Genomic DNA, 288,358 nt, shown 5'->3' with positions numbered 1-288,358 from the left:
ATCATCAACTATACTAGCCCTTCAGCCCATCTTGTTCCAAAAGGAGCATAATTTACTAATGAATGCCAAAACAGACTTACCACTTGTGGTGTACATAGATTAATACCAGCCTGGGAAAGACTGTTCTGCAGATCTATCTATGAGCCTGATTTATTTTCTTTTCTAATCAACCTGTTCAGAGATATTATGACACATCACTGAAGCAAGTGGGACTTTCATCCAGATGTCCTGGCTCAGGGATAGGGACACTACCACTGCACAACAAGAGCCCCTCCCTAGGTCTGCTTTATAAGGGCTCAGGTGATGAGTACTAGCTAAGCAAGACATTGCATGTTTACCATGGGAATTCAAACACTGACCCAATTGGCAATGCTCACATCCCATGAGTGACTAAACCAAGTGCATTGGCAATTGGGTTTGACTTCATTCACGTGTCTTCAACCATATTAAATATATATATATATATATTCCTCATTCATTTTCTTTCAGACGCTATACTGTGTTATCTAACCCGAATGTCTGCAGACATTTTAATCCTTGGCACACAGCTTTTTGTTAAATGCAATTAGCAGCTCCCACTCTCCAAAGATATTAATCCGAGGATAGAAAGACTTCCCAAAGCACTTGTTACTTTGCCTCAGGGTCCAATAACATGCTCATGGAATGTGTAGTCATCATGACAGGCTCAAAGATGGACAGGAATGGCCAATGTTTTCTGGTGAATAGGTATAATGTCTTGTTACTAAGCAATCATTCAGAGAACTGTTCATTCTATCAGAGAAATTTCTGATCTATTTGGAATGCACATTACCTCCAATGCATAAAATCAGTTGGAATGATGTGTAATCAGCACTAACTTTAACCAGTTGGCACTGAATAAAGTACCAAACCTTCACTTTCGAACAGCTTCTCTCCAGGTGAAAAGGAAGCAAGAAACTGAAGAAAGATGCACTTCACAGGATCTCAGGACACCCCAAAGCAATTTGAAGTCAATTAAGTTCTCCTCAAGTCTACCCAGTGCTGCAATGGAGGGTAACAACTAAAACAAACTGGTTCATTTTTATGGCAACTGAACATTTCTGAGCAATATGAAAATGAACCTGTGAAGACCCTTATTTCCATGACATCAAATGATGGCTGCTAGAGGGATTAAAATACAGTAGCAAACAGCTTTAAACTAGGGGATTGAGAATGCAATAGACAAATCAGGAGACAGAACATCACTGCAATTATTACACTGACCAGGAGAAAGTGAGGACTGCAGATGCTGGAGATCAGAGGCGGAAAGTGTGCTGCTGGAAAAGCACAGCAAGTCCGGCAGCATCCAAGGGGCAGGAGAGTCAATATTTCTGCTGAAGGACCTATACCTGAAATGTCGACTCTCCTGCTCCTTGGATGCTGCCTGACCTGCTGTGCTTTTCCAGCATGGCACTTCTCGACTCTACGTTTATTACACTGTTTATATGAATTAAATCACATACAGCAGCCGTAGTCAAAAGGCAACGCTGTACAGTCCAATTCAAACCATTGTTTCTGAGCAGATAAACAGTTGAGCATATAGTTTGCAATGTAAGTTGTCTGATTAAGCAAGCATTTTGGAGTTTTGTTTTCTATATTTAAAAGTGGCACATGGTAATCAACAGAATGCTGAGGTGAAAAGGTGCTACACAGTGACAACCTGATTTAGAGAAAGTATTGCCTTCTGTCTCAGTATTTTTCAGAAGCCTGACCTTCGTCACTAATTGTTAAATAATTCATTTGCTAGAGTTTTTTTTATCATTTATTAATAAGTGCACTTTGATTTTTTTTAAGACAAATCAATAATGGGACTAACATGTGATGGATGCCAAGTCTCTGTTGCTAAGCAGTAGTCAAAACAGGCTTGCAAATATTGATTAATGTAGGGTTTTGATTATTTTCCTTTCTCCCCTAAACCTTTAAATGGAATTTCTACCAGTATTTACAAAATCATGAATATAAATTAGCATCATCCAAGTTTCAGTTAATGCCATTTGCAACATTGGAGGTATTGAATAATTTAGATGTCCCCAAAAATCAACATTCTTCCATTGATCTGTGACACAGGTTATTGTATAAAACCTTTGGGTGTTGCCTTTTACAACTAATCATAATTCAGGGAGATGTGAAAAAGAATATCTCACATAGGCGAATCAAACATTCTAACAGATGTTCCATGATCTTTGTCGTTCTCACAAATCCTTCCTACAATTATCTGTTTCACTGTTTCAAAATTATGATGTAAAGTATTCATGTGGATTCTTCAGCTAACCACAATAATGAACCATGTCTCAATTGCAATAATGCATAAAGGGACTGCGTACACCCACATAAAGCAACAGTACACTGACACTCACATAGTGTAATCAAAACTATATGTCTGCCTGAACAAAAATTCATATGTGGAACTTTGCAAGCAGAAATAGCACAAGACTTCACTGATAATCTAAAATAAATTGGTTTGAATAGCAGGTATTAAGAAAGAAAAGACTCTTCAATCTACCAAACATGCACAATCAATTCTTCATTGAACAATGGGCTACTGCACTCCAGATTCGGTGATGATCACCCTCTGGCCCACCAATAAAAAATACTAAGCAATTGTTTCTCTGATCATCACAACTGACCCATCTCTTATCCACTTCCCAGGTATTCATGCATTTTTATCTGTTGAGTTACTGCATTTGGTTTTAAGGGTTCTGGTCTGACTTACAACGTGGTTGACTCCTACCTGCCCTCTGGAATGGGCAAACTTTACAGAAAGAATGTCAGCTCCCTGCTGCTTTCCTGGAGAGGGCACTCATTTTATTAATCTCCAGCAACTATGGATGATCACTTACATCCTTGCTGAACTTCAAGGCTTTTGGAGATGAGCTACCCAAAAGTTCACTCAGAATATTTCCATGATCCCAAGGCTAGCTTTGTTTCTGGTAATTAAATATTTTTAAAAAACCACTCTGAGTTTTTATACTCATCTCCCTCCAAGTGCAGCTTCGGCACTGAACCCATGAGACTTTGTATCATCGTTAATATGTTGATTATAGCGTCACCAGTGAACAATGTAGTTTCATTTGAAGTCACGGGGCTTTTGAGATGCAGTCCGGTTTTGAATAAAGTTCAGGTTGTCGAGAAGCTTTTAGCACATCATGAATAATCATGATCACTAATTTCATTTCATGTGTTTAAATGCCCAAATGCCCAACTTGATTTAAAAGCTAATAAATTGCAACAACTTACAATCACCTGATTAGATTCCCTACAGTGTGGAAACAGGCCCTTTGGCCCAACAAGTCCACACCGACCCTCCGAAGAGTAGCCCACCCAGAACCATTTCCCTCAGACTAATGCACCCGAACACTATGGGGAATTTAGCATGGCCAATCCACTTGATCTGTACAACTTTGGATTGTAGGAGGAAACCGGAGCACCCAGAGGAAACCCACACAGACACAGGGAGAATGTGCAAACTCCACACAGTCAATTGCCTAAGATTGGAATTAAACCTGGGGCACTGGCACTGTGAGGCAGCAGTGCTAACCACTGAGCTTGTGAGATTACACCTGGCTGTACTCAGATATCAATTTCCTAATCCATTTAGATTAGTTTAGATTAGATTACTTACAGTGTGGAAACAGGCCCTCAGCCCAACAAGTTCACACCGACACTCCGAAGCACAACCCACCCAGGCCCATTTCCTTACATTTACCCCTTCACCTAACACTACGGGCAATTTAGCATGGCCAATTCACATAACCTACACATTTTTGGACTGTGGGAGGAAACAAGAGCACCCGGAGGAAACCCACGCAGAAACAGGGAGAATGTGCAAACTCCACACAGACAGTTGCCTGAGGTGGGAATTGAACCTGGGTCCCTGGCGCTGTGAGGCAGCAGTGCTAGCCACTGTGCCACGTTTGCCTTCATAGCTAGTAAGGGTGTCAGATTTAGCAAGAGCTGTGGAAGGAGCCCTAGAAAGTTGCAACAGCAGATCTTATATATAATAAACATTGCACCCACTGCGTGCTGATGATGAATGTTGAAGATGGGGGAATGGGGTTCCAATCAACCAGACTGCTTTGTCCTGGATGGCGTTGAGCTTCTTGAGTGTTGCTGGAGCTGCACTCACCCAGCAAAGTAAGTGATATGCCCTCACACTCCTGACTTGTACCTTGTCGATGGTGGAAAGCCTTTGGGGAGTCAGGAGCTGAGTTACTCAACACAAAATTCTCTTGTAGCCATAGTACTCATATAAAGCACAATAATGCAAGCACAATAATAACATTGTGGTCATTATTAACCACAATGGACTGGTTCATTTATGTTTCTCAGGTTGTTTATGGCAAGATTTCAGCAATTGCAAAGCTATTAAATATCAAAGAGAGATGGTCAGATTTTCTCTTGTTCAAGATGGTTGTTGCTTGACATTTATGTGGCATAATTGTCACTTGTTCTATGCAAGTAGGCTTCTAAAAGGGATGATATAGTTTGGGTCAATTGCTGAAATCTTTAGCTTTTATTTTTGTATTTTTAACTGGCATTTTGAGATGTAGTCGACTGTTTTACATTGTCTTACCCTTAATAATACTTTCCTTTTATTTGATTGGTGCTCACATTTCAAGTGGCAAATGTTATTCTTCTGCTCAGCTCAAGTGAGTTCATCTCAGGTGTCACCCTCACACATACCTAGACAGGTCATTCAGTGTCTCTAAATCTATGGAACAGGGAATCACAGTAAAACAGTCTACACAATGGAATTGCTATTCATGTTTAAAATTTGGCATTCTTGCAATTCTGTCCTGATGAGTGGCAGATGGAAAATTTCAAGAGCACACCTAATATGTCAACTGTACCCACAATCTCCTGTTTTATCTCATCTCATCTCATCCCATCTCATCAGCTGTCATACATTTACAACCTCCAGCCCCCACTCCCCCACACCCCACTCCCCTCAACCACCACAGCCCTTCTCTAGTGTACGTTGCTAATGATCTTATATCTATACCCTCTGCTTTTCTCTGTTATGTGTCTGTTCTAAAAATGGAAAGCGGTGGGTTTGGGGCACAGTCTCATCTGAACAAATGAAATTCAACAAGGGGGTATGATATGCATAACTAGCGTTGAGGAGTGACTGTTTGACCTGCAGGAGTGAGATAGTGACAACCAACACCCCAAATGAGAAAAGGAAGCAATGCTTGAATCAATTGCCTGGGATTATCACAAGAGACACTTGACCCACCAAGTTCCCTGTCATAGTCATGTGAAGAATCTCAGAGAATTTTGGCTGTAAAGTTCACTTGGATAATGCCACATCTCGAGAAAATAATGGAAAGCCCTTTAAATATGTTTTATGACTTCTATTCCGCCAGAAAAATGTCCTAGTACAGCATTTAATTCATGAATAATCTGAATCAAATGCTTTAGCAAAGAGATTTGTATTTATAAGTTTTAGGGGGTTAATCACCATATTGATCACTTCCAGACTTCTGTTGTTTCTGTATAATATCTGAGACTGTATTTTCTTTTAGGCATGTGTTAATTTTATTGAAAAACCACCAATAATTCTTCAGGTGAATAACAACTGAGATTTCTGTCACGTGCAATGTAACACCACAGACTGCCTTGAAAACAAAATGAAAGCTTTATTTTATCAGAGTCTATCGACTGTGATACTGAATATACATTCTTTTCAAATCCCTCTTTTGTTTAGAGTTGATTCTAACCTTATAACTGGTGGATTGCCATCTGCACCTTAGATTACCAATAGCTTTGATGCCTCCATATCAGTGAATCTCTATTATCCTTGGTTTATTTCCTCAATAACACATTGCACATTCTAACCAGTCCTTTCATGCCCAGTTCAACCTCTGAAACAATTTTCAAGAGCTTTCAACCATGGTAATCCACTGCCATCCATTATAGTGCCCTCTTAAGCCTATACTCAATTTAAAATCCTCATTTAAATGTTTCTAATTCACTGAATTGATGTTAACAAGAAAAGGCAAGCCTATTGAGAATGCTGTTCAAAATCTATTTTCTGCTTTCAAAACGTTCAACGCACTGCACTCAGAAGAATTCACATGGTGAGGAACTTCCAGGTGTTGTTGTTGTATTCCAATGCTGTACATTAGATCAGGTCACTTGCCAGGTCATGCTTGTCGAAACAGGGGGAGCTCACCTCGAGGTTCAAATGGAAGATTGAACGCCTATTTGAAATAGATTTGAAGAAGTTTCTCACATTTCCGAAAGATGCCAGCATTCACTTATCTCTGGTTGTGGCCAGGTGACAGAATAGAAGGATCATGGCTACTTTCTCAAGTCAATGTGACAGATCACACCCTAATCACAACATTCAAACTTGATATTGGTGAAGAATTGAGGTTTATTGATTTGATTGAGCTCCCCCTAAACTGTTGAGCTTTTATACTTTCATTATGGACTTGAATTAATCATGAGAGTTAATACTTTATTAAATCCATCCTGTACAACATTTGCACTTTAATGGTTTCCATACTTCTAGGAAATTTGTTGGTTAAGTATCTAATTTACTTACAAGGATTGTTAGGTGTTCCACATTTACTTTTGATGCACAGAGCAGAAGTGAAGACATATAGCCTCATTATTCTTCAGCATTTTCCACATTTTATTTTGCATCCTCTTAAAAGAATAATTGTTGATCAGAGTGTGGCCGCACAATGCTCTTGAAGTTCTCATGGGTCTCATCAGGAATCATGAAGTAAAATATAGGAACTCAGAGGAGCAGTTTATAAAATAGTGTGACCACAGTTCTCTTAAACCAAATAAAAGCAAGTTATAGGGCGTAGGAAAAAGGATAATGATGTTGTTCTTGCGAAGATTCATGATGTGGATGCTAAATATTTAATTGCACCAATTATCAAGCTGTCAAAGTGACTGAAATTGGAATGTTTCAGATGCAGTGACCACAGGGCAGGCACAGCTGTACAATCTCAGAAAACTAAATCTTTTCGAGTTGATCTGGCAATGATTAAACTCCTTCATTTTACTGCAATCCAGAATGTTATCCTTTTTGGAAGTCTTGCCTGATACAGCTTTCTTACAAAAGCAGATCTTTTAAGGGAATTGAGATAAGGAAACCATGCAGGAAGAGTTAAACAAACACAGAGAATGCTGGAGAAACTCAACAGGTCTGGCTGCATCTGTGGAGACAAAGAGAGTTCAGTTTGAAGCTTCCTCAGAACTTCCTCAGAGGAAGAGTCCAGGCAGGAAGAGTATTAGAGGAACTGACTTCCCTTGAGAAGTCTGCTCGCAATGAATTTTGGTAAAAGTAGTCTCATGAACAATAAGAATCATTCCCTTGGGTCAGAACTACTGGCACATACACTCAGGATAAAGGCGACAATCCCTCCAATGTGGGACAAATCAGCTCCTGAACTCATGTGTGCCCTTCTACACATGAATTTTCAACAGGAACTGATGTATGTGTAATGGACCAGGCCAGATCCCTTCAAAACATTTCAAGAAAGTAGCCCAGACCCTTTGCTAGTTGGTTTAAGCAGGTGTAACATGGATATTCCAGGAGAGATGCAGTTGGTCAAACCACATAGTTTTAAACAAAACAGAACTTATTTACAAGATTACCAAATGAAACACAAATGAAAGAGAACAGAATACTGATTAGCTTAATCTATCTGAAAACTGAACAGCTCACCCCAACTTAATGATGCTGTTCCCAGTATTTGTAACAATCCCCATAAACACCCCTTGACATAAAAGGTAAACTCAAACACAGGGTCTTACAGGAGAGAAGTCAGAGAGGGACAACAAACCTTAACCTGCTTCTTTGAGTCCAACAGCTTCAAAACACTACTGCTAAAAACCCAACCCAAATCAGAGAAGAGCTGAGCTGGGAGAATTGGCCATTCCCATTCATTGTGCAAGTGTTTTCTAATACATAAAAGCTTTTTGCCTGTGGCAGTATCTGTTAGCTATCATCAAACTGGCCTTAAAACCCTTCAACCTCAGACTCTTTGCAGTCAGTGTCTGTTCTGACCCCTCTGAAAGAAATCAAAGGACACCACAACCTTGCAGTAGGAGCAGCACCGTCACATACGGATGAAGATATTTTCCCAAGGTGGAGAGACTGACTGACTATTCAGATTATACTCAAAAAAACTGGAGTGAACATTTTAACTAAAGTTAGATTTCTGTGACATGGGGCTTAATCTTACAGTTCTGTGGCTAAGTGCAAGTCATGTCAGATATGCTGGAGTGGTTCTTACCACGAGGCTGAGGGGGGTTTCTTGCCAAACTCACCACATTCATTGGTAGTGTAGTCCTTGTGGAGTGCATCATATTTGATTTCTGCCCCATTTTACCATGTGCCATTCCCAGAGCAAATCACCTCTGACAGGAGATCCCAGAATTGATTGGCATCACTGACCCCAGCACCATCTTTGAGAGGTCTGGAGCTGCCCTCAATAATTCCTCATTTTTGCCCCAGACAGGGGAACAAACAGGGGGAAATTGGAGCCCCACTTTGCAGGCAGAGTCCTGGAGATCCTGTTGGATGGGGTGCTGCATTGATAGGGTTTGATCATCCCCCAGGACTGACAGTGGAGACCATGGCCAGGTTAATACAGTCTCCATCATTGGGAGGAATCCCCAGTGATGTAGGGAGAAGGTCAATGTTCTTCAGCACTCCACCAGAGTTAGTGCCACCATTTTATCTCCAATACCTTACACTCACTCCATCTCTGTGAACAGATGCGGAGAATAATCCAGAAGGTAAATGGAATGCCGGCCTTTACACCGAGAGAACTAGAGTGTAGCAGCACGGAAGTAATGATGCAGCAATACAAAGCCCTAGTTAGGCCTCACTTGGAGAACTGTGAGCAGATCTGGACTCTACACTTTAGCGAGGAAATATTGGAAGGAATACAATGTAGATTTACAAGAATGATACCTGGTGACTCCAGGGGTTAAGGTATGAGGAAAAAATAAACAAATTAAGTTCATTTTCTCTACAATTTAGATTAAGGGATGTTCTCATGGAAGTCTTCAAGATGTTAACCGGAAAACACACTATTTCCACTAGTTAGGGATTCTAGAATTGGGGTTATAAGGTCAGACCCTTCAGAGAGATGTTAGGAAGCATTTCCACACACAAAGGGTGAGAGATGTTTCAAATTATCTTATTCAAATGGCATTCAATTTTGGATCAACTGTTAATTTTAAATCTGAAATAGATAAAGTTTGGTTAGCAAAGGTATTAAGGAATATGAACCAAAGGCAGGCATATGGAGTTAGGCCACAGATTAGCCATGATCTCATTGGATGGTGAAACAGACTCAAGGGGCTGAATAGCCTCCCTTTGTTCCAATATTCATATGTTCCAATTAGTGGCCCTTGGCACAATGATAAGTGAATGAAACTGCTATGTTAGTCTGCCGCGTTGGAGTGGGGCCCTGTGACAACACTGTCAATTTAACCCTCCGAGCGGCAAACTGACAAGACTGGGTCAGCTGTCCCGTTTACACCTGAACAGTAAAATGAGGTCAGATAGGAATTGGGCAGAAAATCTCCCTGGACTGAGTGGGTTAAAATTAGTCCCCAGTGTCAATTAAGAGACATTTCCCCTACCGTTCAGGCAAGCACACAGATGTTATCAAAATAGTCACAGATTTGAAACCTCAGCCTTACCATATCCTCAAGCAGCATATGAGTCTTCCTGACTCTGAAATAAAGCACTTCATGCAAAGTGCCTTCTATCCTTGAATGACGAGATGTGCCTTTAAGAAGGATTTGTTCTGTCCTTGTTCTCTTGAGGAGAGGTGTTGTAAACCTGGAGCCGATGTGTCTATTCCACGGAAAGCAGAGTAAAAAGCCTGTTTTTTTTTAATTGGACAAAGGAAGCAGAGGAGGGTTATTATGGACCAAGCCAGACCCTGTTGAAACATTTCAAGAAAGTAACCTGGACCCTAACTTTGCTCGTTGTTTTAAGCAGATGTATAGTGGATATTCCAGGAGTGATGCAGTTGGCTCAACCACTTAGTTTTAAACAGAACAGAATTTATTTGCAAAATTATTGAATGAAACACAAACAAAAGAGACCACAATATAGAATAACTTAACCTATCCCAAAACATGGCAGATTATCCCAACATAATGATGCTGCTTCAAATGCTTGCAACATCCCCATAAGCATCCCCTTGTGTAAAATCAAACACAGATTCTCATGGGAGAGATGTCAGAGAGAGAGGATCAGCATGGAACTGTTTCTTTGGGTCCAGCAGCCTCCAAAAACTGACTGCTTGCTAAAACCAAACCAAACCAAAACCAAACCTGAGTTAAGCTGAGCTGGGAGAACTGGCCACTCCCTTTTCATTGTACATTTTTTAAAAAAACTTGAATGCTTCTTCAAGTAGATAAACCCAGACATATCGGAAACTCTATTTTTACAACCCCTCTGATTAAACAAAAACAAGGATAACATAACCTTGTTAAAGAAGCAGTGTCATTATAGGGGGGAGCCAGGTTCATATGGACCCAGAGTTTTAGTTTTTGCCCCCATTTGTTGAAGTTGGGATGTTTGGAGTTGAAGCTAATGGGTACAGTTCCCTCGCTGTTGCTGCTGCTGCAAAAAGCTTGAGATCTCTCTCTGCTGCTAGATTCATTCTGTTGGTGTTCTTCTGCGTGACACGGCGGCTCGATGTTTAGCACTCTGCTTCACAGCGCCACGGACCCAGATTCGGTCTCATTCTCGAGGAACTGTCTATGTGGAGTTTGCACACTCTCCCTGTGTCTGCGTGGGTTTCCTCCGAGTGCTCCAGCTTCCTCCCACAGTCCAAAGATGTGCAGGTTAGGTGAATTGGCCATGCTAAATTGCCCATAGTGTTCAGGGGTATGCAGGTTGGGTGCAATAATTAGGGGAAATGTCAAGTAATACGGTTGGGGAATGGGTCTGGGTGGGATACTCCTTGGAGGGATGGCATAGACTTGTTGGGACAAATGGCCTGTTTCCACACTGTAGGGATTCAATGATTCTCTTGTACTGCTGGAGATAGCAAGTAAGGGAAATCTGTTTTGCTGAATTTGCTTCTGCCAGGGGTGTATTTATGGGATGCTGATATATTGGAACAGTTGATGGATAGTAGTTAAACAAGGTTTGAATCTGTTCAATATTTCAGTAGAATTAAAGTTATGCCAATTCTTCTTTCTTACTTGTATTTTAACTGCGGTCCAAGAATGAAGTGTGTGTTTGCTTAAAGGCTGGTAGTTTGACCAATTGAATCATGTCTGGAACACAGTGCCTTACACTTGCCTCTAAATAAGGTAAAAGTTAGGGTCTAGGCCTCCTGCTTGCTACGTTTTGAGGGTGTTTGGTGTGGTCTTTACACTTGTGTTCCTTGCCATTGAGGTAGAGTCATGCAGAGAATAGCAAAAGTGTGGGCACCCACATTTATCACATAAAATAATTTGGCCCTGGAATTGGAATCAAACTCAGGGGAATGTCATGGAGACATAAAATATCCAACCTTAAACCACACTGTGTGGGACTCATTTACTGTAACGGAATATGAAAGGAGTCTGTCTGCAAGGAAAAGCAGATATTTATTTCCAAAACCCTTTTAGCATGTCCATGTTTGCTTTATTCTGATGTGTTGTTTCCTAACTCCTTGGGATATCAGCAAATAGAAAATATAAAATGCCTGAATTTTCAGAGCAATTGCCTCTTGCCTGAGGATTTCTTATCCAGCAACTCCGACGTTCCTGTTTCTGTGGATTTTGGCCGCACTCTCAGTGTTTTATTGCTGATGTTAAAGTGGCTTTTCCTTCCCTGCTGTGTCAATAAATTGAAAATTCTGAGGGTGTCTGAACTCTAATTGAACTGCCAGAAATAACGAGAGGTCATGACCTGAAAGATATTTAGCCAGCAGCCAGGGAGACAGGTTCACCTGGAACCTAGCATGCTAACCCACTGGAGTAAGCAATGTTCAATAATACCAGGGAACATACTGTACTGATCTGATGAGTGGCGGCCATTTACCCTATGGCCAAATGACATTTTAAGCTCTCTATATATTTAAACTAAACACTTCCAGTACATGCGCAGCAGTTGATGAGTTTGCTCCAGTCTTGAATGAGCAAGTTTTAGGATACAACAGATTTGGGACATGATATGCAACAACTTTGAAATCTCAGCCTTGCTATATCCTCAATCAGCCCGGGGGTCACCCTGACTCTGGAATAAGGTACAACAGCAAAGTGCCTCCTGCCCTTGTGATCCCCCGCAGGGACCTGGGTTGTACAGCGAATAGCGAAAGTGTGTGCACACATATCTATCACCAATTACCTTTGGATATATAGTTGCCTGACTGCTGCAGTTCACAGAAGCTTTTAAGATACTGACCAGGTGAGTATGCATTATATCGGAGCAAGAGAGGTTCACATAATGCGTAAGAACATAAGAGTTAGCAGCAGGGGCACCTTGAGCTGCTTCCACCATTCCGTAAGATGCCTAAATCCACTTTCCTGGCTGCCACATATAATCTCTGGGTCCATTGTTAGTCAAATTATCTACCTGCCCCAACAGTAAAATTATGAAGTGATCCTGCCTCCTTTGATCTCTGGGAAGGTAACATTTAATTTTGCTCAAAAACTGCATGAATCCATGTAAAACTCTGTGAAACTATCCAGAGGGTTTGTCAGTCTGACATAGCATTGGGACACAGACAGACTTCACACCTATTGTTTAAAAAGCTGAGCTAACTTGAGAATGTAATTTAAAAGAAGTTCTGGGATTTACATATCAAAAAACAGAAACTGGCATATCCCATTATAAAAGTTGAAAGTTTTAATCTAAGATTGTTTACTGTATCACATCTCCATGACACTGAACTCCTTTGGCTATAAATTCTGTGAGCATGATCTTAACCTCCACAACCACCTGATGAAGGAGCGACACTCCGAAATCTAGTGCTTCCAAATAAAGCTGTTGGACTATAACCTGGTGTTGTGTGATTTTTAATTTTGTCCACCCCAGTCCAACACCGGCATCTCCACATCATAGTCACTAACTCATGGTATTGTGGGATAAAGGTAAATTAATGTTACTTCTGCAATTCTGCAATTATAATTGATTATATAAAAAATAAATGAACTCACATCAGTGTGTAATTGTTTCAGCCAGGAGCTGAGTCAACAAGAATGGGAACTATGTGGAGAAAATGCATAATTGTTTTTTTGTATTAGTAAAAATGTATGCAAGAAAGAAACGGGACTGCAAAACAGTGGTAGATAATACAGGCACTAGATAAGATGCTGTGAAGAGATGCAGTTAAACTAGATACGCCTGTATAAACAATAGGTATAAACATCTGTTTCCCACTTTTACAGAAACACAGGAACAAACCCCAATTAAATGGGCTTAGTGATAAGATGCTGTGAAGGGGCAGCACAGATGGAAGGAGTAGATAATGGTAAGGCAAGGATGTGCCCACAGCAGGATGTGGTCCAATGGTCTTGTGAGGCCAGAAATAAGCATTTTGTCACAGACAAGGCCGGATAAGACAAGAGATAAACAGGAGTAATGGGTACCGGTCTTAGGGAAGTGGTGGATGTAAACAGGGGGGAAAAAAATGTAGGAACCAAATTAAATAAATATCGAGTATTTGTTGAATTCAGTATGTTTTGTCCCTGCCTTGTGGACATCACACCCACTTGCAAGTGTGAAATAAATGACACTACTGATTCAGATCTTGTCTCGACTGAAATTATTGAAGTGAGTGAGCTTTGTTTCTCACAATTGGGGGCTCGTCCGGGATGTTCTTCCATCGCCGGGGGGAGTGGCTGGCCCTGGACACTGGGAAGACGCGTCCCGTTCCCCATTGAGGAGCGGTCTCGTGTCCTGGTTTGGTCTGCTCCCTTGGGCGACTGGTACAAATCCCACAAGAGAGACATCTGAATCAGACAGTGACAGGACGTCGATAGAAAATACGGCAAAAAGGGGCAAGGCAACTCTGTGCACAGACCAGGCCAAGAAAATTGACTTTTAAGTGCTGCCTTGGTGGCCAGAATTGAGTTTTAGTAGTTAATAAGGGACTAACGAAGGAACTCAATATGGATTGTGCCTTGGGTAAGGAAAAAGCCTCCGGGAAAACAAAAGAAGAACAAAGCAATGGATATGGAGGTGGGGTCCCTTACAACATACCTCCAGAAAGTCCATTGGGCAGGATGTTGTGAAATTGGAAAAATAATATTTGTACAAGGGAAAAAGATGATTAAATATTGTTGCTTTGTGTGGACTAAGGAATCCATTCTTCGTCCTGCCGTCTTCTGGCCAAAGTACAGGTTGGACGAAGACTGGTTTGTAAATATCTGAATTTATAAGTCAATGAGTGAGAGAGAGAGAATGAAAAGAGCTGTACAGCTGATAGAAAGTTTAACCCTTTGTGATTTGGTTTGAATGCACATTTGTTTGTTGGTGATTGAATGTTTGAGTTTTATTTCCTGGAGCTTGAGTTCCAGGACTGTTTTGAATCTGATATTTATTATGGAAACTTAACATGATTTCTTTTAAGTTTAAGGATTCTATAGAGATTATGAGAAAAAAAATGGTGATAACTCCTGGTCTTTTTACAGGTTATGACTGCCTTACTATCAGTTTCTAACTAATCTCTTTTATCCTTACATAAAAGCGATTTATGGAGGACAATTGAAGTTTCAGCTCAACATTAGATTGTAGTAAAAACGAAACTCCTATGGTTAATATCACTGACCTTGGATTCGGCCATTGTTCATGCATTAGAAGTTTTTTTTAACTTGAATAGACAGATTCTTTTAAGGTAGCTCTGATTATTTCACGACCTTTAGTATTGTAATTGAGCAATGATTGGTCAGGACTACTTAAGAAAACTAATTTTGGATTTAAATTAAGGGACTAAAACTGGGTGATTGCAGTGGATTTCAAAATTGGGAACTGTATGCATTTTACATTTTAAATATTAAATACTGAATAAATGAACGTAAATATATAAATATATTTACAAGTGAGGAACAGGCTTTAAAGTTAGTCAAGCATGAATTGATGAATTGGTGTTTGAAGTTATGGGGAGCTAGAAATATTGCAATATTTCTTAAAGAAAGGAAAAAAAGAAAAAGGGGAAAAACGTAATGACTTATCCCCTTCGGGATGTACCTATAGGGGACAAAGAGATTGGGTTTGTAAGTGCCCTCCTCACCAGTGGGGAGGTCAGAACATTTAAAAGGAAATGGACGTCCTGGTTGAGGATCCGGTAGGGTTGTCTGAACAAATTGATCAATTTTTGGGGCCCAGTCTGTATACGTGGGCTGAGTTAATGTCTATTTTGAATATACTATTTACTGGGGAGGAAAGGGGACTTATACGAGGAGCAGCCATTAAAATATAGGACAGGGAACATCCGATTAGGGATGGGGATGCTGGACTGGGAGAGACGAAGTTTCCCCTCAGAGACCCCCAGTGGGAAAATCAAAACCCGGAGCATAGAGAAGAAATGAGGGAATTGAAAGACCTGATTCTAAAAGGAATAAGACAGGCAGTTCCGAAGTCGCAGAATCTGACTAAAGCCTTTGAAGTTAGACAGGAGAAAGATGAGTCTCCTTCAGCTTTCTTGCAGAGATTAAGAGACTCAATGCGGAAATATTCTGGAATGAACCCTGAGGACCCAGTGGCACAGGGTCTTTTGAAAGTACATTTTGTGACAAAGGCATGGCCAGACATACAGAGAAAGATACAGAAGATAGAAGGGTGGAGTGAAAAACTATTAGATGAATTGTTAAGAAAGCCACAGAAAGTGTTTGTAAAGAGAGAGGATGAGAGACAAAAACAGAAGGTAAAATTGATGGTAGCTACGGTTGATGAGGTAGTTAAGAGAAGAATGGAACCAATATTGAGCAACCGGAGCAGCGGGTGACAGCATGTAGGGCAGAGAGGAAAGGGGAGAGGGAGAGACAAGGGGGAGCATTTGATAGAGGGTTTGAGCGACAGGGGCAGAGATGGAGGTCTCCACAGGAAGGATGCTATTATTGAGGAAAGATAGGGAATTTTAGGCAGGAGTGTCCTGATCTACGAAGGGAAGAAAGAGCAATTCCGCTTATGAATTTTGATGAAGAATAGGGGTGTCAGGGGTTCCTGCCCTCGGGGACCCACCAGGAACCCTTGATAAACTTGAAGGTGGGACCCTATAGGGAAGAGGTAGTCTTCCTAGTAGATACGGGGGCAGCATGGTCATCGCTGAATTTTAAACCAAAGAAAGTAGAAATATCGACACTGTCAATTACTGTTTCTGGGATGAAAGGGGAGGGATTTATTGTTCCAGTATTTGAACCTATGATGATAGAAGGTCGTAAGGATAGGGTCACAGGGCAATTGTTGTATATCCCTGATATAGGAAGTAACTTACTAGGGAGAGACTTAATTATCCTCTTAGGACTGGAGATTGGAATTCAGGAAAAAGAATTAGTTGTACAAATGGCAATGTTGACAGAGGATATGGGGAGAGAGAGATAGACCCTATTGTATGGGCTAGGGAAGGGAATCATGGAGGACTACAGATCCCTCCCCTTGAAGTAAATTTAAAAAGGAAAAGGGACATTGTCTGTGAGCGACAATATCCCATTTCCATAGAAGGTACACGAGGACTGCAGCCAGTAATTGAGGGGCTGATTAGAGATTAAGTAAGATCCTCCATGACCACAAATGGTTTAGTGTGATAGATTTAAAGGATGCCTTCTTGGTCCCTTGGTGGAGGAAAGATTTGGGACTATCCCCCTATGAAATCTTATTGATTACCTTATCTGGGAATGAATGGAGAATTGCCAATTCCCAAAACTAAAGATTTGTTCTTAAAGAAGTATATACTGGGCTTGTCCTCCTCTTTGTCTTTCCTCAGGAAACAGGGTTTATTGGCACAGACTCCACCCCTTGAATTCACCGTTCGTCCCATCCAGCCGGGAGATTGGGTCTTAGTAAAATCATGGACAGAGACTAAATTGCAGCCGGACTGGGAAGGGCCGTATCAGGCTCTTTTGACGACCAAAACGGCAATAAGGTCGGTGGAGAAAGGCTGGACTCACTACTCTCGGATCAAAGGGACAGTGGAATCTCCAGTTGAGGAAGATGTCTGGACAGCCAAATCAACGCAAGACCCGCTGAAACTCAGACTAAAGAGACTTTGAGTAACTGATTATACAGTGGCGACGCGAGCGCGGGATTATTTCTGTAGGATTGCATATTAAGTCGTTTTGTGCTTCAGCATGATGTTTAGAGTACTGGGAATGCTTAGAGTCATGATGCTAGCCCTCTTAGTATTGGGATTTTGTCAAATATCATTTTCATATGTATTATTAATGGTTCATATGTATTATGATTCGAGTCAACAAGAATGGGAACTTTGTGGAGGAAATGCATAATTGTTTTTTTGTATTAGTAAAAATGTATGCAAGAAAGAAACGGGACTGCAAAACAGTGGTAGATAATACAGGCACTAGATAAGATGCTGTGAAGACAGGCAGTTAAACTAGATACGCCTGTATAAACAATAGGTATAAACATCTGTTTCCCACTTTTACAGAAACACAGGAACAAACCCCAATTAAAAAGGCTTAATGATAAGATACTGTAAGGGGCAGCACAGATGGAAGGAGTAGATAATGGTAAGACAAGGATGTGCCCATAGCAGGATGTGGTCAAATGGCCTTGTGAGGCCAGAAATAAGCATTTTGTCACAGACAAGGCCGGATAAGACAAGAGATAAACAGGAGTAATGGGTACCGGTCTTAGGGAAGTGGAGGATGTAAACGGGGGGGGGGGGGGGGGGAAACAATGAAATAAGAAAAAAATGTAGGAACAAAATTACATAAATATCGAGTATTTGTTGAATTCAGTGTGTTTTGTCCCTGCCTTGTGGACATCACACCCACTTGCAAGTATGAAATAAATGTCACTACTGATTCAGATCTTGTCTCGGACTGAAATTATTGAAGTGAGTGAGCTTTGTTTCTGACAGTATTAAAGAGGGTGCAAATTCCTACTATCCTCTCTAATTGCCCTGGGGCCATGTACATTCAAGTTGAGCAGCTGACTACAGAGGATCCTTGATTATCCGAATACCAATTATCCGAAAGTTGGATTATCTGAAGGAGCTCTCGAAGTCCCGATGGAAACATTACATCAGGCATGTTTCCAGCAGGGCACGGGTTTTTTGTTTACAGCGATTAAACAGGCACCGTCTCCAAATGACTGAACACACACCCTCTCTCTCTCCCCACACTTTCCCTGGAGTTCTACACAGGGGTGTACCCTAAACCCCCCCTTCCCCACATAATCTCTCCAAAATTATCCTGTACAGGGCAAAGGTGGAACATATCAAAAAGGTGTGTTTGTATGGGGAGGGAGGGTTCCAGCTACCCCAGAGAGGGGGTGGTTGTGGATGGGATGGGTTAGCAGGCGGGGGGTGGTGTTGGATGGAGTTGGGGTGGTTGGGGCAGTGTTGGAAAGGGTTGGTTGCGGTGTTGGGATGGGGGCTGGTGTTGGACAGAGTTGAGGGTGGGTAGGCAGAGTTGGGGGCAGGGGGTGGTGTTGGATGGGGTAGGGGCAGGGTTGGATGGGTTGGGGGCAGGGCCTTGCGCGCTGTGTGCTGCTGCAGTCTCCTGAACGGGGAGCAGACTTTAAAAAACTCCGAGCCCCAGACGAAAGGCACTTAATCGATTGTCCAAACGAAATAGTGCCGCCCATCACGTTGGGATAATCAAGGTTCTCCTGTAAATGTAATTTATTGCTGGGATGATTTTCAATTTGTTTCTTTTGAGACCTCACAAAACTGCTGAACATCATGATTTGGAAATGCACAGAAAACACAGTGGGCTAACACCTTCAACATATTGTCGAGCTAACACTGATTGTTACAGTTAACCTGAGAATGCAACTTTTTTTTAAAAGTTTTTGTGATTTACTCATGAAAGAAGTGAAACTATCATGATATTTGAAGAGATGAAAGGTTCAACAGACAATCAAGGTATTTTTCAATGTATAATTTCAGTTACATCACACTGTAAAGTTTTGCTATAAATGCTGTGTGTTAGGATTGAGCCTTCCACTGTCACCTGATGAAGGAGTGACACTCTGAAAGCTAGTGTGCTTCCAATTAAACCTGTTGGACTATAACCTGGTGTTGTATGATTTTTAACTATGAACATCATGCTCCCTTCTCTAGCTCTATCATGGTTCTCTTATTTACCAACTCACACCTCCCACCCCAACCCCCCCTTTAAATGAGGGTTAAACTGCTCTCAGTCTGCTGAAAAGAAAAAGTGAACCTTTTTTTCTGCTCTTTGCCTGGGGGCATTTACAAATTGGAAAAGATTCCAGAGTCCAATAATACAAGGCCTTATCCCTCACCACTCCTTGCCAACAGCAACTAGTTTTTAATCCATGGATATGTTTAGATTACATTACTTACAGAGTGGAAACAGGCCCTTCGGCCCAACAAGTCCACACCGACCCGCCGAAGCGCAACCCACCCATACCCCTACATTTACCCCTTACCTAACACTACGGGCAATTTAGCATGGCCAATTCACCTGACTCACACATCTTTGGACTGTGGGAGGAAACCGGAGCACCCGGAGGAAACCCACGCAGACACGGGGAGAACGTGCAAACTCCACACAGACAGTCACCCGAGGTGGGAATTGAACCCGGGTCTCTGGAGCTGTGAGACAGCAGTGCTAACCACTGTGCCAGTAATGAAACCTGACAATGCAATCTACTTTGGAAGCTGGGCAGCTAGTGGGGATCTGGGAGAAATGTAACAATTCATTTATGTTCCTATAAAGCATCCCAAAGTGTGGAAAAGCCCTTGATCTCTGAATAAAAACTGAAAGAACTGTGGATGCTGTAAATCAGATGCAAAAACAGAAGTTGCTCAACAGGTCTGTATTGAGCTTAGAGGTCAAGAGCAAAGACAGAAGCTGCTGAAAAAGCTCAGCAGGTCTGGCAGCATCCGTGCAGAGAAATCAGAGTTCTGGCAAACCCAAAAATTTAACTCTGATTTCTCTACATAGGTGCTGCCAGACCTGCTGAGCTTTCTCAGCAACTTCTGTTTTTGCTCTTGACCTCTAACTTCCATGTATCCTTGCATAATTTACATGCATGACTCTTCATTCTTCTTAGCTGAAAATGTGTTGCTGGAAAAGCGCAGCAGGTCAGGCAGCATCCAAGGAACAGGAGAATCGACGTTTCGGGCATAAGCCCTTCTTCAGGAAGGGCTTCCTGAAGAAGGGCTTATGCCCGAAACGTCGATTCTCCTGCTCCTTGGATGCTGCCTGACCTGCTGCGCTTTTCCAGCAACACATTTTCAGCTCTGATCTCCAGCATCTGCAGTCCTCACTTTCTCCTCTTCATTCTTCCTACTTTGCTGAACACAACTAATCTGTCCATACACACACAATGCTTTCCCTTCATCATTTTCAATGCTTTACCCAGGTCTCCCTGAAGTCTGTGTTTTTCTTGAATAAGACGATACAGTTGTCAGGACCTATTGCCCTGACCAAGGATTTTAAACTAGGAATTAATTAAATGACATTTTCCTCTGAATTTTCTCCCAATATCAATATTGGAATGTGAGAGGATCTGAACTCGATATCATATTCTACCCAACATCTTGTACATGACTTTAGGGTTCCTTTTGTTTACTATGCAGCTTAATTATATAAAGCAAAACAAAGAACAGCAGATGCTAGAGATTGGAAACAAAGAAAACAGAAAATGCTGCAAAATTTTGGCAGGTCTAGAAACATCTGTGGAGAGAAAACAGAGTTCGCTGTTCTTCTTCAGAACACCATCACTATGCTAAATGAGACCAACTTCAAACCGATCAAGACTGGCATCCATGAAGCACAATGGGCCATCAACAGCAATAGAATGGTACACCAGTACAGTCTATAACCTCATGGCATGGCATATTCACCGCTGAACTATTACCATCAAGCCATGGGATCAACCTTGGTTCAATGGAGAGTGCAGCGGGGCATACCAGGAGTGGCACTAGGCGTACCTGAGAATGAGATGTCAACCCTGGTGAAGCTACCAAACAGGACCACTTGCACGTTAAATAGCATGAGCAGCAAGTGATAGACAGAGGTAAACAGAATCAACATATCAGATCTAAGCTCTGCAGTCCTGCCACCTCCAGTCATGAATGGTGGTGGACAATGAAACAAATCAGTGAAGGAGGAGACTCCATTAAACATCTCCATCTTAAATAATGGAAGAGCCCAGCACATCAGTGCAAAAGATAATAGGCAGAAACATTCACAGCAATCTTCAGCCAGAAATATCCATCCCGGTCTCCTCCAGTGGTCCCCAATATCACAGATACCAGACCTCAGCCAATTCGATTTATTCCATGTGATATCAAAAAACTGTTGGGAGCACAGGATAGCATATAGACTATGGGCCCTGACAACATTCCAGCAATAATACTGAAGACTTGTACTCCAGAACTTGCAGCTCCCCTAGCCAACCTCTTCCAGTACAGTTACAACACTGGCACCTACCTGACAATGTGGAAAATTGCCCAGGTATGTCCTGTACATAAAAAGCAGGACAAATCTAATCTGACCAATTACTGCTTACCATTGACTAAAAACTCACCTTATAAACACCGTGGCTGCAAGAGCAGGTCAGAGGCTAGGAATGCTGTGGCAGGTAACTCTCTTCCCCAAAGACTCCTCAAGTTCCCTGCAAAGCCACTCACCATCCTGACTTGGAAATAAGTTGGTAAAAACAATGACTGCAGATGCTGGAAACCAGATTCTGGATCAGTGGTGCTGGAAGAGCACAGCAGTTCAGGCAGCATCCAAAGTGCAGCGAAATCAACATTTCGGGCAAAAGCCCTCGCTGCTCGTTGGAAATAAGTTGCCATTCCTTCTCTGTTGCTGGGTCAGAATCCTGGAATATACACCCCTAGGGCATGGTGGGTCAGTTTACAGTATGTGGACTGCAGTGATTCAAGAAGGCCACCTTCTCAAGGGTAACTAGGGACGGGCAATAAATACTCGCACTGTCAGCAGCACCCATGTCCCATGCCCTGCTAGTGTATTTTTTAAAAATGTAGGATTAACCTGTAGCCTCTCAGATTTGAACACACAGGATTATCAAGTGTATAATCAGCCTTACAAGCAATTCTTAAAAATATTTACCTAAAATGTAGACGGAGATGAATAGTTCTGTTCCGCCTGCCTGTTTAATACAATTACAGCTTGCCACTAGCTTCTCAGTCTTGCCAGTCCATGTTCACTTCCGCTGTCTCCCAGATCTTACCTTGCAGCTGCTGTAACTTGGACTGAAGGGAAGCAGAGTAACGACCTACCTTCAGGGATAAGACAGGGTGACCAACAGCTCACCTGATATATTGTCAGGCTTCAGGACCAATTTCAGATTGGACTCGCCTTACTGACTTGCCGAGGTTGCTTTCTTTTAAATTCTTTCATGGGATATGGGCATTGACGGCATTTGTGGCCCATCCCTAAAATTGCCCTTGAACTGAGTCGCATGCTAGACTATTTCAGAGGGCTATTAACAATCAAGCACTTTGCTTTGGATCTGGAGCCACATATAGGGCCTGAGGGTGGCACAGTGGATCAGTGATTAGCACTGCTGCCTCACAGCGCCAGGGACCTGGGTTCAATTTCTGTCTTGGGTGAGGACCTTGCACATTCTCTCTGTGTCTATGTGGGTTTCATTTGGGTGTTCCAGTTTCCTCTCACAATCCAAAGATGTGCAGGTCAGGTGATTTGGTCATGCTAAATTGCCCGTAGTATCGGTGCATTAGTCGGAGCTGAAGGGAAGTTGGCATTTGAGTTGTTCTTCAGAGGGTCAGTGTGGACTTGTCGGGCCAAATGGCCTGTTTCCATACTGTAGGGAATCTAATTTTAAAAAAGTAAAGACAGTGGATTTCCTTCCCTGAAGGACATTAATGAACCAAATGGGTCTTTTTTTAACAACAACCAATGATATTTTTTGTGATCATCAATACTGAGTCTCTTTCAATTACAATTTTACAAATTTATTAAAACCCCTCTGGATACCATTATGAAAGTTAAATTAATACTCCCAGTCAAGCCTGTGATTATGAGTCCAGTATAATTACTCATATACCACTTCTCCCCTAAAACAAACTTATCACCAACAATGTCTATGGAGTTCCCTCTATCTAGTAACATCTCACCCACTTCAAAGAACTGAATCAAATCAAGATTTCAGTTAAGTACTTATGTAAAACCTTGGCATGTACATCATTGGGAAAGGTGCAGTGATTGGAATGATGACAGCCAGGGTGGGTCTTATAGAATACAAAGTTCTTTGATTGGGGCTGCTAACCTGGTCCAATCAGGGAGCCCTGGCTGACAGAATTAAACAGGCCTGTCAGGGGTTCTACTCATTGTAGGAGCCAGCTCTGAGCTAGCTGGGTCAATGTCATGTAACCATACACATGTAAATAAAGGGTGACTTTGTGATGGGATACTGGCCCTTGGGGAATTATTTCAAAAGGTAATTTGAAATTTGAGGAAGGAACAGTTGACTTATAGCCTCAAACTTCTGGAATTGCACTAAACATGTTTAAAACTGCTGAAAAATAAGAAAAAAAAAATCCAATTTAAAATGGTGGAACAAACTGTTCGAAAGAGGATCGAAACAAAATTGGATATTATGAAGGCAACTACTGTTTCTGACTAGGTTAGTTTAAATTCTCTGAGAACACTAGCTATAGCCTAAATTAGATCAGCAGAGTTGTGATTAGATTTTCATCGTGTTCTAATTACTTTAAAGGCTTCCTTTATTCATTGACTAGGTCGCGATACTTGATAGAGCTATTAATTCAGCAAAACTCTGCCAGATGTTCAATTCCACAAAATTTGCAGATTTGATGATACAAGCAGGGACCTGAGCCACTCGGTGCTTGGTTAACACTGACTGCAAACTGGAGTCAGTGAACTGTTTTAATTGCTAGGCTTGTCAGCCGCAGTAATACTAACTATGGGGCACACCATGCAGCATCCGCTGATCTTCTTAGTCACTCTTTCAGTTGGAAGCTGCAGCAATATGCAGTTAATCAGGGTGAAGCCTCACCAGCCTCACCAGTGATTTCCTTCATGTAAAACTGTTCCATTCCTACTTCTTCTATCCAATTTCAACAGAAGTAAATTTTAATGCCTTTCCTTTTGGGAAAAAAGTTTATTTCAAGCTATTCAGGATTTGTCTTTTGTCAGGTGGTAAAACCTGAACAGGATTTGGATAGACATCTCCTCTGGGGCATAATGAGCTTGAACAGAAAAACAACATAAATAACCTGCACAATGGATCTTTCACTATCCCATTGTTGTCTCATGAAGCTCAAGAGTGGTCCTGACAAAGAGCAGATTTGCCTACTTACATCCTATACTGCAGAAGTTATTCATAGAAAGTGGAATCACTCATCTCCTGAACCCTCAAAGCCTGCTCACCATCTACAAGACACAAGTCAGGACTATAACGCACTACTCCCCACTTGCCTGGATGGGTGCAGGCCAAACAACGCTCAAGATGTTTGACCCCATCCAGAACAAAGCAACCCACTTGATTGGCACTACATTCACAAGCATCCACGACCTTCTTCACTGGTGTAACAGCAGTGTGGATTGTCTACAAGGTGCACTGCAGAAATTCACCAAAGATCCTCAGACAGCACATTCCAAATCCACATCTAGGAGGACAGGGGCAGCAGGTATATGGGAACATCACCGCCTTCAAGTTCCCATCCAAGCCATTCACCATCCTGACTTGGAAATATATCACTGTTCCTTCACTGCCACTGGGTCAAAATCCTGGAATTCTCTCCCTACAGCACATTGACTACAGCAGTTCAAGAAGGCAGTTCACCGCCACGTTCTCAAGGGCATCTAGGGATAGGCAATATATTCTGGCTCAGCCAGCGATGCCCATGTCTCCACAAGTGAAGAAATAAATTATAGTGTCAATCAAGAGAGGGCCTGGCCTTTAGGGGACCCCAATCTCAGATAACATTGCTGCTATCTTTGACCAATCAGAGAAAGTGCTCCTCCAATCCCAATCCACCTTTCTTGAGCTTACCCCATCACATGGCCAGCTCCTCACCTGCATTTATTGCAGACAAGCTCACTAATGAGCCTATCACCAGCAAACACAAAAGAGTACCTGTGATTGGAGGAGCATGGGGGAACACTAATCAGGCTAATAAAATGTAATGAGTGGTGCACTACAGTAATTAATGCTGGGATCTCGATGTTTTACAGTTTAAACAAAATAAAATTGGATGATAGGTCCAAAGCAATGATTGTTACATTTGATAATAACACAAAGAGGGATAGGAGGATAAGTTTTGAAGAGGCTACAAAGGCCTATGGATTGAATATGTGAAAGGTACAGTCGCAATAATCTGACCAGGCCATTGCTGTGCTCCTTCACCACAGAGAGATGAATGACGATGATTTAACCTAAGGGTCACTCAGGCAAATCTTCCATGGTAATCCTTCACCTACATATTCCTGGATTATTCCCATATTCTGGAATTGGAGCAATTGACGCCATATTGTTAGCATCACCCTGCATCACAAACCCAACAGTCCAAACAACTGAGCAAAAAAAAGTCACCCATTTATGACAGAGTTAAGAATTTTTTTTTCTTCGTGAGTGTTTGGAAGTCTCTTCCTCAAAAGGCATTGAAATCAGAGCTTGTGAATCTTTTGAGGCAAAAGTGAACACATTCTTGATAAGGACGGGGCTCAAAGGCTATCAGGAGACAATGGCAGTGAGGAGTGATCAGAACAGCCATTAATGTATTGAACGGTTGAGGAGCTTCAAGGGACTGAGTGGCCAACCCGTTACTAATTCATATATTTGTATGGGCTGGGAGCCACATCCAGGAGGTTGGGACTAGGAGGGTTAACTGCGGCTGTGGAAGGAAGAAGGAGACTGCAAGGAGATGCTGGAAGGAAAAGCATTTACACAAAGTGTGGTTAGAATTTGGAATGCACTCCCCTCCTAATATTGTGATGGTTACAGATTCAAATCAATTGTCGAAAGGAAATTGGATAACAAAAGGTTGGTGGGAGTTGAGCCTGGACTGATTGGATTTATCTTCGAAAGAACTAGCACAGACTCAATTTGCTGAATGAACTGTGTCTGTGCTGCACTGATAGATGCAAAGACATTTGACCAAAACTGTCAAGGGGTAAAAGGAGGAAACACAATATGGACCATGAAACAAGGGAAGTGCTAGGGACCATGATTTCTCTCCCTCATCTTGCGCTGTACGACTGTCTGTACTTCTCAAAAATGTAAAAAAAAGTCATGTAGAGAATGTGATTAATTATCTTAAATTGCTTGTTAGAGTAGCCATTAGCACACTCAGGCTTGTGCAGTAAGGGCTGCCCAAGTCACACAATTATTGCTAACAACAGACATTTTGTTTTGAATTTTCAAAGATTTGAGTGTGGTTGATTACAATCAGCCAAGGGAGCATGCTGTTTGATTTGATCAGCCAATCACTAGCACATAGAGCTACGGGCAACACAAAGCATGTCACCTTCTCCAACAAGAATATGAGGATAACCCAGGAATATGTAGGTGGAAGATTAGCCACCTGAATGGTGAAGCAGGCTTGAAGGGCCAAATGGCCTATTCCTGCTCCCAATGCTCTTATATCTACCTAAATTCACATGCAGAATGGAATTACACTGCTGTGATTACCAGCTGAAACTTATGAACCATGCAGAAAAACAGACAGATAGATTGGAAAATCAAACTCCTTTGTCACTTGAATCTGTAAATCATAATCATCACAACAAGTGTCAGGTAAAGTCATTTAAAAATCAGCTCAAGTGAGCTTACAAAGTACCCAACTATCATGCAAATACAAACTTGTCAGAGTGCACTTTGGAGCTCGATCAGTCATCAGCTTCCAGTCCTGAGCCCACAGTGAAAGAATTTGCATCAAACCCTTCTCTAAAGGTCAGCACGTAGCACTGACTGTTACATGGAGCTACTGAACAGCCTTAACATCAGAGTTAAGTCGGGGTGGACATTAATGAAGGGACATGGGCACTTCTCCCAAAAATTCAAAGTGAAGTGTATGCCCTTGGCATTGCCAGTCAGAGATTGCAATCACTCCCACGTGTGCTGGAGTAAATAATGAGCAAGAATCCAGCCACAGAAAGCAGAATGTGCAAATCATGCCAAAAACACAATCCCAATTAACTGTTTACTGTCATGCTCAGGGGCTTGAACAGGGCTCCTAATTTTATTTTTAATTAAATTCTCTCTTTGTCAAAACTGCCACTTGCAGGATTTAAGATTGCTGCTGCCAACAACAAGATACAGCTTCAGGATAGCGAGCTAATGGAATGTCATACCTTTGCCTTGTGTAGACTGACCTCAGATAAAAGAGACATAGGTAGTACATTTCCCCTATTGGATGGGCTTGGTTTGAAAGAAAATCATTGAAATGCATTATGCCTGAGATGATGCTAACTATCCCCAGTTATCTCCTACAACACATAATAGATGTTTGATGAGAGACATGGAAACCAGCTTGATAGCTGAGTTGAATCAGACAGGAACCTTGGTCCTTGTGACTGAAATGTCTGTTTTTTTTAGTAGAAGGCTCAGACATTTTATTTCAGCCTGCTTTTATCATCAAGACAGAAATGAAGAAAGTGGCTCTGGGTTTAGCAGAAAGCTGCGTTAAGTCCTGACTTCTCTCAAAACCCCGTTTCCCGGGAAGAATGATGTATATCACCTGAAAGCTGAACTAATTCCCCAGTCTACAAGAATTATACAGCTGCATTTTCAACTGTACCCACCTATATCTGAGCTCCTAAAGAAAGGAAGACTGCCAACAGCAAAAATCTCACTAGACATTGACTTTCTGGATTCTAATTCATATGTATTCATATCAATATCTTTGATTTTTAAATAATTCATAATTGTAGCTCACTTCCTTGTCTTTATTATCTTTCTTCCTTTGTATGCTTGTGTGTGTATACGGGTCACAGTAACTATCCCCCAGTTTTGAATACATGAATAATCCCATCTTTGTTTTAAATCTGAAGAATTTTTAGTGGGTTGTTCGCATTTCATAAATAGATAAAAACATTGCCACCTATTTGAAAGATTGAAATAAAGGAAGACATTAAAAACACTTCTGATCTGGCTAGAAGTAGAAAACTATAAAATAATTCAATTCACCTCTCATAGTCTGTGATATTTACAATGGTTATATTTATTGGTTAGAATGAGATTCATTCACACAATGAGGGTGTGTTTATCAGGGCCAGTACATATTGCCCATCCTGAACACACTTCAGCACTGGAACTGCCTTCTTGAATACAATGGAGTGGGTCGTTTCAGACAGCAGTAAAGAGTCAGGCACATTTCTCTGGGTCTGGAGTCACATCTAGGCCAGACCACATAAAGATGGGGAGATTTCCTTTTCTAAAGAGCATTAGTGAAGCACACCGACATTTTCAACAATCTAGTCATTTCACAGCTGCTGTTCCTGGCATCATCTTTATCTTAGTTCCAGGTTTATTTAGATAAATGAGTTTAAGTTCCACAGATATCACAGCAGGAATTGAAATCATGTTCCCAAGTCATTAACCATCATAGAATCCCTCCAGTGTGGAAGCAGGCCTTTTGGCCCATCAAGTCCACACCAACCCTCTGAAGAGCATTCGTCCAGGCTCACATGCCCCCCACCCCCACCCACCCCTACACTCTCCCTGTTACCCTGCATTTCCCATGGCTAATCCACTGAGCCTACACACCCCTGGACACTATGGGCAATTTAGCATGGTCCATTCACCTAACCTACACATCTTTGGACTATGGGAGGAAACCCAGGCAGGCATGGGGAGAATGTGCAAACTCCGCACAGGCAGTCGCCTGAGGAATCGTACTTGGGTTCCTGGTGCTGTAAGGCATCAGTGTTAACTACCGAGCCACTATGTCGCTCAAGGAGATTCAGTTCCAGTGCATTGATAATTCCATTGTGCTACCATACTGCACAAAGGGGCATTCCTGGGACAGATTAGTCACTAGTCCTATTTGCAGCGAGAATGGCAGCAATTCAGTGAATGGGATTTTGAGTGGCCCAGCAATGGTACTATACATTTGGCCCATCAGATCTATTCTATCACTCAGCTGATCTATAATTCAACTCCATTTACTGTCTTTGCTCCATAACTTACTTAGAAAAATCTATCAACTTTCGACTTTTCAATAAACCCCCAACATCCAGAGTGATTTGGTTAGATAGGGCAAATGCGAAGGAAAGATTACAAAGTGGACTACAGCCAGTTGTAGAATCCCCTGTTACAGTTGGTGAGCTGCTGCAGTGCACCTTGTGATGGTACACCTTGTAGTCAGTGTGCATCGGTGATGAAGGGAGTCAATACTGAAGACAATGGATGGGTTGCAGGCTGCTTTATCCAGGATGCTGTTGACTTTCTTGAGAGGAGTTGGAGCTGAACTCGTCCAGGCCAGTAGAGAGTATTAATCACACTCCTGACTTTCGAATAGGCTTTGTGGAACCCTAGGCCCTGGAGAATTGAGAGAAACACATCACTTTGAAAGGTTCTCCTTCAACTGCAACTTCCAAACCTGCAAACTCCGCTACTTGGAACGATCTGGGAGCAGATACAACGGAACACCACCACTGCCTCCCCTCCAAGCCACGCACCATCCTGACTTCAGACTGTATCTGAAATGTTATAAAATGGTGGACTGAGAGTAGCATGGATCTTGCAGCTGTTCCTGAGGTTATTTCTTCATAGTTTCATAGTAATAGAAGCAGGAGTAGGCCATTTGGCCTGTCAAGCCCATTCCACCATTCATTAAGATCATGGCTGATCTATCCATCATGTCAGCTCCTCCTCCCTGCATTATCCCCATAACCCTTAATTCCCTGACCATGCAAAAACCTAAATTTACTTCTAGATTTCTGAAGAAATATTTGGAGGGATATGGGCCAAGCACTGGTAGGTGGGACTAGTTTAGTTTGGAATGATGGTCGGCATAGACTGGTTGGACTGGCCGGTCTGTTTCTGTGCTGTATGACTCTATATCACTACCCCTTCAATATCACTGGGGCAAAATTGGAACAGAACTGCTCTAACAGCACTTTAACTCTTTCTCTCTCCTCAGCTGTTGCTAGACCTGCTGAGTTTCTCCAGTGTTTTCTGTTTGCAGGACAGTTTTTTTTAACCCTCTGATTTGTGATTGTTCGAGTTGGACAAATATGTTACTGAGAAGATGCTACTTTCACTAGGTTGTTACAGGTTCTAGCACCTAGGAGCGTTTAGGATTTGACTTGGATCGTTTGTTGTTACAATAACCACCTCATTTAATTGGTAACTCCCAGCACAATCGAACCATGGGAAATGCCACTGACATCTTCACACTCTGGTTAACATTGGTGAATGGCATTGTATGAGGAAGGAAGAGACAGAAACAGAGGGGTGTTGAACAAGTGATTTTATTTTTGCAGCCAAATTATACAGCTGATGTTGAATGCAAGGTGGAAATTTCAGAGGAAATGCAAATATCATTGATTAAAGCTTTTTTTGTGCCTGGAGTTTATGGCCCCTTGTGATGTTTGGCAAGGTTCATTGAACATTATCAGCCTTTCTTTTTAACTGTACTAAGTTTGGGGTGGGGGGGGGGGTCGTGGGAGGTGGTTTGAGATATCAGTGTGAATAATTTATTAGAGTGAAACATGTGGTGCATGAGAGGTTTCTACATGAGGGGAATTTAATGTTGTGAAACCACTATTTCATTTAATCATTTCAGTCCCAGTCATTTAGATTTTGCAAAATATACAAAGAATCCACCAAAATAAAACAAAATTGCAAATAATGCTGATAACATTGTTGACAAAAAAAGTCCTCGCTTTTATTCCTGAATACATTCACCGGCACCGCACCCTTATTGTCTTAAATTACTTAAATGTCACCATCTTGTGGAAGATCTCAGTCATTACATCCATGCACTTTCACTGGGGTGGAAGGTCTAAATCGATGATGTCCTGCACACCGAAAATTTGTGGCTTAATGATCACAGGGCCATAAATTTTACTTAAATAGGAGCCGCACCATTCCTCCATTGCAAACATCCAAGCATAGTGCGACAAAGATGCAGAAACTATGTTACATTACTGAGAGAGATCTAAATGATTCATGACACAGCAACGTGGTAAACACTAGACTTAGACTTAGACTTACAGTGTGGAAACAGGCCCTTCGGCCCAACAAGTCCACACCGACCCGCCGAAGCGCAACCCACCCATACCCCTACATTTACCCCTTACCTAACACTACGGGCAATTTAGCTTGGCCAATTCACCTGACCCGCACATCTTTGTGACTGTGGGAGGAAACCGGAGCACCCGGAGGAAACCCACGCAGACACGGGGAGAACGTGCAAACTCCACACAGTCAGTCGCCTGAGTCCGGAATTGAACCCAGGTCTGACAGGCGCTGTGAGGCAGCAGTGCTAACCACTGTGCCACCGTGCCGCCTAACAGCTTTGACTGCACATAAAACAGCTGTAATGGCACACTTGAGCACTAACAGTGTTGGTCCCCATCTCTACTCTGCTGGCGAATTACAACATCCCTCATACGTTCCCAATAACAATACATCCCACCCAACAGGAAAACACATTTAACCCCATGAGATTCCTCATTGTTGTACCAATACAACGGTGATAATAGCAGATGGTAGCACAAAAATGCTACAACATCTTCTCAATGACTACAGAAGATCATGTTCATCCTGTAGTTGCAAAATGGGTATAAGAAAGAAACTCTTGTTTAATGCAAGATGTCGTACCTCGCTGCATCTTTCTCTTTTAACTTGTAAAACAGGGAGCAAGAAAAAGAATAATGTTTGTGTAGGAAACAGAGACTCAGTGGTACTAGCTCAGAAGTTGGCATTGGCTGTGATTGTTCCTATTGGACTTGGATTGTTAAGGAGCTTTAAGTATTGTCTCCCCACAAAGGCATAATCCGTATTGTTTGGTTACATCAGAAATAAATGTTAGAATATGGTTTAAAATTCTTAAGCAAAAAATAAAAAATGCACAACTGCTTCCAAGACATACAGCAAAAACAGCTTCTGAAAAGCTGGCAGATAATGATATCCTGTGTGACAATATCCTGTGGAAAATCTGTCCAATTCTTAGATTTGTTGAATACTGCACAAAAGACAAATTCCCAGTCCTGGAAATTTGCAAAAACAAGTCCCATAATGAAAGGGGAGCAGTAATGAATTGTTTCCATCTTATAAACTTGTCCTAGATTGCACTATCTGAGCATCAAATTCAGAAAGGCAGCCACGCACTGTTTAGAAAATTCACTCTCACAGTGGCAAATGCTTTGACTAGAATCAAACTCTAATTCTGAGTGGAATCAGGTGAAGGTGAATGATACTTATTGATTGTGAATAGAGCAATTTGTGGCTCCTGCAGATTAAATCCTTTCAAACTTGGCATCAAAATGGAGTAGGTAGCGACAAAGTCTGCTGCATAATAAAACATATTCATGAACTCACTATTGTCTTGGCTTCCTATTTCTGTTACTTTACATTTTGTACACTAACTATAAACTTGCCCTTGCAGAATTTATTGTTCAACATAAAATTAATCAGCTCCACTGCTTAAAGACATCATTGGCGGTTTGATACATCAGTTATGTTGTTTGGACTTTAGAAAACTGATCGTATTTGTATAAAGCTACCATTTGCACAGTGTATTTGGAATCCATCCTGCCATAAACATCAATAGTATCTCATGAATATTAGCCGGTCTGGATCAGCTTGTGGTGTAATAACTTTTCCCATAACATTTAAATTCAGCACTTTAAGGGATAAAACATAACTTTCCACTTTCGCAATGATTCCCACTCGACTCTATTTTGCTCTTATAACTGAGAATTCCTACAAAGACTAGACTAAATGTTTGGTCAGTGTCTCCCACTTAAACATGGCTGTGTAGTTATGGTCAGAGGAGTTTTGTTGCATTGTAGTGTCACCTGGGTTAGTAAATTTCCAGCACAGGCCAGCTTTTTGAGAATGAACCAGCCAAGTGGGCATGCTTGATTGGGTGGTCACTTCACATTGTGCCAGGATATAATCATGGCAGCACTGGCTTTAAATTCGAAAAGATCAAAACCACATTCCAACATTCTATTTTAATCTTTAGACAAGAGGTCACCAGGCTGATTTTATATCTTACTTTGAAAGTTTGCCTCCAGGAGGAGATTTCCCATCTGAGACTTCAAGTCAAAAATTAACATTGATCCAGGCCTCAGTGGTTAATCTTCACAATCGGCACTTCGGAACAAGACAAAATGAGCAACAGGACTGCACTCTCGGCAGCATCTGTGAGAAATAAAGAAATTCATGACCTGAGACCAGATCATACAATTTAATCAGAGGGAGAGTTTTGCTCACCAACATTTTAATTTAATACTGCTCGCATCTGAGTTGGAATCAATCCCAGAGCAAAGAGTTGAAAATCCCTTCTATCTCTCTGTCCCGCAATATTTTCTGTAAAGGAAATGTGAATGAAGATGAACAGCACTTACTGACTATTCCCTGGCTCCTATCATTTAAATTGCTTCAAACATTGAGCAGGTTCAGCCCACTTACAGTTTGGCACCACCTGGCAGGGTGGGAATGTCAGTCTACAGATGATCAAACCAACACCTAGTGTGAAAGTAGACAGAGGAGGGTCGATGTGGACTTGATAAGCCGAATTGTGTCCACTTTAGGAATTCTGTGTTCTTCTGTTAAAGTTTTAGTTAACTTGAGGGAAGGGGATGACATGGTGGAGCTTTCAAAACAGGGACACTAAGAAAAGGAAACTCATTGCTGCAGAAAGTATTGGCTGGAATAACAGCAAGAATAAATGACTTTAGTTATCATAGAGATATACAGCACAGAAACAAACCCTTCAGTCCAACTCGCTCATGTCAACCAGATATCGCATATAAATCTAGTCCCATTTGCCAGCACTTGGCCCACATACCCATCCAGATGCCTTTTAAATGCTGTAATTGTACCAACCTCTACCACTTCCTCTGGCAGCTCTTTCCATACACGCACCACTCTCTGCATGAAGAAGTTACCCCTTAGGTCCCTTTTAAATTTTTCTCCTCTCACCTTAAACCTATGCCCTCTAGTTTGGACTCCCCCCATCCCAGAAAAGACCTTGGCTATTCACCATATCCATGCCCCTCATGATCTTATAAACCTCTATAAGGTCACCCCACAGCCTCTGATACTCCAGGGAAAATAGCCCCAGCCTATTCAACTTCTCTCTATAGCCCAAACTCTCCAACCCTGACAACAACCTTGTAAACCTTTTCTGAACACTTTCAAGTTTCACAACATCCTTCCAAAAGAAGGGAGACCAGAATTGCACACAATATTCCAAAGGTGGCCTAACCAATGTCCTGTATGGTCATAACATGACCTCCCAACTCCCACACTCAATGCACTGACCAATTAAGGCAAACATATCAAACACCTTCTTCACTATCCTATCCACCTGCAACTCCACTTTCAAGGAGCTATGAGCCTGCACTCCAAGGTCTCTTTGTTCAGCAACACTCCCCAGGACCTTACCATTAAATGTGGAAGTTCTGCCCTGATTTATCTAAACATTTGCAATTGGCCCATCTGATCGAGATCCATATTGGAAATTAGAAAAGGTTGCTTTGCTCTTTCTCAACATTAAGAGGAGATTTGATGTCGGTGTTCAAAACGATTTCAATGGAACATAAAGGAGATAGTGCCTCCAGGGTCAGTCATCAAAGGACTCAGTTTCAGATGATGGGTAGAACCAGAGGCAACACGAGGAAGCATTATCATGAGGGAATTGGAATGAACCAATCAAAAGGCCAGAAGAAACAGGAAGAAGTTGACATGGCTGTTGGGGCATTGATTAGATAGCTCCACCAAATTATTAGCACCAGTATGATGTAGAGAATGGTCTGCTTAATTCAGTGCTGCATCACTCATGATGCTGAAGTGCTCCATGACTCTTGGAATGAGGATACCAAAAGAGGGTCTCTGCTCTAAATAAAAGTCCGTTTGTTTATGTTTAGAGTTGGATGCACCACAATGCAAGAACCAAATGTTCAGTTCAGCACCAAACATATTTCAAGCCAATGTGTGGCTCACTCTGGATCTCACAAACCATGAAGCAGAAACTCAGCACTGTGCCAACTCACCTTCCATACCCTGGCTCAGTCAGTGCCAACCCACCTTCCATACCCTGGCTCAGCTCAATGCCAACCCACCTTCCCTATCCTGGCTCAGTCAGTGCCAACCCACCTTCCATACTCTGGCTCAGCTCAGTGCTAACCCACCTTCCCTGTCTTGGCTCAGTCAGTGCCAACCCACTTTTCCTATCTGGCTCAGTCAGTGCCAACTCACCTTCCATACCCTGGCTCAGTCAGTGCCAACTCACCTTCCATACCCTGGCTCAGTCAGTGCCAACTCACCTTCCATACCCTGGCTCAGTCAGCGCCTACTCACCTTCCCTATCCTGGCTCAGTCAGTGCCAACTCTCCTTCCATATCCTGGCTCAAATCAGTGCCAACTCACCTTCCATATCCTGGCTCAGTCAGTGAAAACCCACCTTCCCTGTCCTGGTTCAGTCAGTGCCAACTCTCCTTCCATATCCTGGCTCAGTCAGCGCCTACTCACCTTCCCTATCCTGGCTCAGTCAGTGCCAACCCTCCTTCCATACCCTGGCTCAAATCAGTGCCAACTCACCTTCCATACCCTGACTCAGTCAGTGCCAACTCACCTTCCATACCCTGGCTCAGTCAGTGCCAACCCACCTTCCATACCCTGGCTCAGTCAGTGCCAACGCACGTTTCCTGTCCTGGGCTCAGTCAGTGCCAACTCACTTTCCCTTTCCTGGGCTCAGTCAGTGCCAACTCACTTTCCCTATCCTGGGCTCAGTCAGTGCCAACCCACCTTCCCTATCCTGGCTCAGTCAGTGCCAACCCACCTTCCATACCCTAGCTCAGGTCAGTGCCAACTCAACTTCCTTATCCTGGCTCAGTCAGTGCCAATCAACCTTCCATATCCTGGCTCAGTCCCAGCAGAAAAGAGCAATTCAGCCCAGCACTGACATTTCAAATATTTGCCCACCATTCAACCTAAATCTCATATTTTGCCAATTTTGCTAATCTCTATTCCAAAGAGAACATACAGTTATATTAAACTGGGGCAAGAGAAAGAGGCAGCAGCACATCCTTACTGCCAGCTGTCAGAATATTCACACAGGAATTGGATGTGTTTCCAAGATAACAGAGCTGAGTGACTGAGCCATTGCAGCAGACCACAGGGAGAATGGAGATTATGGGGTATCCTGGACAGACCTAATGAGCTTTTCATGTTTTTTCCATCCTCCTCTTTTTACATTAGCCTGAATGAATGAAGAGGTGGCTTTATGTCTTACTTCCATCTGGGTTCTGTGATGCCTATTTATATCTATTATTTCATTCTATCTGGATTTCTTTTCAAACTTTTATTCTTAAGCATCCATGCTAATGTACAAGATTGTCCCTCTATTATAAAGCTATGCATATTTTCCAGTTAAACAGAAAAAAAAAGTTTCTTCTTTTGAAAGCAATTCGAGAACATTGGCAGCATGTCTCGATGGTAGATGCACATATCTCTGTCAGTGAGTGATGCCTGGTCTTCCTCAAGGTCCGAAATTCATGCTTCATCCTGAAAACTCTCCAGCAGTCACCATTCCCTGTTGCTTTCCATCCATAGGAGCAGGTAAAGGGAAGCAGGTCTATCTCAGATTAATTATACTTGTACTGCTGATGTTACTCAGAACCACCTCCATCTTCGAAATGTACTCAAATCTGCAACAGGTTGTAAAAATAAGTTATACAGACTCTGCAACAATCTAAGTAAAACTGCTTGAATATGAGTTGTACACTTATTGGCTTAACCTTCATTGGAAAGCCGTCTCAGTCTTCCCTTGTATTAGAGGCTGTTCCAAAACTCACAAAATTGTCAAATGTGTCTTCCAAGGCATGCCAAACTCTCTCCTTCCATCATCCAAGTTAACATTTCTGCTTTTTGGGTGTAATTGGAATTGAATGTGAATTGTCAGTGCATAGCTTCTCTTTGATTTTCTTCTCTATGTAATTAAAATCTTGGGCTAAATGTTGAGCTCCATGAAACTAGCTTTCCCCATTCCATCTGCAATTGATCAGCACCACACACTGCTAACATCATCTGATTTGTCAAAGCAGCTTAACTTTTGAATGTATTGCACTGGGCAAAAGCACTTTCAAAATCAATAAGTAAAGGAGACACCTACTGCCTGATTCCGAGAGACGAGCAATGCAATCAATGATGCTCAGTCAAGAATATGATTTAGACTTTCTACATCTGATATGACTCTTCCTCACAGGAAGACCTAATGAATCTTAAGGTTAAATTTTACCAGAAATTGGATGTGATGATAAAGGCAAGTTTGATAAATGTTTCTCTCCAAACATCCCAGCAGAATTTCTAGTGCTACCTTCACAAAGTCACCTCAGTTTTCATCCTGTGGTGCCCCCCGCTTGTCATATTCTCCCACTGACCACAGATGAGGTGTGCCCACTGACGGGATCTGACAAGGGTTCCTGGCACCAGTGCTATCTTTGAAACTCAACCCTGCACCCTGTCAATCACTGGCAGTCCATGGTAGCCCAGGATGGTTTCTGTCAATTGCACCAGACCTGGTGGGCAGAGGGAAATTGGCATCCCACTTTGCCAGTGGCGGTCCTGGTGGGCAGGCAGGTGGAGGGGGGAGGATATATGCCGTCACTGCCCACAGAATGTACTTCGGGATTTCAGTGACTGTTGGGGGAGCCAGATGACCAAATGGTGAATTTCATGTCAGGAATTGTCACTCTCTAGTTTCCATCTAGCGAGTGGGGGGAATGGGAAACTGCATATTAGTAAGGTGGAGAAAGTGAGGTCTGCAGATGCTGGAGATCAGAGCTGAAAATGTGTTGCTGGAAAAGCACAGCAGGTCAGGCAGCATCCAAGGAGCAGGAAGGGCTTATGCCCGAAACATCGAATCTCCTGCTCCTTGGATGCTGCCTGAACAATTAGTAAGGTGGGAATAGCATCATAATGTGTGCTAGTTTATGCGAATACACACAAATAAATCTCGCTACTCCCTGGTGAGAATCTCATCTCACTTGGTTGGAAAATGGGATTTCTCGGTTTTGACATCAGGAAGCTCTTCAATGGTCACCTCTCACAATCCACCCTAACTGTCTCACGACAGACAACATCATTCAGGAGATGGGAAGCTTCCATCCCTAACTAAGCTTTCTGGCGATCGATACATTTCAAATCAGACTATGATAAAGCAGGACAATTAGCTCCATAACTGTTCCACATGAAATGAATTCTCTTATTAGAGAACAGCTTTGACACAAGTGCAACACTGTGCTACAAACTAATGAATCATAACATAATGTGTGTGCATTTTTGAAATGGAAATCTGAACTTGTCGGAATTAGAGACCAAATTGTCTGTATAAAAACAAATAAATCACATTTACAGTTAAGTCAGGCTAACAACATACAAACAGATGACTTCTGAGATATTAAACCAGTGGTTTTATCAACTTGACCATACATAAAATATAATAGGTAAAGAATATGGACTGAAGTGAGTCAAAGAGCCATAAAGTCATACAGCATAGAAACAGGCCCTTCAGCCCACTATGTCTATACTGACCAACAAACACCAAACTACACTAATCCAAATTACCTGATCTTGGACCATAGTCCTCTTTGCCCAAGAACTTTAAGGGCTCATCCAGATGCTTCTGAAGTGTTGTGAGAGTTGCTGCTTCCACTACTCTCTTGGGGTAGCACCTTCCATATTTCTAACATTCTTTGGTTGAAAAAAAAACTTTCCTCAGATCTCCTCGAAACCATTTATTCCACGTCTCAAACTTATGTCCTCTGGTTTTAAACATGACAGCCAAGGAGAAAAGATTCTCATGATCCACCCCATCCAGCCCTCTCGTAATTTTATATACCTCAATCAGATCCCCTTCAGCTTCCCCTGCTCCAAGGAAAACAAACACAGCTTACCCAGTCTCTCCTCATAACCAAGAATATCTTGGTGAATCTCCTCTTTCACCCTCTCTAGTGCAATCACACCCTTCCAATAATGTGGCGACCAGAACTGCACACAGTGTTCCAATTGTGGCCGAACCAATGTTTTATAAACTTGCAACAATTCTTCCTTGCTCCTATATTCAATGACTCAGCTAATGACGACAAGTTTCCCAAATGCCTCCTTCATCACCCTATCTACCTGTGCTGCCACCTTCAGGGATCTGTGGGCTTGTACATCAAGGTCCCTTTGTTTCTCAGTATTCCCTAAGGGCCTATCCTTCATTGTGTATATCATTCCCTTGTTAGACCTCTCTAAATCTTTCACTTACCAGGATTAAATTCCATCTGCATTGGTCTGTCCAATTTACCAGCTGATCAACATCAGATTGTAGCCTGAGATATCCTTCTCACTATCAACAACACGCCCAATGTTTGTATCATCTGCAGACTTACTAATTATACTTGCTACATTCACATCCAAGGTATTAATGTACATTACAAACAATTAGGTCCCAGCATCAATTCCTGTGGTACCTCACTAGCCACAGGCTTCCAATTACAAAAACATCTCCCCACCATCATTCTTTTTCTCCTATTTGTAAGTCAAATTTGGATCTAATTTACAAATTTGCCTTGGATCTCATTGGCTCTTACCTTTTGGACCAGCCTTCCACATGGGGCCTTGTCAAAGGCCTAACTGAAGTCTATGTAAACCATATCAACTGCTCACCATCATTAATATACTTTATCACATTTTCAAAAAGCAGAATTAAATGAGAAAATAACTGCCTTAAAACCCAAGATCACTGTAGTTCCAAAATCAAATTAACCTAACACACATTGCAAGCATAGTTTATCCATCTGCATGCTCAAGCAATAATTCAAGCATCAATTTGAAGATGGGCTCGAGTAGAGTGATTGTGTATAAGTAGAGCAGTAGCTGATTGGTCTATGGACTAGTAACCGGTTATTCATGGCAAATGCTCTTTGCCTAGAAACAAAATGTAATTGATCCACAGGTAGCTGAACAAGTACAGCAAAGCTTTCAGTTCTTCACTAGGTCTCTATTCAGTGCAGTAAAGTTACTTTAAGTCTTTCCTTCAACAGTTGCTGTAAGCTGTGATTATTAAGAAATAGGTGAGGCCTTTTAAGTGTGTCTCCTGCAAACCAATGAGAGTCTCCAGAGCAATAAGAAAGAGAAGCTATGTTCTTCCTAGCACAAGAATCTTCTCAGCAGGTTTTGTATACAGCTATCACTGAACTGCCTTCCCAGTCTTTCCTTCTATCTATAACGGCCATGGTTTTCTTTGGTCTGTGTCTGTGTGTTTGTGTAGAAGGAGTATTTATAAGCAGATTACAGTTTTAATTTGTAGAGTATTATGTCAGTGTTCCATAATTGCTTACCTGCAGCTAGAATCTAATTACTTGTAATAAATATTTAGTTTTGTTAGGTACAGCAGCCTGGTCTATGCTTTCTATCAACCTAAAAGACAGATAAATTGGGAAATTATGCATTTTTAAAAAATCATTAACTTTTGCAATGACTCCAGAACTAGTGGAGCTTAATTTCCATCACACGACTCAGTGAGGTGTAACAGACAAGAAAATTGCATGTCCAGATATTAAAATTGTACTTCTCTTTATTAGAATTATAGATGTACACAGATGATTGTGCTCATCAAAAATTGATATGCCCGCTTAACTATTTCTAAAACTTCTCTGGGATTAAGTTTGAGAGGAGGTTCAAACTCAGAGCTCAGCTGCACCCTTGAATACAATAAAGTGGAATCTTAGTGAGCAGTGACCTCCCATTACCACAGCCTCACTTCCCCTTCCTCTTCGGACAATAAAGACTCACAGAGTTCAGGTTATGTATTATTTGAAGACTGCAGCAATACATTATACAGTGTACTGGAGAACTAACCTGCACTACCCTCAGTGTATTCAGATTATGGGGTTATCCTATCGTGCCAGTGCAGTCAAATAGTAAGCTGCGTCTGTGTCTCTGACATCCATCACTGAATTACGTGCTGCGGAGTACATTTGCCTGAACAGTTGACTCAAAGTGCCAAGACTCATTTCAGTTGAAATCTCTGGTGTCAGAGATAACGTTCAATAACTAATCTGAGTGCTCGCTAAGCCAAGGTGCAGGGGAGACTATGTAAATTTGATGTTCGTATTCTGTGAGGTGCTCAGCACTATAGTAGTTTACTGAACATAAAGTGAAGTTAACTACTGTTCACTTCAAGTCCAAAGTGCACCTGGTTATTAGATGAGATTAGATTAGATTAGATTACTTACAGTGTGGAAACAGGCCCTTCGGCCCAACAAGTCCACACCGACCAGCCGAAGCGCAACCCACCCATACCCCTACATTTACCCCTTCTATAACACTACGGGCAATTTAGCGTGGAGTTATATTGAGCAGGAATTACAGAACTGAATTTTCCATTATGGCCTACTATCTGAACAGAAGGAGGATATTCACCCATTTCAACCTAGTCTGCCAGCCAGCTGCATCTAGATTCAATTTTATTTCCCTGCTTTCGGCCCACACTCGTTGTTGTCTTTCCCTATTTATTGATCTAAGCTGTGAAAGTAGGTGTTCCTCTTTCTTAGTAAATAATGTCCTTTCCTCTAAGCCAGAAATCATAAGCTCAAGTCCCAAACCCAGAACTAATTGGCCACGGATGGAGTGTTCATGATCTGGATCAGCAGGCTTAAAATTAGCTTGTTAATCCTTCTAACTATAGCCCAAAGGGAGAAGTGTGTGAGGGTAGGAAACTAAACTCCTGATTTTTCTAGTCCTACAGCCTTTTGTGTTTTCCATGAGTGTTTCTGTAAGGAAGTGTTTTGTTTTTAGTTCACACTTGAATGGCCCTTTACTCCAGATTGGCACTGATCAAATGAAGCATCATGTCCTCCCTTTTGCGCTCCAGACTGTTGAAATAAACTCCTTAGACCTCAACTGGACAATTGTAGACAGCAGTAGGTGTCACATAGAGTCATAGAGTCATAGAAATGTACAGCACGGAAATAGACCCTTCGGTCCTACTCGTCCATGCCGACCAGATATCCCAACCCAATCTAGTCCCACCTGCCAGTCCCCGGCCCATATACCTCCAAACCCTTCCTATTCATATACCCATCCAGATGCCTTTTAAATGTTGCAATTGTACCAGCCTCCACCACTTCTTCTAACAGCTCATTCCCTACACGTACCACCCTCTGAGTGAAAATGTTGCCCCTTAGGTCTCTTTTATATCTTTCCCCTCTCACCTTAAACCTATGCCCTCTAGTTCTGGACTCCCCCACCACAGGGAAAAGACTTTGTCTATTTATTCTATCCATGCCCCTCATGATTTTATAAGCCTCTATAAGGTCACCCCTCAGCCTCTGACGCTTCAGGGAAAACAGCACCAGCCTATTCAACCTCTCCCTATAGCTCAAATCCTCCAACCCTGGCAATATCTTTGTAAATCTTTTCTGAACCCTTTCAAGTTTCACAAAATCTTTCCGATAGGAAGGAGACCAGAATTGCATGCAATATTCCAACAGTGGCCTAACCAATGTCCTGTACATGACCTCCCAATTCCTGTTGTCAATAGACAGAGGGCAGAAGCAACTTACTACAATGGTTCCAGCCATGAGGAACTTCAGTTATGATGATAGATTGAAGTGATTGAGACTGCCTTTCACTTCAGGACCAGAGCTGAGCGGCAGCAAGCGGAGAGCAGCTTGGGATGGTAAGAGTTTGATTCTGAAAGGAAACCTGAAAAGTGATGTCACATCATTGCTGTGATTTGATTGGTTAACAAGAAATCTGCTAAATTTGAATCTGTATTAAATTGAATCTTATTAAACTATGGCTACAACTTGCATTCAGATTGAGAAAATGCACAGAAACATAAAAACAGTTCTTCCAAATTTTCATTGTAGGTGGGCGGCACGATGGCACAGTGGTTAGCACTGCTGCCATCACAGCGCCAGAGACCCGGGTTCATTTCCCGCCTCAGGCAACTGACTGTGTGGAGTTTGCACGTTCTCCCCGTGTCTGCGTGGGTTTCCTCCGGGTGGTCTGCTTTCCTCCCACAGTCCAAAAATGTGCAGGTTAGGTGAATTGGCCATGCTAAATTGCCCGTAGTGTTAGGCAAGGGGTAAATGTAGGGGTATGGGTGGGTTGGGCTTCAGCGGGTCGTTGTGGACTTGCTGGGCCGAAGGGCCTGTTTCCACACTGTAAGTAATCTAATCTAAGTTTAAAAATCTTTTAAAATTTCAAAACTAATTATATACAGTAAGGTGGAGGGTCAAGTGATGTGTTGTTTCTGTACGATGGTGGACCCCATTGTGGTCCCAGCAACCATGTCTGTAATAAGTGTTGGTTGCTGGAAGAATGCCAGCTCAGAGTCGATGAGATGGAATCTGAACTTCAAACATGGTGACGCATCGGAGGGGAGAATTACTTAGACACTGTGTCTCAGGAGACAGTCACAACCCTTAGACTAACTCACTCAAATTCGGCCTGTGGTTAGGGACAGGGGGTGTGGCTGTGAGTGAGACAGGTAGAGGGATCCAGGAGGTAGAGATGCAGGAGCCTCAGCCCTTATCCTTGTCCAACAGGTTCAAGAGTCTTGCTCCCTGTCTGGACTGGAATGGGGACTGCAGAGATGATGAGCTGAGTGACCACAGCACCATGATGCAGGGAGAGAAGAGAAATGTTGTAATTTGAGATACCATAGTTAGGGGCATAGACTATTCTCTGTGACCAGGATCGAGTGTCCTGAAGGTTGAGTTGCCTGCCTGGTGCTCGGGTTCAGAATATCTCATCTGGGTTTCAGAGGAATTTGGAGTGGGAGAGTAAAGATCCAGTGGTCGTGGTCCTTAGATAAAACAAGGGCAGATGTTCTGGTATGGGAGTATGAACAGCTAGCAGCTAAATTAAAAAGTAGAACCGAAAAGGTAATAATCTCTGGATTACTGCCTGAGCCATGAGCTAATTGGCACAGGATTAATAAGGAGGAGAAAGTGAGGTCTGCAAATGCTGGAGATCAGAGCTGAAAATGTGTTGCTGGAAAAGCGCAGCAGGTCAGGCAGCATCCAAGGAACAGGAAATTCGACGTTTCGGGCATAAGCCCTTCATCAGGAATGATGAAGGGCTTATGCCCGAAACGTCGAATTTCCTGTTCCTTGGATGCTGCCTGACCTGCTGCGCTTTTCCAGCAACACATTTTCAGCACAGGATTAATAAGATTGAGCAGGTAAATGTGTGGCTGACAGACTGGTATGGAAGAAATGGGTTTGAATTAATGGGACATTGGCACCAGTACTCAGGAAGAAGAGACCTGTTCTAATGAAACGGTCTACATCTGAACCATGCTGGGACCAGAGTGCTAGGGAACCGCATAACTAGGGCTGAAGACAGGGCTTTAAACTAAATTGGAGGGAGGTAGAGTTCTGTTATAGGGGAAACCTAAATTAAAGGAGGAGAAAAGAGTGCAGATCTCAGGGGAGGTTATTAAAGTCTCCAGCGCAGACACAATTAGGACAAGTGTGTTTGGAGAGGGTTAGCAATCAAACTTCAAGCTCACTGGATAAACTAATGACAATGAGAAGAGGGACGGTTAATACAGGGCTGAAGGCACACAGTATAAGGAATAAGGTAAATGAGCTTGTGGCACAGATTGAAATAGGCAGGTATGACATGGTGGGAATCACGGAGATGTGGCTGCAAGGGGATCAGGATTGGGAGCTGAATATTCAAGGATATACATCCTATTGAAAAGAAAGGCAGATGGGCAGTTGGTGTTGCCTTATTGGTAAGAAATGAAATTAAATCAATAGAAAGAAACAAAGTAGAGTCAGACAGTATAGAATCCATGTGGTTAGAATTGAGAAATCAAGACAGTTAAAAAACCAGAGTTGGAGTTATGTATCGGCCTCCAAGCAATAGTTACGAGCTGGGGCGCAAGGTGTGTAGGAAAGGCAAGGTTACGGAGTTCATGGAGATTTCAATATGCCGGTGGACTGACAAAATCAGGTTGGTGGTAGTTCACAAGAAAAATAATTTGTGGAATATCTACATGATGGCTTTTTGGAGCAGTTTGTGGTGGCATTAGGGAACAGGCAATACTGGATTTAGTGTTGTGCAATGAGGCAGATTTGATAAGGGTGCTAAAGATGAAGGAATCTTTAGGAGGCAGTGACCATAATATGATTGAACTTACTCTGCAGTTTGAGAGGGAGAAGATAGAATCAGAAGTAACAGTATTACAGCTGAATAAAGACAGCTACAGAGGCATGAGGGTGAAGCTGAGTAGAATTGACTGGGAGAGGAGCCTAGCAGGAAAGACAGTGGAACAGCAATGGCAGGAGTTTCTGAGAGTAATTCAGGAGACACAGGAGAAATTCATCCTGAGGAAAATGTAGCATGGTACAGGCAGGATGAGGCAACGATGGCTGACTAGGGAAGTCAGGGATACTATAAAAGCAAAAGAGAAAGCAAATAATGTGGTGAAGGGCACTGGAAAACCAGAGGATTGGGAAGCTTACAGAGACCAACAGGGGACAGCAAAAAAAGAAATAAGGAAGGAGAAGATTAAATATGAGGGTAAGCTAGCCAGTAATGTGAAGGAAGATTGCAAGAGTTTTTTTAGATATATAAAGGGAAAAAGAGAGGCAAAAGTGGGCACTGAACCACTGAAAAATGACACTGGAAAGATAGTAGGGGGAACAAGGAAGATGGCTGAGTAACTGAATAATTACTTTGCGTCAGTCTTCATGGTGGAAGACACAAGTAACGTCCCAAAAATTCAAAAGAGTGAAGGAACACAGCAGAGGAGAAGCCGCTAGAAAAACTGAATGGTGTGAAGGTAGATAAATTACCTGGACCAGATGGACAACACCTAAAGGAATAGTTGAAGAGATCATGGAGGCATTAGTGCTGATCTTTCAGTAATCTCTAGTGTCAGGGAGGGTCCCAGAAGATAGGAAAATCACTAACGTGACACCCTTGTTTTAAAAGGGAGTACAGCAAAACAAGGAAACGTACAGACTGATTAGCCTAACCTTAGTCGTGGGTGAGATTCTGGAATCCATTGTGAACGATGAGATTTCTGAATAATTGCAAATATGTGGTAAAATAGGGCAAAGTCAGCATTGTTTCATCAAGGAGAGATCATACCTGACAAATCTGTTAGAATTCTTTGAGGAACTAGCGAGCAGGTTAGATTAAGGAGAGCCAATGGACGTTACCTACCTGGACTTCAAGAAGGCCATTGACAAGGTATCACACAGGTGGCTACTAAGGAAAATAAGGGGCCATGTAGTCAGAGCAAGGTGCTAGCGTGGATAGAAGCCTGGCTGGCTGGCAGAAAGCAGAGAGTGGGGATAAAAAGGTCCTGCTCAGGATGGCAGCCGGTGACAAGTGGTGTTCTATAAGGCTCAGTATTGAGACCAGAACTTTTCACTTTATACATTAACAATCTAGATGAAGGAACTAGCAAGGTTTGCGCACAATGCAAGGACAGGTAGAGGGACAGGTAGCATTGAGGAGGTGGGGAGGCTGCAGAAGGATTTGGACAGGTTCGGAGAGTGGGCAAAGAGGTGGCAGATGGAGTATAACGTGGGAAAGTGTGAGGTTATGCACTTTGGTAGGAAGAATAGAGGCATGGACTATTTTCTAAGTGGGATGAAAATGCAGAAGTCTGAAGTGTAAAAAGACTTGGGAGTTCTCGTCCTGGATTCTCTCAAGGTCAACTCACAGGTTGAGTTGGTACTTAGGAAGGCAAATGCAATGATAACATTTATTTTGCGAGGACTTGAATATAAAAGCAGGGATGTACTTCTGAGGCTCTATCAGGCTCTGGTCAGGCCACATTTGGAGTATTGTGCACAGTTTTGGGCCCCATATCTCAGGAAGGATGTCCTGGTCCTGGAATATGTTCAGAGGAAGTTCACGAGAATGGTCCCAGGAAAGAAAAGCTTAACATATGAGGAACGTTTGAGGACTCTGGACCTATACTTACTGGAGTTTAGAAGGATGAGGGGAAATCTAATTGAAACATACCGAACGCTGAATGGCCTGGATAGAGTGGATGTTGGGAAGATGTTTCCATTGGTAGGAGACACTAGGACCCAAGGGCACAGCCTTAGAGTACAGGGAAGACCTTTTAGAATGGAGATAAGGAGAAACTTCTTCAGCCAGAGAGTGGTGAATCTATGGAATTTATTGCCACAGAAGGTTGTGGTGGCCAGGTCATTGAGTATATTTAAAACTGAGATAGATAAGTTCTTGAGTATCAAAGGGATCAAAGATTACAGGGAGAAAGCAGGAGAATGGGGTTAAGAAACGTATTAGCCATGATTGAATGGTAGAGCAAGCTCAATGGGCTGAATGGCCTATTTTCTGCTCCTGTGTCTTATGGTCTTATGGAGAGAAAAAAGCTAGGAGGAGATTTAGTGGGATTTACAAAATCCTGAGTGGGCTGGACAGAGTAGATAGGAAGAGGCTTGTAAAAGAAAAAAGAATGTGGAGGCATAGATTTCAAGTGATGTGCAAACAAAGCAAAGTGAAGAAGGTCCATAGAGGCCATTATCCTGTCACCAAGTCACCCTTTATTTACACATGGAGGGTCCTTGACACTGAGCTAACTCCCTCAGAGCCAGTAGTCAGAGTGGACATGATTCTGACCCCCCTGGTTATATCTGTCAGCCAGGGCTCCCTGATTGCACCAGATTAACAGCCCCAATTGGGGAACTCAGGTTCACCTGACTGACCTTGTTACACTCACTACAATCCTCTCCCTCTGATTCCAAGGACATATATTAGTTCCTTCTTTTTTTTTCGCTCCTTTGGGTCATTGAAGCATTGGGTCAGGTTTTTCTAATCTTGCCTCTGATACAGGTGGCTTGTAACGCACAGTAGCTCACCTCTTGTGTTTGGACTGTATCGGAAGAAATTTATCCTCCTCTTCAGGCGGTTACATCTGCCATGTCCACCTCAGGTTCCAATGTATCTTCAACGCTTGATGCAGAGGGAGAACTTCTCCAGGTTCCAGAACAGTCAGAAAGGTAGTCGAGGAGCTGGGCATGACTTGCTGTCGCACCATTTGTGAGTTTGCAGCTTTCAGGGTCATGCTTGTTCAGGACCATCACATCTACCTGAACTTCATCCATCACTAAACCTGACCTTGTGTTGACCATGCCTCTTAGCCATGCAGGGCCATTCCCATGGTTCTTACTTTGTCCCCAGTAAACTGTCTGCCTCAGTTAGCAGAGTTTTGTGTCCAGCGTTGGCATTCTTGATACCATTTCACTGCCTACCAACACAGCTCTCTCTGCATCCAATCCTGGCCACCAGAGATAATGTCTTGCCAACGTCTTCATTTTGGAAACCCCTGGATGGCTCTGGCGGAGTTCAGCCACTATCTGGCGAAGTTCAGCCACTATCTGGCGGAGTTCAGCCAGGATCTGGTGGTGACCTTTGCTTGGACAATCACTCTTGCTCCCTATAATGATATGCTGTGGTCCACTGCGGTCTGGTCTCTCTGGGTCCAAAAAGGTTTCAATTCTGGTTGATGATGGCCCTTTGGATTCCCCCATCATGACCAAATGTTTCAGCTTTGCAAGGACCACATATTTCTGATATTGTCAGTTGTGACTGGAAGCATTTCCAGAAAACTTGAAGCCATTACAGATTCTTCCTGTGGCAATACCACCAGTGGTACATTGCCAATGGGAGATGGCTCAATGCATCTGCATTTGCTACTTGACCTCCTGGGCGGTGTACCAACTTGTAATTATACAGACTTAATATTAGAGCCACTGCTGAATTCGGCCTGAAGCTATGAGCACCACCGCCTTCTCCTCTTTAAATAGATTTATCAGGGGTTTTGGGTCTGTTATTATTACAAACTTACATCTGTAAGGTATTGGTGGAACTTCCTGACTCCAAATAGGACCTTCAGTCCTTCCTTCCCTATCTGGGCGTATTTATGCTTTGCATTAGCCAAAGTCCTGGATGCATACGCTATTGGGTGTTCCTCACCACTGGGCCACCAATGACATAATCGTACCCCGATGCCGTATGGGGAGACATCGCACGTCAATACCAGATCTTACCTGGAATCATAGTGTGCCAGCATCTTAGACAATCATAGCTGCTCCTTACCTACTCAGAAGGCTATATGGTTTGGTGAAACAACCATTTCCAAGGCTGGCCCTTTTTTAAGAGTTGATGCAAAGGTGCCAGGATCGAGGTCACGGTATTAATGAACTTTCCATAATAGTTCACCAACGCAAGGAAAGACCTACACTGTGTGAGCCAGGGCACCTTTCATCGACCTCACTTTGGCTTTACTTTGGGGTTTTCCTGCGGGCTGACCTAGAGTTCCTCTGTTCAGGACATCCTTTCAGCTACTCCATCATTTCACTTTGTTACAGCCATGGATAACATTGGTGCTGTCAGAACCAGTGTTGGTCAAATTAGGATTTGTTTCCCACTTGGGGTGCACCTACCTGCAATGATATCCTTGTTATTGTTATAGAGTTTGCACAACCTAGCCCTGGGAAACCAAGGGAAGTCTTTTACAGATAGAAGTGACTGACTGAGGCTATGCTTTGGGGTTTTGCTGTTGGCTGACTGAGAACCCCTCTATTCAGGACATATCCTGAGTGAGACTATGCAATTGCCTTCACCAAGTAGGCTGGGGCTGTTTTCCCTGAAGTGTCGGAGACTGAGGGGTGACCTTATAGAGGTTTATAGAATTATATGGGGCATGGATAGGATAAATAGACAAAGTCTTTTCCCTGGGGTGGGGGAGTCCAGAACTAGAGGGCATAGGTTTAGGCTGAGAGGGAAAAGATATAAAAGAGACATAAGGGGCAACATTTTCACACAGAGGGTGGTACATATATGGAATGAGCTGCCAGAAGCTGCCAGGAGGCTGGTACAATTGCAACTTTTAAAAGGCATTTGGATGGGTATATGAATAGGAAGGGTTTGGAGGGATATGAGCTGGGTGCTGACAGGTGGGACTAGATTGGGTTGGGATATCTGGTCGGCATGGACGGGTTGGACCTAAGGGTCTGTTTCCATGCTGTACATCTTATGACTCTAAGTAGTGTTCCCCAAGCTCAGTTGGACTGGCGAGGGTGTCCACTCCCATCAGAATACCCTGCACCTCATATGATACACTGACTGCATTTCCCAATGATAAAGCCAGTTGTAGTACCTGTTTGAAGTCCAGTTAGTCTTCAGCTGTAGACTTTTGCACGGTTACCTCATTAATCCCATATACCAAACAGTCTCTCAGCAGTTCATTAAGGGTTAAAACAAAGTCACATGCCTCTGCCAGTTGTCTTAACCCAGTCAAAAATCCTGATTCTCGAATTGCTGAGTAAAAGCAGTAGTGTCTCAGAATGGAAGGAGCTTGGGGTCATAATATTCCTTAATTAAATCTGTCAAGTCTTGAAAGGTTTGAGTATCTAGTGCCTCAGGGAAAGATAGGCTCCTAATAACCAAAAAATCTACAAGTCCACAAGCTGTCAGGAGAATTACTCATTGCTCTTCATCGACCCTAATGTCATTTGTCTGGGAAAAAAAATAACACATTCTTTCCACATACTCGGCCCAGTCTTTGACAGCATAATCAAACAAGTCAAGCTTCCCAACTAACAGCATGATGCCAGAAATGCTTAACCTAGCTCAGAGAGACTTGTGAGCAAATTTCTTCAGGAGCATTCTTTTCTCTCATTGCCACTGAGTAACTCCAGAGAATTTGGTATTCCATCACCCTTTATTCACACATGCACAATACTTCGCACTGGGCCGGCTCCCTCAAGAGCCAGCTCTCAGAGTGAACAGAACCTCTGACATTCCAGTTTAATTTTTTTCTCCTAGTTACATAATTTTTCTTTTTTTTTTGCTTCTTTTTCTACCTGACACTACCGCCTACCAGCAATAGTGCTTATTTTTCCCTTGCACCCATGTTGTGCATGTTCAGGTGCAGAACACAGTGAAGAACAAGAGGTGTGTAAATCTTTATTCATTTTCCACCACCAGGAAGAAAGAAAACACCTGAGTGGCCAATGACAAGCAATGCCCTGCTCATCAAAGGACAATGCTGCGTGATCAAAAAAGTGAAGGGGAGGGCAGAGATTAAATCAAAATAGAGTTGGAGGGGGAAATAATTCACTCCACTCCCTGCAGTGCCCACCTCTGACTCTCCTGTTTAACGTTTTTTCTTCCCTTGTTCTTTTTTTTTCTAACCCCCACACTATCACCTAACTGTGGTAGTGCTTATATTTTCCCCGGAATCCACGTTGTGTGTGTCTGCAGGTGTGGGACACAGCAAAAGACACAAGGTGCACAAATCTTTATTCAAATTTCCACCACCAGGACACCCAAGTGACCAGTGACAAGCAGTGCCCTTCACATCAAAGGGCAATGCTGTGTGATCAAACAGTGAAGGGGAGGGCAGGGCAGGGATTAAATCAAAATAGAGTTGGAGGGGGAAATAATGCACACCACTCCCCGCGGCGCCCACCTCTCCCTGAACAACTCCAGGGTGTTGGTGGACACCGCGTGCTCCTTCTCCAAGGACACCCGGGCTCTAACGTAACCGCAGAAGAAGGGCAGACAGTCGGCCCTAACGACCCCCTCCACAACCCGCTGCCCAGACCTGTTTATGGCCAGTTTGGCCAGGCCCAGGAGCAGACCCACGAGGATTCAGACCTGCCCTCCCTCCTCCGTACCGGGTGCCCGAAGATCAGGAGCGTGGGACTGAAGTGCAACCAAAAGCAGAGGAGGAGGTTTTTGAGAAAATCAAAAAGGGAGTGCAAATGCCCACACCCAATATATACATGGTCCACGGACTCCACAGCACCACAGAACAAGTAGTTCGGCTGGGAGTCCGTGAACCACGGCAATCTGCGGTTGCAGGGGACTGCTGCATGCAGCACCCTCCACCCCAGATCCCCGAGAGAAAGGGGGAGGACTCCCATGTAGAGAGCCCTCCATTGGGGATCCCCACTGCCCAGTGGCAAATGGGCACACCAAGGCATGTCCGGACGGTGGATGAGGGAGAAGAGGTGGACGGTGTGCAGCAGCAGTCGAATGCCCGCAGAGTCCCGAGCAGGTACTCATGATCGACCCTGCCGAACGCCTTCTCCTGGTCGAGAGACAGGAAGGCACTCGGCAGAATAGCCCGACGACAGAAATGGATCAGGTCCCGGTTCCACATGGAGATGGGGAATCCCTCGAACTCAGCACTGCCTTCCTAACCTGCAATCTTCTTCCTGACCTCTCCGTCCCCACCCCACTCCGGCCTATCACCCTCACCTTGACCTCCTTCCACCTATCACATCTCCATCGCCCCTCCCCCAAGTCCCTCCTCCCTAACTTTTATCTTAGCCTGCTGAACACACTTTCCTCATTCCTGAAGAAGGGCATATGCCCGAAACGTCGAATCTCCTGTTCCTTGGATGCTGCCTGACCTGCTGCGCTTTTCCAGCAACACATTTTCAGCATAAGTGATTAGATATTCCACTAGCGAGTGGTTTGCTTCTGATAACCTCAGAGCAGCACAACACACAGACATAGTGCCCATCATTACACTGCCAGTTACTTCAGTCTACTGATTATTGTCACACTGGTGGCATTAGAATTTTGGACGCAGTGAATTTTTATTCCTAATCTGTTGCAAAGGTGAAATGGCTCTTTCGCAAAATAATTCCTAGACACAGGTCACCAAGTGATTTCTGTTCTCAAAGTTATCCTCTGATAATGTGAGGTGAAATTAAATTGGTGCTTTGAGTTTTAATTAGGAAAAGGGTCAGAACACTGTATTGTACAATGTATTGGTTCACAGATAACGTCTAAATGTCATAAATCTGCACTACGTAAAACGCGCTGAATACAAATAGCTAAATTCGAAGGAGAGACCTAGCTTGTGAAACTTGTGTTGTCGACAGAGAAGAAGTGTCAGGGACTGCTCAAAAATACCCATAATATAGTCATTAAAACAATAATAAATGAATTTCTGGAAATAATACTCGGTAGGCCTCTGTCTGGTGAGGATCAAACAGGTTACAAAAAGAGTTCCTCTGGGGAAGGGTCACTCAACCTGAAACATTAACTCTGATTTCTCTCCACAGATGCTGCCAGACCTGCTGAGCTCTTCCAGCAATTTCTGTTTTTGTTTCTGATTTACAGAATCTGCAGGGTTTTTTTTAAAACTAGGTACCACTTCCAAACAGTTTAGAGAAAACACTGTGAGCAATGTTTAATCAAAATCTTGTATCTTCAACAGAAAAATAAATCAGGTCCTTTGTACTTGATTCTGTAGTCATAATTATAAAACAGTTTTGCAGTGTGTGATTCAAGAAATGTAAGACCATAAGACCATAAGACATAGGAGTGGAAGTAAGGCCATTCGGCCCATCGAGTCCACTCCGCCATTCAATCATGGCTGATGGGCATTTCAACTCCACTTACCAGCGTTCTCCCCGTAGCCCTTAATTCCTCGAGACAACAAGAATCTATCAATCTCAGCCTTGAAGACAATTAGCGTCCCGGCCTCCACTGCACTCCGTGGCAATGAATTCCACAGGCCCACCACACTCTGGCTGAAGAAATGTCTCCGCATTTCTGTTCTGAATTGACCCCCTCTAATTCTAAGGCTGTGTCCACGGGTCCTAGTCTCCTCACCTAACGGAAACAATTTCCTAGCGTCCACCTTTTCCAAGCCATGTATTATCTTGTACGTCTCTATTAAGTCTCCCCTCAACCTTCTAAACTCCAACGAATACAATCCCAGTATCCTCAGCCGTTCCTCATATGTTAGACCTGCCATTCCAGGGATCATGTAGGGCTGATAGAATTGTCTGACTGGCTCCGAGTCACTTACAAACCAGGCAAAGGCAGAGATCAAGGAGCAGCCTTCATCCACTGACACCCTAAAGTCAAGAAATTTCAGATTATGAAGAGCCGAACAGAAGACAACTTGAAAATATTAAAAATAGGATATTCCAGGCGATTCCCTAATACTGGCTGGGAACATCCCAAAACCTCACATCGTACTAGCTGCAGCCAATGGGATTCCAAGGTTAAGGATTTGGATGACTTGATACTCGAGATATATTACACAGGCTGCATCAATAAAAAGCAATAATTGTTTCATGTTAAACAAATGCTGAAAAGTATAACAAATTTATAATATTTTTAGTGTAGAAAAATTGCCTATAATTTTTCATTTCTTTCAAATAAATACTAAAAGAAAAGAACAGTAGAAAAGTTAGTTTGCAGATGCAGCAAGTGACCGGGAATACAAATGTACGCTGTTATTTATTGCATAGGGAAGCAAACATCAAAGTTGGAAGGTTTAATTGTAACTACGTGAGATCCATATCTCGTGTACTGTGTACAGTTTTGGCCTTCTCATTTCACAATGGATATAAATGCAAGAGAAGCAATCTCAAGATGGTTCACTCAACTCATAATGAACAGGTTGAACTAAAACATTAAGTTTAGAAGAATGAGAAATGAACTCATTGAAATATTTAAGGTGCTGAGAGACTTGACAGCATGGAAATCATGAAGACCTTGGGTGCTATAAAAATGTGCTGCACAGAAGACTAGATAGAACTAGGGGACATGGTTTAAGAATAACAGGTTGCTGCATTAAGACAGAGATGAGGATACAGTTTTTTCAAAACATTGTTAATTCTCTTCCCCAGATGCAACACAGCCTGAGTCAATTCAAGGCTGGATTTGATGGATTTTTGATAGAGTTCTAGGGTGCGGGCAGGAACGTGGAACAGACACCATCAGCAATGATCTGATTGAAAGGCAGAGCAGATTCGAATGGCTGAATGGCCTACTCTGTTATGTTTTAGTGGCCATTCAAAGGAGAGTCTGGTGCCTTTGCTTGTATTGCTTTCAATACTCTCTCTCCACTGATATGTTCCAAACTCTTTAGTGACTGGTTGAGTGGGAACCTCTGTGACGTTGTCAAGAGGCATTCGACAAAGTTCCCCTTGGGAGATTCGTGAGCAAGGTTAGATCTCATGGAAAACAGGGAGAACTCGCCATTTGAATCCAAAACTGGCTCAAAGGTTGAAGACAGAGGGTAGTGGTGGAGGGTTGTTTTTTAGACTGGAGTCCTGTGATCAGTGGGATTTTGATCACATGGGCCAATGGGCTGAGAAGTGGCGGATGGAGTTTAAGCTAGATAAATGTGATGTGCTGCATTTGGGAAAGCAAATCTTAGCAGGACTTCTACACTTAATGGTAAGGTCCTAGGGCGTGTTGCTGAACAGAGACCTTGGAGTGCAGGTTCATAGCTCCTTGGAAGTAGAGTCACAGGTAGATAGGACAGTGGTATGCTTTCCTTTATTGGTCAGAGTATTGAGTACAGGGGTTGGGAGGTCATGTTGCAGTTGTCCAGTACAGTGGTTGGGCCACTGCTGGAATATTGTGTGCAATTCTGGTATCCTTCCTATCGGAAAGATGTTGTGAAACTTGAAAGGGTTCAGAAAACATTTACAAGGATGTTGCCAGGGTTGGAGGATTTGAGCTAAAGGGAGAGGTTGAATAGGCTAGGACTGCTTTCTCTGGAGCGTCGGAGGCTGAGGGGTGACCTTATAGAGGTTTATAAAATCATGAGGGGCATGGATCAGATAAATAGGCAAAGTCTTTTCCCTGGGGTCGGGGAGTCCACAACTAGAGGGCATAGGTTTAGGGTGAGAGGGGAAAGATATAAAGGAGACCTAAGAGGCAACTTTTTCACTCAGAGGATGGTATGTGTATGGAATGAGCTGCCAGAGGAAGTGGTGGAGGCTAGTTCAATTGCAACATTTAAAAGGCATTTGGATGGGTATATGAATAGGAAGGGTTTGGAGGGATATGGGCCGGGTGCTGGGAGGTGGGATTTTATTGGGTTGGGATATCTGGTCAGCATGGACAGGTTGGACTGAAGGGTCTGTTTCTGTGTTGAACGTCTCTATGACTCTATGACTCTGAGATGCTCTTTCTTAGGCAGGCAAGAGCTGTAATCCCAGGACAGAGTCAAACACATTTTTGTCATAGTTCAACCAAAAGTCCTATGAAGATCTCAACAAACTGAAGCTGATGGAATCCAATGACAAACTACTCAATGCTTTTATGTTTAATTACTTTAGCTGCAAGACAAAATTAGGGGCATCAAAACAACTACCTATGCCCTTATATGGAAAGAAGCCATTCAGCCTATTAAGTCTATATCAACCCTCTGAAGAAGAGGTCAGATCCATGTCCCTACCCTACTTCCATAATTACCATAACCAATCCACCTAACCTGCACACCTTTTGTGGGAGGAAACCGGGACACCCCAGTGGAAACCCACACAGATGCAGAGAAAACTCTACACAGAGTATCTCCCAAGGCTAGAATCAAACCCAGGTCCCTGCTGCTGTAAGGCATCAGCACTAATCACTGAGCCACCATGCCACCCCAAGTCCTCTTGCTAATCTGGCTAATGAAGCTCCGGCAAGTCAGTTCTACCTGGTTTTACTATTGTTTTACCCAGTTTGTTTACTGAAGGTTTGAATAGTATCTCCCCAGTTGAATAATCCAAACACAGAATCCCAAGCACATTGGCATTTACAACTTGAAATATTGGCAAATTAATGGTTTGTTTATTTTATGCACTGCCTGAGGATCCATGACGGAATTCTAAGCAGCCGTAATGATAAGAAAATATTTGTGTACAGTTAATACTCTTACACGTAGGCATTTCCCCGTTGATATCTCATTGGTTCTTAGCATTTTTAATCATGCTGTATACAGTCAGTGGCTGCTTAAAATTATACTGATACATCCTGACAACATTGGGCTAGAGATCCTCAAAGTGCATGATCCTAACTCAACTATGAGTAACATGGCCGGATTTATCATATACACTATTCAAAATTCATTCATTTTAAAATATCTCCTGGGGGCTACACTTAAAGAGAGGAAACAGTAATCTCTGAAATACACTGAGCCTTTTTTTTAGACTTGTAGATTACAAGAACATCTCAGAAAAGAGCTTGAGATACCTAGTTTACAGTAAAATATTGCGAGCTAATTATGATTTGTATGAAATATTATTTTATCATCTGTGAGACCAAATTCCACATATCATCTTGTGTAAGTCTACATCAACCCTCTGAAGGAGAGGTCAGATCCATGTCCCTACCCTACTTCTATAATTACCATAGCCAATCCACCTAACCTGCACACCTTTTGTGGGAGGAAAGTGCATCTTTTAAAAGCAATTTTTAAAAATGATATCAGCAGGTTTCCAAAGTTGTTGCCAATGCCAAATCAGATGACTTAGATTAGATTAGATTAGACTTACAGTGTGGAAACAGGCCCTTCGGCCCAACAAGTCCACACCGACCCGCCGAAGCGCAACCCACCCATACCCCTACATTTACCCCTTACCTAACACTACGGGCAATTTAGCTTGGCCAATTCACCTGACCCGCACATCTTTGTGACTGTGGGAGGAAACCGGAGCACCCGGAGGAAACCCACGCAGACACGGGGAGAACGTGCAAACTCCACACAGTCAGTCGCCTGAGTCGGGAATTGAACCCGGGTCTACAGGCGCTGTGAGGCAGCAGTGCTAACCACTGTGCCACCGTGCCACCCACAACCGTGCCACCGTGCCACCCACACCACTGTGCCACCGTGCCGCCCACAGATGGTAAAATATTAAAGTGACAGAAGAACCTACGCCCGTATTGGCTGCAATTATAAACTGCCCCTCGATCCCAACACAGGGGGCTGTTTGGCAGCAGGTAGGGGGATGCTGTGGAGCTAGTTTCAAATCAATGGTGTCTGGGGGTGGTATCGGGCAACCCATGAGCTCTCAGAGCCACTGTGCGCCAACAATTGGGATTTTACCAGCAACAGGAGGTGGCCAGGCCAGATGGCAAGAATGAAGAATTCTCACAAAGAAAAACAGAAATTGATGCAAAAGCTCAGCATATTCAGCAGAATCTGTGGAGAGAAATCAGAGTTAACATTTCAGGTCGAGTGACCCTTCCTCAGAACAGTCACTAGACTCAAAATGTTAACTCTGCTTTCTGTCCACAGACGCTGCCAGACCTGTAGGGTTTCTCCAGCAATTCTGGGTTTTTTTTGTTTCAGAGGGCAAAGCTGATATCATTCGATTTGCCCACGTCTTTCAGGGGTGGAACTTCCAAAGTCTCATCCTGAGCCAATTAGAGGGCCAACTGGTTTAAAATGGCTCTGGATGACCCAGTCAATTGGAGACAATTAACGTTTCAGCCAAGGGAGTGAGGTGAGGTGAATGAGGTGAGTGAGCTGAATGAGGTGCATGAGGTAAGTGAGTTGAGGTGAGGTGAATGAGTTGAGGTGAGATGAGGTAAATGAAGGGAAGTGAGGTGAGGTGAGGTGAGTTGAGGTGAGATGAGGTAAATGAAGGGAAGTGGGGTGAGTTGAGTTGAGTTGAGTTGAGTTGAGGTGAGTGAAGTGAGTTGAGGGGAGGTGAGTGAGATGAGTGAGGTGAGGTGGGATGAGGTGAATGCGATGATGTGAGTGAGGTGAGATGAGTGAAGTGAGTGAGGTGAGGTGAGGTAAGATGAGGTGAATGCAATGAGGTGAGTGAAGGGACATGAGGTGAGGTGAGTTGAGGTGGGTGAAATGAGGTGAGTGAGGTGAGGTGAGTTGAGGTGAGATGAGCCTCCACATTAAATTCAGGTAAATATGCTACTGTTCTGGTGGAACAATGTTTAAGACCCTGCCCTTCAGCATCATCCACTTGAAGTTCATCACTGAAGAATGACCTCTTTGAGTGAGAGTTGTTCATATATGACCTGTTCAGGAGAAAGCAGTGGGAAATTATTGCCCAGCTGTTCAGAAAGCATCTGTGGAGAGAGAAACTGAGTGGCCAATACAGATCAATGATCTTTCATCAGCACTAATTAAATTCTGCTTCTCTCTCCACAGATGCTGCTTGAACTACTGAGTATTTCCAGCAATTTAATTTTGACTTCCAATTTCCAGAATTTGGATTGTTTTGCTTCCATATTGAAATGATTGCCTTTCTAATTTTTTTTATGTGATTTCCAAAATATGACACTATATAGATTAGTTGCACTTTGCATTTTGGGAGAGAGATTTCACTATTCCATGGGGACTACTAAGATTTGCAAACATTCTATATTTTCACAGAAACAATTTAGAAGGATGTTTATAAGGTATCTCCCCAGAGATAGTGAATAGAGATTTCCTGAAAAATGCATTGTATTTTCTTTAGTCAGTGGAGATAGTTACACACTTTCTCCTTATGACAATTAATTAAATAAACAAGGCCAAAATACGAACTACCTTCAATGTTCATCTCCTTCAGTTATTGTGATAGGCTAAGAAATATAAATATTAAGAAAAGATAAGGGTACTTTGCATCCTTTTCTTTTTAAACACATTATTCTATTGCAGTAAATGTCATCAAAAGTGATGATTAAATAATGCTTCACTTGCGTCATCTAAATCTAGACTGGCTCTCCAGTGAAGTATTGAGGGAATGCTGCACTGTCAGAGGTGTTGGTTTCTATATGAGTCATTAATTCTGGGTCATGTCTGCTCTCTGAAATGAACATAAAAGTAAGGAGCAGCGCTCCCAAACTTTGAAATCATCCCACAACTGACCAGTCTGCTTATCATTCATAAGGTCGATAGGGATTAAAGGCATAACAAACAGTGACTGCTCCATTCAGCTGAGGATGAGGCTTTCAAATCTCAAATGAGGGTCAGGCCTAGACTTCTGACAGATACAGACCTCCAAATGACATTTTTGGAGTTATGTACAGAGAACATGGAGAGTTCACAGCTGCCTGGAAAAAGCCAGTGCTGTTTTCCTGAGCGATGAATCATTGTATGGAGATTTGTTTGAAATGTTTAAAATCATAAAGGATCAAAGGCAGAGTAGATAGCCACTGTTCCTATTGAGGGATGGATTGAAAACCAGGGAGATAAATCCATTGTGATTGCCAAAAGAATTGACTTGAAGGAAAACTTACCACCACAGCATCTGATTCAGATCTGGAGTGCACTGTCTGACAGGGCGGTGCAGGTAGATTCAATCGTGACTTTCAAAAGGGAACTGGTTCAGATCCTGGTGAGAAGTAAAATTGCACAGCTATAAGAAACGGGCAAAGGAGTGGCACAAGCAGAGTTGCTCCTGCAGAGAACTGGCATGGGCATAATGACCTAATTGGACTCCATCTCTACTGTAACAGCTTATGTTCTATGGTCCCCAGGTACTTTTTTTTATTACGATACAAATCCTAATCACTGTTATAAGTGCACAGTTTTATTCATGAACCAAAACTAGGATGAAAATACATTTTAATTTATTTCATGAATTGCCTTCTTTTTATTTGGTCACTTTTACTCATCTTTAACCTTTATACCATTTCTTATGTTTCTGCTTTTTGTTTGGAAGTTTTTCCACATTCCACTTTTTTCCACATTCAGTTGATACATTACCTATCCTACGGGATTGTCACTGTTCCCTAGTTGTTTCAATTTGTTCTCTTCAGCTTTTAGCCGATCAAGCAGCGTGATGTCATAGTGAGAAGCAAATATTGTGCCAGAAGTAATCAACAAATCGATTTTCAATGAAATAAATAATTAACACGAGGCATCATTATTGTTGCAATACTTCCAGAACCGATGTATGTTCCAATATTCAAGGAACAAGGAACCTATGTATACATTGCATACCACTCCAATACATAGAACATAGATCATAGAAAAATACAGCGCAGTACAGGCCCTTTGGCCCTCGATGTTGCATCGATCCAAGCCCACCTAACCTACACTAGCCCACTTTCCTCCATATGTCTATCCAATGCCCATTTAAATGCCCATAAAGAGGGGGAGTCCACCACTGCTACTGGCAGGGCATTCCATGAACTCACGACTCGCTGAGTAAAGAATCTACCCCTAACATCTGTCCTATACCTAACACCCCTTAATTTAAAGCTATGCCCCCTCGTAATAGCTGACTACATTCCTTTCAAACTGTTCCAGAATCCTGTCGACACATTGAATGTCAGAGATTGAAGAATTTGTGCAGTACCAAGTGAGGTCTATCAACAGGCAGATTGTTAGCCCTGAAAACAGGTGATCCCCAGGGTGTTTTATTTTAGCAAGAAATCAATGTTTTGCCAAACCCTTCAATTTAAAGTAATCTTGAAGCTGAAATTCTTGTAGAGTAATGGCTGTGCATACAATGTGGAGATTCCAGGGGTTAAATTGGGAAGAGTGATGACCTTCACAAAGTTTTAACGCCTGGATTACAGGTGCATGACTTGAGAAGCTGTTGTGACACAGTGGTAGTATCCCTACCTCATAACCTAGAGGGGCTGAATTCAAGACCCATCATTCTCCATAGGGACACAATAATATTTCTAAAGTGGCTGTTTTAAAACAAAATGAAGCACATTTTGCTCGAGGCTTGTAGGATTTTGAAACAAATTGACAGACTGGGTGCAGGTAAACATTTCCACTTTGTGGGGAAATCTGGGACAATGGATATTCAATCTTCTCTGAGCCTGAACATGCAGGAGAGAATTCAGGAAATATTTCCTCATGTCCAAGAAAGTTATTTGGGTGGCACTGAGAAATAAGAAAGGGGTAATCACCTTATAGGAATTGTACTACAGAACTCCAATAGTCAGCAGGAATTTGAGAAAGAAAGTTGTAAGATCTGAGTTATCTGTAAGAATAATAGGGTGGTTATGGTAGGGGATTTTAACTTTCCAAACATAGACTGGGACTGTCATAGTGTTAAGGGCTTGGATGTAGAGGAATTTGTTAAGTGTGTACAAGAACATTTTCTGATTCAGTATGTGGATGTACCTACTAGAGAAGGTGCAAAACTTGACCTACTCTTGAGAAATAAGGCACGGCTGATGACTGCGGCATAACTGGGGGAGTACTTTGGGGCCAGCGACCATAATTCTATTAGTTTTACAACAGTGATGGAAAAAGATAGACCAGATCAAAAAGTTAAAGTTCTAAACTGAAGGAGGGCCAATTTTGACGGTATTAGGCAAGAACCTTCAAATGTTGATTGGGGGAAGATGTTCGCAGGTAAAGGCATGGCTGGAAAATGGGAAGCCTTCAGAAATGAGGTATCAAGAGTCCAGCGACAATATGTTCCTGTTAGGATGAAAGGTTAGGTAGGTGTAGGGAATGCTGGATGATGAGAGAAATTGAGGTTTTGGTCAAGAAAAAGAAGGAAGCATATGTCAGGTATAGACTGGATAGATCGAGTGAATCCTTAGAAGAGTATAAAAGGCAGTAGGAGTATACTTAAAAGGAAAATCAGGAGGGCAAAAAGGGAACATGATCTAACTTTGGCAAATACAGTTAAGGAGAATCAAAAGGTTCCTTATAGTAGACTGGTTAGCAAGGTTAGATCATATGGAATACAGGGAGAATTAGCCATTTAGATAAAGAACTGGCTCAAAGGGAGGAGACACAGAGTGGTGGTGGAGGGTTGCTTTTTAGACTGGAGGCCTATGACCAGTGATGAAGGATCAGTGCTGGGTTCTCTGCTTTTTGTTCATTTACATAAATGATTTGGCTGTGAACATAGGAGAAATGGTTAGTAAGTTTGCAGATGACACCAAAATTGGAGGTGTAATGGACAGCGAAGAAGATTAGCTCAGAGTACAATAGGATCTAGATCAGACGAGTCAATGTGCCGAGAGGTGGAAAATTGACTTTAATTTAGATAAATGCAAGGTGCTGCATTTTGGAAAGGCAAATCAGGGCAGGGTTTCTACAGGTAGCTGAACCAAGAGAACTTGGAGTGCAGGTTCATAGTTCCTTGAAAGTGAAGTTTGCAAGTAGATGGGACAGTGAAGAAGGCGTTTGTTATGGTTGCCTTTATTGGACAGTGCATTGAGTCCAGGAGTTGGGAGGTCATGTTATGGTTGTTCAGGACATTTGTTAGGCCACTTTTGGAATATTGCATGTAATCCTGCTCTCCTTCCTATCAGAATAATGTTGGGAAACTTGAAACGGTTCAGAAAAAGATTTACAAGGATGTTGCCAGGGTTGGAGGTTTTGAGCTATGGGGAGAGGCTGAATAAGCTGGGTTGTTTTCCCTGGAGCATCGGAGGCTGATGGATGACCTTATAGAGGTTATACAATCATGAGGGGCGGGATATGACAAGGTCTTATCCCCGGGGTGAGGGAGTCCAAAACTAGAGGGCATAGGTTGAAGATGAGAGGGGAAAGATTTAAAAGAGGCCTAAGGACTAGCGTTTTCACATAGAGAGTGGTCACATAGAGAGTGGAGTGTGTATAGAATGAGCTGCCAGAGGAAGTGGTGGAGATTGGTACAATTACAACATTTAAAAGGCATCTGGACAGGTAAATGATTAGGAAGGGTTTAAGGAATATGGGCCAAGTGCTGGCAAATGGGATTAGATTAGGTTAGGGTGTCTCATCAGCATGGACAAGTTGGACCAAAGGGTCTGATTCTGTGCTGTACATCTTTATCATTGTATAACTCCATGATTCTCTGCATAGGGTGTGGAACACTGCACCAAAACAAAGCAGCAGACACTGGCTCCATTCATAATGCTAAATCTGAGAGCTATGCACTCTTGTTCAACAAGTGTCTAAAATATATGAGACTAAGACAGGAGGATGGATCTGAAATGCAGAGCAGCCAATATCATCAATTGTCCCTAAATTCATGGATGATGTTGATACAGAGTCAGTTTCTGGCCTTGGTCTTCAAGTGACTGAACTGGTCAACTTTAAACCCATCAATGTTTGGCCACAAGGGGAAGGATATCCCAAAAGGTCATGCAGAGCAATCAGGAGGATTTACTTCTTTTTCTTTCTCCATCTGCTGCCTTTCTGCCTCATTATTAAGGCGTTTAAATTTAAAGCATGGTATCATTTGATGGACAAGTTGCCGCCATTTTGAACAGTTGACAGCAAGCTCTTCCCAATCATTAATGTCAATGCTGCTGCTCTGTTTCAAGGAAAGCTTCAGAATCTCTTAATGCATTTTCTTTGTCCATTCCGGGAATCCTGACCATTCGAGAGTTGGAAAAACAGGACCTGACAGCAAAGGCACTTGCAGCTATCCAGACCACAATCGCAGTCAAAGAGGCACAGAGTTACACAGCACAGAGATAGACCCTTCGGCCCAACACAAGCTTCTACACCTAATGAAGGGACCTGGGGAGTGTTGCCAAACAAAAAGATCTAGGGGTGAGGTGTTTAGTTCCTTGCAAGTGGAGTCACAGATAGACAAGGTAGTGAAGAAGGCATTTGGTACGCTTGCCTTCATTGGTCAGTGGATTGTGTATACAAGTTTGGAGGTCATGTTGCAGCTGCACAGGACATTGGTTAGACCACTTAGAATACTGCATTCATTCTGATCTCCCTGCTATAGAAAAAATGCTGTTAAACTTGAAAAGGTTCAGAAAGATTTACAAGAATGGTGCCAAGGTTGGAAGACTTGAGCTATAGAGAGACGCTGAATAGGCTGGGGCAATTTTCCCTGGAGTGTCGGAGGCTGAGGGATGATCTTATAGAGGTTTATAAAATCATGAAGGGCATGGATAGGATGAATAGCCAAGGTCTGCCCTGGGTAGAGGAGTCCACAACTAAGGGGAGAGGGGAAAGATTAAAAGAGGCCGAAGGAGCAACCTTCTGATGCAGAGGATGGTGTGTCTATGGAACAAACTGCCAGAGGAAGTGGTGGAGGCTGGTACAATAACAGCATTTAAAAAGTATCTGGCTGGGTCCATAAATAGGAAGGTTTAGAGGGATAGGGACCAAATGCTGGCAAATGGAAGTAGATCAGTTTAGGATATCTAGTTGGCCTAATCAAACATTCAAACATGCTCAACAGGCCTCCTTGGTTTCCTCTAGAGAATAAATCACATGAATGCAGCTCAGTATATTGTCAATATCACCAGAGATTTCAATACAGCAGAGGAACTTCTCATGTGATACCTTGTCAATAGCTTGTTGGAAATGTAAGTAGGTAGTGACTTCAGGGCTTCCCTCATTCACCAACTTTGCAACTTTTTCCACAAATTACAATTAAACCACAGTTTAATTGGGTAACTATAGTGCCTATAGTTACCCAGGACCATCTTGTCATCTTTTTAAAAGATGGAAACGATATTTGCTCCCCCACAGCCGGTGAGAACTATCCCCAAGTACAGTGAGTTATTAAAAATACAAAGCTAGGAGTTCATGCAGCATCCCATCTCCTGAGAAGCTTTAAGTGTTTCTCATCCAGCCCCAGCTGCACGATGTTGAAGTTCATAACTCTTTCTGAAACAATATTCTGATCTAATTCAGTAATAGTACTCGTTTTATTATGATGTAAGTTTAATAGTCAAGCATCATCTTCAAGATTGAAGACCAATGCAAAATTCTCAAATATTTCTGCAAGAACAAATGAGGCCATTGTAATTTGCCCTTGAATATCCTTTGATGGTCCAAATCAGTGTTTGATAGGTCTATACTTTATCTGATAGTTCTGTGTGATTGAAATCCCTACTTCTTTACGATGCACTTGTCATTAGTACATGTTCTCACCATAGTCAAGTCTTTTCATTCCACACAGGACATAAAAATGTAAAGAAGGTGTCGCTTGAAAAATTGGTCAACTTTCCACTGACACTTACAAGAAAAACATAAAGCGCTATCATTGTATCACATTTACATTCTGAACCTGCAGAAATTGAAGTAATTTTTAATTCCATTAGAGCAGTTCAGAATTATTTAGCATGTAGTTTAAAAGCAAAGTGGCAAGCCATCCCAATAATGTGGATCAGAAACACAGAATCCCTACAGTGGGGAAGGAGACCATTCAGTCCCCACCAACCCTTGGAAGACTACCCCACCCTGACCCACCCTATCCCTGCATTTCCCATAGTTAATCCACCTAGCTTGCACATCTTGGACACTATGGACAATTTAGCATTGCCAATCCACCTCACCTGCACAACTTTGGACTGTAGGAAGGAAACCAGAGCACCCAGAGGAAACCCACGGAGACATAGGGAGAATATGCAAACTCTGCACAGACCTGAGGGTGGAATTGAATCTGGGTCCCTGGTGCTATGAGGCAACAGTGCTAACCACTGAACCACCATGCTGCCAGAAACATGGCAAACTGATTTCATACACGTGCTGTTTCTTTTGTTTATTAACAATCAGACCATTAAATTGAATTTTCAATATTTTAAAATGTCATTAACCTTGTGCAAGAAAACACCACAAAACAACTCAAGTAACTGTAACTCAGTCATTCCAGGGTGTCTGCTCATGTTCAATGACCAAGTAACAAAGCTCTTATAGCTATTGGCTATTAGAGCTGAACCAATCTTGGTGTGTTTCCAAAAATAGAAAAGACAACATCTGCACTGATCTTCTAGTGCAGTTTCATGTCTTGCACTTTGGACTTGCCTTTTATGCATTCTCTTGGGTCTACAGGTCACGAGCAGGACCAACTATCTGTTATGGCAGGTTTGGCCTCCCTTGAACCATTGTAGTCCATGTGGAGAAGGGGAACCTCTGTTATTGTTAAGACAGGAGTTGTGGGAATTTAGCCCAGTGACAATAAAGGTCCAGTTCGGGGTACGCCATGATTTGGTGAGCGATTAGACATGATGGCACTACCATGCACTTAGTTTGGATACACTATAGAAGAAACATTGGCACATTACTGTTGTGCATCTATCTCACATTGCAGCCAATGATGGTGGATGCAGTCTGCATTTTAGCCAGTCAATGGATTGTTGTTTACAAAAGATGTAAACCAACATCCAAACATTTCAGTGATGCAACACCAACACCAATGCAACTTCTTGTTCTGCATACCTTATCTACTGGGACAAAGTGAGGACTGCAGATGCTGGAGAGTCAGAATCAAAAAGTGTGCCACTGGAAAAGCACAGCAGGTCAGGCAGCATCCATGGAATAGGAGGGCTTATGCCCAAACATCCCCTGATCCTTGGATGTTGCCTGACTTGCTGTGCTTTTCCAGAGCCACATTTTTTGACTCTATGCCTTATCTAAGGCTGTAGCTTGATGTCATCTTCAGTGAAACTGGTTATCAGTGCCTACAAATGACATTAAAGACAAATCTGGTCTTATTAGACAGCAACTCAGGTGGCCATGGGGCTACGACACTGTAGAGGTGGATTCTATATCAATAGACTTCACCCTGAGAGCCAAACCTTTACAAATTAGCCCCTAGTTCATTGGTAGCTTGGATACAGCAGAAAAGGAGAACTGTGAAAGATCAGACCACAAGAGACTACACTGCAAATCCCAAATGGCGAACACATAGTTGAACAGGAAAGCACAAAAATTGTCCATATGCACATTAAGTGAAATATCTCCAGCAACATAGTCAACAGGATGTCAAATCACTCCAGACCCAACATCATCAAATAATAAATGTGAAGTTTCCATGTATCTAAGATTTCAGATATTGTTACCATAACTAGACTCAAGATAAGTAAAATTTGATTAGATTAGATTAGATTACCTACAGTGTGGAAACAGGCCCTTCGGCCCAACAAGTCCACACCGACCCGCCGAAGCACAACCCACCCAGACCCATTCCCCCACATTTATCCCTTCAACTAACACTACGGGCAATTTAGCGTGGCCAATTCACCTGACCCGCACATCTTTGGACTGGTGGGAGGAAACCGGAGCACCCGGAGGAAACCCACGCAGACACGGGGAGAACGTGCAAACTCCACACAGTCAGTCGCCTGAGGTGGGAATTGAACCTGGGTCTCAAGCGCTGTGAGGCAGCAGTGCTAACCACTGTGCCACCGTGCCGCCCATGTGCCACCGTGCCGCCACGTGCCACCGTGCCACCAAAATATCTTGTGTCTTTTGGCTTTTTTTTTCAAATTTCTTACCATATTCCTCTTCGCTTTAATTTTCTTCTGTGACGCAACATTACTTCCCTTCATTTCATTTTGACACGAAAAGTCCATAAAACATAGGAGCAGTAGTGGGCCATTCAGCCCATCGGGTCTGCTCTGGCATTCAATGAGATCATGGCTGATTGGACAATACTCAACTCCACCTTCCTGCCCCCCGTAACTTCCCTTTACTCTGTCCTCCAGAAATATGTTTGCTCTGTGAAGTTTTATTTTAACTTCATTCACAGGATGTAGACAATGCTGGTTAGACCGGCATTTATATCCTGTCTCTAATGCCCTTGAGATAGTGGTGATCAGTTGCTTTCTTGAACTGCGACAGACTGTGTAATGTAGGGATAAACTCAGTGCTGTTAGGGAGGGACTTCCAGGAAGATGACCCAACCACAGTGTCCAAACAAAACTATCTTTCCAAGTCAGGATGGTGTGATTTGGAGTGGAGCTTGTAGAATATGGTGTTCTAATGCATCTGCTGTCTCTGTCCTTCGAGTTGGTCATGTGTTTGGAAAGTGCTGTCTAAAGGAGACTTGATGAGTTGTTGCATTGCATCTTATAGATAGTACACACTGGTGCTCAGTGTTGGAGGAGTTAAACTTTGAAGGTCTTTCAAAGGCTGCTACCAAAGTGGACAGCCTTGTCTTGAATGGTGTCAAGAGTCATTACTGTTGTTGGACCTATAATCATCCAGGGGAGTGGAGAGGATTCCATCACACTCTTAACCTGCACCTTATAGATAGTGTCGAGTGTGTGGTGCTGGAAAAGCACAGCAGGTCAGGCAGCAACTGAGGAGCAGAAGAGTCGATGTTTTGGACAAAAGCCATTCCTGATGAAGGGCTTTTGCCTGAAACTTCGACTCTCCTGCTCCTTGAATGCCGCCTGACCTGCTGTGCTTTTCCAGCACCATACTCTCAACTCTAACCTCCAGCATCTGCAGTCCTCACTTCCTCCTTTTAGATAGTGGACTGGCTTGGAGGAGTCAAGAGTGACTTACTCAACGTAGTATTCCTAGTCTCAGACCTGGTCTTGTAGCCACAACTTTCATATGGCTGAAACAGTTCAGTTTCTAACTAATGACAACCACAAGGATGTTTCAAGTGAGGGACTCAGCGATGGTAATGCATTTGAATATCAAGAGAGATGGTTGGATCTCTCTCATTGGAGATAGTTAAAGTGAGATAATTAATTAAGATTGATATATAAATACATAGAATAGACAAATGAATATGAGCTATGAATATCTTTCCTAAGCTTGAAGAGAAACATAGCCAATACTGTATGCCTGATGAGCTATGTAGCCAATTTGAAGGGCTGGGAAGGAGAGTCGACGTTTCGGGCATGAGCCCTTCTTCTCCTGCTCTTTGGATGCTGCCTGACCTGCTGCGCTTTTCCAGCAACACATTTTCGGCTCTGATCTCCAGCATCTGCAGTCCCCACTTTCTGCTAATTTGAAGGGCTGAGAAGATAAGTTTGCAAAAGAAGGAAGCATATGTCAGGTATAGACAGGATAGACTGAGTGACTCCTTAGAAGAATATAAAGGCAGTAGGAATATGCTTAAGAATCAGGAGGGCAAAAAGGGGACATGAGATAGCTTTGGGAAATAGAGTTAAGGAGAATCCATAGGGTTTTTACAAATACATTAAGGACAAGAGGGTAACTAGGAAGAGAATAGGGCATCAACTAAGAGAAAGTGAGGACTGCAGATGCTGGAGATCAGAGCTGAAAATGTGTTGCTGGAAAAGCACAGCATGTCAAGGAGCATCCTGCTCCTTGGATGCTGCCTGACCTGCTGCGCTTTTCCAGCAACACATTTTCACTCCTCAAAGATCAGCAAGGCAGCCTTTGTGTGGAGCTGCAGAAAATGGGGGCGATACTAAATGAGTATTTTGCAATAGTGTTAATTGTGGAAATGGAAATGAAAGATATAGAATGTAGAGAAATAAATGGTGACATCTTGAAAAATGTCCATATGACAGAGGAGGAAGAGCTGGATGTATTGACAGGCATAAAAGTGGATAAATCCCCAGGACCTGATCAGGTGTACCCTAGAATGCTCTGGGAAGCTAGGGAAGTGATTGCTGGGCCTCTTGCTGAGATATTTGTATCATCGATAGTTACAGGTGAGATGCCGGAAGACTGGAGGTTGGCTAACGTGGTATCATTATTTAAGAAAGGTAGTAAGGACAAGCCAGAGAACTATAAACAAATGAGCCTGACGTCAATGGTGGGCGGGTTGTTGGAGGGAATCCTGAGGGACAGGATGTACATGTATTTGAAAAGGCAAGGACTGATTAGGGATAGTCAGCATGGCTTTGTTCATTGGAAATCATGTCTCACAAACTTGATTAAGTTTTTTGAAGAAGTAACAAAGAGGATTGATGAGGGCAGAGCAGTAGATGTGATCTACATGGACTTCAGCAAGGTGCTCAACAAGGTTCCCTATGGGAAACTGGTTAGCAAGGTTAGATCTCATGGAATACAGGGAGAACTAGCCATTTGGATACAGAACTGGCTCAAAGGTAAAAGACAGAGGATGGTGGTGGAGGGTTATTTTTCAGACTGGAGTCCCAGTGTGGTGCCTCAAGGATCGGTGCTGGGTCCATTACTTTTTGTCATTTATATAAATGATTTAGATGTGAGTTTAATAGGTATAGTTAGTAAGTTTGCAGATGACACCAAAATTGGAGATGTTGTGGACAGTGAAGAAGGTTACCTCAGCAACCTGATCAGATGGGCCAATGGGCTGAGAATTGGCAGATGGAGTTTAATTTAGATAAATGTGAGGTGCTGTATTTTGGGAAAGCTAATCTTAGCAGGAGTTCTATGCTTAATGTTAAGGTCCTTGGGAGTGTTGCTGAACAAAGAGACCTTGGAGTGCAGGTTCATAGCTGAAAGTGGAGTTGTGGGTAGATAGGATAATGAAGAAGGCGTTTGGTATGCTTTCCTTTATTGGTCAGTGTATTGAGTACAGGAGTTGGGAGGTCATGTTGAAGCTATACAGGACATTGGTTAGGCCATCTTTGGAATATTGCATGCAATTCTGGTCTCCTTCCTAGCAGAAGGATGTTGTGAAACTTGAAAGGGTTCAGAAAAGATTTACAAGGTTGTTGCCAGGGTTAGAAGATTTGAGCTATAGGGAGAGGTTGGACAGACTGGGGTTGTTTTCCCTGGAGCTTCAGAGGCTGAGGGGTGACCTTATAGAGGTTTACAAAGGTGGGACATCAGAACTAGAAGACATAGATTTAGGGTGAGAGGGGCAAGATATAAAAGAGACCTAAGGAGCAATTCTTTCATGCAAAGGTTGGTACGTGTATGGAATGGGCTGTCAGAGGAAGTGCCGGAAGCTAGTACAATTGCAACATCTATAAAGGCATCTGGATGGGTATATGAATAGGAAGGGTTTGGAGGGATATTGGCCAGGTGCTGGCAGGTGGGACTAGATTGGGTTGGAATATCTGGTCAGCATGAACGAGTTGGACTGAAGGGTCTGTTTCTGTGCTGTACATCTCTGTGACTCTATGACTATGACTTGAATCAACAGTATTATGATAATAAGGAGATAAAAAGGAGACATTGTTAGGCTTGTTGTGATAATAAACATGCTAGAGCTATTGAGAATATGAAAAGAGATACTCACTGAACATGAATAGTTTTGGTGATCAATGGCGTTGTGATTTAAGTGCTAAGATACTGACAAGTGAACTGTAAAAACATTGCAGTGAGGTGTGAGAATTAAGACTATAAATTGGCATGTTGATTTTATATCTGGGAGATGCTATGATGGACTTCTAACAAGTACATCTCAAGCTTGTGACTGTAAAATAATGTCTGTAAATTAGCTGGATCTAAGCCCTGAAGTGGCTGTTTTGAACGGTGCTCATTGCACAACATGGTCATTGCCTGGCACAGTTGTGGCACAAATATTACTTGTCACTTATCAGCCCAAGCTTAAATGTTGCCCATGTGTTGCTGCATTTGGGCACAGACTGCTTCAGTATCAGAGGAGTCACAAATGTTACTGAACATTGTGTAAGTCATCAGCAGACATTCTCACCTCTGACCTCAAAATGGCGTGAAGGTCATTGATGAAGCAACAAAAGATGATTGAGGCGGGGACACTCCCCTGATGAAGTCCTGCAGAGATTTCCTGTGGCTGACCTCAAACAACCACAACCAGAGGAGAGATCCCCCTTAAACTCCCCCACCCTGACACCAACCACCTCCAATTCCCATTAGCTCGAGTTTTGCTAGGGTTCATTGATGCCACACACAACTAACTTCTGCCATGATGTCAAAGGCAGTCACTCTCACCTCACCTCTGGAAATCAGCTCTTCTGTGCATGTTTGGAGCAAGGCCTTAGTGAGGTCAGGAGCTGAGTGGCCTTGATGGAATTCGAATTAAACAACAGTCAGCAGGTTACTGTTGGGAACGTGCTGCTTGATAGCACTGTTGACAACTTCTTCTCCTGCTTTGCTGATAAGTGTTGAGTGATAATTGATAGGGATTGATAATTGATCAATGTAGATGGTAATTGATAGGATTGGATTTGTCCTGCTTTTTGTGGACAGGCAGGTAGATGCTAATGTTACTGCTGTACTGAGACAACTTAGCAAGACATGCAGCATGTTCTAGAGCACAGTACAATTGCCATGGATTCTTACTTTATTTTTATTTAACAATACTTTAAATGTTGCATTTGTACCAGCCTCCACACTTCATCTGGCAGCCATTCAAGCAGCACAGTATGGAATGAGCTGCCAGAGCAAGTGATGGAGGCTGGTACAACTACGACATTTAAAAGGCACCTGGATGGATATGTGAATAGGAAAGGTTTAGAGAGATATAAACCAAATTCTGGCAAACAGGACTAGATTAATGTAAAATACCTGGTTAGCACAGATGAGTTCGAACAAAGGGCTTGTTTCTATGCTGTGCAACTTTAATACTCTTGGCTCGAATACTTTGTTTCCCAAAAACCACTTCTCATCTTTTACTTTAGTGTGTGCTATGTTACTATTGCAATGCTCAGTGACTTCCCCCATTTCTTGGTATCACATGAAGTGAATCAAATTGGCAGAATACTTTTATTTTGCCTTTGTCCAACGCAAATGATAAACTGTCATCACAAATCCAATTCTGGAATCCTGAATTCTTACACAACATTTAGACAAGCCTTGAAAGTATGAGCCATTGGCCACAGTTACACAAAATATAGCCTCGGGTTCATAACATTCAACAAACATTACTTAATTCATGTGGAACTGAATAAAGATTTTGCATCTATAACAACCCAGTCAAGGGACACTACATCAGGCTGTCTAATGGGAAAGAGCTTCGCAATTCACATCTGCCATTAATATCAAAAGCATTTATACTCTGCTGCATTCTGAAGGTCATGTACTTAAAAAGCAATGGACATTAACTCTACCCTGTCGCTTTAGGGTTTTTACTGGTAAATTACTGGATCATTAGTCCCAACAATCCACTGCTTAATCCTAGTTAATAAGCCCAGATGTTGCTATTCCTCAAACACAAATAGAATGAAAGCATTCATTCAAAGATATTTTATGGTCTTATCAATTTAGTTTTGTGTTTAGTGTTTTGTGACCTCGATGCCCAAATTTCTCTGCTCTTTCACTTTTCTCTTGAAATATAGCTGGCTTTTTCTTTTAAATCAATTTTTTTTAAATCAACACGACTTTGCGAGGGGCAGGTCATGCCTCACAAACCTTATTGAGTTCTTTGAGGATGTGACTAGAAAAGTTGATGAGGGTCGAGCTGTATATGGACTTCAGCAAGGCATTTAATAAGGTTTCCCATGGTAGGCTCATTCAGAAGGTCAGGAGGAATGGGATTCAGGGGAACATAGCTGTCTGGATACAGAATTGGCTGGCCAACAGAAGACAATGAGTGGTAGTAGAAGGAAAATATTCTGCCTGGAAGTCTGTGGTGAGTGGTGTTCCACAGGGCTCTGTCTTTGGGCCTCTATTGTTTGTCATTTTTATTAATGACTTGGATGAGGGGATTGAAGGATGGGTCAGCAAGTTTGCAGATGACACAAAGGTTGGAGGTGTTGTTGACAGTATAGAGGACTGTTGTAAGCTGCAGCGGGACATTGACAGGATGCAGAGATGGGCTGAGAGGTGGCAGATGGAGTTCAACTTGGATAAATGCGAGGTGATGCATTTTGGAAGGTCGAATTTGAAAGCTGAGTACAGGATTAAGGATAGGATTCTTGGCAGTGTGGAGGAACAGAGGGATCTTGGGGTGTAGGTACATAGATCCCTTAAAATGGCCACCCAAGTGGACAGGGTTGTTAAGAAAGCATATGGTGTTTTGGCTTTCATTAACAGGGGGATTGAGTTTAAGAGTCGTGAGATCTTGTAGCAGCTCTATAAAACTTTGGTTAGACTGCATTTGGAATACTGCGTCCAGTTCTGGTCGCCCTATTATAGGAAAGATGTGGATGCTTTGGAGAGAGTTCAGAGGAGGTTTACCAGGATGCTGCCTGGACTTGAGGGCTTATCTTTTAAGGAGAGGTTGACTGAGTTTGGACTTTTTTCATTGGAGAAAAGGAGGAGAAGAGGGGACTTAATTGAGGTATACAAGATAATGAGAGGCATAGATAGAGTCAATAGCCAGAGACTATTTCCCAAGGCAGAAATGACTAACACGAGGGGTCATAGTTTTAAGCTGGTTGGAGGAAAGTATAGAGGGGATGTCAGAGGCGGGTTCTTTACGCAGAGAGTTGTGAGAGCATGGAATGCGTTGCCAGCAGCAATTGTGGAGGGAGGGTCATTGGGGACATTTAAGAGACTCCTGGACATGCGTATGGTCACAGACATTTGAGGGTGCATACATGAGGATCAGTGGTCGGCACAACATCGTGGGCTGAAGGGCCTGTTCTGTGCTTTACTGTTCTATGTTCTATGTTCTGTGTTCTAATTCATACTTCCCTAAATTACTGACCTTGACTTCAATCAGCCAGATAGTTTTGCCATTCCATTCTATTCATCAACATCCCTTTTATGTCTCAGAGTGATCTGCGATGACTCCTATTTTAGTAACACCATCAAATGTGGGTATCATGTATTCAAATTGTTAGTGTATATAGCAGAAGTGGTCGAGAGCAATGCTCTGCGTGGCAATATTATCCTCTCCAATCACTCTGAGACTCTGCTCTTAACTCCTACTCTGTCTGCTTTCTTCCAATTATCTTTTAATCCATTTACTAATCACTCTCCTTTTCCACATCATTACATCATCTTCAACACTCTCTCATATCACATTTTGTCAGAGGCTACCACAGCAGGTCAACTCACAGCAGTTGAACTACAACAGGTCAAGAAGGTAGCTCACCACCACCAGAGCAACTACAGACAGGTAATAACTAGGCCAGCCAGCAACACCCACATCCCACAAATGAAGACTTTTTAAAAAAATGTTTACCCCATATGTCTCAACGCAATCAGATTTTTCCTTTTCACAATCTTTGCTGACTACAAATGATTAATTACTTTCGTCGTGATTTCAATTCTTTTTTCCCAGTGCCGATATTAAATTACCCAGACTAGTTCAGTCACCGTTTGTGAAAACGCACCTAATATTTACCAGCTCTCTGGTACACAACTATCTTTAATATGGCACAAAAATATAATTTCTTGTATTTATTCTAACTGCAATTTCTCAGACTCCTTGGATATAGTGTTAATTGGAAACTTCATTAAGCAATAGAAAGACAAATATAAACTTTTAACCCATGATATTTCATTTTATGTTTCTAACCAGTTCTGGATTTTCCTCAAGCCCAATATCGTGTTCTTTTGTAAAGATTTATTACATTTATTTAGTACCTTTGGTGTAATAAAGCATACATTGGCAAAAAACAAAATCACACTGAAGCAAAATACTTGATAAGTATCCTTTTAAATTCCACATGTCATCGAACTCATTATATTTTCCTCTCAGAAGTCTCCTTTTATTGAATAATTTGCTTTCCACTAACAAATATAAAGAGAAGCTGTTCCTTCATTTTTTAAATTTTCTCTTCATACTTACTCCTTGGTTTCTTTACACTGCAGTATTCATTTACCGGACTCAAAATGTTAACTCTGTTTCTCTCTCCATAGATGCAGCCAGATTCGCTTTTCTGTTTATTTACTCATAGGTCATGGGTATCACTGGCTGGGCCAGCATCTATTGAGAAGGTAGTGATGAGTTGGCTTCTTGAGCTGCTGCAGTCCACATGCTGTGAGTGGATCCACAAAGCCCTGAGGGAGGGAATTCCAGGATTTTGACCCAGCAATACTGAAGGAAAGGCAATATATTTCCAAGTCAAGATGGTGAGTGGCTATGAGGTAAATTTGAAGGTGGTTGTGTTTCCATGTATTTGTCATCCTCGTCCTTCTGGATGGAAGTAGTCATAGGTTTGGAAGGTGCAGCCTGAGGATCTTCGGGGAATATCTGCAGTGCGTCTTGTAAAAGTACACATTGCTGCTACTGAGTGTCGGTGATGGAGGAGGAAGAGGTGCTTGTGGATGTGGTGCCAATCAAGTGGGCTGCTTGGTCCTGAATGGTGTCAAGCTTCCTGAGCGCTGATGGAGCTGCACTAATCCAGGCAAGTGGGGAGTATTCCATCACACTCCTGACTTGTGCTTTGTAGATGTTGGACAGACTTCAGGGAGTCAGGAGGTGACTTAGTCACCACAGCACTCCTAGCCTCTGGCCTGCTCTTGTAGCCAAAGTGTTTATGTGGCAAGTCCAGTTGAATTTCTGGTCAATGGTAACCCCCAGGATGTTGATAATGGGGTAATTCAGTGATAGTAACACTGTATGCCAAAGGCCAGTGATTAGATTGTTACATATTAGAGATGGTCATAGCCTGGTATGTGTGTGATGCAAATGTTGTTTGCCACTTGTTAGTCCAAGCCTGAATATTATTGGATTGGAACACGGGCTGCTTCAGTAATTCAGGGGTCACGAATGGCGCTGAACATTGTGCAATCATCAGCATTTCCCTCGCGACCCCTTCCCCCACCAGCCCCAGCCTCTCACCAGGCAGCTGGCCGAGTCCCTGACACTGCATTGGGTGGGAAAGCCAGCTTCCTGACAATTGGTCTTTAACTATCTAGCAGCCACTGATGTGTGAGAATTGCGTGCACTGCTGCTGCTGCTGCCCCACACACACATTAACCAGGGATGGGTGATCCTGGCCCATAGTGCAAGATGGCGCACCAGCCCACCCCACCCGCAGCTGCCTGTCAACGCAACAATTCAGCCTCGTATCATCTTCATCTGGATCCTAATTCAATTTCAGTGGACCTTTATCATTCGGCCTGAAACTGTGGGCTCAATTCAACCTCAGGTTCCAGCTAGTTCCTCGATCTGAATTCGTAACCCAATAACTGCGGTGTGTTGTGAAGCTGAGTTCAATAAATCTGGCCGTTCATGGCAGAAGAAGAACTGGCGTGAAAATTGCCAACCCAAACGTTTCACCACTGCCTTTCATTCAAAGGGATTCTTACCTGGGCCTGACCTATGCATGACTCTGGTCGCACATTAGATATTAGCTCTTTGGCCTGAGTTTTTGCTCCTGGGCCAGAGTTGCAAAGTTTCCTGCCTTCACATGCACGATCTGTGAGTAAATGGCTTGTCTGTATCTGGTGGAGGGGTGGCGGGAGGAGGTGGTGGGGGGGCAGCTGATTGTCTGAGAGTTGACTCAAGCAGCTGCAGACTGACTGGTCATGGTGGCAGCTTGTGGGGAGTAATAATAAAAAGTTAAACTTTCCAGCCCTCCTCTCTCACACATCACCTCACTCTCCTCACAGTCCCTGTGCCCCAAACAATCCCATCACATGTCCCCATACCAGGTCCACATAGCCCCCATTACAGCTCACACCCTCTATGCTAACAGATGCCTCCCACACACACCAATTGCCTTTTCTATAGTAGCTATGTCATCATAATGACAAAACACTCCAACCCAAATCTCCAACCCATCACTCTTTGCCTCTACACTGTCAATGCCAGTTCATCCAGTATTCACCATGGATAAACACGAGGACTCATGCTGAGAACAAATAATATCAATTCTAAATATCTAATTGCAGACTTTCCTTCTAAAAAAACACATTAATGGTAAAAATATCACATTCAACTACCTAATCCCTCATGACTACAAATATCTAATTCAAATAAATCATTCCTTATAAATATGCTCATAGTTCCTCTTCAAAGAATCTTTAACCAGTTGGAGCTGTGAATCAAACTGTGAAATGGCAGGCACCTTATTGTGATAATGGAAGGTTGATAAAACAGTCATGCACTAATCAAATAGCCCTCAAACTTGCGTCAACAGATTTACTGAAGTGGACAGAGGTTATTTTTTAAACACTCCAGGCATTTGCCTCAAAGATTAAAAAAAGGCGTTCGAAATTCTTTGATGCTTTAGACAGTTCCTTTTAGTATTTTTATAGTAGCTTTTGGCATTCCTTTTCGAACCTTTGTCTGTTGTTCATGGCAGGCTTGTTCATAGTTCCGATAAGTTTGATAGTTAATGAATTTATGCGCTATTTTTCACACGTTCATGTCTGCTTTTAACATTTCTAGACCACACCTTACCTCTCTCAAAATATGTCTTAGCTATCTAACTAAATCCACCAACTTCAGTCCTGTTCTAACCAGGCATAATCTGGCTCACACTGTACTCTCTGTGCATCTCTGTCAACAAATCAGACATGACTGGAGACAGTGGCCGACTTATATGGGCAGCTAGATCTGTGAATGTATATGCTCAAAACATAATCCACCCCCCAATCCCACTCTGCAATGATGACAGCTGTTTTTAAGGCTGGGACTTCTAATTTTCAGCTTCCACTGCCATTCTCACAAAGACAGCAAGTCTTGTCATTGTTTCAAACAGTCCAGGCCTTAATGTCCATCAAAATGGCCTGGGAAATCACACAGTTAGGATAACGTTTTATGGTATAAACACTTTGCAATAAACTGTCTCTAATATCATAATTCTCTCATTCTCCATTGGGCATTTTTTTGTTCATTGAGATTTTGGAATTAAACCAAAACAAGTCACCACTTATCTGTAATTCACAGCAGGAATAATATCAGGAGAAATCCTCATCATTTTAATTTCAAATTTCAGCTCAGAACATAGAAATGCTTCATATCACATTAGAAAAGATTTCCTTCGTGTGTTATATGATTATTAATAGCAGTTCCACATGTTTTGGTGCATTATGGTATTTCTTATTAATGTTGATGAGAATGCTGTAAAACAAGCCAGTTTATGAATCTCACAGTCAGATGCCTGCTCATTCCATAAGTGGAACCAACAGTACTCCCAGGTTAGAAACACTGATAAGTCAATATTTCCTTCAAATAGATGGAAAACTCAATAACTAGGAATTTATCTTGCCTGTGCTGTGATGACCTTAACGTGCTCTTGCTCAGAGCCAGTAAGCATGGCTAAACAATCAAACACTGAAAAGCAAACATTTTTAAGATTACCATATTATTAACAAATTAAAAACATATCTGGAATCAAAGTTTATTCTATTGCAAGCTGCTGAATTCTTCCAATATTCCTCTTAATAAGAATAGCATAGAAAATAAGGACCGAAGTAAGCCATTCAGCCCTTCAATCCAGCTCTGCCATCATTATCATTGCAGTTCAACATTCTGCTCATTCTACCCAGTTCCCATTTTCACCCCCTACCCTTTGATCTCTTTAGCCTGAAGAACTGTATCCATCTTCTTCTTTAAAACATTCAATGTTTTGGCCTCAACTACATTCTGTGGCAGAGAATTCCATCAGCTCACCACTCCGAGTGAAGAAATTTCTCTTCATTCCAATCCTCAATGGCCTACCTCATTTCCTTAGACTGTGCCACCCCTCCCCCACGCCCCCTCCGTGACTCCTGGTCATCGGGAACATCTTTCCTGTGTTTAGCTTGTCCTGTTTGGATTTTATAGGTTTCTATAAGATTACCTGTCATTCTCCTAAATTCCAGTGAATATAGTGCTAACTGATCCAATATCTCTTCATATGTTAATCCAGCATCCCTGGATTGGAATGCCTTTCACTCTTTCCACAGATAGAACATTGTTCCTCAGGTAAGGAGACCAAAACTGTACACAATACTCTAGGTGTGGTCTTATCACCTCCCTATATAATTGCAGCAAGACATCCCTGCTCTGGTACTCAAATCCTTTTACTATGAAAGCCAACATACCATTGCCTTTTTCATTGCTTGTTGCACATACTTATTGCCATACTAGACATCAGTTTGCTTCAGAGGAAATTCACAATAAAGAACATACATTAATAAGTATGTGTACAGTTCTGGTCACCACGTTATCAGAAGGATGCAGATGCTTTGGAGAGGGTACAGTAAAGGTTTACCAGGATGTTGCCTGGTGTGGGGGATTTTAGTGATGAAGGAAGGTTGGTTAGACTGGGTTTGTTTTCACTGGAACACAGGAGGTTGAGGGGCAACTTAATAGAAGTTTTAAGATTATAAATGGCATGGATAGAGTGGTCAGTATGAGACTTTTTCCCAGGGTGGAGGGGTCAATTACTAGAGGACGCAGGTTCAAGCTACGGAGAGAAGTTTATAAGAGATGTGCAAGGCAGGTTTTTCAATCAAAGAGTGGTGAGTGCCTGGATCGCACTGGCAGAGTGGTGGTGGAAGCAGACACAATAGCTGCATTCAAGGAGCACCTGGGCAAATACATGAATAGAAAGAGAATGGAGAGATACGGACCCTGTAAGTGAAGGCAGTTTTAGTATGAAAGGGCAAAATGTGGCAGTGCAGGCTTGGAGGGCCAAAGGGCCTGTTCCTGTGCTGTACGGTTCTTTGTTCTTCTTCTTTGCTCTAAGTCCTCATTGTAGAACATCTCTCAGAAATAGACCATCACTGAAAGAGATTAATTCCTCAGACAGCTAGAAGGACAGTAGGGTTTTTCCAGATGTATTAACTAAGTCAGTCTGAACAGCCTCTCTCATAGCTGGCCTTCAAGAATAAGATTATGCAGAAATATTACACAATTATTGGTTACATGTCCTGAAATGTAAAGATTAAGAGATGATGTAATCAATGTTTACAAGATATTAAGATAGAAGAGATAGAGAGAATCCATTTCCTTCTGTTGGGGAATCTAAGAGGAGGCATCATCTAAAAATGAGAACGAGAAGTTAAATTATTTGAAACTCTTTCGCAAACAATTAGACTAGATTCGCCTACAGTGTGGAAACAGGCCCTTTGGCCCAACAAGTCCACACCGACCCTCCGAAGAGTAACCCACCCAGACCCATTTCCCTCTGACTAATACACTTAACACCATGGGCAATTTAGCATGGTCAATTCACCTGACCTGCATATCTTTGGACTGTGGGAGGAAACCGGAGCACACCCATGCAGACACAGGGAGAATGTGCAAACTCCACACAGACAGTCACCCGAGGCTAGAATCGAACCTGGGTCTCTAGCACTGTGAGGCTGCAGTGCTAACCACTGAGTCACCATGCCATTTTAATGATGCTGAAACAATTTTAAATCTGAGATTGATCATTTTATAGAGAAGTAAGAACAGATAATGAGCAACGGTGAGTATATGAGTTAAGTTGCAGGTCAGTCATTATCTTACTGAGTAGCTGGGCCTGGGAAGGTTGGCTTGCTGTCAGTACCGTCCATAAGTGCAATCAGTGTATTTCTGAGCTCATTGAGGCACTTCTGGCTTCAGCTAGTAACCTAGTAACTGAACATCCTACTCTCTTCCTGATTTTCCCACCTAACCCGCACAATAGGGCTAATCTTGCCAATTTCATTCCCATCTCACCAATTGGGTTCTCTCCTGAAAAGGCCATGATTAGTTACAAATGACAGCTTAAACTGTCTGCAGCCTTTGGCAATTGATGACAGCACCTTACTCCAACTCCTCTCTTCCATGATTCAGTCAGTTGGAACTAATTTGCCTGATTGAGTTGTTATCTAACCTGTCATAGCCTCAGAATCAGCTGCAATGGCTTCCGTTCTCACTCACACATTGTTAGCACTGGAGTCCTCCAAAGATTTTGCCTTGACTTCCTATTTCTTGTCTCTCATCGACATCATCCAAAAATATCATGTTTCATATGTACGCTGACAACACTGAGCTCTCTCTCTCACTGCCACACCTCCCAACCCTTCCAATGTTTCTGGTCTGTGTGAAAAACATTGCCTCAAATAAACATTTGGAAGACTGAAGCCATCTCACAAAGCTGGATAATCTAGTTTATGTAAAATTGGACAAGGGTTGTAGGATTTCATATACTCACTCTACTGCACAAACCTACTGTATGTGTATAGGATGCTATATCTGTCACAGGATGCTATATCTATTTACACATACAAGTTATAAGCTCTAAACATTAGCTTTGATATGAAGTGCTGTGAAAATTTGAGACAACAGGAATTTAGACAGGAAGTGTGTGTATAAGTTGGATTTTAAAATATAATTAAATTTTAACGACGCTACACACAAAGTCTGTAGCTGAAGCTGTGTCAGAGAATGGACAAGAATTAAGTAGCACTGATGTAATTCAATTCCCATTAAACTCTTATATTCTTTTTATATGCTTTGATTTAGTATTCTTATGAGTTGACTTGCATTAACTTAACTTGGAAAGCAGTAGGAGTACAAGTTAGGAAGTGGAAGATGGAAGTGTCAGAGTTAGTGGAGCATCAATTTCAAATGTGACTTGACACAGGCAGCATTACTTATAAACTGGAACAAAAGGAATGTATCACACCAAAATACTAGCAACTAACTGTAAGCCATATCCCTGGAAAATACATTGGTAGAGTTGTTTAGCTACTACAGAAATGACATCCCAAAGAGAATCATTCCTCAGAGGTCTTTATCTCATCACCAAGTCTCCCTTTATTTACACGTGGATATTTGACACTAGTCCGGCTCCCTCAGAGTGAACATAATCTCTGACACTCCTGTTTATTCTTTTTTTCTTTTTTCTGTTGTGTGTGTGCAGGCGTGAGACACAGTGAAAGACACACACTCCTTTTTTTTTGTTTTTAACAGAGGCAGGTACCCCGTTACCAAGTCACCGAATATTAACACATGAAGAGTCCTTGACACTGATCCAGCTCCCTCAGAGCCAGCTCTCACAGTGAGCAGAACCTCTGACACACTTGTTTTTTTTATCTCTCATCTTTCAGGATGCCTGATAGTGTTGCTCTTTTTTTCTGTTTTTTTTTCCTTACTCCCACACTACGGCCTAACTGCGGTAGTGCTTATTTATTTTTCCCCAGCACCCGTGTTGTGTGTGTGCAGGTGTGAGACAGTGAAAGACACACACTACTGTTTATTTTTTTTCTGATCTAGCTCCCTCAGAGCCAGATTGTGAGGATCTCCAACACTCCTATTTTTTTTTCTTCTTTTAGAATTTATATTCATTTTTTTCTTTACTGATCCAGGTCCCTCAGAACCAGCCCTCTGAGAGAATTGAACTCCTGACACTCCTGTTATTTTTTTTAAAATTATTTTTTACTGATCCAGCTTCCTTAGAGCCAGCTCTCAGATAGTGAGGATGTTCAACACTCCTGTTTTTTTTCTTCTATTTTAAAAATTATATTCTTTTTTGTTTATTTTTTCTTTTTTTAAACCCCCACACTACCGCCTAACTGAGGTAGTACTTATTTTTTCCCCAGCACCTATGTTGTGTGTGTGCAGGTGTGAGACACAGTGAAAGAAACACACTCCTGTTTATATCTGTCAGCCAGGGCTCCCTGATTGGACCAGGCTTACACTCCCAATCAGGAACTCATATTCTATGAGGTCCACCTGGCTGACCTTGTTACATTCATTACAAATCTTGTCTGAAATAGCTGATTTTGCTTGATGTTGAGGGTAAACCAAAGATTTTAGTATTTATGTAAACATCTAGAACAGAGGCCAGCATAACTTTATCGCAACTCTCAACTGATAACGTGGTGACTTTCACCCGTACACATCAGGTGTTTTGGTTTTTGACTTTAAAACTTTATCAATCATTTAATATGTGTGTGATTCCTATTTAATTCAAGGAACGTTATAGAGATGTTTCTCTCCAAGTCAAATTAGCAGAAACTATCAATTTTGTTGATCTTATCTGCATTATACAAAAATATTCCTGATTCTATTAAAATTTTAAAATAAAATTAAGGAGCAAGAAATCTTAATTGTGAAAAAGAAGTGAGAGAGATGTTAATGATGGTAAAGGAGAGATGCATATTTCCCCTAACCATAATTAGCATTCCTTTTGTCTTTTGCTCTGGGCATCTTTACAATCTGTGACACTCACCCCCACCACCACCACCACCACTAACCCACCCCCACCCCCCCCCCCCCCCCAACCCCCAGATTGGCACTTACAGCACAAAACCACAACTTGCAGTTCTGAAGTTCTGCAGTATCAGATTCAAAACTTTTGTTGCTCCCTTCACCAATGCTGCCGGACCTAGTGAGTTTCACCAGCACTTTATTTTTATTCCAGATTTCCAGTGTCCACAGCATTTTCCTTTCAGACATTACAAACAAGTTGATTAGCCAGTTGAACGTTCATAAAGCTTTATTTTATTTCAGTTTGCAGTCTTTGCCCCTATTAAGGGAAATCTCTGAATATTAAGATCTTGGTCATGCAAGAGAGCCTTGACATAGTGCATGCACATTTCAACCCAAGCAGAAAGAAACAATTTTCCAAGAATAGAGTACTCAGCATTGAAGAGGGCTCACGTAATTCTTGGACAAGAATTTTACAATCCACTTTGTTTATTCCCAAATGCTCTTTAATGCTCCATTGAAGTGTAATGCTTGATCTTATTCCAGAAGTACTGACAGAATAGTCACACCAAAATTAAAATGTTTTAAATCGCTGGCAATCTTCACCAGGTTTCCCTTGGGGAAAGAATACAGCTGTTGCCTTTTTGAAAATTTGTCTTTCAAATTATACATCTTGCTACAGTTAAGAGAAATAGACCTGAGGCAATACAAAGGCTATTTTCTTGTCTATAGCAAATGCTGAACTTAAAACCTGTATTAAACTATCAGAACATACTTGAATTGTCAATGCTCAGCTCTTACAGAAAAATAATCATAGAATCCTTACAGGGTTGAAAGAGATCATTTGGACCGTCGAAATCCGCACCAACTTTCCAAAGATTCAGACACAGCCATCCCACCAACCAGAACTGTAACCCTGCATTTACCATACCTAATCCATCTAACCTGCACATCCCTGGACAATACAGGGCCCAGGCACTCCACTAAACCGGCACATCCTTAGATTGTAGGAGGAAACTGGAGTACCCGGAGGAAACCCACACTGACACCGGGAGAACATGCAAACTCCACACAGTTATCCATGACTGGAATTTAACCTGGATCCCTGGTACTGTGAAGCAGCAGTACTAACCACTGAGCCACTACACTGCCCAAATAGAGTTGACTACAATATAGGTTATTCTCAACTATTTGTAAAACATGCTCATTTTTATTAGTTGAATGAATGTTCAGAAAAAAATTAATATACTCAATTCATTAGAAGTCAAACTAAAGGTTGTATCTCTGATTGAGAAATGGAAACTAGAACAAAGTTGGCTGACAGCAAAGTGGAAAAGATTTTTACGTGTGAACAAACTAAAGGAGGTGATTCTGTATACAGGAATTTTCAGAGTTTGAGGGGTTCAATTAAAAATGGCAGATGAAATTCAATGTTGAGAAGTGCAAAGTTGATGACGTTAGATAACAGAATAATTAGTAGAACTGTGTGTTAATCTACAGGAAATAGTAGGCAAAGGATTTAAGCATTTTGGTAAGATTCTGTTGAACAAACTCCACAATACGTGGCAGCAGTAAATTGGTATGTAGAAATTTGGCTTCTGTTGCTCAGGATCTAGAACACAAATCAAATACTTTGGAGTTTATACTGGGCATTGGTTTCTTCCATATGTGGTATCATCCAAAATAAAGCAGGAAGGGCATCACAGTCCTGCAAAAGATAAATGGCTGGCAACTGACAACCTGTGAAAGCTGAGTTTGTTTATGATACAGTAGAATGGAAGTCCCTTATTGGAGTACACAACGTACAAAAGAAATGTGATAGGTTAAACCAAGAAACCATTTATTACAAATCCAGAATGAAAACAAAACCACATTAGAGGAAAGTTAAGGGATAAAAGGCAAGTGGATAGATTGGCTATAGCTGCTTCAAAGACAGCAAATGTTCGCAATTGACACAAAAGGTACTTTGAGGTTGATAAACCGACAGACAGTTACTGGAGGCCATTGTCATTCTCTTTAGATCAATGCAGCTGGTCTATTCACTGACTCAAGTGCACTTCCAGTTGCATTTTCAAATTGTCTGTGCTGCCATCCCTCTCACAGACAGAGTTCTAGGTCTTTACCACATTAATCAAAATAGTCCTTTCCAGTTCTGTACATTCTTGAAAAATGCACAATGTGATCATTGCAGAAAATATTTTCAAGGAACTGATCAAAACTTTTACAGAGAGCAGATGAAATCAATAGATTCCTTTCAAAGATGCCTCTGGGGAAAGATATCTCCATCACACTTAGTTATTTAAACAGGAACTAGCTACAGGAATGAACAAAATTATTTACTGAAGTAGCTCACCTAATGCGTATTAATAAGACTCCAAATTATCGATGTACAGTTGAAGATGTATCAAGATCACCTTGCCTTTGTGCTGTTATCAATCTAATTGATGGAGATCAGTATTTACCATTTTCCTTTCCTAATTTCACTTTACCATTGTATCACAAAGCTCCTAATACCAATGGAAGTACAGATGACTTAAGTTTAATACATGCTCCAAACCAGTTCTACTTCTTGAAAACTTTATATACCAGTTTTTCAAGGAACAGGTACAATATTATTTAAATGGTGAAAAATTGCAGCATGCTGCTGTGCAGAGGGTCACAGGAGTTCTTGTGCATAATTTACAAAAAGTTGGTTTGCAGGTGCAGCTGGTAATTAAAAGGGCAAATGGAATATTGCTCTTCATTGTGAGAGGAATGGAGTTTAAAAATAGCTGTGGCTGTATAGGGTGTTGGTGAGGCCACACCTTAAGTACTATGTACAGTTGTGGTCTCCTTACTTGAGAAAGGATGTACTGGCACTGGGTGGGGTGCAGAGAAGGTTCACTGGGTTGATTCTGGAGTGGAAAGGGTTGGTTTATGAGAGATTGAGTAGTCTGGGACTACACTCAATAGAATTTAGAAGATTGACAGGAGATCTTCCCTCTTATGGAGGGAATATGTAAAATGGAAGCAGGGAGGTTGCTTCGACTGGCAGGTGAAATTAAGACTAGGGGGCATAGGCTCAAAATAAAGGGGAGCAGATTTTGGACTGATTTGAAGAAGAACTTATTCACTCAAAGAGTTGTGAATCTGTGGTATTCCCTGCCCAGCGAAGCAGTTTAAGCTAACTCATTGAATGTTTTTATGGCAAAGAAAAATAGATTTTCGAACAGTAAGGGAATTAAGGATTATAGTGAGCGGGTGGGTAAGTGGAGCTGAGTCAACAAAAAGATCAGCCATGATCATATTGAATGGCACAGCAGGCTCGAGGGGCCAGATGGCCTACTCCTGCTCCTAGTTCTTATGTTCTTACATAAATCATAAACAAAAACCACAGCACTATGGATGCTGGAAATCTGGAACAAAAACACGAAGATGGAGTACTTCAGCAGGTCTGGCAGCATCTATGCAGAGAAAGCAGAGCAACATTAAGTCCAGTAACCCTCCTCCAGAACTCTGTTCTCAACTCAAAACGTTGATACTGCTTTCTCTCCACAGATCTGCTGTGTTTCTGCAGCAATTTCTGTTTTTGTTTCAGGTACAAACCATAGTGCTTCCATTCAAAGTGTGTTGCAATATTTTCAATTTCAGCTAGCATGTCCCACTTTAAACCTCTGACAACATACTTGAGAAGATGCCAATACTCTTTCTCCCTCCTCATACGAGCAATATAACTACATGAGGCGATAATGGAGCAGCTCTATCGAACATGAGCTGGAAGGCTTCCACTGTGCTTATTTTTTATCCGAAACATCTCCAAAATTACAATACTGAAAAACAACATCAAAGAGAAATCTCTTCACTTGGTAACAAAAATGAGAAACTATTCCCTTAAACATTGTTCCAATCCACGAATATTCTGTAATTTTTTTTATCTATTCATTGCCAGTTAATACAGGGACACATAACACACTCAGAATGTAATCTTAGACATGCAGATAACAAAGCTATAACAGTAATAGCAGGTGCACAGAAAGAACAGTGGAAAGTCTTCAAATAGCTCCACATTTAGCACATACATTGATTCAGATTTTAACAGTGGTTAATTTTCACATTTCAGATAAAAGGTGTCAACTTGTAGCCACGTTGAATGAAAATCATCGCAGTCCCAAAAGACCGTAGGCTGCTCCCTCATGAAAGAGACAAAGATTGGTGAGTTAACCATACCTCAAATGAAAGGCAAGGTTGAGAAAGCTGGTAAGAAAATTGCATCAGTATTGCTGCTGCATCACAAACCAGTCATCCAGAAACCTGAGCTAACCAACCCTTGGTCTTTGTAGATACTAATGAATGCCACTTCCACACTCCAAATAGAACTTAAGTGGTTATTTAACTGGAAGGATTAGCACATCACGTGGATGTGTGAAAATCTAGAATCTTTATTACAATGGATTAAACTAACCAGTGGGCATCTATTAAATCCCTCAAGCATTTACACCTTGCATCCTTATGTGAAGACAATAAAACATCCTGAAATATTGACCTACAACACAGAAATTTAACCAATAGGCTAGTATAAATTATAGAGTCGTAGAGACGTTTGGCATGGAAACAAACCCTTCAGTCCAACTCATCCAAGCCGACCAGCTACCCTAAACCGACCTAGTCCCATCACCTATATTTGGCTCATGCACCTATTCAGATGGCTTTTAAATGTTGTAATTGTACCAGCCTCCACCGTTTCCTCTGGCAGCTCATTCCAAACACACACCACTCTCTGCATGAAAAAGTTGTCCCTTCGGCTTTTTAAAGTCTAACCCCTCTCACCTTAAAACCTATACCCTCTAATTTTGGACTCCCCTCTCTGGGAAAAACACCTTGTCCATTTACCCTATCCATACCTGTTCTGGTTTTATAAACCTCCATAAGGTCACCTCTCAGTCTCCGAAGCTCCAGGGAAAATAGCACCAGCCTATTCAGCCTCTCCCTTTAGCTTAAAGCTATGTTAAAAATTACTTCAAACTTCTGTCAATTAGATTTCTTTCCTCCGATATCCATTGTTGCTGAAAATTGTTTATGAAAACTTGTTCAAAGGAAATTCAAATACTAGACAGCTCAGAGATTTGAAAATGAAACATCAGGAAGTCTCTTGGTTCACTCCGCTTATTACAAACTGACATTGTGATAAAACACTGGTACAAAAACACAGGATAGACACATGTCAAAAATCAATGTTAAGGAACAATAAACTGCTTACTTATGAACTGCATGAGACAACTTGAAAAAAGTAATAAGGTTTATCTCCATATCAACTGATTTCAGTCACTCATGTATGTCAATCAAAAATTCCAACATTAAGAATAGCCAGGTGAATAACAATATCTAAATTTTAAATTCCATATACAAGTCAAATTTAAGATAATTTTTTTGTAGGTCAAAAGTCAATGAGTTGACTTTTACACAGATTAATGTTTTCAAGGAGTTGACATGAATAGTAAATTGAGGCCCCAGGAAAGGCTGTTGCAATGGAGTAACACAAATGTCAACACTGAATAAATCACATTAATCATCATTCATAATCTAATCACTTTCTGATCACAATTTAAAGGAAAGCTTTTGTTCATTAATATTTATACATCTACAATTAAACTAAATCACTGACATCTCTAGGATTAGAGTCATAGAGAGGTACAGCACAGAAATAGACACTTCGGTCCAACTCATCCATGCCGACTAGATACCCTAATCTAGTCCCATTTGCTAACACTTGACCCATATCCCTCTAAATCTTTCTTTTTCATATACTCATCCAGATACCTTTTATATGTCATAATTGTACCAGCCTCCAACACTTCCTCTGGCAGCCCATTCCATGCATACACCACCCTCTGCATGAAGAAGTTGTGCTATAGGTCCCTTTTAAATTTTTCCCCTCTCACCCTAAACTTATGGCCTCGAGTTCTACACTCCCCCAACCCAGGGAAAAGACCTTGTCTGTTTATCCTATCCATGCTTCTCATGATTTTATAAACCTCTATAAGGTCACCCCTCAGCCTCCGATGCTCCAAAGAAAATAGCCACAGCCTATTCAGCCTCTCCCTATAGCTCAAATCCTCCAACCCTTGCAGCATCTTTTTCTGAACCCTTTCAAGCTTTATAACATCCTTCCAATAGGAGGGAGGCAAGAATTACACACATTTCAAAAGTGACCTAATGAATGTCCTGTACAACTGCAACATGACCTCCCAGCTTCTGTAATGAATGCTCTGACCAATGAAGGAAAACATACCTAATGCCTTCTTCTCTATCCTATTTACCTGCGACTCCACTTTCAAGGAACTATTGAATGCAGGTTCAAAGTCTCTTCGTTCAGAAACATTCCCCAGGGCCTTATCATTAAGCATACAAGTCCTGCTCTGATTTGCTTTTCCAAAATGCACCTCATTTATCTAAATTAAATTTCATCTGCCACCCCTCAGTCCATTGGCCCATTGTTCAAGATCCCATTGTACTCTGAGGTAATCTTCTTCACTGTCCACACCTCCCATTTAGGTGTCATTGGCAAACTTACTAACTGTACCTCCTATGATCACATCCAAATCATTTATATAAATAATGAAAAACGGACCCAGCACCGATCCTTGTGGCACTCCATTGTCAACAGGCCTCCAGTCTGAAAGGCAAGTCTCCACCACCATCCTCTATCTGCTACCTTCAGGCCAGTTCTGTATCCAAATGGTTAGTTCTCCCTATATTTCATGTGATCTAATCTTGCTAAGCAGTCTAGCCGGAGGACCCTTGTCTAATGCCTTATCAAACATATCCACCGCTCTGCCCTCAATCCTCTTCATTATTTCTTCAAAAATCTCAGTTTTGTGAGACATGATTGCCCATGCACAAAGTCATGTTGTCTATCCCTAATCAGTCCTTGCCTTTCCAAATACTTGTAAATCCTGTCCCTCAAGATTCCCTCCAACAACTTGCCTACCATCGATGGTAGGTTCACGGGTCTATAGCTCTCTGGCTTTTCCTCATCACCTTTGTCAAATAATGACACCACGTTAGCCAACACCCCATCCAGCTATCACTTCCCTAGCTTCCCACAGAGTTCTAGGCTACACCTGATCAGGTCCTGGGGATTTTTCCACTTTTTAGTGTTTTAAGACATCCAGCACTTTCTCCTCTGTAATATGGACATTTTTTCAAAATGTTACTATTTCCTTACATTCTATATCTTCCATGTCCTTCTCCACAGTAAACACTAATGCAAAGTGCTCGTTTAGTATCTCCTGCTGCTCCACCAATTAAGCTGCCTTGCTGATCTTTGAGGAGCCCTATTGTCTCCCTAGTTACCCTTTTGTCCTTAATGTATTTATAGAATCCCTTTGGATTCTCCTTAACCTTTTTTGCCAACACTATCTCATGCCCCCTTTTTGCCCTCCTGATTCCCAAAATGGTTACTTCTACTGCCTTATACATTCTTCTAAGGATTCACTTGATCTCTGCTGTCTACATCTGACATATGCTTTTCTTCACCAAAACCTCAATTCCTGCAGTCATCTGGCATTCCCTACACCAACCAGCCTTGCCTTTCACCATAACTGGAATAGAGTGTCTCGGGACTCGTTATCTCATTTTTGAAGGCTTCCCATATTCCAGCCGACCCTTTACCTGCGAACATCTGTGCCCAATCAGTTTTTGAAAGTTCTTGCCTACTACCAGCAAAATTGGACTTACTCCAAATTTAGAACTTCAACTTTTAGATCCAGTCTATTGTTTTCCATCACTATTTTAAAATTAATAGAGCTATGGTTGCTGGGCTCAAAGTGCTCCCCCACCGACATCTCAGTCACCTAGCAAGTTCTGAGAAGATTTGTAGCTCAGGTTAAGGTTCAGTCTCTGAACTGGAAGGTTCATTTTCAGACGTTCGTCAGCCCACTAGGTAACATTTTCAATGAGCCTCATAATGAAGCCTGCTGGCGTTTCCTGCTTTCTATTTATATGTTTGGGTTTCCTTGGGTTGGTGATGTCATTTCCTGTTCTTTTTCTCAGGGGGTGGTAAATGGGATCCAAGTCAATGTGCTTGTTGACAGAGTTCCGGTTAGAATGCCATGCTTCTAGGAATTTTCATGCATTTACATTGCCAATGTCGTTTACAAAATCCCATGCAAGAACTGTAACAAACACTACACTAGACAAACAGGTAGAAAACTAGCCACCAGGATATATGAACATTAACGAGCCACAAAACGACATGACCCTCTCTCACTAGTATCCTTACATACAGCTAATGAAGGTCACCACTTTGATCGGGACAAGCCAAATAGAGACATGCATGAGAATTCCTAGAAGCATTCCAACCGGAACTATCAACAAACACATTGACTTAGATCCCATTTACCACCCCTGAGAAAAAGAACAGGAAATGACATCACCAACCCAAACCTATAAATAGAAAGAAAACACCAGCAGGCTTCATCCGGAGGCTCACTGAAGATGCTACCTCGTATGCTGACAAAACATCAGAAAACGAACCTTCCAGCTCAGCGAGCAAACCTACATCCAGAACCTCAGTCACCTGCCCTCCCTTATTTCCCAAGAGTTGGTCAAGTTTTACACCTTCTCTAACAGGTACATCCACATACTGAGTCAGAAAAATTTCTTGCACACACAAATTCCTCTCCATCTAATCCCTTACACTATGGAAATTCCAATCAATGTTTGGAAAGTTAAAATCTCCTACCATAACCACCCTATTGTACTTACAGGTAACTGAGGTCTTCTTACAAGTTTGTTTATCAATTTCCCACTGACTGCTGAGGGTTCTATAATACAATCCCAATAAGGTGATCAACCCCTTCTTATTTCTCAGTTCCACCCAAATAACACCCAATTCAGGTGTAGTCCATCCCTCTTGTACAGATCACTCTATCGCTTAAGAGACTCTAATGATCCAAAAATATAAATCCAAACCCTTCTCCCCTGCACCAGCTCCTCAACCACTCATTCATCTGCTTTATCCTCCTATTCCTACCATGTCTAGCTCGTAGCACAAGTAGTCCAGATATTACTAGCCTTAAGGACCTCCTTTTTAAATTCCTACGTAACTTTCCATATTCTCCCTTCAGAATCTCATCCTTTTTCCTTCCTCTGTCATTAGTTCCAATCTGTACAACAGCCTCCTGCTGGTCCCTCTTCCTTTTGAGGACATTCTGCTCCCTCTCAGAGATATCCTTGATCCTAGCACCAGGGAGGCAACACACCATTCTGATTTCTCACTGCCAGCCACAGATGCATCTGTCTGTTCCCCTGACGTACCCTCATTACATTACAGCCATTCTCATGCTATATACCCCTGAGAGTCCATCACACCTTACATTTTCCAAACAAGCAGACCTGTTTGAGATGGAGATAGCCTCCCTTTCCTGGAGTTAACCTGACTGTATCTGTGGCTTTTCTCCCTTCCATCCACTCCCTAGCTTGTGTAAATTCCTTATTGCCTCTGTCGCTCCAACCAATCCGATCTGATCAGATTCGCAACAAAACACACTTCCTGCAGACAATCATCAGTAAATGGAAACTCTAAACACTCACATCCAACAGGGAGAGCACATCACATTACTAAAGGCCATTTTTGCTCCTTCACAATCTACAGACCCAGAAAATGGTACCATCTTATTGCTCTAAAATAACACAGTTCCAGGCTAACTTAATACTTATGGTTTATATTTTGAAAATTTATTCAAGAGAGAGATCTTAATATAACTTATAATCAAGAAAGAACTTGCTCTAATCACTATTGTAGACTTACAGCAACGTTATACTTAATATACTTAATGCTTATCTGTCCCCGTTCTGTGGGCTCCCCCACACAGATTCCTCCAAGGTCAGCCACTAATTTAGTTGTATGGTAATTTTTCCTGAACTTACTGGAACTCAAACAGCAACGGCACTAACTGTGCAGCTTCCTGCTGTGTCAGACAGCAGCGTAAGCTTCTTCCTCTGACCATGTGGTCGCTACCTTTGTCTGCCTTCTCCTTTTTAAAGTGCCGTTGTTTTGATCTTTCATGACTTTGATCCTGAATTTTTTTCGGCTTTAAAGTTCGGTTCAACTTATGAAAAGCTACAGACGTTTCAGGCCAAACACAATGAGGAACATCAACGTAAAAGATGTAGGACAGTCATTAATAAATGTAATTGGGAATTCAGTAGATCCTTCTTTACCATAAGAATGTGGAACTCCCCACCAGGCAGTTGAGACAGATGACATACACTGATTTAAGTGGAAGCTAAATAAGGACAAGTGAGAAAGGAAAGAAACATTTGAAAAAGAGGGGTGAGAAGATGCTCATGTGAAGCATAAGTACCAGCACAGAGCAGATGGGATGAAACGTCTGTTTTCTAATTTATTTCTAACTTAATGGTTCAAATAGAAAATTCTCCAATTCCCATACCCAATCAAAACAGGGATTTAATATCTGCACAAATATACACATCACAACTGCACAGATTATCATACCAACACATTTGATGAAAATAAATTTATTGACTGGAAATCATCCGTGTCAAGTTTAAAGCCGACTACATTTCAAGAGGGCAGGTCAGTCAACATTACTTTGAAAATATATACTTCACACTGCTGGGGGGGGGGGGGAATGTTGTCATCAGACCAGAACATTAATATCAAAACACACTCCCAAATTGCTGGATCTTTTGGATATTTTCTGCATTCCCACTTTCGTAAAATGGTATATTCTAGTTGATGGTTTGAGGATAATTCAATAATCCTAGATTTTAAAAAAACTGCAGGTAAAGATTCATTAATAATATAACAAAGGTAGGTTACACCATCAGTATCCAAACTATTGTCTAAAGGCTCTCGTAATTTGACCCATGAGCCTAATCACCCTGTTGTGCAATATCCAGATAAGTGAATTTGTACCTCCACCTAACATTTCTTTCTTACAGATTGTCCTGTATAAATTTTGGGGATCAGGTGGTTTATTAAGTGTTGGTGGATTATTGCTGGATAAATTCCACAAATAGTTAATGACCACAGCTTGCAAAACAGTTAAGTCATGAGATTTGATTCATGTTTCTTATTCACTCCATCTGGACAGCAAATAGCAAGTTAAGTTTCTTCTGCCATTTCCGAATCTTCTTGTAAAATATGTACCATCTTCTCTTCCAATTTCTTTGGTCTCTCTGTTGAAAGAAAATACAAGACTCTCAAAATTTTCAAAACAAATTAGACTCATTCCCAGATCACTTCTCAACGCCGAAGTTTTTAACTACAAGACAGCAAACATTTGATTTGTCAGATTTGTAGGTATTCTTTATATGCCATGAATATCTAAGCAGTCCCAGCCTATTACCTGCATGAGGAGCTTTGATGAGATGGATGTTTTGCTTGACCTCTTTGATATCTGCTTTTGTCTGTAACTCCTTGCTTTTTTTCAACCTTGGACAGAAAGCAGAATATTCATTATATTAGCAGCAAAGCAGCATCTGTCTCCAGTGTATAAAAGGTGATCACAGGAGACCACGCATGCACAGCTGAGCCAACCCCAGATGCAGTTGGCCATGACAGGAACTGTACCACTGATATGAACGCACGATGTGATGCGTACTGATGTCAGGACACGTGAATGTGCAGAATGGGAAATGTGCGCCCCCACTTGCGCTTGCATGTATACAGCTGCTCACAAAGAAACGAAGAATGAGATGCGTTCTGAGCTGCGCTCCAAGGCCAAGAATTGTAAGCTTCACCTCGATTATACTCAATGCCACTCTAACTTTCTCCCACCATTCTCCTGGGTAAAGAATTCCAAAGCCAAACAACTCTCCAAGAGAAAAAAATTATCCATCTTAAATAGAGACCTCTTAATTTCAAGATGTGCCCTTAGTTCTAGATTTCCTGACAAGGGGAAGGACAGTCCACCATTCACTCTGTCAGACCCCATCACAATCCTACATGCTTCAGTAAGATCACCTCTGGTTCTTTTATATTCCAATGAGTATATATCCACTTGTCCAACCAGTGACAACTGCTTCACCTCTGGAATCTGCCTGCTGAACCTTTTCTAAACTGCTAGGAGAAAGTGAGGACAGCAGATGCTGGAGAGTCAAGAGTCGCAAAGGGGGGCATTGGAAAAGCACAAGTCAAGCAGCATCCGAGGAGCAGGAGAGTCGACATTTTGGGCATAAGCCCTTCATCAGGAATGTGGAGGGGGAAGGGGGTGAGAGATAAAGATTAGATTAGAGTCCCTACAGTGTGGAAACAGGCCCTTCGGCCCAACAAGTCCACACCGACCTTCCGAAGAGTAACCCACCCATTGCCCTCTGATTAACTGACCTAACACTATGGGGCAATTTAGCATGACCAATTCAGCTGAACTGCACATCTTTGGATTGTGGGAGGAAACCAAAGCACCCAGAGGAAACCCACACAGATACGGTGAGAATGTGCAAACTCCACACAGAGTCACCCGAGGCTGGAATCGAACCTGGTACCCTGGTGCTGTGAGGCAGCAGTGCTAACCACCAAGCCACTGTACCGCCCCAAAATGGAGGGTGGGGCTGGGAGTTTGGGAAGGTAGGTGGGAAGGCAATAAGTGGAAGTAGTTGGGGGGGGGGGAGAGAGAGAGAGAGAGAGAGAGAGAGAGAGAGAGAGAGAGATGGTAAACTGTGATAGATTTTTTTTTGGGGGGGGGTAGAGTGGATGAATGGTATTTCCAATCCAAGTTTATGCCAACTTAAGTAAGAACAAAGCGTAAACACAGTTCCCCAGGTGCATTCTCTCATTCTGTGTACTGTTGTAGTAAGATAACCCTGGTTTTAGATTATCCTTCAAAATAAAAAACAACTTTCCATTTGCCTTTCCAATTATTTGTTGTACATCCATACTAACTTTTTTGTGATCAGGACACCACAATTTCCTCTCTATTACAAAATTGCCTAACATTAGATGTGATTCTGCAATTGGACAATATCTGTTGGATAATCCTGTATATACGAGGAATTACACTGACAACTAATTGTCAGTCAGGATCAGTGTGGTGCACTTACATGGACTGAAAGCTACACAGGGCCCTGTTCTTTGCAGACAGAAAGAACATATCCACACACTGCACCTGTTTAACTGAACAAAACAGGTGACTGTTGCAAGCTGGTTCAAATCTCAGGGCAATATCCTGACCAGAATAAAAGACACCAGCTTTAAAGGCTAACAAAGCCTGCCTGTTAACTGTCAATCAGCACTGATGGGTGCATTTGCTACCCATCAACAGTCCACTTGTTAATTAATCATCACTCTTGTACAGTATACATATTGGTTTCCCCCTTGAATTTGTATTCTTGTGAAAGCCTTGAAGACTGCAAAACCAAAAGCTGTGACCAAATGCATCCTTTTTCTCAGCAATACTGTCTATATCCCTTAGCTAACTGATAAATTTAGAAATCAGATTTTGAACCTTGCACTGAAATTGATCAAGATTACCATCATGTGTATGTACAAAAATATTCAACTCTGGTTTGCTTGCTCTAATTATACTGGCAGATATTTGCCATATTTTAGTTTATTTTGATTTAATCAAATATTTGTAAACTCTCAATTTTGTCCCCATTTGATCAGGAAATCAGTTCCAAATGTTCCCATTTAGCTGAAGCTCACAGCATCCCTAAAGTACTGACACAGATTGTGCACAAGGCAATCTTCCTTGAACTACCATAGCTAGGTTCCGTGATAGCACCTTCATCATAGTTATAGGCTCAATCTCCACCTTGCACATAATCTAGCTAAGAACCTATGTAAATTTCTCAGGGATTACTATTTTCCGAACAAGGGGATAAATGGAGAATGCATTTATTTATCAGTTGTATGTAATAGATTTTATAGTATGACTGTGAGGAGAAAGATCTCCGAAAGTCTTGGCCAACATTCATCCCTCAACTGACACCAAAGAGATTAACTAAAAGCAAAGAGAGCTGGAGAAAATCAGCAGGTCTGGAAGCATCTGCAGAGAAACGAGGGCTTACGTTTTGAGTCCAATATGACTCTTCTCTGAAACCAGATTAGCTGGGCAGATTTTTCATTGTTGTTTACGGAATTTTGCTGATTGCAAATTCAGTGCCACATTTGCCTAAATAATCTTGACTGCACTTTCAAAACAATGAACTGGCTATGGATCAATCATCAGCAGAGGCGCAAGGGCTTCCAAGGCCTTTTATCATCCATCCATAAAATGTGAAACAAATGCAATTTCTTGCTTGGCAATCACCAGGAATATAATGGAACAGAAAACTGGTTACGGTCAGGAAATATCGACAAATTTGATTAAATTGTAAATAAACATGTTATTCTTTAAAACATCTTTTTAAACTCTTAACACACTCACCTGTTCATAATAAATCTTGATTGACGCTTCTGTTTGATTTCCTCAACTCTTTTCATTGCCACAACTGTGGAACATAATTTATCATTAACATAAAGCAAATAAACTTCTCCCAAGTGTCCCAACAACAGCCCTTCAGTTAGGTCAGAAATGGAATAGAGAAATTTGCTAAAGAAATCAATTAAACCAGGCAGAAAGCATTTCCTTGAACCCTATCAAAATGGTTATAAGAGTCACAGAATCCCTAGTGCAGAGAGAGGCCATTCGGTCCATCGAGTCTGTACCAATCCTCAAAGAGTATCCCACCAAACTCATTACCCACAGCTAATCCACCTAGCCTACAAAACCCTGGACACTAAATTGCCCCACAGTGTATCATTTAGCATCGCCAATCCACCTAACCTATACAGCTTCAGACTGTAGGAGGAAACCGAAGCACGCAGCAGAAACCCATGCTGATGAGAAGAATGTACAAATTCCACACTGATAGTCACCCAATGTTGGAATCAAACCCAGTTCCCCTGGCGCTGTGAGACTGTACCGCTAATCACAAAGTCACTGTGCCTCCCTAATATACGAAACTCAGTGATTTTCTCTCACAATGCAAAGAGAATCTCCATTTTTCATATTTCAAATACAAATCTCTAACTCTGTTGATGATCTGTTTTTGTTGTTTTAGCATTCTGTTCATTGCCACTGCCAATATCACTTGCCTTTTTCAAGGGGAATTACACAAACTAGCCACTTCCCATGCGTTTAATACATTTATTAATGAAAGCCTATTTCATGTAACAGTGGCTCATCTACATTGAATCATAGTTTTTAAAAAATGATATTTTAGTTAATAATGCACTGAATCCAGCAAATCACAATGGGCTTCAGCAAAGTATCACAATAAAAAATTGCCTAAAAACGTCAATGCTTATTCTTTGCCACAAAGATAAAACCTTTTTAGAATTATGACTACTTGTGTAGTTAGTTTGTTTGCTTACACATGAAATACTAAGCTAAATGAAATTATGTAGGTCACACACCTACATTTACACTACTGTACTTTAATCACCTCGGGATCGATAATTTTTGTTAGATGTTGTCACTGTGTGATTAACATCCTTAACACCGACCAGCACCCCCAGCCCTGCTCCTCACTTCATACATATGCAGAAACATCTTATAAACCACATGAGAAGCACTAATCCTCTAGCTTAAGATTGTCACTGATGCAAAGATATATGAAATGTCAGACAGTTCCACCGCTGCAATATTGATTTAATTACAAGATTTGCTTCAGACTTCCCCAACACATTCTGCATATCAGTTTGTTACTGCCCCTTAATCACAAAGATTACTCTAGTATCAAAATGGAAACTCCATATTAAACAGGTTGAACAACTCATCAGATCCATCAAAATCACTGCTGTGACCCACAGCTTCCCAATATATTCCAAACACATGAACTACTTACCTGACTTAGACCACAGTTCTCTCTGGTACTTGACTGGTACATTTCTACGTTTCTCAAATTCAAATGAGTTATCCTATAAATAAAACATTAAATGTCAAGATCAACAAGTAAAAAGGAACAGGAAGTAAAGGTAAACTGCTTCATACGCACCACAGTCAATTCTTTGCCAGCCGATTTCCGGAAGGCCTTTGTCCACCTGACCTTTCTTGGATTACGCTTCTTCTTAAAGTTCTTATGACACTTTGATCTGCAGAATCTGAAAATCTGCAAGAACAAGAAATTTTAACTCTTGACAGGTGCAATGCTGCCCACAGAAAGCCAGGACAAAGTGAATTCCATTTGGAACATCAGTGACGCTATAGACTCAGGACCCCACAACCTGACGCTTATTCAGTAGTCAAAGTGAGCAATGTAGGTGATGCAATGTGACAAGTAACTATATAATGGAAACATCCCAGTGAGCTATCACCAGCAGAACGGTGATGCAAAACAGAAATGCTCAATTTACATAGCAAATGTTGCTGATAAATGTATAATAATTGGGCAGTTCTCCCTCCTAAATCAGAAAATGAGGGCAATTGGAAAATCAAACCAGAAACAGCAATTAATCTCAAACTAGTAACAAGAACTCGAATGAAATAAAGAACTGGACAGACTAAGTAGAAAAATATCAAATCGAGCATGTACTTTAGCAGTTCGGCAAGCCAAGATCTCAACTGCCCTCAAGACAAATACTTGGGGTATGCCTAGTTGGCAGCAACTAATTAATTAAACCATATTCATATTTCAAACAAAACAATGTTCACGTAATAATTGAATGACATGCGCCCTCGATTTATAATAATCCAAAATGTCAAAACTGTACACGGGAGCAGAGGGCAGATTTCACACAATACCATCGAAAAGCAAATTACTGTGGATGCGGAAAATTTAAACCGTGGGTTAAAACAGAGTTGATGTTATGGGTTGGGCGATTTTTCAGTAAAGCTGTACGGTCAAACAAACTGAAAATTGAACAGCTTTCCTTCACGGACCTCAGCTTTTCCAACATTTCACTCAAAACAACGTTGAATGAATAAAAGATTAATCCCTTCAACATTTCAATAATCTGTACATTTGAATTTTCTGAAGGCATCTTATAAGGTGCCACACATTAGGCTGTTTAATAATAGTCCATGTTGTTGGAATAGTATATTAGTATAGATAAAGCATTTGCTAAGTAACAGAAGAGAATTGATATAAGGGGGACGTTTTCAGGATACCAACCCAGTGGAATAGCACAGGAATCAGAGCTACAGCCATGATTATTTATGACATATTTTAATTATGTGGACGGAGAGCGTGAATCAGCAATAGTCAAGTTTGAGGATGATACACAAATTGGTGGGAAGACAAGTGGTGAAGATGACACAAAGAGTCTGCAGAGGGATACAGACAGATTAAGCATGGGCACATAAACATGGCAGACAGAATATAATGTGGGAAAATGTGAGTTTATGCACTACGGATGGAAGAATAAAAGAGTTGAGTACGATTTAAATGAAGAAAGACTCCAGAAAGCTACAACAAAGTGATTTAGGAATCCTCATCCCAAGTATCAGAAAAAGTTAACATCCAGGCTAGTAGGGAATGTAACAGATACACTGGCCTTTATTTGAAAGAGAATGAAGTATAAAAGTAGGGAGGGTTTGCGAAAATAACACGGTGGCTCAGTGGTTAGCAGTGCTGTGTCACAGCGCCAGGGACCCGGGTTCAATTCCAACCTCTCGCTGTCTGTGTGGAGTTTGCACATTCTCCCCATGTCTTCGTGGGTTTCCTCCCACAGTCCAAAGATGTGCAGGTTAGTGTAGATTCGCCATGCTAAATTGCCCATTGTGTTCAGGAATGTGTAGGTTAGGAGCATTAGTCAGGGTAAATGTAGAGTAATAGGATCGGGGAATGGGTCTGGTGGGTTACTCTTCGGAGGGTCAGTGTGGACTTGTTGAGCTGAAGGGGCTGTTTCCACAATGTAGGGATTCTATGAACACAAGACACTATTCGGCCCACAGACAGAACACTGTGAACAGTCTTATCTAAAGAAAGATATACTGGTATTGAAAGCAGTCTAGAGAAGGTTCATAAAGCTGATACCAGGAATGGAATTACTGTCTTATGACAAGAGGTTGAGTAGGTTAGCCCCATACTTATTGGAATTTAGAAGAATGACCATCAACATTATTGAAACTTTGAAAGATTCTCAGAAGACATTTAAGGAAGATGCAGGAAGGCTGCTCGTGGGAGTCAAGAACAAGAGGATAATCTCGGAATAAGGGATCACACATTTGAGACAAAGATGAGGAGGAATTTATTCTCTCAGAGGGTATTGAATCTATGGATGTCTTTACCTGAAACAGCTGCCAAGGCTGGATCATTAAGTATATTCAATCTCAGAGTCAGATGTGCAGCAGGTCCTTCCGTCCAACACATCCATGCCAACCAGATATCCAATCCAATCTAGTCCCATTTGCCAGCACTTGACCCATATCCCTCTAAACCCTTCCTATTCATATACCCATCCAGATGCCTTTTAAATGTTGGAATTGTACCAGCCAGGGAATTATGGACCAGTGAGCCTGACGTCGGTGGTGAGGAAGTTATTGAATAGAATCCTGAGGGACAGGATGTTTATATATTCATCAATGGCTGATTAGCGATAGTCAACATGGCTTTGTGCGTGGGAAATCATGTCTCACAACTTGACTTGACTTTCTTTGAAGCAGCAGCAAAGAGGAATGATGAGGGCAGAGCGGGAGATGTGATCTATATAGACTTCAGTAAGGCATTCGAAAAGGTTCCCCATGGGAGGCTGATTGGCAAGGTTAGAGCTCATGGAATACAGGGAGAACTAGCCATTTGGATACAGAACTGGCTCAAAGATAGAAGACAGCGGGCGGTGGTGGAGTGTTGTTTTTCAGACTGGAGGCCTGTGACCAGTGGAGTGCCACAGGGATCGGTGCTGGGTCCACTACTTTTCATTCTTTATATCAATGGTTTGGATGTGAGCATAAGAGGTACAGTTAGTAAGTTTGCAGATGAGGTGTAGTGGACAGCGAAGAGGGTTACCTCATATTACAATGGGATCTTGACCAGATGAGCCAATGGGCTGGGAAGTGGCAGATGGAGTTTAATTCAGATAAACGTGAGGTGCTGCATTTTGGGAAAGCAAATCTTAGGAGGACTTGTACATTTAATGGTAAGGTTCGAGGGAGTGTTGCTGAACAAAGAGACCTTGAAGTGCAGGTTCATAGCTCCTTGAAAGTGGAGTCGCAGGTAGATAGGATAGTGAAGACGGCGTTTGGCATGCTTTCGTTTAGCGGTCAGGGAACTGAGGACAGGAGTTGGGAGGTTATGTTGTGGCTATACAGGACATTGGTTAGGCCACTGGTGGAATACTGCGTGCAGTTCTGGTCTCCTTCCTATCGGAAAGATGTTGTGAAACTTGAAAGGGTTCAGAAAACATTAAGAAGGATGTTGCCACGATTAGAGGATTTGTGACATAGGAGAGGTTGAATAGGCTGGGGCTGTTTTCCCTGGAGCGTCAGAGGCTGAGGGGTGACCTTATAGAGGTTTATAAAATCATGAAGGGCATGGATAGGGTAAATAGACAAAGTCGTTTCCCTGGGATGAGGGAGTCCAGAACTAGAGGGCATAAGTTTAGGGTGAGAGTGGAAAGATATAAAAGAAACTTAAGGGGCAAATTTTCCACGTCTATGGAATGAGCTGCCAGAGGAAGTGGTGGAAGCTAGTATGATTACAATGTTTAAAAGGCATCTGGATGGGTATATGAATAGGAAGGGTTTGGAGGAATATGGGCCAGGTGCTGGCAGGTGGGACTAGATCAGGTTGGGATATCTAGTCAGCATAAACAAGCAGGACCAAAGGGTCTGTTTCTGTGCTGTACATCTTTATGACTTCCTCTGGCAGCTCATTTCATACACACACCATGCTCTGTATGAAAAAGTTGCCCCTTAAGTCCCTTTTACATCTTTCCCATCTCACCCTAAACCTATGCCCTCTAGTTCTGGACTCCTCCACCCAAGGGAAAAGACCTTGTCTATTTACCCTATCCATGCTCCCCATGATTTTATAAATCTACATAATGCCACCCTGCAGCCTCCGACACTCCAGGGAAAACAGCCCCAGCCTAATCAGCTTCTCCCTATAGCTCAAACCCTCGAACCCTGGCAACATCCTTGTAAATCTTCTTTATGAACCTTTTCAAATTTCATAACATCCGTCCTATAGGAGAGAAACCAGTATTGCACACAATATTCCAGAAGTGGCCTAACCAAGGTCCTGACCATGACCTCCCAACTCCTCTATTCAACACAATCTTGAGACAGATTTTTAGTCGACAAAGGAATCAAGCATTATGGGGAAAATTGGCATGAGGATTACCAGCTCAGCCATGATGTCATTGAATGGTGAGTAGATCCGATGGGCTGAATAGTCTACTTCTGAACACATTGTAGTGCTGTAGATTACATCACACACAGAGCAAGTACCTAAATTACAACATGATATACATTCAGGTCAAAATTCAGGAATTCCCGATCAGCATTATGGGTCCAACTGCACGAAATGTACAACAACAGATCGAGAAGGCAACTCACCACTATCTTCTCAAGGGCAAGTAAAAACTGACACTAAATGATGGCCCAGCCACTGACGTGCATATCCTATGAGTACACAAAAACTGGTTCCATGACACACTGAACCAGTGCATTCCAGAAGATAACCACACAAAATGTATTCATGCAAATGCAATGAAATGCAAGTTAAAATTCTAACTGTACACCATCAAGCTACATTAAGTGTCAGCCAGAGTTCAGTTGGTAGCACTGTCATAGAACTGTACAACAGAAACAGATCCTTTCATCCAACTCATTCATGCTGACCAGATATGAAGAACCAATCTAGTCCCATTTGCCAGTAGATGGCCCATGTCCCCCTAAATCCTTCCTACTCTGCTTGGGAAGATTTAAACTAGTCAGGGTGGAGGGGGGGAGCACACGGTGGGGAGAGAATTGATGGGACCCAGGGAGATAGTGCGGAAAAAGATCCAATCTGAGACTGGTACAGTTGAGAACAAAGGCAAGTCACAACCAGGGCAGGCAGGGACAAAGCAGAGAACAAGATCAGACTAATAAATTAAACTGCATTTATTTCAATGCAAGAACCTAACAGGGAAGGCAGATAAACTCAGGGCAAGGTTAGGAACATGGGACTGGGATATCACAGCAATTACTGAAACATGGCTCAAGGATGGACAGGACTGGCAGCTTAATGCTCCAGGATACAAATGCTACAGGAAGGACAGAAAGGGAGGCGGGGGGGGGGGGGGTGGCATTTTTGATAAGGGATAGCCTTATAGCTGTACCGAGGGAGGATTTTCCAGGAAATACATCCAGGAAAGTAATTTGGGTGGAACTCAGAAATAAGAAAGGAATGATCACCTTATTGGGATTGTATTATAGACCCCCCTAATAGTCAGAGGGAAATTGAGAAACAGATTTGTAAGATCTCAGTTATCTGTAAAAATAATAGGGTGGTTATGGTAGGGAATTTTAACTTTTCAAACATAGAATGGGACTGCCACAGTGTTAAGGGTTTAGATGGAAAGGTATTTGTTAATTGTGTACAAGAAAATTTTCTGATTCAGTATGTGGATGTACCTACTAGAGAAGGTGCAAAACTTGACCTACTCTTGGGAAATATGGCAGGGCAGGTGACTGAGGTGTCAGTCGGGGAGCACTTTGGGGCCAGCGACCATAATTTTATTAGATTCAAAATAGTGATGGTAAAGGATAGACCAGATCTAAAAGTTGAAGGTCTAAATTGGAAAAAGGCCATTTTTGACGGTATTAGGCAAGAACTTTCAAAAGCTGATTAGGGGCAGATGTTGATAGGTAAAGGGATGGCTGGAAAATGGGAAGCCTTCAGAAATGAGATAATGCGAATCCAGAGAAAGCATATTCCTACCAGGGTTTGGTTAAGAAAAAAAAGGAAGCAGCTATCAGGTATAGACAAGATAGATTGGTTGAATCCTTGGAAGAGTATAAAGACAGTAAGAGTATACTTGAGAGAAATCAGGAGGGCAAAAGGAGACATGAGATAGCTTTAGGAAATAGAGTTAAGGAGAATCCAAATGGTTTTTACAAATACATTAAGGACAAAAGGGTAACTAGGGAAAGAATAGGCCACCTCGAAGATCAACAAGGTGGCCTTTTTGTGGAGCAGCAGGAGATGGGGGAGATACTAAATGATTATTTTGCATTAGTATTTACTGTGGAAAAGGACATGGAAGATATAGAATTAGAGAAATAGATGGTGACATCTTGAAAAATATCCAGATTACAGAGGAGGAAGTGCTGGATGTCTTGACAGGCATAAAAGTGGATAAATCCCCAGGACCTGATCAGGTGTACCCGAGAACTCTGTGGGAAGCTAGGGAAGTGATTGCTGGGTCTCTTGCTGAGATATTTGTATCATCGATAGTCACAGGAGAGGTGCCGGACAACTGGAGATTGGAAAACGTGGTGCCACTGTTTAACAAAGGTGGTAAGGACAAGCCAGGGAACTACAGACCAGCCTGACGTCAGTGGTGGGCAAGTTGTTGAAGGAACTCCTGAGGGACAGGATTATGTGTATTTGGAAAGGCAGGGGCTGATTAGGGACAGTCAACAAGGCTTTATACATGGGAAATCATGTCTCACAAACTTGACTGAGTTTTTTGAAGAAGTAATAAAGAGGATTGATGAGGGCAGAGCGGTAGATGTGATCTATATGACTTCAGTAAGGTGTTCGAAAAGGTTCCCCATGGGAGACAGGTCAGCAAGATTAGATCTCATGGAATATAGGGGGAACTAGCCATTTGGATACAGAACTGTCTCAAAGGCAGAAGACAGAGGGTGGTAGTGGAGGATTGTTTTTCAGACTGGAGGCCTGTGACCAGTGGAGTGCCACAAGAATCGGTGCTGGGTCCTCTACCTTTTGTCATTTACATAAATGATTTGGGTGTCAGCATAAGAGGTACGGTTAGTAAGTTTGCAGATGACACCAAAATTGGAGGTGTAGTGGACAGCGAAGAAGATGACCTCAGATTACAACAGGATCTTGACCAGATGGGCTGAGAAGTGGCAGATGAAGTTTAATTCAGATAAATGTGAGGTACTGCATTTTGGGAAAACAAATCTTAGCAGGACTTATACACTTAATGGTAAGGTCCTAGGGAGTGTTGCTCAACAAAGAGACCTTAGAGTGCAGGTTCATAGCTCCTTGAAAGTGGAGTCGCAGGTAGATAGGATAGTGAAGGAGGCATTTGGTATGCTTTCCTTTATTGGTCAGGGTACTGAGTACAGGAGTTGGGAGGTCATGTTGTGGCTGTACAGGACATTAGTTAGGCCACCTTTGGAATATTGCATGCAATTCTGGTCACCTTCTTATCAGTAGGATGTTGTGAAACTTGAAAGGATTCAGAAAAGATTTATAAGGATGTTGCCAGGATTGGAGGATTTAAGCTTTAGGGAGAGGTTGAATAGGCTAGAGCTGTTTTCCCTGAAGCGTCGGAGGCTGAGGGGTGACCTTATAGAGGTTTATAAAATCATAAGAAGCATGGATAGGATAAATAAACAAAGTCTTTTCCCTGCGGTGGGGGAGTCCAGAACTACAGGGCATAGGCTTAAGGTCAGACCTTAAGATATAAAAGAGACCTAATGGGGCAACTTTTTAATGCAGAGAGTAGTATGTGTATGGAATTAGCTGCCAGAGGAAGTGGTGTGGCAAGTACAACTGCAATCTGGGTCAAGTGCTGGCAGGTGGGACTAGATTAGGTTGGGATATCTGGTCAGCATGGACGAATTGGACCTGAGGGTCTGTTTCCATGCTGTACATCTTTATGACTCTACAACTCATGCCCATACAGATGCCTTTTAAATGTTGTAACTGTGCTAGCCTCCACCACTTCTTCTGGCAGCTCATTCCATACAAACACCACAACCCTTAAGTTTTTTTTTAAATCAATTCCCTCTCACTTTAAACCTCTGCCCTCTAGTTTTGGTCTCCTCTACCCTGGGAAAAACACCTTGTCTCGTAACTCTATATATGCTGAGTATATATCCCACCTGATTTTATAAACTCCTAAGGTCACCCCTCAGCCTCCAAAGCTCCAGGGAAAATAGCCCCAGCCGTATTCTGCCTCTCCCAATAGCTTCTTGTAACCACAACCCCCTGGTTCACAAATCTGACTTTAAACGCACAAAACTCCAGATTCAAACTTCAGTCTGAGTTGCAACTTTCAAATCTGACATTAAACTCGACACCTCTTTCATGTGGACGAAAAAGATCCAACTATTCTGAAGGTGAATAGTGGAATAATCTCTGGTATTACCCTAGTGACACAAGCAAATTAAATGGATCATTCTCAAATGTCTGCGTGGGGGCTCTTGTTGGTCTGACATCGGCAATAACTACAACCTCAAACTGGTAGCTCACTGACTTGTGATTCCTTTCGGTAGACCGTGTGAAAGGCGCTATATAAATGCAAGTGTGTGTTGACCACAACATGTCGCCGAGCAAAGGCGCAGCGTGGCCCCGCCAAGTTCTGATCACTATACCGTCTTCTCCCGGACCTTTCCCCGGCAGGTCCCGACGATGATGCCGGGCTCTCCAGGCCGACAGCTCCGGCGTGGTGCCCGAGGCCTGGGCCCAGCCTCTCCGACTGTCCCCACACCCCAACACCCGCCCATCCCCGCCTCACCTTACAGTCGTTGCGGACGAACATCATGCCGTGACCCGGATACACCGGCGCCGAGCAAAAGTAACACTTTTCGATGCGCATTTTCGCCCCGGCTTGGAGTTGACCGCGCGGTTCCCCGGCACCGGCCTCCCGCTGCCCTGACTCGCAGCAAAATGGCCGACCAGTCCCGGAGGACCGCGGCACAGCGCCCCCTACAGTCCCGGAGGACCGCGGCACAGCGCCCCCTACAGTCCCGGAGGACCGCGGCACAGCGCCCCCTACAGTCCCGGAGGACCGCGGCACAGCGCCCCCTACAGCCCCGGAGGACCGCGGCACAGCGCCCCCTACAGTCCCGGAGGACCGCGGCACAGCGCCCCCTACAGTCCCGGAGGACCGCGGCACAGCGCCCCCTACAGTCCCGGAGGACCGCGGCACAGCGCCCCCTACAGTCCCGGAGGACCGCGGCACAGCGCCCCCTACAGTCCCGGAGGACCGCGGCACAGCGCCCCCTACAGTCCCGGAGGACCGCGGCACAGCGCCCCCTACAGTCCCGGAGGACCGCGGCACAGCGCCCCCTACAGTCCCGGAGAACAGCAGCACGGTGTCCCTGCGTCCGGGAGCACCGCAACACAGCGCCCCCTACAGTCCCGGAGAACAGCAGCACGGTGCCCCCTGTGTCCGGGAGGACCTTAGCACAGCGCCCCCTACAGTCCCGGAGGACAGCAACACGGTGCCCCTGTGTCCGGGAGGACCTTAGCACAGCGCCCCCTACAGTCCCGGAGGACAGCAACACGGTGCCCCTGTGTCCGGGAGGACCTTAGCACAGCGCCCCCTACAGTCCCGGAGGACAGCAACACGGTGCCCCTGTGTCCGGGAGGACCTTAGCACAGCGCCCCCTACAGTCCCGGAGGACAGCAGCACGGTGCCCCTGTGTCCGGGATGACCGCGGCACAGCGCCCTCTACAGTCCCGGAGGACAGCAGCACATTGCCAGAGTGTCGGGAGAACCACAGGACAGCGCCCTCTACAGTCCCAGAGGACAGAGGAACAGCGCCCCTCTGTCCGGGAGGACTGCGGACAGCGCCCTCAACTGTCTCAGAGAACAGCAGCACAGCGCCCCAGTCGTCTGGGAGGCCCGTGGGATAGCGCCACCTACAATCCCGGAGGACAACAGCACATCGCCTTAAGTGATGGGAGGACCACAAGATAGCACCCTTTACAGTCCCAGAGGATGGCAGCATAGTGTCTCTATGTTCGGGATTGATTGTCTGCTTCTCAATGTATAATTTCAGTTACATCACACTGTAAACTTTTGCTATAAATTCTGTGTTTTAGGATTGAGCCCTCCACTATCACCTGATGAAGGAGTGACACTCTGAAAGCTAGTGTGCTTCCAATTAAACTTGTTGTACTATAACCTGGTGTGTGATTTTTAACTTTGTACACCCCAGTCCAACACCGGCATCTCCAAATTATGTTCGGGAGGACCACAAGACAGCACCCCTGCAGTTCCAGAGGAAAGCAGCACAGCGCCCCTGTGTCCAGGAGGACCGCTGGACAGCGCCCCTCACAGTCCTGGAAGACAGCAGCATTGCGTCCCTATGTTCAGGAGGACCGTGGGACAAAGCCCTCTACATTCTCAGAGGATGGCAACACAGCACACCTGTGCCGGGGAGGACCGCAGGACATTGCCCTCTACAGTCCCGAAGGATAGCTGCACAACACCACTATGTCTGGGAGGAAGGCAGGACAGCGCCCTCTACAGTCTCGGAGGATGGCAGCACTGCACCCGTGTGTCCGGAAGGGCCGCAGGACAGCGCCCTCTACAGTCTCGGAGGATGGCAGCACTGCACCCGTGTGTCCGGAAGGGCCGCAGGACAGCGCCCTCTACAGTCTCGGAGGATGGCAGCACTGCACCCGTGTGTCCGGAAGGGCCGCAGGACAGCGCCCTCTACAGTCCTGGAGAACAGCAGCACAACACCCCTGTATCCAGGAGGACCATGGGACAGCATCCTCTATAATACCGGAGGACAGCAGCACAGAGCCCCAATTGTCTGGGAGCACTGCGGTCCAGCACCCCCAATAGTCCTGGAGCACCACCAGCCAATGTCCCCTTCCGTCCCAGAGAATCTAGAGTCCTAGAGAAGCTTGGGACAGTGCCCCCTACAGTCCCAAAGGACCGCATCCCCCTCACCTTTCTCTGCTGCGAGGAATGATGTGGAGGTGCCGGTGTTGGACTGGGGTGGACAAAGTTAAAAATCATACAACATCAGGTTATAGTCCAACAGGTTTAATTGGAAACTCTAGCTTTCAGAGCATTGCTCCTTCATTGGCCTGCTGTGGAGCAGGATCATAAGGCTCAGAATTTAGAGCAAAAGATTACAGTGTCATCCAACTGAAATGACATATTGAACAAATCCTTCTTTCCAGACAGTTTTGAAATGTTGAAATTCCTTACTATTATACTGTATTACTTTTTCCCATCTCTGAGTTTTGCTTATGTTGGCGAAGATTCTTGGGGACGGGATTTACTCACACCTGAAAAAATATGGAATTGGTAGCAATAGGCAGAATGGCTTTGTGCAGAGAAGGTCGTGTCTCACAAACATTTGAGGAAATGACAAAGATAATTGAAGAGGGCAGGACTGTAGGTATTGTCTATATGGACTTTAGCAAGGATAGATGTTGTCTATGTGGACTCCAGCAAGGCTTTTGATAAGGTTGGTACAAAAGGTGAAGTCACATGGGATCCACAGTTAGCTGGTAAAACGAGTACAGAACTGGCTTAGTCATAGAAGACAGAGAGTTAAAGGATATTTTTCTGACTGGAGATCTGTGACTAATGGTGTTCTGCAGGTGAGACCCCTGTTGTTTGTGGTATAAATGATTTGGAGGAGAATATAAGTGGCCTGATTAGTAAGTTTGGGGACGACACAACCACTGGGGGAGCTGCAGATAGTGAGGGAGATTGCCAGAGGATACAGCCAGATATAGATTGGCTGTAGACTTGGGCAGAGAAATATTAGATGGATTTAATCCTGAGAAATGTGAGGTGATGCACTTTGGAAGATCTAATGCAGGAGGGAGGTATGCAGTAAATGACAGAACACTTAGTAGCATCAACATACAGAGAGATCTCGATGTACAGGTTCACAGTTCCCTGAAAGTGGTAACACAGGTCAAGAAGGCATGTAGTTTGCTTACCTTCATTGGTCAGAGCATAGAGTGTAAAAATTGGCAATTCATGTTACAGCTGTACAGAACTTAGACAACACAAGAAATATTGTGTACAGTTCTGATTACCACACTAAAGGTGAGATGTGCAGACTTTGGAGAGGGTACAGAAACAGTTCACCAGAATTTTGCCTGGTTTTAAGAGTATTAGCTATGAGGGGAGATTGGACAAACTTGGTTTGTTTTCACTTGAACATTGAAGAATGAGGGGGCAACCTGATAAAAATTTACAAAAGTATGAGAGGGCATAGATAGATAGAATGGATAATTGGAGCCTTTTTTCCCAGGGTAGAAACATCACTTGCCAGGGGACATAGATTTAAAGTAAAAGGGGATAATTTAAAGAAGATGTGAGAGGAAAGTATTTTAGACAGAGGGTGGAACATGCTCCCAGAGGAAGTGGTGAAAACCAATGCAATAGTAACATTTAAGAAGCATCTTTATAGATATACAACTAGTCAGGGAATAGCGGGATATGGACCATGTAGAAGCAATAGGTTTTTAGTTTAGAAAGGCATCATGTGTTAGCTCGGTCCTGGGGGCCAAAGGCCTTTTCCTGTCCTTTATTGTTCTATGTTTCTTTATATATCTGTCTTCCTATCTATTCCTGTCTGGGTAGCAGTCTTCAGAACATCCACAACAAAATGAGTACCTTTTTGTTATTAAGTTCTACCCATGTGACCTCATTTGAGGAAACTTCTAAGATACCATTCCTCCTCACTGCAGTAATTGGCTCCTTAATCAATATTGTGATACCACCTCCTCTTTTACAATCAGGCTGGAGGACCTCAGGACAGCACCTCCAACAAGTCTGGAGGACCAACACTCACAGCATGGTGCCCTTAATTAACTTGGAGGATCACAGCATAGCCCTGCCAATGGTCTGCTCACGAAAAGCTCAGGAGGACTACAACATAGTGCACCCCACAGGCCTAGAGGACCACAACACAGTACTCCCATAGGGTTCTGAGGATGCAGCACAGCACCCCCGACAGGCTCAGATATTGTTGTATCTCTGCCCTGTCTCCTGAACATCAATTGCAATTTGTCCACTTCTTCAGTAGTGAACTGAAAATTTCTTCCAGTGCAAGCTAGACTTTAAAAATGTGTTTTCTAGATTCAAGCTTCTTATTCTACGTCCTGCAGTTGTCAAAGTTTTCAATGGCTTTCTATTGCTACCAAGAGCAACAGGCAAGCAATGACCCCACCGTTTCTGATGACTTTGTGAAAAGTGGTGTCTCAGTCAACTCAGCAAACAATGAAATCACTTCCAGTGCAGAGACTGGCACAGACAACCACAAAAGCCAGATCAGGGTCTCATGTTGAGTTGAAACAAATGCAACAAGTATCCATGGCTTTGTAAGGTCAGACAGTCTCGACAGATTCATAACCAAAGGGCACTAACTACAGCCAGACAGTTGTCGTGCAAACAAGTGAGACATTAAACTCTTATAAATGTACATAATGCTTCTTATCCTGAATTATAATTGCTGCCAAGATTACATTTGAATTTCCATTTCTTTCCCCACTGTATGTACACTGGCACTGGTCTAATGTTTAAAGGGGTGATGTCATTGGGACTTCTGAATGAAACAATCACTGATTCTAAATTAGGTTTGTGCCAATTGATTGAAATTGTGATGAATATTAAGCTCATTACAAAATATTAAAAGCAATTGTCAAAATAGATGCACCTGCTGCAATGGACCATGATGGTGACGGCATTTGCTGCTTCCTTGCTGCTAATGTTTACGTAAAAGGAAGACAGGAGTCTTATAGAAATGACAGAGATTGAACCCTGAATACTGCCCCTTTCAATAAATTATTCCACTCCCTTAAGGTTTTCCAAACAGCCCTTGCAGTGAGTTTTTACTGCACTGTAATGTTCTAGGTTCTATATATGTTCTATAAAGGAAATGACCATGCAGCTTAACAGAGGGTGTTTACATAATTAATAAAGTTTATGCAGTTAATTGTTTCTTAGAAAACACCTCATACCTAATTTACAATTCTCCACACAGCCTGAAGTAAGAGCTGCCCAGGAGGGGGCCTCACTGTTTCAGTCCTTTCCGTGCTCTCGAGCCTGTGAATGGAATTCAGGACCGAGCACTCATGAGGTTGGATGCAAATCCTATTGATTGCTGTCATAGAACTGATTTCATTTCACTGCATTTTTAGCTTTTCTTATTGGTGACTCTGCTGCCTCACGGCACCAGGGACCCGGGTTTAATTCCACCCTTGGGCAACTGTCTGTGTGGAGTTTGCACATTCTCCCTGGGTCTGCGTGGGTTTCCTCCAGGTGCCAAGATTTCCTTCCACACTCCAAAGATGTGCAGGTTAGATAGATTGGCCGTGCTAAATTTCCCCACAGTATTCAAGCATGTGCAGGCGAGGTAGGTTAGCCATGGGAAATGCGGGGTTACAGGGGTGGGTCTGGATGGGGTGCTCTTTGGAAGGTTGGTGTGGACTCAATGGGCTGAATGGCCTGCTTCTACACTGTAGGGATTCTATGATATGATTTCTAAGATACATTTACTGAGTAATCCCATAACCACGAGTCAGTGTTCATTATCAGTAGTAGACATGGCAACAGAAGGCGAAATGATGCTTTGTCTGTTATGACTCTGATACTGGCCAATGGAGTCAAACTGCTGCCACATGTGAGGTTGAGGTTAATCCCCATCAGTAAAACTCCTGATCAATGTATCATGCAGGAGCCACATTCATAGTTTCTTCAATCCAATTTGTGTAAGTTCAAGAAAGTAAGTGTCATGTGAAAAGGCTTGCTTCTGATTCGGAAAAGGATATTTCAAGACAAGCAGGTTTTAACAGTTGCAACTTTATAGTTTTCAGATAGGGAAGCATCTTAAACCACGATTCTTAATGACTTTGATACACTGGATTGGTTGGAAACAGCCTTTATTTAGATTAGATTACCTACAGTATGGAAACAGACCATTTGCTGAAAATGTGTTGCTGGAAAAGCGCAGCAGGTCAGGCAGCATCCAAAGAGCAGGAGAATCGACGTTTCGGGCATAAAGTAGGTTGTCTCAGCGTACAACAGGACCTTGACCAGATGGGCCAATGGGCCAAGGAGTGGCAGATGGAATTAAATTTAGATAAATCTAAGGTATTGAATTTTGGAAAGGCAAATCAGGGCAGGACTTACATAGTTAATGGTAAGGTCCTTCGGAGTGTTGTCAAACAGATGTAGGGGTGCAGGTGCATAGTTCCTTGAAAGTGGAAGTTGCAGGTACACAGTTTGGTCAGGGAGGCAGTCTTGCTTTCATTGGTCAGTGTACTGAGTATAGGAATATGGCTCTGGAAAAGCACAGCAGGTCAGGCAGCATCCAAAGAGCAGGAGAGTTGACGTTTCAAACATAAGCCCATCGTCATTCCTTCATGAATGATGCTGCCCGACCTGCTGTGCTTTTCTAGCGTCACATTTTTCAACTCTAATACTCCAGCCTCTGCAGTCCTCACTTTCTCCTGAGTGTAGGAGTTGAGAGGTCATGTTGCATCTGGACAGGACATTGGTGAGGCTATTTTTAGAATACTATATTCAATTCTAGTCTCCCTGCTGTAGGAAAGATGCTGTGAAACTTAAAACGGTTCAGAAAAGGTTTTCAAGAATGTTGCCAGGATTGGAGGGCTTGAGCTGCAAGGAAAATCTGTAGCTTTCTTCTCTGGAGCATTGGATGCTGAGGGGTAACCTAATAGAGGTTTATAAAATCGTGAGGGGCATGGATAGGGTAAATAGCCAAGGTCTTTTGCCCAGGGTGGAGTAATCAAAGACTAAAGGAATAGACAATAGGTGCAGGAGTAGGCCATTCTGCCCTTTGAGCCTGCACCGCCATTCAATATGATCATGACTGATCATTCCTAATTAGTATCCTCTTCCTGCCTTATCTCCATAACCCTTGATTCCACTACCTTTGAGAGCTCTATCCAACTCTTTGTTAAATGAATCCAGAGACTGGACCTCCACTGCCCTCTGGGGCAGAGCATTCCACACAGCCACCACTCTCTGGGTGAAGAAGTTTCTCCTCATCTCTGTCCTAAATGGTCTACCCCGTATTTTTAAGCTGTGTCCTCTGGATCGGCACTCACCCATCAGCGGAAACTTGTTTCCTGCTGCCCGAGTGTCCAATCCTTTCATAATCTTATATGTGGAGAAAGTGAGGTCTGCAGATGCTGGAGATCAGAGCTGAAAATGTGTTGGTGGAAAAGCGCAGCAGGTCAGGCAGCATCCAAGGAACAGGAGATTCGGCGTTTCGGGCATAAGCATTCTCTGGCTGTTCTCCGTTTGGCTTGCCCTATAATAGTAGGGTTGTCCCAGTTGAATACCTGTTGTTTGTCACCTGCCTGTGTGGCTACTAAGGATAGCTGGTCGTGTCGTTTCGTGGCTAGTTGGTGTTCATGGATGCGGATCGTTAGCTGTCTTCCTGTTTGTCCTATGTAGTGTTTTGTGCAGTCCTTGCATGGGATTTTGTACACTACATTGGTTTTGCTCATGCCAAACAGGGAACAGCCAGGGAATTCCTAGAGGCATGGCACTCATCCACAGATTCAATCTATAAGCACATCAACCTGGACCCAATATATCGGCCACTACAACGGACAGCTGGAACTGACAACTGGAAGCGGCAGATACAAACCACTATAAATGCTGGAGGAAAGATCATGGAAGCGCTTCACAGGAGGCTCCCAAGCACTGAGGATGTCACCTAGACAGGGGACAGCTCGGCGAACAGAACCATAACAACGAGCACCCAAGCTACAAATCTTCTTACAAACTTTTATTGCAGGTTTCCAGTTACCTCAGTATGTTCCTTATCGACATAAATATTATAGTCACAATTAAAGCTGAAAAGAAATTCAAGAGAAACGTCCGCACCCCGAGCGTGTTAGAAGGTGGAACTTGCTACTATAAGGAGTAGTTAAATAAACAGTGTAAAAGAATTCAAGGGCGAGTTAGATAAGCAGACAGGAGAGAAAGGATTAGATGGTTAGAGAACATAGAAACTTACAACACAGAACAGGCCCTTCGGCCCTTAATGTTGCCCTGACTTTTGTTATGTTAATGGGGTGAGATGAAAAAGGATGAAAAGTGCTTTATGTGGAAGATAAACATTAGAATGACCTGTACATGTGCTAAAAATGGATTTGGAAGGCTTTGCCATTTGAAATTCCAGCTTGTGGGAAGTTGGAGCTCCATCTCAAAACAGGAAAATACAAACATTATATTTGAAAGGCACTGGAACAGGAACACTTCTGCACCTTTTACCTTCACTGCATGCAGTTTTGGTCTCTCTCTCTCTAAGAAAGGAAGTACTTACTATAGACAGAGTGCAGAGTAGGTTCACCAGGCCTACTGTTAGGAATGTCAGGACTGTCCTACAGGAGATTAGATTAGATTACTTACAAGTGTGGAAACAGGCCTTTCGGTCCAACAAGTCCACACTGACCCTCCAAAGAGCAACCCACCCAGACCCATTCCCCTATGTTTACCACTTCACCTAACACAATGGGCAATTTAGCATGGCCAATTCACCTAACCTGCACATCTTCGGACTGTGGGAGGAAACCGGAGCAGCCAGAGGAAACCCACACGGACACAGGGAAAACGTGCAAACTCCACACAGACAGTTGCCTGAGGTAGGAATTGAACGTGTGTCTCTGGCGCTGTGAAACAGCAGTGCCAACCACTGTGCCACAGATATTGTAATCACTAGAGTTTAGAAGGATGAGAGTGAATCTGATTGAAATGCAGACAGTTCTAACAGGACTAAAAAGACTAGATGCATGGGAGATGCTTTCCCTGGTTGGAGAATCTAGATCCAGGGGACACACACTCAGGATATAGGGTAGACCATTTAGGACTGAGATGAGGAAATATTTCTTCACTCAAAGGGTAGTGAACCCGCAGAATTCTCTTCCATAGAAGGCTGTGGAAACCAAGTCACTGAATATATTAAAGAAAGAAATGGATACATATTTAGATTTTAAAACATCAAAGAGTATGGGGAAAAAGCAGGAAGATGACATTGAGATAAATGATCAGGCATGATCATTTTGAATGGTGCAACAGGTCGAAGGGCCATATGACCTATTCCTGTTCTTTGTTTCTAACTAAAGGAACCCTCTTTTGGCATAAAGTGAGTACAACAGAACAGAAGGCAGCCAAGGCCTAATGGGTCCACAGTTGGAAAATATTCATCATGACATGTCTGAAATAACTCCACGGAGCCTAGTATCCCAGCACCAAGACACTTTTTATGTACGCGTGCGTAGTGAAAGGAACTCATCCAGCTAGCTCAGAGCCAGCTCTCAGAGTGACCTGGATGTTTGACACTCCTGTTTATTTTTTTTAATTTTTTTTTAGCAGTGCCCTTCTCCTGTTAATTTTGTTTTCTTTTTCTTAGTGCTTTTTTTTTCCCCAGCACCCATGGTGTGTGTGTGCGGTTGTGTGACACAGTGAGAGACACAAAATGCACAAATCTTTATTCAATTTCCACCACCAGGAAGATAGGAAAACACCCAAGTGGCAAGTGACAAGCAGTGCCCTTCACATCAAAGAGCAATGCTGTGTGATCAAACAGTGAAGGGGAGGGCAGGGACTAAATCAAAATAGAGTTGGAGGGGGAAATGATGCACTCCACTCCCTGCGGCGCCCACCTCTCCCTGAACAACTCCAGGGTGTTGGTGGACACCGCGTGCTCCTTCTCCAAGGACACCCGGGCCCTAACGTAACCGCGGAAGAGGGGCAGGCAGTCGGCCCTAACGACCCCCTCCACGGCCCGCTGCCTGGACCTGTTTATGGCCAGTTTGGCCAGGACACTCCTGTTTATTTTTTTTTCTCTTTTTTTTTCCTTAACCCCCACACTACCGCCTAACTGCGGTAGTGCTTATTATTTTTATCCCCAGCACCCATGGTGTGTGTGTGCAGGTGTGAGGCACAGTGAGAGACACAGGTGTACAAATCTTTATTCAATTTCCACCACCAGGAAAAGTAGGAAAACACCCGAGTGGCCTGTGACAAGCAGTGCCCTTCACATCAAAGGGCAATGCTGTGTGATCAAAACAGTGAAGGGGAGGGCAGGGACTAAATCAAAATAGAGTTGGAGGGGGAAATGATGCACTCCACTCCCTGCGGCGCCCACCTCTCCCTGAACAACTCCAGGGTGTTGGTGGACACCGCGTGCTCCTTCTCCAAGGACACCCGGGCCCTAACGTAACCGCGGAAGAGGGGCAGGCAGTCGGCCCTAACGACCCCCTCCACGGCCCGCTGCCTGGACCTGTTTATGGCCAGTTTGGCCAGGACACTCCTGTTTATATCTGTCAACCAGGGCTCCCTGATTGGACCAGGTTAACAGCCCCAATTAGGGGACTCCTATTCTATGACGTCCGCCTAGCTGACCTTGGTCCAATCACTACAACATCCATCATATTGTTTTGATGAAGAAATGTGAGGAGAAGACCCATCGATCACTTCCAGCCTACTCCAACATTCAATACAATTCCTGGCTGATCTTCCGCCTCAACTTCACCAACAGTTCTGGGATCGAGATAACAATGCAGAAAGATGAAAAACAAAGGTAGGCACTGATATCTTTACTTGATAATAATGCTATAGTCATGTCTATTGGTCAAGCACTGGAGATTGAGTCCAAGTTTATGATTTTTTTTCAAATAACACAAGGAAACCATCACTGAAAAATACAGGAAAAAATGAGCACTTTTGTACCATGTTTGGTCACATAAGCATCTCATTATTTGAAAGCCAATCCTGTTTCATACAAACGTAAGAAACAAATGTCCGGTCTAGGGGCATAGATTAATGTTGTTAACATCTCCTTCACCCAGTCAGGGTGCAATTAATCTTATCCTCGATGGTGATGTTTTTCCCCATCCCCTCTCAGCATCTGTTATCTCTCTGCCTGAGTGTCTCCTGATTCCAAGGCCTCTGCAGAATGTTTTTGTTCACATTAACTTCTTTCTGTACAAAATGGCTTCCCGATTCAGGCTGTCACTAATTTCCAGGATGCATAATGTTCATCTGGCACAAGGCTCATTAGTTGAAGTCTGCTCTTTACTTTCACTATAAAAATCTCTATTTAACCCTGACAGTCTAATCCTGCTCCAACAATAGGTTTATTCATTAACTATATGTTTGCCTCCTACTTACCAACCCCAGATCCATGCAGATTCCCTTTGTATTCTTCTGAGAACACATTAAATAAAATTAACTGATTGACTCAAAGAATTGGAGCTAAGAGGCTCATAGACATAGACATAGAGTCCTCCAGCACAGAATCAGGGCTTTTGGCCTAAACTGGACCATGCCAACCAAAATGTTGGTCCACACTGACCCCACTTCCCTGAACTTGGCCCAGATCCTTCTAATCCTTCCCAATACATGTACTTGTCCAAATGCCTTTCAAATGTTGGTAATGTACCCGCCTCAACCACTTCTGCTGGCAGCTCATTCAATATGCGTTCCACCCTCTGTGTAAAAACATTGCCCCTCAGGATCCCTTTTATTCCTTCCCTGTAACAAAAATTAAATATAAAAGGAAACTTACCTATTTGAATTAAAATAACCATCACTGAGGCTGATGATGCATAGATCATTCTGTTGTAACGTAACAGTTCTGCAATCTCTTGTTATGAAAATCACAGAATGGGAAACTGCAATAGAAAATCAGATTGTGCAAGATCACTATAAAAAAGCGCTACACCCGTTCAATCCAAACAGTGTCCCCAATTCATCAATCGCACTATGGCCAATTTGTTTTAATGAAACACGTGTTATACCAGAGCGACCCGAACTCCAGCCCTTGGTCACAGAAATCTCTACATGCTCCCTATTGAGGGTCACCACAGTCTCTTTTTATTAGTGCTCCAAGTATCTAATTAAATAATCGAGGAGAAAGTGAGGTCTGCAGATGCTGGAGATCAGAGCTGAAAATGTGTTGCTGGAAAAGCGCAGCAGGTCAGGCAGCATCCAAGGAATAGGAGATTCGACGTTTCGGGCATAAGCCCTTTTTCAGGCCTATCACCCTCACCTTAACCTCCTTCCACCTATCGCATTCCCAACACCCTTCCCCCAAGTCCCTCCTCCCCACCTTTTATCTTAGCCCGCTTGGCACACCCTCCTCATTCCTGAAGAAGGGCTTATGCCCGAAACATCGAATCTCCTGTTCCTTGGATGCTGCCTGACCTGCTGCGCTTTTCCAGCAACACATTTTCATCTAATTAAATAATGCCCTTTGTTTGCGTAACTTAATGTAATTAACATGTCATTAACAAGCACTGTCCTGATTTCCCTTACAATGTAAAAATCTAACAATCTCCCACATTGAATGGATTCAGCAATTTTAGGTGGGCCAACCATTTTCAAATTTCAACCCAGCTATTGTTGGCTGCCTCTGTAATTAAATATTTTGTCTTTGTGCAGCAGAAGTAGAGCGAAGGGGTTAAGCGCTGCATAGTATCATTTCACTTGCAACTGTCTGCAGAAGATTTGATGCATAAAAACTGGCATATTTGCTATATCTGCTGTCAGATTCATCAGGATGAGATTTGTATGGAGAGGAGGTTGGGTGTACGGCTTTAATAATCTTTGAAGGAATACATTCATGGATCATCTCTCATTATTGTCTTTTTGCATGGGTGTGATTGACAGTTCTGTATTGACAAGCAAATGATGCTACTAGCTAGTTGATGCATCTTCAATTGTGACCAAGGCAGGTTCAATGCTATAGGAAAAGCAAGAACAACAGTTGCAAACACACACAAACAGATCAGAAAATTTTGCAAATGATTGTAATTTGGAAAAAAAAAGCACCCAGTGGGCTAAACAAATACTTGGAAACGTTCGAGCATTCATCTAAATTTGTCCTTTTATAGGATTATTTGTCTTACCAGTTTCTTTCTGTTTTGATTTGCTTCTGTCTAATCCCAGTTCATACAAATAAATTTAATTTCCAGTCTGAACCTAAACTAGAAAACAGATTGGAGCAAAGTCTGGCGCCATGATTTTGTTAATCAAGCTACGCGCTGTCAGCCACAACCTGATGGTAATGCTTGCTTCTGAGACAGATGTTTTGTGGGTTCAAGACTATCGTTAGAGAGCTTGGCACAGAATTCTGGATGGCACACGGCGCTGAGGGAGCGCTGCACTGGAGTACACTGGAAATAAAAGATGGGAGGGGGGTTCAATTTCAGTCCCCTGTCAGTGGTTTATATTTGTTGGGGGTGGGGCATCTATAACTTCCTGGATGGCTTTTCCATTGTCCCTCACCCAACACCCAAAATATCTGCAATTTGACAGGAGATGGTTGAGGCAGCCTTCCTCCAATTGATTTATACAGATAGGTGCTTACATCTTCAAATGTATTCCAGATTAACCCCGAGTCCTCCAGGTCTCACCTCCCTCCCTCACTCTGAACCCTCCTCCCTCCCCCAATCTTAGATTTACCTGGTTTCGGACACCACGATGTGAGGTCTGCATGTAGTCCCAGTCCTGGCCACTGCTGCTGATGGCACTACAGAGCCGAGTGAGTAAGCAGCCGAGCTATCCAAGATGTCCGAGCAACTCTCCATTCCTCGATCACCATCAAAAATGGGCATGGATCTGGTCATTATCACAGCGCTATTTATTGGAGCTTCAGAAGGACTGTACTGGCATTCTGGGACATCTGTAAAGAGAACAGGCAATATATAAATGTGCATTTTTCATCTTATTCATTTCCACTGATGTTTTGACCATGATCAGGCTCATTACTGTCGTTTCCTTACTGCCCATTTTCCACACCCACTGAAGATCTGCTCATCTGTGATTTCAGGAAATGCAAGTCCACTTGTGACAATTGCAGTCCAAAGAAAATGCCCCCTTTCAAGGCCAGCTAAAGTTGGTATCCTTCAGTCAATCAACCCATTTCATTTCCCAGTTGATGATTGGAGATGGAAGCAAGGTGGCGGAGATGGCAGATTAGGTAGTTTTCAAGCTCTTGGCCCAGCCACTCCCTTTTGGCTGACCGGCCGCATGCTTTTTTAAAGTTATTTCTTATTATTCTCTTTTAATTTCACTTTTCTGTCAAACTCATCTTTTCTTCTTTCTGAGGCTGAGGTGCAGCAGTTTCATTTGGACAGCCCTGAGTCCTCAGCAGTTTCGATAGGCCACAATCCTAGGTGGCTTCAGCTGGGCCTTGGTCCTCTGGAGTTTCATCAGAAGCTCGGCAGTTTTGACAAGCCTCTGGTCCCCTGTGCTTTCAGCAGGGCCTGGTCTTCGGTGGTTTGGCAGACCCCCGATTCTGATGATTTCAACAGGCTCCTGGCCCTTAGAATTTGGAGAAGGCCTCAGGCCTCAGGTGTTGGGCAGGCCCAGGTCCTCAGCAGTGGCCAGCTTGTGAAACCAAGGGGCCAGGGAATGAACAGAAAAATGATACTTGTCTTAATTTGGTCACATTTATTTTTAACATATAATTTATGTTATTTAATGGTGCAGTTTTCATGGTGACATTTTTAATGTATTTTCACAAACATAAGTAACAATACATTTCTATCTCTCCATCTATTGTTCTATATGAGTGAGGAGCAGGTGGAGACCATTCAACCCATCCAGCTTGCCCTGCCATTCAGTATGTTCATGATTCATCCAGTCGTGGCTTCAGTTTCATTCCCCTGCCTGTCTCGATAATCTTTGACTCCTGTGTCAGTCAAGATTCGATTGAATTCAATCTTGAAAATATTCAATGATCCAAAGTCATCCAGATGAAGAATTCCATAGGCACACCATCCTCTGAAAAAATCACTGATTTTCTAAATTTGCAAATGGGATTTCAATTATTATTTTCCCTACTAATTAAATATTTTACTATACTTGCTGATCTAACCAGTTTCCTGTGGCATTACTTACAGTTTACCTGAAGCACGCTTATTATGTTCTTAAATTGCTATTGTGTTTAACATGATGTTCCCTGAAGATCACTGTTTAACAACTGCCTGTGGGACAATGATCAAACTGGAATGCACTAAAGCCAATTAGAGGTTAATTGCTTTTCACACAGAAGAACTTGCACTTTCTAACCAAGCCTCGTATTCCTCAAAACGTTATTAACTTGAGAAGAAAAGCAATGGTAAAATAATTTTCCCAACGTCACAATGGCTTTGAATTGTAAGGGTGACACATATTTTGCACAACCTTAGCCACTGTATATTAGATTACAAATTATCCCTCCCATCCCAGAGGGAAAAATCTATTTGAAAAAGGTAATAGTGTCATAGAGTCATACAGCACAGAAACAGACCCCTCGGTCCAACTCGTCCATGCTGGCCAGATATCCTTAATTAATCTAGTACTGTTTGCCAGCATGTGGCCCTTATCCCTCTAAACCCTTTCTATTCATGTACCCATCCAGATTCCTTTTAAATGGTGCCAGCTCCACCACTTCTTCTGGTAGTTCACTTGGAAATGCACATACTAGTTGTACTGGAGCCAATGTTTGAGGCACACAAAACAAGTCCAACAAGGATGTGTCGTTCACAAGTTTGACAGGTTTGTCCTTCTGGGATTTAAGCCATTCATTTGTAGCATAACTCCCAGGTGAGACATCAATTGCTGCCAGGCTGATTCTAAATGGTTTCAACCAGTTTGTGGTCTTACAGCACAGCTTTAAAACCCACGGGTTGTGTTGTCACCAGTGACTCCTATGGGGTGCAGTAAGGTAGCTCAGAGGGTGGTGAAGCACAGGAAGCGAAGCTTAGTGTGCGATGGGGCTCTGTGGGTAGCACCCTTGCTTCTTGAATGAACAAGTTTCAGGTTCGGATTCCCATGCTCGGAGCTTGGCCACAAAACCTTCGCTGTAGGAGAGACCACATTTCACGTAAAGATGCTCCTGGCTGCCTGCCTTTTCAGGTGGGAGGAAAATATCCCAGCACTGTCTCATAGAAGAGCAGGGCCTGGTGTCCATATTGTCCTGGCCAACATTTATCCCTCAAACGTCACAAAAAAATGGATTAGTTCCTACCTGTGGGTGGTTGCTGTGTGCAAGTTGATTGTGTTCCATAACGATTGAATGTGTAAAGCACTACAGTAATATCCTATTGTCATAAAAAGCATTATGAAGAATCATCTAAACTCAAAACTTTAGCTTGCTGTTTCCCCATGGATGATGCCTTACCCCCTATGTTCTCCAGCATTTTTTTGTTTTCAGCTATTTAAATGCAAGTTTTTATTTCCTTTTCAGAACAATTAGCCCCTCAAGCATGTTCAGTGAAGTTATTGCTGAAATGTACCTCAGCAGCATTGTCCCATCAATCCATATAGTTCATTAGAAAGTGGGAACCATGTACCAAGTTGGAAGATTAGCCATGATCTTACTGAATGGTGGAGCAGGCTCAAATGACTGACAGGCCTATTCCTGCTCCTATTACCCTCAGCCATCAATCTCCATTTTGTAATTCTAGATTGGTGGCTTCCACATTGCACCAGCAGAAACATTCAATCCTAGATGATTTGAAGTGAAGGATAAACAGACAGTGCTGAAGACCTCTGGTGTCTGTGGAAAGAGAACAGAGTTAACATTTCAACTCCATTGTGGCTCTTCTTTGAGTTTGAAGAGAGTGAATATCTGTTAAAGAGGTGGGGAATTGGTAATTAGCGGAGTTTAGAAGAATGAGTGAGATCTCATAGAAATGCATAAAATTAGATCCTATCGGCCTTCCCTTGGAAACAGGAACTGGAAATGACATCACCCACCTTAAGAGACCAAGACTGGTAAATAGAGAGGTGGGACATGCTGCCAACACTTCACCAGAGCCTCTCATTGATGATGTTACCTAATATGGTGACGAAATGACTGAAAACGAGCCTTCAAGCTCAGTGAGCTAACTTACAGACTTATCATCGACCTGAGTTACAAATCTTCTTAAAAATTGCCAATGCATAAAATTCTTACAGGGCTGGACAGACTGGATACAGGGAGGATGTTTCCCGAAGCCAGAGAGTCCAAAGGAAGGGGTCATGTTCACAGGATACACGGCAATTCATTTCAGGCTGACAGGAGATAAAATGTCTTCATTTAGGGGATGGTGAACTTATGGAATTCTTTACCACAGAAGGCTATGGAGGCACTGAAAATATTTCAGAAAGATTTCTAGAAGCTAAAGGTATCAGAGAGTGTTGTCTAGTTCCTCCTTAAAACATGTTAACAACTCCAACCAGACAGTTATGAATCAGTTTGTCCATGTGTACCACAATACTGAAGCAGTCAAATCCTTGCAAATACAATGCAAAACTGTCCCAACTTTATTAGGAAAGAAGTTACAATAACCTTTAATACTAAACAGACTCCCTCGAATCCTATTTCACCACTTCAGCTTACAATACTTCCTAAGGCTCTTGTAGGTTGACACTGTCACTCTCTCTCTGTGGTTCTATCTCTGAGTCTAGAAAGCTGCTTTCTCTCTTTCTGATGTGGATGTGCTGGTGAGGGACTGGGGTGGACAAAGTCAGAAATCACACGACACCAAGTTATAGTTCAACTGGTTTATTTGAAATCACAAGCTTTTGGAGTTTATTCCCTTTGTCAGGTGGAGTCCTGATAACCCGGTGTCGTGTAACTTCTGACTTTCTTCCTTCCTCTCTCTCTCTCTCTCTCTCTCTCTGGATGGTCAGCTGGTCTCTGCTGCTTGCTGTGCTGCTGTTCTTGGAAGGCCTCCAGGTGGTTCAAGAGAGCAGTCTGCAGGTAATCCCAGTTTTTATACCTTTTCAGATGGTTTTCCGGAACTTTCTATAGTCTGGCCAATCAGGGAAACTCTCACTTAATAGTTTGAAACAGTGTCAATCATTTGGATGGATGGCTACTGTTAGTTTCTTTGTGTAGCAGGAAGCAGTGCCTTTCTGTCTAGACCCTCTTTTGTTTGGTAGTTAGGTTGTTGGGATATGTCTAACCAGGGTAACTGTTGCCTTTTACATTATGCTAATATCATCAGCATCTGACTTCTATGTTTGCACTGTGTCTGGTGTGCAGGTTTTGTAACTTCAGAGTTATACTTGCCCAGACGGCAGCATGGTGGCTCAGTGGCTAGCACTAATGCCTCACAGTGCCAGGGACCTGGGTTCGATTCCCACCTTGGGCAACTGTCTGTGTGGAGTTTGGACATTCTCCCTGTGTCTGTGTGGGTTTCCTCTGCACAATCCAAAGATGTGCAGATTAGGTCAATTGGCCATGTCAAATTACCCATAGCGTTAGGTACATTAGTCAGGGGTAAATGTAGGGGAATGGGTCTGGGTGGGTTACTCTTTGGAGGGTCAGTGTGGACTTGTTGGGATGAAGGGCCTGTTTCCATACTGTAGTGAATCTAATCAATGTACCCAGCATCCCTTGCCGTTTGGCCAAGTTAGCAATCTGTGTTTTAGCTGCCAGGAGGCTGTGACGGGGTATTAGGAGAGAATGGGAGTATGCCGTTGAGGTAGAGTCTAGGCCCTGATGGATAGTATGGCAGATTCCTTCTCCTATTTTCTGAAAACCATATTCACAGCTGGATATGCATCAGAAAGCTCTGTCCCTGCATCACCACTGTCTCAGCAGTGGATTTAGCTCTATGTGTGATTAAAGTTACAGGAAGCAGCCTTTTCTAAGCCCAATAGAAAAAGTGAATTCTACTTATTGCTATTCTGCTTATATTTTTATTGCTGTCAAACAGGAGCCAAACTACCCAATTACTCAGCAACTTCCTCCTGTTTGTAATGATAAATTGAAGCATTTGTCAAAGTGTCTCTCATAGGGTTAGCAATTTGATCAAATTTATTGGCAGAGAGGCACAGTTCTTGACACAGGGTCTAGACCAGTAAAGTGGACTGATTTACAATGTATTTTATCCAGGCTATATTGGATCAGAGATACCTCCCTCAGGAGCCACACTTCAATCGACCTGCATGAGCTGCATCCATTCCGAATAACCAAGCAGAGTTAAATAGACAATGCATTATTTCAATGCTCAGGACAATGCAGTACAAGGTAATAAGACGTATGATACAAATTCACAATATTGAGTAGCACAGTTAGACCACTCAGGAAAAGTACCAAGAACTTCTCCCTAAAGAGAAAGCTAGATCGATTATGTGCGATACCCATTGTGAAAGTCTCCAGAAATGTGTGCTGCAGGCTATGATGCTCACAGATCTTAAAGTGCAGAAAGTAGTGAAAGTGGTCAATAGCTGATTGCCAATATGAGACCTTTCCCAGCTTTAGGAATGGCAATAGTACTTGGCACACATCACATCTTCAGGAGAAAATTTAAGAAGTTGGTTCTTGTGTAACTGAATTGAGCGTCAGACATTCCAGTGAAATCTTGTCATAACCCCTTGCTTAGGTGCATTTCAGGCCCAATTTTGCTTTCTTCAGTACTATCACGGTGGCTCAGTGGTTAGCATTACTGCCTCACAAAAGTGCCAGGGACCCAGGTTTGATTCCATCCACCTGTGGGAAGTTTGCAAATGGTCCTCACATCTGGAAGGAGAACATTGACCTACGAGGTGAAGCTGAACAAATTGGGTCTATACTCTCTGGAATTTTGCAAAACTAGGGGCGGCAAGGTGGCTCGATTCTAGACGTTCTCCTTGTGGCTGTGTGGGTTTCCTTCCACAGTCCAAAGATGAGCAGGTTAGGTGGATTGGTCATGGTAAATTGCCCATATTATCCAGGGATGTACAGGTTAGGTGGATTAGCCATGGGAAATGCAGGGTTACAGGCATAGGGTAGTGGGTTGGGGGTGGGACTGGGTGGGATGGAGTATGGAGGGTCAGTGTGGATTTGATGGGCTGAATGCTCCCCCACTTTCAGGATTCTATAAGGATCTTGAAGGGTTGTTGCTGGCATTGGTTATTTTTGGGACCATTCTAGTTCATGTGTTTAATTTTATTTTCCAGGAACTGGTACACCTATATTCAGATTACTGGGCGTGCCTGATGAACCAGCCAGGGATAGTATTTATTTGGCCAGAGAAAACAGAAGACACATTTTCTGAAGGAACACCAGACACCGTGGGGCAGCACGGTGGCTCAGTGGTTAGCACTGCTGTCTCACAGCGCCATGACTCAGGTTTGATTCTGCACATTCTCCCCGTGTCTGTGTAGGTTTCCTCTGGGTGCCCCAGTTTCCTCCCGCAATCCAAAGATGTGCAGGTCAGGTGAATTGGCCATGCTATATTGCCCATAGTGTTAGGTACATTAGTCAGGGGTAAATATAGGGTAGGGTAATGGGTTTATATTACTTACAGTGTGGAAACAGGCCCTTCGGCACAACAGTCCACACCGACCCGCCGAAGCGCAACCCACCCATACCCCTACATTTACCTGTTACCTAACACTACGGGCAATTTAGCATGGCCAATTCACCTGACCCGCACATCTTTGGATTGTGGGAGGAAACCGGAGCACCCGGAGGAAACCCACGCAGACACAGGGAGAACGTGCAAACTCCACACAGTCAGTCGCCTGAGTCGGGAATTGAACCCGGGTCTCAGGCGCTGTGAGGCAGCAGTGCTAACCACTGTGCCACCGTGCCGGGTCTGGGTGGGTTACTCTTCAGAGGGTCAGTGTGGACTTGTTTCCATACTATAGGGAATCTAATCACTGATGGTTCCTATATAAAGCAGTTTGTGATGATTTGGAGTTAGGGCCTATTTAGTATGAGCAAATGGGAGCTGGGTGCCTAGGGATCTAGCTCTGCTTGGGTCAAGGAGGAGGAGAGTGCCCAGACCACTGGGGCCCTTGTTTTTTATCCCTGGCTATCAGGATCAAGAGCAGGATTCCTGGGCCCAAAACAGAGGACAGCTGGACCCTAACTTGATGCCCTAATTTCTTTGCACATCTTTAGCTGCCTGGCATCGGTAGTTCACAGGGTGAAAACAAGAGCCAGGTCAGAAACCGCCTCCAAGGTAGGGGTTAGATATTTGCATGGGAGGAGTATAGAAGGATGACTGGAGCATTTGATTGAAACTTGGAGAATACTGAGAGGCCTAGACAGAGGGGATGTGCAGAAGGTGTTTCCACTAGTCGGAAAAACTAGGATCTGAGGGCATAGCCTCGGTGTGAAGGGACCACCTTTTAGAACTAAGATGAAGAGGAATTTCTTCAGCTAGAGGGTGATAGATTTCTGGAACTCATGGGTGTTGAGGCCAAGTCATTGAGTGTCTTTAAGATAGAGATAAACAGGTTCTTGATTAGTAAGGGGTTATGGGAAGAAGGCAAGAGGATGGGGTTGAGAAATGCATCAGCAATGATCGAATGGCTGAGCAATCTCAATGAGCCAAATGGTCTAATTCTGATCCTATATCTAATGGAAGAGTAAGCCTTTATTTGTCATGGAGGTCCAGTACAGTCCGAGCATGGGCTGAAGGCAAATGCTGGAGGATCAATCAGAAGCTTTCAGCTTCACAGAAATGTTGCACAATGAGGATGCCTCGCAGTTATTATTAAAGCAAATTTGATTTTACAAACAGAAAAGGAAAGAGGGCCATGGTTGGAGGTCGAAGGTTGGAGGATGTAGGAAATCCATTCACAGGGTGGTCTTTGGCTGTACCCCCCACCTCGGCAGGTATAGACAGGAGTTTCAATTGTTCACAAGATTCATGCCTCATGCAACCCCCTTGGGTTAAGAAAGATATCTGGGAGGAGGGGTAAATGGAACCAGTTAATGAAAACCAAATAATTCAAAATCAAAAACAGATCACAAAGAAAAGCCAACCTCAAGCAACAAGATGAATCACAAATTAGACCTTTTTTGTGTACTGTGATCTTTCAGATTCTCAGGAGAGTTTTAGGTTAGGCAGGAAAATGAGTAATTTATTTTCCATCTAATAAAACACAACAAAACCTCATTCATGAAAAAAATAACAGAATTACTTATTGATGGATTAAGTTTCAAAAGGGACCTGATAGTAGAGAGCACCCTTATCACATAGCTCCAAGAATTGAGTTCATCTTATAACAAGAGTGTTTTTTGTATTTCAAAACAGTCATTGAATATTTAAGAATCTTCCACACAATTCAGCAAAGTCCCCATGTCAAAGCAATTAATGGCAAAATTAGCATTGCTATTTTGGAGCTGTGTTGGATTAGATCTATCAGACATTGTCTTGACTGTTGGTAGATGCTGCACCAAAAGGAATATCTTTGAAAAAATATCACATTTTTAACTGCGTGTCACAACCCAATCACAAGACGTAACGTTCCTATTCCTAACTTGTAAGGTGCCCATTTCCACATTTGCAAATAAAACTGCCAGAGCACTTCAAGCATAATTCGGCAACTGAAAAAATTGTCATATCATCCAGGCATGTGACAGCTAGCACAACTGAAAAAAAAACTTTTCAAAGAAAGCAAACTGGTACACAGAACAAACAAACTACTGTCTTCAAATATAAAGAATGCTGTTTCTCACTGAAGATAACAATCTGGTACAAATCGAATCTTTGCATTTCATTTTTACCATTTACAGCACAGCACCTGACAGTTATACACGTGTTTGCTTCATTGTTAATGGGAAGATAGGAATTATTTTCCCATTGCCCTGCAAATACTGCAGTTAGTCATAAAGTCACACAGCATGGAAACAGACCCTTTGGTCCAATTCCCCTACGTCAACCAAGTTTCCCAAACTAAACCTGCATTTGGAAAGGTGTTGTGAAACTTGAAAGGGTTCAGCAAAGATTTACAAGGACATTGCCAGGGTTGGAGGGTTTGAGCTATAAGGAGAGGCTGAGTAGGCTGAGGCTATTTTCCTTGGACTGTCAGAGGTTGAGGAGTTAGCTTATAGAGGTTTATAAAATCATGAGGGGCATGCATAGGGTAAATAGAAAAGATCTTTTCCCTGAGGTGGGGGAGTCCAGAACTAGAGGGCATAGGTTTAAGGTCAGAGGGGCAAGATTTAAAAGGGACCTAAGGGTGGTGTATGTGTGGAATGAGCTGCCAGAGGAAGTGTTGGAGATGGTACAATTACAACATTTAAAAGGCATCTGGATTGGTACATGAATAGGTAAGGTTTAGAGGGATATCGGCTGAATGCTGACAAATCAGATCAGATTTATTTAGGATATCTGGTCAGCAAGAACGAGTTGGATGGAAGGGTCTGTTTCTGTCCTACACAATCTATGACTCTTATAAACTAGTCCCTTTTGCCTGCATTTGGCCTATATCCCTCTAAATGTTCCTATTCATGTACCTGTCCAAACATCTTTCAAATATTGTAACTGGACCTGCACCTACCACTTTCTCTGGCATTTCATTCCACATACAAACTACCCTATATGATAAAGTTGTCTCTCAGACCCCTTTTAAATCTTTCTCTTCTCACCTAAAAATTATGCCCTCCACTTTTAAACTCCCCTACCCTGGGAAAAAGACCTTTGCAATCCAATGTATCTATGCTCCTCATGATTTTTTAAACTTCTATAAGGTCACCCTGAACCTCCCACACTCCAGGGAAAAAAAGTCCCACAAATTGCCAGAGTTGTGATCTCAATGAGATCTACCAGTCCTTCTAATTTAGATCAATGTGGGATGCAACTTCTAATCAGTTTATATACTGACCTAAAAGACAAACAACAGGACAAGCTAATCTGCCAACAAACAGGAAAGGCATCATAGGATTATGCCAAGACTTCTAAATGTGAAGGCTATTATACTGTAACCCTTATAATGGACTCCAGTGGTAATGGGCAGAATCTGCCTGTTTAATACATATAGCAGCCAATGTGAAGTGTGGATAGGACTGTGGATGGTAAATATTTGGCTATAAAACAAACTCTTACTAAGAACAATGTGATCATAACCAGGTAATGTTTGTGTGTGAGAGATCTTGATTGAGGCATAACTAATGGTCAGGACACCAGATACAGCACTCCATCATTTCTTTAAACCAACCTATTTGGGAAGTTGTACAGATACCTAAAAAAAAACATTTGAAAGGTGGTGCCTTTGACAATACAGCATTCTTTCAGTACATCACTGAATTATCAGATTAATTTTTCCCAGTCTAGATTAGAGTGGTGCTGGAAAAGCACAGCAGGTCAGGCAGCATCCGAGGAGCTGGAAAATCGACATTCCGGGCTTCCCAGTGATGGAATTTTGCTGTTACCATAATTTCCAACAAGGATTTAAACGCAGTTTTAAACTAAATACATGACTTGGCCAATTATTTAATACAAATTAACTAATTCTCACTTTCTACTTAAGTATTCTTGATGTGTGAATTTATCAGTCGATTTTCATATCACCTAATGTTTACATAATGTTTCATTTAATGTATTATTAATTTTGTACATACTTGACATGACTGACGATGCACAGTCAAATGCACTATAAATCAACCATCAGGGAGAAATCTAAATGGAATTTAGATTAAAGATAAATAGTCGAAGAACTACCCAATAGTAACACCTGAATTGCAGGTAAAGGATTCTTTCACTGAAACCAGCTATCCAACAGCCACCATCATTAGGAATAAAGCAAAAAGATGACAACTAAACTGAAAAGCTAAGATTTCTGAAATTAACTTCAACAGTCAATATTTCACTGTATAATTTTCACAGACAGCAACTGATCCATATTAGTGTGTGATGATTATAGAATCATAGAGTCATACAGCACGAAATAGAATCCTTGGTCCAACCAGTCCATGCTGAATATAATCCCAAATTAAACTAGTCCCATCTGCCTGTTCCTGGACCATATCCCTCCAAACATTTTCTATTCCGACACTTACCCAAGTATCTTTTAAACATTAAAACTGTGGCACCATCCACCACTGCCTCTGGAGATTCATTCCACAAAAAGGTTCCAGCTTGTCCAGCCTTTCTTTATAACTCAAACCCTCCATTCCCAGCAACATCCTAGTAAATTTCTGCCAAACCCTCTCAAGCTTAATGATATCTGACCAAAACTGGATACAGTACTCCAGAAGAGGTCTCACCAACGTCCTGTACAACATCAACATATGTCCCAACTCTTGTATTCAAGAGTCTGAGCTCTGAAGTAAGCGTGCCAAATGCCTTCTTAATCATCCAGTCTACACGTGACACAAACTTCAAAGAATTATATACCTGAAACCTTAGGTCTCTCTGTTCTACAGCACTACTCAAGGTACTACTTTTAATTGCATAAGTTGTGTTTTTATTTCTTCTCATGTTTAGTAACTAAAACTCTCACTGTTTTGTTATTGACTTCTTTAAAAACAAAATCTCATTTGGTCTGGCAGAAAGGTATCTGCACAGGTAAAGATTGTTTATAAATGAGTGCCTTTGTGACTCCTGGAAGGGGTGGGTGAATAAAGAAGGGAAGCCAGTTTTTTCCTGACTTCACAAAAAGCTTGACAAGTTGGAGGTATCCATCTGGAATCGTAATTACCTAGGGAACTTTCCATGGGGTCTGATGGGAACATTGCTAATGTATGGACTCTCAAAGTTGCAGTCCATTCCCCAGCAGACTAACAGCAAATGCCAATAGTGTCACTGTTATTACCATTACAAAGCTCAGACCAAATTCAGAATCCTGAGTACCAGGCTAATGACAAATTACCTTTGACAGGCAACTAAAAGGAAGGGAAGTCAGAAAGGAACAAATTAGCCAAGGTTGAATTTCTACTTATCCTCCAGCAAGTACACTCTGTTGCAATTAGTGATACAGAGCAGTTAGGAGGTCACTACATTTTGTGAATGTTAGATTACAAACATTACACCACTTTGTTCAAGGACTTAGGGGACCACATTAATCCACAGTAAATCAACAAAAAGCAATGTTTGCAAGCAATGTTATCAAAAGCACAAAATTACAAAGAGATATTAATAGATTAAATGAATGGGTACGAGTCTGGCAAATGAATACCACTTCTGTGCAGGAAAACATGATCTACTTCACAGTCAGCATAGAAAGGAGGAAGAGCATCTTAGATGGCAAAAAGCCAGAATCAGTGAAGCTCTGAAGAGGCTCAGGGATCTAGCAGATTGATCATGACATTTTAATGGTTCAAGTAAAGAAAGTAATCTGTAATCAAAAACGTTAATGCTGACATTTATAATGAGAGAACAAGATCACACAAACTAAAGTTATACTTCCTGGAATTTACATCATAGGGAGATATTAAGGGAGCAGGGAGAGTATATGACTATTTCCATTGTTTGAGGAGTCTAGGACTATACAGTCTAATAATTAAAGACTAGGCCTTTCGGGAGTTAAATTAGTCTATTCATGTCCACAGATGACAGTTGATGCCACATCAATTGTTAAATTTAAAACTGAGATTGATGAGGTATCATCTTTATCACACAAACTCACAATGGTACAACAGGCTAGAGGAACTAAACGACTTAATTCTGTCGGTATGCCTGCAGCTAATGGATCCCATTGTGTTCATAACACGCAACTCGCTTATGTATCCTTCAATGTGGTGTCACATCATTGGTGGACCAACCTTTAATTTAGCCCACTGCTGCGCGCTCTGTAATTGTTTTATCATATGAAGCTGCCTTGTACTAGTTGTCATTCTCCTTCAGTGCAGCTACAGAATACTAACGAATAATTTGCAATTTGTAACATAGTGCTGTGATATTATTTCAAATGAATTTTTAAAGTACTCAAAAAATGTGTAAATCGCAATTGGGATTCACATCATCTTCAACGCAGTAAAAACTGCCATGTTTCTTTTTCGGAACCTTGTTGGACAAGTATTATACAGGACTGGTGATTAAAACCTTCATCAAAATGGCAGGTTTCAACAAGTCTAAAAAATGGATCAATAGTGTGTTAGCAAAGTTTAACAGTGACTTCCAGAGCTTAGGGCCTAGACAACCAAAGGCATGGCCATCAATGAAGGAGAAAGAGTACTGGGTATGTGTCACAGATCAGAATTTGGCAGAAGCAGAGTTTGCAAAGATTTGGACAAGGCTATACTGAGGGTCATAGAGAGATTTGAACATAGAGACGTTAAAACTGGTGCAATAAAATTTATGCTCTGCCTATACTCAAAGAATGAGTGGAAAAAACTTTAAGAGACTTCTACAAATGTTGGTAAGAAAGTGCAACACATTACAACATCTGCCATGTGGAAAACTAATAACGTTATTCAAAACCTGCTGGTCAGAAATGGACCATCAGAGCCAGGCTCATGTTATCTTTTGAGGGGTTTACTGTCAGTGTAGATCAGCTGAAGGAAGGCTTCTTCCTGCAACACATTTTCCAGAATTACAATAGTGGGAAATGTAAGACAAACTCCTGGCTATAGTAACAACCTACAAAGAAACACAGCACTGTAAGTAGAGATTTCATCAATGCTTCATGGGATGGCAGTGATATTAGGAGATTGAAGAGAACTGAAACTAAAGGTTCACGTACATTAATTAAAGAATCCTCTGGAAATGGCACTGCAGAAACATAGGAAAAAGGGTTAGCCTCTGCCTCACAGCGCCAGGGACCCAGATTCGATTCCATCCTCAGGTGACTGCCTGTGTGGAGTTTGCACATTGTCCCAGTGTCTGCATGAGTTTCTTCCCACAGTCCAAAGATTTTCAAGAATGTGTGGATTAAGTCTATTAGCCATGGGGATTGTAGTGTTACTGGCATAGAATAGGAGGTGAGTCTGGGCGGGATGCTCTTCAGAGAGTTCAGCGTGAACTTGATGGGTCTATGGCCTGTTTCCATACAGTAGGGATTCCACAATTCAGTCCTCTACCTCGCTCCTTCCCATGGGCAGTACAGCTCACTTGTTCTGTTAGTGGTGCTGGAGCATTCATCAGCTGGATTCCTAAACCCTGCTCTCTTCTACACCAAACATCTCCTCCGTGGCCAGCATACTACATTCAATCAAGGTCAATGCTGGAGTGGGAAGATGAAATTGTAAGCTAAGTATGGAGAGCAGACCTCCCACTCGATTCATTCTTTTGGATGATGTAGCAAGGTTTAATCAAGGCCATAGTCTCCACTTTGAGCAAACCTTGTATACCTGACTCAGCAATGGAAAGTGAAGATGTCATTTTGCTTGAGTTTGATTGAACCCTTCACCTAATTTATTTAGATATGGCAGTAAAAGATTAAAATGCAAACATGAATAAATATTAACATGAATAATAATTAAAGGAAAAGCATCACTTTCCCAACCTTGACATCTTTGGATGTAGTGAAGAGCAATGTGCTTCACCTCAATAAAGGAATCGATTACAGAAAGAATGCAGTAAACCAGTCACGTCCAAAATAATGTAAGTGCATCAAAGATTACCCTGTTTTGGTGCTCTCCCCACCCCCAATACCTTGATTACTGTCAAAATGCTTACATTTGCATTAAATCTGCTTTGTTTGAGCAAACTTAGTATTCAGATAACAACTGTAGTAAGATGGCTGGGGCTGAATGCAATATAGGCATTTTCAAACATCTTCCTCTTACAATTCCTATATACATACTCAGCAGGCAGCACTATTTTTCAAGGATCAACATCGCAGCAGGAATTTTAATGGTTTTAAATCAGCAAACTCAATCTATCTGCTAATTTTAAACTAGATATTAATTTGAATGGGGAAGTGGAACTATAACTTGGTTGGACAGATGAGACAAGTCACAGGTGAAGTTTCCTCCACTGTCCTTTGTTGCAGTTTGTGGCTGTATCATGCAAGTACTGTACTGAAACAGCAGAAATAAATTCCAACCAATATCTAATGAAAGACCACCTTCAAAAGTTGATCAGGACAATCACTTTTATTTGCTGAAAAGTGGAGTATATTAATGGGCAATTTATAAAGTGTTAGACTTCACCTTGTTGACATATTTGGATAATTACACCTAAGGTTATCAAATTGTACTGTACATAAGCTTAATGATAGAAAGCATTCATTTGTATTGGAATGATTTATGGATTTTGGGACAAGCTGTTAGAGAATTGGAGTGCGCCTGGGAAAATGAGCAAACAGTGAAATTCACAACTGATCTTGGAGGAACTGTTTGGACGAAGTTCACAGAACAGAAGCAGATAAGTGTACTGTTTTTACGTGTGACCAACAGAAAGTCTGCAGTAGTGAATAGAGTGGGTTCTTTCTTGATTATATGTTTTATGAAGTATGTCTCGTGATTAAACTTAAAATATAAGCCATAACTATTAATTTAACCTGGGGAAGGGTTTTGTGGAGGAATAAGACAATGTTATTTTCTGGGTCTGTAGATTGTGAAGGAGCAAAAATAGCCTTTAGTAGAGTGATATGCGCTTCTTGTCAGATGCGGGAGTTTAAAGAGAGTTTAAATGTTACTGCAGATTATATATGCAATAAATGCTGTTGGTTATGAATCTTATCAGATAAAATGAATCAGTTGGAGAGACAGAAGCGATGAGGAATTTACAACAGCAACCGTATGTGACAGATGGCAGTTATAGGAAGAGGAGAAAGTCTCAGATGCAGTCACATAGGTGGGTTAACTTCAGGAAAGGTAAGAGAGGTAGGCAGCTAGTGCAGGAACCTTCTGTGGCTATACCCATTTCAAACAGGTATGCTGTTTTGGAAAATATAGGGGGTGATGGATTCTCAGGGGAACATAGCACAAACAGCCAAGTTTCTGTATTGAGACTGGCTCTAATGCAATGAGGGGTATGTCAGGTTCCAAGAGATCAATTGTGTTAGGGGACTCTCTCATCTGACATACAAACATTTCTGTGGCCAGCAGCGAAAAATCAGAATGGTATGTTGCATCCCTGGTGCCAAGATCAAGAATGTCTCAGAGAGGGTGCAGAATGTTCTCAAGGGGGAGAGTGGCCAGCAAGAGGCCATTGTCCACATTGGAACCAATGACATAGGAAGGGGAAAGATTGAGATTCTGAAGGGTATTACAGAGAGTTAGGCAGAAATTTAAAAAGGAGGTCCTCGAGAGTGGTAATATCTGGATTACTCCGGGTGCTACAAGCTAGTGAGGGCAGGAATAGGAGGATAGAGCAGATGAAGTATGGCTGAGGAGCTGGTGTATGGGAGAAGGATTCACATTTTTGGATCATTGGAATCACTTTTGGGGTAGAAGTGACCTGTACAAGAAGGACGGATTGCACCTAAATTGGAAGGGGACTAATATGCTGGCAGGGAGATTTGCTAGAGCTGCTCGGGAGGATTTAACTAGTAAGGTGGGGGCGGGAGACGGTGGGACACAGGGAGATAGTGACGAAAGAGATCAATCTGAGACTGGTATAGTTGAGAACAAAAGTGAATCAGGGACAAGGTAGGACTAATATATTAGACTGCATTTATTTCAATGCAAGGGGCCTAACAGGGAAGGCAGATGAACTTAGGGCATGATTAGGAACATGGGACTGGGATATCATAGCAATTACAGAAACATGGCTCAGGGATGGGCAGGACTGGCAGCTTAATGTTCCAGGAAACAAATGCTACAGGAAGGATAGAAAGGGAGGCAAGAGAGGAGAGGGAGTAGCGTTTTCTATAAGGGATGGCATTACAGCTGTGCTGAGGGAGGATATTCCAGGAAATACATCCAGGGAAGTTATTTGGGTGGAACTCAGAAATAAGAAAGGGATAATCACTTTATTGTGATTGTACTATAGACCCCCCCCCCCCCCCCAATAGTCAGAGGGAAATTGAGAAACAAACTTGTAAGGAGAGCAAAAAGGGGACATGAAATACCTTTGGCAAATAGAATTAAGGAGAATCCAAATGGTTTTTACAAATACATTAAGGACAAAGGGATAACTAGGGAGAGAATAGGGCACCACGAAGATCAACAAGACGGCCTTTGTGTGGAGCAGCAGGAGATGGGGCAGATACTAAATGAGTATTTTGTATCAGTATTTACTGTGGAAAAGGACATGGAAGATATAGACCGTAGGGAAATATATGGTGACACCTTGCAAAATGTCCAAATTACAGAGGAGGAAGTGCTGGACGTTTTGAAACGATAAAAGTGGATAAATCCCCAGGACCTGATCAGGTGTACCCTAGAACTCTGTGGGAAGCTAGAGAAGTGATTGCTGGGCCTCTTGTTGATATATTTGTATCATTGATAGTCACAGGTGAGGAAGACCAGAGATTGGCTAAGGTGCTGCCACTCTTTAAGAAGGGTAGTAAGGACAAGCCAGGGAACTATAGACCAGTGAGCCTGATGTCAGTTGTTGGAGAGAAACAGAGGGACAGGATGTACGTGTATTTGGAAAGGCAAGGGCTGAATAGGGATAGTCAACATGGCTTTGTGCTTGGGAAATCATATCTCACAAACTTGACTGAGTTTTTTGAAGAAATAACAAAGAGGATTGATGAGGGCAGAGCAGTAGATGTGGTCTATATGGACTTCAGAAAGGTGTTCGACAAGGTTCCCATGGGAGACTGATTAACAAGATTAGATCTCACTGAATAAAGTGAGAACTAGCCATTTGGATACAGAACTGTCTCAAAGGTAGAAGACAGAGGGTGTTGGTGGAGGGTTATTTTTCAGACTGGAGGCCAGTGACCAGTGGAGTGCCGCAAGGATCGGTGCTGTGTCCTGTACGTTTTATCATTTACATAAATTATTTGGATGCAAGTACAAGAGGTACAGTTAGTAAGTTTGCAGATGACACCAAAATTGGAGGTGTAGTGGACAGCAAAGAAGATTACCTCAGATTACAACAGGATCTTGATCAGATGGGCCAGTGGGCCGAGAAGTGGCAGATGGAGTTTAATTCAGATAAATGCGAGGTGCTGCATTTTGGGAAAGCAAATCTTAGCAGGACTTATACACTTAATGGTAAGGTCCGAGGGAGTATTGCTGAACAAAGAGACCTTGGAGTGCAGGTTCATAGCTCCTTCAAAGTGGAGTCGCACGTAGATAGGATAGTGAAGAAGGCGTTTGGTATGCTTTCTTTCATTGGTCAGAGTATTGAGTACAGAAGTTGAGAGGTCATGTTGCAGCTGCACAAGACATTGGTTAGGCTACTTTTGGAATATTGTGTGCAATTCTGGTCTCCTTTCTACCGGAAATATGTTGTGAAACTTGAAAGGGTTCAGAAAAGATTTACAAGCATGTTGCCAGAGTTGGAGGATTTGAGCTATGGGGAGAGACTGAACAGGCTGGGGCTGTATTCCCTGGAGCATTGGAGGCTGAGGGATGACCTTATAGAGGTTTATAAAATCATGAGGGGCATGGATAGGGTAAATAGACAAGGTTTTTTCCCTGGGGTGGGGGAATCCAGAACTAGAGGGCATCAGTTTAAGGTGAGAGGGGAAAGATATAAAAGGGACCTATGGAGCAACGTTTTCATGCAGAGAGTGGTGTGTGTATAGAATAAGCTGCCAGAGGAAGTGGTGGAGGTTGGTACAATTGCAACATTTAAAAGGCATTTGGATGGGTATATGAATAGGAAGTGTTTGGCGGGATATGGGCTGGGTGCTGGCAGGTGGGACTAGATTGGGTTGGGATATCTGGTCGGCATGGACGGGTTGGACCAAAGGGTCTGTTTCCATCCTTTCATCTCTATGACTCTATGCCAACTTCAGTGCCAAGCACAGCTTCAGCATTATGATCACCTAGAGTGAACTTGAGAGATAACTTGGATGTGTTTACACATTTAGGCTCCAATAAATCTAACAACAGTAAGTTAAGGCTAAATACACAATGTCAATTGTTCACAAAGCAGCCAGAGGAGATATCCCATAGTCTCTTGTCAAATATACAAGTCACATTTAGCATTTACGAGTGAAACTGAAGCTAGAAAGCTGATTGGCTGGAAGAATGGTCTAGGACTTAATATTTCAAGGACTTCCTGTTAGAGATACTAAATTAGGGTTAAATTGAAGAAGGGAAGCGAGGGGCACTATTCCTCAAGAGTTGCAAATGTTGGGTTAGAGATCATTAGTTGCATTGATTCTGGAACTACTTGATAAAGTGACCATATGTGACAATAAAAATCTAAAATCTAAATCTAAAATGGAGACAAAAAAAGGGTACGTCACTGAGCTTTTTGCACTTACTGAGATTTCATATTCTTCACAGGACACATGCTGTGGGCCATGTGTCTGGACAGAATTCAGAGTATAACACTTGTCAGCAGTGCACTTACCAGGAGTAAGGCACTTGCTCAGTTGCATTTGCATACAAGATTACCAATCAACAGGTATTTGTGATGGATTGATGGGTTGCCATAAGACAGTGTTACTTTAGTCACTAAGCTTGTCACCAGGCTGAGAAGTGACAAAAGAATCCAGCATTAGAGATCAGTGAATCCAGTGGGGTGGCATGGTGGCTCAGTGGTTAACACTGCTGCCTCAGTGCCAGGGACCAGATTTGATTCCTGCCTCGGGTGACTGTCTGTGTGGAGTTTGCACATACTCCCTGTGTCTGCGTGGGTTTCCTCTGGGTGCTCTGGTTTCTTCCCGCAATCCAAAGATGTGCAGGTTAGGTGAATTGGCCATGCTAAATTGCCCATAGTGTTAGGTGCATTAGTCAGGGGTAAATAGAGGCTAGGGGAATGGGTCTGGGTGGGTTATTCTTTGGAGGGTCAGTGTGGACTTGTTGGATTGAACAGCCTGTTTCCATACTGTAGGGAATCTAATTTAATCAGTGTAGAAAACTTTGCCTTGAGACCGGAGGCCAAGAAGAACATCTAGTTGGCAGCTGTGTAGTGTGTTACTTCAGGAGTCGAAGGTAGACTGGAAAGTTGTGGGTTGGAAAAGGATTCACTAGAGTTGAAACATTAACGCTGCAAAGAAATTTATACATATGTTAGAATTAAGTTGGTCAAATGCCACCTTGAAGAGACCAAATTCAATCAGCTAAGAGAACAGCCCACGAGACCCTGGATCCACGAGATAAATGAATCAGCACACTGAGTTTGTGTATTGCACCATTCCTCAACTATGGAAACGTTAAATGTCAATTTCTAATACCCAGTAAACCTTGTTAGCTATCATACTAAATTGATTATCTTTTTTGCTATTCTTGTTCTGGTGTCTAGAATAGCATCCAAATTCCTACCACCAGACAAATTACAACATAATTTGTCAATTACACTGATGAGCTACAATGAATCATCTTTTACCCAATCCTTTAAGTTAACCAACAGAACAAAAAGTGTGATAAAATATAGCGCTGCTGGTTGTTTTGGAACGAAGTGTTAGTTATTTTTCAACAGTTTCCAAAACAACTGGTCAACTGAAACATTTCATAATTAGCATTTTCAGGAATTTAATAGAATATAAATGTTTTCTTTTTATTCACGCATGAGATGTAGGCACTACTGGCTGGGCCATAATTTATTGCCTATCCATAATTGTCCCGGAAAAGATGGTGGTGAGTTGCTTTCTTGAACCACTGCAGTCCACTTGCTGTGGGTTGACCCACAATGCCATTAGGGAGGGAATTCCAGGATTTTGATCCATTGACAGCGAAGACAATATACTTCCAAGGCAAGAGTGGCCTGGAGAGAAATTTCAGATGATGGTGTTCCAATGTATCTGTTGCTGTCCTTCTGAATCATAGTAAAGAGGTTGGAAGGTGCTGTCTCAGGAACTTTAGCAAGTTTCTGCAGCACACCTTGAAGGCAGTTAACGCTGCTGCTACTGACCATTAGTGCTGGGCTGACTGAATGTATGTGGATGTGGCTTGCTTTGGTGTCAAGCTTCTTGAACATTGTTGGAGGTACACTCATCCATGGAAGGTCATTGAGGAAGCTTAGGACCAAGCCGAATTGCTGTTTTGCTTTTCTTCCCCAACAATAAAATTCAAAGCAATTTAACCTCAGTTTTCTTGCCCTTTACTGTTCTGATTATTTGGTCAAACACTGTTCTCTATGTGGTGCATTTGAGAATATGGTCATTAGGGGATCAAATATTCAAATTATTGTCAATGAGTTGCTGCTTCAGTTAATACATCATGTCCAAGATCGAGGGGAGGTGGTAGAAGCAGATACAATCACAGTGTTTAAGAGGCACTTAGACAGATAAATGAGCAGGCAGGGAATGGAAGGATATGGATCATGTGCAGGCAGATGGGATCAGTTGAGAATGGCATTGTGGTTGGCACAGACATGGTGGGCGAAAGGAGCTGTTCCTGTGCCATACTGTTCTGTGTCCTTTATCTGAGCAAGGGCAATAAATGACAAGAGGAGAAACATGGTTACATTTGTGAATGTTATAGTTCACTCACAATGAGGAAACATTGCAATATACTGATGGTGCAGAGTACAGGAGAGCAAGAGGACTCAGTTTCATTCCTCCCCATTAAATTCCGTTACATTCAACTTCATTACACAAACACCACCATTTCAAGCACATACAAACCAAAATACAGAACCACGAGGGGATTTGATTTTATTAGAAAGGATATTCTGACAGTATTTTCAGAACAAGACATTTCTTTAAAATGGCATTGTAAACAGATACATCGAGAAAAATACAATAATTTGTATCAAATCTAATTACATCTACATTCCATAATCTTTTAATGCAATGGAAACAATTTAGTATTTCTGAAATTCTGAACTGCAGTACACATTGATTTGTCACACTGAATCAGACCCCTGTTCCTCATTTACTAAAGTGCTTGCTAACCTTTATTTCAGTAACCCAACATGTACCAAATCAACTCAAATACCTCAGCAAATAAAAAGTCTACTCTTTTTCCTTAAAAAAAGGTAAATATGTTTTCATTAAATAGGAGAAGTTTATTAAATAAACTCCATCTGGAATCTAATCAAGTGTTTGGCAGGTTTTAAACAATTTGGCATCACTCCAGTGTAAAAATTTGACAATGCACCAGTAGTAGTTTAGGCACATACCTGTAATGAAGTTAAACAATCCTTCAGGGGAGAAAAAAAGCCTAATACACAATTTGTCTGTCTACATATGGTTTAATGGAATCATAAGAACCAGAGATTAGCACTGAAACCATAAATAATAAATCCCGCACCAAGTGAGAAGGTTGTATTTCAGAAGAAGCCCCAACATTTTAAACAAAAGGGAGGAAAAAGAAGAGAGATTACAAATATATGATGTACCCCGAAGACCCATTTAAAACGTGAGCTGTATGGGGGAGGGGGAATAATATTCAGCATTGGGTGTTTGATTAGTTTTTGGCTGCTGATTTTTGCCACTACTTGACCCGTGTGGTACTCACTAATTGCAATGGCTTAGCTGTCAATCATAATTGCGAGATCTTGCACCAGTCCAGAATAAAATTACTGCTGGTACTCAGCCTGCCCTGACTTCCTGTTGAAACAGAACAGTACACTAATTCACACAAGGCATCAGAAAAACCTCTTGTATTATCTTTTTGACAGTCCACAAATAAGTAATTTGCTCATTTATTCTCATTATACCAAAATATTAGCTTTGGGAAGGGATGGCATGCATTGGGTTTTAAGAAAAAAAAGTGTTTAGCTTAATTATTAATAAAAGGTTTCCACCACAGGTCAATCTAGCAAGCACATTTGCTTTTGTCTGGGTCTGCTGCATTTAGGTGTTCAGTGGAGCTATGGCCATTGGACCTTACAACCCCTTCAGGTATCCAAGATTTGTCCACACACCGTTCCATGCGCTTCATGATGAGCTCCAGCAGAGTTTCCACTGCTTTATTCACATTGGATGCTGTTGCTGCACTTGTCTCAAAGTAGGGTAGTCTGTGAAGAAAGTAGGGTGTCAGCAATATATAAATGAAAAGACAGAAACTGCGCATAATGAGTGTAAGCCAGCAAATATTGTAATACTAAAGCCTTTAGACATATTAATAAAACCAACACTATCAATTTATTACATTACTATCAGACAAAATCCTTTTTGGGTTTAATGTTGCTGAACTGCATCAGAGCATGTGTTTCTTCATGAGCTACCACTATCTCAAATGACATTAAACTCATTAACAGTTCAAGATAGTCAAAGGCCAACCAAAAAATAATGTCATGAATGATGAATAGAAGCAGGAATTAAGAGGGATCTTGTGGCAAGCCCCTATATCTGTGCCAGTAGGCCTGGGTTCAAATCCCCCCTTCTCCAGAGGTAAATTATATCATTTCTGAACTGGTTCATATAAAAATATCTAGGACCAAGAACCATTTCCAAACAGTCTAGAGATTTCTAATTTTTCAACAGGTTCCTTCTTTTAATGTTAATACCTGTACACAATTCACACTGTTACACAATGAGTCTATCCCTTGATGAGATGGAATTTAGAATCGGAATTAGTTTTATTATCACATGTACTCAAAGGAGTGCAGTGAAAAATGTACAAGTTGCCGCCCACAGCACCACCATAGGTAGAAAGGTCCCTAGGTACAACAACTTTAGTTATAGTTCTTCAGAAAATAGAGAAGTAAAAAGTCCAGCATTGCAGATTTTAGGAATAAATTAGAATATGGAGTGAAAAATGTTCAGAACAATGGTCTTCCAACCCAGTCTATGCTGGCACCTAATACAAAACTGTCAATGAGGAAATATGGACATTCATCTAATCCTGTCAGGACTCTGCTGTTTATCTTTCATCTTTTAACTGTGTGATGCCTCCATTGCCTAACATGGTGTAGAATTCATTGGATTATCAAGCTATGCCTCAAAGGAAACAACAGCCCCACAACGGAGTGTAGCCCTGGAATACAACATACCCTACAACAATGATAATTCTACAAGGAATAGAGTCATGGATTCAATAATCACCCAAGTTTCAACAGTTGTTCTGACTTTAGGTACTATGCAAGTGAAGCAATGACGTGGTTACACATTGGCTGGATTCCTGCTAACGTTACAGGCTCCTGTTTGTAAAATAAATTTTCATTTTAGTCTGAGAATATGGTTCAGAATAAACTCTGCCTCTCAGTGAGCACATCAAGTTAAGATGGACACACAATATGCATTATATCATACAGCAGGCCAAGTGTTCTGGGAGACTTGGGTGCACTTCTGCAAGAAGCAAAGTTGACATCAAGTTCCTTGGATGCTGCCTGACCTGCTGTGCTTTAACCAGCAACACATTTTCAACAAGTTACAACAAACAATTAGAAAGACAAATAGTGTGTAGCAAGGGGACTGGTATACAAAAGTAAGGAAATCCCGCGATAGTTGAATTGGGCTTAGTTGAGGTCGCACACTTAGAGTCAAAAAGTGTGGTGCTAGAAAAGCACAGCTGGTAAGGCAGCATCCAAGCAGCAGGAGAATTGGCATTTCGAGCATAAGCCCTTCATAAGAGCTTAAAGCTCAAAACATTGACTCTCCTGCTCCTCAGATGCTGCCTGACCAGCTGTGCTTTTCCAGCACCATACTTTTTGACTCTGATCTCCAGCATCTGCAGTCCTCATTTTCTCCTCCTTGGGATCACAATCTGTGTGCTTTCCATATCTCGCGAAGGATAGATTGGTTCCTGGAAGGAGAATATTGTCTTGCAGGGTGAAGCTGAATAAGTTGGTTCTATACTCGCTGGAGTTTTTTTTTGAAAATCAAGAGATGATCTAGGGGTTCGATTCCAGAACGTATGGAGTTTGGACATTATCTGCGCTGGCTTCCTACAGGGGCTCCAGTTTTCTCCCACAATTCAAAGATATGCAGGTTAGGTGGAATGGCCATGCTAAATTGCCCAGAGAGTCCAGGGATATGCAGGCTAGGTGGATGAACCATGGGAAATGCAGCTTTACAGGGATAGAGCAGGGTGATTCTGAGGTAGGATGCTCTTTGGAGGGATGATGTGGATGCAATGGGCCAAATGGCCTGCTTCCACACTGTAAGGATTCTATGATCTGCTCAAAACATTAAAGATTGTGAGAGGACAGACAGAGGTTAATTTCCTCTGCCTGGTAGCTCTAGAACACAGGGGCACAGATTGAGAATAAGGTGTCAATCAATTCAGATGGAGGTGAGGAGCGATTTCTTCACTCTTTGAGGGTATAAAAAAGATGCACTGCATGCGACTGAAACAACTGTTGGAATTAAAATTGGAACTGGATTACTCTTCACTCAGAATCTTTCCAAACTGTTGGCCCAAGAGGGTTGGACATACTCCATTGTGGAAATTTTTTCCCAAGGCTGGGAGAGAGATGTTTTGATCTCTTGGGAATAAGGGGATGTGGGGAGCAAGTGGAAAGTGCAGATGATCATCCAGCATCATCCTGAATAGCAACACAGACTCATGGAGCACTTGAACTATTCCTGCTCTTAGGAAGGGTGATTCGCAGCTGGAAGGGATTTCATTCGCAGCGTGCAATAAAAGGTGCAAACCTCAGTTTAGATAAACTTCATCTGCTTGTGGAATTGACCCTTTGTTTTTTACTGCATTACACAATACCTCAGTTGAACTATTTCAATAAATACGGTGACAATTGACTGAATTTTCCAGAGCCTGAATGATTCTAAATCTACGGGCTGCACGGTGGCCCAGTGGTTAGCACTGCTGCCTCACAGCGCCAGAGACCTGGGTTCAATTCCCGCCTCAGGTGACTCTCTGTGTGGAGTTTGCACATTCTCTCCGTGACTGCGTGGGTTTCCTCTGGGTGCTCCGGTTTCCTCCCACAATCCAAAAAATGTGCAGCTTAGGTGGATTGGCCTGGCTAAATTGCCCATAATGTTAGGTGAAGGGGTAAATGTAGAGGGATGGGTCTGGGTGGGTTGCGCTTCGGCGGGTCGGTGTGGACTTGTTGGGCCGAAGAGCCTGATTCCACACTAAGTAAATAATCTAATCTAAGTAAAGTAATCTAATCTACTCAAAATTGTACACTTTCTTGGATTGATCAGAGGCTTCTTGCCATAGTTAGTCCGGTAATGCTCACTGGGCCTTCAGTATTGAGCTGTATAGCCTTCTCAGCAAGCAAACACTCACACATGCATGATTATATTTGATTAATACACCATATTGATGGATAAAGTATAATCTCAAACTAGCAATAAAAAGACAATGAACCTTAAAAACAAATGGCAACATTCAATTATAGAGTTACGTGTGACATTCAATTAGGGATGATGAAATTTTGCACAATATCATCCTGTAGTCTCATTTAAAGGAATTTCACATTTCACTACAGCAGCTTTTCAAACAGGTCAGAACTCTCGAACTGACTCAGTGACAAATCTGATTTATTCCCCAGAATTGCAGCAGCTTTAAGTGCCCCATTCCTTAACCTCGAGGCAATAACCAAATATTTAATGTTCCTTTTTTAATAAAAAGGGTAATGCAAAAGCAAAGGCTCCTTTGAGAGCTGGAATTTCAGAAACAAGAGTTGTACAAGATCACACCTCATTATAGATACTGCAGCTCTGGCAATATAGTTTTAGACAAACCATACATAATACGCCTGAATAGTATGGCGCATTTCAATTCAGTCCTTGCTTATTTCTCCTGAGAGCTATGCCAGCTGCTGTAATTGCTAGAATTGAACGGAATTTCTCTCTCCTGAACAAGTAACATCAATTAGATGAGTGTGATGTAATTTAATCCAGATCTTCCATGATGGTTCAATTCATTCCATCCTTTTTCCATTTCCTCTTCCAATTCTTGATTCATATCATCCTCAGCTCCTTTCAGGGCAATTCACTAAATTCTACGGATGCTCCTTTCACCTCGGCAATTATTGGAAGCAAAGACACATTGAAGTATTCCACACATACTCCATTCATGGAAAGTTGAGGCTTCAAACTCTGTGGTTGTTTTTCCTTCCACTTTTCCGATAATGACATTTGTTTGTCGGTCAGTTGCTCACTCCCATTAAAAATCAGCAACCAGCTTTGCACTGGGGTTTCGTCTTTGCAATTGCCATTTCATTATGGGCAACCTGGCAAAGCCAGTTAAAAAGCAAATGAGACAGAATTCCAGACCCCAGACCAGAGTGGGAGGTCAAAGGACACCTTGCTCATTTGAAGAAATGCTCTAGTCAGGGCATTAATCATTTCTGTCAGACCACAGCTGGACAACGAAAGAGGATGGAATCTTGGAGCCAGTCCAGAGAACAGCCACTGGATTAATTGCTCATGTGCTGTCTTTCTGTTTAAAACAAATGGATTCCTCCATCAGGTTTCTATGGTGGGATGCAAGTGTCAAATAGATTTAGCTAAAGCTTGCAGCACTGTAATTGCTGCTCAATACTCAGGTGATAAATAGTTGAAATAAAGTACAGGATAGCAGAGATAAAGTATATAAAATATTTAAAGTGCAGTTTGATGCGATGGAATGGGAGTTAGTGGACTTGAGGAAAACGTTTGATGGGCTAAACGTACTAATCTCATCTCTGATATATATATCTTCTTCAGCAAAGGGATTTTCAAATCCTCTGCAGTCACTGGTCAGAATTTATTTAGAAAGAAATCTCTCATTGACTCCACATCATCAACTGGTGCAGCAACATGACATTATCAACAGAACCTCACTACCTTTCAGTTACCCTTAATCATAGAAAACCAATTAAAAGCCCAGAACAAAGCTCCCCTTCCAATTAGAGGACGGGTGGGATGTGGTAGTCACTTGGACTGAGGAAGGGCTCCTTTTCAAAGTTACCAGTTTACATACACATACAGAGACACATAATTCATACATACTATATACACACAATATATTTTTGTGTCTACACACACACATCTAATGATGACAAGCTGCAGCACCTTGCTCTGCACAGAACAAGTTTATAAAATTGGTTCTCTGCATGCAGTTGAAGCAATTATTGAAGTTAAAAATGTAATTGGATTAGTCAAAACATTATTGTTGATCATAGCTAGCTTGAAACCTGGGCCTCTTATTTTACATTCTGAATGATTACATACTTTATCTGTACCAGAATCTTTGCACTTACAAACTGCCCAGAACATTAACATGTCTTCCAGTTTCTCCACAGTGATGGCATGCCTGGTCAACTCTCACACTCAAATGTGGGGAGGAGCAGTAAGTGAAATTCAATGAAGGAAAATATTTCAATATTTGGCTGGAAGGCCTGTCCACCTGCTAGATGGGAAGTTCTGAGGCCAACATAATCAGAGAATGGCTTCCACAGCAAAACGTGTTGTTCTCCTTCCTCTAGATAATTGTAGTCATTTGCCATGAACTTTTAAGAGGCTGGTACAAAAATCATGAAAGTGGTCTGATTTGTAACTGCTTTGCCCTTTACAAACTTGCCCACATTCTATGCAATGGGGAATGCAAAAAGAAAAAAAAGAATTTATTCTCCACTTCCTCATAACTATTGGTAACCTTTCTTCATCAGAACATATAGAAGTGGAATACACGTTGTGAATACAATAGGACAGGCAAAACATTTAGTCAGCAGTCATATTCAAGGCATGCCAATTCTGATCTGGTGTTCTTTTTTTTGAAACACTAATCCATGTCTAACCCATTTAGAGGAGGCACCAATTTTTGCAATTGCAAACAGTTTAATCATGATACAGTAAATTCACTTTGCAGTAAATTGTCATGTTGCATCACTTCAAATCTCCAAAAAAAAATTATTTAACAGTTACAGTTTCACTATCAATTCTCTTTCAGCTTCTTCAGTTGTGGGCCTTTATGTCAATCCAATAAAATGGAAGTGTCATGAAAATGAAATACAAGTTTTTCTTTCAAGTTTACAAAGTTCTTCTACAAATTTAAATTTTAATAATTTGCTTGTACACATGAAACAAGCAAAATGTAAATTACATTTTTTTTTAAAAGATATTAATGAATTATCTTCTTGTTAACACTGTTCATGTTCAGGAAAATCCCCTCAGGAGCTGAAGAACATTTCCCCACCCCCAAGTTGGGGATAAATTGGATTCAATAAAAACATAAAATCATAAAAACATCTTTGTTTTTAAAATTCACTCATGGGACATGGGCATTGCTGGCTGGCCCAGCATTTATTGCCCATCCATAGTTGCCCTCAGGAAGCTAGTGAAGAGCTGTCTTCCTGAACCACCGCAGGGCACATGTTATTGATTGATCCACAATGCTGTTGGGGAAGGAATTCCAGGATTTTGACCCAAGGAACAGCGATCTATTTCCAAGTCAGGATGGTGAATGGCTTGTTGAGTGGGAAAGTAGGGGAAGTTAGCAGGTGGTAGTTTTCCCATGTATCTGCTGCCCTTGATTTCCCAGATGGTGGTGGTTGTGGGTTTGGAAGGTACTGTCGAAGGAGACTAGCAGATATGCACAGATATTAAAGCCTTAGAAATGTGAACAGCATTGTGCTAATATTTTATGAAATAGGTTTTCCTATGCCATTTACAGAATATTCAAGGCATGCCAATTCTGATCTGGTGTTCTTTTTTTTTTGAAACACTAATCCAATCATGTCTAATCCATTTAGAGGAGGCACCAATTTTTGCAATTGCAAACAGTTTAATCATAATGTACACAACCAAAGCTATTAAAAGTTCAAAGCTGAACAAGGACTTTATAAATATTCTATAATTACTCCTCAATAAAGAAGACATGAGACTCTTTGCCCTCAGCTATTCTCCTTTTGTTATCAGTTCAGGTTTGTAGCAAAGTTTTGCACATGGACTTTATAAATCAAAGTCTCAGTTTAGACAGAGAACAGCAAATTCTTAATTACAATTAAGTGAGTTTTAAGCATTGTAAGTCTGTATTCACAATTCTAATCATCAAGCATTTATCAATATATTATTTCCTTTTCTTTCCAGCAACTATTAATTCTGTTGAAGTTTAAAGCTCCCAAATGTATATTGTTCATATTTTCAAATTTGGGTGCAAATTGAAATAAAGTAAATTTCATAATATCAAATATTACTGAAATGCATCTCATTAGTAAAAGTTCTCAAACCTTGTCCTGTGTTCTACATCCTGTTGAATCTGCCAGAGCCCAAATGACTCTAGGTTTCATTATCATTTTGGTCCAATCATAGAGAAAAGAGGTGAATTTGAGAGAAAAACTGATCGGCACTGCCCTTGACATCAAGACAGCATTTGATCAGCACGTGGCACCAAGAAGCAAAATTGAAGTCAATATTAACCATAGGGGAAAAGGAAATTACACTGGTTAGGATCATATCTAGCACAAAGGGAGATGACTGTGGCTGTTGGAGGCCAATTTTCTTAGCTACAGGACACCACTGCAAGAGTTCTGCAGAGCTCTGCCCTTTGCCAATCAAACTGAGCTGCTTCAATGATCTTCCCTCCACCATAAGGTGAAAAGATATTCACTGATGATCACACTATGTTCAGCATCATTTGCAACTCCTCAGGTACTGAAGCAGTGTACACTGCCATCAGTAAGACCTGGATGACATTCAAATTTAGGATGATAAGTGGCAAGGAATGTGAAATAGTTCGGATTTCCACCATTAGTGAGCATGGATTTCTTTAAAAGCACCAAATACCAAGGGAACTTTTACAGCGCACCATTGGTGGAATTTTCAAACAGAGATTGATGACAAGAATTTCAAAATCATGTCCAAATTGGAATCAACCAATGAGACTCACTCCTGTCAACTAACCAACCTTTACATCACTGGTCACTAATCCAGGCATTGTTCAGAAATACAACATTGTACAGGTTTTTCCATTAAAAATCCACATTAAAATGTGCAGTTACATAATGTTCGAGTCCTGACAAGAGGGATGCTCTATTCCCCACCCTCTCCAGTGAGAGATCTTAAATCCAATAACAATTGCTGACAGACCAAAATGAACTTTAAGCAACTTTGGACTCCTGGTTGCAAGAAAGTACTGGGTCTCTTCACAATATCTCCCAATTCTGGGCTGGTGTAAATCCACCTCTCAAACCTACTGCACAACAGCATACTATCCCAATGACCCAAAACACCCAAACCCCACACTCACCATTTCCCACTCTGCCCATATTCCTTTCACAAATTGTATTATTTATTGGAGAATTGCTAAAACTAAGAGAGAACCAACATGATATCCTTCAGTCAATACAATCATTCCTCTCCCCCATGTCAGTGTTGGGCCAATTTAGAAATAGGAACAGAGAAAACAGAACACAGTATGTGCACATGAAAACACTCCTACTTTACATCATGGTGATCATAGACTTTACTGAGCACAGAGCATTGTTGTAGCAATATAGGGGAAAGTGAGGACTGCGGTTGCTGGAGATCAGAGTTGAGAGTGTGGCTTTGGAAAAGCACAGCAGGTCAGGCAGCATCCAACGAGCAGGAGAATCTCCGTTTTAGGCATAAGCCCTTCATCAGGAATCCTGACCTGCTGTGCGTTTCCAGCACCATACTCTCGACTCTTGTAGAATTATAGTAATGACTGAAAACCTCCAACAAATTGTGGAATAAACAGCAATTCCACCCAATGTTGAGAAAGAGATATTAATACCAAATGTAAAAGGTGTTCAATTCTACTCTACCATTCCCTAAAGGTCAGTAAAAAGCCATTTCCTCAGTGAGAGCAGGATTGCAAAGACTAGTTTGCCAAAGTCAAATACTACAATATTCGCACCACAGTAACATTTCAGGTATTCTGTTTAAAAAATCATTCATTCAATACAAGCTCAGCACATAGATCACCATCCTTTCAAATACAAATTACACTATGCTTTACTTACGGCCCACACAGGTAATAAACACTGAATAAATCTCAACAGAAAAGCCTGAGGAGCAGGCACTGATTAGTCAGCAGCACAGGTTATCTGTTCTTTCACTATAAAACTAGCAAGCCATGTATTATTCATAAAATGTACAATACATTCTATTCCACGTTTACATTCCACTCCAAAAACAAACTTCAAAAATTATACATCTGATCAATATCCTTATCTATTCGAAAGGAATTGGAGCACTGGAAAAATATCCGATAGCTGACTTAATCACCAAAAGGGTCACAGCTCAGGTTGTTGAGGTATAACATGAGTGAATGGTTAGCATCCTGCTTTTCAATGATAATGAATCACTCAGCAGTAGCAACAGTGTTATGAACAGCAAGGAAAGGGGAAAACCAGCTCTCCTCTATTAACACTCTCCCAATCAATCAGTTACTCCAATTTATTTTATTTCTTTTCAGCACACAGCTATCACACTTCAATTAAAACACAGTGAACCAGACCAATATGAAGGAGCCAATTGCAAAAAGAATTTACTACCTCCTAATAAAAAAGAATTAGAAGAAACTTCTTGATGCGGACGTAATTTTTTTCAATGCCTTTGAAAAGGTAATTTCAGTGCAGACAAGTTTTATATAACTTTCACTGGTTTCACAAAGCTTACCTGCATCTGTGGTCACATAATCATGGAGCTATTTTATGTCGATACCTTTCCTTTTTAAAAATCACTTTTTTCCTGTCTCGAAAGGACTTTAGTATTGAATGACGCAAGTTGAATACCAACCACTTAACATCATTACACGCTGCAACACTTCAAATGGGCAGCGTTTGTAACAAGGTCAGCCAGGTGGACCTCATAGAATATGAGTTCCCTGATTGGGGCTGTTAACCTGGTCCAATCAAGGAACGACTACTGACAGATTATAACTGGGAGTGTCAGAGGTTATTTCACATAGAGCTGGCTCTGAGGGAGCTGGGTCAGTGTCAAGGACCCTCCATGTGTAAATAAAGAGCGACTTGGTGACAGGTTATTGGCCTCTGTGAAATTATTTCAATATGTGCTCTTAAATAAAATTGGTTTGATTAGATTAGACTTACAGTGTGGAAACAGGCCCTTCGGCCCAACAAGTCCACACCGACCCGCCGAAGCGCAACCCACCCATACCCCTACATTTACCCCTTACCTAACACTATGGGCAATTTAGCATGGCCAATTCACCTGACCCGCACATCTTTGTGACTGTGGGAGGAAACCGGAGCACCCGGAGGAAACCCACGCAGACACGGGGAGAACATGCAAACTCCACACAGTCAGTCGCCTGAGTCGGGAATTGAACCCGGGTCTACAGGCGCTGTGAGGCAGCAGTGCTAACCACTGTGCCACCGTGCCGCCCACTATGGTTGCTCCAACTTCCATGGACTTGTGGACAGAAACATAAACCAACTTGTGCGATCAAGGACTGAGAAAAACCCAGGGTGAGTTCCAGAACAACCAGCCTCGCAATATAATTTGAGCTGTACATTTCTGAACCACCCAAAAAACTCACCTTTTCGCAACAAATTCTCCTCTTCCACTTTTAAAAATAATTTCTTCAAAGCAATTAACAAGAAAGTGGACAATCCCTTCAGACATTTAAATGTGACTGGCTGACACAATCAGAAAAAAAAATGCCTATGACATGTATGACATTGCTCTGCTTGGCTGTTTAACTTGCAAATATGACCACAGTGGTCTTTCAGAACACACTGTTTGAGATAATCCTATGGGATATTTGCAGCCACATTTGACTCAATAAAATTTACTCATGAACATAACACCTTTCCATTAGATAAATGTTAAACATTTTACTGCTTGGGAGGAGAACACTTACCCATATTTCTCTGCCAATGCCTTGGCTGCTTCTTCCTTTACAGCTCTCTGATCCTCTAAATCACATTTATTGCCGCATAATACAATGTCTGGGTTTTCACAGTACGCATGCATCTGGAGTTGGCCTGGAGTGAAACATTCATCAAAAGAGAGAAAGACACACACAACTATCTTTTATGAAAAGATAACACTGTTAAAATATGAAACATCACAATCCCTCAAGAATAGCCATTGCAAGTGAGGCATTGAGCAGAACAAGGAACACGAGATTGGAGATAATACCAGCAACAAATCTTCTCTAATGACCCAGAAACGCCCAGGAGAGGATTATGCTGAGATAAGGTACTACAATGCTGAAAGTTGATTTCATTTCTAAAAAAAACACCTAAACCAGAGATCAATTATACTTTTAAAAAAAACAAGCCACACAACAGTTTACCCCTGACTTTCATTAAATGTTCAAATGTTAGGTTGTAAAACTTGTGAAAATTGTGAAATCTCAGTATGTTCCAGATCACTGAAGGAGAAGAGCTGAGGCTGAGCCCTGAGGCTTCTGGGATTCTGTAGCTTGTCGTCAAGATGCCCTTCTCATTAAAAGACTGTTCACCAGTCAGAAACAAAAGGCTTTTTTTAGAAAAAGAAAAGAGAGGGATCTTGTTCAGAAGTGATCCTTTTCATAGTTGTCATTTCTGCTGTTCATTATGGGACTTTAGCTGAACATTTCAACTCCAAAAATTTCACTTTTGTGCCCTCTAAGCTGTTTTGCTTCCTCAGCACAATCATCCAAAAATGCTCGGCCATAAAGGGATTAGAATCAGAGTCATACAGCATAGAAACAGGTCTTTCAGCCTAACTCATCCACGCCAACCAGGTTTCCCAAATTGAACTAATCCCTCTTGAGATGTTATTCTTACAGCTGTTAAGTTAGCTGCAGGTTTGAGGATTTTCTTTCCAAAATTAAAGAGTACAGTCCAAAAGGCAAATTGGCTCCTCTTTTGGAGTTGAAGTGTTCAGCTAAAGTCCCATAATGAACAGAAGTGACAACTTTGAAAAGGATCACTTCTGAACAAGATCCCTCCCTTTTCTTTTAAAAAAAAAGCCTTTTGTTTCTGACTGGTGAATAGTCTTTTAATGAGAAGGGCATCTTGACGGCAAGCTACAGAATCCCAGAAGCCTCAGGGCTCAGCCTCAGCCTCAGCTCTTCTCCTTCAGTGATCTGGAACATACTGAGATTTCACAATCTTCACAAGTTTCACAATCTGACATTTGAAGATTTAGTGAAAGTCAGGGGTAAATTATTGTGTGGCTTCTTCTTTTAAAAAACAATTTGATTTCTTGTTCAGGTGTATTTATAAAGGAGGCAGCAAGTTAGTTGGGCAATTCATTATTGACATGGGTCAGCCATAGTCATGCTCCTCCTTCCCTCTCCTCACCCCATACCCCATGGGTTGGAGGCATGAACTCAATCCTCAGGCCCACTCCCACCCCACATCCTCAATGTCTCTGGTGAGACAGTGTGGTCAGCCAAGAGTGATCCAAATCACCGCAGTACAAAGTCAATGCTAAGACTTTAGGCTGTATATTTACACCCTCTCCCTTCGCTAACTTTGGCAGTGGGATGGGGTCCATACAAACACAGCACTTAGCCCACCAATTCCACCTACCCATTCCCAAACTGTCACTGTTTAACACGGCGGGTGATTGGGTGGGGGTGTTCACCTGCCTACTGAGGGTAGTAAGTTGCCAAAGAATGCTTATTTAAACTTCAAACACCTCACCAACCCATTTGGTCATGAGATCAGGGAGCCCATGACTTCTCAAAGGACTCAAGAGGTCCGCAAAATAGTTGAAAATGGTCAACTTACAATGAAACCATTTTGAGTTTAGCAGATATAAGGTCAACCCTTTGAAAAAGTAAACCCAGCCGTTGTGTAGCAAGATTCAGAAATTCCAGGCACTTTTGAAGAGTGAAATGGTCAATGAGATTGTCATGGAGGTTAAAGTACCAGAAGAAATTAACCAATAAGAGAAGAGAAAAACAGCATCAAAGGAAACAAGTAGCTGACCGCTGCAGTGCAAGACAACTGGTGGTGGTGACAGATGGACAGACTGAAAAATCAAGTGAAATGCTCACAGGTACAGCTCAGTTAATGAGCAAGAATTTTATACAATCACACAGGCCAGGACTAAACCATTAACACATAGCAACAGGAGCAGCCATTCAGTCCATAGAGCCTGCCCCACCACTCAGTACAATCAAGGCTGATCGAACACTTCAATGCCTTTTACTCAGCCCATCCCCATAACCCTGTATACACTATTGGTAATTAGTCTCTACCTTAGAAATGCTCAAAGACTGAGCCTCCACAGTCCACTCTGGTAGAGAATTCCAAAGGTTCAAAATTCTGAGGAAAACAAATTCACCTCATCTTGGATCCAAGTGGCATCCCTCTTATTTTTAAATTATGTCTCCCTGTTCCAAACTCAACCTGGTGTGGCATGGTGGCTCAATGGTCAGAACTGCTGCCTCAGAGACCTGGGTTCAATTCCAGTCCTGGGCGACTGTTTGTGTGCAGTTTGTACATTCTCCCTGTGTCTGTGTGGGTTTCATCCCACGGTCTATAGATGTGCAGGTTAGCTGAATTGGCCATGGGAAATGGAGGGGTGTGTCTGGGTAGGATGATCTTCAGAGGGTTGGTGTGGAGATGATGGGCTGAATGGCCTGTTTCCACACTGGATTCTGTTAAATTATTTGCCTGCTCTTGCTGCATAGGACAGTTCCGCCTCTCAAAAATAGCTGAAGCTGAGGCAATATATAAAATATGCCGACGGATCAATAAACTGATCAGGGTTTCTGTTATAAATAAAGTTCACCAAGTCCTGAAATGTTGATTCATAGAATCATAGAGTCAACAAGCATAGAAATAGACCCTTCAGTACAACGAATCCATGTTGAACATAATCCCAAATTAAACTAGTCCCATCTTCCTGGCCCAGCCCATATTTGTCCAAATCTTTCCTATTCATGTACTCATTTAAATGTCTTTTAAACATTGTAACTGTACCCACATCCACTACTTCCTCTGGCCATTCATTCCACACGCTAACCACTCTCTGTGTAAAAAATGCTTCTCGTGTCTTTTTTTAAAGTCTCTATCTTCTCACCTTAAAAATGTGAGATTCTTTGCTGAAAATATAACAGCTGATTGAGTCACAGAGCCAGCGTCATACAGAATGGAAACAGACCCTTCAGTCCAAACCATCCGCACTGATCAGATATCCCAATCTGAGCTGGTCCCATTTGCCAGCACTTGACCTATCCCTCAAAACACTTCCTATTCATATACCCATCCAGATACCTTTTAAATGTTGTAATTGTACCAGCCTCCACCACTTCCTCGTTCCATCCAAGCAAAACCCTCTGCATCAAAACAAAAAGCCCCTCAGGTCCTTTTTAAATCTTACCCATCTCACTTTAAACATATGCCCTCTATGTCTGGACTCCCCCACCTTGGAAAAAAGACCTTGACTATTGACCCTATACATGCCAATCTTGGAAAATACAAATGAAACCGGAGATCTCTGTAAGAATGCAGGAGATTCCTCTCTTCCCTCCCATCTACTTAAGAACATGGCAGTATCTCAATTTGAAGTCGGTATTCTCTTACAGTTAGCAGGAGTGGTCTTGATCATGCCATTGTTAATCTAGCTGATCTCATGCAAGTAGGAGTCATAGAATCCCTAAGGTGTAGAAGCAGGTCATTTAGCCCATTGAGTTCACACTGACTCTCCAAACAACATTCCACCCAGTCCCCATAACCCTGCATTTTCCATGGCCAATGCACTAACCTGCACATCTTTGGACTGTGGGAGGAAACTGGAGTCCCCGGAGGAAATCCATGCATAAACGGGGAGAATGTGCAAACTCCACACAGACAGTCACCCAAGTGTGGAATTGAACCCAGGTCCCTGGCGCTGTGAGGCAGTAGTGCTAACCACTGAGCCACCAAGGTCAAGCACTCCCAGCTGGAGCTTGAACTCTGCATCAGTGCACAGTCACATTCAGAGATTCAATCAGCCATGTCAAAACAAAGAAGATAATATAATAGTTGAGCTGAAGCAGCAGAAATAGTTGACACTTGCAGCTGAACTTACTTATCCAGTTTCTGACATTGAGGAAGCTTTGCTCATTTGTCAAGTCAAATATCAAAAGAAAGCCCATTGCATCTCTAAAGAAGGCAGTTGTTAAGCTGCGGAACCTGAAATATGAAGGGGATAAAAAAGACAATCGATTATAATTCAACCTCACTGGACCTCAAAGTAGAAAAAAAACTCTTATATAACCAACTATTGTTGATAAATGAAAAAAAAGCTTTCTTTGTACTTGTCAAAATGTTATTTTTCACAACAAGAAAAGTAAAAGCACTTGATAGGAACTTCCATCATACAGTCATAGAGATGTGCAGCACGGAAACAGACCCTTCAGTCCAACTCATCCATGCTCACCAGTATCCCAAACCAATCTTGTCCCACTTGCCAGTACCTGGCCCATATCCCTCTAAACCCTTCCTATTCATATACCCATCCAGATGCCTTTTAAATGTTGAAATTGTACCAGCCTCTACCACTTCCTCTGGCAGCTTGTTCCATACACATGCCACCCTCTGGGCGAAAATGTTGCCCCTTAGGTCTCTTTTATATCTTTCCCTCTCACCCTAAATCCGTCAAGTCAATAAAGTTAGAGATTTCTTTAGTGATAACTGTGTTTTGGAAATCTCTTGCTGGTTTCCAGCATTTTATTCACAAACTATTCCTTTTAAGATCTATTCCCTTTCAAAATCTATTCCCTTTTAAATAAAGAACATTTTATTCACCTTCCCTATTAACCTTTGAAGTTGGATGTAAGCTTTTTGTGATACATGTGCGAGGCCTCGCAAATCCTTCTGTTCTGCCATTTCTCAACGTCTTTCTCCATGTAAATCACATTCATCTCCTCTATTCTTCTTACCAAAGTGTAAAACCTCTTACTTATCCCCTTTTCCCCATGATATTCCATCTGCAAGGGCTTTGCCCACTCACTTAACCTTGCTGCATCCTTCTGAGGACTCCTTGGGTCATCCTCATCACTTCCCTTCCCATATTATTTTTGTGTCAGCTGCAACCTTGGCGATAGTCCATTCATTTTCCTCTTCCAAGTCACATGTGTATTCTAAATAATGGTGGTCCCAGCACTGATCCCTCTAGTTACATGTTGCCATCTTGAAAGTGCCCATTACCCCAACTCTCTGTCCTATATTAATTAACCAATCATCTATCCATGCTAATGAATATCCAACATTTAGTAAGTAGCCGAATATGTGGTATCTTATCAAGTGCCTTCTGAAAATCCAAAAATATTTCATCCACCTTTATCTATCCTGCTGGCTACCTCCTTAAAGAATTCTAGCAAATTTGTGAGACATGATTGTCCCTTCATGAAGCCATGCTGACTCTGTTCGATCTTATGATGTATTGTTACGTACTGTTTCCAGTCACTCAATTTTCTATCCACACTGGAACTGCTCCTTTTATTCCAGGACCTATTCTTTTCTCTTATATCTATCAGTTGGCTCTCTATCAAATACCTTCTAGAAGTCCTTGCATACACTTCAACAGCATTACCCTCATCGAGCCATTCTGTTGCTCCTTATAAATTTTCCAACATGTTGGTTAAACATAAACAAACTCTCCTTTGAAATTCATGCTGGTTCTTTATAAACACACCATCTTTTTCCATCAAACTACTAATCCTTTCCAAATAATTGTTTCTAGAGCCGTCTTCATCGTTGATGGGTTTGTAATTGCTGGGTATATCCTTCCAACCTTTTTGAACAAGTATGTGATGTTTGCAATTGTGACAAGATGTGACTTTAAGAAAGACTTGTTCTGCCCTGGTTCCCATGGGGAGAGATGAAGAGATGTTGTAAACCTGATGCCGAGGTGTCTGCTCCATGGAAAACAGAGGAAGTAGCAAAAAAAAATTAGACAAAAAAAAATAAGTGGGTGGGGTCAGGTTAACACAGACCCAGGTTTTAGCTTTTGCTTTCAGTTGTTAAAATTGGGGTTTGAAGCAGCTAACTACTGCTCTCTCGCTGTTGCTGCAAAATGGTTGAGTTCGCTCTGTGCTGCTGGATTCATTCTTTCAATGTTTCCTTTCTCCTGGACTGGGTATAACTGTGATCAAATCTGTTTTACTGAATTTGCCTTTGCCAAGGGTGTGTTTATGAAATGCTGCTACATTGGAACCATTGATTACATTCCCTACATTGTGAAAACAGGCCCTTCGGCCCAACAAGTCCACATCGACCCTCGGAAGTGTAACCCACCCAGACTCATTTCCCTACATTTACCCCTGACTAATGCACCTAACCCTATGGGCCATTTAGTATGGCCAATTCACTTGACCTGCACATCTCTTGGAATTTCAGAGGAAACCAGAGCACCCGGAGGAAACCCATGAATCACCAGAAACTGGAATTGAACCCGGATCCCTGGCGCTGTGTGGCAGCAGTGCTAAACACTGAGGCACCATGCCACCCTCATGAACAGTTGTTAAATAATACATTATTTTGTTAAGTATTTTGAGAGAGTTTAAGTTATGCCAATTCATGTTTTGTTTGTATTTAACTGTGGTATAACCATATAGTGTGCTTTGCTTAAAGCCTTGCAGTTAGACCAATTGAATCCCATCTGGAACACAGTGCCTTTAAATAAGGGAAAGGTGAGGGTCAATGCTATCTCCCCAATATGTTTTGAGGGGGTTTGGTCGGGTCCAGAACACTATTCACTGCTCCCCGACACCTCTCCCTTTCTTCAATATCCTTGGATACATTCCATCCAATCCCAGTGCTTTGCTGACTTAAGTACTGAAAGTCTAACAAATACTTCATCCTTATCAACTTTAAACTTTTCTAGTGACAAGTTTCCTCCTGTTACCATTGTCTAGGTTGCATCTACCCCCTTGGTAAAGATAGAGGCAAAATAAATAGTTAATATTATGTTCATGCCTTTGCCTCCATTCTTTTGGTCCCGCATCAGTCCTCTTGCTTCTTTTAAGATGCTTTTAATATTTATATGCCTACAGACCTTGGGATTCACCATCTCTCTCTGCTTTAAAAGTCGGTCTTCATAGTGAGAGGATTCAAGTACAGGAGCAGGGATATCTTGCTGTAATTGTCCTGGGACTTGGTGAGATCACACCTGAAGTATTGTGTGCAGTTTTAGTCCCCTTACCTGAGGAAGGATGTTCTGGCTGTAGAAGGAGTGTAACAGAGTGTATCAGACTGAATCCTGGGACAAATAGGACTGATGCAGGCAGAGAGATTAGATCTCTTAGGACTATATTCCCTGGAGCTTACAGAAATGAGGGGAGTCTCATAGAAAGCTATACAATTCTGACAGAACTAGAACGAAGGCAGGAAGGATATGGCCAATTATTGGGGAATCCAAAGCCAGGTGGCCACAGTCTAAGGATACTGTTAAAATTCACATATCACTAGGTTATCGTCCAACAGGTTTATTTAGAAAAAACAACTTTCAAAGTGCTGCTCCTTCAACTGATGAAAGAGCAGTGCTCCAAAAGCTAGTGCTTCCAAATAATCCTGTTGGACTACAACCTGGTGTTGTGTGAAGTTTAACTTTGTCCACCCCAGTCCAACACTGGCTCCCCCACATCATTAAGGATACAGGGTAAGCCATTTTGGACAGAGCTGAGTAGAAATTTATACACCCAGACAGTGGTGAGCCGGGGGAATTCTCTGCCACAGAAAGCAGCTGGGATCAAAACATAATGTTTTCCAAGGACGAGTTAGATATAATTCTTAGGGCTAAAGGGATCAAAGTGCATGGGGAGAAAGTGGGAACAGGGGACTCAGTTGGGTGATCAGCCAGGACCAGGTTGCTGGACAGCCTGAATGGTCTACCCAAGCTCCTATGTTCTAGGTGGGGTGGCACCTCAGTGGTTAGCACTGCTGAATTCAAAGTGTCAGGGACCCAGGATCGACTACAGCTTCAGGCGACTGTGTGGAGTTGGCACGTTCTTGCCATGTCTGTGTGCGTTTCTCCTGGGTGCTCCAGTTTCCTCCCACAGTACAAAAACATGCAGGTTAGGTGGGTCGGACATGGTAAATGCAGGGTTACCGGGATGGGGTAGGGGGATGGAGATGGGAGTGGGTGGGAAGGTCGGTGTGGACTCAATGGATCAGATTGCCTGCTTCCATACTGGAGGGATTCTATGGAAGTGAAAAGCACCCACCTCTCTTGACCAGCTGTGTCCCAAAGCTGAAGGTGTATCCTCTGTCCCCTTCCTGTGTTACCATCTGGGCCAGTGGGTTTGTAAACCTATTAAACAAATATTAAAATTCCCTTAAAAACAAACTTAGGTTACAACAGCGAAGCAGTAAGCACGTTAACTAGCTTGTAATGAGGTCAGAGGTTAAATATAGCCAATCTTTGTCCAAATGTCAGCTCATTTAAGTTGCCTTTTTTGTCTTCAGAATAAAAGGGTGTTCACAACATTACATGACTTCTGCAAAACAAAAAGTTTCAAGGTCAATATTTGTTTATGTGGGGCACCAATAGGTGTGAAGTAAGTAAGCATGTGGGCTATATTTGATAGTGTACAGTCGCAAATTGGTGGGAGTCTTTCCAACATTCTTATAAAGCAAAGGTGTTCTACAAAACATACAAATTCATCCGAATATATTTTGCTGCATCTGGTCTGGTCCAAAGTGAGAGAGGCCCTGTTGCTGAGCAGGATATTCCCCATCCTTATCGTCAGTCACAACTTCAAAATCACAACCAACCACACAACCAGGACGGATAATCGTAACTTCAAACTTTCCTCATTTAAGATACAATACTGCAGATGCTGGCAACCTGAAATAAAAGCAGAAAGTGCTGGAGAAACTCAGCAGGTTGGGAGGAATCTGTGAAAAAAGAGGCTCTGTTAATGTTTCGCATCTCTTCTTTGGAATTGAAAAGGAGCTGGATAATGGTGGGGGCTTTATTCATTCATGGGAGGAGTGCATCGCTGGCTAGGCCAGTGTTTATTGACCAATCCTAATTACCCAGAGGGCAGTTAAGAGTCAACCGCATTGCTGTGGGTCTGGAGTCATACTTAGGTCAAAACAAGTAAGGATGGCAGTTTCCTTCCCTAAAGAATATTAGTGAACCAGACGGGTTTTTCCAACAATTAATGGTCATTATTAGATTCTTAATTCCAGACTTTGTTTTTAAAAATTGAATTCCACCATGGCAGGATTCAAACCCAGGTCCCCAGAACGTTACCTGGGTCTCTGGATTAACAGTCCAATGATAACACCACTGTTCCAGGGTTTGACTGGAAAAAAGAACTGACTGTGAGAATAACTGGCTACAATAAAAAGTCAGAGATAATGGAAATAATGCAGTAAGGAACTGACAAAGAATTAAGCAGTTTCAAGTCAGCAAAAACAGCTCTCAGACAATAATTAGCTGCGTGAAATCAAGACAGACAACTATTAAACCACAAAGCAAGTCAATTTCTTTAATGATAGCATTTTAAACTGCAGAGCAGAAAATACTAGAGACAGCACCGCAGCCATTAGCTAAATCACATGCTATTGCCCACACAAATCAAAATAGTTACATTCTATTTGGTTTGGACTGGTTGGATTGAAGGGTCAGTTTCCATGTGGTATGACCTATGACTTATTGCAGACTCTGGGCAATTAGGAATGGGCAATAATTGCTGGACTAACAAGACCTTGGTCCATGCACCTGAAACTCCAGTATTCATTCTCCTTTTATAAATGAGTAGAGGTGTTATTCTCCATATCTCTCTTTCCCCACAGCCCATTAAGCCATCAAAAGGACAATCTGAAATCTCTTTAGATTGGATGCACAGGAGCCCAGTTACAAGAATGAAGTGTTGAAGTTTCACCTACTTTTGAGTTTTTATTTCAGACTGGATGTGTAATGTGTAAAAGGTAATGCGTGATGTAATGCTGAACAAAAAAAAAGCTCAGCATTTATGTTGCGTTATGATTACATTGGTGCTTCAAAAGGTGTGATTCATCTGAAGGGAAGGATCAGCCAAGGCTGATTCAGTTTTCGCCCACACCCTTATTTCAGATTCAGGCAATTCCTGCAGGGTCACTGGACAGGTGACAATTGAGAGACTCTTGGTTCATTTGCCTCCCCCCTAGACTTGGGGCTGCTTGTACATGCCCACAGTGGAAGCGCGTCTGAGCCAGTCCAGCTTACTTTAGAGTTGGGACATAACACATCTGAACAGATTAAGTAAAAAATAAAATAAAATCCACCTACCTCCTCCTGAATGGCACAGATCAACCAAGGCATAACCTCGCTCAGCTGTTCAGGCACATCATGTGCTTATTAAGGAAATCAGACATGGGTATATCCCATCTACTCTTTCCCCAACATTGGACTCTGCTTAAGAGTATGATGGGTTCTGAATGGTCAGATCAGACTAAAAACCTGAACTGTTTCTCTCTCCAAGATGCTGCCAGACCTGTTGAGTTTCTCCAGCACTTTCTGTTTTCATTTAAGGTCTGATAGCACACTGTGAGCACTCGCTCCATCACCTCTCTTCAAATGCGTCCACAAGTTTCTAATAAAATGACTTGTGCTAAGTGTTATTAGCCACTTCCACTTGGGCCCAGCATTTCTGGCAAGGTAATGAGTGCTCCACTTTCATTGTAGCACCAATAACCCTCAATTGAGGAGGAGTAGAATTGGCAGCAGTACTTTCTGTTTAGAATATAAAATAACAGAAATATAAGCAGATGGCAAAATAGTCCTGCAAACCTGCTCCGCCATTTTAAATGATTATGTTGCAAAAAGAGCAGCTAACAGAGAGAGCAAGTAACAGAAGGGGCCAACAGACAAAGTCGGACAGACATGGGCATGCCTTTTAGATAAATGCACAAGAGAATGTGTACAATAACCTCAAAGACACAAATAAGATCAAGCAATCTAAAACACTATAAAGTGATGGCCTCTTTAAAGAAGCTTCTAGGGAAAACCCTGAACGGATTATTCACCCACATAATCTTCCAGTTCCAAATGCTACAAATGATTTCCTTTATACAGGATGGACAGACCAGCATTTGTTGTCCATGACCCAAATGCCTGGAATGGAGTAGCTAGACTGGTCAGAGGGTAGTTAAGAGTCAACCTCATTGTTTACAAGTCTGGAGTCTCGCATAGGCCTAACCAGGCAAAGACGGCAGATTTCCTAATCAGTGAGCCAGACTTGTACGATTGTAATCATTGTCAGTCAGCTTTCGTAGTTCCTCACTGTGGTCAGCCAGCCTGATAGCTGCAATCATCCCGTCACTCAAGACAAAGACTTTAAAACAGAAAAGAAGGCAGATACATTTTTTTGGCATCACTATTAAAGGTTTTCTTTAAATACTTGGAGGGTGGGCGATGCTGTCAAGAAGGTTATGTCTGTGATCAATGGTGATGATAAGATGAGAACATTTAACTGAGAGAAGTAATGAGCCAGCAAACGTGAGAAAACTATATTAACATCTGTAGATGGACTTTGTTAACCATGAGCTAATCAGAGACTTACTTTTGATGGTATTAACTAATTTATACCCAACGTGCTGGCAATACATTAAAATGAGTCTGAGGTAATCAACACTCAAGTTAAACCAAAAGCCATCCAATAGGCAACCGCGTGGAAAATAAAGTCAAACATGAGACCAATTATTGTACATCGTTTAGCATATAAGGTTGCCACTTAAAAAGTGCGAATAAATCTGAAGTAGCTGGTCAGGTTTGAGAAAGGTACAATGGTTCTGTGACCAAGTAAAATTCAGGGCACCAATTCGGACACAGCAATAAAAGGATGTTAGTTCCATTTTGAACAGTTTCCACCAGAAAGAGCTGGGCAGAAGGAAAACAGCAAGACTTGACAGTGAGGTCTGACAATGGTTTTAACCAGCACAAAACACCACAGTCTGGGTTCTCACACAATGTTTAAACTACCTCTCAGTACTTCCCAAATTTTTGCCAGTGTTGACCCCATTTTAAATGACCCAAACTGAATTGTTTTTAGGGGAGCTGTGGTTCAGGAGGTACTAATTTTTTTACAATTTTAAACAAATTCTATACAATTGGAACAAACTCATCAGACCTCAGCAAATTTCCATCCAACAACATTATTTCAGGCATCCAGCCTACACTATTTTCCAAACCTCTTGCAGCTCACTCAAACCCAGAGAACTTATTGTGTCAAAGGAAGCCAGACTCCACACTGGCCAAAACAACAAGAGAATCACACACTTCAGCTCTTGGTTCACACTTTAATGCACTTGAAATGCTCATCCAATTAGATATTTCTTTTAAATTTAAGCGTTTCTGCCTCTCTCACCCCTTCAGAACATCACCACCCTCAAAAGTAAAAACAATTCTCAATAAAGCTCTAAAACTTCTGCAAATTACTTCAAATTTATGCCCCTTGGTTACTTTTCACATTAAAAGGAGATGCATTATTCTGGGACCTACACTTATCCACACTGTCCAGGCACCATCTTCCTTTACACCCCAGTTAAATCTCCCATTGGCCTATGTTTCAAAGTAACAATCCAGGCTATCTAATCTTTCCTCATTGTTACAATTTTCCATTCCAGGCAACTTCCTCACCAGTTCACTCTCACGTGTGAGGTTTTTATTCTGTAATGCTTCAAACTGAATTGTACATGGAACCAATCAAAAAGAAAATCAGAGCACATCAAATTTAAAGCAATGCCTCTAGGCCAAAGAATTGTGGGAGAAGTGATACACTAACAAAACAGGCCGAGTCATCCTGATTCAACAGAACTCGTTCTCAGGTAGCTCCTGAACTACAGCAAATGCTTTCGAGTGAGCTTTTGACTCATTAGGGATTGCATCTTTTTGACAGCAGATTTCACACTGCTACAAGACTGCAGCTGGCAAGGCAATGACATGATCTTAAATGAGGTATTCATCAAAATGTACACTGCATGATTACAAGTTTCAAAGACGAAAACCTCTTATAATTCGGCCATCTGGGAAACCAATTCACGCACAGATCACATTACAGCTAATGGAGACAAAAATTCACTCCTAATGGATTGGCAGCAGCACTGTGAGCCACACACATGGAGATGGATCAGCAGGGTCCAATATCCATTGGCAAAGCTATTGTTAATGGTTTCAAAAAAAAAATGGATGGAACCATGAAGAGAGATGCCAACCCACCAGGTAAAACATCAGAACATCACTGAACTGCAAATAGAAACTTATTTATTCAGCAACCAAACCCAAAGCCTTTAGTTCAGAGAATAACATTTGTAGAACATGTCCAAATTCCTGAACCCCATTAAGAAAACATTAATTTGATTTGAGTGAAGGTATTAGAAGTTCAATTCAGACTATGTTATCAGGCATCTGAATTAGCAAAACAGTCGAAATTGGGGTGGGGTGGGTGGTATCTTGTACTTTAATATTTGTATTCACAAATCCAAATCTGGAAAGAAACGTCAAAAGGTGTCACAATAGTTCAGTGTCTCTCAACAGGAAGCACTGAAGCAAAGCCCTTGACTTCCCTGCGCTAATGACATGAGAATATAACAAACGCTGGACCTGTGGTTCCTTTGACAATGGCCAGCACATTTGCAGATCATCCAGATTTCATTGGGGGAAATCAACTTCAGTTCTCAGCCACTTCTACCACAATTTTAAAGAAAGTTAAAACTTCTCCTTAAAACTGAGCAGAGGATATTCAGCATTCGCTGTGGTGAAGGTCATTTGACTTTACACACCTGTCAGCTTGGGCAGTTTGCTTTGGCTGTCATTTGGCCCCAGTGCACAGGCAGGAGCTGCTCTGTTTAATTGGTAGAAAGGGCTAATTATAGAAAGCATTCTTCTGTACCAATGTACCATAACAGAGCAGTCATTACATAAACATAAACGTATTATTCAACATAACAAACTAGACTAATATCCTGAAACGAATGTAGCACAAATCTATGAGTTGCCCTAATTCCTGCACCACTAGTCAGATCCCAATGGGAACACATTCTGTAGACTTCATCCAGCTTCATGATGATGGACAGTCATTTTAGGGGTATTTTCTCCATCTTGGATTTGCAATGTGAATGCTTAATTACCTGGAACATCTTTCATCTACCACCAACTCACACAAAAATACTCTAACCAATTAATGACAAAGGGTTGCTTTGGTGCAGTGGCAGTGTCCCTACCTCTGGACCAGGGGGATCCAACTTCAAGTCCCATCTGCTCCAGAGGTGCATAGGATCATCTCTGAACATGTTGATCAGGAAAATGATGCAGATTTCGTATAACAAACTAAGAAAAGGTTTGTCTTTATCTGGTTTAGAGAGAAAAATAATTTTTCTGAAGTTGTGATGTGGTAGGTGCTGGAGAAGCTCCCACAGAACAAATATCTCTTGTCCAGCTCCCAAATCATGGTCACATAATGGAGTAGCGTTAGTCACTGGAACAGGGAAAGCAGAAGGGAGGTTGGTGCTGGAAGATTTTCAAGCAACTGCAGGATAGCTGCTGTCATGTAGTACTAACAGAGCTCTCTGCATGGAGCAGACTTACATCATCTCATTGACATGACTCAGGACCAGACAAAATGATAGCAAACAGGCAAGGCCTTGTCATATTTTCCACAATCATTTGTGGTTGAGATTCATTTTGGATTTCTAAAGAATTTGCCTTTACACAATTGCACTCAAACTTCAAAACCAAGACATGTCACTATCCAAAAACCTTAAAGATCGACAATGCCTCAGAGAATAGTATTATTTTGACAGTATCTCAGCTATTTTATTCCTCAAATCACTAACTTGTGAAATATGAAATCATCACATCCACAGAACAGAAGAAAACACGTGAATTTTAAACTGGGAATAAGCAAGGTTGCAAATCACAATGATTCCAACAGATGGAGCTGTACACCAGCATTCATTAAAAAGGCTGGAGCAAAAGATCACCATGTGTCAGTTACTGTAGGTACCAAGCCAGAGGAAAACTAATTCCCATTCCATACATCATTAACCAAGCAACAATGGTGAACATCTTTTTTATTCCTTTCAGTTGTTTCGTGGCATTAACAAGGTAAGGTCTTCCCCAAGGCAAGTCAGTGGAGCTTTATCCAACAAAACTTGCTGCTGAGGCACAACATGTGACATTAGAACTAGTTACCAAAAGCTAATTCAGAGTGGCAGTCATAAGGCATACCTTAAAGGAAAGTATGAAGTCATGGGTCACTTCAGAGCTCTAAGATCTAAACTCCTGTGAGGACATCTCAAATGATTAAGTGATGAAAATCTGGGATGCTGAAGATGTCAGAATTGAAGGAACAAAGAGATTGTGCAAGGTTACTGAGGCTGGAGAGAGTTAGAGACAGTGAACTGTCCAAACAGGGAGATTTGAAAATTTTAGAAATTGAAGCATTGGCGGACTGATCAGGAAGCAAGGAAGGTCAACAAATCCAGGGATGAATGGGGGAAAGAGGATTTAAGGAAAGTTTGGACATGGACAGAGTTTTGGATGATTCCAGCCTGGATAAACAATGCACAGCAACACAGAGTATAGAAAGGGAAGCATAATGTTGTTTTTGTACAAAACTACTGAAAGTAAGCAGAGGCAATGGCCTAGTGGTATTATCGCTGGACAGTTAATGTCTTGGGGACCTGGGTTTGAATCACACCATGGCAGATGGTGGAATTTGAATTCAATAAAAATGTGGAATTAAGTGTCTAATGATGACCTTTAATGCATTGTTGATTGTTGGAAAAGCCCATTTGGTTCACTAATGCCCTTTAGGGAAGGAAACTGCCATCCTTACCTGGTCTGGCCTACATGTGACTCCAGACCCACAGCAATGTGGTTGACTTTTAACTGCCCTCTAGGGTGGGCAATAAATGCTGGCCTAGTCAGTGATGCCCTCATCCCATGAATGAATTTTGAACAACTTTCAGCCTCAATCCTAGCGTATAGATCTCAATTTTTCTAAAGTTAGACTTTTATTAAAGTAGGAACGTTTTTAATGAAGTTAAATTAGTTTTCAAAGAAATTCACATTTCTAATTTTCCATACATGGATTTGAGTTATCACTGTACAGTGCTTTTTAAAAAAAAGTCCCACCTTCACATTGAGAATATGCATTATTGTGTTGTGCGGCACCGCCCTTATGCTAAACGGGACTGACTTCAACAGATCTAGTAACTCATCCATGAGGTGCTGTGGGCCATCAACAGCAGCAGAATTGTCTCCAGCACAATATGTAAACTCATAGCCTGACATATCCCCCACTGAACCATTACCATCAAGCCAGGGGACCAACCCTGGCTCAATGCAGAGTGCAGGTACATATCAGGCATACCTAAAGATAAGATGTCGACTTGGTGAAGCTACAAAATAGGACTACTTACATGCCAAATAATAAAAGCCGCAAGTGTTGGTGCAAAGCAATCCCACAACCAGAGGGTCAGATCTAAGCTCTGCAGTCCTGCCATATCATTCATGAATAGTGGTGGACAATTAAACCACTCACTGGAGGAGGATGTGACACAAATACCCCCACCCACAAAGTAGAAAAGAAGTGCTGAGTGGATGATCCATCTTGACCTCCTCCAGTAGTCCCTAACATTACAGATTATATCTTCAGCTAATGTGATTTGCTCCACCTGAAGCAGTTGAAAGCAATGGACGCTGCAAAAGCTTCAGGTCCCAACAACATTCCAACATTGAAGAATTGTGCTTTGGAACTTGCTACAACCCTGGACAACTCATCCAGAACAGCTCCAACACTGACATGTGCCAAACAATCTGGAAAATTCCCCAGGTATTATCTATATGCAAACATCAGGACAAATTCACCTCAGTCAATTCATGTCCCATTAGTTTATTTTTAATTATCTGTGAAGTAATGAAAGGGGTCATCACCTCTACAATAAAGTGATATATGCTTAGCAATAACCTGCTCATTGACATTCAGTTTGGGTTCTGCCAGGGACACTCTACTCCTGACCATTGTATAGCCTTGGTTCAAACATGGACAAAAAGAGCTGAACTTCAGTGACTTTTCATCAAAGTTGTACTTGACTGGAGTGTTTCATTGACTGGAGTCAATGGAATTCAGGAAGAAGACTCTCCGCTGGTTCAAGTCTGATCCAGTACAAAGAAAGACAGGCAGTCATCTCAGCGACAGGACACCTCTGCAGGAGTTCCTCAGGGTAGTGTTCTAGGCCCAATCATCTCCAGCTGCATCACCAATGACCTTCCCTTCATCATGGAGTCAGAAGTGGAGATGCTCGCTAATGTTTACACAAAGTTCAGCACCATTCACGATCCTCAGATGTTGAAGCAATCCACTCCAAAATACAACACGATCTAGGCTTGGACTGACAAGTAGCCAGTAACATTAACACCACAAGTGCGAGGCAATGACAATTTCCAACAAGAGAGAATTTAACAATCATCCTTCAACATTCAATGGCGCTTCCATTGCTGAATTTCTTGCCACACATCATCCTGGGAGTTACCATGGACCAGAAACAATTGGACTAGCTACACAGAATACTGTGACTACAACAGCAGGCCACAGGCTAGAAACTCTGAGGAAAATAATTTATATCTAGAATCCACAAAGCATTCCCAACATCTACAAGGCACAAGGCAGGAGTGTGATGGAAATCACGAGGCAAGTTCCACCAACAATCAAAAAGCATCGAGACAAAGCAGCCCATTTGATTGACTCCATATCCATTGGATCCAACTTGCAAGATAGAAATTCACCAACACTCCTTGGACAGCACGTTCCCAACCCACAACCACTATTATCTAGAAGGACAAGGGCAACAGTTACATGGGAACACCACCACTTTCCAGTTCTCCTCCAAGCCATTCACCATCCTGACTTAGAAATCTATTACAATCCCTTCACTGTCGCTGGGTCAAAATCCTAGAATTCCCTCCCTATGGGCATTATGCAGCAGTTTAAGGTAGCAGCTTCACCATTACCTTCTTGAGGGCACTTATGGTGGGCAATAAACACTAGCCGAGCCAGTGAATCCCACATTCAATGAATGAATTAAAAAGAAATACCGAGACTAATTAGATCACATAGGAGAAAGTGAGGACTGCAGATGCTGGAAATCAGAGTCGAGAGTATGGAGCTGCAAAAGCACATCCAGTCAGGCAGCACCCAAGAAGCAGGAGAATCGACGTTTCAGGAATAAGCCCTTCATCAGGAATGAGACTTATGCCTGAAATGTTGGTTCTCCTGCTCCTCAGATGCTGCCTGACCAGTTGTACTTTTCCAGCACCACACTCTCGACTCTAATTAGATCACATCTGTTAATACAGTTTAATGAGATCCAAGATGGCGGCGACTCAGCAAGTCTGAGTCTACAGAGCCCTTCCCAAAACCTGGGAAAAGTGGGTTTCCTGCCCCCACCACACTTGCCAAACCACCCAAAAAATTTCTTTAATCTTAATTAGCTGCTGAATATTATATTTAAATAGTCTAATACTGAGTGGATAATGAGTAAATCAAAGGGACCCCGCAGCTCTCAGAAAACAAAGACCCCTCCCCCACCCTCCTCTCCTCCGGCTGCAGCTGATGTAAAAACAGGCCTTGTGGAGATGATTGCTAGATTGGAATCGACACTCGTCAATTTCATCGCAGAATCCCGACAGAGATGGAATGCATTCGAAGAAAAGCTGCAGAAACAGAATCACTCTATGGCAGAATTGCAGGGCCGAGTGGAGGGGGCGGAACTAAAGGCCACGACCTCCGAGGCTGCAGCTCAAACAGCTGCAGAACAGGTGAGAGCTCTGGAGCAGAGAATCAGGGCCTTTGAAATCTACATGGATGATATTGACAACAGAAATCGGAGAAAGAATATTCGATTGCTGGGCCTTCAAGAGCAAGAAGGGAAAGAACAGTTGTTAGTATTTCTGGAGCGATGGCTGCCCCAGCTTTTAAACCTGGGGGCCGAAACTGACCGGGTAAGGGTGGAGTGGGCCTACCGGGTCGCAGTACGCGGATCTGGCCCAAACCAGCGCCCACGCCCGGTCCTGTTCCGGCTGCAGAGTTATAGGGAGAGGCAGATACTCCTGGATGCCTCCAGGAAGCTTGGAAAGGATCCTAAAGCTATGATTCATGAAGGATCCAAGATTATGTTATTTCAGGACTTCTCCCCGGCTTTGGCACGAAGAAGGAAGGCGTTTGATGAGGTGAAGAAATGTTTAAGGAACTTAAATATTCAATACACCTTACGCTACCCAGCGACGTTATGCTTTACCCACGAAGGATCCGAGTATAATTTTAGATCATCGGAAGAGGCCAAGAAACTTTTAGACTCTGTTAAATAAATCGTAAGAGACAATTTATGTTGGCTTGCCTCTCCCACACTCCATGGGGAGAAATGGATACTTTATTCTACTTTACTTTTGCCTCTGGGAGCGGGGTTGTCTTCCTTGCTATGTTATTATACTTAACTGTAATCTGTTGGAGTTGTAATTTTATAGTTATGTGTGTTTGTACGTGGCATTGATGCTAGCAGATATACTCAGGTATGGGTGGGGAGGGGTGGGGGTGCAGCGTTCACTGTTAACTCTAGCTCGGTATTATATCTAAATCCTATTAAGGAGCGCCCGGGTTGAGGGTGGGACACTGTTTGGGAGAGGATATGGTGGAACGTTGGAAAGGTAGTAAGGCCCCCTGAGAACAAGGGGGAAGATCTCCATTCAAACATGTTTAATTTTTTTTTTGTTCTTATTGTTTGGAAATAACTTCCTTTTTATCATACTGTTATGAGTGTATTAGAGAACATTTTCTCTTATTTGAAGGATGTAAGCTACTCAACTATACACTCTGGATGATTGTGGATTAGTTGAATTTTGATGATTATATATTTAAGATCTATTTTTATATTAATGTTTGTGCTTGAAAATTCTGCTTATTTTTGTAAATTTGTCAAAATGTTAAATTCCCAATAAAAATATCTATAAAAAAAAAAAAAAAAAAAAAATACAGTTTAATAAGGTAACAGAGAGGGCTGATGAGGGCAGTGCAATAAATGAGGTGTACATGGACTTATTAAAGGTGCCTGATAAAGAGCTCAATATAAGCTCGCCAACAAAGTTGAAACCTCTGGAATAAAAGTGACAGTGACACTTTTACCAAATTATCTGAGTAGTTGCGAACATGCAGAAAACAGATGAACATAAGCATAAGGGGACATAAATGTAAGGTGAAGGGTGGAAGGTATGGTGGGATGTCACTTTACCAAGAGAGTGGTGGGGGCATGGAATGCGCTGCCTGTGGGCGTGGCAGAGTCAGAATCACTGGTGCCCTTTAAGCGGCAATTGGATAAGTACCTGGATAGGTGCTTAAGCTAAGACAAATGTTCAGCACAACATCGTGGGCCGAAGGGCCTGTTCTGTGCTGTATTGTTCTATGTTCTATGTTCTATAAACAATAGGCCCTCAAGCTGTTCTGGGCTTGCCCTGAATTCACTTTCCTATCTTTTGTCCTTAATTCTCAATTCCCATTTAGCTTATGAATCTGTCTATTCCACGACCCAGCTTAAACTGCTCAGAAGTACAGGCCTTCACAAGATTCACAAGCTTTGGAAGAAAGTCCTCCTCATCTCCACCTTTAATGGGAAATCCTGAATTCTGAAATCATGTCCCAGCAGTTCTAGATTTCCCCAGTAAGGGGCAATATCCTGTCAGCATCTTCTTGGTCAAGCTACTTCAGAATTGTAAATGTCTCAATATAGGTAGCTCAACCTCAATACAAGCTCAGTCTGCCCACCTTTGAAGATAGTCCCTTCAGCTCAGGAATCAATCGAGTAAACAGTCCCTGAACTTCCGGCAATGCAAGTATCTCCTTATGCAAGGAGAACCAGAACTGTACTCAGCATCGAAGGTGGGTTGCATTGATGCCCTGGAGAGCTGTAGAAAGACTTTCCCAAGTTTATACTCCATCCTCCTCATAATCAGTAACATGTCATGTGCCTTCTTAGTCACTTACTCTATCAGAGGAACCTTTTGATCTTCATGTGGGAGGATACCCAGAGCCATCTGCACTGAAACATTCTGTAAATTGTATCACTTTAAGCACTATTTTGCTTTACTGTTCTCCTTGGCCAGTACATAACCTCACATTTTCCCAAGTTCCTTTTCTCTGACCACTCACAAACTATTGATATCCCTTTGCACCTTCTATATGACTTGCTTTCCTGCCCACTTTGAATCAGATTGACTCAAAACACAGTCAGACCTCTCCTCCGAATCACTAACACAGATCATAAATAGTTGAGGCCTCCACAACTTTGTGGGCGACACGGTGGCACAGTGGTTAGCACTGCTGCCTCACAGTGCCTGAGACCTGGGTTCAACTCCCGCCTCAGGCGACTGACTGTGTGGAGTTTGCACGTTCTCCCCGTGTCTGCGTGGGTTTCCTCTGGGTGCTCCGGTTTCCTCCCACAGTCCAAAGATGTGCAGGTTAGGTGAATTGGCCATGCTAAGTTGCCTGTAGTGTTAGTTAAGGGGGCAAATGTAGGGGTAGGGGTATGGGTGGGTTTCACTTCGGCGGGTCGGTGTGGACTTGTTGGGCCGAAGGGCCTGTTTCCACACTGTAAGTAATCTAATCTAACCTACAATGATCCCTGTAGCACTTTAGTTAGTTTGCCAAATGCCCATTTACCATGTCATTTTTTTAAAAAAAATTAATAAATAAGGTATCCAAGCCTCTAACCATGTTACTGAATTACTTTTAACAACATGAGTTCTCATCTTGTACAGTTAACAATATAAGGCACTTTATTGATCACTGTTTGAAATCCAAATGCAGTAGATCTACAGGTTCCCCTTTGTTTATCTTGTTAGTTACATCATAAATTAACTGTAATAGAGGTAGATAAAAAAAATGAAAAGATACTATAAAATAAAGCATTAATTTCAAAAAGAGGAACAGGAGCAGAGAGGACTGGGGGGTATATCTGCACAAGTTGCTCAAAGGTGGACAATCAGTTTCAGAAAGTTCTTTTCAACTTTCCCTTACGGTACTTGTTGACTATCGGTCTCGTGCCAATAGTTAGCCATAGATGGACTTTACCAGCGGCTTTGGGCTGCATTCACAAGCAACCCGACTCCAAGAAGACACAGTCCCGAAGAGCCAAGTGCCACCACCGGCCTCACACCGTCCCCGGGCTCAGTTTCAGAAAATCTTTAGAAAGGCACATGCAATCCCAAGCTTCGACAATTAAGGCGTGGAAGATAACAAAAAAAACTTTATAACTGGTTTGGTCTCAAAGGCAAATTAATTTAGGTACACAGTGTGAGGAGATACAATGATCAGAAAAAGATACTCAACAAGAGCAAAGACTTCTTGAATTTCTAGGACAAATTGCTCTTCAGCAAGTTGCCCTCTGCATCTAAACAAGTTATCCCTTACTGGGACAGTGTCCAATTCATTACTGTACTTCAGGAAAGGTGGCAAGGCTTTGGGGAAGGTACAGCAAAGTAGAGGAATAGGAACAGGGGAACACAGGGAACTTGGGATGCTTGTCCACAGATCACTGAAAGCAGCAACAGATTTTAATAGTGAGGCCAAAGCAGCATATGGGGCCTCTTGCCTTTATCAGTTCTAGATTATAAGAGCAGGGAGGTCATGTTGAAGCTGGATAGAACTTTGCTTGGGCCACAGTTGGAGCACTGTGTGCAGCTCTAGTCACCATATGATAGGAAGGATCCGATTGCACTGGGGCAGGGGACAGCAGGGTGCAGAGGAGATACACCAACATGTTGCCTGGGATGGAACGGTTTATCTGGGAAAAGAATCTGGATAGGGCTCAGGTTGGTTTCTTCAGACCAGAGGATGCTGAGAGGAGACCTAATGAAGTGTTCAGATTGAAGGACATGGACAGGGTGGGTAGGAAGCAGTTGCTCCTCTTAGTTGAAAACCCAATAACAATGGGGCATCATCTTAACGGTGAAGGGCAGAAAGTTTAGAGGAGATTTGAGGGAACATTTGTTTTACCTAGAGGATGGTGGGGGCCTGGAATCACTGCCTGGGAGGGTAGTTCGAGTGGAAAACCTCACAATCTTTAAAAAGTACTGGGATGAGCACTTGAAATGTAATAACATTGGAAGCTATGCTGGAATGTGGGACAAATTTAGATTTAAGAGTAACTTTTTTTGTCAGTGCAAACTTGATGGGCTGAAGGGCCTGTTGTGTACTGAGGACATTCAGTTCGGTGCACAGATTGGAATAACTGGGGCTGCTTTCCTTTGTGAAGTGTGAGAGGCATTTTGGTGGAGGTGCTCAAAATCAGGAGCTGTCTGGACAAAGAAGATAGTGTGAAACTGTTCCCACTAACAGAGAGCTGAGAACACACAGGTAAGGAGATTGGTAAAAGAACTGAAGGCAACAACTGGGGTAACTCTCTACACGTGTGGTTAAAAACTGTTATGCACTGCCTAAAGGATGTGGAGGCAGATTCAAAGGGAACTGGATAAGCACCTATTAATGAACGCTGAACCTTTCCAAGAGTATAGTTTGTTGAAATGCACCTTTAACTCAAACTAAAGCAGAGAAGTCAGTAAACACTTTAGCTTGGAGACATGCCCATGCGATCTGGTTGCTATGGGGGAGTGAAATTCATACAGAAACACTTGAAGTGACAGGTATCAGTTTCACCATCATTTCACAGCATCTCGGAAAAAATAAGGAGAGCTTCTTTTTTGAGATAGAAATGCTAGAGCTTCTGCTGTGGAAAACGAGGAGGAATTGTCTCTGCGTTAACAAGCAAGCAAGGTGCTTGGTGAGATTTCGCTTTCCCCTCAGACAGGAACATAGCAGACAGGACTACAGAAGGTTTAAGAAACAGGGAATCACCAAGATGCAGTCTTGCCAACAGTATTCATATTTAACAAAGCTCAGACAGAGTGGAATAAATGTTGAGGGACACAAGAAATTTCGACCTGACGTAGCCGGGAGAAACGTATGTCTGCTGAGGCACTGAGACTAACTGGGGGAATGTCCCTGTAAATCCCATGCAGCTGCTGCAAATACAGCACTCAGTAAAAAGGGTTTGTAAGACAACATAGGTTTGTTAATATAAAACTTACATTTCACACTAGTTTAAAGCATTAGTAGCCTGTTAATTACTATTTAATTTGTGTTGATTTTCATTTGTTACTGTAAAAGTCTTGAAACATGAAATCGTTGTTGGTCGGTGGGAAACTGATCTCTTCAGAATTTGTTGGTCTACCCAGGGATCATGACACGTTGGAAAGAAAAAGAGTTGCAGAATTACAGGGCAAGGGTGGAGGAGTAGGAGGAGCTAAATGCATTTGCAGAGAATCAGTACAGGTTCAATGGGCTGAATGGCCACTTTCTGTGCTGTAACCATTCAGAATTCCACTAAATTGCACTTATGTTTCTCTTCTCTACTGTAGGTCCTGGAGATTCATTATACGGCAGGAAATTTACAACGCACCAACTTATGGATCAAGCATTGAAGAACTGAAGATCCCCTCCCTCCTCCATTGCTAGGAACCAGCTCAGACATGTAAAACTGCTGATAGCACACTGAAAGTGGGTTCAAATCCCATGCCAGAACTTTATCACATAATCCAAGCTAGCATTTCAGTGTAGCACACAGCGAGTGCTATATTGTTAGAAGTGGCATCTTTCAAATGAAATTAGAAACACCACAACACAATTCAAAGAGAGGGGAGCCCTCCCCGATGTTTTGGACAACAGTTAACCCTGAACCAACACAAGATCAAACAAATATGTCACTAATTGCTTTGCTTTTGATTGGGGTTGTCTCATATAAATTGACTCGTGATCAATGATAATTTGTCTAAAAAGTAGATAATCTGGTCAAAAGTTCTTTGTGACATCTTTGGGCATAAGAAAGACTGGTCTTTGAGCTGAGGAAAATTGGCCTCTTCCACATGTTGTTTTTGGCATCTCACATCTTACAAAGCTTACATCTCTCCCTGCGTTCAAACCAAAATTTTCAATCTGTGCTATTTGTCATTTCAAGTTTACAAACAAGTGCTCAACCCATTCAATTTGATCTGATTTATTGAAGTCACATGTACTTAAGTACAGTGAAAAGTTTTGTTTTGCGAGCCGTACAGCCAGATCACAGCAAACAAGAACATACAGATCATAGGGCGTGAAGACAGAGCGAGGCATACAGTGTTACACTACACAGGATGGGCGCAAAGCAAGGTCAACGTTATTTGAAGTTAGAGAGGTCCATTCAGTGGTTGAATAACAGCAAGGAAGACGCTGTTCTTGAACCTGTTGGCGCATGCATTCCAACTTCATATCTTCTGACTGACGGAAGAGATTTGAAGAGAGTATTACCAGGATGGGAGGGATCTTTGATAATGTTGGAAGCCTTTAAGCAGCAACAAGAAATGTAAATAAAGTCCATGGGTGGGAGGTTAGCCTCTGTGATATTCTGGGTCATGCACACACTTTCTGTGGTTTCTTACGGTCCTGGGCAGAGCACTTGCCATATGCACACGGATAGAATGCTTCAAGTAAGCAATGTTAAATGTTAAATGGCTGGAAAAATGAATCAAATCTACATCTCGAAGGAGAGGATAGCAAATATTTGGGAACATACTGTGGGTCAAACTATAGCACATGCAGTAGTTCAAGGGGGTCAATCACCACCACCTGCTCAAGGGCAACTAGGGATGGGCAATAAATGCTGGACCAGTCAGCGATGCCCATGGCCCATGGGCAAATCAGAAATAAGGACATTCAACAATGACCAGGGAAGGTTGAGAGGAAAGCAAAGTACAACTTAAGGGCAAAGTAACATAACTTATTACAGGATATATTCACCTTCATGTCTCCATTAGATTTGAAGCAAATTTTACCTGGGCCAGCATGACATGGTTTTATGGAATTACAGAGTGGTGATCAGTAAGGTACAGTTAAACATATGTGGAAGGCAATGTGTTTGGTATGTGCAGTCTTCTTCTGTTTTGCTGCAAGATATGCTGAACCAGGTCTTAAAACAATAAGTAGAGAGTACATTGACGCACTGAGCAAATTCAGTGCCAGCAACACTTTCACGGGGCAATGGCACAGGCCTGAGCTTCTTAAACACTACCTCTACCACTGAGAGCAGTTAAAAAGACACTGAATCAAAATTTTTAATCTTTGCACTCACCAGGATAGTCACAAAAGGATCAAACTTCAAAGGTAACAACAATTTAGACATGAATGAGAACAAGGGTACTGATGCAACATAAATTGTTCTTCTCTTGGATATTTAATACTCCTGCATTTATCTGGATGACTACAAGGTTAAAAGCTATGATATCCTCTTTTCTTTTTCCCTAGCAATACTCAAGTTCTAGGTTACCAAGTTGACACCTCAGTGGGCAGTGATTTGACACCTGTCTGATCTGACGCCTCACCTAGTTAGGCATGAGGTAAAATGGTAGCCTTTAGAAGCATACTCATGACTCAAAAGACCGGAGTGCAACAAATATTTTGAAGCAGTTACTGCATTCGAATATGCAATGATTCTAACAAGGTGAGCCAGGTGGACCTCATAGAATAGGAATTCCCTGATTGGATTAGATTAACATCCCCAATGAGGGAGCCCAGGCTGACAGGTAAGAACAAGAGTGGCAGGAATCCTGTTTATTCTGAGAACTGGATCTTAGGGAGTTGGATCAGTTTCAAGGATTCTCAATGTGTAAATAGAGGATGACTTGGTGATGGGATACCAACCTCTGCGGAGTTATTTCAGTGGCAACGAGAGCAAAGCACATTCCTGAAGAAATCCGCTCACAGCATTCATCTTTGAGTTGAGGGTAACCATTTCTGGCATCATGCTGTTATTTGGGAAGCTTGAATAATTTGATCCTGTTGAAGACTGGGCCCAGAATGTGAAAGGAATTAGTTATTTTTTTTCCAGGCAAATGACATTGGGGCAGATGAAAAGAAATGAGTAAATCTCCCGACAGCTTGTGGACCCGCAGCTTTTTTGTTCTTGGGAGCTTGACCTTCCCTGAGGCATCATATACCAAAACATTTCAAGAGTTGATGGATTTAGTTAAGGAATATTACAACCCCAAGGCTCCTCTAATTCTGAGTTGCTATTGTTTTTACGTTCAATTTGAGAATCAGGCAAATCCATATCGGGATTTTTGACTATATTAAGACAACTGGCAGAGGCATATGTCTTTGGTTAAATCCTTAATGAGAGACCGTTTGGTATGTGGGATTAATGATGTAACCATGCAAAAGCGCTACTAGCTGAAACCCAACTGGACTTCAAACAGGTACTAAACTGGCTTTAGAAAGTCCAATTCTAGTCCATCAATTGGAACTTGCCACCTTGTTCAAACCAGTAGCAAGTAAACTCAGTTTTTCACAAGTTTTAGCAACTTGTAGTAGTTTCTTTTCAAGTCAGTGCCTAACAGAGATTTGCATTATCGGCCCAATGGGTGGGGCAGAAGTCATGTGCAATAGTAAATAATAAATACTTTAATTAACAAGATGATTGTTTCCAGGAAGGCAATATTGTGTGATCAAAGGGTCTCCATTGGAAAATGGAGAACATAAGTTGCAGGGTATTTTGATGGAAGTGGACACTCTTGCCAGTCTGACTGAGTTTGGGGAACACCACTTGAGTGAAGGCAACTGCATAGCCTCACTCAGGACATATCCTGAACAGAGGGACTGTCGGTCAGTCCACAGCAAAACCCCAAAACAAAGCCAAGCCTCAGCCAAATGGTAAAACTTTTGTCTGGATCCGGCCAGCAAGACACTAGTTGCTGCCGATATGTGCACTCGAGACAGAAAAGGAATCCCATTGGCCCTAAATTCAGTTAAAGAACTCAGAGGCCAGTATCCAGGAGAGTACACACGTTGAGAACTCCACCTCCCTCTGGTTTGGAACAGTTAAATTGCTTGCATCATTCAACCAATCAAAATAAACTCTGGCGAAATGGTCACCCAGTTCTAATGGAGTTCGGTACCAGTGCAGCCTTTTCAGTGATTACAGAACCAACCATTAACAAAATTCACTCTGGACTCCAACTCTGAAGTTCCACCAATATCTTACAGCTGTAAGATTGTAATAATGACAGACCCCAAACCCCTGATAAATCTATTTAAAGAGGACAAGTCTGTGGCACCTATAGCTTCTGGCTGAATTTAGCAGTGGACTCTAATACTAAGTCTGTATGATTACAAGTTGGAACACCGTCCGGGAGATCAAGTAGCAAATGTGAATGCCTTGAGCAATCTTCCACTGGCATATGCACCAAAAATGGTACCACCACAGGAAGAGTCGGTAATGGCTGCAAATTTTCTGGCTATGCTTCCAGCCACAGCTGACAATATCAGAGTTTGGATGCAGAAAACTCCAGTCCAGGCAAAATTGAAACAGTTGGTGGTGATGGGGGAAACCAAAGGGCCATCACAACCAGAACTGAAACCTTTTTGGACCCAGACAGGCCAGATCCCAGGGGAGCACAGCATAGGGAGCAAGAGTGATTGTCGCCAGCAAAGGTCACCTCCAGATCCTGGCTGATCTCCAACAAGGTCATCCAGAGGTTTCCAAAATGAAGATGTTGGCAAGAAGTTATCTCTGGTGGCCAGGATTGGATGTAGAGATAGCTGTGTTGGTGGGCAGTGCCCAGAATGCCATCAGGGTAAAAAATTACTGCCTGCAGCACCTCCCCCGTTCATAGAAATGTCCAGATAAACCCTGGACTCAGTTACATGTTGACAATGTAGGTCCTTTCATGGGCTCAATGCTCTTAGTCATTGTGGGCACCGCTGAAAATGGTTGGACATGCAGAGAGTCATTCATTCATCAAACACGGGATCAACAATAGAAAAACTGCGCCATCTTTTGCAGTACACGGACTCTCAGAAGTGTTCTTCACAGATAACAGGCCATTGTTTACCAGCAGGGAATCTGAGTATTTCCTAAAATCAAACGGCATTCAACAATAAAGGACAGCTCCATACCATCCATCATCCAATAGTCTGGCAAACAGAGCAGTCTAAATTTTGAAACAGCCTGCAGCTTCACTAGATACCAGACTGTCCTGGTTCCTATTTGATTACAGGACCACCCTTCACGCAACTATAGGGATAGCTCCAGCAGAGTTGCTAATGGGGAGAAGCTTCTGCACCAGGTTAAATCTGATCTTTTTGGAGCTGGGGTTGGCAGGGGCGGTGAAACAGCATCACGAGCACCAATGCCAGAGACACCGGATTCTGCTAAGTGAGAGACAGTTTACTTCAGGGATGAGGTTTGATGTAGGAATCAAACATTGCTGGAAAAGGCAGCATTTATTTTCCTGGAGATAGAATACCTTCTACCAGCTCAGCAAGAAGAGATAGCCACTTGACAGTCCACCATAGCAGGTAAACTGATGAATTTCTATGTGAATCACATCCTAGCCACAGCTAGCTAAACAGCAGCTGCGTCCACTAATCATTTATTGTCGAGGTTCAGGCTTCAATTTGAGGAAGAATGAAACTTGCATTTATGTAGCACCCAATGTGATCAGGATCTTTGACCAGATATTCATAGCCTCGTCAATCAGAGAACCCACACCCAGCTCTACCTTCCCTTCCTGTCAGGCTTCCAGAATATGTCACTTGACAATGGAGATCAGGAATTTTGTTCAACATTTCCTGGCTTATGTTGGTGATCATTGAAGCAAAATATCACATTAACCTGTCTACTGGCTGGCTAAAGTTAAAATGTGCTAAAATTAAACAATGTCCCATTCATTAGAAATTTGATATTTGAAGTCTCATTTTGAACAACTGTACAAATGAGTCACATAAAACTGTCCAGAGGGAGGGGGAAAAAAAATCTACTCTAGGGCACTGTGGAGCTTCTAGAGTACTTGCAGAGAAATTCATCCCTGGCTATATATCTTTTACAAACTCAATATGCAGCTCAGGAAAGCTGTGATGAATTTGTAACCTCACCCATCCATAACTGTCTTTTGTGGCTCTTTCCCTTCTATTGACAACCTAGGAGGAATCAAATCAATTTGATAAATGACTTTCTAAAGGGTTGTGGTCTTGGTATTCAATCATAATAAGGGAGGCAGAGATTAACAGGAACTTAATATTCAACAGCAGCAATCAATGAAAAGTCCAATTCTTGTCCATCATTTGGAACTTGCCACCTTGTTCAAACCGGTAACAAGTAAACTCAGTTTTTCACAAGTTTTAGTGACTTGTAGTAGTTTCTTTTCGAGTCAGTGCCTAATGGAGATTTGCACTATCGGCCCAATGGGTGGGACAGAAGTCATGTGCAATAATAAATACTTTTATTAACAAGATGATTGTTTCCAGGAATGCAATATTGTGTGATCAAAGGGTCTCATATCTAATTACAATGCAGTGATGGATAATGCAGGTGCTATGCGGGGTAGTGTGCACCAAACAGGAATCAATGGGGGCAGTGTACTTCCTGCACTGTACCAATGTATCTCCTCCAAAATTATGGTGTGTCAAATCCCATTGACGCGTATCTCAAAGTCCCACCAGCCTCCCCTCTGCCACTGTCACCAGTCCTTCTGTCTCCACTGGCTCTCAATCTTCACAAAACTTCACAGCTTGTGTTTCTTTCAGTGTATTCCCTCACATCTGTCTTACCCCCTCCAACATGAAGTACTGAAACATCAGAACCTTGATGCTTAGTTTCCTGCCTTTGGATAATGGCAAGATGAAAACCACCTGATCAGCGGGAAAAATGGGCATCTTCAAAAACAAAATGAGACGAGTAGGTTCAGAACCAAGTTCTCCAGGAGAGTGAATGAGCCACATAAACCACTCTGAGTTTACAAATCTCCATCAGAGTGCTCGGAACGTGGCTCAACTGGCCACTTGGAGAACTTGAGCCACTCAGCAGCTTTGTTTGCCTGGTCAACAAGGAAGCATTCTACCTTACCTTGCTAACAATTGCTCCTCAGGGTTGGAGCTGATTGATATGAGAAATACCAATCTATCCTCGGTCTCAGATATCACAGAGCTGGTGGCACTCGGTCTTTGGTTGCAGAAATTGCGGTGCAGAGAACGTATACCCAAGTAAAGCCTGGAATTATTTTTGGGTCAGCGAAGTAATAGATGGACTGGGTGGGTCGCCGTGGGAGGAAGAGCTGGACAGGCGGGTTCACTGGGGTTGAGAAGAGTAAAAGATAACTTGATTGAAATGTATATGATCCTGAGGGGTCGTGACAAGATTGACGTGGAAAGGGTGTTCTCTCACAACGTTGAGCCTGAAACCTAGGTTGTCTGGTTAAAAACAAAGGTTTGTCTGTTTAAACAGAGGCGAGACAAAAACATTTTGGACAAAGTGGCACAAGTCTTTTGAACATTCTTCCTGAAAAGGCGGTAGAGGCAGAGTCTTTGTTTTTAAGGCAGAGGTAGACAAATTCCTGGAAAAGAAGGGTGATCGTTTCTCGGGGTAGCTCGAATGAGGACTTCAGGCTGTAGTTAGATCAGCTAGGATCTTATTAAATGGTAGGTCAAGCTGGAGGGGCTATTCCTGCTTCTCTCTGCCTTACACTCTTACAGGGTAGTGCTTAAGATCTAGCTTACAGCTAGAAGAAATTTATTATCATGCACTGAATAGGAACATAAAACACAAGTTACAGTGTACAAGCACAAAACCTAACACAAAAAGCTTGCTTTCAAAACATCAAAGCTTACAAAAGGCTTTGTATCCCCAGAAGGCACTAAAATGCTCGTTTATTACGGTTGTTGCAAGACAGTCTCCAGCTTCAAATTTACTCACCACTCTCTTTTCTCTGAAGTCAATGCCAACTGTGGTGATGAACTTGGAGTTGAATTTGGCATCAGTGTATTGATAGAGGAAGCTGGTTTTCCCAACTCCGGAATCTCCCAGGGCTAGGAATTTGATGAGGTAATCGTAGTCTCCATCAGACATAGTGAAAACTTAACGCTGACCTGCAATGAAGAAAAGGATGGTTGGACAGAGACCTTGACTAAAACAAAAAAAGGTGACCAGACTTTCTTCCTACCTGCCCATACCAACTACCTCTTCAAAATACAGAGCACCATCGATTATCAAGATGGGTGGGGAGTAATTTGCTGTGAAGGAAGCCATACTGAACATGATCATATAAAAAAGCATGTTAACAGAGTTTTTATTTCATTCTATTGATAAAATGTGTACAAACACTGGATATCGCTTAAAAATTCATGATATTTTACAAATAAAGCCACTTCTTGGCTAAAGTTTGTCTGAATTCTGAAATTTTAGCTGACATTTTCCTTGGTTTTGTCCCAGTCCTCGCCGACAGCCGCGATCTTTCTGTTCGGTATTGTCCCGCCGTCTGGACTAACCAAGTGTTGTCCCTCCCTCCTCAGTGACCGCCGAGTCCTTAGAGAGAGAGAGAGAGAGGCGCAAAGTACAGGGGGGACACGAGAGAAAGGGAAGATGTTTTCACTGACTTCAGTTTCCGTCCTCTCATCAATCTTTTTTTTTTAAAGAGGGTAATGTTTTCCTCATGTTTCCTCCCGTCAAGTTTTCCTCCTGTTTATTTTCATGCGTGCGAACTCACTACGATTTGCTCTCCCTCATCAAAAAAAAGTTACACTAAATCTTGTCAACCGAAAGATGCTGAACTGCTTTTCGTTTGGGAAAAAAAAAGTCCCGTTACGGGATAACGGAAACGAAAAGTGCGAATTCATTTTTTAACATAACTCTGAGGAATGAGCTGAGGAAAGAAAACGTGTTGGGTTTGCAAATCTGAGCGAGTCAATGTTGAGAGGGAATCTTGCTGTTAGAGCGCACAGCTCAGGCTTGCACACATATTGTTCTTCTGTGTTCACAATCACAAACCTTTGTCCTCTGGGAGAATAAGTAACAGAGAGCCTTTTTATAAAAAGTGTAAGACTTAACTCTAATGTCACGTCTCAAATATATATATATATATATGAAATTATTTATTTATTTAAGCATACTTGCATCTATATTCCTATTCAGATTTACAGAATAATGCATTAAATGGATGAGGAATAGAATTTTGCTACTTCAGTTGAAATGCATGTACAGGAACCTTGAGATCTTGTTTGGATAATCCGAAATTCAGATAATTGATGTTCGATAACCGAGATTGTTCTGTACATAGCAACTGGTTTTCCCATCGATACTCACAGTGATATCTCCAGTAGCCAAACAGATGACCAAAGATGGAGATCAGGAACTGGTAAATAATGGCACAATTCCCAGTGATGGGGTTGAGTACAATTTAAGTGCATTCACAAGTATTACTTCGGAATAAACACTGATTAATAGCAAAGAGAGATGGTCATCAGCAATCCAGTTATCTAGAGAAAGAGAAAAAATGTCTGCCAGCAACCTAGCTTCAAAAATGCAAGAACTCTCCAGAGGTCTCCTCTCCACTGCTACCTCACAGCGCCAGGTTTGATTCCACTCTCTGGGGGCTGTCTGTGTGGAGTTTGCACATTCTCCCCATGGCTGCATAGGTTTCCTCCCACAGTCCAAAGATCTGATAGGAAGGAGACCAGAATTGCATGCAATATTCTAACAGAGGCCTAAACAATGTCCTGTACAGCCACAACATGACCTCCCAACTCCTGTACCCAATCCTCTGACCAATAAAGGAAAGCATACCAAATGCCTTCTTCACTATCCTATCCACTTTCAAGAAGCTGTGAACCTGCACCCCAAGATCTCTTTGTTCAGCAACACTTCCAAGGACCTTACCATTAAGTGTATAAGTCCTGCTAAGATTTGCTTCCCCAAAATGCAGCACCTCGCATTTATCTGAATTAAACTCCAATGGGTCACTTCTCAGCCCATTGGCCCAGCTGGTCCAGATCTTTTGAAAGTGGAGTCACAGGTAGATAGGATAGTGACGAAGGCATTTGGTATGCTTTCCTTTATTGGTCAGAGTATTGAGTACAAGAGTTGGGAGGTCATGTTGCAGCTGTACAGTACATTGGTTAGACCACTGTTGGAATATTGCATGCAATTCTGGTCTCCTTCCGATCAGAAAGATGTTGTGAAACTTGCAAGGGTTCATAAAAGATTTACAAGGATGTTGCCAGGGTTGAAGGATTTGAGCTATAGGGAGAGGCTGAACAGGGTGGGGCTGTTTTCCCTGGAGAGTCGGAGGCTGAGGGGTGACCTTATAAAAGTTTACAAAATTATGAGGGGCATGGATATGATAAATAGACAAAGTCTTTTCCCTGGGGTCGGGGAGTTCAGAACTAGAGGGAATAGGTTTAGGGTGAGAGGGGAAAGATATAAAAGAGACCTAAGGGGCAACCTTTTCACGAGGAGGGTGGTACATGTATGGAATGAGCTGCCAGAGGAAGTGGTGGAGGCTGGTACAATTGCAGCATTTAAGAGGCAGTTGGATGGGTATATGAATAGGAAGGATTTGGAGGGATATGGGCCGGGTGCTGGCAGGTGGGACTAGATTGGGTTGGGATATCTGGTCGGCATGGACAGGTTGGACCGAAGGGTCTGTTTCCATGCTGTACATCTCCAAAATTCTATGTGCAGGTTGGGTGCTAAATAGCCTACGATGTTCGGGAATGCATAGGCTGGGTGGATTAGCCATGGGAAGTGCAGGTTATGGGGATATGATGGGGATTTGGGTCTGGATGGGATACTCTTTGGAGACTTGATGTACTGAATGGCCTCTTTCTGCTCTGTAGGGATTTTAGGATTAAATGATTCCATCTGTTCTGTGCCAAGAGAACCAAACTCACCTAAAGAGACAACCCGCTATCAACGAAAGGAATCAGAAAATTCTGGAAAAACGCAGTAGCTACAAAAAAGAAAGTGCATGAAGATCCCAGTTTTTGAGATATAATTGAAGACAGAGACCCTTGTGGATGCCAGGTGAACCTACTGCAAAACATCTCTTGTACCTGCCCCACACAAAACCTTGTAGGCAAACTGAAACATTCTTTCAGAGCAATTGGTTATCACAAATATATGTAACGCAACAGATTAAAAAGTTATTTATCAGCCAAGAAGTCTGCTGAGCAAAAGCAATTACGGGCCAAAAGTAAAAAAAGGTGAGAGATTGAACATTTCAGCCTTAAACTGAAAGATTATTTCGATTGTGCGGAAGAATCAGGTATTTATCTGAGGGTTGCTGGACTGGACATTGGGGTGATGGACAGATGGAGAAAAATAACCACTGAGAAAGGGACAAGTGAGTTGTTCTTCCAAAAAGCAGTCTTAACGTAACACCCAGTGACGACACTTCTGTACACCACTCACAAACATCCAGCAGTTGCAAAAATCTCCAGACAAATAAATGCAAGCCTTTTTCTTTTTTATAATAAAGGCAAAAGGACAACACCGAAGGCAAACTTTGCAATAGCAGGTCACAAATCCAGTTCTACAAACAAACTGTACACAAAATCTGTCTCCTTTTCAGTGAAAAACAATGTAAAAATATTACACCCATCACTACATTTATTGGCCACACAGCCCCACCAGTCTGTGTCATTGTTTACCCTTCACGTGACTAAATAGTTCCAATTATACTCCCCCATCCCATTCCCTTTAACCTTTTCTTCATCCACCCTGCTAATCTAATCTCGAACGTTGGCTTAGTTTCTACCTCACAATTGAGGAGGTTACTCCTGTCACTTATGAATCCGTACATTTAATTTCTTGTCTCTGGATTCCAGCAATCAAGATTAAACCTAAACTCTGACTGGATGAGTTTATCAGCTTTATCAACCCATGGTACTATCCCCCTGCAAAGTTCCTCTGTTAAAACATTGTACGGAGTCCCATTCCATTTAAAGTTTAACGAATGCTGTCACCTTTTAACAATATGAATTGTCTCATACTTATTGACAATTGAATTCATTTTGCCACTTGTTAACCCATTCAGATATCTGATTAATATCTCATTGCAGTTTCACCTGTCCTTCCAAAGGATCAGAATAGATTCCATTTAAGTTTGTCTTGAAGGTGTGCCTCACTTACTCTAGGTTCATATCCAAATCATTCATCATAAACAAATCTACACAACTGAATCCTGCTGGACCCTGTTATCGTGTTCCAACCAGTCCTTAAAACAAAGCATACTCTATAATTTTAATTAACTATGCAGATTAAATAATTTTTCTAGCCGTTATGCCATTATGGTATAGAATGTGAATATCTGGATAAAATTTCTCTGCATCAAAATCCCATTAGATCAATTATATTCAATGTCACACTCATGTTGATATAAATTATACATAATGATTTGCCAATCTCAACCCATGAGACATTTTCTCCTGAAAATGGTGACTCTTCAGGAGTTGATGTCAGACAGAAGTCAGCACCTTCCCTTCTCCGCCAGCTCCACATGCAAATCCAAGCTGGTGATTGTCAGACGGTTGTTAAATATTGCAGCCAAGTTTGTTCACATCCTCACCAAATTCTGCACAAGATCACATTCCCAAATTCCTGGTATCTTCCCATTTCCCTGCAGCTTATGTCCATATTAAACTCTGACCCCTTTCACCATGGCTATTAATGCTCACTCTTTAGGTTTCCTGATGGCCTTCCTTCTATCAAACACAGCCTAATGGAAATCATCTCATGTTGAGCACTTTTGTTTCTTTGGCTTTTTAAGCATTACCAATTTCTCCAATGAGAACGGAGTGCTGGGATGCAAAAGGGACTTGCTTTTCCTTTATCTAGAGCAAAAGGCTTTCTCTCCAATGTTAACCCATCATTTCAGATTCATATAATCACAGTAAAAATGAACCAGCAACATTCAACTCCAATCATCTAACTATCATACCAGAGTACTGCAAGAATTTACAATGGTTTAATAATGGGCAAATACTATTTTCGTTTAATTAGTTCATAGAATGTGACATCATTGGCTCAGCCAATATTTATTGCCTATCCAGAATTGCTCAGAAGGCAGATAAGAGGCAATCATATTGCCGTGGGTCAGGAGTCACATGGAGGCCACATAGGTAAGGATGGCAGATTTCCTTCTCTAGAAGAACCGTAATGAACCAACTGGATTTTTACAATAATTGAAAATTATAATAATTACATTAGGTCAACTTTTTATTGAATTCAAACTTTATTTGCCATGATGAATTTGAACCCATGTCCCCAGAACATCAGCCTGGGGATTGGAGTTACTGATCCAATACTGTTACTGCTACACCATCACTCCCCCCTGCTGTGATCATCTATCCAAGTGGAGCCAAGCTCCTGAGGCCATCAGTTAGTAAAGATCAGTCTGAGCCAGGATTAACATAATGATAAAATCCACTGAATCTCACATGTGCAGCTCCCCATTGACTCGTACCTTTCCAGGAGTCACATGTTAGGATGTAAGTCATAGAGATGTACAGCAAGGAAACAGACCCTTCAGCCCAACCTGTCCATGCCGACCAGATATCTCTACCCAATCCAGTCCCATCTGCCAGCACCCAGCCCATATCCCTCCAAACCCTTCCTATTCATATACCCATCCAAATGCCTCTTAAATGCTACAATTGTACCAGCCTCCACCACATCCTCTGGCAAATCATTCCATACACGTACCACACTCTGTGTGAAAAAGTTGCCCCTTAGGTCTCTTTTATATCTTTCCCCTCTCACCCTAAACCTCTTCCCTCTAGTTCTGGACTCCCCAACCCCAGGGAAAAGACCTTGTCTATTTATCCGATCCATGCCCCTCATAATTTTGTAAACTTCTATAAGGTCACCCCTCAGCCTCCGACTCTCCAGGGAAAACAGCCCCAGCCTGTTCAGCCTCTTCCTATAACTCGAATCCTCTAACCCTGGCAACATCCTTGTAAATCTTTTCTGAACCCTTTCAAGTTTCACAACATCTTTTCAATAGAAAGGAGACCAGAATTGCATGCAATATTCCAACAGTGGCCTAACCAATGTCCTGTACAGCCACAACATGACCTCCCAACTCTTGTACTCAATAATCTGACCAATAAAGGAAAGCATACCAAATGCCTTCTTCACTATCCTATCTACCTGTGACTCCACTTTCAAGGAGCTATGAAACTGCACCCCAAGGTCTCTTTGTTCAGCAACACTCCCAAGGACCTTACCATTAAATGTATAAGTCCTGCTAAGATTTGCTTTCCCAAAATGCAGCACCTCGCATTTATCTGAATTAAACTCCAATGGGCCACTTCTCAGCCTATTGGACCATCTGGTCCAGATCCTGTTATAATCTGAGGTAACCCTCTTCGCCGTCCACTACACCTCCAATTTTGGTGTCATCTGCAAACTTACTAACTATACCTCTTCTGCTCACATCCAAATCATTTATATATATGACAAAAAGTAGAGGGCCCAGCACCGATCCTTGTCATCTCTTGAAAGACAGACAATGGAATTAGGTTCTGGAACACAAACTGAACTGTATTTCAACAGCTGCTTTAGAGCAGCAGAACTGAGAATCACCAAAATAAAAGTGGATTTGTGAGCACGAGGAGGAAGCTACTCTTACTGAACTTCAAAGAGAATGCTTGGTGAAATAGCAACTTGGGAAAAGCACAATCATTCACCAGAACTCAAGGGCACCTCGAACTTTGCCACTGCTGAAAATCAACAGCTAATCAGTCAGAAGTTAGATCATTAACCCAAGAACTCTTCCTGCAATTTTCTATCTTGCTGTCTACACTGACAATCCCCCTACCCACCTCCCCTTTCTACAAGCTTATCATTCATGTTTGGAGACCTGATGTTAGATTGCTGGCTGGTAACAAGACTCAAAGATCGAGTTTCCAGACCCCTGCAGAAGATGGTCGTGATCTTTCAGTCAGTAAGACATTGTGTTACCGTTTGAGTAGGCTCCACATTTTATAGGCTGCTGCCGCCTTGAAATTATTCAAAGACAGGCAGAGTATTCCAAGGCACTGTCAAAGATGTTGGATTTGAAATTGGGGTCCTTCTGGCAGAGTTAGGCCAGTATTTGAGAAGCAATGACTATCAGTCGATGAAAGGTGACAAATAATGCCAACAACTGGGAGGATTACGGAGGGTCCAAAAAGGATCAGGGTCCCACCAAAATCAGTCTTTTGATACAGGGGCAAATCTTAAACTGGTTTGCTGAACCACAGAGAACATACTTGGAGGTAAAGAGGAAACACAAACTGGAGTTAGAGGAGGCCATGAGAGAGATGGTGGTCCAATTGCCCCCTCAGAGGCGCTGTCTGGGGACACAGGTTCAAATCCGACCACATCAACTGAGAAGGTTTAGATGCAATTTAAAGGTCTGGAACTGAAAGCTCGCCTCAATAATTGTGATCACGTGACTATTAAACATTATAAAAACCCATTTATTTCACTAAGGCCCTTGTAGAAGGAAATGGTCATTCTGACTGACATATGACCTCAGTGCCAGAGCAACATAGTTAGCTCTTAAATATTCTCTGAATTGGCCAAACAAACCACGCAGGTGAAGGGCAATTAGGGATGAACAATAAACCATTGGCTCAACAGCCCAGATCTCACGAAATAATTTTTTTCAAAAAGGTGGTTACAGCAAGAGTAGGAGCACACAGTACCAGAGAAAATGGGGGCAGAGATTATGACCAGGCTTTAGTTATTGCTCCGTTGGAAGCTGCCTGTTTCTGAGGCAGACTATGGGTTCATGCAAATACCCCAGTACAATACTGATGGAGCACTGCACTGTACAGCTGGCATCTTTCTGATGAGATGTCAAAGAGAACAGAGGAAAAAAAACATACACCTGGCACCAAGAGCTGAGGAAATTATTTCTGGTGTCCTGAGTAATAATTACCCCTCAAAAGAGACACAAGAACAGATTCTCCAGTTGTTTTTTCATGTTGTTGTTTATGGAAGTTTGCTGTGCACAAATTGCGTGCAGCATTTACATCGGGGACTACAGTTCAAAAACAAAAGGTACGAGACTACTTTTAAAGCACTTTGGGACATTCTGTCGTCTTGAAAGGCTATGTGTTGGCATGGCTCTCCTTTGATCTAAAGTTGTGGCTTCAACATTGAAAACCAGAGGCTGCAGAATGCCTGACATCTCCTCCAGACACATCTTTTCCGGTCCATTACCACCCCTTTGTGTTTTGCATCATCCCATTTACCATTAAATAGCTCCTGAGGGCTCTTGTGCCTAGTGGTAGCGTCACCATCCTAGAGATTGGCGGCCTGGGTTGTCCTACTCCAGAAAGGAGAAGTAACATTCCTGAAAAGGTTATTTAGAAAATGGCTCCTGAGTACAACCTATCCCAAACTGTCACCTCAGCTCTTTACTCGCTCAGTTACTCAGATCTCTATTTGATCATACACTGTTACATCTTTTGTTTTCTCCCAGTCTGGCTAGCTTGTCTGAAAAAAAATCCTCCTTCTAGAGATGCTGCCTGACTGACTGAAGTCTTCCAGCTTTTTCTATTTCAATTTCAGATTTCCAGTGCCAGCAGTCTTTTCTCCTTTCTCCCCAGGAAGAGTTGTCATAACACTAATCCCTGTTAAGTCGCACAATCTAACTGACTCAGTCTAAATATTCAGGAGGAAAATGATGCAACTCCTTCGATTTTTAAAATCATGGTTATCACACACGGATCTCTCCTCCCTGCTTAAATATTTATTGGACGCTCCACCGCACGAGTGAGTCACTGAGTGGGATTCAGAGCCAACACCTTCGAATTAGTGTGGTTTTATATTCCAGGAGGGTGGAGTGGTGTCTCCACCTCAGTTCCAAGTTAAACAGGCCTCCATAACTTGGAAGCGCTTTACTCTCAAAGTGAGACAACATCTAAGTGCTCATTTATCCCTGGTTAGACAGCAGTTTTGCAGAGAAATGGAGCCAAGGTTTCAGCTCAGTGACCCTTCTAAAGGATCACCAACCTGTAACCCATCTGCTGAGTATTTCCAACTTTCAGTTTTTCTTTCAGATTTCCAGTCTTTTTGCTTAATTTCTTTTGGTCAGGTTTACACAGGGAATCAAGACTTTATCTGTTTTCCTCTGGGGGCAAGCAGCAACATTCATGAAAGAGTATTTTGAGACTTAACTACACAAATAGCACCCAACCATGAACATCAACCTCTTGAATGGACTCAAAAAAACCAACTAGCTTCCAACGTTCAGCAAAAGGAGCAAATATGATATGAGAAACAACTTCTTCCAGGCAGTGAGATGTTAGTGAATGTGAGGTACATGCCAGGCTACAGAGTGATCTAGGCAAGCCGGGTGAGTGGGCAAATGCATGAGCGATGCTGTCTAACCTAGGCACATGTGAAGTTATACAATTGTGAAAACCAGAAATACAGTATTATTTCAATTGGGAATTGGGGATGTACAAAGGGATCTGGATGCCCGTATACACCAGTTAATGAAAATAACCAGACAAGTGTAGCAAATGGCAGATTGGCCTTCATTGCAAAACCATTTGAGTTCTGAAGTAGGGATATCTTCCTGCAGTTATATCATGCTAGAAAAGCACAGCAGGTCAGGCAGCACCTGAGGAGCAGGAGAATCAATGTTTCAGGCACAAGCCCTTATGTTCGAAACGTCGATTCTCTTGCTCCTCAGAAGCTGCCTGACCTGTTGTCTTTTTCAACATCACACTCTCTCCTCTGATCTCCAGCATCTGCAGTCCTCACTTTCTGCAGTTATATCATGCCTTAGTAAGACTGCACCTAGAACATTGTTCTCCCTTCCTAAGAGGGAGTATAGAGGGAACGTAGAGGGAGCACAGCACAGATTCGCAACACTGATACCAGAGACGGCAGCACTATCACAGGGAGAGAGTGGTTTGCCTGGGTCTGTTCTCATTAGAGTTTAGAAGAACAAAAGGGTACCTCATTGCAAAGTACAAAGTTCCAACACTAGCTTTTGGTGCGTCGCTCCTTCATCAGGTGGTTGACAACCACCTGATGAAGGAGTGGCGCTTCGAAGGCTAGTGTGCTTCCAATTAAACCTGTTGGACTATAACATGGTGTTGTGTGATTATTAACTTTGTACACCCCAGTCCAACACCGGCATCTCCAAATCAGGCCAACAGGGATAGACAGAATTGATGCAGGTGGTTATAATCCCTGGTTGGGGAGTCTAAAACCAGGAGTCTCAGGATACAGACTGAGATTAGGAAATAATTCTTCACTTAGAGGGTGATCAAACTGTGGAATTCACTACTGCAAAAGGCAGTGGAGGCCAGGTCATTGAATATACTGATAAATATTGAAACATTAAAGGCATGAAGAGTTATGGAGAGAAGTTTGGAAAGCGGACTGAGATAGAAGATCAGCCGTGATCATATTGAATGGTGGAGCAGACTCAAACGGCCATTTGGTCTATCCCCTTCACCAATTTCTCTGTTTCTATGGAAAACACTGCCTAGAACTGAAGCATTCTTGAGGGGTATTGGATTATTATTTGGACAGAAATAATGCTCAAGGAAAAACAGAAAATTGTCATAAGAAATAGTGCTCACTTGAAGATCTAGTACAAAAATAATGGGCCAAACGACCTCTTGCTGCATGAGAGTATGTCTGTGATTCCTGTGCACTGGTAGGACTGTATGGCTAACCACTTGCTGGCTGGGACATCTGGGAAGAAGAGGAGTAGAGATGAGGAAGTATTGTGTAGGTTTAGCAATCCTTTTATGCGTTACGATTTCATCAGAGGAGTTTTTTGAGGTGGAGGTGAGATTCATTTAGCATCTATTAGAGGAACCTTAACCTTGAAAGCCATTTCTTCATCGCTTGATAGAGACCTTGAATCACTCAGTTTGGAAACCACAGAGACGATGCTTCTTTTTGCTGCTCGCACGGCTCCTCCATTCCGGGTTGCTACAATAACTAACAGATGTCTTCTCCAAATCCACTGCCTTCACTGTTTCAAAATTGGTCTCACTTACCAGGTCAATTCTTTTTTTTCAATTTCTTCAATCAGAGTCAGAGTCCCATGCCCACATTGTTTTCTAATGCTGTTGGGCCAAATCTCAACTTGATTGACAAGCTGATGGAAACTTGACAAGTAATTCAGAGGAGAGCGAAGCTGAGATAGAATTAGAGCGTAAACCTCAAGTGGGCAAGTCTGAAAGGCAGAGGCAATATAGACTGGGTAAGGAAGAAGTGAAGGTAGCAAGGCTAAATGGAACATATTTTAATGCAAGGAAACTGAGGGATAAGACAGAGGACTCCAGGTCAGTGGGAGTATGATATTGTAGCTACGGCCTAGACTTGGACAGGATTTGCAGCTCAACATTCCTGGTTATGGGATGTTCAGGTGAGTCGGAATTGGGGATAGAAGAGGAGACGGGTTTGTAATATTAATCAAATAATCAAATGCAGCAGTGTGAAGATGTCTTGGAAAGCTCATTTACTGAGGCAATATGGGTGAAGTAAAACAGATCACAAAGAAAGAGGTAACCGTGGTGTCGGGTATCTACTATAGGCTCCCAAATAGTCAGGGAGAGATGGGGGGGGATGAAATATGTAATCACTTTGCAGAGAAGTGTGGCAATAATCAATAATAGTAGGGTTGTTAATGACTTAAATATTAACTGAGATAGTCTCAGAATGTAGGTAGAGATATAGTACAATAATTATCAAATCGCATTCAAGAGAACTTATTTAGCCTGGACATCTAGGGGCATAACAGTTAGGTTTAAGACACAAAAAAAATTTATGTCAGATGCTGAGGAATTTATACAGCAGTGTATCCGGGGAGGTAGGAGGGGAATTTAAAAGGAATTCTGGAAAACACAGAGTGCATGAGAAAGTTGGTAGAATAAAAGGAAACACAGAGGGATTTTCTAAATTAGATTACTTACAGTGTGGAAACAGGCCCTTCGGCCCAACAAGTCCACACCGACCCGCCGAAGCACAACCCACCCATACATATACCCCTTACCTAACACTACGGGCAATTTATCATGGCCAATTCACCTGACCCGCACATCTTTGGACTGTGGGAGGAAACCAGAGCACCCGGAGGAAACCCACGCAGACACGGGGAGAACATGCAAACTCCACACAGTCAGTCGCCTGAGGCGGGAATTGAACCCAGGTCCCTGGCGCTGTGAGGCAGCAGTGCTAACCACTGTGCCACCGTGCCGCCCTTAAATATCTAAAACGTAAGAGAATAACGAGGAAAAAAAAAGTGCCCATTAAGGACCACAGAGGTAACACGCGTGGGCACAATACTCAATAATTTGCATCGGTATTCACAATAGAAAAGCAGGACATAGATAGTCATCAGGGTTGAGGACTGTGAATTATGAGAATCAAATTTTACAGCGAAAGGAGGGACTGTCAGCTTTAAAAGTGGTTAAAACCACAGGCTTCAATATTGTTGAGGGAGGCAGGAGAAGTGACCTTCGAGGCCCTGGCAGCAGGAGTTAAATCCTCCCTAACCACAGTGAGATCCCAGAGGAATGTGGGGTGACTAACAGTGACCCATGATTAGAAGAGGGAGGATGGGACAGACCAGAAAATGATAAACCAGTCAGTCAATCTAAGCAAGGGCAACTTATTAGAAAGAATTATGAGGGACAGAATATATTTGCACTTGGACAGGAATTGATCAGGGCTAGTCAGCACAGATTTGTTAGGGGAAGGATGTGTTTGACCAATGTGAGTTTTTTTAAGGTGGTAACCAGGAGTGTTAATTAAGTTAACACATTGGATGTTGTCAACATAGACATTAGCAGGTTTTTTTGATAAAGTTCCTCATAGCAGACTTGTCAAGAAAGTAAGAGCCCAGTGGATCCATGATAAAGTGGCACATTCGATCCACTTGCTGCTGGCTTTGTCCAGCCTTTCCAATCTCTTTTGGACTGTCCTTTTCCACTGAAGGGGTCCATTTTGTTGCCAACCAAATCATTCCACATACAAAGTTATCACTGGCATTGGCAAGCTTGGGACTTACTGTACTGTAACCAGACCAGAATCAAACTCACTGTCCACACGAAAGTTACCCAGTGGCACCTTAATCCACATTTTTAGGAGCTCCTGTAACAGCACATTGGAAATTGTCAAGAGGACACACTCAAACCCTGTAGTACTATGAACATTTTTAAACTTGCAATTCCAAAATGTGCCTTTCTTTAAAAACAGAGAGAACAAGTACTGAGGGAATAACAAGAGATTGCAGATGTAAATTCAGTAACGTCTGGCAAGGTTGAGTATGGGACCCATGAATTGCTGTGTCAGGAAATCCTCAAAGAGGTAGATGTAACAGGAAGAAGAGGGGGCTGACTATCTTCCCCTTCTCAGTAGAAAGCCATCTCCTGTTGACATATTTATGGAATTCCAGGAATATACGAAAATAGTTTAAAAATCAACGGTAACCTTGGTCAGAGCCTGCCAGTGAAAGAAGGTGTCCTCGTGAACCAGGGCGCCCATGTCTACTACCCTGGATCTAAGAATGCTATAAAAGTCTCAGTCAATGAACCACCAGCTAGTCACCCCTGCTCTGCAGGTAAAAGGAGCCTGATATTGCGTGTTAGAAGACAGCTCACTAATAAGCCAGTCGAAACGAAGCAGGGCTCTCTTGCTCTGAATGCTACCTGCCAACCACTGTCAAAAGCAAACAGAACAAAAGGATTTCAAGTGAGCTGCAAAAGCCAGGAATCCTAAAAATCAACTGTTTAACATTCCAATGTCTACACCTTACGAGTGATCCAAGAGACTGATCCATATATCTTTTAACTTACATTTTTCTTTAGACTCAAAATCGCACTCCCAGTTGGTGCGTATTACATTACAGGTTCTTTCTAGTAACTAATGAGCTTATTAACTAATAAACAACATCTTTTATTAACTCAAGAAAGCCTGGTTAAATTGCCTCCATTTAAAACAAATTCATTCAGCCCGCAAGAAAGACATGCATAAAGCAGGACTCCTTTTTAAATGAACCTTGGTGTGAGCCCGAAACATTAACTCTGATTTATCTTCACAGACACTGCCAGACTTGCTGAGCTTTTCCAGCAACTTTTGCTTTTGTTTCTGATTTTATATTATCCACAGTTTTTTTTTCGGTTTTTAACAATGTAAGCAGTACTTGCAACAAGTGCTGATAGCTTACGTTTAAGAGTTTTTTAAAATTTTATTTAACCCATTTTTCAAACCACGCATTCAGAAATGTTATTACACACCTCTGGAGTAGGAGGGACTTGAACCTGGGCCTCCTAGTCTGGGTTAGGGATACTACCACTGCACCACAAGAGGGCCCCTGTTGTGCAGTAATCCCTTTCAGAATCTGTGGATTTTACAAGCAATCCTTTTCTCATTTCAGTCCACAATGAACAATACAGTGCAAGATGACAAAAGGATGCAGTCTTTACTCTGGTCAGGCCGATCTTAAAAAGGTACAGAACTTGTGCCTGTACATTTCTGGAAATAACTTGCTCTCTCTTAAAACATCCCTCTTTTGCTGCCTCACGTTCAGTGACGCTCTCCTCCGGTAGGAGGTAATGAACTGTAAGAGCATTCCTTGTCACCTGCTTTACAATAACACTGTCCACCGGTAACTTTAGCTTCCATGCGAATCCTTCCAAAAAGGTAAAGAAGGCATCCACCTCCTCCTCAAAGCTGATGATATAAAGGTTCAAACTGATTACATCAGCCCTCAAATCAAAGTGACATGTGATTCCCTTACTAGAGCTACCTTTGATCTCCTTTCTCAGCTGGAGTTGGTTCAGCTTAAGTTCCCTTTATCTTTCCTGGAACTCTCTTTCCACAGTCGAGAGTGTGTTGCTGGAAAACACAGCAGATCAAGCAGCATCCGAGGAGCAGGAGAATTGACGTTTCGGGCATAAGCCCTTCAAGAGGAATGAGGCTTGTGGGCCGGGGGACTGAGAGAAATTGAAAGGTGGGGTTGGAGGAAGGTAGCTGGGAAAGTGATAGGTGGATGAAGATGAGGGAGAAGGGAGATTTGAAGTGTTCAGCCACGGGGCGGTGGGGTTGGTGGGTGCGGGTGTCCCAGAGATGTAGAGGAGACCATACCGGGAGGACCGGATACAGTAAATGTACCTGTACACTTCAACTCCCCTTCCCACTCCGTCAAGGACATGCAGGTCCTGGGCCTCCTCTACCGCAAAACCGTTACCATCCGATAACTGAAAGAGGAACGCCTCATGCTCTGTTTTGGAATCCTGCAACCACACGGGATCAATGTGGATTTCAACAGCTTCCTCACTTCCCCTGCCCCCGCATTATCTCAGTCCCAAACCTCCAACTCGTCACCGCCCTCCGGACCCGTCCATCACTGCCCCCTCTGACCTATCACCTTCTCCCTCATCTTCATCCACCTATCACTTTCCCAGCTACCTCCCCGCAACCCCACCCCACTCCCATTTAACTCTCAGCAACCCAGGCCCACAAGCCTCATTCCTAATGAAGGGCTTATGCCCGAAACATCAATTCTCCTGCTCCTTGGATGCTGCCTGACTGGCTGTGCCTTTCCAGCACCACACTCTTGACAGTCTAGTGGAGTTCCAATTCTAATCTCTGCTGCTCTAATTTAATTTATCTGTTTCACTACCCTTAAGTTACATTGTTAGATACCCGTGTGTCTCATTTCGCAATAATCCATATTTACTACTGCTGCCACTGCATTGCTTCAACAAGTGTCATGTTGGAGCAACCAGATTTATTTATTTATTTTATTATGCTGTTGAAGTGAGAAATCACACACCAGGTGTCAGACTACATTGAACCAGCAGCAAGGAAAAGACAAATGATCCAATACCCTCTTGTTGATAGGCAAAAACTAGTAGGGGAATATAAAATCAAGTTTACTCCCAAAGTAAACCATCTAATCTAATTTCTGTGTTTGAGGACAGGGAGATGTCACATCCACCGAGTGAGATCAGCAGGTACATCCACCACATCATCATAAAAGTCTCACTAGTCAAAGCTGTAGATGATTAAAAATGCAGCAAGTGATCCATGAGTTTTAGATTGATTTTTAGAACAATAGTGTTTATTTCATTTCTTGAATAATGCCACTACCTGATGCGTAAATATCCACTTTGGTTCATTGTTGATTTGTTTCTCAATATGGACCAGGAGTAATTCTTTTATTTGGAGAATGCAGTTCACATGATCAGGATATGGTCATCCTGCACACCCTTTGTACAGAAAACAGGGCATATTCAAGTGATAAATAATAATGGCGTTGGACTCTACATGTCGAATGTTAACTGTCATTGTTAGAAAGCCAGTGGATACAATTGGAAAACCATTCACAAGCTCCTGGCATTTAGCAATATTTGGGATTTGGAATGGGTTCACAAAAGACTCAAAAATGCCAGGTGAAATATTTCAAATTCACTCTTTGAAGACCTGGGAACAATTCCCAGTGACAACAAAAATAAGCCTGACAAAACAGCCCAGAATTAAAACAATTGTTCAACACAATATTGCCTAGACTAAATCTCAGGTACCTCTACTTCATGGTGCATGCATGCTGACCTGGCCAGTTACAGGGAAATACAACAAGGAATTCGAAAGGTGGAGTTGTTGCAAAGATTCAGATTCTCCAACTCAAGAGGTATCTAAGGAAAGTCAACATGGATAAGAGCTGAAGGGGACAGAAATGATTTGATTTGATTTAGTATTGTCTCATGTACCTAGCACAGTGAAAAGTTTTAATTTGCCTGCAGTACATACCATACAGAGTGTATATGGGCAAGAGAGTGAAGAATACAACATTTTGGCTGCAGAGAAGATGCACAAAGAGCGAGGTCAACATTCAAATTTGAAATTTGAGAGGACCATTCAGAAGTCTAATAACAGCAAGAAAGAAACTGTTCCTGCATCTGTTGGTATGTGTGTTTAAGCTTTTATATCTTCTGCCTGACAGAAGAGGATGGAAGAGATTATAATTAGGGTGAGAGGGGACGGTTATTCTGTTGGCTGCCTCCACGCGGCCGTGAGAAGTATAGATGGAGTCGATGGATGGAAGGCTGACTTGTGTCATGGACTGGGATGTGTTCACAACTCTCTGTAGTTTCTCATAGTCGTGGACAGAGCAGTTGCTGTACCAAGCACTGATGCATCCGGATAGAATGCTTGCTATGGTGCACCTATAAAAATTGGCCAGTCTTTATGGATATAACAAATTTCCTTAGCCTCCTGAGAAAGTAGAAGTGTTGTGTGTTCTTGACGATCACATCAACATGGGTGGACCAGGACAGATTGTTAGTGATTATCACTGCGAGGAATTTGATGCTGTCGACCACCTCCACCTCAGCATCGGGAATGCAGGTAGGGGCCTGCCCTCCACCTTGCTTCCTGAAGTCAATGACCAGCTCCTTCCTCTGGCTGATATGCTGCTCACACAATGTGCAGACATTGCAGAGTGACTATTGGAAGATCCCAGACCTTTGGACAGGATGTCGTCAAATTAAATCAAACAAAACCTCCCTATATATGAGGGAGGTTCATTCTGTGGATTTTTGAGAACAGCAAGAGGTCATTTGGTCTAGGTTCCTGAAGATCCTTCTCACATCACCATTGGAAAACCCTTTTATTTCTTTCTTCTTTCTTCATTTGTCCATTTAACGTCTTCTAAAATGCATCTTGAAAAATCTCACCTCAAGTGCTCCTGTTGTTGTATCCGAGCCCAAAAAGCACTTAGTATATGAGCAATTCTCCATTTGGATTCAGAGGATGGACATCCTGGGCTGGCCATTGCAGGGTACCAAGAGTAGTAGAGAAACATTTAACCATTTGGTCTCCATCCTCTTTATAAAATAGTGACTACAGTCTAAGGAGGGATCATGAGTTTTAGATCCCCATCCTCCACTCTCGCCATCCCATTTATGCAGCAAAACAAGGGGCACTAGCAAAAACCAAAAGGGAATTATCCAGTTCCCATCCTCACCCTCAACTGTCAGAATATCAGGTCATTTTTTGTGAGAATCCAAAGATAGTAACAGCCAGAACACACAGTCATAATGTATACAACACAGTCTCATCCCCACAAAAGGAGATCAATCCAATCTGACTCACTATCACCCCATCAGCCAGCACACAATCAGTTAACAGTAAAAGCAAAATACTGCAATCCTGGAAATTGGAAGCATACTGAGAGAATGCTGGAGAAACTCAGCAGGTCAGGCAGTATCTGGGGTTAGAGTTATGGTTCTACTACGATTCTTCTTCAGAACATGGTGGTGAGTTTCCAACAAATGTTACCAAACAACAATTATTTATAAATAATCTGTTCACTGATACTCAATTTGGGTTTCACCAGAAAGCTCTTGTCTCCTGGCCTCAGTACAACCTTGAGCGATACTTGGACAAAAGAAAAGCTGCTTTCCAAAGGGTGGAGGAGACAGCGAGTGCTCTTGATGCCACAGGAAGTTCTGCTTTGATGTCAAGTGCTATTAATGAGATTGCAGTCAATGGGAACTGGGGGAAATATTCCACTGTGTGAGGCAGGACTCAACCAATGGGAGATGAAAGCCAATTGTCCTAGCCAGGGCAATGCAGCGGGAGTTTCTCGGATAGACTATTAGTCCGAACTCATCTCCAGCAGCATGTCAATGGCCCTCCCACATCATCCCAATGTACAGCTGGGGGTGGGGAGGGTTGTTGCTCACTTATTATTGCACAGGGTCTAATCCCAGCCGCAACTCCTCAGATACTGAAGCTGTCAATAGCTCCATGCAATTAGACCAGAATAACATTCAGACCTTGATTGATAAGTGTCAAGTGCCAGTTACAGAAAGAGAGAGAGAAAAAAGCAAGAGAGAGAATAACAGAAGAACGCAAGAGAGGGAAAAAGTGGAAGCAGCAAGAAAGAGCAAGCATAAGAGAAAGAGAGAGAGAGAGAGCCCAAGAGAGGGAGAGAAAAAGAGAAAGAAAAAGAGAAAACAAAAGAGAAAGAGAGGGAGAAAGAGAGACACAGAGCGCATGAGAAAGAGAAAGAGAAAAAGAGAGCGGGATGGAGGAAGAGAGGGAGAGCCCCTAGCTGCCTTGCAGTGACACTAAATGGCATTACCATCAATTAACCCACCGCTGTCAATATCTGGGAGTTGCCATTGACTAAGAACTGAACAGGACCCTAGCCAATATAAACACTGTGGATACAAGAGCAGGTCGGAGGCAGTGCACACTACAGAATGTATCTTCATTGTATCCAACTCTTATACATCTCACAAAGTTCAAAATCACACAACACCAGGTTATAGTCCAACAGGTTTAATTGGAAGCATACTAGCTTTCGGAGCTATCGACACCACTAACTGCCGGCTTAAAGTGGAGAGGATCTCCAAGAAGATCGCATACATCGACACAGGAAAGAGCAGCACTCCGAAAGCTAGTGCTTCCAATTAAACCTGTTGGACGATAACCTGGTGTTGTGTGATTTTTAACTTTGTACACCCCAGTCCAAATCATATCTCACAAAGTAACAATCAAAAATGTGATTGGAGTTCTCTGCACTTCTCTAGATCAATGTAGCACCAACAAAACATCAAGCTCAACATAATGAGGCAGTTCTCTTCAGTGACACTCTCTTCAGCAGCAGTGCACCGTGACAATAATGTGTACCATTTATAATTCACCAGCGATGAAACCCATAACTTCTTTCAAGGCAGGGGCAGAAAGTGTATGCAAATGCTAGTGCCTGACCTGGAACTATATTTCTTCACAGTCATGGTGTCAAAATCCTGAAAGGAGTTCTGTAACAGTTTTGTGGTTTAGCTTCAGCACATGCACTGCAGCAGTTCAAGGCTGCAGCGGACTATCACCTCCCTGAGGGCAGTGAAAGCTGCTTTATGAAATTGGCCCTCATGCCTGTAGAATCGAGTTCAGTGAAGAGGTCATGAGGTAGAGAATTTAAAAACAAACAGGCTACGAGCAACCCTGCCTTCGACCAAGTTCAAACAAATTGAACTGAAAGTTCCAGTCTGGAGAACTAACTTAGAATGTCATATTGAACATCTCTGCAAAAACCGACATTTATATTGTTTCACTTCTGAACATTCCAGCTTTTAAAACAAATGGTGCCATACTTATCAGCATAGCCACAACATTGACCCAAAAGCAGCTGCTCTGTGAAGGCCAATGGCCTGTTCTCCTTTCCAAGATCACTGGGACTGTAAATAGTTTCAAATTAGGACCCTATCAACGTTATTTAAAATGCTGTTTTGTGCAGGCGAGTACTCCACAGCAATCTGCCAGGGAGCAGGAGACTGGGCTTAAACCAGAAAAATGCACAGAAAGACTGGGGCGTCACAGTCCAACAATGTGAACACATCGTACATGACACCATTAAACACAGACAGCTTAATGACATTCCTCAGTAAAAAGCTTCAAATGCTACTGGCATTCCAGGAGTTAACCTCAAAAACTTCCAAATATTTGTGACGGGGAAATAAAACAAAGCACGCAGAGGTGACAGCAATACTTCAAATTCTTTCAGCATTGAAAAGCAAAAGCACAGTGGAGTCATTAACTGCAGCAAGGGAGGGGACAGGCAGAGAGAGAGGGAACCCAGGGTTTGGGAACACTGAAATCAGAAGCAGTCCGCAACCTTTCTTCCACCAGTGAAAGCCACACTCTTACCTGCCGTGGTTCAAGAGATGAAGATTTGGTTCGGGTTAAAAGTAATTTGATGCAGCTCGTGGCAGCACTTTACCAGCTCCACCTGCAAAGCATACAGCATTTTTCGCTTACGTGTCAGTGTTTGCGTTTGCTCAGGAACTTCCTGAAGTCAAGGTGTGGCAGCTGCAGGTGGAGTGATGGAGAGTTGAAGCTGAGTGTCAGGTTTGCTGTTGTTTCAACATCTAAATACCAGTAAACACTCTGAAGCATTTAAAAAACAGAAGTGGAACCTTGTACCTGGATTCATTAAAAAATGAAAGAAATTCTTTGAATATTAAAACAAAACCTAGAGTGCTTGTTTTCATTTAATTAAAGAAACCTCAAGATTCCATCCAATATTTTGTTTCAGGTTTGCAAAAGATTATCATTTATGAGAAGGGTGCGAGAATGGAAACTCTGTCAAAATTGTGACCTGAATCCTGGCAAAAAAATAGACCATTATTCCAAATGCAATGCCTAGATGCCCAATGCAATGCTGTGGGAGCTGAAATGCTAAATTCCCTCAGGCACCAGCCTCTCATTTCCTGGTCACAAAAACCTAAAACAAATGGGAAATGTGGACCCCACAACTCCGCCTGCACTCAGTCAGGGGTGTGCCCCGGAAATTCTGCCCAAGCTGGTTCCATCTCCTTTGGTAGTGATTTGCTGGCTTTCCAGTAATACACCAGAAGGATCCATGAAATGCTCTAATTGTAAGCACCCAGTTTGAGCTGATGTCTCACTAGGGGAATAAGGAGTGAGATACATTTCTAATGAAAAAGTTCATATGGGACAATCCTTCATTTTGGGGCCAAATCTTCTCAGGAATGAGTGGATGCTGGGATGAGCCTTGCTGGTGAAATAGGCCGATCAAGGACACGGAGATCGACTCTGGTGTGGCAGTGAGAAGTTAACCCTGAAGAAGCTAGGATTAATTCGGTTTTTAAAGTTGTGTTGCAAAACATCCGCTGCATGCAGGATATTAATTAAAACGCCTCATCTTGTTTTTCTTCTTCATTTCTTTAGCTTGGTGCATTAGCTGCCGGTGAAGTAACATCTGCAAATTTTAGTTTGTTTTGTATGGTTAAAGACTTAAAATGTAAAATCTTGTGTTTTGGTTATTTGTATTGGTCACTGGGAAATTTCAGAGCTTCAAAAGGCAAAGTTGGCGGTGTCCATGTGGAGACTAGTCTTTAGCAGCTCTGAGTGCACTGTGAGGAGAGCTCAGTGGCAGCATCACACCATTTCAAGACATGGTCAGAGTCAAGATCAAACTTCCAACTCAAAACAGCTACTCCTTATCCATCAAGTTGCATCATGGCTTTAATTCCAAACGTCCTCATGATGCAGCAGAGTAGCAACAGAGGAGGAGAAAGAAAGAAGCAAACCTTAACAGTACCCAAATTATGAAATGTGTACAAATGCATTGTTGCAAAATGTCCGCATTGATTGGCAGGTCAAGAATCAGTCCCTTCAGGAAACACACAGAAGTTTGTGACTCTTGGTGGACTCATCCTCAAATTGAGGGACATCTGATTAACATTCTCACCCCTGAGTTAGAAGGTCACAACCATCCAGTGCAGTACTGTGGGATTTCTGAACCCAGTGTCAAGAGTGCGGTGCTGAAAAAGCACAGCGGGTCAGGCAGCATCTGAGGAGCAGGAGAATCAACGTTTCGGCCATAAGCCCTCCATCCCCGGCCCACCAGCCGCAATCCAGATGAAGGGGTCATGCCCAAAAGGTCAATTCTCCTGCTCCTTAGATGCTGCCTGATCTGCTGTGCTTTTCCAGCACCACACTCTCGACTCTGATTTCCAGCATCTGCTCGGACTTCTGAAGCCAGCCTAATTATTTGAAATTTTATAAATTCAATTATGGGATATGGCCACTGCATTCCAAACAAGCATTTTTTGCCCATTCCTTATTGCCCTCGAGGGAGTTAAGATTCGATCATATTACTGTAGGTCTGGAGTCACACACAGGCCAGGTGAGGATTGTAGTTTCCTTCCCTAAAAAGGACCTTAGTGAATCAGACAAGTTTTTTCTAACAAGCAACAATGGTTTCCTAGTTGTCATTAGACTGTTAATTCTAGTTTTTTTTTCTTGAATTCAAATTCCACCATCTGGCATGGCAGATTTCAAGCTAGAGTCTCCAGAACATTATCTGGTTCTCTGGATTCTGAACAGTGCAGCAATAATACCATTAGGTCATCACCTCCCCCAAAGATCACAGGCCTCATATCTTCAGGGTTTTGTTTTGAGGGTGAGAGGGTCATACAGATAATGAGCTGGAGGGGATGTCAGTCAATTCAGGAGAATAAAGACACTGCAGAAACAGGGAGAGGAGGACCACCTTGGACCCCAACTCAACTGGATCATGGCTGATCTGCACCTCAACTCCATTTCCCGGTTACATCAAATATTTCTTCCTTTCTTTTGTATTTACTCGTGGGAGGTGGGCATTTATTGTCTGTCCTGCAAATGTGTTGCTGGTCAAAGCACAGCAGGCCAGGCAGCATCTCAGGAATAGAGAATTCGACGTTTCGAGCATAAGCCCTTCATCAGGAATAAGATTTATTGTCTGTCTCCTAGTTGCCCTTGAGAGGGTTGTAGTGAGCTGCCTCTTTGGACCACTGCAGTCCATACCCTGTAAGTGGACCCACAATGCCCAGGAAGGGTTGGATGGGAGAGCATTCCAAAATTATCACTCCGTGACAACGAGGGAACAGCAATATTATTTCCAAGTCAGGGTGGTGAGTGACATGGCGGGGATCTTGAAGGTGATGGCATTCTGCCGCCCTTGTCCTTCTAGATGCAAGTAGTCATGAATTTGCAAGGTACTGTCTGAGGCTCTTTTGTGAATTTCTACAGTCCATCTTGTAGATAGTACACACTGCTACAATTGAGCATTGGTGGTGGAGAAGTCAATGCTTGTGGATGTGGCGTCAATCGAGCAGGATGCTTTGTCCTGGCCATTGTCAAGCTTCTTGAGTGTTATTGAGGCTGCACTCATCCAGGCAACTGGGGATTATTCCATCACATCCCTGACTTTTGCCTAGTAGCCAGCAGTCAGGCTCTGGGGAGTCAGGAGGTGAGTTATTTGCTGCAGCATTCCTTGCCTCTGACCTGCTCTTGCAGCCACTGTGTTTATGTGGTGAGTCCAGTTAAGGTTCTAGTCAATCTATCGGAAAGATGTTGTGAAACTTGAAAGTTTTCAGAAAAGATTTACAAGGATGTTGCCAGGGTTGGAGGATTTGAGCTACAGGGAGAGGCTGAACAGGCTGGGGCTGTTTTTCCTGGAGCGTCAGAGGCTGAGGGGTGACCTTATAGAGGTTTATAAAATCATGAGGGGCATGGATAGGATAAATAGACAAAGTCTTTTCCCTGGGGTGGGGGAGTTGAGAACTAGAGGGCATAGGTTTAGGGTGAGAGGGGAAAGACATAAAAGAGACCTAAGGGGAACTTTTTCACGCAGAGGGTGGTACGTGTATGAAATGCACTGCCAGAGGAAGTGGTGGAGGCTGGTACAATTGCAACATTGAAAAGGCATTTGGATGGGTATATGAATAGGAAGGGTTTGGAGGGATATGGACCAGGTGTTGGCAGCTGGGACTAGATTTGGTTGGGATAACTGGTCGGCATGGACAGGTTGGACCGAAGGGTCTGTTTCCATGCTGTATATCTCTAAGATGCTATGACTCTAATGGTAACACCCAGAATGTTGATAGTGGAGAATTCAGTGATGGTAACACCATTGAATGGCAAGGGGTGTGGTTAGACTGAAAATGTGTTGCTGGAAAAGCGCAGCAGGTCAGGCAGCATCCAAGGAACAGGAAATTCGACGTTTCAGGCATAGGCCCTTCTTCAGGAAACGTCGAATTATGCCCGAAACGTCAAATTTCCTGTTCCTTGGATTCTGCCTGACCTGCTGCGCTTTTCCAGCAACACATTTTCAGCTCTGATCTCCAGCATCTGCAGACCTCACTTTCTCCTCATGGTGGTTAGACTGCCTCTTATTGGTGATGGTCATGGCTTGGCATTTGTGTGGTATGAATGTCACTTGCCACTGGCCAGCCCAAATCTGGAAATGGTCCAGATCTTGTTGCATTTGGACATGGACTGCTTCAGTATCTGAGGAGTCACGAATGATGCTGAACATTAAGCATTGGCAAACATGCCGGTGACCTTAGGATGAAGGGATGGTCATTGATGAAGCAGCTGAAGATGGTTGGGCCTAGGACACTACCTTGAGGAACTTCTGCAGAGATGTCCTGGACCTGAGCTAACTGACCTTGAAAAACCACAACCATCCTCCTATGTGCCAGGTATAACTCCAATCAACAAAGTGTTTGCCCCGATTCTCATTGATTCCAGTTTTGCGAGGGCTCCTTGATGCCACTTTCAATCAAATGCAGCCTCGATGTCAAGGACTGTTACTCTCACCCCTTCTCTGGAATTTAACTTTTTAGTTGATGTTTGAATTAAGACTGTAATGAGGTCAGGAGCTGGTTGGCCCTGGCAGGGCCCAAACTGGGCGTCACTGAGCAGGTGTTTGCTGAGCAGGTCCTGCTTGATAGCACCTTCCATCACTTTACTGATGATCAAGAGTATGCTGATGGAGCAGTATTGGGGCAGGTTGGATTTATCCTGTGTACATGATATACCTTAGCATTTTTCCACATTAATCGGGTAGCTGCCAGTATTATAATTGTACTGGAAGAGCTTGGCTAGGGGAACAACAAGTTCTGGAGCACACGTCTTCAGTATTATTGTCAGAATATTGTCAGGGCCCATAGCCTTTGCAGAACCAAGTGCCTTTAACTGTTTCTTGATATCATGTGAAACTAATCGAATTGGCTGAAGATCTTTGATGCTGGGGACCACTGGACGAGGCTGAGATGGATCATCCACTCGGCACTTCTGGCTGAAAATTATTGTGAATGCACCAGCCTTACTTTTTGCTGGGCTCATCCATCATTGAGGATGGGGATAATTATGAAGCCGCCTCCTCCAGTGAGTTGATTAATTGCCCACCACCATTCACATCTGCAGAGCTTAGTTCTGATCCACTGGTTGTGGGATCACTTAGCTCTATTTATCACTTGCTGCTTATGCCATTGACATGCAATGAATCCTGCTTGGTGGCTTCACCAGGTTGACACCTCATTTCCAGGTCTGCCTGATGTTGCTCCTGGCATGCCCTCCTGCATCCTCCCATTGAACCAGGGTTGATCCTCTGCTTGATGGTAATGGCTGAGTGGGGGATATGCCAGGCCATGAGGTTACAAATTATGCTGGAGTACAATTCTGCTGCTGTTAATGGTCCATAACGCCTCATGGATGCCCAAACTTGGGTTGTTAAATCTATTCCAGGTCTGTCCCATTTAGCACTTTGACAGTGCCATGCAACATGAAGGAGGATATTCTCAATGTTAAGGCGGGACTTTGTCTCCACAAGGACAGTGCAGTTGTCACTTTTAGCAATACTGTCACTGAAAGATGCACCTGCAGCCGTCATATTAGTAAGGATGAGGTCAAGTATGTTTTTCCCTCTTGTTAGTTCCCTCACCATCTGCTGCAAACCCAGTCTAGCAGCTATGTCCTTTAGGACCCGACCAGCTCAATCAGCAGTGCTGCTACTGAGCCACTCTAGGTGGTGGACATTGAAATCCCCCACCCAGAATACACTTCGCACCCTTGCTATCCTCGGTGTTTCTTCTGAGTGTTGTTCAACATGGAGGAGTACTGATTCATCAGCCAAGAGAGGTCAGTACATGGTAATGAATGGGAGGTTCCCTTGTCCCATGTTTAACCTGAACCATGAGACTTCATGGAGAGAGAGAGACAGACAGACAGACAGACAGAGACATAGAGAGAGGGGTGGGAGATGGGAAGGGGATGGGGATGCGAAGAGGAGATGAGGACAGGGAGGTGTTGTGGTGCTGGGGGACAAAGGTCCCAAGGCCTGGAGCATGCTAGCAAAAGAACTGACCTCTAGTGGCAGAAAAAGATATTGTGGGAAAATAAACTAGTCCAGAAGCAGAGGGAGCAGGGACTCATGGCAACAGTAAATGGATGAGGCAAGGCCATGGAGAAACAAGGGGCCAGTGAGCTCAGGCTGTGAGATGAAGGTCTGTGGAGAGGCAGTTAGAAAGGAGAACCCTCACAGACAAGCAGACAGACCAGTGATAGGCCTGAGTGGGAATCGAGGCATAAACAAGAACAAGGATAAACTAGAAACATCTTTCATTTGAATTAAGGTAAGATGTACACAAGTTGTATATAAGGTAAGCGTGGGCAATTCAAGCCTTATTTTTTACAACCTGCACTACATGGGAAATTCTAGATACTCCTCACAGTATGGATGACCATTGATGCAGGAGATGCTTCCTGTTGGAGCATCTCAAGTTCTGGGTTTTGAAGCATGAGTAGCAGCTGTGGGCATTATTGTGCATTCACAAGAGACTGAGAAGTTTGTGAATAGCATAGGTTCAGGGTGTGGTCAGTCTGTAGCTTGAAGAAGTGCAAGTGAAGAGGGAAAGTGAGGAATCCCCCGAGTGCCCCTCAGTTGCTCACTTTTGCTTGTCCTTGGGAGGCAGGGAGCGTAACAGTTCCTCCGCGGGGGTGGGCAGGGTCAAGGCCAGGATGGGAGGAAACAAAAGAAAGTGTGGAGGGGACTGTTAATAAAGGAAGTGGAGAGGCACTTCTTCGAATGTACTTCTCAGGATTCCATTCCTTGGCCAATCCAAGATGGCTGCCCGGTCAAGGATGCCACAATTTGGCTGCACAGCATTGCAAAGCAGGGAGGGGTGCAATGAACAGCCAGAGATAATGGTCCATGGTAGGATTCAATGACATGGGGAGATAAGAAATGAGGTCCTGCAAGCAGGCTTTAGAGATTAGGTCAGATATTAAAAAGCAGACTTCCAAAGACAGTAATACCTGGATTACCCTTGGTGCCACGTGTATAGGAATAGCAGAGTCAAGCAGATGAATGCATGGCTGTAGATATGATGCAGGAAGGAGGGATTCCTGAGGCATTAGGACCATTTCTGGGGAGGCTGGACTGTACAGTTGGACAGCTACAGCTAAAAAGGAATGGGACCAACATCCTCGCAATGAGATTTGGTGTTGATTTAAACTATGTCGGCCAGGGAATGGGATCCTAACAAGTACTTCAGAGGAGAAAAAATCTGAGATACAATTCGAATTTAAAGTGAGTCTGGAAGGTGGAGGAACCTTGGGTAGATAAGAAAGAAGGGAGGTTAGAAAGGCTAAATGGAATATATTGTAGAGCCTGAGGAATAAAATAGAGGGTAAAAATAGACATGAAATCACAGCTATGACCAAGTCTTGGCTGAAAGATGAACAGGATTGGCAGTTCACAATGCTGCTTTATAAAGTATTCAGACAGAATTGGTGGGGGTGATGGGGGTGGGAAGAGTTGTAAAACTGATCAAGGAGTTGATTACAACAGTCAGGTGTGGTGATACCTTGGAAAGCTCATCAAATGAGCTCATATGGATAAAGTTTTAAAAAAACATACAGAAGGGTCAAGTATGCTGTCGGGTGTGAACTATAGTGCTTGAAATAGAGACAGTGACAGACAGGGAGTAATAAAGGATCAAAATCAGTTATCAAATTTCAGAAATGTGTAAAAATAGCAAGGCAACAATTGTAGATTTTTAGTTACCCAAATCTTTACTGGAATAGTTTTGGTATACAAAATAGGGAGGGAACAGAATTTTTTCATTGCATTCGAGAAAACCTTTTTAGTCAGTGTAGAAAACCCAACAAGGGATTAGGATTAGTTTTGGAGCCAATGTTCAGAAATGAGCAAGAAGAGATGGAATGTATATATTTGGGAATCACTTGCGAGACAGTAATCATTACTCCATTAGATTTTGGATGGTTATGGAGAAGGATAAGGACAGGCTGGGATTAATGGCTCTCAATTTGGAAAAGATTAATCTTACTAAGATAATGTCCAATTTGGCCCAAGTGGACTGGTAGCAGTGAGTTACAGATAAAATTATCAGAACAGTGGCAGGTATACAATGTGGAACTGGCAACAAGCACAGGATAGGCATGTTCCCATAAAGACAAGGTGTGAGACCCAGAAATGGAGACCCCTGGACGTCAAGAGACATAAATGTTAGGATTAAAATAAAAGGCGTTTATGGCAAATATCAAGGGCTCACTCAATATGGCAGATCCATACAGGAGTACAAAAAGTACAGTGCAGAAATTGAAAAGGAAATTAGGAAAGTGAAGAGAGTGCATGAGAAAGCATTAGTGGATAGAGTAAAAGAAAACACAAAAGGGGCTTTTGAACCCATCATGAGCAAAAACAACAAACTAGGGAAAGATTAGGGCTCATTATGGACCAGAGAGTTAATCTGTTTGTAGACCTCAGAAGACATGGGCACACAGTCTTCAATGAACGTTTCGTGAGGATCTTCACACTCAAAAATGACACCACAGGTAAAGACATCAGAGAGGGAGATGTGAAATATTAGAAGACATTAACAGAGAGAGGAGGTACTGGTGATTTTAGAAGCAGACTTGAAAAGGGGTTAGATCTGCAAGCCCAGATGAGATATATTTCAGGTTGTTGAGGGAGGCAGAAGTGGAGACGTAAGGGGCCCTGGCAGTAATATTGAAACGTTCTCTGTGAACAGGTGAAGTGCTGGAGGAATGGAATGGAGGACTTCCAAGGTTGACCCATTATTAAAAAAGAAAGGAATGGAGAAACCATGAAATTACAGGCCAGTCAGTCTAACCTCAGTGATGGGCAAGCTATTAGAAAGAATATGGTATATATTTGCATTTCGAGAGACAGAGATATATCAGTGATAGTCAGCATGGACTTGTCAAAGGAAGGTGGTGTTTGACAAATTTGACTAATTTTTTTTGAGGAGGTAACCTGGAGCATTGATGGGGGTAAGGCATTTGATGTGATCACCATGGAATTTAGCACAACTTTTGATATGATCCTTTATCAGACTGATCAAGAAGGAAAGAGCCCATGGGATTCAAGGCAAAGGGACACATTGGATCCAAAACTGATCCAAAGAGGCAAAAAGCAGATAGTGATTGAAGAGGGATATTTTTGTAACTGGATGTCTGCTTCCAGTGGGTTTCCACAGGACTCTGTACTGGGGTCCTTGCTGTTTGTGGCGTACATCAATGATTTGGATTTAAATGTAAGGGTACAACCAAAAGGCTTGCAGATGATATGAAAATGCGTAGGGTGGTAGAGTCATAGTGATTGGCCAGGGAATGAGACCCTTCAGCCCAACTTGGCCACGCCACCCATAGTGATAAGCAGTGAGGAGGATATCCACAAACTGTAGGAGGATGTTAATGGACTGATCAGCTGACAGGGTAGTGGCAAATGGAATTCAACCTGGAAACGTGTGAGCTAATGCATTGGGGTGGGCTGAGAAGACAAGAGACTACACTATAAATGGAAGGGCAAGGGAAAGTACTAAAGACCTCGATGTGCAAATCCACAGATCCCTGAAGGGAGCAGGGCAGGTAGAAAAGTGGTCGGGAAGGCATATGGGATACCTGCCATTATATGCTGAGTCATAGAATACAAGAACAAGGTGGATATGCTGGGACTGTGTAAGACATTGGTTGGGCTACAACTGGGGTACTACATGCAGTTCTGGTCACCGCATTATAGGTAGGATATGATTGCACAAAGGAGATTTTCCCGAATGCTGCCTTGATGGTGCCCCTTAGTTATGAGGAAAGATTGAAAAGCCAGGATTTGCTTTCCTTGGAGCGGCGGCAGTGGGGGGGGGCGGGGGGCGGTTGTCCTGTTAGAGGTGTATAAGGTTATGAGGGGCATAGTTTGAATGGATAAAAGGCACTTTCTCCCAAAATTGGAAGAGTCATTAATCAATGAGCGTAGGTTCAAAATGAGAGGTAGAAGGTTGTGAGGTAGAAGATTGAGAGGGGAGTCAATGATAATCTTTTTCATCCAGAGGGTGACAGGAATCAGGAATCAGAAACTCTTAGAACCTGTATGTGGTGATATTATACACTTTTCAATGTACTCCTGTATTTGAACACATGTGACATTAAAGTCTAAACCTAAAACTAAAAACCAGTTAAGCCATATCTAGATAGTCATCTGTCTACAGCAATCCTCACTTGGCAACAAATGAATTCTATTTACTTGCACAGAAAGCGACTGTTAGTGATCCACACATATTAGGAACTGAAGGAGACAGGGCTCCACATTATGCAATTCAGATACAGGATCAGTCATCCAATTTTACCCCAGAAGAAAAGATCTGCTGAGGTTACAGTGAGGGGCATCAGAAAGTCCACACAGCTGAGCAGCTAATTTTCAAAACCTTACTTTAGAAAACACGCTGGCACCATTCTGTTACAAGAGATCACAGTGTAATGGGAAAGAACATTGTTCTTTGCCCTTCAGTTGGGGCAATCGAATCAGGTGATTTGGCTGTAACTACTCTCCAATTAAGACTGAAAGACTCCACGTGAACACATGCAGCCGTTTGAGTACAGCATTTCCCAATCCTGTTGAATTGCAGAACACCGGTTCACTGAAGCATCTATATATAGAGACATTCTAATATCATCATTGAGATTCCTGTATTTCCAACAGAAGCAATGTGGAAATAAGAGAGCCTGCATTGTTGCTCCACAGCCTTCAGCTTTGTACATTCCCTGGACAGTAATCCGTCGCAGGACTGTTACAAGGCAGGACAATGCGAGAGGGGTGTTCGGAGTGCTTCAATAGTGCACTACTGAGGGGTCCTTATGAAACTGCAGTCATTGGCAAACAGGCGAACACTTCGTGTGGTGCAAGCTGTTAAAATTATACAGGCAAGTATTTTGTTCAAGAATGCTCCAAAAGGAAGCCAATACGATCACGAGAAAAGCAAATGGATTCTTCTGGGAAGCAGACTGCTTTTGCTGGAGGCCAATGTTAGGCTTTTTGAAGCTTCGGTACAGACTTGATGTCAGTTCCCAAAACAATACAGATTCCATAAGAGCTACTGCAAAGGTTCCTGATCAGAGTTCCCCCTGTAACCCGAGACCACTCCTCAAAAGTCTGTACCAAATGGATCTGGAATTTTTAGCAGACTTTTTCTTCACTCCCTCAATGAGTTTTTATGAGTTTTTCAAAAGGATATCATTTTTAAAAATGTTATTTTAAAAAAACACTTTGCTCTGTCAATATATTCCATGGCACTCAAAACATAGTTGCTACATAATGTTCTGGTGTTAACCCTATTGATAGATGCCATTGAATTTTTACACGCACAAAACCACATGGATACACTCTCCCAGCCATCAGTCTAGCTGTTTGTCTTTATGGCCTAGTTATTTACACTGACTTCAGCAACATTCACCAACTTCAAAAGGGGTTCTTACTGCGTCGATTGTTTCTTTAGCTCCAGTTGCATTTTGTATAACGAACTGGACGATGTGGCATACTCGCTCGAACCACTGCTGGGAAATCAGCAGTGGATTCTATCACTGGCCAGGGAAGGGGCCAAAGCGAACCTTCATTACAGCTCTATGGTAGGTCACACTTTCTAGATTAATTTGTCGCGAGTTAGTCAGCTGAAGAGAAAACATTCAAGTCAAAAAGATTCCTAACGCATGAATGTTAAGAATCTTATCAAGATGCAATCACAACTTTCAAAAAGAAAATGAACTGTTCAGAAAAAAAAATGTTTATATAGCTGTTTTTGAAAAAAAAATGTGGAGGTGGTGTGGCTCTGATCTATTCTGAGCACTGACGCAACTGTCAATATGCTTGAGTCAGAATCAAGCATGAAGGGTGTAAATTAATTCACCCTTGGGAGAAAAACAGGTCACAGGGACTTGCTTCCTCCACCAAATGACCAGGGCTAACAGGTAGGCAGTTAAAGAAGGGCAGATTGTAGGAGAGTAAGAACGAAGGATGAATAGGCTTTCACCACTATACCACTGTAATGTTAGGCTTCAAATATACAACAGCTTTATCAAATAACTGGGACTAGATCCTCCAAAATTAATTTTAAATCAGCTTTGTCACAGTCAAATTCTTAAGTGGTACAACACATGAGAACGCGAGCATTGCACAGTATGAAGGAATTCATTTTGTTCAGAAACAAAAGTTAGAGAAATAGTCTTTTTTCAGGACACAGATTATTCTGAATTCAGATGATTTCATTCATACTTGAATGATCGCACTTGAATTCAATGAACCAGCTCCTTATTCACTTACCACTGCACACTACAAATGACTTTATAAAACAATCTTTTCGATAAAAATCCATGGCACTTAATTAAATCAGAACCAGCGTACCCGAAATTGCCTCAACGATTCTAAAAATCAGTGGATCAAAATTGCTGAAGTTTTCATGTCCACAAGATACAGAATAAAACCAAATGAAACATTGATCTCCTGTTAAAACTGCCCATACCTCAGCACAGAGCAGAAAGAAATAGATTCAATCAAATGTCCAAACTTTCCGTATCCAATTTCTCTGGGAGGCAAACTCCAATGCCCTAGCCTGGCCACAGAACGTCTTCCAGGGTGCAGGATAAAAATGGATATGTCTCGTGAAAAATCAGAATGCACCAGCCATCTAACCTGGGCCTTCACCACTGCACAAAACCTACCGAATCTATAAACAGAAAGAGGAGAGAGAAAGAGACATAAACTTACACAGCAAATCCAATTGACACAAGAAGCTGTAAGCAACTACAACGACTGCAGCCTCTCCTAATCGGCATCAGCTGCTTATCATGTGTTCCTGAAGACTGACCAGGGCCTTTTTCTTCCAAAAATATGCAATTAAACTCTGAAACCACGTCTCCGCATATTAACCAGATCATTGAACGTTATGAAATGTGGATCTCAGTGAACAACGATGTAGACACCCCTGGTGTTTGTGGAGCAAGGTCTTAATTTGGCCAAACCAAAAGTATGGAACAAGAGAGTGAGAGAAAGCAGGAGAAAGAAAGGGAGAAAGGTAGAGAGAAAGAGAGAAAAAAGACAGAAAAGAGAGAGAAAGAAAGAAAATGGGAAAAATGTGTTATAATCGGAGTACAAAATATTGTAAATGATGGAAACCTGACAAGACAGAAAGTGCTGGAAATATTCAGTGCATCAGGCAACATCCATGAAGTGAGAAACAGTTAACCCCTTAGGTCGATGACCTTACATAAGATCATCCTGTTCTCATGAAGTGTTTCATGTGAGTTATATGTTTCAGTTGCCTTTGACACTTCCCTCAAACACCATTTTTTTGGAATCCTGAGTCCTGAATTTACAAGAACCTCAGGGTGAAAGTCCTTGACAAACTAGCTGACCACAAATCTCAGAGCGTAGCACTTTCGTTAATATCTACAAATTAAAATCCTTAAAAAGTCTTAGGAGTGTGGAGAGAAAACCATTTAGATTGATCATTTCTTCAAATGGACACAAGATATCACAAAGACCATTTTCAAAGTGCATTTGAAAACAGCTGGAGCATGAGAAGTAGTAGGCCTTTTGGCTTCCCCATTCAATAAGATCAGGACTGCGCTGAGTTGACTGTCGTCTTAAACGCATTTTGCTGCCAGCTCCCAATGATAGGAAACATTTTCAAACACAAAACAAAACTTTTAAGTATGCAGGGAACAAAACACTGCAGCAAGGGGTTATCAAATCAGTGGTACAAACACACAATGTTAAAGAATCACTTAAGCTCAGTACTGTCACAAGACAGGAAGTTGAGTGTTCAGGTCAGACTTCAGTACATGCAGGAACCAAGGGGTCTGACTTGCAGAGGAGAGATACGTAGCAGCTGAAGTGTTTAAACCCAACACTGTTACTGCCAGGTCAAGCGGATGTGAAGCATGCCATGATATTCTTCAAAGAGCAGGTATTTACCATTCAGCTCTCCTTTTAACCACTCATCCACCACTCAATATATCACTTACTTCATACTTGTGGGAGAGCTATGGTACACAAATTGGGGGTACTTTCAAAGTAATTTGTGCAACACTCATTTGTCCCCAGGGGACCACTTGCATTCTTTGAACTGGACAGTTCCCTATTTCCAGGTAATAAACAACCTTCCATCCGGTCCTACAGATTGAGAGAGTAATAATCATTCACCTCATGAAAGTTCATATGGGCAAATCGATAACTGCACTCCTGCTTTACACAGCTGCTAACGAGAGGTAAACTAACCCTTAATCAACCTGAAATTCTGAACAACACAATATCATTCACAGTGTAATCAGGGAATCGCAGTGTTGAGACAAATAACACATCGACACACAAGAGATTGTTATGAGCAGAACAAAAGAGATTGTCACAATTAAAATTCACAAAAGTATTGTTCAAAATATCCTTAAATAACAGTGACCAGTTCAGAGTGAATATAAATGACTTTTCAACAAATAATGTTCAGAGAAAATCCACCAAGTGTTTCATGGGAAAAAATTCCTGCTAGAAACTGAAATGCACAGAATAAATAATATCCACAATAATTAAGTGCAAAGCAAGATTACAGGAACTGAAATGGTGGCAGAAAGCTGTTGACACAATTTGAAGAGCCTGACAGACAGAGAGTTAAATTCATGCAGTCTGCAGGAAGCAAAAGGCACAGGTCACAGTACATCAATTCCCTTTAGTCATTGAGGTAATCAGAATAAAACTGACAATGACACACACTGGCAGCTATTCTGAGGAATGAATGAATAGTTTGGGCCTATAATCATTTGAAGATGTGGAACCTTTAGGGGAAAACTGAAGGGAGTTGATGCCAGTAGAATGTCCTTAATCTTCAAAGAGTGTAGAGCAAAGAACACAATCAAGACAGAACATTCCCTAAGCCCCATTTTCCTCTAACACAATGCAATTGTCAAGTTGTTCCATCATTTCCAGGAGTAAAACACACTCCCTGTCAGATTTCATTGCATTTTGCCACTTGACAACAAATGTGACACCAATTTTAACATGAAAGACAAAAGAAACCATTATTAAAAGAGCAAAAAGACAATGCTATTTTCTGGATCTGTAGGAGCAAAGATGATCCTGAGTAGAGTGATATGTTCTTCCTGTCAGATGTGGGAGTTTACGAGAGTTTCCATGTTACTGATGATTATGTCTGCAAGAAGTCAGTTGCGAATCCCATCAGATCGCATGGATTGGTTGGAGCAGCAGTTAGGGGCAAGAAGGAATTTACAAGAGCTAGGGAGTGTGAGTGATGGCAGTGATAGGAAGGGAGAAAAGACGCAGATACAGTCAATTTAACTCCAGGAAAGGTACAAGGGGTAGGCAGGTCGTGCAGGAGTCTCCTGTGGCTATCAGAGTCAGGGAGTGTGGTGCTGAGGGTGCAAAGCTGATCGGGCAGCGACTGAGGAGCATTACGGTTGAAGTTTGGAGCATCGGCTCTTCAGCAGAGTTTGTGCTGCAGGCGCCGACTCTCCTGCTCTTCGGGTGCTGCTTGACGGGCTATGCTTTTCCAGTGCCACATTTTTTTGACTCTGATCTTATTCCTTATCTGCAGTTCTCACTTTCTCCTCTTCTGTGGCTATCCCCATCTCGAACAAGTATGCTGTTTTGGAAAATGTTGGAGATGTTGAACACTTAGGGGAATGTAGCACGAACAGCCAGGTTTCTGGTATGGAGACCGGTTCTACTGAATAGAGGGGTACGTTGGGTTCCAAGCAATAGATTGTGTTAGGGGATTCTGTAGTCAGAGGCACTGACAGATGTTTCTGCGGCCAGCAGAGAAAACTCAGAATGATGCGTTGCCTCCCTGGTGCCAGGATCAAGGATATCTCAAGGACGGTGCAGAATGTTCTCAAAAGGGGAGAAGGACCAGCAGGAGCTCATTGTACACATTGGAACTAATGATAGAGGAAAGGAAAAAGATGAGATTCTGAAGGGACGATGCACAAAATTAGGCAGGAATTTAAAAAGGAGGTCCGCAATGGTAGTAATATCTGGATTACTCCCAATACTACAAATTGGTGAGGGTAGGAATAGGAGGATAGAGCAGATGCATGTGTGGCTGAGGAGCTGGTGTATGGGCGAAGGATTCACATTTTTGGATCATTGGAATCTCTTGTGGGGTAGATGTGACCTGTACAAGAAGGACAGATTGCACCTGAATTGGAAAGGGACTAATATACTGGCAGGGAGATTTGCTAGAGCTGCTCAGAAGGATTTAAACTAGTAAGGTGGAGGACTCAGGGAAATAGTGAGGAAAGAGATCAATCTGAGACTGGTACAGTTGGGAAAAGAAAATGAGTCAAACAGTCAGGGCAGGCAGGAACAAAGCAGAGAACAAGATAGGACTGATAAATTAAACTGCATTTACTTCAATGCAAGAAGCCTAACAGGGAAGGCAGATGAACTCAGGGCATGGTTAGGAACATGGGACTGGGATATCATAGCAACTACAGAAATATGGCTCAGGGATGGGCAGGACTGGCAGCTGAATGTTCCAGGATAGAAATGCTACAGGAAGGATCGAAAGGGAGGCAAGAGAGGAGGGGGAGTGGCGTTTTTGATATGGGATAGCATTACAGCTGTGCTGAGGGAGGATATTCTTGGGAATACATCCAGGGAAGTTATTTGGGTGGAACTAAGAAATAAGAAAGGGACGATCACCTTAGTGGGATTGTATTGTAGACACCCTAACAGTGGTGCGGGAAATTGAAAAACAAATTTGTAAGGAGATTTCAGTTATCTGTAAGAATAATAGGATGGTTACGGTAGGGGATTTTAGCTTTCCAACTTAGACTGGGGCTGCCATAGTGTTAAGTGCTCAGATGGAGAGGGATTTAAATCTATACAAGAAAATTTTCCAATTCTTTATGTGGATGCTCCTAATAGAGAAGGTGCTAACCCTGACCTACTCTTGGGAAATAAGGCAGGGCAGGGACTGAGGTGTCAGTGGGGAACACTTTGGGACCAGTGACCATAATTCAATTGGTTTTAAAATAGTGATGGAAAAGGATAGACCAGATCTAAAAGTTGAAGTTCTAATTTGGAGGAAGGCCAATTTTGACTGTATTAGGCAAGAACTTTCAGAAGCTGATTGGGGGGAAATGTTCTCAGGTAAAGGGACAGCTGGAAAATGACAAGCCTTCAAAAATGAGATAACGAGAGTCCAGAGACAGTATATTCCTGTTAAAGTGAAAGACTGGTAGGATATAGGGAAAAAAGAAGCATATGTCAGGTATAGACAGGATAGATCGAGTGAATCCTTAGATGAGTATACTAGGCAGTAGAAGTGTACTTAAGAGGGAAATCAGGAGAGCAAAAAGGGGACATGAGATAGCTTTGGCAAATAGAGTTAAGGAGAAACCAAAGGGTTTTTACAAATATGTTAAGGACAAAAGGGTAACTGGGGAAAGAATAGGATACCTCAAAGATCAGCAAGGCAGCCTATGTGTGGAGCTGCAGGAAATGGGAGAGATACTAAACAAATATTTTGCATCAGAGTTTACAGTGGACACAGAAGATATAGAATGTTGGGAAATAGATGGTGACATCTTTAAAAATGTCCGTATACAGAGGAAGAGGTGTTGTATGTCTTGAAATGCATAAAAGTGAATAGAACCCCAGGACATGATCAGATGTACCTTCGAACTCTGTGGTAAGCTAGGGAAGTGATTGCTGGGCATCTTGCTGAGATATTTGTATCATCAATAGTCACAGAAGTGGTGTCGGAAGACTGGAGGTTGGCTAACGTGGTGCCGCTATTTCAGAAAGGTGGTAATTGAAAGCTAGGGAGGTATAGACCGGTAAGCCTGACATCGGTAGTGGGCAAGTTGTTGGAGGGAATCCTGGGGGAAAAGTATTTACATACATTTGGAAAGGCAAGGATTGATTAGGGATAGTCAACATGGCTTTGTGCGTGAGAAATCATGCTTCACTAACTTGATTCAATTTTTTGAAGAAGTACAAAGAGGATTGATGAGGACAGATTGTTAGACGTGACTTATGTGGATTTCAGTGAGATATTCGCCAAGGTTCCTCAAGGGAGGAACCTCTGTCCTCTTGCAGCTAAAGAAACATCGACTCTCCTGCTCCTCAGATGCTGCCTGACCGGCTGTGCCTTTCCAGCACCACACTCTTCGACTCCTTTCAGCACCCTACCATCATCCTGAACTCTCTGTGTCTTGATAAGAAAAATGTAGGTATAAAGATGTTTCTGTTCAGGTTTGTTACACTGCCTTAAAGTTGCCAACATGGCCAATGAGTTTTGGCTGTGATAGTACTGCAATTTTAATATTACATTTTAAATATACTTCACTGTAATGAGGACGAATTGAAGAGTAAATAAGACTTACTTAAATTGTAACAATAACTGGCTAAGTCAGCAACATTTTTCAATGTTGCGAACTACTTAATCAGCAGCAGTTACTACTGTCATTTATGTCTGAAATATTAATGGATACCCAGTGGAAAATATAAAACCTGAGAGTCGTATTGGATATTTCCTGGTGAGAAGGCAATCTGCTTCTAATAAAGACAGGAAAGATTCCTGATCTGGTAGATGGCATTACTGCATATGTAAACTAAACACCTTTGATGCACAGTTATGTGCAAGTGAAAGGCATTAATTGGGGATTCATTATGCAGACAGAAGGCAGTAGAGCTTGGAAATATATCCTTGCAATACTTCATTCTATAGTTACACTTTATTTTGTGTAGACCTGTCATTGATTGACTTTCTTGAAATCGAACAGCCTCTGGCATAGCACATAGCAATGTTTGAATGGTGTACATGAGGCAAAACTGTTGCAAATTGTTTCAATTTGAAATTGTGAATGAAACAGCCATTAGCCATAAAATTGCATTTCAACTGAAAAAGAAGTGGATGAGTACTTGCAAAGATAAACACAGCTGATGATGCTGGTTGCACCAGTTTGATCTTGAATACTTAAACCATGGTGGAGTGTGGAATAGAACACATTTCCTGATGAGCAGGCAGGCTTGGTGGAACCAGCAGTTCATTTACCAATGCAAAATTTCAGTTCATTCTTTATTGATGAGGACCTCAGTGAAAACACTATGCCTCACAGTTCTCAGTTGAGCCCAAAATGAAAAAAATAACTCAGGTCACTATAGCATGATGGACAATTATCACGTATAACACTGGAAAACAGAATAGGCCATATCTTCATGGGAGTTGACAAAAGAAGCCAAGGTGGCTTTCTAGTTCTGGTGTGGCAGTAAATTATACTCCTTTTCTGACAGGGATTGCACCAACACCTCTGCTTTTCCCAATGCACATCCATTTAACATCACTTCAAAGAACTGCAATGGAAAAAGGTCCATATCATTGAATAATCCCTGAACATCTAGCACCATACAGAGGGTAGTAACGTAAAATGCACACTCCTGAGATGAACAGTGACAAGTTTTATTGAACATAAACAATAGACAGAGGATGATTTGGAAGGACATCTTATTTGGAGTCCTACAGACCAGACTCCAGTTCCATATTACTATGACATAACTGCTTCTGCACACGCTTTGTAGCTTCGCTTGGAGTAAAGGTAGAATTTCCATTACTGTTCAGCAGGATTATCATTCAAAAGGATGGAACTTCAGTCACTGTGGGCCCCTCGGTATTAAATGGCAAATATTAACTATTGCAGTGCAGCACTTAATCAGGAAAAGATGGCATTTGTAAATCCTTATTGTGAAGCACCAACTCACAAACCCACTGACTTGGAGATGCCAGGTGACCCAGGACTTTTGATCTATAACAGATAGTATCCAAGCCAGAGAGACAACAATCCAACGGTAAAGTCAAACACCGGCCCACGGCTTGTGAGCACCTTTAAATGAATACATGTACAAACAGATTCAAGAACAGCTTCTTCCCTGCTGTTATTAGACTTTAGAACAGATCTCTCAAATGTTAATTCTGATCTCTCTCTTTGCACCTTCTCTGTGGCTCTATCACTGTGCTCTGCACTCTGTTCTGCGACCGTGATGTACTTCTATAGCACACAAGACACTTTTCACTATTCTTCAGTGACAATAATCAATCAATCAATCAATCAATTGGGAGTTTGTTTCTGATTAGATGTGTCAGTTCAGGATAAGTGAAAATATCATGTCCAGTTCAGAGATAAATGCAAGGAGTTCACATTGACCATAGAATACTTGCAGGGTACATATTGTATAAATGTGACATTTGCATAAAACTCAATGCTTTATCTGGAACTTGCATAAGAACTACAGGACACCCCAAAGCATTTTACAAACAATTAAATACTTTGAAATGCCGTCATTGCTACAATATAGGGAAACACTGCAGCCAACTTGCACACAGCAAGGTGTGATCGCCAAGGAGATGATCATTGATAAAGGGATGTTGTTTTATACACATAGAAGTCCAAGGCACAGAAAACAGCCATTCAGCCCATTGAGTCTTTACCTAGATATTCTAACCCATTTTCCAGCTTTCGATCCATGGCATTGCAAGTGCATATGTAAATTCTTCAACGTTATGGATAGTGCCTCTCCCGCCTTTATGGGTAGTGAGTTTCAGATTCCTACCATCCTCTGGGTGAAAAAGCTTTTCCTCCAATCCCCTCTAAACTTCCTGCCCTTTATTATGAATCCATTTGTCATTGATCGCTCCACTAAGGGGCTCCTTCCTGTCTATCTGATCTATATGCCTCATTATTTTATACATCTCAATCATGTCACCCCTCAGTCTCCTCTGCTCCAAGCACAACAACCCGAGTCTGTCCAATCTCTCTTCATAGTTAAAACTCTGCAGCACAGGCAACATCCTGGTAAATCTTCTTTGTACCCTCACCTTCCTCCCCACCCACCCACTCCCCCCGCCCAACTCTCCAGTGCTGTCACATCCCTCCTTAACTTGAGTTCCAGAACTGCACACAATACTCTAGCTGTGACCTCACCAATGTTTAATATAGCTCCAGTAAAATCTCTCTGCTCTGAAGTTCTTATGTCTCAGCTAATAAAGGAGAGTATCCCATATGCCTTCTTAATCACTTTACCTATCTCCCTTGTTACTTCTAGGGATCAGTGGATATACTGACCAAGCATCCTTTGATCATCACTGCTTCCTAGAGTTTATCGTGTAATCCCATGCCTCATTTGTCCTACCCAAGTATATCACTCTTATCTGAATTGAATTACATGTGCCCATCTGACCAGCTGTCTGTATCATCCTATAATTCAAAGCTATCCTTCTCAATACTTAGCACACCAACTAATTTTCAGATTGTCCACAAACTTACTCATCAACCCTCACACTTTCAGTCTAGTTCATTTATATATAACACAATCAGCTAGGGCCACAACACTGATCCCTGCAGAACCCCACTGGACAGGCCCCCAGCCACAAAAATACCCTTTGACCATCACCCACTGCTCCCCCCACCTGGGTCAATTACTAAGTTTCCTTGGATCCCACAGGCTCTTACCTTCACTGTCAGTCTTCCATGCAGGACTGTATCGAAAGCTTGAAGTCCAAATAGACTACACCAAATCTACTGCTTCATCTATACATCAGGTCACCTCTGCAAAACATTCAATCAGGTTGGTCAGACATGACCTCCCTTTAACAAACTATGCTGACTGTATTTTTTATTAATCCCTGTCTCTCCAAATGCAGATTAATTCTGTCCTTCAGAATTGCTTCCAATAGGTTTGCCCACTATTGAGACTAAACTAACTGGCCTGTAGTTTCCTGATTCATCCTGTGCTCTCTCTTGAATAACAGTACCACATTGACTGTCCTCCAGCTTTCTGGCAACTCTCCTACAGCCAAAGAGGAATTGAAAATTATTGTCAGCACCTCTGATAAATAGAGATAAATATTGGCGATAGCACATGGAGAATTCCACAATACTTCACAGAATTGCACTCGATAATGTATCATTAAGCTGTTGCAATTTGATATGCTGCAAACCCAAACTAAGATTTTAAATATTATTTTAATCTAACCAATTTTATACGAAATCAGTTTTATGATTTGCGATCCTATTTCATTATATCAGAATCGCATAAATTTGCATCGTTCCTACATTCAAATTCAACTTGTTCTGCTCTCAAACAAAAGATCTCTAGCTTTTGTACTGAGCTGGGTATTGAGCTGAAAAAAAATGTTATCTGCCTCCTACCAGATTATCTTAATCCTGTAATGTTTTTCTCTAATCTGAAATGTCACGTCCGTTTGTGTACTCATTAAGAACAATGAGAATTAAAAACAAACAAGAGAGGAGGAAAAGCCATTTATTTCATAGAAACATAGAAAAATACAGCACAGTACAGGCCCTTCGGCCCTCGATGTTACGCCGACCCAAGCCCACCTAACCTACACTAGCCCATTATCCTCCATATGCCTATCCAATGCCCGTTTAAATGCCCATAAAGAGGGAGAGTCCACCACTGCTACTGGCAGGGCATTCCATGAACTCACAACACGCTGAGTAAAGAATCTATCCCTAACATATGTCCTAAACCTACCACCCCTTAATTTAAAGCTATGCCCCCTCGTAATAGCTGACTCCATACGTGGAAAAAGGTTCTCATTGTCAACCCTATCTAAACCCCTAATCATCTTGTACACCTCTATTAAGTCACCCCTAAACCTTGTTTTCTCAAATGAAAACAGCCCCAAGTGCCTCAGCCTTTCCTCATACGATCTTCCTACCATACCAGGCAACATCCTGGTAAACCTTCTTTGCACCCGTTCCAGTGCCTCCACATTCTTCCTACAGTATGGAGACCAAAACTGCACACAATACTCCAGATGCGGCCGCACCAGACTCTTATACAACTGCAACATGACCTCAGGACCCCGGAACTCAATTCCTCTACCAATAAAAGCCAGTACGCCATATGCCTTCTTCACAGCACTATTTACCTGGGTGGCAACTTTCAGAGATCTGTGTGCATGGACACCAAGATCCCTCTGCTCATCCACACTACCAAGTATCCAACCATTAGCCCAGTACTCCATCTTCTTGTTACTCTTACCAAAGTGAATCACTTCACACTTACCTACATTGAACTCCATTTGCCACCTTTCTGCCCAGCTCTGCTGCTTATCTATATCCCATTGTAACCTGCCACATCCTTCCTCACTGTCAACAACTCCACCGACCTTCGTATCATCCGCAAACTTGCTCACCCAACCTTCTAGCCCCTCCTCCAGGTCATTTATAAAAATGTCAAACAGCAATGGTCCCAATACAGATCCTTGCGGAACACCACTAGTAACTGCACTCCAAGATGAACCTTTACCATCAATTACTACCCTCTGTCTTCTTCCAGCCAGCCAATTCCTAATCCAAACCTCTAACGCACCCTCAATGCCCATACCTCCGTATTCTTTGCAGTAGCCTACCATGGGGAACCTTATCAAATGCCTTACTAAAATCCATATACACCACATCTACCACTTTACCCTTGTCCACCTCCTTAGTCACCTTCTCAAAGAATTCAATAAGGTTTGTGAGGCACAACCTGCCCTTCACAAAACCATGCTGACTATCTTTGATCACATTATTCCTATAAAGATGTTCATAAATCCTATCCCTTAAAATTCTCTCTAAGACCTAGCCCACAACAGAAGTGAGACTTACCGGCCTATAGTTACTAGGGTTATCCCTACTGCCCTTCTTGAACAAGGGAACCACATTTGTTATCCTCCAGTCTTCTGGCACTATTCCTGTAGACAACGAGGACATAAAAGTCAAGGCCAATGACTCTGCAATCTCCTCCCTTGCTTCCCAGAAAAGCATCCCAACTCAGGAGGAATTGTTGTCTTTGTTTCTAACTAGATATCCTGCCCCTTGTTATTCTGTGGTCAAAAAGCTCATTTTTACAATAATCATCAACAAGCAAACGTTGAAATGAAGAAACTGGTCAAAGAAACAAAAAAAACCTAATTCTAGTCATTTCAGAATAGAAGTAAATCTATTAAAACCTATTCAGTTCTGAAGAAGAGTTACTGGAGCACTCCTGGATAATGACTGAAGTGGTTTTTATTCTATTCTGTTCAGTTGTGAATGGAACAAGCTGCCAGAGGAAGCGGTGGAAGCAGAGACATTACAAAGGCATCTGGATAGGTATATGTATAGGAAGGGTTGAGAGAGATATGGGCCAAATGCTAGAAAATGGAACTAGGTCAAATTGGAAAAGCTGGTCAGTGCGGATGAGTGGAATCGAAGTGTCTGCCTCTATGCTGTACGCCTCAATGACTCAAAACATTAACTCTGCTTTCTCTCCACAGGTGCTGCCAGACATGCTGAGTTTTCCCAGCAATTTATGTTTTTGTTTCTGGTTTCCAGCACCCACAGTTCTTTGCTTTTTAAAAAAAAGATATATCTTAAAATTAATATATTCGGCTGACACTTATGTACTGATTGTAAAAGTTGGAATTTGTTGAAATTCTTTGTTAAGTCGATCACTTGTGTTTTTCTCCTATTCACTCACAGGACATGGCCATCGCTGACTGGGCCAGTATTTCATGTTCGTCCCCAGTTGCCCTTCAGAAGGTGGTGGTGAGCTGCCTTCGTAAACCACTGCAATCCCCGTGCTGTAGGTTTACCCACAATGCCCTTAGGGAGGGAATTTCATGATTTTGACCCAGCAACAATGAAGGAACAGCAACATATTTCCAAATCAGGATGGTGAGTGACTTGGAGGGGAACTTGGTGTTCCCACGCATCTGCTGCCCTCGTCCGTCTAGAGTATGAATATGAAAGGTGCTGTCTATGGATCTTTGGTAAATTCCTGCAGTGCATCTTGTGAGTAGTACACACTGCTACAGGGTGTGGGTGGTGCGTGTTAGTATCTCTCAGAGACAGGTACAGAATATAAATGCAACTATCCAGCAACAGATCACAAACTTGATATTAGTATTTTCACACAGAGGACACATCACAAGGTTGGGCCAATGAGTGTATGAGTCAGTAACTACTGTCAAGTGTCAGTTCACAGTTTTCACCTGGACATATTGAAAACTTCACCCAAGGAGGGGAACCTGTAGGTGGTGTTACTCCCCTGAATCTGCTGCCCTTGTCCTTCTAGAGGTCAGAGAATTGGAAGATGTGGTTGAAGGAACTCATGGCTTAGTGAGTTGCTATAGCACATTTTAAAGCTGAAGGGCACTTAAACAAAATGTTGGGATGAAGCATCTTTGCGACAATGAGAAAACAGTGAGGGTAACTCAAACAGCTGTCAAGCACCTGGGTGCTACATTTCAAAAGGATATGGTGTTAAATGGCAGCATTAGCTGATTTGGTTCAAACAGAGAAGATAGCAACAGCAGCTTGCAAAAATATACCTTTAAGTTACATTGAAATAGGCTTGATTTGGAGAAGCTGGTGTTGGACTGGTTATAGTCCAACAGGTTTAATTGAAAGCACTAGCTTTCGGAGCACTGCTCCTTCCATCAGGTGGTTGTGTGATTTTTAACTTTGAAATCGGGTCAAAGTGATCTGAGAAGTCAGAAATCACTTGGACTGTGATACCACACAAGATATATAGAGTAGTGCCCTCTCCTTGTAATGGGCTATCAATGAAACTCCAGTTATCCTGCTTTGATTAGGGGGCTGTCATACAACAGAAAAATAAAGGCAAAACGCTGTGGATGCTGGAAGTCTGACATAAACAGAGAGAACACTGGAGAAACTCAGCAGGTCTGGCTGCAGCTGTGCAGAGTTAGTATTTAGAGTTCAGCACTCAGTGTCATACTGGACGCACAACATTAATTCGGTATCTCTCTCTCTTGGTGCTACCAGACCTGTTGAGTTTATCCAGCATTAGCTGTGTTTGATAAGACCAAAGATGCCAGCTTTCCACTGTTGGCTACTCATACACACTCACCCATCTTCCAGACAATACAGCACTGGAGAGTCCACAGCATAGAAAATGGTGCTTTGGCCCAGTGTCTGTATATTTCAGAATTACAATAACCCAACACAGATACTTTCTGACAAATTAAGTCTAGCTCTACATTCAGCTGGGAGGAAGTGAGGACTGCAGATGCTGAAGATCAGAATCAATGAATGTGGTGCTGGAAAACTACAGCAGGCAGTCTCATTCCTGATGAAGGGCTTTTGTCCGAAACGTCAACTCTCCTGCTCCTCAGATGCTGCCTGACCTGCTGTGCTTTTCCAGCACCACTCTTCGACTCTTCATTCAGCTGGCCTAGTATTGAAGCTTTCCTGTGAACCATACAACAGAGAACTTGCATCATTTCTCTGCACATTGTTTGGTGTTCAGTTTAGCATAAGTCAGCGAAAACCACATTTTTGTACCTGTTCCTTCCATTAAAAAGCAGGAAAATCTGTGGGCAGACAAATGCATTAATTTTAACTTGGAAACTGATAAAAACATTTATTCCAGATCAGCAATATTAAAAGAACACCTTAGCCCAGTAATCCTTTGATGGAGTGCTCACTCAAATTCATTTCCATCTTGGGACCTGACTGATAATTGGCTGCATCGAGAAACTAAGTTCTGGAATCCTGCAGAGTCACCGAGTGGTTTTTAAACAGGTAGTCAGTTCAAATAATTTCAATTGCCCATCTTTATGGAGGCATCCCCCACAGAAACAGTTTCTTCTGATCTGGAAGTCAGGACATGGATCTAGTTGGAGTGACAGCAGCTATGGGAGACTGCAACAGAATCCTAAATCCAAATGGATGCCTATACATAAACACTCATGGAACAGAAACATTTCCCCCTTCTTGGGCTAGAGCGCAGGCCAATTGCAGCAACACTAACAGTCCCTGGTTACAATCAGTTAATGCCAGACACTCAAACGGTGATTCTTTGGCATCTTTGTATAATTCCAAGCAAAGGCCCAAAGGTGGCGGCTAGTCCAGCCAAAGGATGGTAGAGGTTCAGAACTCTTCTCACAAATAGCTGCTGATGCTAGATCAGTTGTCTATTTTAAATCTGCGATAGATCATACGTTTGGCTTAACAAAAATGTAAAGTATTTGGGCCAAAGGCAAGTATATGAAGTTCAGCCACAGTAAGCCACGATCTCATTTAATGACAGAACAGGGTCAAGGGGCTTATGCCCAAAATGTCGATCCTCCTGCTCCTCAGATGCTGCCTGACCTGCTGTGCTTTTCCAGCATCACACCATCGACTCTGATCTCCAGCATCTGCAGTCCTCACTTTCTCCGCAAGGGGCTGAATGGTTTAATGCTGTTTCCATGTTCCTAAATATTATCTACAGGTATCCATCCTGTATTCTCAGTGTATGCTGTACTCTCTTCAGGTACAGATGGGTGTAACGAGCCTCTTTTTCTCATATTAAAGGGAGGTGTGAGGGCATGACATAACAAATGAGATATATTCACAAGGAGGCTACAGAATCATACAGTCAAACAGCTCGGAAACAAACCCTTAGGTCCAACAAGTCCACACTAACCATGCTCCCAAACTAAACTAGTCCCACTTGCCTGCATTTGGCCCATATCGCGCTAAACCTTTCCTATTCATGGACTTATCCAAATGTCTTTTAAAAGTTGTAACTGTATCTACATCCACCACTTTCTCTGGCAGTTCATTCCACACACAAACCACGCTGTGTAAATGAAGTTGTCCCTCATGTCCTTTTTAAAGGTCTCTATTGTAACAAGGTACTAATCTGCTGGGAAACGAGTCAACGTCTGGCATAATGTAATCAGGTACATAAAGCAAGTCATCCAAAATGGAGTAGGGAAGTGGGGAAACAGACAGCACTGGTCTCCACCACTTGGACAGCGGCTCAACTCTAACAGCATCAGACCTGGGGCTGCCAATGAGCTGCTGAGTATCAATTGACACTCTACTCCAGAATCAGCCAACTAAAACATTTCAGGACTGCCAAGATATAAAAAGGATTTCCTTGAAGTTTCCTAGTATCATCGAACAAATTTATCCTTTAGATATAAATACAGTCACTATTGTCTGATCTCATTAGAGATGGAGGTTTAACATGACAGTCACCACATCTCAGGCAAGGGGTTGAGAATGAGAGTTTTTGTGGTAACTTCAGTCAGTGTAGGAATCATGTGGCACCCCTGCGCAACCTAGCCAACTGAGCTAACCAATCCCCTGCTCTGTCATCAAACCCCCATTATCCTGAAGTGTTCAGAGGCAGAAGATGAGGCTTTCACTTCAACCCCAGGGCATCAATGTGGACTTCACCAGTTTCCTCATTTCCCCTCCCCCCGCCTTACCCCAGTTCCAACCTTCCAGCTCAGCACCATCCCCATGACCTGTCCTACCTGCCAATCTCCCTTCCCATCTATTCACTCCACCCTCCCCTCTAACCTATCACCTCCATCCCACCCCCAATTACCTATTGTAGTCTTTGCTTCCTTCTCCCAAGCCCCACGCACCAAACCCCACCCCCCCCACCCCACCCCCTTTATCTCTTCACCCTGGAGGCTTCATGCCTCTATTCCTGATGAAGGGCTTTTGCCCGAAACATCGTTTTCCTGCTCCTCGGATGCTGCCTGACCTGCTGTGCTTTTCCAGCACCGCTCTGATCTAAACTCTGGTTTCCAGGACCTGCAGTCCTCACTTTTGCGTATTCACATTTTAAAGTCAGGGTTGAGAGCAACATTACTCCCATTAATATTTAACAGTGAAAACTGCCTGTATGAATTACTACCCCACTTAATGTAGTTAGAGTCTGTCTGACACTAGAAGACCTTGTACTATTAGATTTTGCACCCACAGAAACAGGCTATATGGTCCCCATCCAAATTTAAAACTTCAGGAATTTGTCACTTTTTCCAAGTTATAGTCTACAAGAGATCACATTCTTATTCCACCTACCAAAAAGTTAAACATCATACAACACCAGGTTATAGTCCAACAGGTTTATTTGGAACATTAATTGATGAAGGAACTGCACTTAGAAAGCTAGTGCTTTCAAATAAACCTGTTGGACTATAACCTGGTGTTATGTGATTTTTAACTTTGTCCACCCCAGTCCAACACCAGCTCCTCCACATCTTACCTACCAAAAATGTATTGTCTCACACTTGCATCGCTTTAATCAGCCTTCCTATTCTCTAAACCATGCAATTCAAAATCTTTATGAAGTTATACATGTTATGGACCAGACCTGATCTCCTCAAAACTTTTCAAGCCCAGACCTGAACTTTGCTCATTGTTTTAAGCAGGTGTAGAGCAGATATTCCAGAGGGATGCAGCAGGCCCAATCACTTAGTTTTCACCAGAACAGAATTTATTTGCAAGATTATCAAATGAAACACAAAGTGAACAGAATACAGAGTAACTTAACCTATTCCAAAACCCAACAGATGATCCCACTGAATGATGCTGTTTCAGCTACTTACAACAATCCACATATACAGCCCCTTGGCAAAAAGAGGAAAACCCACACAGGTCTTGCAGGAGAGATGTCAGAGGGATTCAGCATGGAACACCTTCTTCCCTATAGCTGTTTCTTTGACCAGCAGCCTCAAAAATGACTGACTGCTTTCTCGTAACAGCCAAACTATAAGACCAAAACAAAGTAAACAAGAGCAAAGCTCAGCTGGAAGAACTGGCCACTCTCCTTTCATTGTACAAGTGTTTTTTATAAACTTAAAGGCTTCCCCAAGGATATCATTTTAGAGCCTGTGTCTTTAGGACCTCTTGAAAAAAAAACAAGGACAACATAACCTTGTTAAAGGAGCATCATCATCACATACATCCCTTCAAATGACTCCCAAATCCAAAACATTTACACAAAATGTCCAACACCAATCTCCGTGTATACCACTTCCCATCAGGCTGAGAAATTACCTTTTATCCCCACTCCTGATTTCTGTTTTGTTTTCCATCATCTACTTGTCCCTTGACCCCACACACACCCAGACTTTAGACCAGGGTTCTATTGTGCAGTACCGTATCAAAGACCTGAATAAATTCCAGGACCTCAATCATTTATAGTCACAGGACCAAACTAAATTCCAGCTTTGCAAAAATGTGTATAAAAAGATCAGCCTTAGAGTCTAAGGATGTAGTGACAAATTTAAATGAACCTGCCCCTGGCCCTAGATAATGTCAACCAAGACAACAGCTTTCATTTGATGTACAAAAACATCTCCAAATTTGTTACTTTACTTCACACAGCAACCCTAACGCCAAGTCCCCAATACATATTGACTGAACAGTCAGTGACACAAATAGTCAATTAACCAAAACACTGCTAAGGATTGTGGGAAATGGTTCAATATTGTGACTATGAGATAGTTAAATTCATACATCTGTAATTAGAAAAGCAAATAGAAAAAAAAGAGAAAACCCCTCATCTCAGTTTCATTCCAGATGGGCACAATTCAATGGATTCAGAATCAATATTAAACCCAAAACTCTCCTTTCATATTTCAGTAAAGTCAGCTAAAATTCAATTTTAATGAATAATAAAAACATAATAAGTATGTTCTAGTTTGCATAATGGGATTTTTGGATCTACATTTAAAAACAGACTAAATTTCTGTGAAATTCAGCAGAGCCAGCATTGTATATTTAATAAATGTTCCACAATATATTCAGTTAATAAATATTAAACATAAAACTTACACTAGACACACAAACTGCAAATAACTTTATTATCCCTGTAAATTTTGTTGATCTTATGGTATATTTATCAACTCTATTAGATTCTTTAAAAAAATGTTATCAACAGATCTCTGCAGCTGGCTATTAAACTTCACCTTCTGTCTCCTCCTCCTGCCGCTGTTGGCTACTACCTGGATTCCAGTTCTTTCTGCGAGAATGTTTCTCACCTCCACTATAATAAACTAACCTCAGTGTTGGCAGAGTTTGAGAAATCATCACAGCAGCCAATTATTCCGAGTGACTTAGCATAGTTAGGATTTCCAACAGAGTTTTAAAAGCCAATCATTTAGCCAAAAGCAAAAAAACGTATCACTTGAAAACAGAGGCATTTGGATAGGTATATGAATAGGAAGGGTTTGGAGGGATATGGGCCGGGTGCTGGCAGGTGGGACTAGATTGGGTTGGGATATCTGGTCGGCATGGACGGTTGGACCGAAGGGTCTGTTTCCATGCTGTACATCTCTATGACTCTATGACAATGCTGCAGAATTTACATGGAATATAATGCTAGAGTTTAATGCATACACGGTTAATGTTTAAACAATTCAGCAACAGGAAGAGATATCCTGTGGGTCATGAAATGTCACAAGTGGAAATAGTTACATGGAAGGATGCACGTTAAATTAGGAGCCAGGGTTTGGTTTTAGGATGCGTAATTTTACAATATATATTAATAATCTATAGCTTGGTGTGCAGGGGTTAATTTCCAAGTTTTCATATGATACAAAATTTGGATGCATTGGAAACGGAGGAGCACAGCTTACAACTTGACAGGCATGATGACTAGTTGGGGGTGGGCAGATGGGTGGCAGATGCAGTTCAGTGTAGAGATATATAAGGTGATACATTTTGGTAAAAAGAACACAGAGATACAGTATGAAATAAAGATTGCAAAGACGCCTGGATATACATGTGCATAGATCACTAAAAGGTGGCAAAACAGGTAAAGTAAGCAATGAATAAACCATGTAGTATCCAAGGTTTAAGAGCAGAGACCTAGAGTACTAGACTGAGGAGGTTATGCTGAATTTGTATTGAACACTGGTTAAACCTCAGCTGGAGTACTTTGCATAGTTCTGGGGGTTAGATTTTAGGAAGCAGGTGAACACTTTGGACACAGAGCAGAAAAGAGATTTACAGGAGTGGTCCCAGGGATGAGCAACTTCATTTAGAGACACAGATGGGAGAGGTTCGCCTTGGAAAAAGTGGCGAGTAAGAGGAGATTTGATTATTCTTTTAAAAATCATGGAGGGGTCTGCTCGCAGGAGAAAGGAAAAAGAAAGTGTCCTCCAATAAAAATGATAGAGAACTCCTGTAAAATGGTAATTTGCAAAAGGGAGGTAAGAAAACTCTTTATCACCCAGCAAGTAACTAGGGGCTAGAATCAATTATCAAAAAACATGCAGAGACAGGTTCAACTGGACATTCAATAGAGCACTGGACTATTATTTAAATGGAAAGAAAATTCTGAGGCAGGAGAAAGGCATTGTCATAACGCTCAGTTAGTCAGCCACACCAGACACCCCCCATTATGGGCCGAATGGCATCTTTCTACATTGTGACAATTCTGAGACTCTGTGCAATTGATGGATGGTGTGTGTCATTATTAGATTAGATTCGCTAGAGTGTGGGAACAGGGCCTTCAGCCCAACAAGTCCATACCGATCCTCCGAAGAGCAACCCAACCAGACCCATTCCCCTACATTTACCCCTGACTAATCCACCTAACACTATGGGCAATTTAGCATGGCCAATTCACCTGCAAATCTTTGGACTATGGGAGGAAACCAGAGCACCCAAAGGAAACCCACGCAGTCATGGGAAGAATGTGCAAACTCCACACAGACAGTTGCCCAAGGCTGGAATCGAACCTGGGATCCTGGTGCTGTGAGGCAGCACTGCTAACCACTGAGCCACTGTAATGAAACAGCTCACTGTGAATCTCTACTTGTTCAGAAAAGAGAAAAACAGAGTCCCATTTCAGCAGACTGCTCATCACTGAAATAAAAGCAAACTTTAGCTGAAATTGCTGGAGAAACTTACTCGGTCTGGTGGCAGTATCTATGGAGAGCGTTAATGTTTCAAGCCTTGTATGACAGCTTTGGAACTATTAATCACATCTAGCAACTTAAAACCTTTTCTTTGCCTTCTCATCTTCTCACAATTTAATAATTCTTCCTCTTTCCATTTCTCATCCTCATCCACATTACCCATGCACCCAATTTTCCCTAAACCTTTCTCAGCCTTTACAATTAAAAAAAAAAATCAATTATTGGTCTAGTCAGTCACAAACCCAAATGCCCCATTCAGCAATTGCTTTACAAAACTTATTAAAACTGAAGGGGATAAAATAATTCCAATGTGCTGGCCCCAAAATGGCCTGTTCTGGAAACTATTTCATGTTTGAAAGTGGCAGAGGCTGTATAAATACATATCAGAAATATAACAATTATTGTGGAAGTGATGTCTTAGTACATGCCACATTTTAAAACAGTTTAGTTTAAACTAGCTATCCCATTAGTCCTGGAAACAGAGATAAAAACCTGACTTCTTGTCAGCTGTGTGACCAATTGCTGCAACCATACCACAATTTCCTGTGACACAAAATAGCAGCTTATTGTTAACAACTAACAACCAAACCGTTAATGCAGGCTTATGTCCATATTTACAAATGCTGTGTTTCTATGCTCCTCCCCTGTTACACATATATAAATTTTTAGGAGAGGTTGTGGCTGATTTCAACAGGCCAAGACAAGGAGGAGGCATCCTACCCAGAGTTCCACTGAACAGCCTACCAGTAAATTCAACTAAACCTCCAATGTATCTTTCTCACTTCTTCAACACATCAAAAAAGTCAGCATTGACAAAAGCATTCATTCTCAAGTCAGAGACAGAGTCTTGGAGACAGGACTGAGCCCAGGGCAGCGCCAGGCACAGTACTCCTGGGGGTAGCCACTGCCTGCAAGGAGAATGCTATATTGGAGAGACAAGTTGGAAAAATTAGCTTGCTAAGTTGAACAAGAATGCAAATGAAGTGAGGTGACATTGCACACTCACTATATATAACTCTGCCAATAACAGTTGCACGGTCAATCTAATCAAACCGTCAATTCTGTATTCATTCAATGAGGAAAAAGTATCTCAACATTAACATTTAATATCAATTTCAGCACGGCCCATTTTTAAAAGAAATTGGAAGGAACATGTAGGAGAGGCCCAGGGAGGGCCAGTAGGCTCAATTGGTTCAGTGACTAAAATATGTTGTGTGAGACCTTGCTCCAACAGGGTATTGTACCCAAAGACTGTAATTTCCCATCAGGTAAGAAACTGGATATCGTGGGTGTTGTTTAGATTAGATTCCCTACAGTGGAGAAACAGGCCATTTGGCCCAACAAGTTCACAGTGATCCTCCGAAGAGTAACCCACCCAGACCCATTTCCCTCTGACTAATGCACCTAACACTGTGGGTAATTTAGCATGGCCAGTTTTCCTGACCTGCACATCTTTGGACATTTGAAGAATCCAACAGATATTTGTTACAACTAACTATTATATACAAACATGACCTTCCTCAGAAAGCAGTCTCTAGGTTCTCAATAAGCTATTGAGAGAAAGTGAGGACAGCAGATGCTGGAGAGTCAGAGTCGAAAAGTGTGGCGCTGGAAAAGCACAGCAGGTCAGGCAGCATCTGAGGGGCGGGAGAGTCGATGTTTCGGGCATTACCCCTTCATCAGGAATTTCTGAAACATCGACTCTCCTGCTCCTCAGATGCTGCCTGACCTGCTGTACTTTTCCAGCTACACACTTTCAGACTCATATTAAGATATTGGCTTATAACAGAGTGAAGTATCATGCTTCAAATGATCCAATGGAAAGTGGACTATGAGATCTTTATATTCTCCAGTTATGTGTTATGATACAGTGAAGATATTATGAGCAGGATTCTCAGAGACATACCAACATACTCACTGTAAGAGTATATAGTACAAGTTAATGACAGCAGCACAGGTTTAATCTGTACACCAGATCCTTGAAACTGGAACCTTGGTGTTTTCTAGAGGCATAAAAACCTACAACGTTGGCATCAACTTTAGGAATTTTTATTTCCATTTCTTCCCAATACAGAGAAAGATCAACTTGCAAATGTACTTCAGCGAGTGAACCCTTGTATGTTTAATATCACGTATGGAATAACAATATCTATGTATTCCAACAATGTAGAATTGACGAATGGTGTGTGTCTATTTGAGAGGATAGAACATGGCACCATGAGGGGTCCCATTTTCCCAAGCTGGCAAATCTCAAACTAAAGGCAAGAACTAAAAGAAAGATACCTTCGCACAGTTCCATTATCACTGCAATGGTAGTAACTGGTGCCTGTATTCAGTTTTCTTCCCTGATGCTGGTGTTTTATTCACTGGCTAGAAGCTGGGAACATGATCATCAGCCCCTCCTGAATGCTGACAGAAGGCTCACTAATTAAAATCATTTCAGGAGCGGCCACATGGGCATTGATTCCTCTATGAGGCAGGCTCACTGTAAACAAAACACATCTGTATCACCAAATTAAAACAGGCAGACAAAAACACTACTGTTCACTTCTTATTGGTAATGTTGGGATTTTAAAAAGATTATATAAAAACTGTGAACAGCTATCATATAAATGCATTGGTTGCTCCAATAATGATGTTTGATGTGGAATTCTTTTAACACCATATTGAGGTTCTATGTGAACACAGTCCAGAGGTAGAATTCTGGCTCACCCTAAAGCCATACTGAAGGGGAGCAGGATTCCCTAGAGAAACCTGTACCACTGGGAACTGACATCATGCCTCATTGAATTTACAGTCTGCACATTTAGCAAATCAAAACAAAAAAACCCCACACAATTTCATATTGAATGGCAAACTGACAAAGAGGCACGTAATAGTGATTGGAGGAACAGGGAGCAGTGCAACACAAATAATTTCACTTGGCCCTAAGCAGCAATGTCAAGCCCTTAGAATAGCGCTGGGCGTCTTTTAGGGAGAATGAGTTGGGGGAAAAGGGAATGATAGTCAGGCTGATGATGACTGCATGAAGAACCAACAGAATACTTAACAAGTAAGAATTTAGGATTGAGCTGGACAGATCTACCCCTCCCCCCACTTCATCCTACACACAAACAAAATCTAACTTCACCCAGAAAGGTTTAAGCACAAAGGCAACTGAGACGTGGAGGCGGGAAACAGGGACTGAAAGGCAATTCACTTCCAAACCCCACTTCTGTCTGAGGTCAGCTCAGAATGTTCCCCACCAGAGGCCAACCAAGGTCAGTCTTAGTTAAACCCAGTTGCTGAGCTCAGCTCCAGTCCCAACACCTTCCCAGTTGATCAGGGCTTGGGTCCAACTCATTTTCACTCACTAGCTTGGCTTCTTAACCAAAAGACAAAAATAATAATAAGAAAATTACTGGAATCTGTACTGAAAACAAAAAAAAATGCTGGAAATCACAATGGATCAAACAGCTTCCAATGGAGAGAGAACAAGCAAGTCTGTTGAAGAGTCAGCTGGACTCAAAATGTTCGCTTGCTCTCTCTCCATGGATGCTGCCCAACCCGACAAAAATAAAAAGGCTTTATTAGCTCTGCCACTTGGGAATCATTAATGGCCATCTTTATTAATGAGTCAATTCAAATTATCAATTGATTGCTTTGGAATTTTTTTCTGAAATTCACGTTTATTTTTGTGGCTGACATGAAACAAGGCCAGAAAATTCGCCAAGCTTGTCTCAAGTGAGAATTGTCAGGAAACGCTCTTGCCATGAGAGATAGTTCTAGGATCGAAAGTTACCAGACTGAGAAAGGAATAGAACAGAAATAAACTGTCAAAAAAGTGAAACGCACTTTGTCTGGGTCTGGAGAAGTTGAATGGCTACTAGCAAGACACCAAAGTAGATTCGTTGTGTTAGAAAAAGGACAAGTCCTATCCTACAATTTAAAGTTCAAGTGGACTACAACAATTTGTTTAATCTATTGTGTTTTTCATCTGTTCATGTTCAAGGGGCAGAGAGAGAACAAAAACAGGTTCTGATTTTGAGAAAGTTAATCTTTTACTAAGTAGTTTTGACAGTAATGACAGCTCCAGATATCAGAGGGATATTACACTGAAGAATATCAATAGATTGACCAAGCAATACAAATGAAGAGATGTCAGCCAAAATGAATGTCATTTATTTCTCCAGGTGTTGAGTAATTCATTGCATTTCCAGTCTTAATGGATTTGATTTTGACTCATTAATATAGAGATTTCTTAATTACGTTTCTCAGTTCAAGTTTTAACATAAAGCATGTTCAGCTGAAAATATTCATATTTTAGTATAAAAAGCACTCATATTTTGCCACCATTAAAATTTCATTGCATATTTCACATCTGCAGGACACCCAACAAATTCTTTAAGAGGATTGCACAGCAAAATATAAATGGAGGAAACACAGCAATCAATTTGCACACAGAATTCTCCGTAACCCAGCAATATGATGACTACCATATCATCTGTTTTTTGGTGATAGCATTTTCAATATCTTAAGAAAGGACTTAGAAAGTGAAGCTGCAGAGAAAGCTTTTCTTCACTGTTGGCGACCTTACATAGCATAGATTGCTGCGCTCACTGTCTGAGTGACGGTTAGTGATGCAACACCATTTTCCTTCCCCTTGGAAATGGAATTTTTTTTTAAAAAAGCAGTAGAAAGAAACAACAAGATTTGAAACTGCAAAATATCAGTGGAAGCATTCTCTCCTCCCCCCGATATCATGCCATGAAGCACTGGATTTAGTTAATTGTAGAAATTCATCGAGCATTGTTCAATAAATGAAAAGGTTATGCTGACAAATAGTTGATAAATGTGCAATTTAAACCAAGATTCATACTAGTGATGCACGTTTGATCAAGATCCTTATTCATAACAGTCTTTCCATTGATTCAGTAGTTGCTTTCTACAAATCATTTTGTTTTTGGCACAATGCATAGATAAACAAAAGCTGTTTATCTTCATTTCATACTTCCAGTATTGTATTGCAAAGAGAGCGCACCAAGTTATCAGGAGGCAATAAAGTGATTTGTATCCGGAAGCAGGTGGTGAAAGTTTTTGTGCAATCATTTTGCAAGATAGCAGAATGTACAAAAAGACACCTCATACAGAATATTTCCAACCACAAAATCAAGGATCGAATACGGATGACAAATTAGAAAAAGGAATAGTTTCATTACAAAAAGGAAAATTATCAGAATTCAAGTGGCATCCAATGTATTCAAACTAACTAGAGCAGATGCTCATTTCAAATCTGCAATGGATAAACTTCTGTCAAGCAAAGGTATTAGAGATATGGATCAAAAGCAGGAATTTGGAATTAGGTCACTTTCAGACAAGATCCCACTAGATGGTGGGACAGGGTTCAGGGGCTGAATGGCCTACTCCTGCATATGTTTGGTTTCAACATGAATAAGTGCAGTTTAAATTGTTGCAGTCAGTTGCATAATGCGTACATTTTTCCTCACTGATACATTACCTGAATGTATTTAGTCCTCGCTGAAGTACATTTCAAGGAGACTGTAGTCTTCTATCATTGGAACAAATGAGGAGGAGCTTTGGTGATCGCCCAACTTTGAAGCATTCAGCCTTGCTGTGGCATCCCCTGTATGGCATTTTTCATAGGTGCCAGTGGGCAGGGCATCAGCAGCAGACACACTGGCCAACTTTAAATTTAACTTTAATCACGGATCAACTAAACCAACAGCATAAAGAATGGCACTATATTGAAGCTGGGACTATCCCAACAGGCAAGGTTTAGATACACTGGATAACCTATCAGCGACATTAGTATTGACAAGATCAAACTTAAAATTAACACTGCTGATAAAATCGAGGGAGGTGGCGCAGTGAGAGGATGCGAGCACTTTGACTCACTCCCTTAATAGATAAGGGAGATACAGAAAATGTGGCAATATTATTATTTTAAATAAACCCCAGAGTGTTCGGAGGCGAGACTGATCTGCAATCAATGTAGAATCGTCATTTGACAGAACTTAACAAATTCGCCATGATCCTCTTCCAGACCACATCAGTTCAAATTCTGGATTCTTTTGAAATATTCCCTCAATCATTTTCACTCAGAGTTTGCCTTCAATGTTGGTGGTTCAATAGCAAGGGGTGGAACTACCTCGAAACATACACTTTTAACTGTAATGTCTGTGTTCTGGTTAGGCTGATACAATATCTACTAGAGATGAGATAAATAAAGCAAAACACTGCTTCATTTTATTCAAAGCAGGTCAGGAGCAGCACCATGAATACCTAATATTAAAGTCCCAACCCAGTGACAGTACAGCAGGGGCCCAAGCACAAGTTAAACAGCAGAAGCAGGCTGCGATAGGTAGAACAAAGTGATCCCACAGCCAACAGTTCAAAGTTCTACAGTCCTGCCACATCTAGCCAAGAATATTTCTGAGGAGTAGGCCAACTGAGAGAGAGCAGGCAGCTCCAAGAACAGAGTTTTTACTGTTCAATAGAAGGCCCTTCGGCCTACTGTGTCATGTTAGTCACCAAGCATCGAAATATTCTAATCCCATTTTCTGCACTTTGCCTATTGCCTTGTTTGCGATGGCATTTCAGTGCACATCTACATTTTCTTAAATATCTTGTGGTTCCCACCACCACCACTCTTTCAGGCAATAAGTTCCAGATACTCACCACTGTTTGGGTGAAACATTTTTCGTCAAATCCTCTCCATACTCCATCCACCATGTCAATGCCCCTCAATTTTGTATAGCTCAATTAGGTACGCCTCTCAACACTTCTCTGCTTGAAGGAGTACAGCCCCAGGCTATCTAGTCCTCATTTCTGAATTGCTCCAGCCCATGGAACATTCTGGTGAATTTCCACTGCATCCTCAGATCACATCCTTCCTATAGTGTGACGAGATAGTACATTTATTGCAGGGCACCTTAACTGTCCTTCATCATGGTGGGGGTTTATCTAAAGTAATAATATTGCCACATTTTCAGAATCATCTTTAGCTGTGAAAGGAGGGTTCAAAGTGCACCCATCCATATTTGGATGGAAATGTAGTGTTATGACACAGCAGTGAACCCTTCTGTTAATTAAACTAATCATCCAGAAATGCTCACCTCACCTCATTATCTGTTAAAATATGAGTGACAGAGAACTCCCAAATTCCACTATTAAAAGAAAATAATATAAATTTATTATTTAAGTCTCAAAGTGAACATTTTACAACAAGTATTCACAACTCTTAGTCCCCCTTTCGCTTAACTGCTTATTACCTGCCTCCAACTCTATAACAATATACTGTTCCGATAAAATACTTATTAAAATTTAGTTTCAAAACCAAACAGTGGCTGTCATCTTCAGTGTCTTCTGGCTAAAGATCTCCCTGGGTCATCTTCTTTCTTTTACTGTGAAGAGGTTTTATATGAAATGGTACCCTAAGCAGAGAGTGTTTCAATATCCTGGGTCTCTCTCTCTCTCTCAATGGCAGTTTCTCTGTCTTTTTTATATGCCCAACATAAGTTCATCTCATTGGTTCCTTGTTGGCAAAATGATAAATTCAAACTTGATTGGGTTTTAGTATCCTGGGGCATAAATTAAACTGATTGGTTAAATTCAAACTGTTGCCAAACAGCAACCAACTCAGGTATCTATTTCACAGCCAAATGTTACATATTTTCAATTTTTCAGTACTCTGAGATTGCTCTTGTAAGCTCTCATTGCAGAACATCATTCACTCCCTCTTAAAGGTACAGTATGTGCTGTCAACTTCATAACAATAGTGTGGAACGGTTTGGAGAGAAAGCAGGAGATTGGCACTAGGTAAGGCTGCTTGTTTGAAGAGGTAGTGCAGGCACAATGGGCTGTATGGATGTCTTCTGCATTATAACAATTCTGTGATTGAACTGCACAGTGCTCTAACAGTGACCTGATTAACACTGTATACAGCTCCACCATAATGTCCTGGGCTTTGTGTTCAGTGGCATGACGTATAAAAGACAAGCATCCCATATGGTTTCTCAATCCCCTTATCGCCAAAGTCCTGCTTCCTTCAAGGATCTAAGGACACGTGCAGCAAGGTCCCTCTGATCCAGTAGACTTCCAAGGGTGCGAGGATGTGGACCCAATGCGCCAGCACTGCTCATAGATCAGGAACTAATAGAAAGTAGCAAACAAAACACTGTCTTCAATCTGATTTCTTCTGCACATAATAATATTAAAAACTAGTCAAACTATGTCAGCTCCGTACAAACCCGGATGCAATTTTGTCCGTCGTTATTCACTGAAAGAGGAATCGCAGCCTGTTATTGTTTCACCTCTCAAGGACGTTCATGTCCTCTCTCAAACGGGCAACAAGCCACAGGCTTGAACTCTGACCCTCCCAGTTCCTCATCTGTTAAACCAAACAATCAAGCTGCCAAAAGTTTCAACTCAAGGCTATCATATCAACACCTGAATCAGAAGTTGTGATCTACGGCTTCAGGAAATAGGTGCAGTAAATGCCAAGGCCAAGTGACCACGATATAAAACACAATGCTTCTCAATAGATCAACATCATCTACTGCTTCCCCTTGAATTCAACTGGGCTCTTAATCTTCCCCATTAACTTCTTACATTAAATCAGGCACGCAAAGAAAGTACAAGTTTCTGCGAAATGTTCTTTGTGGGGTTTGCAAAGTTTTGGCATATTCATGCATACACTGCAAGTTCTCAATTGCTGTCCTTGTAAAGCAACAAAAAGGTAAAAGACAGAACACTCATTTGAAAAGACCTCTGCAGTTTAAACTCATGGTGCAGCTTTAAAAATTAAATAGTTTCAACACTAGCTTTCAGGTCAAGGTGGCAATTTTGTGGAACATCTGTTCCAGCTCGCTGCAGAATCAGTACCAATACTGCACAGAACGATGAGGGGTTTTAATTTCGGTATTTTAATGAATAGTATAAACACAGCTCAGAGCTTCAATCACTGGCACGCTGTGAGACACGCCTCAGCTGCTCCAGTTTTACAGAAGGTCAGGGGAAACAAAATGTCACAGGTTTATAAAGCAACTTCCAGTTGTGAATTCTGCGAGTTAGTGAGGGTCAGGTTCAGACCCACACAGCAACTATCTTCCAAAGACTATAGCATTTCATCACATATTGTTCTTTTGTCCAGGAAACAGTGGAAAACAAAATTTCACTTGCATGTTAGTGCAGATCCCCAACATCAGTCTTGAACATTTTATGCCAACACATAACAGGAAATCCCAAACTGTTCATGCCAAGCTAAGCCAGTGAAGTAAGGAACATTTACAGATAAAAGCCACAGTGTTTGCCCAGACTGGAAATATCTGTTTGCTTACTTAAAAAAAGGAATACAAAAAGAATCTTAATGAAAAATTGCAGCTTTAATTTAACAATAATTAATTGTTAATAATTGATTGCAGCTTTAATTTAACAATAACTGCCTCCATAGGGAAGCACATTCACTTTAAATATTTCCATGTGAAAGTCTGATAGACAGGATTTCCATCTAAAAATGGTCAAATACTGGAGAGACACGAACACTTTATACAAGTCACATAGATTATCACTTATACACTCCAAAGTTTTTAAGTACTATTCCAATTCAGCAACTTCCTCCTGTTTATTTTTTCATCTAGAAATAAGTTTAATCTGGTAGGTTTAGCCTGCACTCATTGCTCTGACATTTTTCCCTTTCAAGGATTGCAGAATAATGCAAGTCAGCATTGGTCAATGGTTAGCGACATGTTTTTAAAATACATTAGCACGGCAGCACTTCTTTTTTCATTATGGTGCCAGTTTCAATTGATAAAAGTACTGCTTATTCAAACCACTACTTGCCAAAATATAAGCACTGGGGAAAATCCAAACTCCCAACAGGCGTGAAGTCTCTCCTATATCATGACATCAAGAGAGAGCAGGCTGCAAGGCACACACTGGATATAACTCAAAGGTATTGACAAAGGTTGTGACATCAAGTAGGGCCGATGGTAGAACCTGGAGACAATGCAGTTGGGTTGGTCAGAAATCATTTGAAAACTGTGCCAGACATTGTTTCTAAAATGGGTGGGACATTAAGGTTATTTAATGGAAAGTTGTCATTTTCTAAATGGCTTAATTATTGAGGAGATAGCATGCTGAGTGTGAAACTGCACCAAAGAACACAAAGATCTAAAAGGTCTTATGCAGAGCTAACTCCTCCCAGCTGGGCAGGAGGGTGAGAATGAGAAGATTCACAAATGAACACTGCCCCTCATTGATAGTGACCCCAACTAATAAAGCAGAGAACAAAAGAGTAAGAGTTAGGTACTACGGATTTTGGAGATCGGAAACAAAAACAAGAAAACTGTTGGAGAAACTCAGAAGGCTTGACAGCATTTGTGGACAGAGAAACAAACAGAGTTAATGACTTGAGTCCAAGAATCGTTTTTGGAATGGACAAGGACAGAAAAACTTTGCTTCTGAAGAGCAGTCATGTTGGACTCTTAATATTTAACTCAGTTCCTTCTTCAGATTTCTCCTCGTTTTCTGATGTTGCCATTTTCTCTAGAACAAAGGAAACTGCTCTACAAGGTCCAAGAGATAAGGAAAAACTGAGAAGTCTCAGCAGGTCAGGCAGCACCTGGTGGGAGACAGGAAGTGCTAGTTTCAGGCCAACGACCCATTGTTCCTGCAATGCTTCAGTTGCTCTAACTAGGGCTGAGATTACAAGAGCTGAAAATGTGTTGCTGGAAAAGCGCAGCAGGACAGGCAGCATCCAAGGAGCAGGAGAGTCGACGTTTCGAGCATGAACCCTTCTTCAGGAATGAGGAAAGTGTGTCCAGCAGGCTAAGATAAAAGGTAGGGAGGAGGGACTTGGGGGAGGGGCGTTGCAAATGTGATAGGTGGAAGGAGGTCAAGGTGAGGGTGATAGGCCGGAGTGGGCTGGGGCGGAGAGGTCAGGAAGAAGATTGCAGGTTAGGAAGGCGGTGCTGAGTTCGAGGGATGAGACGGAGACAAGGTGGGGGGAGGAGAAATGAGGAAACTGGAGAAATCTGCGTTCAAGCCTTGTGGTTGGAGGGTTCCTAGGCGGACGCTCTTCCTCCAGCCGTCGTGTTGCTATGGTCTGGCAATGGAGGAGTCTAAGGATCTGCATGTCCTTGGTGGAGTGGGAGGGGGAGTTGAAGTGTTGAGCCACGGGGTGGTTGGGTTGGCTGGTCCGGGTGTCCCAGAGGTGTTCTCTGAAACGTTCTGCAAGTAGGCGGCCTGTCTCCCCAATGTAGAGGAGGCCACATTGGGTGGAGCGGATGCAGTAAATGATGTGCGTGGAGGTGTAGGTGAATTTGTGGTGGATATGGAAGGATCCCTTGGGGCCTTGGAGGGAAGTAAGGGAGGAGGTGTGGGCGCAAGTTTTGCATTTCTGGAGGTTGCTGGGGAAGGTGCCAGGAGTGGAGGTTGGGTTGGTGGGGGGTGTGGACCTGACGAGGGAGTCACGGAGGGAGTGGTCTTTTCGGAACGCTGATAGGGGAGCGGAGGGAAATATATCCCTGGTGGTGGGGTCCTTTTGGAGGTGGCGGAAATGACGACGGATGATACGACGTATATGGAGGTTGGTGGGGTGGTAGGTGAGGACCAGTGGGGTTCTGTCCTGGTGGCTATTTGAGGGGCGGGACTCAAGGGCGGAGGAGCGGGAAGTGGAGGAGATGCGGTGGAGGGCATCGTCGATCACGTCTGGGGGGAAATTGCGGTCTTTGAAGAAGGAGGCCATCTGGGTTGTACGGTATTGGAACTGATCCTCCTGGGAGCAGATGCGGCGGAGACAAAGGAATTAGGAATATGGGATGGCGTTTTTACAGGGGGCAGGGTGGGAGGAGGTGTAGTCTAGATATCTGTGGGAGTCGGTCGGTTTATAGTAAACGTCCATGTTGATTCAGTCACCCGAGATAGAAATGGAAAGGTCTAGGAAGGGGAGGGAGGAAACGGTCCAGGTAAATTTGAGGTCGGGGTGGAAGGTGTTGGTAAAGTGGATGAACCTCCTCATGAGAGCACGAGGCAGCGCCGATACAGTCATCGATGTAGCGGAGGAAAAGGTGGGGGGTGGTGCCAGTGGAGCTGCGGAAGATGGAATGTTCCACATATCCTACGAAGAGGCAGGCATAGCTTGGGCCCATGTGGGTGCCCATGGCTACTCCTTTGGTTTGGAGGAAGTGGTAGGATTGGAATGAGAAGTTGTTCAGAGTGAGGACCAGTTCAGTCAGTCGAAGGAGGGTGTCAGTGGAAGGGTACTGAGTCCTTCATGATGGGGGATGGAGGTGTACAGGGACTGGATGTCCATGGTGAAGATAAGGCGTTGGGGACCAGGGAAGCGAAAATCATGGAGGAGGTGGAGGGCGTGGTTGGTGTCCCGAACGTAGGTGGGGAGTTCTTGGACTAAGGGGGACAGGACCGGGTCGAGGTATGCAGAGATGAGTTCGGTGGGGCAGGGGTAGGCTGAGACAATGGGTCAGCTGGGACAGTCAGGTTTGTGGATTTTGTAGGAGGTAGAAACGGGCGGTGCGGGGTTGTGGGACTATGAGGTTGGAGGTGGTGGATAGGAGATCCCTGAGGTGATGAGGTTATGGATGCTCTGGGAGATGATGGTTTGGTGGTGGGAGGTGTGGTCATGGTCAAGGGGGCAGTAAGAGGATGTGCCCGCGACCTGCCGTTTAGCCTCAGCAGTATAAAGGTCGGTGTGCCAAACTACTTTCGCACCTCCCTTCTCTGCAGGTTTGATAGTGAGGTTGGGGTTGGAATGGAGGGAGTGGAGGGCTGCACGTTCCGAGGGTGAGAGGTTGGAGTGGGTGAGAGGGGTGGACAGGTTGAGGCGGTTAATATCGCGGTGGCAGTTGGCTATGAAGAGATCGAGGGAGGGTAAGAGGCCAGCACGGGGTGTCCAGGTGGACACCATCTTCACCATGGACATCCAGTCCCTGTACACCTCCATCCCCCATCACGAAGGACTCAAAGCCCTCCGCTGCTTCCTTTCCCGCCGTACCAACCAGTACCCTTCCACTGACACCCTCCTTCGACTGACTGAACTGGTCCTCACCCTGAATAACTTCTCTTTCCAATCCTCCCACTTCCTCCAAACTAAAGGAGTTGCCATGGGCACCTGCATGGGCCCCAGCTATGCCTGTCTCTTCGTAGGATATGTGGAACAGTCCATCTTCCGCAACTACACTGGCACCACATCCCCACCTTTTCCTCCGCTACATCGATGACTGTATCGGCGCTGCCTCGTGCTCCCACGAGGAGGTTGAACAGTTCATCCACTTTACCAACACCTTCCACCCCGACCTCAAATTCACCTGGACTGTCTCAGACTCCTCCCTCCCCTTCCTAGATCTTTCCATTTCTATCTCGGGCGATCAAATCAACACGGACATTTACTATAAACCAACCGACTCCCACAGCTTCCTCGACTCCACCTCCTCCCACCCCGCCCCCTGTAAAAACACCATCCCATCTTCCCAATTCCTTCGTCTCCGCCGCATCTGCTCCCAGCAGGACTAGTTCCAATACCGTACAACCCAGATGGCCTCCTTCTTCAAAGACCGCAAGTTCCCCCCAGACATGATCAACAATGCCCTCCACCACATCTCCTCCACTTCCCACTCCTCCGCCCTTGAGTCCTGCTCCTCCAACCGCCACCAAGACAGAACCCCACTGGTTCTCACCTACCACCCCACTAACCTCCATATACATCGTATCATCCGTCGTCATTTCCGCCACCTCCAAACGGACCTCACCACCAGAGATATATTTCCCTCCCCTCCCCTATCAGCATTCCGAAAAGACCACTCCCTCCGTGACTCCCTCGTCAGGTCCACACCCCCCACCAACCCAACCTCCATTCCCGGCACCTTCCCCTGCAACCGCAAGAAATGCAAAACTTGCGCCCACACCTCACCCCTCACTTCCCTCCAAGGCCCCAAGGGATCCTTCCATATCCACCACAAGTTCACCTGCACCTCCACACACATCATCTATTGCATCCGCTGCACCCGATGTGGCCTCCTCTATATTGGGGACACAGGCCGCCTACTTGCAGAACATTTCAGAGAACATCTCTGAGACACTTGGACCAACCAACCCAACCACCCCATGGCTCAACACTTCAACTCCCCCTCCCACTCCACCAAGGACATGCAGGTCCTTGGACTCCTCCATTGCCAGACCATAGCAACATGATGGCTGGAGGAAAAGAGCCTCATCTTCCACCTAGGAACCCTCCAACCACAAGGGATGAACTCAGATTTCTCCAGTTTCCTCATTTCCCCTCTCCCCCACCTTGTCTCAGACTAATCCCTCGAACTCAGCACCGCCTTCCTAACCTGCAATCTTCTTCCTGACCTCTCCGCCCCCACCCCACTCCGGCCTATCACCCTCACCTTGACCTCCTTCCACCTATCGCATTGCAACACCCCTCCCCCAAGTCCCTCCTCCCTACCTTTTATCTTAGCCTGCTGGACACACTTTCCTCATTCCTGTAGAAGGGCTCATGCCCGAAATGTCGACTCTCCTAGTCCTTGGATACTGCCTGACCTGCTGCGCTTTTCCAGCAACACATTTTCAGCTCTGACTTCCAGCATCTGCAGTCCTTTCACTTTCTCCTGAGATTACAAGATGCTGATTAGGAAATTTACATTCCTTCAGTCAAACGAAATGTACCAGTTATTTCACTGATTTTGAATGGGGCTTCTGCCACCATATTGACCGCGGCACGTCATGACAAAGACACGTCAGTATATTGTATACAGACTGTTGGTCAGTGCTCCAGACTGAGATGAGGAAAGTGGGTCAAAGTGTATATAAACACAAATAAGGTACAATGAATGTTATTTTCTGTATTGCCAATTTAAACCACTAAAGACAGCTTTCTGTACTACATTAAAGAAAAGCAAGATCAATATAGGCATTGAGACGCTCACACTTATATTGCAACCAGTTCACTGGAAAACAGACATTCACACTTACAAATAACATGTGAACAACTTGCGCTTTCAGCGTCAGCAGTGTCCTCAGTATGGGGCATATATCACAGAAACATCACAAGGCCAGTTCCCCTGGCTGAACAGTAGTAGCTTTTTGACTTGCAGCATTATAATAGAAGTCAAAATGGTCCTTTTACAAAACCAAGATTATTAATAAAACTGCAGCTGTTGGAAATTTGAAATAAAAACAAAGAGACAATTCCAAGGCATTCTCAAATTTAAAACTCCAAGCTGGGCGAGATTCGATGAGAGCTGATATGACCACAACTGGAAAACCAATCTAATTCTGTATCTTATAAGAACAATTAATTTTATAACTGGAAAACAACCAATGAAAAAACAAGTAAATGTTTCAATTTTGATTCAGAAATTTTATTCAACAAAGTCGATTGCAACAAGAAACAAAACTGAAAGGGTACCTTAGCAACATATATACATACAAGGGCGTCTTATCAATTACTGAGTCCCTATTTCCTTTCTCGCTGCCCCTGCCTTATGCAGTTTCCTGAACCTGACCCTCCCCAGATTGGCATCAGAAAGAAAGTGAAAGTGGTGCCCAAGAAAAAGGAATTGGATGACTCTCCCATCTGACCAAGTATGCTGTACGTTAAAATAAAACCCTCCAGAAGTGCAACAGATTAAACAGATTCTGGGAATAGGTTCTGACTAAGCAGGAAGAATAACATCCAACTAACACATTTAAGTTATCAAACTACAGTGCTGTTCTGTTAGCACAGCACAGATTATTAATTGAGCCCTATTAAACTGGCCTCTACTTTCTTTGGTAGATGATAAAATCAAAATCCATTTACCAATGTTACCCAGCGACCTCTTCCCCATCTCCATATTAGACATCATCATTAAAAGAGGAAACCTGAAAGGGTTTAGAAAAGATTTACAAGGATGGTGCCAGGGGTTGGAGGATTTGAGCTACAGGGAGAGGCTGAATTCGCTGGGGCTGTTTTCTCTGGAGCATCGGAGGCTGAGGGGTGACCTTACAGAGGTCTATAAAATTATGAGGGGCATGGATAAGGTAAATATTCAGGGTCTTTTCCTATTCTGGGCGAGTCCAGAATGAGATGGCATAGGTTTAGGGTGAGAGGAGAAAAACTTAAAAGGGACTTAAAGGGCAACTTTTCCACGCAGAGGGCGGTGTGTGTATGGAATAAGCTGCCAGAAGAAGTAGTGGAGCTGCTACAATTACAGCATTTAAAAGGCATCTGGATGGGTAGATGAAAAGGAAGGATTTAGAAGGATATGGGCCAAGTGCTGGGATTCGATTCGGTTAGGATATCTGGTCGGCATGGAGGAGTTGGACCAAAAGCTCTGTTTCTATGACTCTATGAATGATATCAGTGGTCAAAGGACAGTGCAGCTGGTCAATAGATGAGGCAGTGCTATCCCACATGTCAGGATAGCAGGTCCACATCATTTCCCCACTGCCAGCTTATTTTCAAATCCTGTGGGTTCGCTATCCGGTACCCAGTGAAAGTTTTTTGGAAGGCTTAAGCACCAGCTTAAGTGCATCGTCCACTGAATATTAAACTGCAAAATCCCTCAAGGGGTGCAAGAGTTGGAATATTTCATTTTATGAATGGCTCCAGGTTAGTCAGCTGCACCAATATCCAATTAATACAATGCGATGATCAAAATACAGCAAATGTCAAGCAAAATTCACAACTTGGTGCTAAATGAACTGAACTAGCAACCTGAACCTCAGAATAAATCACAGAAGCTTCTTCAGATGTCAGAATAACCCAGTTTGCAGAAACAAGTCCAAAACAGCACATTTCCCCATGGCCAGATGATGTCAAACCTTTTTATCTCATGAAAAAAAACTCAAGGGGTGTTATATTTTAACATTTTTTAGAAAATTACCCAATGGGAATCTTTTTACTGCCTTGAGTCTCTTCATAGAATCCCTACAGTGTGGGAGCAGCCCAGACCATTCAGCCCCATCAAGTCCACACCACCCCTCCAAAGAGCATCCCACCCAGACTCACCCCCATACCCCTGCATTTCCTTTGGCCAATCCACCTAATCTGGACATCTTTAGACTTTAGAAGGAAACCAAAATACCTGGAGGAAACGCCCCACAGACACAGGCAGAATGTGCAAATTGCATGCAGACTGTTGCCTGAGGCTGGGATTGAACTTGCGCCCCTGACACTGTGAGGTAGCAGTGCTAACACTGAGCCACCATACCTCTTGTAACACCCACTCAATTAAATGCAGGATTTGCAGGACTGAATTAATTCTGAGAAAAAAAAATCTCCTGATACCCAGCTATTAATTGCTGCATATTTTCAATAGAGTGACATGACCTTGTGGGCAGATAAATTAAAAGATCATAACCAAAAAGTAAATAATTGCGATGCTCTCACAGTGTTATTGGTAGTGCCCACACACTAGAAATCTTCCAAAAGGATCAACCAGCTAATTGAGCAGGTTATAAATATCTGAACAAGTTTTATCACTTTGCAATTAATAGACTGGTAAATCAAGTGATTTGGCTCAGATCTTGGAATTCACTCCAGGCTGAATTACATTGTAGGGTAAATACAAGTGCAACTCATACCTGCTGTCTAATTTGTATTACCTTAAACAGGTTTTGATAAATGCCATTGATGCATGCCATAAAGCAGCAAGTGCTTTGTTTAAGGAGTGCCATTAGCAATGGAATATTTTCAATTATCAGCAAACCAAAAATCAAATTAACGAGAAATGACAGAAATGGCAAGTCCAAATCCTAGAAGACTCAATGGTTGGAGCAAACATATCCATCAGCCCTGCTACACCAAGGATGAAGGACCAAGGAAGTCTTTAAATGATGAACACCCATTGTAAATGTCACAGGGCTCCAGTTTAAATCTCATGTTTAAATCCAGTTTAAACATCAGCATCATTTTGATGTAGCTCCACCGCCCTTGTTTAGCTTCTTTGGATTTTTATATTTTTGGTTATAGTGGGCAGTGTTTAATGGCTTATTATTTGAAAATTGGTGACTGGATTTTAAACAAAAATTTTAAATATCCCACTCTACAATAAAAATCAAGGTTAACATTCAAAGTCCAGCACTTCCTCAGTACTGTACTGTCAGAAGCACTACCTTCTGAAGGTGCTGTCAAATTAAGGCCCCATTCTGCCTGCTCCAGTGAATGCAATGGATCCCATTTACACTTAATAAATAAAAAGACAGGAACATTAGCCCTGGTGTCCTGTATAGTACTATTCCTTCAAACAACCCACAAAAAAAAGATGCATTGATCTTACCAGAGGATGAGCAATAACTGCTGGTCTACCCAGCCACACACATCTCACAAATAATTGGGGGAAAATAAACTTGTAAATTGTCTGTGGGAGTGGCTGAGTGCAAAATGACCTGCCCCATTTCCTGCATTACAACACTGACTGCACTTCAAAAAGGTATTTCACAGGCTCCCATATAATTTTAAAATAGCCTGATGATTATGAAAAGCGCTTTGTAAATTCAAGTCTTACTTTGTGAAAGAAAATTAGTCAAGACATATTAGTCAACCTCAGCAGTTGCGGTCATTTGGAATTGTAGTCATTACCGCCAAACAAAGCAGATGTCTCAGGAAATTCCTTCCAGTGACCTTTGCTTTCAACATAGAGCAAAACATCTCATGCATTTAATGAAAGTCATTCCACTCATTGGCCAACATGGACCGTTGTCAAAGCAACCAAAACCCACTGAATCAATTCACAGATACCAGAAGGAAAAATGATGGAAGAATTGAATTACCTGGTCAGTATTGGAAGACTTCCTGGTGGGGACTGGACCTTGAGATAGAAGGCCTGAAAAAACAAACAACCAGTAGGACAGTGAAGTTAATGTCCCCTTTTCATCCTTCCCCCTCTCCCCAGTATTTGCTACAAATCTGGAATTAAAGCAAATCCCGCCAAATATCTGGGAGCCATGTTGCCCAGGCTGCAAACCCAAAACAGAAAGGAAGCCAGGAATCACTTCTGATTGAGATATCAAGCTACCAATTGCTATTGGAGCCCTTTATCGTGTGCATGCAGTCATTCTGCAAAAGCAAAAAGATAATGGGGAGTTTTTTTTAAAAAAGCATTGCTCATCCTAGCTCACAGTATTATCCAAGGTTCTACACTGTTTGCCACAGCAGCACTACCACCAAATCAATTTACAGAATTACAGAGTTGAGATGAGAGATAAAGGGCTGTATTCAGTCCAGACTTGCTTCTGAAGAAAGAAAACATTCTAACAGGATATAGCATGACTCATTTTGTGGAGCTGGAAATGTTAAACTGAAGGATAGAGTAAACAGCTGATAATACTGCAGTCTTCAGACGTGACAAATACATAGGTCAAGGTCTCCATGTAAGTCACTGACATTTAATTTTTTAAAAATTCTAATTTTTTTTAAAAAATGATAAATAAAACAAGAGACAGAGCAAAAAGAGATTAGCCCCTTTCCTGGATTCAAACCTATTTATTTATTCATGACTCAAGTAAAAACAATGGTACCCAGACTACAGAAGGGGCCTCAGCTAGTTTGTAAGGATCCTAAAGCTGGTTACAGATAACATCCTCGAATTATGCTTCAAAGCACAAACATGGTTGAACATGGCTAGACTGGCTTGCACGCACAAACAAATAAAAGGTGACGTTGCCAAAGACCATTGGGCTGCTCCTTGATTGGAGAGGGACAGAGATGTGATGATGGTTTAATCTGAGGGTCACCATGCCTCTGGTGAAGGAAAGGGTTGAGAGGAGGTTCCCTACATGGTAACTCAGCTGGTGCAGGGTTGAGAGGGGGAGCCCTACATGGTAACTCAGCTAGTGCAGGGTTGAGAGAGGGAGCCCTACATGGTAACTCAGCTGGTGCAGGGTTGAGAGGGGGAGCCCTACATGGTAACCTCAGCCGGTGCAGGAATTGAACCCACACTCTTGGTATCACTCTGCATCACAAACCAGCCATCCAGCTGAATCAGCTAATGACCCCCTATAAATACATACATTCCAGTTTATAGGGTGAGTTTTATTATACGGCATAAATGCAAGTTGCTGTTGTGTTGATGTATTTTTTTCTCTCTCAGGATCTTCCTCGCAGTGGATCAGAATAAAGATGGAAGAAAGTGAGTGGCATCAGCAGCGGTGAGTTCACAGAAAATAACTGCCAAACACTTGAAGCAGATATTGTTGATAACCATTTCTGCTCCTTTCTGAAACAGCCATCGTTGAAGGACCAACCACCGTTTACTTCAGGTTGTGGTGCTTTAACTACAGTAGCTGCTGCAGAGCACATTGAGACTGGAGAGCTAGTTTATACAATTTGTAAACTACACAGAAAGCCTGTGAGGTGCCTCTCTGAATGAAAGCATTAGTCCATCTATTTACTACCTTAAAGTGGCTTATAAGACTAGAAAATACTTGTTGCATACTATGTCACACAAAATGACAGTAAAGAGCTTGAGTCTTGCTGCAGAGTTCCTCGGTGATGCAGATCGAGAGGGAGATTAGGTACTTGGTCAAATTACACTCCAGCACCATCAGTGAGGCTGGGAAATGCACAGCCCCAAGAAATGCTGCACTGTCAGAGGTGTCGTCTTATGGGCAAGATGTTAAATATTACCTTCCAGGCAAACATTGAAACAGTGCCAAGGAAATTCTAAGATAACCAAGTGTGTCTCTCCTGGTGCACATCCAATATCTATCCCTCGATCAGCATCAATAGGTTAGGTGCTGTTTGTGGGAGTTTGCAAAGTGGTGATCACATTTCCTAAATTCCAGCTGGAATTTCAAAAAAATGAAGGTTAGCCAACAGTTACTTTACCTAGTCCCTCTTAACACAAGAAACTGTGTTTGTTATAATGGTATTGGACTTTTATTACAACCAATATAATCAAACATTAGTTTACAACAGAAAGCACTGAGAGCTGCAAACTTCCAATAAAGTGTCATGCTTCAACTGACCCCTGGGTAAGATGGAATGTGAGACCTTTGTAGCCTCAGGTCACAAACTGTCATAAAGTGATAGTATCATGATATCTTTTAAAAGGTTTAGGTGATCCATGTGATGTAACACAAATAGGCGAAGAGATTTCAAAACTAGGGGGTATCATTTTAAGGTGATTTTTAAAAAGACATAAGAGGCAAAGTTTTTACCCAGAGGGTGGTGTGTGTGGAATGAGTTTGCTGAGGAAGTGGTGGATGTGGGTACAATTCCAATTTTTAAAAGGCGTTTAGATAAGTACAGGAATAGGAAAGATTTGGAGAGACATAGGCCAGGAGCAGGCAAGTGGGACTAGTTTAGCTTGGAATTATGTTCAGCATGGTCCTGTTGAACCGAAGGGTTTGTTTCCGCGCTGTATGATTGTATGACTTTATAATGCTTGGAGCATCTCAAAGTTATGAAGGATGCAACATAAGTTCAAAGATGAATTTGGTTTGATGCCAACAAATGTTTGGCACAAATCTCTAACTGGCCTCAACAGTCACATACATCTAAAGCTCACATTCTTGCTCATAAGGAAAACGCAGAAGTCTCCAAAGAGTCAGACAGTAATCAAAACAAACAACAAAGAAGATAACATACACAATGTTCATTGAGCCACTTTGGAAAATGCAGCTCAGGAAGTTATGCTTCGAGTATTATTAAAGTTTTAATATCAAGAGGCAATCGCTGGAAAGAACTAGGAAAAACTAATCACCAAGTTGTCCCCACCAACTCTGTGTGGCAAGCATGGTACGTGAATGATTAGGATCAATTAAGACAGGAAGTTATTCGGACAGTGTACGGGGGCAAGTCAGGAAGTTAAAAGAGATTTGAAGACATGGCTCATATTTTAGGGCTGGGTTTGTTAGTTAAAGACTATTTTAAAAACCAGGGGACAGAGTCTTAAACTGCTCACCCTTTACTCCGAAACTGAGATAAGGAAGAATCTCTTTAGAGAGTAGTGAACCTTTGAAATTCTTTACCCAGAGAGCTATGAAAGCTCAATCACTGAGCACAGACATGGCAGAAATTGCTATATTAATTACAGTAAAGCAAATGGCGAATGCATGGGAAAGTAGCATTATGACAGATGAGCCATGATCTAATTGAATGATGGAATAAGTTCAATGGGCTAAATGGCCTACTCCTGTTCCTTAATTAGAACTCCACGTGTCAATGTCCCAACCCAGTTCAATTCCATTTGAAGTATCAACCAGGGAAAGTAAAATGGCCAATTGGCACTCAAAGATATTGGAGCAGATATCTAAATTATACAATAATACTATTGTATAAGGTCAGCTAGTGTTTTATTGAAAGCTTGTAATTTCAATCCAGGAAATTGGCTTATAACATTTATTCAGAAAATTCATTCTGAATTTCATTCAAAGCTTCTTTAAATGTTAGCATTAAGAATAAATTTCAGTGGCTTTCTCTAAAATATTAGACTTTGTTAAAAAAGACTTGCATTTACAAAGTGTCTTTGACCAGAACTTGCAAAGTGCTTAACAACTAATGCAGCACTTTTTGCTGTACAGTCACTGTTATAGTACAGGAGACACAGTCGTCAACAAACTGTCATGACCAGCAAGGTGATATTGACGGGTAAATCTGTTCATTTGTGTGATGTTGATTAAGGAATAAATGTTAGCCTTGATAATGTGGTTAATTCCTCTCAGGACTGCATTGGAGTATCGCCATGGATATTTGAATGGTGCTTGAGTCTGCCAATTATAACTCAAGAGGCAAAAGTGAGAACTGCACATGCTGAAATTCAGAGTCTAGATTAGAGTGGTGCTGGAAAAGCACAGTGGGCAGCATGGTGGCTTTGTGGGCGGCACGGTGGCACAGTGGTTAGCACTGCTGCCTCACAGCGCCAGAGACCCTGGTTCAATTCCCACCTTAGGCAACTGTCCGTGTGGAGTTTGCACATTCTCCCTGCGTCTGCATGGGTTTCCTCCGGGTGCTCCGGTTTCCTTCCACAGTTCAAAAATGTGCAGGTTAGGTGAATTGGCCATGTTAAATTGCCCATAGTGTTAGGTGAAGGGGTAAGTGTAGGGGAATGGATCTGGGTGGGTTGCTCTTCGGAGGATCAGTGTGGACTTGCTGGGCCAAAGGGCCTGTTTCCACACTGTAAGTAATCTAAGCAACATCCGAGGAGCAGGAAAATCGATGTTTCAGACAAAAGCCCTTCATAAGATTTGGATGAAGGGCTTTTGCCCGAAACATCGATTTTCCTGCTCCTCGGATGCTGCCTGACTGGCTGTGCTTTTCCAGCACCACTCTAATCTAGACAATTATAACTCAGAGGCAAGGATGATAACAACCAAATCAAGGTGGAAATTTGGAAAAATTATTTGCATTCAAATCCAAGGAGTATTATTGTGAACCAATAAGTTCAGGAAGAAAATAAAAAAAATTTATAGAAATGCTTCATAGGAACATTTCAGAGAAGCTTTACTTGACCATTTGCAGGGATCAAGGGGTTACCGTGAGGGTAGATTAAGCCTGGACTGAAAGGAGTTTAGAAAATAAAACAGGTGTAGTGTTGTTGAAACACAAAAGATCCTGATATGATCTTATTAAAAGGTGCAGCAAGCTCAAGGTGGTGAATTGCTGACTCATGTTCCTGGTTTTTATGGGACCATCATTTTATTATTATTTTAACCCAGAACCAGAAAACATGTTGCTGTATATGACCCAACAAATGTGAGAAATTAATTAACACCATCTCCATGTATTGAATCCAATCATTAAGCAATTATATAAGACAAGAACAACTGATGACTATGTTGAGAGTTGGCTAATCAAGGGCAGAATGGAACATGGTCCATATACAGTCACAGACACAAATGAAGTCAGAGCAGATGTAAGCCACATGGACCTATGGTCTGCTCTGCCATTCTGTAAGATCAAGGTTGAGGTGTTCCTTTCTCAAATTCCACATTTCCTGCTAACCCTGAGAACCCTAGATTCCCAGCTTAACAAGAAACTACCTCTACCTTAAAAATATTCAATAACACCACCTCTGCTACCTTCTGAGGCAGAGTCCCAAAGTTACAAAAATGTCTGAAACATAAATTCCTTACGTTAAAATAGTGTCTGCTATTTAACTAATTATCCAGTGAGCTTTTGAGTGCCTCATTTGAATCTCCACCACTCAATTCTAGAACCCCACTGCATGAATAAATGTATCCTCTTGCAGTTGCTTCTTTCACAAAATAGTTTAAAAAACTGTGCCGTCTGGTTCTCATTCATTTTCAAGCTGGAAGTCTCTATGCTGTACAGATCTCCCTCAATTTTGAAAACTTCTAACAAATCTCTGCTGAGCTTCCACATCTCCAAGATAAATAATCACAACGTCTCCAATCTATCTTCATAATAAAAAAAGTTTCTCATCCCTAGAGCCATTCTCCAATGCAGTCACATCTTCCCAGAGTGTGGTGCCTAGCATTGAACACAATACACCAGCTGAGTTCTTATAAAAGTTCATCATAGCTTCTCTGCTCTTGTTTGCTATGGTCCTCTCAATGAAGTCCAGATTACTGAATGCTTTATTAACAGCTCTCTCTACTTGTCCTACCATGATTAATTACATACCAATATGGACTCAGATCTCTACTCCTGTACATCTTCCATTTCACACAGCCTCTATGTTCTTTGTACCAAAGCATAACACCTTGCACTTTTTCATATAGAATTTTAAATATAACCTATCCACTTACTGCACCAGATTGTTAGTATCCTTTTGAAGTTCTACACTGCTATCCTCACGGCTCAGAATTCTCCCATGCTTTTTGTCATCTGGATCAGGAACAGCAAGAATCCCAATACCAACCACTGAGGAAAGCCACAACAAAATTTCATCCAGTTCAAAAATAATCCATTATCCATTATCATTTATGTGCTATCTCTCAGCCAGTTTTAAATTCATATTATCACTGTCATTTCATTCCATGACCTGTAAAATATTCCTCACAAGTCAGTCATGTGGCACTGTATCATTCATCTTTTAAAGTCCATGAACAGCCTTCCCCTCATTACCCCTCTTTATTACATCTTCAAAACATTCCTAGTTAGCTAGACACAGTTTTCTCCTTAACAAACCCTATGTTGAATCTTCCAAAACTAACCAATGTGACTTTTCATTCTATCCTGACGAATTATTTCTAGAAGTTGCCCAATCGCCAAAGTTAAACTGACTGGCCTGTAATTACTGGGAAATGTTTACAATCTTTTTTTGAACAAATACATACTGTTTGCAATTCTTCAATTCTCAGGAATCAGACCCAATCCAAGGAAAATTTCAAGATTATTGTTAGTATCTCTGCAATTTCCACTGTCACTTCCACAATATCTCTAGATGCAGCTCAACCAGATAAAGGGTGGCTTATCAACTTTAACTACCAACAACTTACCTAATATCTCCACGTTATCAATTTTAAGCCTTTCTAGTGACCGAGTTTCCCCTGCTGGCACATTGGCCTGGGTAAATAATGACTCATACGAAGTGTGCATTCAACACATCAGCCACATTCTTAAGTGTAAATGCCCTTTTTAGTCCCAAATCAACCCTACTCCTCCTTCTGCCACTTTTTTTTACTATTGATGTGCTTATGGAAGACTTTGGATTTTCTTTTTCATGATCTCTCTTTGCTTCCTCAGCTCCCTGAAGAACCTTCTGTATTCAGCTTGGTTCTCAGCTGAAGTTTCTGCATGACACCTACCAAAGGCACACATAACTTCACTTCTAATCAAATACCTCTGGATTTCTGACCTACCTTTCCCCTTTGAAGGAACATACCTTGAGTGAGCCCAAGTACTGTTCTTTGAGGGCAGTCCATTGTTAACCTTACTTACTTCCCACCAACTTTTCACTCCAGTCTAATCAATTCAGTTCTGTTCTTGCCACAGTGAAGTTGGGTCACCACCAAACTCTCAACCCATTCTCACCAGGGGTTGATTAAGTCATTTTCCACCATCATCCTAAACCCTATGATAAAATGGTTGCTGTCTCCTAAATGCTTCCCACTGTCACTTGAACTATTTGATTCACCTTAATCCCAAGAGCCAGGTCTAGCAGTGTCGCCTTTCACATTGAAAAAGACACACAGCTGTATAAGATTTACCAGAACACTGTCCTTTACGTTACCAGTATCCTAGTTTAAATCCATGGCTTTAAAGTTCTCCCTATTCTATGACCTTTACACTTCTCGAAATTTCCTTCCAAATTTGTTCCTCTAGAAACTTGTTACTAGTTGGTCATCGGTGATCACGCTCTAATTGCATGCTTATTTATTAACTCGAGCCACATCAATTGTATCATTTAACTGTCTGAAATATCCTCTGTCTCCGGTATTGCAAAGCTCACCTCAAGTAAAAGGTGAGCCACACCCCTCCTCTTATTTTCCTTTCAATCTTTGGTGACACCTCATAGCCAGAAATATTTCACACCCAGATCTGCCCTTCAGCTATGTCTTCATTATTGTTGCACCACAATCCCAAAAGGCAGTCTGTGTCTGTAAACTCCCCAGTTTTATTAACTATACTACCTGCACTCACACACATGCAGCATAACCCTGAAGCAGACTTCATTGCTCTCTCCTTTATTCTGACTTCATCTTAAAATTTACTAATTGTTATTATAATGCTATCTGTCTGACTCCAGTAAAAAGTGAGGTCTGCAGATGCTGGAGATCAGAGCTGAAAATGTGTTGCTGGTTAAAGCACAGCAGATTAGGCAGCATCCAAGGAACAGGAAATTCGACGTTTCGGGCCAGAGCCCTTCATGTCTGACTCTCCCAGCATTCCATGCACCCTAATACTAATATTCACTTCTAGCTCCCATTGATGTTCAAGTCACCTCGTAATAAAGGCTAGCATCCCATTAGACTTCTTAATTACATGCTGTACTCTCACACTAACATTTTGTAACTCGTGTTAGAACATTCTCTGCACCTCCAATATTTGGAGTTATTCTCTTGTCAGAATGAAATGCTTCACATTTACCCAAATGATACTCCATCCATCCACTCATTTAACCAATCTATGTCTATCTACAAACACCTTTTCACAGCATATTTTCCTACTTATTATCTGCAAATTTAACCATCGTGTTTTCAGTACCATCATCTAAATCATTGACATAAATTGTAAAAAGCTGACGCCCCATGACAGACCACAGTAGGACTTCATTCATCACATCCTGCCAACAAGGAAAAGATCCATTCATACATGCTCCATTTGCTGCCATCCAGCTAATCTCCTACCTGAGCTAATCACTTACTCGCTACACTGTGAGTTCTTACCTTACAGCAATACATTATATGTGGCACCTTGTCAAGTGTCTTTTGAAAATCCAAGGAGAGTACATTTACATGCTCCACTTGATCCACAGGCCATGTTACTCAGGGTCTTGGAGTCAAACAGTGCGGAAACAAACCCTTCAGTCCAACCAATCCATGCCAACAACACCAATTCATCTACTACCTCATTAGCCACGACTTGGAAGACCTTATGGTGAAGTCCATCAGCACCTAAGGACTCATCAGTCTGCAGTTCCACCAGTTTGCTCAGTAACATTTCCCTAATTATTATAATTTGACCAAGTTCTCTCCCCTCCACCTCTTGATTTGTAGCTAATACCTGAAGGGTTTCTGTATATATTTTAATCAACATATTCAGAGATGTTATGACACACTCTGGAGCAGGCAAGACTTAACCTCATCATTCCTGGCTCGAAGGTAGGGACACTGCCGGTGTACTCTCAGAGGCCTGATGGGATATTTTTTGAATGAAGACAGTTATGATGAAGACAGAAGCAAAATATTTGGTTGTTTCATCCACCACAGACTTGTAATCTACTATTAAACACTTTGTTCTCACTCAGAGGAGCAGCTCTCACTTGACTTATTCTTTTCCTTTTTAAAGGACTAGAAGAAACATCAATTTTTATATGTTCCCCTCAATCTAATTTCTCTCCCTTGATTCATGTCTCATTGCCATGTTTATCTTCTGTCCAGTCACCTGACCCTGCCACTCATTTCTGTGTCTTTTTCTCAGGTTCAATGCTTTCCTTGCCATCCAAGTAGAGGAGCTAAGTCCTGACTTTCTGATATTCCGAATATTTCTGAAATATTTCCTTAAATGTCTGCTACTACTTGCCTTTTGATCTACCCCCAGCGTACTATCCCAGTTTGCTTCACCTGGTTCAGCTTTTACCCAGAGTTTCCCCTATTTACATGTGACCCACACCTCTCCCCTCCAAACTGGAGAGAAAATGCAATTATATTATAGTTACTGCTATCCAGGGGCACTTTTACTTATTTAAATCTGTCATATTAAACAATACCAGGTCTAATCTACCCTGTTTTCTGGTTGATTCCAGTCCAGCTGATATTTTTGACAGTTAGCCATTTTAACAAGCACAGCGGCATAGAGTCATACAATCATACAGCATGGAATCAGACCCATTGGCCCAATTTGTCCATGCCAACCAGGTTTACTAAACTGAATGAGTCCTATTTGCCAGCTTTCAGCCCCAATCCTTCTAAACCCTTCCTATCCATGTACCCATCCAGGTGCCTTTTAAATGTTGTAATTGTATCAGGCTCTACCACTTCCTCTCACAGCTTTTTCCATACACACACCATCCTCTGCGTGAAAACGTTGCCCCTTAGATCCCTTTTAAATCTTTTCTATCTCATCATAAACCTATATCCTCTAGTTTTGGACTCCCTTACACTGGGGAAAAGGCCTTGGGTATTCACCCTTTCCATGCCTCTCATGATTTTATAAACATCTATAAGGTCACCCCTCAACCTCCTATGCTCCAGGGAATAAAGTCCCAGCCCACTAGTCTCTGTGGCACAATTGGTCAGCATGTTCGGCTGTTAACCAAAAGGTAGGTGGTTCGAAACCACCCAGGGACTCAGGGACCTGGGTTCAATTCCAGCTTTGCACGACTGTCTGTGTGGAGTTTGCACATTCTCCCCGTGTCTGCGTGGGTTTCCTCCAGGTGCTCCGATTTCCTTTCACAATCCAAAGATGTGCAGGTCAGGTGAATTGGCCATGCTAAATTGTCCGTAGAGTTAGGTGCATAAGTCAGGGTAAATATGGGGAATGGGTTTGGGTGGGTTACTCTTCGGAAGGTCAGTATGGACCAGTTGGGCCGAAGGGCCTCTTTCCACACTGGAGGGAATGTAATCTATTCAGCTTGTTCTTATAACTCAAGCCTCAGAAACATCATTTTTTTTGCATCCTCTCTAGTTTAATAACATCCTTCCTATAGCAGGGCAACTGGAATTGAATGCAGTCTCCAAACATGGCCTTACCAATGTCTCGTACAGCTGTAAATGACATCCCAAATCCAGCACTCAATGCTCTGACTGATGAAGGCAAGCATACCAAATGCCTTCTTCAACACTCTATCTACATGTGACACCACTTCCAAGGAACTCTGTATCTGCACCCCTAGGTCTCTCTATTCAATAACACTCTCCAGGGTCCAACCATGAACTGTGTAAGTTCTGCCCTGGTTCAGATTACCAAAATCCATTTATTCAAATTAAACTCATTATTTCAAGCTCCCAAAGCAAACTTAGTTTTGCAGATAATTTAGTGATTGTAAATGGTTCAGATCATTGCTTCCTTCCCACCCCCCCTCCGCCAGTGGAATAATATTTGCAGAGGAGCCCATCGTTCAACAATAGATAACCACAGCTTCCTGATTTTCTTAATATTATTTAGCCAAGAGAACTATTTGCCAGGATGTATAAAGAAACTGCACAAGGCATGATAAGGTTCAAGACCATGACCTTATTGTTTCAAAGGGAATTAAATTCTTCTGCCAGCTTCATCCGATAACCTGTGGCCCCTTTATACAGTGGCAATAACAATGACATTATGAAGTGAATGAAGCCTCCAACATAACACAACCCAGTTGTTCAGTCTAAGCCATAATTATACAGCAGACAGTGTCCAATGCTCATCCCCTGATCAGGGTATGGAGTACAGGTTGCCCAATCGCTGACTTACCCAAGCCTTCACTTGGGGCTCTGGGCTCAGTTGTCTGAGAATTTGTCAAAAGAAAGTGCAAAGTGAGCACCAGGAGACGGAGCTTTCTACCCAGAGTCAGGACTCCAACAACAGACAGTAAGCTCTCACTGCCAGGAAGTAGCCTTGAACTTTGTAGCCCAACTGAAATATCCAGCTCACCAGCCTCTGATTAATCACATTAATTGAGCATTTGAATTGAGCTAACAAGTTTGTGAGCAGGTGACCGGCCATTTCTCTCCCAATCCCGGCCTCTTGGGAATGGTCAGGAGTTGGGATCATGGCAGGGAACCAGCACCACGGAACTCTGCATCCACCCAGCTTCACTATCCACCAACCCTGGCCTCAGCTGTCTGATTTTCCCATCAGCCTTTGTGAGAAATGGCTTCCCCCCCAAGTGCCACCTTCACAGAGCTTGCTCCCAGTTCCAGCACATTAACCTGTTAAAGTGAACTCCACATCTGAGAACTTCACACAAAGCAAATCTCAATATTTTTAACAATGGAAATTCTACTTTCCTAAAGAGTTCCCAGAGAAACAAGAATGACCCATTTCAGTCACCTCGCATCCCAGGATATTTCCACCAGATGCCGCTTTACCCAAAGCAGAGAAAACCTCCCTGTTCTCAGGACCAACCACAAGCTCAAGGGTTCAAGGCTTCTCTCACACCTCACTGACTTTCTCAGCCCCTTGGAGCATCTAGTTTTCATTAAATGCTCCCTTTAAACTGAACAATCACTCATACACAATTTACAACTTACCTCCTCTGTCTGCCTCGTCGTGGGAATATAAAGTGATATCTCCACAGTGTGAGTGACCTCAAACTATATCCACTAGAGCAATAGTAAAGCTGTAACATCCTATTGGAACTTGTACTTTCAATGCAACTTCTTAATTATAATGCAACCATTTTCCATATCTGTCATGGGAAGCAGTGGATAACTGGCACAAACATCTGGGGATTATGGAGTAGGAGACGTGCAGGAAGGATATGGTCCTACTCATTCAGATACTTAGGCAACCTGCCATAGTCAACGTGGGACCACTAGCATCACTCCCTGATAAAATAAGGGATAATTGGTTATGTAGCTTGAGAGGAACCACTACACATCAAGCATAAGGTGAGCACATTAGTTCTCAAAATCTACACCAACTGGAATGGGAATTGAACCACATCCTAGTCATCTGGCCAACTAAGCTAACCAGCTCTATCCTTTTCCTGCTCATTTACTCCTTTATAACACTAAATAATGTGCAAACTGAATAAAGGGCAAGATGGCTCAGGGATTAGCATTGTTACCTCACAGCACCAGGGACTGGCATTCGATTCCATCCTCAAGCAACTGTCTGAGTGGAGTTTACACATTCTCCCCGTGTCTACATGGGTTTGCTCTGGGTGCTCCAGTTTGTTCCCACAGTCCAAAAATGTGCAGGTTAGATGAATTGGCCATGCTAAATTGCTCAGAGTGCTCAGGGATGTGTAGGTTGGGTGCATTAATCATGGGAAATGTAAAGTAATAAGGTAGGAGAATGGGTCTGGGTGGGATAGTCTTCAGAGGGTCAGTGTAGACCTGTTGGACCAAATGGCCTGTTTCCACATGGTAGAGATTCTGTGATTCTAATTCATGTTTACCTCATAATTGAGAGTTGGCATCATGTGCATGATGGTATGGCAACGAGATGTCCTTTCAAAACCCACAGATCACTCTGCTGGACTGGGAGGAAGGATCACAAGATATCTGGTTGGTGACAGTGCTGGACTTCAAACTGACTCCAGCTGCAGGAAACAGCAAAGCCTGCAATAGGGCAGTGGAGAGGTCACTCAGACAATCCTCCCTGTTCAACAATGGGCAGGTTGATGTATTAAATTCTGGGCTCATCCACCTGGGTCTATGAACTACCAGCATTTTGGCATCTCTAAATTCTGCAGGGGTTGGGGAAGCAGCCACCCAGTGAAAATACTTCAAAACAATCAGCAGCAAAAATAGTAAAGGTAGTTGACGAAGAAGATTTCCTCGTTAGCCACTCACTTACGGATCACATATCAGATTTAAGTTTAACAGTACCAAATAAATAGAGTTTGTAACCACTTTAAAATGTATACTATTTATATGTGAGAGGTGGTTTAAATAAACCTGCATTTACATTCTTTCATATATGGTCAGCTCCAGGTTGCCTAGAAACGATGCACCAAAAACTGAACTAACAAATGATGACGTTCCTTCTCTGTCAGTCGGCAGCCAAAGCACACAGGCGCACTGGGACAGTGCACAATTCAGGGTCTGAGAAATATAAGGCCACAATATAATTGTCCAATTAACAGAAATGTGTGGGAGCCAGCTTCAGATGGAAACAAAGCCTTCAACACAGTGGCTTTGGGAGATTGGAGTGAAGGACATTGTGGCCACAGTATACTGTTGACATGGACAAATAACCCCAGGATAGCAGGGTAGAAATTGTACCTTGTGAAATCCATCTTACAAACTGAGCACAGCCCAGTTGCTGGGACTAACATCTTGCACTCCAAGGACATGAAGAAATGTACAGTCTGATCCAAAACAGAGTCAAGTCATTTCTCAGGCACCCGAGTTCCCATCTGGGTCAAATGCAAAGCTTTAAAGTTTAGGGATCCTGACAGAAACTGGTCATAATCAAAGCTAACTACACTGATCTCACACAGCCCAGAGTCTTGAATGCTGTGGCATTTCAAATGCTCATTCAAATATTTTTTAAAGGTTGTGAAGTTTTCCACTTCCACACTCCTTCCAGGCTGTGCATTTCAGGCGCCCACCAAAAAACTGTTCTCAAATCTCCTCTAAACCTCCTTAAAAATTGCACCTCTTCATTACTGACCCTTTAACAAAGCGGATCAACTTTTTCCTATCCATCCTGCCCATCCCCCTCAACTAAGGTCCCTTCTTACCTTTCTATTAAAAGAAACCTGAGCCTATTGAGCCACCGTTCATTGTTAAAATGCTCCAATCCAGGCAACATCCTGGTGAATTTCTTCTGCATCCCCTTCAATGCAGTCACATCCCTCCTATGGTGTGGTGACCAGAACTGTACACAGTACTCCAGCTGTGGACTAACCAGAATTTGTACAGCTCCAACAAAACCTCCCTGTTCTTATAATCATGACATGACTGATAAAGGCAAGTCTCTCATATGACTTCCTAAACACCCTATTAACCTATCTTGCAGCCTTTAGGGATCTGTGGATAAGCAGCCCATGATCTCTTTGTTCCTGAGATTCCAAATGTCCTGCCACACATCAAATACTTCCTTCCCTTGTCACTTCTTCCAAAGTGCATCACCTCATACCTTCAGGGTTATATTCCATCTTCCACTGATCTGCCCATCTGACCAATCACTCTTTGCCCTCCTAAGGCCATCCTCCTCACTATTAATCACCCGCCAATCCCTACGTCATCTGCAAACTTACTTCCCATCTCCCCTCACCCCACAACATTTTCAACAATATTATTTATATACATTATAAGCAACAAGAGCACCAGTTCTGGGGTATACCACTGGATACTGGCCTCCAGTCACACAACCTTATATTACTACATTCTGTTGCCTGCTATTATTGAGCCCATCTTATGAAATTAACCTGGATCCATGTGTTTTTGACCTTCTTTGTCAGTCTCCCATTTGGGACATTGTCAAAACTTTTGCTGAGATCCACATAAACTACAAACTTGGTCACCTGTTTGGAATCTTTAATCAAATTTATTAGGCATGACCTGCTCTGACAAAGCCTTTTAGATTAGATTACTTACAGTGTGGAAACAGGCCCTTCGGCCCAACAAGTCCACACTGACCCGCCGAAGCGCAAGCCACCCATACCCCTTACCTAACACTACGGGCAATTTAGCATGGCCAATTCACCTGACCCGCACATCTTTGGACTGTGGGAGGAAACCGGAGCACCCGGAGGAAACCCACGCAGACGCAGGGAGAACGTGCAAACTCCACACAGTCAGTCGCCTGAGGCGGGAACTGTGAGGCAGCAGTGCTAACCACTGTGCCACCGTGCCGCCCACTAAGCCGTGTTGACTATCTCTGATTAAACCTTGCCTGTCCAAGTGGAGATTCATTCTCTCCTTCAGAGTTTTCAGCAATCATTCCCTGAGCACTGATACGGGACTCACTGGCCTGTAATTCCCTGATTTATCTCGACTACCCTTCTTGAAAAGTGAAACTATGTTAACTATGAAGCAGTCCTCTGCTCCTCCTCTATGTTCAGAAAGGAACTAGAAACATCGGTCAGAACCCCTGTAATTGCCTCCCTCAGCTTCCACAGCAACGTAGGATACAACTCATGCAGACCTGGGGATTTGTCCACTGGTAAACCCATCAAAACCTCCATTAACAACTTATCAATATCCTCTGGCTCCACCCACAGATTCTTCACTTCATCCCTAATGCACCCTACTCTCTTCCTGGTTCTCCTCTTCCCTTCAATGCACATAGTCATAGATGTACAGCAAGGGAACAGATCTCTCAGTCCAACTCATCCATGCCAACCAGATATCCCATCTCAATCTAGTCCCACCTACCAGCACCCGGCTCATATCCCTCCAAACCCTTCCTATTCAGATACCCATCAAGTTGCCTTTTAAATGTTGTAATTGTACCAGTCTTCACCACTTCCTCTGGCAGCCCATTCCACACGTGCACCACTCTCTGTGTGAAAAAGTTGCTCGTTGGGTCTCTTTTATATCTTTCCCCTCTCACCCTAAACATATGCCCTCTAGTTCTGGAATCCTCCATGTCAGGGAAAAGACCTTGTCTATTTACCCTATCTATGCCCCTCATGATTTTATAAACCTCTATAATGTCACTCCCTCAGCCTCCGACACGCCAGGGAAAACAGCCCCAACCTATCCAACCTCTCCCTATAGCTCAAATCCTCCAACCCTGGCAACATCCTTGAAAATCCTTTCTGAACCCTTTCAAGTTTCACAACATTCCCCCAATAGGAAGGAGACTAGAATTGCATGCAATATTTCAAAAGTGGCCTAACCAATGTTCTGTACAGCTGCAACATGACCTCCCAACTCCTATACTCAATACTCTGACCAATGAAGGAAAGCATACCAAATGCCTTCTTCACTATCCTACCTACCTGCGACTCCACTTCCAAAGAACTTTAAACCTGCACTCCAAGGTCTTTGTATAAGTCCTGCTAAGATTTGCTTTCCCAAAATGCAGCATCTCACATTTATCTAACTTAAACTCCACCTGTCACTCCTCAGCCCAGTGGCTGATCAAGATCCCGTTCTACTCCTGAGGTAACCTTCTTCACTGTCCACTACACCTCCAATTTTGGTGTCATCTGCAAACTTACTAACTATACCTCCTATGTTCAAATCCAAATCATTGATATAAATGATGAAAAGTAGAGGACCCAGCACCGATCCTTGTGGAACTCCAGGTGCTCCAGTCTGAAAAACAACCCTCCACCACTACCCTCCGTCTTCCACCATGGAGCCAGTTCTGTATCCAAATGGCTAGTTGTCCCTGTATTCTGTGAGATCTAGCCTTGCTCACCAGTCTCCCATGGGGAATCTTGTGGATAGCTTTACTGAAGTCCATATAGATTACTTCAACCTCCCTGCCCTAATCAATCCTCTTTGTTACTTCTTCAAAAAACTCAATCAAGTTTATCTGACATGATTTCCCACACACAAAGCCATGCTGACTATCCCTAATCAGTCCTTGCCTTTCCAAATACATGTACACCCTGTCCCTCAGGATGCCCTCCAACAACTTGCCCACCACAGACGTCAGGCTCACGGGTCTACAGTTCACTGGCTTGTCTTAAACAGTGGCACCATGTTAGTCAACCTCAGTCTCACCTGTGACTATCGATGATACGAATATCTCAGCAAGAGGCCCAACAATCACTTCCCTAGCTTCCAGGGTACACCTGATCAGATCCTGGGGATTTATGCACTTTTATGCATTTTAAGACATCCATCACTTCCTCCTCTGTCATATGGACATATTTCAAGATGTCATCATCTATTTCCAAACAATCTATATCTTCCATGTCCTTTTCCACAGTAAACACCGATGCAAAATACTCTTTGAGTATCTCTCCCATCTCCTGTGGCTCCACACAAACGACTCCTTGCTGATCTTTGAGGGGCCCTGTTCTCTCCCCAGTTACCATTTTGTCCTTAATGTATTTGTAAAAACCCTTTGCATTCTCCTTAACTCTGTCTGCCAAAGCTATCTCATGTCCCCTTTTTACCCTCCTGATTTCCCTCTTAAGTATACTCCTACTGCCTTTATATTCTTCTAAGGATTTACTCAATCTCTCCTGTCTATACCTTACATATGCTTCCTTCTTTTTCTTAAGCAAAACCACAATTTCTCTTGTCATCCAGCATTCTCTACACCTACCAGCCTTTCCTTTCACCCGAACAGGAATATATTGTCTCTGGACTCTCGTTATCTCATTTCTGAAGTCTTCCCATTTTCCAGCCGTACCTCTATCTGCAAACATCTGCCCCAATCAGCTTTTGAAAGTTCTTGCCTAATACCGTCAAAATTGGCCTTTCGCCAATTTAGAACTTCAATTTTTAGATCTGGTCTATCCTTTTCCATCACTATTTTAAAACTAATAGAATTATGGTCGCTGGCCCTAAAGTGCTCCCCCACTGAACCTCAGTCCCTGCCCTGCCTTATTTCCCAAGAGTAGGTCAAGTTTTGCACCTTCTCCAGTTGGTACATCCATATACTGAATCAGAAAATTTTCTGATACATGCTTAACAAATTCCTCTCCATCTAAACCCTTAACACTATGGCAGTCCGAGTCAATGTTTGTAAAGTTAAAATCCCCTAACATAACCATTCTATTATTCTTACAGATAACTGAGATCTCCTTTCTCAATTTCCCTCTCACTATTAGCGGGTCTATAATACAATCCCAATAAGGTGATCATCTCTTTCTTATTTGTCAGTTTCACCCAAATAACATCCCTGGTTGTAGGTCCAGGAATATCCTCCCTCAGCACAGCTGTAATGCTATCCCCTATAAAATGCCACTACCCTTCCCCTCTTCACTCCCTTTCTATCCTTCCTGTAGCATTTGTATCCTGGAACATTAAGCTGCCAGTCCTGTCCATCTCTGAGCCATGCTTCTATAATTGCTATGCAATCCCAATCCCATATTTCTAACCATGTCCTGAGTTCATCTGCCTTCCCTGTTAGGCCCCTTGCATTGAAAAGAATGCATTTTAATTTATCAGTCCTACCTTCTTTTCTGCTTTGTCCCTGTCTGCCCTGACTGTTTGATTCACTTCTTTTCTCAACTGTACCAGTCTTGGATTGATCTTTTCCTCACTCTCACCCTTCATCCCACCATACATTCCCCTCCAATCTTAAGAGTTTAAATCCTCCGGAGCAGCTCGAGCAAATCTCCCTGCCATTATATTAGACCCTTTCCAATTCAGATGCAGAAATGTCCTTCTTGTACAGGTCACTTTTATCCAACAAGAAAATCCAATGATCCAAAAATGTGAATCCTTCTCCCATACACCAGCTCCTCAGCCCATGCATTCATCTGCTCTATCCTCCTATTCCTACCCTCACCAATTTGTAGTACCGGGAGTAATCCAGATTTCATTACTATTGAGGACCTCCTTTCGAAATTCCTGCTGAACTCCCTTCATTCGCCCTTCAGAATCTCAGCCTTTTCCTTTCTGGGATTCTCCCTAATTTTACCTACCAGTGTTTTCTCATGCCCCCTCTTTGCTCTCCTAAATGCTTTATTAAGTTCGTCCCTGCATTTTCTAGACTCGACTAGGACCTCCATTAATTTATTCCCTTTGTATCTGCTTGAGCCTATTTTTTTTTGCTAGTCAGTGCTAGCTTTCATATTCAAGATTCTTTTGTGGTAGCTGAGGCTAATGGAATAGAAATTTTTATTAAAATAACATTTGAAAATCATCCAGTAGACAAACAGAAGCACACATTAACATAATACAAGAAAGAGATAGAGTGCTTGTGGCATGATGTAAAGATAACAATCTTTCTCTCAACACCACAGCGGCTCAGTGGTCAGCACTGCTGCCTCACAGCACCAGGGTCCCAGGTTCGATTCCACCCTCAGGCGACTGTCTGTGTGGAGTTTGCACATTCTCCCTGTGTCTGCGTGGGTTTCCTCCGGGTGGTCTGGTTTCTTCCCACAGTCACAAAAATGTGCAGGCCAGGTGAATTGGCCATGTTAAAACGTCCATTGTGCTTGGTGCATTAGTCAGAGGGAAGTGGGTCTGGGTGGGTTACTCTTCGGAGGGTCGGTGTGGACTTGTTGGGCCAAAGGGCCTGTTTCCGCACTGTAGGGAATCTAACCTAATCTAACCTAATCAGCAAAATGAAACAGCTGGTCACTGAATTCAGGAAGCGAGGTGGAGTGCAGGCCCCTTGTCTATATCATGGAGCTGAGTTGTAGATGGTCGAGAGCATCAAGTTCCTCGAAGCGATGATCACCAACGATCTGTCCTGGCCCAACCACATTGATGTCAAGAAAGCACAAGGCTTCTACTTTCTCAGGAGGCTAAGGAAATTCAGCGTGTCCATAAAGACTCTGACCAATGTTTATAGATGCATCATTGAAAGCGTTCTATCTGGATGCATCACGGCTTGGTATGACAACTGCTCTGCCCAGGACAGTAAGAAACTACAGAGAGTTGTGAACACAACCCAGTCCATCATGCAAGCCAACCTTCCATTCACGGACACCATCTATACTTCTCTCTGCCTCAAGAAGGCAACCAATAGAATCAAAGACCCCTCCCATCCTGCTTATAATCTCATCCAACCTTTTCCATTGGGCAGAAGATACAAAACCTTAAACACGTGTGCCGACAGATTCAAGAACAGCTTATTCCCCGCTTTATGAGACTTCTGAATGGCCCTCGCAAGTTTCAAATTTAATGTTGACTTCACTCTTTGTGCAGCCAAAACATTGTATTCCTCACTCTGTTCTATTACCCTAAAGCACTCTGTACGATATGATCTGCCTGTTCTGCATAAAATGAAACTTTTCACTGTACCTAGGTACATGTGACAATAGTAAATCAAATCCAATAACTGAATAACTATGACTATTGCTCACAGGATAGTCAGTCTTTCCAGGACTTAAATTTGGGACTCTGGTGATAAGAAAGGAGCTCTGCTTTAGTCACTATTAACACTCAAACTGCCTGTGGAGGGCTGACAGGGACTAGCAAAAAACTTGTCAATGAAACTTCACATTAAAAGGGCTCCAAACGCACAATGGATTCCAACAATATTCTAAAAGCCAATTCAATCAATCATTTATTTCATGGTTTTATTTGCAGGCTGACACCAGGAAGCCAAAAATAATTTTAAATCCATACGGTCAGACGGAAAAGGCTGGCATTTGAAGTTGAGCATTATCAGCCATGAACCAGCAGTAGACTGTTTGAGCTGAATGGCCTGTGGCTGTTCCCTACTTTAAGGACAAAGAAAGTTGCCAGATTGCCAGAGAATTTTTTTAAAGACAAGGGAGAACAGTTTGGTCAACATGTTCCACACACAGACATTAGTGCTTCAAAGTGCACAATGTCTTCCAGTTTTTAAAATGAAAACTATCAGCATTCCAAGGCAGCAGTTCCCTAATGCAACAATCAATGCAGCACTGCTCATAACCCGACAACCTTTTCAAACCCTATCCTCCACTAATTTGTTGGACCATCATCTTTATGCCAGTGTTAACTCTCTCAAGCAACTTCCCTGATCTTTAAAACAGTCGCCATGGATTTTAATCCAGAATTAATTGGAATGTGTACTGCAGCTTCCCCAAGGAGCAGCACAGGGTTGGGCTGGTTACAGTCAGTGTGGGAGGGCAATTATAATAAAACATTTAAACACATCATGTGGAGCGATGCGAGGCAAGCGAGCTGTTAATGAGTAATAATAACTAGCTTATCTGTTGCAACAGGGTCGCTGTTGTAAAAAAAATCAAGGACAGAATAATTTCTATTCACCTGCTGTTGAAAAAAATCTAAAGGCAATTCAATTAAAAAAAATGTATAAAAGCATTTCCAGGATGCCTTTTTTAATATAAAAGACAACCGGGGTGGGGGACACACTGGAACAAAAAGTTGGTTAGTGTTGAAGTTACACACACTTTTTAAATGAAGAAAAGGAGGAAGTTGTTCCAATCTTGCCGAATGTGGGAGTCCTGCTGCTGCTAATACACATATATCCATGGGGGCTTACTACAACTCATCCTACACATCCACACATGCTCCACAGCTTTGTAAACACAAGTGAGTCCAGATCCAACAAAGCAGCAATATTAAAGCTCATTACTGCAGATGCCGGGATCCGGACTGAAAACAAACTGAAAGCTGAGGAAGAGTCACCCTGACTCGAAATGTTAGCTTTTCTCTCGCCACAAATTATGCCTGACCCACCAGCAACTTTTTCTGTTTCCATTCAGATCGGTAACGTAGATAGTTGAGGTGGTCGGTTAAAAAATAAGCTGGTCAGGGAACTGGAGCATCATGGTGAGGTGTGACCGGTGACAACTCCCCAGACCCGCTCAGCAGTGCTGTGTCATCGGCTTGCACTGTGTCAGCCACAACACGAGGGATAGTGTGGCACGCTGGTAGTATCCCTGCCTCTGAGCCAAGAGGCGTGAATCAAGCCCCAGCTGCTCTGGAGGAGAATGTAACCTCTCTGAACAGGTCATGACTGCAGCACGTCAGGCCCATGACATGAATGGAGAGAGGTTTATACCAGGTCACAATTCCAAACCCCCACAGAAAGGTACAAAACACAGAGTTATTGCAGAGAGACTGCAGTTTGGGAAAATGCAAATGATCACTTTTATAGGTTCCTCTATCAACACAACACAGTACTGCTGACATGTCGAGTCCTGTACTTTATCTTGGAAAGGTGCAGTTTTGGTTTCCTTGCAATCTCCAGCTCTCTGACACTTGCCTTCCACCGCCTCCTCTCCCCACGCTGTCGCAATGTGCGACAGGAGACCCAACAAAATAAAAATCCCAACGTCTGGAGACAGATTCTCCAAGAGCCGTGGGTTGGAGTCACCAAGACTAATCCTCCCTGGTTAGGGAGATACGATACGGCCCGTGATGTTAATACCAAACTACAGCCACGTCGGTTGTCTCGCTCAAATCGTGTGGAGCAAATGGCGGTGAACTTTTTTTAATTAATTAAGCAGCAACAAAGTGTGCCACTAACCTCCAGAGTTTGGAAAGAACAAGGAGGTGGATGAGAAAGTGCAGCCGAGGGGGAAAGAAACCCCAAGTCCTGTTGTAATAAGTGCCTGGCACAGCCCACCTCATTCTGTACAGGCACAAACCTGTTTATTTCAGTAGGTACCGAGTTAAAAGCCAGGCAAAAACTTGTCTATTTCAGGTCATTTCCTTTGTCTGAAACAGATCAGACCAGAGATTCCTTACAGAACATGATCACAAACAGATTTCAATATTTGCAGCAACCTAAAACAAAACTTCATTAAACTAGGTTAAAACATTTGACAGGCACTAAACATTTCACAATTTGGGTTCAGTTCACAATTGTACAAACTACCTTCCAGTCAGCTATTCCCTCTCACTGGTGACTTGCTGCTACAGCCAGTTTCACCTCACTCACTGGTTACACGCGGAAACAGCTCCAGCTCAAGACTTCTTGCATTTAAATGCACTTCGATTCATCTCACATCCTTCCTCTTTTGGGGACAAAGTGGTTTTCTCCGTCAGTATAACATCACTTCCCGTAACAGGGCTCCACCTCTCTGCCGCAGGAGCAGCCGTCCCTTAGCAACCAGCTGAAATGTGACTGGTGGTGAGTCAGTATCTCCGGCTGACACAGCTCCTGCTGTCTCTCTCCTTCTAGTCGGCTATGATCAAATTGTGTTTTTTTTTCTCTCTGAAGCCCCTTACTATAAAAACTATTTCTAATCAACCTGTCTACCGGGTTAAAAGCAAAGTTGTCATAGTCTTACTAGACCATCTGCCTGCTCTCTCATTCCAGGTGGTGGTTTAACCTGAGGGTCACCATGCCTCAGGTGAGGAGTGAGGGGAGAAGGTGAGGAGAGTTCTTCATAGGAATTAAACCGACACTGTTTAACATCACTCGCCAGCCATAAAACCAACTGAGCCAACCAATCCCCTCCCTGTATGTGAGACCTGAAGAAGGGCTTATGCCCGAAACGTCAAATCTCCTGTTCCTTGGATGCTGCCTGACCTGCTGCGCTTTTCCAGCATCACATTTTCAGCTCTGATCTCCAGCATCTGCAGACCTCACTTTCTCCTGTGAGACCTGAACTCCTAACCTCAGAAGATTAAAGTGAGGACTGCAGATGCTGGAGATCAGAGTCTAGTTTAGAGTAGTGCTGGAAAAGCACAACAGGTCAGATAGCATCTGAGGAACAGGAAAATCGACATTTCAGGCAAAAGCCCTTCATTCTTGATGAAGGACTTTTGCCTGAAACGTCGATTTACCTGCTCCACGGATGCTGCCTGACCTGCTGTGCTTTTCCAGCACTACTCTAATCTGGACTCCTAACCTCAGAAGTAGAGCATCTGGGGCAGGTTAGACTTGGACCTGGGTCTTCTGTTCCAGATGCAGGGATGGTGTTGCTGTCCCACAGGAACCAAGTACCGTATTCTTATCAAAGTGAAGTTCGATAATAAAAGATTTGGATGGAGGTTTTCAGAATCCTGAGCAGGCTGGATCAGGATGACAGGGAGAAGCTGTTCTCCTTCATAAAAGGAACACAAACAAGAGGGGCCTACATTTAATGTGACATGCCAAAGAACAAGAGTGATGGGAGAAAAGTTACAGAGGGTAGTTAGGGTATGGAATGCACTGCCTGGAAATGTCATAGAGATGTACAGCATGGAAACAGACCCTTCGGGCCAACTCATCCATGCTGACCAGACATCCTAACCCAATCCAATCCCATTTGCCAGCACTTGGAAGAAGGTCCCTCTAAACCCTTCCTATTCATATACCCATCCAGATGCCTTTTAAATGTTGTAATTGTACCAGCCTCCACTACTTCCTCTGGCTGCTCACGCACTACCCTATGCATTAAAAAGTTGTCTCTTAGGTCCCTTTTAAACTTTTACCCTCTCACCCTAAACCTATGCCTTCTCGTTCTGGACACCCCATCTCAGGGAAAAGACATTGTCTCATTGCCCTATCCATGCACCTCATGATTTTATAAACCTCTATAAGGTCAACCCGCAGCCTCCGATGCTCCAGGGAAAATAGTCCCAGACTATTCAACCTCTCCCTGTAGCTCAATTCCTCCAACCCTAGCAACTTCTTTGTAAATCTTTTCTGAGCCCTTTCAAGTTTCATGACATCCTTCCAACAGAAGGGAGATCAGAATTGTATACAATATTCCAAAAGTGGCCTAACCAATCTCCTGTATGTAATGGAAGAAGGGTCAGTTGAGGCATTCAAGAAGACATTGGATGATTATTCGGATAGAAATAGTGTGCAAGGGTCCAGGGGAAAAGCAGGAGGTTTGCACTATGTAGTGATGATCATTTGAGTGCTGGCACGATAGGCCAATTGACAACTTAATGATTGTGTGATGCTATGATTGTGTTTCCCATGTTAAAATGTATAAAAGGATGTGACAACGGTTTAACCTCAGAGGCCCTGGCCACGGAGAGATTTGTACTGAGATGGTCTGTTCCTGCATGTCAGTTTCCCTTTCCTGAACAATGGGCTAAGCATATAGGTGAAAAGAACACCTATTCATTGAACAATCCCAATTGAAAGAAAGGCTTTCATTTGTACAGTGTTTTTCACAGCCACCAGGTATCACAAAGTACTCTACAGCCAATGGAACATTTTTGTATTTAGTCACAATCAGAAAGTAAGACATACAGGAGCCAACATGTGCACAGCAAGATTCCAGAGATAGACAATTTTTGTTTCATAATGTTGATTGAGCAATCAATGTCAGTCAGAGCATCAGGGACAATTCCCCTTCCTCCTTTGGAAACCATGCTAAGAGGAGTTTCTACACCCACCCTGGCAGGCAGGACCTCAGTTTGACATCTCACCTGGGAAACTGAAACCTGAAACAGAGTGGCTATCTCTTGGTACTGCACTGGAATGTCAGCCCTGGAGTGGGGATTGAACACAGACCTTGGGACTTAGAGCTGCTGCCGATGGCTACAAAGGGGAAGCTTCACTCAATAATTAGATCATTGGGTTAGATTCTTGACAAGCAAGGAGGTGAAAGTTGGTAATAAGTGAAAATGTGGGGTGATGAAAGCAGCCATGATTTTATTGAATGGCAGAACAGGCCTGAAGAGGCCAAATGGCCTACTCTTGCTCCTAGCCCACATGTCTGTACAAGCGGTTGCAGTAGCTGCTAAAATGATACAATTGTTTGGGAAGATGGTCAGAAGGAACAAAAGGATCTGTGGCCTTCCTGGTTTTCAATGTCACAACATCCCATTTACACATTCCCCTTCAGGGCCAAAGCTCCCACAATCGTCCCCTGACCCATGTCGCAATAAAGAGAAATAATTTCAGGGAGAAAACAAAACTTAACTTCACATTAACTCAAGTGTGAGGAATCGATGGTTCAGCGGGTACATTTCTGTCGCAAATTCACTTTCATCTGAAATGCCAATGAGGAAAAGGCTAGTACATCCCATCGAGAACATCAAGATGACCAGGGTGCTGTCAATTCCTTCCATTACACAACATGCCATTGATAAAGAAACTCAAAGGAATGAAAAAATATGGCCTGAAATGTAGATATAGGAAATAAGGACATGCTCTTATTTAGGGAATATAGAGATGACCCTCATTTGGGTTATCCGCAGGTAAGCAGTTCATACTGAATTCCTCACCACCATGCTCTGGTGAAGAGGATAGTGATAGTTTACTCCCCTGGTGTATAGTTACCATTGTTTCCATATTACTTAGGAAATAGTGACAGTTATCTTTTGTGGAGGACAGCACCTGATGACCTTACTGTTTTGTATTTATTCAATCTCCATGGAGACCTCTAAGTAGGCCAACATTTATTGCCCAACAATATTGGACCTTGAGGAGGTGCTGTTGAGCTGCTGTGCTGTTAGACAAGAGGTTCCAAGATTTTGACCCAGCAACAGTGAAGAAGAAAATCTTTTCAGGTTTAAAGTTGTGACACAATGATAATTGTTTGGAACAAAATCAATTCCGAATAATCTAATACTTAAGGTGAGCAGCTATACAATATTCCAATTGTGTTGCTGGATTTTGAGGGCAGACTCCCCCTGGAGGTGGACTTCCTACTGTTCAATTCAAGATAACCTTGCAAGTCAGTGCGCTGATGGATAGGGACTTCAGACAAATAGTGAAGTTTCTCAGTGTTCTTTGTATTTTAACTGCTTAATATATGCACTGTTTTATTTCCACATTGTATCTCATTGCCAATACATTTTTGTGTATGTCAATTTTTTAAAGATGTATTCATGGAACATGGACATGGCTGGCTGTGCCAGCATTTCTAGCTCATCCCTAGTTGCCCTTGAGAAGGTGGTGTCTTCTTGAACCTCTGCAGTCCATTTTGTGTAAGTAGCTCCACAATGCCTTTGGTGTTTGGGGGTCGGGGGGGGGGGGGGGGGGGGGGGGGGGGGGTTCAGTTCCAGAATTTTGACCCAGTGACAGTAAAGGAATGGCAATATATTTCCAAGTCAGGATGGTGAGTGGCTTGGAGGCGAAATTGCAGGTAGTGGTGTTTCTCTATATCTGCTGCCCTTGTCCTTCTACATGGTAATAGTTCTGGATTTGGAAGATGCTGTTGAAGGAGCCTTGGTGATTTTTTGCACTGCATCTAATAGACAGTACATTGTTGCTACCGAGTGGAGTGGGTGGAGGCAGCGGATGCTTGTGGTTGTTGTTAAAAATCTAAACTACTCAGTAAGTAAGGATATAGTCATAGTTAATGCTAAAGAACATGCTCTTGTGAATAATGTGTGAGCATCCCTCCTCTTTAACCATACTGTTTCCAGCCTCACTGCTTACAGCCCATAATCTCTCTCTAGTTTATTGACATCAGGATTGAAATCTCCATCCCCGGAGATCCTCAAACTTAGGATCAGTG

The 288,358-nt window shown here is 42.4% G+C and overlaps 2 protein-coding genes across 6 annotated transcripts; both read right to left on the bottom strand.

The window, feature by feature from the left end:
• Nucleotides 1-95,123: 95,123 nt before the first annotated feature.
• rsl24d1 (ribosomal L24 domain containing 1) lies at nucleotides 95,124-109,420 on the bottom strand. The gene is made up of 6 exons (XM_060852762.1): nucleotides 109,253-109,420; nucleotides 100,606-100,719; nucleotides 100,456-100,528; nucleotides 98,994-99,057; nucleotides 95,973-96,058; nucleotides 95,124-95,802 (listed from the first exon to the last, which is right to left on the bottom strand). Exons 1-6 carry the CDS (start codon nucleotides 109,331-109,333, stop codon nucleotides 95,729-95,731), a joined length of 492 nt encoding a protein of 163 aa, XP_060708745.1. The 5' UTR covers nucleotides 109,334-109,420; the 3' UTR covers nucleotides 95,124-95,728.
• Nucleotides 109,421-144,771: 35,351 nt separating this feature from the next.
• On the bottom strand, nucleotides 144,772-283,983 carry rab27a (RAB27A, member RAS oncogene family). Of its 5 annotated transcripts, none has more exons than XM_060852911.1 (7): nucleotides 283,822-283,983; nucleotides 260,955-261,007; nucleotides 188,716-188,888; nucleotides 165,123-165,208; nucleotides 160,985-161,088; nucleotides 156,831-156,954; nucleotides 144,772-146,103 (listed from the first exon to the last, which is right to left on the bottom strand). In XM_060852911.1, exons 3-7 carry the CDS (start codon nucleotides 188,866-188,868, stop codon nucleotides 145,902-145,904), a joined length of 669 nt encoding a protein of 222 aa, XP_060708894.1. In that variant the 5' UTR covers nucleotides 188,869-188,888; nucleotides 260,955-261,007; nucleotides 283,822-283,983; the 3' UTR covers nucleotides 144,772-145,901. The 5 variants fall into 5 exon arrangements, with proteins under 5 accessions (XP_060708894.1, XP_060708893.1, XP_060708897.1 ...); XM_060852910.1 differs by having other exon boundaries at nucleotides 283,825-283,983; XM_060852914.1 differs by lacking the exon at nucleotides 260,955-261,007.
• Between the last annotated feature and the right edge of the window lie 4,375 nt (nucleotides 283,984-288,358).

This window comes from Hemiscyllium ocellatum, chromosome 39, assembly GCF_020745735.1.
Source record: "Hemiscyllium ocellatum isolate sHemOce1 chromosome 39, sHemOce1.pat.X.cur, whole genome shotgun sequence".
In the NCBI taxonomy this organism is placed as follows: domain Eukaryota; kingdom Metazoa; phylum Chordata; class Chondrichthyes; order Orectolobiformes; family Hemiscylliidae; genus Hemiscyllium; species Hemiscyllium ocellatum.
This window is presented reverse-complemented; position numbering and strand designations above follow the sequence as displayed.

Bases quoted from the DNA above. Each gene is read 5' to 3' on its own strand.
- rab27a (XM_060852911.1), bottom strand. From the start codon at position 188,868: ATGTCTGATGGAGACTACGATTACCTCATCAAATTCCTAGCCCTGGGA. The intron at 165,209-188,715 runs GTGAGTAAATTT...TTTGTTTAATAG, and splicing joins ACTTCAGAGAAAAGAGAGTG to GTTTACAAACCCACTGGCCC. The intron at 161,089-165,122 runs GTGGGTGCTTTT...TTCATATTTCAG, and splicing joins GACACAGCTGGTCAAGAGAG to GTTCCGCAGCTTAACAACTG.
- rsl24d1 (XM_060852762.1), bottom strand. From the start codon at position 109,333: ATGCGCATCGAAAAGTGTTACTTTTGCTCGGCGCCGGTGTATCCGGGT. The intron at 100,720-109,252 runs GTGAGGCGGGGA...TTGTTCTTGCAG, and splicing joins TCGTCCGCAACGACTGTAAG to ATTTTCAGATTCTGCAGATC. The intron at 96,059-98,993 runs GTGAGTGTGTTA...TTTCTGTCCAAG, and splicing joins TCAAGATTTATTATGAACAG to GTTGAAAAAAAGCAAGGAGT.